Source organism: Dermacentor andersoni, chromosome 7 (genome assembly GCF_023375885.2).
Source record: "Dermacentor andersoni chromosome 7, qqDerAnde1_hic_scaffold, whole genome shotgun sequence".
NCBI classification, from domain to species: Eukaryota; Metazoa; Arthropoda; class Arachnida; order Ixodida; family Ixodidae; genus Dermacentor; species Dermacentor andersoni.
Window position 1 is genome coordinate 171,009,203 of NC_092820.1, and position 288,358 is coordinate 171,297,560.

Below are 288,358 nucleotides of genomic sequence, written 5' to 3' on the forward strand. Positions count from 1 at the left end.
CTATCAGCTATTTTATTTATTTATTTATTTATTTATTTATTTATTTAGTTATTTATTTATTTATTTATTTATTTATTTACATACCTACAGCGCCCAATGTTGGGCATTAGAGTAGGGGGAAGGAATATTATACGTATGTTTAAATACAGATGATTGATGGTACAAAAGGATACATCTAATACATAATACAACATAATAATAATAATATTAGTAATAATAATAATAATAATAATAATAATAATAATAATAATAATGTAATGAAAAGAAAACGGCGATTAAGGCAATATTACATTTGAGGTTAATAAAAGCCGTGGACAGGAAAGGTTAATCTCCTGTCTGAAACAAAACAGATTTTTGAACTAAACATACAATTGTTTCGAAAACAAATTTTCTAACACAGATGGTGTTGCTGTGACAATTTCAGGCGGCAGTTTATTCCAATCATGTGTAGTTTTCGGAAAGAAGGAATGCTTATATACACTGATACGGCGTTTGTACTCTTGTTTTCGTGAAAGCAACTCCCAGCCACAACCGACACAGAAGACGCTTCGCGCCGGCGCAGTCCGGCCGGGTGTCTGAGTTGCAGCGAAGGGATTGGTCTGTGCAGTCTGGTGCGCCTTGTACGTGCGGTATTCCACTCTGCTAAGGAGAGCGTGCGAGCTAGAATGCGAAGTTGACTAGCAGCGCCGGTCCTTGAGAGAGGAATGGGGACGCAGGGGTCTTCTTTGTTTAGCGCCAGAGCTGCTTTATCTGGGTCATCATTTCCAATGATACCGCAATCACCTGGTATCCACTGAAAAAAGATATCATGACCTTTCTCTCTCAAGTGATTGAAAAGTTCCACGATTTCGCACGTGAGTTGACCGTGAGCTCCATGTCGGAGAAATGACTGCACGCATTGCATGGCCGACTTTGAATCGCAGAAGACTGTACATTTTTGAGGAATTTCAGAATTTAAGCGCGTCGTGGAGAGCCGCCAACACTGCAGCTGTAGACGTAATGACATGGGAAGTCTTGGACCGCTGGGTTATTCCCATTGTTGGTATATAACTCCTCGGCCACCACTTCTGGTTGATATAGTTGAGCCATCAGTATAGACGTGTGCTTAGTCGCTGTATTTCTCGTACAGGAGGAGTAAGTTAAGTTGCTGGAGTGCAGATGGCAGTAAGTCCAACTTTTTCTGAAGTCATTGGATTGTCAGGTTTTCTTGAGTACGGCACCATGGAGGAATCGAAAGTCTTGCCGCAGGTGCGTGACCTGACCTGAGAGAGACATGGTGCGCCAAGACAGTTGCACTGAATGTCGTGCGGGGCCTTGCTACTGGGAGACTTGCGAGGTGACAGGTAGGTGTCCGGGCGAAGTGTCTTATGTGCACACGCATTGTTGTAATGGCAATGTGCGTTCTAATAGTGTAATCTTGAGCGACTGCAATAATTTCAGTCATTGACGCCCTCCATGGTAGACCAAGGCATATCTTGATTGCTTGGGCTTGGGTGCTTTGCATTGTATTCAGGTTAGTTCTGAAGGTTCTGGAGATGACCGGTAGGCTGTACCGCAGGAATCCAATAAACAGGTCCCTGTACAGTTGCAGCACAGATTGTATTGACACTCCCCAAGTCTTTCGTGCTATGAACTTAAACATATCGCAAATTCCCGTCAGGATTTTTCTCACATAATTTACATCAGGGGTCTAGGAGAGATTTCTGTCAAAGACCACCCTCAAAAGTCTGTGACTCGTGCTGTACGAGAACAGCTGTCCGTCGACGGATATTACGTATGGAGACATTGGTTTCATGGTAAATGCCACCACTGCACATTTTTCCCATGATATTTGAAGCCCTTGTTCCCGAAGGTATGATGAAGCTAAAGTGCCTGCCGTCTAAAGCCCACGCGCGAAGTGAAGTCCTATCACACCCAACGTCCAAATACAAATGTCGTCATGTCTCCCTTTCTTCTGTCCCTTTTCCAGAAATGTATTTTGCGCCAGAAAGTATACCTAGGAAAACAAATGTCGTCGGCAGAGATGGAGAGCCACATGGTGCATGGAAGGATGTCAGCGAGTTCAATGAGTGTTAGATTGAAGAGCGCTGGGCTTAGTACTCCACCCTGAGGCACCCCACGGTTACTCTAATGCTGGGAGGTCGGGCCATCCTCGGTAAGTACGAAAAAGGATCTCTTATATAAATAGCTACTTATCCAGAAATAGACTTTGCCGCCAAGTCCTACTGCCTCTAACGCGTTGAAAATCACTTCGTGCGTTACGTTATCGTACCCTCCTTTAACATCCAGAAACAGGACAGCAGATAATCTTTTGCAGGACTTCTGGTGCTCTACGTACGTCATCAAGTCGATAACGTTGTCTATGGCAGAACGGCCACGCCTGGAACCGGCCATTGCATCTGAATATACCTGGTAATGTTCGAAATACCATTCTAGCCCTGCTAGAACCATCTTCTCCATTAGTTTTCCGATGCAACTGGCAAGCGCAGTTGGTTGGTATGACGTAATGTCTACAGGCGACTTGCCAGGCTTGAGCAGTGGAATTAAGCTACTGGTCTTCCATTCCTGGGAAACCGTACCCGTCTGTCAGGAGCTGTCGAACAAGAGCAGAAGCACTTTCCAAGCCTCTTCGCCAAGATTATATAGGGCACGGTTGGTTATACCATTGGATCCTAGTAATGATGAACGCTTGCACAACACAAGGCAAGTGCAGCTTTGAGTCCGTCCATGGTGAAAGGGCTGTCCATGCAGGGGTAGCGTGAAATCGGTGAGTGGTCGAGCGTCAATGTTCCAGTGGACCTAGTTTCGCCATTAATCCTCCTGCAGAAATCGTCAGCGACGTCAATCTCCACGGAGACCGCGAACAGTTATCCATATGTGAGACAAAGGTTTTCGTGAATCCAAAGACTCGCAGAATGACATCCACCTTCGCGATGCAAGTTTGTTCATGCGACACTGAATTTTCTTTTGAGTTGTTCTGGCCAAGCTCAAATTATGTTTGTATGTCTGTATATTCGCTCTGCACGGCGACAAATTGCACGAAGCTTCTCCAGCTCAATGTCGTATTCAGTGCGTGTAGACGTTCTCGGAAGCGAATGTGTGGCAGCCTCTAGAGTAGCCTTTATGGTGTCCTCTAGGCAAGAAGACAAGGCATCACGACAGCCGTCTTCGACAATTGATTTGAACATCGGCCGGTCGATACATGGAGTGACGCCGGCTAACTTGAAGCCCGTTAACACTTCAATCCTAAGTTAAGTGGGCAGGTAGTCACTTCCCAGCGTTTCAATATCCGGAAACCACCTGACTTTTCTAGTGAAGGAGCATGAAACAAAGGTCAGGTCCAGGTAGCTACAGTAGACAATTCCATGTAGAAGGTTGGGGCTTCCATCGTTTAACAAGCACAGTTCTTGTTCGGAGGCAAATGACACTAATCTTCTGCCCCTCGAGTTTATCTTAGAACTTTCCCAGAGATAGTGGTGGGCATCAAAATCTCTAGTAATCACCAAAGGCGGCGGAGTCGCTGTCGTGATTCGCCGTAACCGCTCGCAGACCAGCCGACTTGAGGGTGATATGTAGACTCCATTTACTGTGAAAGCGAGCTTGCCTTTCTTCACTGCCAGACATACGTACTGGTTTTCTTGGTCAGGTGGCACAGGATGATGGACATACGTAAGATCACGTCGTATGAAAGCGATGATATTCCTGCATTCTCCGTGGGTGGCACATATGAAACACTCAAACCCGGACAGTCCGATGTTGGCTGATAGGGGCTCGCAGATGACGATGACGGGGAACTTCTTCATGAACACAAACTGTCGAAAGTCCGACATGTGTGACTTAAGTCCTTTGACGTTCCACTGAAATGTCGACGCATTCCAGACCTCGTCACGAAATGACGGCTCATGGAGAGCCATGATTTCAACCAAGAGCTGCAAGTACTGGTCTCAAAGTGTCCAGCACCTGTAGCGCGCTTTGCGCAGACTAAGATTTCATTTTGTTAAGTATAACGCGAATGGCATTCATTTGAGATGCATAGGTAAGCGCGCTCTGTTTTCTCGCTTCGACGCGGGCTTCTGCTGCAACCTTGGCCAGCTGGAAATGAGATCATGTGTCACCTCTCGTGTCGCTTGTCTTGCCCAGAACTCGACGCGGTCGCGACGGGTTCGTGTGTAAGGAGGCAAAAAATACCCCAAACGAGCAAAGAATCGAGTAACAAACTGCACGAGTGTTCTGCTGTTATAAACAGTTAGCTCGTGCTCCGCTGCCACTAACCACGGGACACATGTTTTCGGCTTTCGTCTCCTTCTCCCGTAAGATCCATCCGTGTAGTGGGGTCGCCACCTATTCTTCATCACTCGGCAAGAAAGAAACAGTGAGTACCCGAAATAAGCACGCTCTCTTTGGTCGCCCACCGGTCGGTCGTACGCCGCTAGCTTTCCCGCAGTTTCAAACGGCGTCCTTCCACTTCGAAAGTTGAGCGCCTGCACGCTTGTATTTACTACATTCCGCAGGCGTTTTTTCCCGCTCGTGGATGTCGCGTTGCCCGCGTAAGGTCCCATAGACGCGGCGAGCGAGAAATTGAAGATGAAGGAGCCTCCACCTCACTTAGCGCTCCCGGGACTGCCACGGACCGGGCATTCCGCGCTCTCGAAATAGGAACCTGCAGCGGCGACCCGCACGAGATAGGCGGAAATTTGTCAGGCCCTCGGCAACGCTGGCACGTCGCACGAAGAAGAACCCGACGTGGCTGCGTTCTCGCTCTTTCCCTCGCTCACTGATTACACATGTCGAGCATCTCCCGTGACATGCGGCTCGGTGGCGGAAGATCGTTTCGAGCGAGTTCCTCGGCATCCGCGTCTTCTTGCCAGGGCACCATGTTACCATCCATCTGCCTGCGCCCACCAGGCCCGAGCTTTCAAAATCCATCGCTGCCGCTGCAGCCGTCGCGGCAGTGATTTGGTCACGCCTAGGGGAAATTGCTGTGAAACGCGCGGCCCCCTCCCGTATACACAGAAAAGCGATACGTATCTGTCAAAAGACGTCAGCTTGGATCACACTGACAACCGAGAAGTCCCAAGACCGAAACAAACGATAAACAAAAAATAAAGACGGAGTAAAGCTCGAAGGCGGCATACAGGACGCGAAAGTCTAGTGGTTGCGCAGGAAGATTTAACGAAATAGAAAATTTCTGTCCGAGAGAAACAGGCGCTAGAGCTGACGGTGCGAACCAGAAATTAGCGAGCGAAAGAAAGAAGTTCAGGAAGGTTTTCTTTCGTTGAAGAGCGAAAGAAGTGAGGGAAACGCGAGTGGGGAAAAGAAGCAAATCAAAAGCCCACGAACTCAGCGCGGCGCACGGTGTTTTTAGAAGCGCGCACTTTTTGACGGGCCTCTTTCTCTGACGCCCGACCGCACACGAGAGCTCATTTGCCTCCGAGTGGAAGACACGGTTCGTGTTTGCCATCGCGCCAATGTTTGCGCCTTTCATCCTCTCTCTCTTTCTCCCTCGCTTTTATGAGTTTGTACTTTCCGTTTCACTCTTTCTTTCCCCTTCCGCTATTCAAGTACTGGCCCGCGTACAGACGCAAACGCACACACATACGGTCACCGCTCTTCGATGCTGCAGAAGCGGCGGCGGGACAGTGCAGCGGATGCGCCGAAAATAACTGGCCCCTCGAGCAGCAGCAGCAGCGGCCCTGTCGAACAACTCGAGCGCCGCTGCGTACGTGCCGCCTTCGCTGTTCTCGACTATCCATGCGCGGCGTTCGCGTCGCGGTCGTCGCGCCCCGGTCGAGAGTCCTCGGTCGAAGCAGCGGCGGCGGGCTGCCAGGAATCGGGAGCGCCGCACGAGCAGTGCCTGGCGGTTGAAAAAGAAAGAACATGTCTCTCGACGAGACGGGCCCGAACAAGTGTGGACAGCGACACGCTTCGCACTGGCCGTGGCGCGATGACTACATGACAACGGTCAGGTCGAGTTTAGCGAGTGCTCGTCCAGGATTCCAATCAGCCTATCTTGCTTCACTTGAAATGTCTATTGCCGTTCTGTTGACGTGCGGCATTGGCAAGTTTCTTGGGGCGTTCAGTTGGGGCCGAAAGATAAGGACGAGGACCGTACACACGAAACACTACATAGAACTGAGGTGAAACAGCGCGAAAAAGACGAGGACACAAGGAAACAAATACCACAGACAAGCGCTTGTCTGTGGTATTTGTTTCCTTGTGTCCTCGTCTTTTTCGCGCTGTTTCACCTCAGTTCTAAGTATGAACCAACTAGCCCTCATCAAGATCTTACTGAAACACTACAGTTCGTGTGTACAATAGAGCGATTAGTAAGGCCAGTCACCGGCCAACCAGGCTAATAAGCGTAACATTCTACATGGTGACCGACCGGTGGCATAAGTTCTAACGCGTCGCGGTGGCTCAGCGGCAATGGTGTCGCGCTGCTAAGCATGAGGTCGCGGGATGAAATTCTCGCCGTGGAAGCCACATTTCGATGGGGACGAAATGCGAGAATGTCCGTGCTCTGTGCATTGGGGGCACGGTAAAAAGCCCGAGGTGGTCTAAATTAAGCCAAAGTCTCCCACTACGGCGTGCCTCATACTTGTATTTTTGGTTTGGCGCGCAAAAACCCTGAATTTGGTTTTAACAAAATCCTTGCGAAAGAAATACTATATGAATTGGACCCTTGGAGTTGGGCACTGCATCAGTGAAATCCTAATTAGAGTTAGTTGGTAGATCAGAGAAAGAAAGAAAGTGACAATGTTAATGGCGTATAGGAAAGTCTTCTCGGTGGCTCACCTAACATTCTACACTACAAGAGTGCGCTGACATATCAGAAGACGCACCCGGAATACACTTCACTCAGGCAACTTCTAAACTACGGAAAATCCAAATAAATGTGAGCGAGATGGATGGATGGATGGATGGATGGATGGATGGATGGATGGATGGATGGATGGATGGATGGACGGACGGACGGACGGACGGACGGACGGATGGATGGATGGATGGATGGATGGACGGACGGACGGACGGACGGATGGATGGATGGATGGATGAATGGATGGATGGATGGATGGACGGACGGACGGATGGACGGACGGACGGACGGACGGACGGACGGACGGACGGACGGACGGACGGACGGACGGACGGACGGACGGACGGACGGATGGATGGATGGATGGACGGACGGACGGACGGACGGGCGGACGGACGGACGGACGGACGGACGGATGGATGGATGGATGGATGGAAGGACGGACGGACGGACGGACGGATGGAAGGACGGACGGACGGACGGACGGATGGATGGATGAATGGATGGATGGACGGACGGACGGACGGACGGACGGACGGACGGACGGACGGACGGATGGACGGACGGACGGACGGACGGACGGACGGATGGAAGGACGGACGGACGGACGGATGGAAGGACGGACGGACGGACGGACGGACGGACGGACGGACGGATGGATGGATGGATGGACGGACGGACGGACGGACTATAACCAGATGAGAGTTCCCAGTTTGCTACGATGCACTGGAAGGGGGAGAGGTGTTAGAGGGCAGAGAGAGGCAAAGATAAATTAATAATACAGGAACGCGTTCCTAGTAATAGGTCGATGGATCATAAAAGGCACAGTAATGCTTTCGCGGCGTTTTAAGATCCCATATATGTTATATATAAACATCTCTCTTCCAATAGATGCCAGTCGTTCAAGTGCTTGAACACGCGGGAAAGTCCGCAGGAGAGTCTATGCACACGGTTCCACTGGGATAAGTTGGTACATGGAGAAATGGGTAATGTGCACGGCGTTAATGAGAAGGGGCTATATGAGACGCACGCGCGCGACGCACACAGAAACTCGTATCGAATGTGCGCGAGCATCTGTTTAGAATTTTAAAGTATTCAAGTCACCGTATTTGTAACTTCATACTAATTAAGCATCGACACTGTACCCCGCAAGAAAATTAGCGCTGCTACGGCTCCTTCAAGAATTCTGCAGTCAAGCGGCGCATGTTCGTAGCGCGCTGTTCTCACCGGCGTTATCCTTGCGGCCGCATCACGGAGACGTAGGGGGATTTTCATGCGCCGCAACTGGCATTTGTTCATAAAGTATGGCTTCCAGGATACACTAGCGCGACGCTTCGAAGGACGCACTGAAATTCAAAAAAGAGAAATTCTAAATCAAGAAAGACAACGCCCGACACTTGCGAGGAAGAGCGCACGAGGCGTTTGAGAGGCGGCTGTGTGCTGGAATTAAGAGAGAGAGAGGGAGGGAGGGGGTGAGTACGAGAGAGGAACGGGCTGACATAAGAAGGATGGTGTCCTGATGATAACGAGGATTTATTGGCATCATCCTTGAAACAGGGCGATGACAAGCAGTTACCTAGCCTACTTGATTTAATCACGTATGTTAAACGTGTTTTTCATTCTACAATTTTTACATACGTCTCCTTAATCTTTACCTCTTCCTCAAAACTTCTGCTATCTACCTTGCACCGCTACCTATTACTCTAACTGATCAGATCGTAGCAATCTCTTCCCTGCATTTTCCCCACCAATACTCTATTCGTATTTCGCTTTTCTCGACCGCTCACCTGTCGATGCTTCCGTGCACTTCAAAGCCGAGTACTCCTGCTGGAACGTGTACGTTACTTGCGGGACTCACTGGGGGATTCCCTTCGCATTCCACTAGGATGCGCTGAGTGGTCTACGGATTTTTGCTGCGGATTACGCATGCCTCATCTTATTGCGAATATTTGCTCCGCTATGTTCTTGTCCTTATGCAACCGGCTCAAACGTCAAATAGCAAGGCACTGCCGTTTCTGTCATCGTACAGGTTTTCCCTTCTATTTTCTTTCTTCTCATTCCTCTAAATCTCCATGTTTTTTTTTTTTCATTCTTTGCATCCAATTCGCTGTCTTTGTTTTTTCTTGCTTTCTTTCTGATGATTCGTGGTTGTCTATTTAGACTTTCAATTACCCTGTACTTGGTCGCCAACTTTCTTGATCTCTTTCTCCATTCTGTGGCCACACTTTTTAGGTACAGGCACTTGTGCATTTAGCCGCCCATTGTAAGATTTGTCCGACGATCCCACCGCTGTTACCAGTTGTAGGAGTTGTCGGACGATCTCGCCGCTGCCACCATTTGTAAGGGTTGAAGGTCGTAGAGAGGAACTTCGGAGGAACTAGGCGTACAGGGTTTATTTACAGTATTTACATTTTAAACAAGAGATACATTCGACAGTCGAGCATGACTCCCAAATGGAGCCCGCCAGACGAAGCATACAGCAAACGAGCACACAGCTCACGATACGCTGACGAGCACTGACGAGCACGAGCACAGAGCACGACGACGAGCACACACAAGCAGCCGACAAATAGCCGCTTATAAACACTCCGTTCTCCCTAGATCCCTAGTTGAGAGAACCGTTCGACCTCATCGTCAACGCAGTCGACCCGCCGGTTGTCCATTATCTTGAGTCTTGAAAGGCGCGTCGGTTCCCCGAGCTGACCCCCGCAGCGCGGCCGCCGGTTGCCCATTGTCCTGCACCTCTAAATTCCAGAGCTGCCTTTCTCCTGTAGTCGCCACGAGTGTCAGCAGACTGTGACGAATCCTGGGGCCCCCGTACCGCAATGCACCCTCTTGTTAGGGAAGCTCTTCTTCCTGCCGAGAGAGACCATGAAGACCCGGCAAATCAATCAACAATACACGGGGCGCCAAACGTGGCCAGCCCTGCTGCTGTAGTCTCCAGTTCTCCGAAGGAAGTTCATGGTCGGTTAGCGCTGTCGTTCTCGCTGTTTCTCTGAAGGGTATCACCACCGCGGATCGATCGAAGCACCTGCAGCGGGCTGAGATAGTTTTGCAGAGCACTACCCCTGCAGGCCGATCCTAACACCATTTATTATGATACATGTTGCCGAATCCTTCTTCAAAACTAATTTTGCTCTGCGCTTCTCTGACTTTAATAGACGCCGAACCCATGTCACCCTGCACTGCCTGATTTGTGATCTTACTGTGGGCTCCCAAAGCCAACCGGCCTACCGATCTTCGGTTAACTCCCGACCCTGATAAGATATCCATTTGTAAGCAAAGTATGGCATTTGTGAACGTTAGCGTTGGCACATTACTCCTTTCCATATTCAACGCACCATCTCATACCATATCGTGGCCTCAAAGTACTCTAAGTTGCATTTGTGTTGCATTCCTGTTCCCTTTTATGTTTACATTCCCTTGATGGGTGCTTGCGCAAATTTTTCCTTCGTTTATGTATACGCCGAGGTATTTATATTGCCTGACTACGGGTATGAATTGCTGTAGAATTGATAGCACGTATAATTACTCGTCTTTTCATAAAAAACAATAATTCCCAATTTCTCTGCGCTAAACTTAAGGCCTAGATTTGCCGCTGCGTTGTCGCATATAGTCGCAGGTGTCTATAAATATCTTGTATTATTCGCTAATAGCTCTATATCGTCAGAATACATCCGTCCGGGGACCTTCTGTAGCACCATTTGTCCAATACGCATGTAGGATAAATCATACCCTAATTCACTGTTTCGCAGTGGTTTTTCGATGTCCTTAACATAAAGCGGGAACAACAATAGAGACAGAGGACATCCTTGCTTCCTTCCTTGGCGAACTTCCCTCACTTCATTACATTTCCGGCCTTCCCATGCAATTTGTACTCGGTTGTCTCTACACCGCCCTCAGCAGGTCCACGAAACATTCATCTATGCCTTCGAGCTTGAGAATATCCCATAACAATTCCCTGTCAGCGTTGTCATAGTCTTTTTTAATATCAAGAAATTCTATCCATAAAGGTCTATTCTGAGGTGCTTAAATTTCTGCTGACTGAGTACCGAGTTGGTACAAGCATATTATGCTCTAAGCGTCTGCTTCGTCTGAACCCATTCTTAGCCAGTTATGATGAATACAGTTGTGATGAAAGTGCAGTGCATGTGGTTGCTGTAGAGAAGCTTTGAAAATGCGCTACCATTTGCCGTGTACGCAGTAGGGAAACCTCCCAGCGTACAACCTTCCACACTATGCTTGCTCAGATCTTTCGCGCTTTGTTCATACTTTCCCACAATCACCCAGATCTGATTCGCCCCTAGCTCACAAGATGGGGTCTCGTGAACTACGACAACAAGACTGAGTGCGTTTGCACCTATTTGTTTGCTTCGAAAGCAACAATGGCGAAGGGCAAATATGAGTGTGTCTGAAAAACGCTTTGCATGCGGTGCTGTGCGTGGAAACCCAGCCCATCTGTGTTATAATAGTGATTGCGGTGTGCTACGATAACGATGGTTCTCATGTCTATCCGCGGAAGGCACTCTGGAACCTGTTGGCATCAGCAGAGCACAAAGTTCACTAAGCGAAATCGGTTTCTCGGGTAACACCTTAGATTACATTAGGCCTCGAAACACTTGTCGAAACGTTGGCTCCCGCTTTTACCTTGTTCTCGTTTTGCTCATCGTCTTGTATTTCCATCTCCCGCCTTCCCCGAATTTTCCCTAGACCTTACAACACTAACACTTTGGCCGTGTTTTTTATTTTTTTTTTTTTCGCTGTTCCGCCTTTCTGCGTTCCCACCAGCGAGCAGCAGCTGCTCCACTGGATGACTGGGGCGGGGAGTGGTCGGACGCATTAGTCGCGCAGCCATCCTGCTCGCCAAAAGGGGGTCGGCCTTCCTGAGCTCTGCGTGCACATAAACAATATCAGAAAGTTAAAAAAAAAAGTGTGAAAGTACGTGGCGGTAACATGGTTAAAGAGGACCGAGCGAAGTACTCTCGAAAGCGAAGTCGATTTGGAGTCTGGCATCCCACCGGATTTCTTCAGTGCGACGAATGGGCGGTGAATGTATACGTGAATGTTAGACGGCGAAAGCACTCGGTGCAAGGCTCAAAGAAGTACAGCGTTCGCGTGCGCCTGCGTATGAGTGTGTGCGTCTATATATGTTCGCGTATATTGTTTTTTTTACATGTCTATCTGCACACGTTAGTGCGTCAGCGTGAAGATAAAAGTCGCAGTTTCTCCCGAAAGGCGAAGCATCAATTACGAAGCAAATTAGTAGACGTCTATACAAAGTATGCATAGTAGTTTTATCATCCGTACAAACTTGTAAACATTCGCTTATTAACAAATTAACAACAGTGGTGTCAGCGCACACAGGCTAACATGGTCACATCGCACTCGATTACCGCGGAGGCTCGCTGTCGAAGGGTTGGCGAGAGGAAAAGTAGCAGCAGCAGCGAGCGAAGTGCCCTTCATGCTGCCTATCGCTGCAACGCAAACTGAGGGGCAAGAACACAGCACACACAAAGGTATGATTCGTGGGTGCACCTAGACTGCCCCCAACGCAGATCGCTTTCAAGATACCACCTGCGCGACCCCGCGCGGCCGCACAATGCGCAGTTCTTGCCAGAGTACACTACCTCCCACCTCTCCCCTCGCTCCGGCGCCTCGTGTACGACGGAAGACGGCGCGCTTCCTCCTCGCTTCCCTCCCTTGCGCGCGCGAGATTGAGCCGCCGATCGTCGGCTCCCCTCGCACACTTTCACTAGCACATACAGCAGGCGCCATGTGGCGACCGTGTTGTCGCCATTGGACTTTATGTGGAACATCACGGCGATGGCGACGGCGAAATTGCGCCTGTAGTGTCCATATAACTGCTACCGCAATAAAACAGAAAACAAACCTATATGTATAGATGGAACCGATCGAGGAGCATAAGCGTACATCTCTACGGTGTAGTAGCCACAGGCGGTCAACGCGCAGGGGCGTCAATCGCCTTGCGTTCCCTTGTCCCGCATCGCTGTCCAAGTGCACCGTCAACTTCGCAGGTTCCCACCGGCAGTCATCGTCAGACCAAACACTGGGGTGCGAGACGACGCCAATTGAGGACTGGGCAGCGTCCTCAAAAGAAACGCGGGCAAAGCCGCGGCACGGCAACGAATGTAGAGGCTGGGGTGGAGCTTCCCCTCTGTCGAGGATATCCTGCCTTCCTTGGCACTCTCTCGCCCTCTCACTTTCTGTGGGAGCATAAGCTACGTAGTCCCGCTCACAAGAGGCATGCCGCACGGCTGCAGAAGCGACGGTCGTTAAAATTCCGCGTCTTGATTTATACGCGTGGCCACAAAAACACTTGCGACTCGCTGCCGGCATCTCGGTGCACGACGGTCTGCGTGTGAGAGAGCGGGCGCCCTCTAACCTCCCTTCCGCCACCATCGTACGTCAGGAGGCTTTGTTTTCGGTTTTAATGACCGCCCCACCTGTCCTTGCCACCCCCCTTAGTGTGCCACCCCCCCCTCCTCTGACTGGATGTACAGAAATGCATGCCGGAGAATTTGCCAGGCTCCTCGAGACTCGTCGTGCAAAGCGACCTGCCCCTCCTCGTTTTGTTTTTGCAGGCCCTTAGCCTGCCGACTGTGACCGTCTTCATGGGGGCATGGTCGGGCGTTGTGTGAAGGAATGCAGTTCGGCGTGCTTCCTGGTTTGTTCGCCTTCTCCCGTATAGCATGAATTCCCCACTTAACTGCGATGTTTATTAGGAGACATCTCTTCGAGGTTGTATACCATCCGTCTCGTCTTGGGGAGATAACGGAGCTGTTTTATTGTGATAGCAAACATATGGTGAGTTTTAGCCGTTGTCGTCACCCCCACCATGATGTCCCGGATATATAGCACCAGGCGCGATACTCTACTATCAGGCCATGGACGCTTGCCTCAGCAAGAGGAATAGAACAATGTTAATAGCTTCCCGCGTGCAAGCAACGTTCAGTAGCTGTTCTTTCTCTTTGCGTCGCGCCAATACCCACGGATAATTTCAACACAGTTCGAGGATTCGTTGTTGTCGCCCTTCCAACACTTGGCTCATACCATCTATATGGGAGTTTGGCCAAGAAATAGGGAGATTACTTCAAGATATAACCGCACATAAACTTTCAGGACTGCTATGGAAAAAGTGCTGTTGAAAGATGAAATTACATATTAAAATGAAAGCAAGAACAGTTTGAACATTCATTAATCATTAATTGAAAAGCACACAAAACAAGGAGAATATACAAGTTTAATAGAGAATTTGGTTGGAGCCCGTGAAAGATTTCTAGGCTGCGGAGCGAACATCCCTGCGCCTCAATCTCAAAGTAGAGTTCCCAAACGATAGAGTCAAGCAAAAGGCTGAACTTTGCTATCTTTTTTATTTTTATTTTATTTATTTTATTTATACATACTGCAGCCCCTTTATGGGGCTATTGCAGGAGTGGGTTAGACAAAAAGAAGTCATACAAAAGACAAGTAAACAATAACATATTAAATATTCACAAGAAATAAGGCAAATGACACAAATCAAACTCAAAATAATAGCAACACTGAGAGTCAGTCCAAAAACGAGAATGAGTCAATACACTGTAACAACAAGAAAATACATAAAATCAGGTGTGGTTAACTTTTAACAGGAACTCGTTTAATGGCAGTGACCTAATTGTTCCGGGAATTAAGTTCCACTATTCAATACTACGTGGGAAAAAGCTGTATTTAAATTTATTAGATCGAGCAAAGTAAGGCTTAATATTAAGGTTATGGTGACTCCTACTTGACCGAGTAATGTCTGAAGGAATATATATGGAATGCCGAGACACGATAAGAAAAATTGACGATGCCATCCAGAAACTTCAATGACTCAATGTGACGGCGTATGGCTAAAGGGGTTAGGTTCAAAGAAGATAAGGCACGAGAGGGTGAAAAATAGTGATCATAGCGACGATATATGAACCTAATAGATTTTCGTCGTACGCTCTCAATGGAGTTAATGTCGCACTGCTTATGAGGGTTTCAGACAGGAGAAGCATAATCTAGGATTGGGCGAATTAAAATTTTATACATCAGTAACTTAGTTTCCTTTGGAGAATTGTTAAAATTGCGCCTCAAATACCCGAGCTTCCGGAGTGCTTTAGTGCAAATGAAATTAATGTGTTTTGACCAGGACATGTTAGTGGTAAATATGACGCCTAGATACTTGTATTCTGAGACCCTGTGCAAGGATAAGTCGTTTAAAGTGTAATTGGTCAATGAAGGAGAGGCACTATTAGAAAATGACATTATCACAGTTTTAGTAAAATTTATTTTCATTTGCCAAGTGTTGCACCAGGTACAGAAGCTGACAAATGAGGAATTTAGTTCAAGATGATCTTCTGGTGTGTTAATCACGCGATACAAAACACAGTCGTCCGCATAAAGGCGTATGTGTGAAGTGACGTTTCGAGGTAAGTCTTTAATGTATAGTAGAAATAGTAAAGGACCAAGAACCGACCCTTGGGGTACACCAGATGACACGTCAACAGAAGAAGAATTAGTTGAATTATAACATACAAATTGTGACCGATGAAAAAGGAAACTGGCAATCCAACTAACCAAGTGAGAATTTTTCAAGATCATGTTAAGCTTTATTAAGAGATTAGAATGCAGTACAGTATCGAAAGCCTTAGAAAAATCTATAAATTTAGTGTCGACCTGGGTGCCGATATCAAGGGCGCAGAGGATGTCGTGTGAGAATTCTGCTAGTTGTGTTAAGGTGCTGAAACATTTCCTAAAACCATGCATAAAACCACTATATGTTTGTGAATTATGTGCTCCAGCATCTTACATGAATATGATGTTAATGAAATAGGTCTATAATTAGATAAGAGCTGCTTATTACCAGATTTGAATAATGGATGAACTTTGGCCAGCTTCCATGAGGATGGAACAATGCCGGTATTGAGGGTCTTTTAAAAGATGACGGCTAGGTAGCGAGCAGACCACAATGAATAACGAACGAGAAAAGAATTGGGTATACCATCAGGACCGGTTGATTTTTTAGTGTCTAACTGTGGTATTAGGTTTAGTACACCATGCTCATTAATCATGATATCAGTAATTGGAGTTGTCACTTTAGAGGGTCAAAGGATGGAACTTCGTGGGTATCTGATGAAAACACAGATTTAAAGTAGGCATTAAAAGCATCAGCTATTATTAACGGATCATTAGTTGTTTCATCATTGACGATTATAGATGCCGATGTAGACTCTGTTGGCGTGTTTCAACTGCTTTTCATGTGACACAATGGCTACCTGCATAAACACTGTCCGCGTCTGCTATCGTCCCGCTGCTCTCGGACTAAATGCTATAGGACTAACATTTTTGGCCAACGAGGCCTCATGCTATCGCTGTGAATGATCGTAAATTGAACGGGACCGCTGCGACGCCTTTCTCTCTTTCTCTAACTCTCTCTGTCTCTCGTAGAAGCTGAAAGTAACGCCATTTTGCCCGTATAATCCACACCGAGTCCCGCGAAAGCTGGGAGAAAATGTTAATTGCAGAGGCGCATTGATGTTATCTGTAATCTAGGCAGGCCTGTCCTATATATGTCTCCCATATTCTCTGATACTAGCTCCTCACCCTATTCGCCACCCTCCTCTTCCCTGTCCCTGACTCCTTCCACTCCTTCGGCTGCGTGACTGAGTCATGCCATCTAACATTGTCAGCGCTGCTATACCTTGTGGAGTTCATTAGTGCAGCGCTGAAGAACTGCCCCAGCGAGATTCTCGACCGAGGATATCTCCATGCAGGGCGCCTTACGCTTAATAAGGCGGTTATATCTCAGGACGCCGTGATTTATATAGCAAGCGCCTCCTTGCATTATTTTATTATAAGGTGCAATGTGAACCAATGTACATGTCGTGTCAAATACAATAAGAAAAAACTATATATATATATATATATTTATATATATATATATATATATATATATATATATATATATATATATATATATATATATATATATATATATATATATATATATAGCGATAACTTCAGCCAACAAGCAGTAAGGAACAATGAAATAAAATGCGGTGGACGGCTTAAGTGGAGTACTTTAGCGTCAGCAGAAATGCCCCAAATAGCTGAACTGTTGCGAAGGCACATTTTTCTGTTCCTGCTCTTAACTATCGTAGTGAGGCCGTTTCGTTGAGACTTAACTGCAGGCTCCAAGAAAATACTGCGGATTAACGCAACCAACAGTATCATGCCCATAGGCAACAAGAAGGTCCAGTAATCACGTCGTGAGCTTTTGGCCGCAATTCGAGAGCATCGCTTTCAGGTGTGACCGTCCAAAAAGCGCGGGAGGGCCCGATTTCGGGGGCCTACCAGCCAACGCCGCTGGCAGCCGCGGGCGTCCGTTTTGTCAAAAGCTGAGCGGAGCAGACGTTCGTCTTTCGAGCGAAACATGTTCCGTCAGTCGTCCTTACGGCAAAGCTGGGGCTCCATTTTCGTGTCTCATAGGGAAGGCAAAGCGGACGGGAAAGGAAATGGCCCTCAGGAGGAGGAGGCCACATGATTGTGACGCAACACCGGCCTGAACCAGCCTGAGTGGGCAATAACTCTGCGTTGACTGTCGCAGTGTCCCGCTATCGCATACGTGGGCTCCTAATAATTGGTAAGTGGTATCGTAAATAAAATTGGCGAACTGCAGTCGAACGCATCTACAACAGTTGCCTCTACCGCGAAATTACCTGTGCATTCGTAAGGAATATTTCTGTCTAGGTTCCATTGTGAAGCTGTGCGATGTGCGACCTTTAAGACGTAGTCACCTGTATAACAAGTCACTTCGGAGACCCCAAGCACTTCGTTACAAAGGCGTTTGACTGTATTGACCAAGAAAATGCCACGGCCGCTAAATGAAGCAGATTATTAAAGGGCAGCATGAATTGAATTGATGTATTACGCTTTTGAAAGAGTAAAATAACCTCTGGTAACATAATCGAGACCGATGGTATCAACAAGAAAATACGCAATAACATAATATGAGTGGTGACGCCGCCAAGTTTCTGTGCCAACTGGCAGTGCTATCCTGAACCTTGGACGACCTCTATTAATACCTAGAGTTTATTGTTTACCAATGACAAAGAACGACATTTCATTATTTAAAAAAAAAGAAAAGAAAATAAAGGGGCACATTCCAACAAGTTTCGAGTGCCTTTCTTGTGCCAAGACGGATCACATACGAAGAAACACCGAAATTTGTTACGTCACATTGGCGTTATCGTCGCTACAATTTCTGTGCGGAATTCAAGCAAATGCTGCATTACGTTCCCTTTGTACGCTAAAAATAACCCCGGTTCCGCAATCCGAGTGAAATTAGACTTACATGAAAGAAGATTTACGAGTGTAAACTGTTATTGCATTGCTCTTGAGTGCCCCTTTATATAGCGAAGCAGCCATTCATCTGAATCTGCCATAGATTATAATTGGACTTTTATGGCCCCATTGACCATCCAGAGAGAGAGATAAAACTAGAGCAGAGACTGGAAGGCGACCCAGAGGATACCTCCAGTTGGCTACCCTAAATTAGGGAAGTGTAACAAGGGTGCGAAAGATGAGACACTATGTGGGCGGTTTCAGGCGCTCTGTCGAGGCGCCTTCTTGTCACACATAGTGCAGAGCTCCGCGCAGTCGATGTCCTCTAAGTAACGCAGCAGCGCCTTATAGCCGCTGATGTCCGTGTTCAGCAGTTCCACCATTCTTCGTTCACCGTGTTCACCATTCCAATGTGGAGAAGAGCTGGTGCGGGTAGAAACGAGGCCGCTTCGCTACATTCAGTTTTGCAGCGGTTACGCAGGCCTGAAGTGTCACCACATTAAGACCTGTATAGAGAGGCGTCCGCCAATTCTCGCTCCTGGTGAACGTGCGAGCTTATAGAGCGAACGTCGCGTCATCGTCACCAGCTTCGCTCATTCACGCCGATTTCGCCATTATCACGCGCCGCACCCGTGTGCTATCGTCCGAGCCGGTGTAATTGCAATTCGCGTCGTGCGCCTGTAAACACCGACCGAGACTGCTGCGTTCCGCAGGAACGGTGATGACACCGTGAGACCAGCGGAGCACCAGCAACGCGTCGCTTTGGGAGTGCATAGGCGGGGAAAATGTCGTCACCGACAAACGAAGCGTGTCTCTCTTGCCTACCCTCGCCGATAAAAATAGCAAGTAAGCGCTGTGGCGGAAAAATGAGCGTGGAAGGTAGGGAGGGTCCACGTGTGGTGCTGGAAAACTAGTCGCAACCTTGTCGAAGGGGGGGAAGAGGAGAAGGGGATGTTCGAGGGTATGGAGTGGGCGTGGGGAGTGCCATGACGCGGCGCGCTTTTACACTGCCAATTAGTTCATAACTAACATTAGGATAATGAGAGTCTCTGGGGCGTCAGCGGACGCGCCGGGGCGAGAAAAGAATAACGACCGCACTGTAACCGCCCGTGGATCCGCCCTCGACGTCGCCTACTGCAGGTGTACATAACTCCAAGTTTCGATTTCTTTCTTCCGTCTAACTTCTGTTGTTTCTTTGCTTCGTTTTCGTTGCATGGCATCTGGTCTGTTTGTCCCCCGAAAATGACGGTTTCGCGATTTCTGCAACAGCCTGGGAGTTAGGCACTAACACAGAGGGAGAGGGTCTATATACAGCGGAAGTTGCCGGCTTGGTGGAAAGGGAAACAGGTATGGAGGCGGGAAGTGGTGGAAGGGTGTGTTGGTCTAGCTTGCAGGCGATAAGGGTGGGGACGGGCAGGCGCAGAGGAGGCGTGCGCGCACACGGTTCGGCGAGAGCACGTCCGGCTACCCACCGCGAATGAGTTATGCATGCCTAATACCGCTCTATACCCTGTAGCTTCGGAACCGGGGGCCCCATGGAGCGTGCCAACCTTGTTCGTGCGTGCTTGCGGTTCTGTGCACGCGACGAATAGGCGAAACCCTCCTCTCGGACAGAGGAGGGTTTCGACTCATCAGGTGACACGGCTACGTTGCGAAAGCTGGCGGCGTGTTACAGTGTCGCGGTCACATCGAAAGAGAGTATCATCCGCTCAAGTTGGGCCGTGTGTGTGCGCGTATGTAGGCCCTGTCTCATTGCCGTCTGGTTGCCGTACACCACGTCCCAGGACGTCGTGGACGTTGGTCGCTGCTATTGCCACAAAGGTCGCTTCGTTCCCGTCGGTCATAGAAAGGGCGGGTGGGGGTGCGAGGGGGGGGGGCGGAATGCCACCACCGCAAATCGACTTCTGACGAAGAGATGCTCAGCGAAGGTCACGTCCACGGACGCTGTCCGCACCATGTACACGTAACGCGCGCGTGTACGGCGACGTAAAGAGCTAAGGCAGGAGAGAGAGAGAGAGGGAAATGAAAGATGAAATGACGGCCTGCTTATGGCTGCCGCCACGTCGGCTGGCCCCGTGGCGCAACCTGCTCCCCGCCCCCGACAGGGCGAACAGTTGGCGCTTGGGTCATTTTATTAATGCACTTAATAAGGCGCGCCCGTGAGAGTCATCTACGATTAAACGAGCTCTACAAGGGCTGATGGCGGCCCGGAAAATATTCACTGTTCAAATGGTGGCACATATTTGAGCGAGGATCTTCATTAAACATCTGTCGCAAAAAAAAGCATGTCGTTTCGATCGTCCGTGCGGGTATTGTCTGGTGCGGAAGAGTTGCTGGCTACAAGTGACCCCAAAAAGAATGCTGTGTATATCCTCTTTCTCTCACTCACCTATTTTACCGTTATGACTGCCATTAACTTTCTTATAGCTTGACTCCCTTGTACTTGGGGAAAATAACTTTAGAACGTGTGATTGATTCACACGTTCACAAAGTAATGCAGGTCATTCCTGCCGACTGTTCAATTATATGCATTTTTTGTATCACCCCTATAAGATACTATATGATTATGTGCGATTCCATACGCCGAAGGCCAAATTCAATGTTATATAGCCTGGCAAGAGAACAAGAATCTATGATCGACAGTCAGCCCCTAAAATCAGTGCAAGAGCACGTTTATCTAGGCACATTACTCGCACAGGACCCTGATCATGAGAAGGAAACTTACAGAAGAATAAAAATTGGTTAGAGGGCATACGGCAGGCATTACCTAATTCGGACCGGAAGCTTACCACTATTCTCGAAAAGAAAGGTGTACAATGATTGCTGGTACCACCGGTACTACAATCATTTCTACCAGTACTAACATATTGGAAAAAACTTGGAGGTTAAAAAAAAGCTTCAGAATAGGTTAAGGACCACGCAACAAGTGATGGAACGAAAAATCTTAGGCGTAACGTTAAAAGACAGAAATACAGCAGCATGGAAAAGAGAGCAAACGTACGTAGCCGATATTCTAGTTGATATTCAGAGAAAGAAAATGGAGCTAGGCTCGCCATGTAATGCGTAGGCCAGACTGATAGCCGGTGGTCTACTAGAGTTACAGAATGGGTGCCAAAGAGAACGGCAGAGAATTAGGTGCGGTCATTGGTGAAATTATGAAATGTGTAGGCGCAAGTTGGAATTGAATAGCTCAAGACAAGGCATTTGGAGACCTCTGCAGGGTCGATCCAAATAGGTCGCGAAGCTTCGGGCGAAAAGCGGTTCGGTGCAGATTGTCACCGACATCAGCAAGGGGGGTTATGGAAGCAGCGATTGAAGCGCGACTATGTTTGGAGGGAACAAACATTGGGAAAGAAAAAAGTGTTTTTTAATTCAAGCGAGACACAGTTAGATTCATTCAACTAAAATAACATTTCTGGTCAATTTTATATATTCGTGACGAGTTAAAAAAATACAAGTTTATTCCATTTTAATATTATCAATAAATGCATTTATTTTCAGCGCCCATCGTTAGAGAGGGCGTTGATGCCATTATCACTCGCAATGCAATGCACGTCTTGAAATGAGCAGAAACGCGCCCTCGTAAAGTTCACCTGTTGAACTACGCCCCCCTCACAGTTTGTGCTTTCTTGTCGAAGTTTGTCTGAATTTGGTGACGCGGGTAGTTTCATCGCTTCTTAATCTGTTCAGTCAAAAGTAGTGAGTTACGACCGCCAGATAATTGTGTAGTTGTTTTCGTGCGACTGCGCCGGCCAACGAGCTCGGCGTCCGACGATATGATCAGCACTCTACACCTAAAGCTTTCGTCGGCCTCCAAAGAAAGTATGTTCTGTGCAGGGGTGCGATTTCGACAGCCGTACGGCTCGCTTTTCCTGAATTGCTTTCCGCGCTGAAAGCTCGAAACGCCCATCAAGTCGAATGGCGGGGCATTTGAATATATAGCTCCAAAAGCAGGCCAACAAAACAAATTTCGCGCCTTCGAAAACAAAATGACGTCACTTCTGCTTTTAACAGACATGGCGTCACATTATTTTTTTTTTCCGCCGGAAGTGTTCCCACCACATACAGATGGCGCTAAGCCCCATGAACCGCCGATGGACCGCCATGTTTTGAACGTATGGGCTCCTATGGAAGCTTCGCTACCAGGTGGATTTACCTTGACCTCTGTGCGTGGCCTTCGTTTTTCACCCTAGTGTACAGAAAAATAGGATGATTATTATTATTAGGACGATGATGATGCGATTCTAGAGTGTCATTCGTTGGTCACTTTGCTTAACAATCGTTTAGCTAATGTCCCCTACGCAAAAAAGAAAGAAAGATTAAAGCCTACTGGTAGTAGAAGTGTTGTGCTATTACATTATCACCCTCATTGTTATCATACTGTTCATTGTAGGACTAGAGCCCCTACGAGCGATCTCGCCTGCCTGTGCTGCGTCAGCCGACTTCATACTTCATGTAGGTGATTAGTTGCCACCCCCCGACACAACCTCACGAAACGTCCTTTTAATTTCTGGTCTTTTGGATGCCACAACCACTATATTGTCCCGTGGTAGTGACGGTTAAGAAGGCAGCAAAACTGTGATTAACGAAACGAGCGTTTTATTGGGCGAACTTGTGCCTTCAAAAAGAGGCTACGCTCGAAGAACAACGGTAGCGGCGAACACACTCGGCGATCGTCGGATATCTGATCAGCGGGTCAAGCGCGTCGGCTTCTATACAGCAGTCGTCGAATGTTCCAGACTAATCGTTGGGGCCCGCGTGCCTTCCACAAAGTTCTACGTTATTCGCGTCGCGCGCGTATGCAATCAGCTTACACAACGTTCGGTCACAGACAGCGGATGGAACCATCGATAACATTCCAGAAACTTCGGATACATGCAGGCGCGTCCCGCACTGTGCGATAACATTTGTTAAGCGACGAAACGTGGTCGCCCGATAAAGATAAGTACACGTAAAACGAAGTACGCCGTAGTTGACGACTCGGGTTTAACTTTGGCCATCTCTGGTTCTTTAACGCGCATCTAAATATAAGCACACGAGCATTGTTGAATTTCGCACAGAAATGCGGCCGCCGGTGTTGGTATCGAAACCGTGACTGTGAGCTCTGAAGCGCAACTCCCTATGGCTACTAAGCCACCGCGGTAAGCCCAAACAATTTTAGGAAATTTCCGGCCGAACCCATCTACCATGAACGTCTAGGCTATGTGATAGCATTCGCAAGACGCATTCGCACATACTTTATTCAACTTTCAGGTGCAACTTAATTAACCTCCTTGCCTTTTCTTTTCTCTCTCTCTCTTATCTGCTGTACCCATTGCAGCTATCGCGAGACGGTGCGAACTGAAGTATGATACGTAAAACTCCGCGCACCCTAATTGTTAGCGTAGCACCGAAGATAGTTATTTGCTCACCATGCTGCAAGCGCGGCTTCGATTCCTCGAAGGAGAAAGAAAAATATTACCGCAAGCTGCATCTACAGCTTCTCGCCTGGTTCCTTCTCGAAACATTCTTGTCGCAAAACAAACATTATTATTATCATTACTTAATTTCCTTTACACGTCATTGTTTTGGCGCCAGACTGATGCCCATCAAGCTATGCCAAAGTGAGTGTGGGTGAGCAAAGTATGCTTTCGCATTAAAAAAAAAAGTGGCAGACTAAGCTGAACATTTGATTCCCTTAAACTGTATTACCGCGAGCAGCGGTAGATCTCTCAACTCATCAGTATGTGTATAGTATCCAACGTCCTCTCGAAGAGAAAGCACACCGTACACAGGAGGCGGTCACACGCTGTTCCGGAACCACAATTTATGACACGCATCGCACACTGCCCCAAACTTGTTATTGGGGAAACACCCCCTGAAGTACGGGGCCGGCGTGGCGGCATATTGTACTGATATAGCGAGAGCCAAGCTGCGAAGTTTGTTTTTTTTATTCGCATATCAGTAGCCACACCAACCGTGCCGAAGCCCGGTTTATCAACCACTTTTTTTTAATACCTACGTGGCTGCTGGAAATACCCTACATTACCCTACGCGGTCTTCGCCTTGACCCTGTGCCTTACGCACCAACTTCTCGTTCAACTGCTTAAACATATCATTCAAAACAACATAAGTGTTAATATTGTATAACAGGCTGTCAAAATAAATCACGTCAATAGACAAGTAATTAAAAACACGAAGTTTTTAACAAGTGAAGCTTCTTCCAACTTTCGTATAATATGAATTTATCAAATTATCTGCTTTATGGCTAAAATTCGTGTATTTAAGAACCTGCGTTAGATTTTTCTTCCACCAAAATTGAAACTACAATCTGAAAGCTAGAATATCTTACGGGGTAATGTTTTGAGGAATGTTAGAGGCGTGCTAAATGCATTACTATGAGTTTCGCCAACGTAGACATATTTCTGAACTCTTTCGTTGCATTAGCATATCTTTACCTCTCCGATATTTGCCTAGAATGACGTTGCTTTCTTGTAGCTAGCAAAAATAAGAGGGCAGCGTTTTCCCCTCTGGTTCAACGGTTGAAAACTGCGAAATAAAAACACATGCAACATCAGGTTTACAGCTCTGCAACGTATTATCGCTGTTCTGCAAATTGCCAGTACTCAAACATCAAATGAGGACAAAATATATGTACTATATACTGATCAGTATGTTGTACACAACTTTATGACTTTGTGAGCGTACACGAGATTATTACAATGGTTACGAGGATTTTCCAAATCCTCGTAAGCATTGTAATGATCTCGCGTACGCTGGAAATTAATGTATCACATTTGGCTGCTTTTAAATGCTCTAGGAGATTTAGTCTACAGAACTACGATATCTATGCTTGGTGAAGAGTTAGGGATTTGTGAACTTTATCCTTCAATTCATATATTTATAGGTTTTCCGATATTTTCCTAAGAACTATGAGGCTATAAATGAAGATTCTGCTCTTACAGCCTTTAGAATTTGTCATTCTTTCGTAAATGCAACCTAATTAATACGAATCGGTCTAGCGATTGTGTAATGAGAGGCTTCCTGAGTTTTACATGTATTTACAATACTGGAGTTGGACACGATCTAAAGCTTTCACTTAACGCGCGCGCGTGTGGGCAGTATTCTCACTCGTCGCCCAAAGGTAAACATTTTCCAATAGCCGCGAAACTTCTTACGGTAATTGCCTGACTCGTGGTTGAATACACGAGGATCATTTTATTCTGCAAAGTCCAGAGCAGGCCAACCAAAAACATGAGCCATTCTACTCTGTGAAGGTGGTTCATCAGTGAAGTTGTTTAGCACACAACACGGAGGTGACAATTTTGAACAAAGGTACGAACTCATTCATTTATATTCTTGATGGGTGGTCAACGGGACGAAAGGTACTCACGCTCATCTATTGTCTTTATCGGTGGTCATTATTTCACTCGCAACAGCAATCACGTTCTTCGATAATGTCAAATCGATGTGCGTACGCCGCTGCGGTGGTCAGTTGTACCGGATCGGTGTGGCATCGCAAAGGATATGTCTGCAACACGGAACGCGTAAACCGCTCCCTTTTCAGTACCGACACATCCACATTGAAATCATCGACAACGACAACAGGGGTAGTGTCATCGCAGATAATTCCCGCAATGTGGGTAGCCATGAACCTTACGGGACTATGAGTCAATACATTTTTTTCTTGCTTACGGGAGTATGAGCCATTGCTCACGGGGGTATGAGCCCTTGATAATGACAATTTTCGACTTGGCTGTTCTGTATGTGGTATGCGCGATTAGAAAGAATTTAAGCACTGGTCGCTTCACTTTGCTGAGTGCTTCTAGCCTCTGCCTTACGGGGCTATGAGCCATTGCATTCTTTGCTTGCTTGCGGAAGCATGAATGCTTACGGACCATTGATGATGATACTTTTCGGCATGCTGTTCTGTATGTTGTATGCGTGATTAGAAAGAATTTAAGCACTGTTCGCTTCACTTTGCTGAGTGCTTCTAGCCTCTGCCTTACGGGGCTATGAGCCATTGCATTCTTTGTTTGCTTGCTGAAGCATGAATGCTTACGGAGCATTGATGATGATACTTTTCGACATGCTGTTCTGTATGTTGTATGCGTGATTAGAAAGAATTTAAGCACTGTTCGCTTCACTTTGCTGAGTGCTTCTAGCCTCTGCCTTACGGGGCTATGAGCCATTGCATTCTTTGTTTGCTTGCTGAAGCATGAATGCTTACGGAGCATTGATGATGATACTTTTCGACATGCTGTTCTGTATGTTGTATGCGTGATTAGAAAGAATTTAAGCACTGTTCGCTTCACTTTGCTGAGTGCTTCTAGCCTCTGCCTTACGGGGCTATGAGCCATTGCATTCTTTGTTTGCTTGCTGAAGCATGAATGCTTACGGAGCATTGATGATGATACTTTTCGACATGCTGTTCTGTATGTTGTATGCATGATTAGAAAGAATTTAAGCACTGTTCGCTTCCCTTTGCTGAGTGCTTGTAGCCGCTGCCTTACGGTGCTATGAGCCATTGCATTTTTCGCTTGTTGCGGGAGCATGCTCGCGGGGGTATGAGCCATTGACGATGTTTTTTTTTTTGTTCACGGAGAACAAAATTGCATGGAACCCTCGCCATATACAGCTGCGCTGCAAAAACGTGTACAGTACATACAAATTCATTGAACGTCCTTTTTTAGCTTAAGTAGGTATGACTCGCCAGATTTCGGGCGTTTTATGAGTTTCCTAGCATTGATTTACGAGGTCATTAATGAATAGAATTTATTGATAGGAAAGACAGAGAGGTCGACCTGAGCTAGTGTGCTCTAGTCTGCTAACTCTGCACAGTGGAAGAGGGAAGGGGAGTGAAAGTACTGGGATGGATGATGATTATAAGAGAAGTGGTGAGTGCTTATGTACACGAGACAGCTGCCTTGCTAGAGCCGCTCGTCGAGCTTGGTGTCCTGCAGAAACTTCAACAATACGTTTGTTGCACGAATTGAAATTGCAGTGTCAGGCCATGGGCCCAGGACAGCTTCCTCCGACAGTGGTTGCCTGCCAAAACTGGCTAGGAAACTTTCTAGCACCCTTCGCTCCAGCATATATGCTGGGCAGTCGCACAGTACGTGTTGCAGTGTTTCGGGCGTCTGGCAGTGTTCACAATCAGGGCTGTTCGATTGGCTGATGAGGCGCGCGTAGCGACGGGTGAAAGCAACGCCGAGCCGAATCCTGTGTAGCAATGATGTTTTGCTCCGTGTAAGCTTCGGGGGCAAACAGAATTTACCGCCTGGGTCAATCATATGTAGACGTCTGTGAATGTTGTCATAGTGGGCTCTGTAAGCCTTTGTAAGGTCCTGCATGAGTGCCTTGATCATGGAGTTCGTGTCAGGTCGCGAGTAGGCAATCCGTACTTCATCAGAGGAAGAGGAGGCTGATCTTGCCTCACTGTCAGCGAGTTCACTGCCAAAAACACTACAATGACTAGGCACCCATTCAAAGGTGATCACGTGGCCACTTAACTCGGCACTGTGATGAAGTTCGGCGATTTCCAGCACGAGCAGGTAGTATGTAAAAGAGCAGGTAGTTTCTTTAAAAAGAATTTTAGCGCCTGTAGCGCTGATTTGGAATCGCACAATATCGTCCATTTATGAGGTGTCTGCGTTCTCATAAAGATCATTAAAGGTCATTAAGATCATTAAGGTCATGAAATATCGTATACTAGCATACTATCTAGTATATTATTATAATGCAGGGTATCTTGCACTAGCCTACAGTGCAGGCTAGTCAAGGCTAGTGAACGCGCATGTTCAGCCCGTTTGCTGTAACAACGGTTGGTTGCAGTGAAATGCGGACGTTGAGTAGTGGTTAGAGCGTTTGGCTTAACGCCATAATTAGCGCTGGTTCGATTTCTCATACCACCAGGCATTTTTTTTACACCGACAGCTGTGATTGGCTCACTCTCCTAGTGGTTCTGATGTCCGCCGACGTCCATCACATGCAGGAATTGCAGTTTTTCGCTGTGAGTCTACAAAGAAATAAAATATTAAACAAAACTTGCAGTGTCTTAATATGGATATTCGAACTCAAGTATTACAGACTAGAGGTGGAATGTTGTACTTGTCACCTACCGCTTTTCTTATCATTTATTTATTTAATTTACAATACTGCAGGCCAGTGTGGCCCAAGCAGGAGTGGAATATCTTACTCCAAAATGTGGGTACCAGGCATCTAACTTCATTGCACAAAGGTAAAAAACAAATGATTATTCACATTTCACGAATGAATAGGGTTGCAGCTCTGCATCATTAAAATAAAACAAATTCAAATAAAAAGGCATTCTCAAGGAATGTAACATCACGCAGACTAATGTAATAACATATCTTCAAGTGTCTTGAAAAAATCAGTGGCTTCAAAAGTGCTTTCTTTCTTTTTTTTTTTTTGAAGCGCGCTCCAGTCGAAAAGCATCCGTGGGAAAAAAACTTGGTTTAATCTACCGTTTTCTTCGCGCGTTACGAACATCAGTGGCACACACAGCAGAATGAAAAGGCCGACTAAAGGTTCTCTACGTCCACTGCGAATCAGGTTAATTACAGTAAAAAAAAAAAAGAACGGGCTGCCGTTTGAAGGCTGTCGTTCTTTAGCTCCACTGGTTATCACGAGCTCTGAATGACCGGATTTCACTCCGGCAGGTGTCTCGCACACCTTCTGTTTCGGGAGAGAATCGCCTGTACAGTGAAGTGCTCAAAACGTAAGATTGTGTTCATCACTAGCTTCCCAATACAGAACCCCTGGTAGACCTGAAGGAAGTATAAGATCAAAAGACCAGCCATAGGATGGCTATTACCCACTGCGCCGATGCTCCAGTAGCTAAAAAATGCTGCGCTTTAAAGCGCGTCACACTGCAGGCTGCTACGGTTGGTTGAAGCTAGCTCTGCAGAGAGAGAGAGAGAGAGCTCATTATTTAAGAGCAGAGAGGTTTGCCAGCGTAGCTATGTTTGCCTACGTGCTACTCGGCACAGAAAGGGGAGAAGGGAGACAAAGGCTCTAGGAGGAGGTGGGCAGAAGAAAAAAAGAAATAAAGAACACTTGATATAGCTTGCCTATTAATCAGCACCGAGGTAAGAGAACTTAAATGATACCAAGAGTGAAATTCGGGAAACGGGATAAGAAAGGGGAAGCAGAAATAGCTATTACTCTATTCTTCACCACAGGAGGCTGTTACCTCCGCAAGGAATAAAGTTTCTTCTTCTCGATAGGAGATGCGTGCAAACCGCGCAAATCTGAATGCTTGCTCCAATCGATAACGCATGAAACTGCAAGTATCACTGCGCTTAATACTGCGCTTTTGCCGATGCTACAACAGAAATAAATAATGCGCCTGGAGAGCTATGATCAGCGCATAGATGAAAGAACTTAAATGAATGCAGCGACGAGAAGCGAAAGGAAATAAATTTGGAAAGAAGCTGTGTTTCTTCACTTCGGGCCACCTGCACAAACGAAGAGCGCGCGTTCTAGGCACTGAAGTAAATTTTCTTCTCCGCGAAAGACTGTTGCGCGGGCATAATGTTTACTCGAACCGATACCAGACGCTTATAAGGGGCATTAACGCAACAAATGACACGCACACCAGACGACGCTGTGCAAGTTTTACTGCTCATAATATTGCGCCAGTTATCGGGCGACTCCTTCGCATTATTAACGGAATAGACATTTCTTTCATGGCTTAATGAGAATTTTTCACAACTTCTGGAAAAAATGATGACGTCGAGCCTATTGCCTAGCTCGTAATTGCTGTGCGCAGCAATACGAACACCATACGCGGCACGGATGCAGCGTAGCGGCCAGATTCGTGCACAGATTTCTTTCAGAAGTGAGGGGACAGACTGCGATCGTATGCGCGTATACCGCGTGTGCGTAATGACGCTCAAATGTACGTCATATACGGAGTGAACAAAAAAGTGCATTAACATAAAATAATAAAAGATACAGAGAAAGCTGCGTGGCTGCCACTTTCCCAATGCGCGAGTGTAGACACGCTGGGTCCACTGTCTGTCTCTCCTCCCTACCGCCAGCGCTCCCCCCCCCCCCCCCCCCCCCCAACCTAACCGCTTATAAGCTTTCCATTTCCAGCTCGCTCGCTCAGTGCAGAGACAGGGTAGCGATAAAAACCGAATGGCGCGTCTTGCGGGATCGGCCGCCTCCCTCTCGTGGTGCCCGCTCTCTGCTTCCTTCATTGACAGATGCATGTTTGCCGTTGGCTTTTGAAAACGCGTCGTCGCGCACCGCTCCACTTCCACCCCCCCCCCCTCCCCCCTCTGCGCCCGTCCATTTTCCAAATACCGGTTTGGTGAAAAGCGGCGCGGCGCGCGCAAAGCGAGCCCGCTCCCAGTCTTCCTTCCTCCCCCGCCTATTTATTCTCTTCAAACCTTTTCAAACGTCGTTCCTCCATACATGCGGCTTGCGGGCATCGCTCGGTCGCGAACGACGCGCGGAGATTCGGTAAGCTTCGCGAAAGGAGAGATGGTCGGTTGGTTGGTACGCGCACTCTCATCTATCCTGCGCTCCGACGATCGACGAGGAAAAAACAACAAAAAAAAAAAAGAAAGAAAAAGAGTCTTTCCGAACTGGGAGGCTGGATTGACGAGCACGCGATTGCGTTGCTCCGCTGCGCTGATTTGTCGGGAGTCATTTCGGAGGCGAATGTAACCCAGACGCGCGCTCTGCATTCATCGTCGTCTACGTAGGGCGACGAAGCCGGGGTTTTGGGCCGAACGCCGTCGATTTTGCCTCGCGGTTTAAAGGAAGAAAACGGGACGGGTATGGCCGGTTATACATCTGCTTACTGCTGCGCGACTTCTATGCGAGTTGCGCTGGCAATGATTGAAAGCTGGGCGCGATATGGTGGTGCAGCATTGCTTCTAGCGTGGATCGAATGGATGCATACAAGTGTGCATGTGCACCGTCTTTTCGAACTGATGTAGCCCGTCGTGTGCGTGGGGTGTGTGTGCGCGTGAAGAACTGCGATGGAAAGCCTCCTCTCGTGCTATGAGTAACAAGTGATAGTTTGACACAAGATTAGTCAGAGACTAATGAAATGATCGATATAAGAACGTCAAATCGTCCTAAGGTTTTTTGACAGCCTTCCTGGTTTAATGATTCTTATAGAAACGACAAGCCTCACGAGGTACACGTGAGTGAGTGAGTGAGTGAGTGAGTGAGTGAGTGAGTGAGTGAGTGAGTGAGTGAGTGAGTGAGTGAGTGAGTGAGTGAGTGAGTGAGTGAGTGAGTGAAGAAACTTTATTGCAGGTCCGGAGAAGACGCGAACTCGTCACGCAGCCGGCTGGTCCCACGTCGGGACCGGCAGGTCTAGACCACCGGCCCGGTCGCGGGCACGCCGGACAGCCAGGATTTGCTTTTCTAGAGCGGGGCTACGCAGAAGCGAGTCCCACTCCTCGTTGATGAACTTGGGGTATGTCGACCCGCACTCCCAGAGCATGTGCACTAGAGTGGAGGTCTGCCCGCAGGAGGGGCAGGCGTCGTCGCGATACACGTCCGGGTAAGCCTCGTGGAGAACGGACAGACACGGATACGTGCTGGTCTGCAGAAGTCTAAGCGAAACGGCTTGCGCCCTATTCAACTTGGGGTGAGGGGGTGGAAAACAACTTGGGGTGAGGGGGTGAAAAGACCCTTCTAGACATATAGAATTTATTAATCTCGTTGTGAGTGGCCGGAGCGACCCTGTGGCCGTAGGGAGGAGGGGAGTCGGTGCTTCTTGCAGAGGAAGCGCGGTCGGTGAGGTCACGCGCAGCCTCGTGTGCAGACTCATTGAGGTTCGGGGGAGCACCCTCGACCGACCTTACGGTAGCGGGAAACCAGTGGATTGAATGATTCGTGAGAGCATATCGACTCGAGCTGCTAAGAAGACGAGCAGCTTGTTTGGCGATGCAACCCTTTTGAAAAGCAAAAGGATAGAAAGTTGGGCGAGTTGGTACAGTAACATGATCTTGGATTGCAGCGAGAAGTGACACGGACACAGACAGGAGCAGACAGGACTGCCGCTCGTCCTGTCTGCTCCTGTCTGTGCCCGTGTCACTTCGCGCTACAATCCAAGATCATGTTACCTTCTCAAAAGCCCTAAATACCGTTTTGGAATCGCTATATATCTCGGATCCACGACCGTCTCGCAGGGCGAGGGCGATGGCGGCTTGCTCGGTGACTCCGGGGTCTGAAGTGCGAATGGAGGCGCTATTGGAAATCTTGCCGCTGGAGTCGACCACAACGATGGCAAATGTCTTCCCACGCTGTACTCTGCGGCGTCGACGAAGCTTGCTCTAATGTCTCGTTGCTTGATCGGTTTGAGGATGGCTGCTGCTCTGGCATTGCGTCTGCCCTCGTCTGCACAGGGGCCACTTTGAACTTGTCTTGAATGCACCTAGGGATCGTGGTACTGACCGGTGGGAATCCCGCAGGATGGTAACCCAGCTCTCCGAGGATGTGTTTACCTGCCGCTGTGGTGCTCAGGCGAGTGAGTTGCGCGCGTTCTTGGGCATCGGCAATCTCCTCGGCAGTGTTATGCAACCCCAGCTTGAGGAGATCCTCAGTATGGGTCCTGCCTGGTAGCCCGAGAGGCCTCTTGACCACTTTGCGGATGAGAGCGTTGAGCTTGTCTGGCTCCGCTCTGAGCCAGTTGTGCATAGAAATTGCGTACGTAAAGTGACATAGTACGAAGACATTGATAAGCCTGAGGAGATTGTTTTCCTTCATTCCTCGGTGCCGGTTTGCTATTCTGCGAACGAGGTTGTCCGTCACTGCGATGATCTTGCGGAGAACCGTTCCGTTCCGGCCGTTGAATTCGACAAACATGCCCAGGACCCGAATAACGTCGACCCTGGGTATCACCCCCCTGTCACAAGTGCGAAGACTGATGCTGCTTTCGGAGACTGGCTTCCAATCTTTGGGCCTGCCTCCCTTCTCTTTTCTGTAAAGCAGAAGCTCCGACTAGGCGGGAGAGCATCGAAGTCCGGTGGGGCGCAGATACTCCTCGATCACGTCGATCGCCTCCTGCATGGATTTTTCGACTCTGCCCTCGCAACCGCCGGAGCACCATAGCGTGATGTCGTCGGCGTATATGGTGTGCTTGACGCCCTCTACGCGTGCCAACCTCTCAGAAAGACCAATCATACAGATGTTATACAGTGTGGGTGAGATGACGGCGCCCTGAGGAGTACCCCGCCCTCCGAGGGGCACATCGTCGGAGCGGAAGTCCCCAATGCGAAGCTTGGCCTTCCTGTCCGTTATAAAAAAGCTAACGTAGCTATGGAATTTGGAATCGAGACCCAGGTCTGAAATGGTCCTTACGATGAAGTTGTGGAGCACGTTGTCGAAAGCTTTCTCGAGGTCCAGACCGAGCAAGCCTTGACGTCTGTGGAACGGCCATCCACAATCTGATGCTTTATTAGCTTCATTGCATCCTGAGTCGAGAGTCCGGCGCGGAAGCCGATCATTTTGTACGTGTAAACATCGTTGTCTTCGAGGTACCCGTTGACCCTATTGAGGACGACGCGCTCCATGATCTTGCCGACGCAGGAGGTTAGAGAAATCGGCCTGAGGTTCTCGATGCTCGAGGCCTTGCCGGGCTTGTGAATAAGCACCGTGCAGGCCATCTTCCATTCTGCAGGAACAACGGCGCTATTCCAGGACTCGTTGATTTTGTCGGTCAGAAAGACGATCGACGTGTCAGCGAGGTTTCTCAACATTCTGTTGGTGACTCCGTCTTGACCCGGCGCAGACTTGCGGTTAAGCGCGAAGATGGCCTGTCTGACCTCGGCAACGGAGAAGTCTTCGTCGAGCTCGCGGCGTGGAGGGCCTCGGTAGTCCGGGAGTTGGGTCGGCGGATCTCCGTCGCGACGGACGCGCAAGCACTTCTGTACGAGTTTTGAGACGAGCTCATCGACCGTGTGAGACATAGTGGCTTCGTGAAGGGCCCGGGCCAACGTATGCCTCTGATTTGACTTCGAGCCGCTTTCGTCGAGAAGGTGCTTCAGCATACCCCAGGATTTGCCGTTTCGCATCTGCCCGTCGATGAATTCGCAGAGCTCGTCCCACTGCTGCTGGCATAGCGCCTTGCAGTGGTCATCGATGACCTTGTTGAGCTCCGAGATCTTTTTTCGGAGTCTGCGATTGAGCCTTTGACCCTTCCATCGGCGGAGCAGGGCGTTTTTGGCCTCGATCAGGTGAGCAAGTCTGCTGTCCATCCGCTCGACGTCAAGATCGGTTTCCACTTTCTTGGTAGCCGCGGAAGTGTCGTTCTGGACGCCTTCGCACCATTCTTCGAGAGTGGCGGGTGCCCTGGCTCTGCCGGGTTCTTCGCGAATCTTGCGAAAGTGGTCGCAATCGATGAACGTGAATTCCTTGATCCTACTCCGAGACACCTTGAAGTTGGTCTCGAGAATGTAGTGGTCGCTGCCGAACTCCATGGCGGTGTTCTCCCAGCCCACGTCCTCAACGCTCCTGAAGAACGCGAGGTCGGGTGTCGAGTCCCGGGTGACGGAGTTGCCGATGCGCGTAGGAAAATCCTTGTCAGTGACCAAAGTGAGGTCCATCTCGTTGGCGTCTTGCCACAGATTGCGCCCCTTGGTAGTGTCGTAGACGTAACCCCAGATGCCGTACGGTGCGTTGAAGTCACCGACGACGACCAAGGGTCGAGGGCCGGCCAAGTCGGTCGCTTTCTTGAGGATGGTCTTGAACTGCTGGCGCGAGTCTCTGGGGTTGCTGTAGATATTGAGGACGAACACGCTGTTTCGGCGCTGATTGTGCTGCGGTACGTCGAGCAGGATCTCAGCCATGACATATTCAATTCTACCACTCGCCAGCTTGAGGTCGTGGGTGAGATGAGTCAGCCTTTTATCCATCAAGGTGCAAATCCCTCGCCCCCCGGGCCGGCCCGACACGGCCCTGTAGCCCATGAGCGAGGCGGCGGAGACTAATGTTTCCTCGAGAGTAATGACTTAAGGTTTAACAGCGAAAGACCTGAAAAACTGCTGCAGATGGGCTTTTTTGTTAGAATACTCCCTGCAGTTCCATTGCCAAATGCGAAAACTCTCTTTGGACCTATCCATTATGGCGGACGGATGGACTACCACCTGACGGGGCAGTTAGGGCTGCGCAAAGACTGGGATCTCCTGTCGCCACCCTAGTGGGATATTGAAGTCTAGCTTCCTTTAGTATGGCGGGAACGGTTAGCGGTTGTACGACGGAGGCAGATGAAGCCATTCGCGCCTCAATGGCGTCGATGCGATCAGCGAGAGCTCCGAGGCCCCTGTTGGGGTCTCCGAGTGCAACCTGAATTTGGCGAATGTTATCGGTGAGACAACTGACGCTAGCGGTGACCTGTTTGAAGCCATCTGCCAGCCCAATGAGAGTTTGCTTAATCTCGCTGACTTCTGCGGAGAACGCTCCCGATTCACCTGTTTTGTTTTAGTACTGCTCTGCGTTTAGAGGACGTCGCAGTACCGTCTACAGGAGCTGGGATTGGAGTCTCTGTGGCCCTGCCTGGTGCACCGTTATCCGACACATTCGAAACGAGTTTCCTTATCTCTGCCATTTCGTTAACTAGCCTTTTGATCGTGCTCTTGAGGTCGTCGTTCTCTTTGCGTAAGCGAATGACTTCCGCATCCCTAGCTTGCTCTGGGTGCGGGCCGTTACGAGGTGCCTGAGCAGCTTCTATATTGGCACCGGGCTTGGGACGTGCCAGATCGGCCCAAACGAGGGTCGGCTGCTTCCCGCAACGTGTGGAGGCTTGCTGAGGTCCAGATGATGGCTGGGTTCTGGAACCCGGGCGGCCCCTGGAACCGGATCTGGATCGGCCTCGCGATCTTGACATCGACCTGGCTCCTGGCGCGACCCCTGGAGTGGCCACGAGACCTGGATCCCCCCCTGGACCGGGAGCGGCTGTGACCGTATTGACGTTCAGGCGATGCTTGCCGGGCTTGATTCGCGCCCTCCATGGGGGGGGGAATGTTCGGCGTTGAGGGCGCGGGAGCGTTCCCCCGTCTGCGCCTGACGAGTTACGGCGTCTGAAATCGTCGCTTGCACTCCTTGGCGGCGGTAAGGTGGTCGCCTCCGCATCGCTTGCATTTGGGATCGCACCTATGCTGAGCGTCGGGGTCTGCTTCTCCGGATCTTCTGCAGATGGCGTCGTTGGGCGAAGGGCATTCGACGGAGCGGCGCCCGAGTCTGTCGCAGCTGTAACACACGTGACCGAAACGAAGAGCCCGAGTGAAACGTGGAGCGAAGAATCCCCGTTCCAGGAATTTAGTTCATTGTTAGTTTGTACCACAAGCAACACGAGTTGTCTGTAACTTTCCAGTTGTTCACACGTTGCGCTACACTGCATTTAGGTCTCTGTGCCGCCCCTCTGCAGCCTGTCATTTAGGCTTGAAGCTACAGCATGACCTTACACAATGCGACAAAAAAGATAGGACGTACATCATTTAAGGCCGCCTACATTACTTGAAATCAATTTGTGCCCATAATTAAGAACTGCAAGTTTAAGAAGCTGATAATTCACAAGCTGCCTACTCATGTAACATACTAATATGCAGAGTTCGTAATAGTAAGCTTCGATGTATTACGAAATAAAACAACAACACCGAGAATGATTTCATATTTATTTTTATTTTTATCCTTCAGGTGTACGCAAAATACATTTATGACGGAAAAATGAGAATCCTGACGGAAAAACATTACTAAGTTGTTCCCATTGTGGTTATGTTACTTCAGCACCGCACTAACGAGAGTATAGTGCTTGAAAATAAAAGCAGAAAGTGCGTGATGTTTGTGTCGCCTTCATAGAAACTTGTAGTTGTCGTTGATATTTTTTTTATGCCGCATTGCATGAGCATTTCGCCATAATTCTATGCTGCTCATATTCTAGATTAGGGACTATTGCCCTGCCACATATTGTATCCCTGGTATATACAGTGAGGTGACTTGACGGAGTGATATTTTTTTTGGCTGCAACTCAACAACGCGCACAATAAAGATGACAAAGGTTGACGCCCACCTACGAAACTAATTCACGTAGCACAAACGATGTGCGCACGCAATGATGAAAACGATGACAAAGGTTGTGCTTTAAAAACACAGTTCATCGTTTCGACGTTTTCGCATTGTCAGAGGACCGTGGTGATGTGTGCTTCATAAAGATAGGTATGTAAACTGCATTCGCCAGACTTCACAACGAACGCAAATGAGCCGTGTTCAAGTGATAATTTATGGAATTTAGCAAAGCGACATTCCGATAGCGACATTCATATATCTGGCGTTTCGCTGTGCTGCTTTCCGCGCTAAAAAGCTACTCTCATCTTGAAGCACCCGTCGAGTCAAATTGAGGGACATATAAAGGGCCTATTGGGAGGCCAACCAAATAATTGACACGCCTGTGTATATAAACTTGGCGTGACTTCTTGTTTTACCAGAAATGCCGTCAGATTGCTTTGATTTTTCGTCGGAAGTGTACATGTGCCATCGAAGCAAAGTTAGTGCTAAGCCTCCAATGAACCTCTGATGAAGCGGTATGTTTTACACTTATGGGCTTAATCTATGGAATATTCGCTACCTATACTTATCTGTACATTGGTGTCGCCTACATACATATTTCTCAGGAGTACTCTTCAAGCGAAGCTTTCTTTGCAAACATTTCGGGGTTTCGCTGACCGTGGCTGCTGCTGCTTTCTTCCTGAATGACTCAGTACAGCACGCAGCATGAATCGGCTTATATAGCCATCTGTACTACCCCCACAGATCGGCAGGTGACTAGCTCTGTTCTCTGCGGAATTGCGCTACGAAACAACAAATGGTACCTAGACATCCTCACCACAATGAATGCACGCCTTCAAGGGCAGAATTTCGTTTAAAGTGAAGCTTTCTTTCCCTCCTCCTCCGACTTTCCTCCTTTTCTCCTTCCTTCGATTTCCCAGCCGCAGCATCAGCAGCTGCTGCTGTTGCAGTGGTTGTAGGGAAACTGGATAAATTTAAGTTCAAGTTATATGACGGTACGTTTCTGCTATTTCTCAAAAGTAAACACCATTGAAGTATGTCAAGCGGACAACTAACGCAAGGCGTGCAGAAGCAGAGCCGCATTAATTAAAGCGCACAGCAGGGTCTAGGCGAAACTCCGGAAGTGGTCGCACGACAAATCGACATTTCAGTGCCGACTTTGCGGCTGTGGCATTGCTCGAGGTCACTGATTAGATCCCGACCGCGGCAACCGCATTCCAACGGGGGCGACGTAAAAGATGCTCGTGCACAAAGATATACGGACACGTTAAACGACAAGATGTTCTCAAATTAATCCAGAGTCAGCCATTACGACCTGCACCATAATCTGATTGTGGTTTTGGCACGTACAACCCCATAATTAAAGTTTAATGTTTCTGCCTCGATGCGATGTGTAATGCGAGGCAATGACAATGCTCAACCAGCTCAAACCTTATGAAATGCGGTGCGCAACAACGCTTCAAGCAAACAGCTCTCCCTGTGTATTCTGTGTACTACGCAAACAAAAAGCAGTGGTGCACGCAAGGTAACGTTTCGCATCAAGTCATTGCTCTACTCTTGGAATAAACGTTACAGAAGTTAAGCAATCGCCGTCACCATGATCGCCAGTTATCGTCAGTCAAAGCAAACAGCAAATAAAGCTCCGCATACGTCGGTTCCCACCACGCGTGGGATCCACACAATTTCATTAAAGGGAAGATTGTACAACTTTCTTACCGGCGTTCGGTGCCTGCGCTAAGTGGTTTTCTCGCAGAGTATGCGATGCGCCGACCCCGGAGAAACGATATATTGTAACGTAAATTGGAGACGGAGTGTTACAAAATAGACGTCTCTCTTTAATGGCGGGCCAGAAGAAGAGCGTGCAGCTGACGCACTTCATCGTCTTTCATGGTGCCGACCTTTGCGCGCGCCGTTCTGCGGTGCGGGAGCCCCACATCTTTGTGTCAATTGCCCCCATGCGAAAAGCGACCGTCTCGGTCGCGTCACAAAGTTCTTTCAGCGACATAAGAAATGGAGCTCCTCAGGTGCATCTCGGCGTTCACGTACGCGCATAATATGGCTTCATGCGCACTACATGACCAACTTCAGCGCGAGGACGACGACGGAGTGAACCGGGGTCAGAACTGCTGGGGTCGACTTCGTAGCTCACGTCACTGAGGCGGCGTGTAACCTCGTAGGGACCAAAATACCGGCGGATCAACTTTTCCGAGAGTCTACGGCGACGGACGGGCGTCCAGACCCACACGCAGGCGCCGGTACTGTAATGGACGTCGCGTCGACCCTGGTTGTATCGAAGGGTGTCGGTATGCTGTTGGCTCCTGATACGTTGCCGAGCAAGCTGGCGTGCCTCTTCGGCTCTTTGTACAAACTCTTCCGCGTGTTCGCTGGTCGCGCTATTATCAGCCAGAGGTAGCATGGCGTCAAGTGGGGACGTGATGTGGTGCCCGTATACAAGTTTGAACGGCGTAAACTGTGTAGTCTCCTGTACAGCAGTGTTATACGCGAAAGTCACATAGGGTAAAATCTCGTCCCACGTCTTGTGCTCTACGTCGACATACATGGATAGCATATCAGCCAGCGTTCTGTTCAGACGTTCCGTTAATCCATTGGTTTGAGGGTGATACGCTGTACTCTTGCGGTGAGAGCTATGCGTCAGCTGGAGAACGTCCTGCATAAGTTCCGCTGTAAATGCTGTACCGCGGTCGGTGATGACAACAGACGGTGCACCATGTCGTAGGACGATGTGGCGTACAAAGAACTTGGCCACTTCATACGTGTTTGCTTGAGGGATAGCTTCGGTTTCGGCGTACCGGGTTAAGTAGTCGGTAGCGACGACTATCCAACTGTTGCGCGAAGAGGTCAGTGGGAATGGCCCAATTAGAACCATTCCTATTTGTTGGAACGGTGCTTGAGGAGGGTCTCCAGGATGGAGAAAGCCGGCCAGTTTAACTGGTGGTTTCTTGTGGCGCTGACAATTGCGGCAGGTCTTTACGTACCGTTGTACAGAAGAATAAAGCCAGGGCCAGTAATACTTCTGTCGTATCCTTGCTAATGTCTTAGCGAATCCCAGGTGTCCCGCGCATGGCTCATCATGGCAGGCTTGCAAAATGTCTTGCAGGCTTGCAAAATGGCAAAATGGCACGACAAGGAGGTACGTATTGGGACCACTTCCGCAGTTTTTCCTGTAAAGGAGGTTGTGCAAGTAGTATGATGATAAGCCGCGCACGAGCGAGTGGGGTAAGACACCTTCAACTCCTTGAAAGTACTCAATCAGCGGCAGCAGCTCAGGATCAGCGCGCTGGTGCTCATAGATTTTAATGGCATCGATAACGCCGACAAATGGCAAGTCATGGTCAGGGTCCGATGACGTCGTAGGGAGTGGTGCGCGTGACAGTCAGCGTCACTGTGCTTCCTTCAAGATCGGTAGACAACTGTAACGTCGTACTCTTGTAGGCGCAGGCTCCAACGTGCTAGTCTGCCTGAAGGATCCTTGAGGTTGGCAAGCCAGCACAGCGCGTGGTGGTCACTGACTGCCTTAAAGGGTCTACCGTACAAGTAGGGTCGGAATTTACTAATTGCCCACACAACCGCTAAGCATTCTTCTTCAGTAGCTGAGTAGTTTTTCTCAGCCTTGGTGAGACTGCGGCTTGCATAAGCAATGGTGCGTTCCGCACCAGCTTACCACTGCACAAGAACTGCGCCGAGACCAGAATTGCTGGCGTCAGTATGATCAGTGTCAGCGTCTTGGTCGAAATGAGCAAGTATTCAGGCCGCTTGCAAACGCTTGCGCAATTCATTGAACGACTGCTGCTGCTCGTCCGACCAAATTAAAGGCACATCGTCGCGTGTGAGCCGTGTCAGAGGCTCAGTAATTCTCGAGAATCCCTTGACGAAGCGCCTATAATATGCGCACAAACCAAGGAAGCGTTGGACAGTCTTCTTGTCTGTGGGTGGCGAAAACTCGGCTACGGCAGCTAACTTGTCGGGGTCTGGTCGGACGCCTTGAGGACCAACGACATTGCCAAGAAATTTGAGCTCTTGGAACCCGAAGCAGCATTTTTCAGGCTTGATGGTGAGGCCGGCAGTATGGATCGCCGCGAGGACACTCGAGTCGTGCGAGATGTTCGTCAAACGTGCTCGAGAACACGACGACGTCGTCCAAGTATACGAGGCAGGTTTGCCATTTGAGTTCAGCAAGCACGGTATCCATCATCCGCTGAAAGGTGGCAGGTGCGGAACAGAGACCGAAGGGGAGAACTTTGAACTCGTAATGCCCGTCAGGTGTTACAAACGCTGTTTTTTCACGATTCCGTTCATCAACTTCGATTTGCCAATATCCTGATTTAAGATCTAATGAAGAAAAAAAGTTGGCATGTTGTAGACGATCCAGTGCGTCGTCGATGCGTGGCAATGGATAAACATCGCGCTTGGTGACACGGTTCAACTTAATGTAATCTACACAGAAGCGTAGTGTGTTGTCTTTCTTTCTGACTAACACTACAGGGGAGGCCCACGTGCTGGGGGACGGCTGGATCACGCCGTCTTGGAGCATCTCTTTCACCTGATGCTTGATCGCTTCCCTTTCCACTGGAGACACTCTGTAGGGATGCTGACGAACAGGACGTGCGGACTCGTCCGTAATAATGCGGTGCTTTGTGATGGACGTGCGCCACACTTTGGATGACGTTAGAGAAACAGTCCGCAAATTCATTCACGAGACTCAGTAGACGGTTTTCTGGTGGTCTGGCAGAGCGGCGTTAACGTTAATCAGTTTTTTTAGGCTGGGTAACCCAGATTGCTGAGACGATGCGGTTTCCACTGTGGCAATGTCAGTAGCATCAGTGATTTTGCGAAGGAATGCGATTGTCGTCCCTCGCGGTACATGCCGATATTCGTTGCTAAAGTTTGTTAGCAAAACGACTGAACATTTGTTTCGCACCATAAGAAGCCTTCTGGCTATACAAATGTGGCGCTTAAAAAGCAGGGGCATGTTCGCCTCAGCAATTCCTTCGGCGTGGTCCTCCATGTCGCATCGGACAAGGGTAAGCACGCTGCTCTTGGGTGGCAAGGTGACGTGATCGTCAGCTACGCGAAGCGCGACGTCATGGTCATTGTCATTACTGTTCGCTATGGCTTGCGTAGTAGCGAAGCTAACTATGGACTCTTGCAGGTCGATGATGGCACCGTTCGCCTGAAGGAAATTCATGCCGAGTATAAGGTCCTTTGAACATCAAGGAAGAATGACGAAGTCGCCGATGTACGTGAAGCCCCGAATGTTGACTCGCGCCGTGCACCGACCCATTGGAGTTATGAGGTGCCCTCCTGCAGTACGAATCTGAGTTCCGGTCCATTGCGTCGAAACGTTGTTCAGTATACGCGCGCGATACGCGCGCGCGATGGCTCATAACAGACGTGTCCGCACCCGTGTCGATTAACGCCGTGACTTCGTGGTCATCTATGGTAACTGGTACGTCGCAGGATACTGACACGGAACTACACTGCTTTCTCTGCGTCTCAATTACGTCATATCGCGGTCGTCGTAGTGGAGGATCTTCAGCGTTCGCAACATCAGCGACCTCACCTCCGCAGGTCGCTGGACTGAGTTTTCCAGGGAGGCAGGGCTGGGTGAGCGACGCCTTGTTGCTCTAGGCGTGAAGAGGGGGCTGGAAGACCTGTTTCGGGCGGGTGACGCTGACCGGGGTTCACGGAACCGTGGGGGCAAACGAGGTACTGGCATCCGCGATGTATGCTTCAATCTCCAGGGGGCGTTCACCATTGCGCGGGCACGGCGCATTCAGTGAAAATTCACGGAAGATTCAGTGAAATTCACGGTAAGGACACGCCCTTAGAGGTGATCGGCTTCACCGCAATGAAAACACAAGGGCCTCCGGTCTGCTTTGCGCCATACGTCACTCTTGCGGGGTGGTCGTGTTTCAGCCATGAATGGCGTGCGGCGAGGCCTCAAGTCGCCAGTTGCTTGTTCAACGGCGCGCACACCATGAAAGTCCGGTACGTCGTTCACATCGCGAAAAATCAGGGACAACGAACTTCGCGCTGCTTCCGCATACGACATGCGATGTTGTGGCTGCCGTACCTCGTGCTGGGGTGTCTCGCTTCGCTCTGGGACTTGGACTGCCTGCCTGATTTCCTCCCGGACGATTTCAGCCAGAGCGAGCAGCTGTACCGATGCTGGAGCCACCTGAAGCTTTTGGAGCCCTTCTCGAACAAGCCTAATGAGCTCACGCAAGGCGTCGGTATTGTCCAAGGGCATAACGAGAGGGTCACGCGATAGGGTCGACACGTCGCGGTTGTACTGCCGTGTTCGCTGCTGCAGTGCCTTTTCCATTGATATGGCTTCCGCGAGAAACTCTGCAACGGTCTTTGGTGGGTTGCGTATTAGGCCACCAAATAACTCTTGCTTGACACCACGCATCAAGTTCCTGAGCTTCTTTTCCTCCGGCATGGATGGATTACCGGCATGGATTACCGACGCGCGGCCGCGCATCGGTAAAGTCGGCACATATCTTCTACAAACACTGCGACACTTTCGTTCGGCCGCTGCACTCTAGCCTGAATTTCAGATTCAGCTCGCTCCTTGCGATTGAGGCTGGCGTATGTGCCGATCAACTGCCATCGGAATTCATCCCATGTCGATAAGGCCGCCTCACGGTTCTGAAACCATGTCCGCGCATAGTCCTCGAGGGCAAAGTAGGCGTTGCGTAGCTTGCGCTCGAGTCCAGCCGTTGTATTCTGCGACACGCTCAATGTGATCGAGCCAGTCCTCTACATCCTCGAAGGTGTCCCGATGGTAGGACGAGGGGATTCGCGGCTGGTTGAGGACGACCTCGGTCGGCGCGGTCGAGGAAGACGATGGAATCGACGTACTCATCCTTCTGACTTGGTTGGGTAGCGGCTCGTGCTCAGGTGGCAGTCCTTGAAGTCGGCGGCTTGTTCGTACGTGCACAGGAGTCAGCTCGACCGGACTTCGTACTGGGCTTGTAGACGGTGTTCGATCTGGGAGTGGTAGCATGTACCCCGCACCTCCACCAGAAAAATGTAACGTAGATTGGAGACGGAGTGTAACAAAATAGACGTTTCTCTTTAGTGGCGGGCCACAAGAAGAGCGTGCAGCTGACGCACTTCATCGTCTTTCATGGCGCCGACCTTTGCGCGTGCCGTTCTGCGGTGCGGAAGCCCCACATCTTTGTGTCAATATGTGGTTGTGTGCGTCGCATGATGCGCGTTCTCCATGACTTGCAAATTTTGCCGGGAATGTATACGTAATCGCGGTGCTGCAAAGCGTGGTGCAGAGGATATGAACAGTTACTCGCACATACTTGGCCATAACGTTGCACGCATCATAGGTGACAGCACAGAGCTTTCCAGAGAAGTGACTTGATCTGCATTATCTGAAATTTCCCTGGACTATACCGAACTTATACCTATATACCTACCTATATACTAACCTATATACCTTACCTCATTTTTCTCACAAAACACAATTTGCAAAAATCAGCTTATTCATAGTGAAAATAGACCGCAACACTTGTTTTACCCGTGACAGTTGTTACGTGATGGTGCAGCGCTTTATAGAGAAGTGAGTGGATCTGCCTTCTCCGAAATATCACTGGCCTACACCCTTACCTTTTTTCTCAGAAAGCACAATTTACATAAATCAGCTTATTCATCGGGGAAATAGGTGGAAACACTTGTTTTACCCGTGACAGTTGTGTATATGTGACGGTGCAGCGCTTTCCAGAGAAGTGAGTGCATATGCGTTTTCTAAAACTTCACTATAGCCTTACCAATTTTTCTCACAAAAGTATGCGAAATCAGCTTTTTCATTGCACAAATAGGAGGAAACACTTGTTTTAGCCGTAAGAGTGATGTATGTGACGGCGCAGCGCTTTCCAGAGAAGTGAGTGGTCTGCCTTTTCTAAAACTTCACTAGGCTATAGCATTACCATTTTTTCTGACAAAACACCATTTGCGAAATCAGCTTTTTAATCCCGGAAACAGGCGGCAACACTCATTTTAGCCGCAAGAGAGTTATATGACGGCGCAGCGTTTTCCAGAGAAGTGAGTAGATCTGCCTTGTCTAAAGCTTCACTAGGCCTTATCATTTTTTCTCGCAGAACACAATTGCCAAATCAACTTTTTTATCGCGGAAGTATGCGGCAACTCTTGTTTTAGCCGTTAATGTTATGTATATGACGGCGCAGCATTTTCCAGAGAAGTGAGTGGATCTGCCTTGTCCAAAAATTTCGTTAGGCTCTTGCCCTACCATTTTTTCTCACAAAAGAATTGGCGATATCACCTTTTTTATCGCAGAAATATGCGGGAAACGCTTGTTTTAGCCGCAAGAGTTATGTATCTGATGGCGCAGCGCTTTCCAGAGACATGAGTGGATCTGCCTTCTCTAAACCATCACTACACTATGCCCTTACCATTTCTCCTCACAAAACGCAATTTGCGAAATCAGCTTTTTCATAGCGGGAATAGGAGGCAGCATTTGTTTTAGCCGTAAGAGTTGTGTATGTGACCGCGCAGCGCGTTCCAGAGAAGTGAGAGGATCTACTTTCTTAAAGTTTCACTAGGCTGACGATTTTTTTTTTTTCGTAAAACACAATTGGCGAAGTCTGATTTCTTCGCCTAAATAGGCGCCAACATTTGTTCACGTGAAGCCCGTGCTTCGTACACCGTGCCTTGCACGGTGTATTTGGATGGCACGTGCGTCGTATTGTGTGATATCAGATTTCATCGTATTATCAGTGTTATCCAGGTTTCGCGCAGTGGAAGACCTGGTCTAATGTGTCAAAATTTTAAAGTTATCTCGCCGGTTCCATGTCAACTCAGAATGCATGCATAGGTTCAGTTCTGCCATGAATCACGGAATGGCATAGAGATAGAATCACGCAAGGAAGCTATCATTGATTTTACAGTCATCTTCAGCAGTTTCTGCAGTTTTTTTTTTTTTTTTGTAGTAATATCTGTATTCTCTAGAGCTTTACTCGCCACTGTGCACAGGTTCCTAAGAGTGAGCTTACACACTGGAACTTGCGGATCTCCAAGTTTTTCACTGGTGCTTTGATTCGATTTCCCGGACTACCAAATCAACGTGGGGCTCATGTCAAGTGACATGCTCTGCAAGGCCGTTGGTGCAGTTTCTTTAGTTGAGCTCAATCGTGCTTCTAGGCAGTCAGATAAATTACACTTCGACGAAAGTCATGGGTTGTCATTTCTTCAACACTGTCAAGTTCGCTACATGTCTGGCTCAAAAAAGGAATCGGGAACCTTGCCCGTCACCATTTCAGAAGGCTCATCTTGTGGCTCTGGAAGAGTAGTCTAATTCCACGCACAGTTCCCCTCAAAAGTTTACGGAACACGGGTTCCACAAGAAACGTGAATTTCTCGTTCATCAAGGCTTACCGCTGTGTAGGTCGCCAACGTTACTAAGTCTTGAACATTGAATTGAAAGCTGGGTCCGTGCTTCGCGGGAACGTAGCTCTTGAGTAAATACTGTGTTCCGTATACTTTTGAGGCCGACTGTAACTGTTTTAATATCAGAAGTCAATCTGCGACTGACAAGATCCCTAACAGGTACTTGTGGCGAGGTTTATGTGGAATGTCTGGTTCTGCGACGCCCACGAGAATAACAGAAAACTTCAGCTGGGGCCCAACTACGACGTGGCCTATTCAAATACACGTAAAACGCAAAAGCACTTTTCTGAGATAGCCCCTAGATCGACTTTAATGAAATTTGTTGCACTTGAGAGACAAAGTTAAATTATAGTGATTGCTCAAAGTGGACCTTCAATTTAGGGCCTGAATATTGTGGAAAAATATTCAAAAATTCGAAAATAGATGCACGAAGGTTATAAATTAATAGCTCTGCATCAAGAACAGATATCGCGGTTCTGTAAACGGCATCGATTAGATCATTCAAAGGGGAAAAATTCGATATGTCAATTTATATTTTACATGAATTTGTTACGTTGTGTACAAGGTTTCTGTAAAAGATGTATTTCCATATTACTGAAATTCTTTAGATTCATATGTAACATATCAATTTTCTCCGCTTTAGATGTACTATCAGATGCAGTTCACGCAACTGCGATATCACTTTTCCTTGCAGAGTAAACTTGATGGTTCCGTTTTCTTAAAATTTTATATTTTTGCAAATTTTTAAATAAAAGATTGACGACCTCAATCGAAAATTCGAAACTAGCATCACTAGATTTTAAGTTTTTTTTTATTTCAATGCAACAAACCTTGTCAAGTTTGGGGGACTGGTTGCCAAAAAAGCGAATTCTCATTGTTTTGTGTATTTACATAAGAGCACCCGAGCTAAAGCTTCCTCTTCAGAGAACTTTAGCCAAAGATAACTCGGATACTCCTAGTGCCTACCGGAGACAAATGAGCTCCTATGGTGACAGCCGCACCGATATATATGAATTGTGTTGCATTTAAGAGGGGAAATCGAATGTCCCAACTGGAGCCTCAATTTAGGGCCTGAACTTTCCTTTCTTTACAGAATTTTATTGAAGTCCATAAGTTTCGATAGAGGCTGTAGCAGCATGTCTAAAGCTTCGTAATACCTGGAGCAAAACAATACGTCACTGTTCTCTGCGTTGCATGCACTGAAACGTCTTAATATTGCAAACTTACATGCAATCGTTGCCCTGAATCTCCAAGCTTGTGACAAGGCATGTGTTCAAGATGTGTTAAAGGTGAAATGGAACGACACATTGGGTCCCGAAAAAAAGTAACCTAGTTTCAGTGTAGATGTAGAACAACCTCGGTGCGAAATTTGACGTCTGAAATACGAGTAGAAGCTTCTGGAAAACCTCACAAATGTCGACATTTTGACACCGAAACTGCAAGAAAAAAAAATTTTCTGCCATTATCGCTTGCCGAGAGTGACGCGCGACTCAAAACGCGCGTCCCGTCGGTATGACCTACGATGTTATGCGCAGTTCGTGGCGTGTTGCAAAATCTGGTAGGCGATGTGCTGGAACTTATAGGCGCTAACGATCAGCTACACGCGTCGTCTGCTAAGGTGCCGCTTAAATGCTGCTAATAAGTAAATAAGACTGTCACCAGCCCTGCAGCTTTGTCGATGTTGCTTCATTTTTGTGTCCTCCAACAAAGTCTGTTTGAGGAGACAAATGTCCTTTCAAGACAAGAATGCCAAACAACCCGACAAATAATTCAGGCACTTCACATTAAAAGATTAGGAGAGACTTGTGTAAGCCAGGCATCAGTATCAGTCGCAAAGCGAATTTCAATATCTCCTCAGCACGTGCATCAATCTGAAGCAGTGCCTTTCTTGTTCGGTTTTCGTGGCTTCTGTTATGTTTATCTGTTAACTGATAGTCTCCAAAAATATGTCATGTTAGTTTGCTACAGTTTTTGTATTCACATATATATCTTGATAGTTTGAATAAATGTTGAGAGCTCGCGCTCATCCTGTCTTCTAGACTTCGTCTGTGCCCTTCGCGCTACAAACCAAGAATATGTTACCGTACGAACTCGCCAAACTGTCCATTCTTTCCCTTTTCTGTATACTTGTCTACAATGGCATACAATATATGAAAACAAAACAGTGGCCCTACTAATAACGCCTTGCTGTAACTCCGGCACGGTCTGTGTTATGACGTTAGACGACTTAGGTGCAGAGGCAATGGCCTGCATGTAGGCTTCACAATATGTCATCGCGCATGACGACAGACGATTGCTCCTGAAAGGGCGTTGACCAAGAAGCAGACAAGGACACCTGGTCATGTTTCTCAGACATTTAATGCCTCACAAAAGAGTGGGAACGGGGGTTAAAGTGGCTGGTGATGCAATACATGGGGGATAGGTCGTTTCCCACATATACTGAAGTATAATACATGCTGTTCCTTCCATGTGTGTATATATAGCGATTTATTTATAGTATTTATATTGATAGACAAAAAATTAATGTCCACACCAGGTAGTCTCGCAATCTTTTTTTTTTCTTTCGAGAAACAACTTGTGCTTGGTAGCGGCTCTTTTTTTTTTTTTGTTTCTTTTAAGTCAAAAGTAAAGACATACACACAGGACTTGATCCCCGTACCATTCAGGGACCGATCAGGCAAGAATCTACAGCTCCATGACACATTCTATCTCGCTTTTCTTTGGCCGAAACAAACCTAAGCATACTAAACACGTTCCGGACCATGATCCTCCAGCTCTTGGCCGTCACAACTCTTGGTCCGCACGCTGGCAACAGAGACGGTGTCACTTTCAACCTCACGCACATCTTCTGCGTCCAAACACTCGGTGTATCCATCAATCTTTTTTTTAACCCCGCTAGTTTTGAGGATTGTGCCAGGCAGAGAGCAGCCTTGCCTTGGCAACGGAGGCATCCTGAGTTTCGAAGGCAAGAAAAGGTACATATTGAAGTCAAACTCTCTCTCTCGCCAAGAGCAAGAAAGTGCCCCACTCCAAGCGCTTGAAGTGGGACTGAAAGGCCAAGCATCCGTCACACTGCGGAAAAAGGCTTTTTTTCTTTTGTCACTGACGTCACAAAACGTACCAACAGAAAAATAGACATGATCAAAGAACGAACAGCGTCTACACACTTGCTAAGGCGACTCTCTTTCCAGACCGGAACGATGGAGGTGGCAAAACACTGCCAGCCATTCCAGTCAGCCCGGAATAAAACAGCCCATAGTGGCGGTTTGTCTCCAAGGTGTGGGGGGGAAGGGGGAAGAGAAGGTCAATGAATAACCAAGCTTAGCCTAACGAGCCTACAACAACAAAAAATACGAAGGCAACACGAAGGCAACAAAAGAATACGGTGTAGGAGAGAAATAAGGTGGACAACGGCACCCGGTGAGACAAAAGAAATGAAATTTAGGGAAGAGGGGGATCAAACGGGGAAGGGGATTCCCTAGTACGTCCTAGTGACGAGTTTCACATAGACGACCCAATGACTCCTTTCTCAGCATCCACCTTAGTGGACTCGAATTACAACTGTCTCTGCCCAGAGCATGTCTAGGCCTCCGGTCTCAAGCAATGACACCCAGCGGTCCTGCTAAAGCCAGACGAGAACAGTTTGCAAAACACGCCTCGCCTGTAGATGACGTCATCGCACTCCTAGCAGAGGCCTCGCTCTGATGTTTATCTCTGCAACTTCGCCATCTCCCACCATACTCGGGCTCCTGTATGTCACAGTGGCACGCACACATCTTGTGGACCTTTCCTTCTCCGTATTTCTTTTTTCTCCATGGTATGCCAGGAGGGCACCTCTCAACTGATGTCTTCTTCATCATCATCATCAACACTATCAAACATCATTTTAGCTTACACAAAGCAAGAGGAGAAGGCAGAATGGAAGGTTGAGAGAAAAAAAATTATGAACGAACCTTCATTCACATCAACGTTTGAGAAATATGAGACATCAGAGAAAAACTGGATAGACAGTGAATAAAAGGAAAACGGCAACAACAACAATAACAAGAAACCAAGAGAGAGAAACAAAAACAAACATGGGTTTGCACTTTGTTGAAGTCCTTAGTAAAAAATTGTCCTAAGCTTTGTCTTTTTGTCGTCACTGTTTGCGTGCGTGTTTTTATGTGTGTGTGTGTGTGCACTTGTGTCCCGTGGTCGAACCGGCACTGGCTTCTTCCATGTTGATATCCCGGAGGGTCTCGAAGATCACGACCTTCCTTGTCGTATTTAGCTTTTTCTTTCCGTTTTCTTCCTTTTCTTCTTTCCAGCTTCCTTCAAAATGTGTAACTTGTGCGTCCACACAAACACTTTCACATTTAACACAGTCTACACTTGTCTTCTGGCTTAATGGCTTCTCCCAAGCTCTCTGTCATGCTGCTTTGGTAAGATGCACGTCGGTCGTTCCTGGCTCCAAAGGTTCTCACAACAACTTCACCCTGATCTGTTGGAAGAAAAAGGAGAAAAACAAGGGTTTAGCACACTGAACATCCATCGTTGCGTTTAACAGTGACATTTCAGTGCAGAGAGATCAAACTTGGCAAAAATTTGGGAACTACCATTGCAAATCAGTACGCGAAACGCGTGAGGGTGAAATACAGCCTAGGTGAAAAATTATTTCCTAAGTGCCTAGAAGCGTTATATTTAGAAGCTTTTCTTTACTTTGCGAGTGCCCTATTCAAACACACGTGAAATGCACAAATAGTCTCGTGAATTTCGGAAAGTTAAATCCCGCCAGCTACCGGTAGCAAACTATGGTTTAACAAAATTGTCGCTAAAGTAAATAAATTACTCAAAACACAACTTTACGTACAACACGCAAGTCCGCTACAGATACGGGTATCACGGTTTCGTAAACTGCTTCGTTTATAGAGTCTAGAACTGACAAACACGTACTGGCGTCATTCCACGTGAAATCATACAGCTTTCTCGAAAGTCATTATATATATATATATATATATATATATATATATATATATATATATGTTGAAGTTCGAAACTCCTCCACGCTTCCTTGTCTTCCCAAAAGTTTTCTACCATACTGGCGATAATTTATTGTTCTTGCCCAGCTGAGCTAGAAGGCACCAATCAACATTCTTTTTTTCTCAAAGGCACATTGCATGATGTCAGACATTCAGATATTGTGTATGCAAGAGAATGACGTGATATGACTGGCAAAATATCCACTTTTTCAAATAACTGACCACTTCAAGTGCCTTTGGCACCGACAAAAGAGACTAAAATGGCAAAGCTTGAATTTTTTCTCGGAACGCAGGAAAATCCAGAAGGTACAAGTGAAATGTAGAATGGTAGCCTGGTTGACATAATATCGGTGAAAAATATTTGAAGCTTTGAAGGTTCAGCAGACCGCCTGAAAGAAAGCTCAAACTTTTTCCAATAAGCTTCGTGGCATGCAACAACAGCTGATAATCAGCATCGCTGAGACACGAGCACTTCAAAGCTTTACATAACAAGTAGGGTATATCTTAAAAGTAAATTTTTTTAACGCTTTCCGGTCAAGCAAGAAAAAAAGAAAGGAGAAAGGGTATGGACATGCATATGACTAACAGCGTACGACGTTTTGCGATGCAGCTAAAAAAAAGCCAGTGACGAACTGCGACAATAAGTACGAAAAGTACGAAAATCATGGCGGTACACGCTAACGTCATCGGCGTCGTCGCTTGGCCCCGAAAAAAAAAAAAAAGCATCGTCTGATGACTCAAACAGCACTCGAGATTTGAGAGATGCCTTAATGGAGGGCTCCGATTAATTGAGAACTTCTGGGGCTCTTTCAGGTCCACCTGGTGCTAACGTAGACGAGCGTTTTTGCGTCCTGCCCCCAGGGGACCACTAAGTGGTTGGCAACCAAATCGGCGACCTTGCGCTCAGCAGTAACGCGGCAGATTGAAGCTCGTCAGAGAACACAGGTAAGTAGGGCGCCTCAACAACCAACGCCTCTATAACGAAATGACTTGTATAACGAAAGAATAATTACGTCCCGGTTTATATTGCGAGCTGTGCGGTGCGTGAACGGAATGACCTGTAGAACGAATGATATCGGAGGCCCCAAGCGCTACGCTATAAAGGCGTTCGACTCTATACAGCCAACTTTAGCGCAGCTAGAACTGCGGGTCCCCATCGCGAGTCGCTTCCGGCCCACTATTACCGCTCATTAAAAACACGCTGGATCGGCCGTTCCATCGCTGCTTTGGCGCGTTTCTTTTTTTCCTTCGCAAAGCGTACTCGCGCCTTGGCCAAGGGCGTCCGTGCTTTCTTGACCTTCTCGGCTTGCGCTGGATCGCTCTTTCGTGCGCCGGCCTGTCAAGTTTCGAGGTCTTACGCGCGAAGCCGTTCGTCCCCGCCGCTGAAGGCTTTGCGTAACCGGCGCAGAATACGAAACTGAGCGGTGGTGGGAGGTTGAAGAGATATGCAGGCCTCCGCGAAAGACGCGCGCTGCACGGGAGTGCGGAGCGCACAATCACAGCCACAGACCATTTTCTAAAGCTACGAAGGCGACGACGTTTTCTGGCGCCATACACTCGTAAGCAAAATGACACCCTTTTGCCACACAACGATAATCGTCATCTGTCTTGTCCGCATTTCCTTTCTTTAACGCGGCGAGCCCGGTACTTTCCAGTAACGAACGGCATGCGCGTTATCAACATGACATAGCATTCCCGACAGGAAAGTAGCGGGCGCGGCGTTTTCAAGAAAGGAAACGCAAGCAAGGTAGATGACGATTATTGTTGTGTGGCAAAGATACACCCCAAAGGGTGTAACTTTGCCTAAGAGTGTAGAGGTTACTACACAAAATACTAGAGCGAGCGTCCGCCCAACAAGGAGGCAGGCAACCTACAGGCAACATTAAATCAGCGCTGCGTGTGTCTACTCCTGTCCGTACTGTTTTTCTCGTGCTGCACCCGCAGTCATGATGCACCAACAAGCCCATATTTCCACAACAACAGTACGAGCGATGCTACAATTTTCACGACACAGGACTAATGTCAAGACTTAATCTATTGTGTTGACGACTAGCATCATCGAACCAATACTGTCGTTCTCCGTCCCTGTTTCATTCTCCCTTTCGCCAGTGCAGAATAGCAGATCGGAGCTCGCAATATCGGACCGACCTCCATGTCTTGCTACAAATACATTCTGCTGTTACTACAGGCAACACTGGCGCGTGTGCCCAAGGGATCAGCTGCATCTATGGCGGTTTAGCCAGCACGGGTTTGCCTAAACTTCACCATTCTGGCTATAACCAACTTTGCGACTAGATTGAAGACTGATAATTTTAACAAAACACTGCGTTATAAGAACGCCGTTTTGCAGTCATTATACATGTACGAACACACCAATTCTTTAGTCATTATTAATTGGCAATCTAGAATGATGTAGCGTAAATACCGGCTGTCTGTCACCATGAAAGGAAAAAAAATAAGGTGGAGGGGGGGAAGGGGGGCGACGCTTTCGCCGGTCATCTCCAGTCGTATGCTGTAAGGCCATTTTCAAACAAGAAGGCATCAAGTAAGGCTAGTTTAAGTTCGACTTTGCGAACAGAGCAATCACTTTCAACCGCTGCGGTGGCAACTTATACCGCTGTCAACAGCAAGTATATTCAGCTGAGTTGAACTGCTCAACGTTCCCACACTGAACAGTCAGACGATTTGCAGTGAAATTCTTTCGTGAAGGAGGGAGCGTAACATGGTGCAATCATTTCAGGTTAATGATCAAGGAATGAGTTTACGTTTGCTGTGAATTCCTCGTCCGTAGGCCTCTTACATGGTCACCTATACCCTTTCTCAGAAACGCCAGGCCATAAACTAAAAAGGAGGAGGAAAATACGCACAAGAGCCTAAAATACTCTCGCCATCACCTTGGTCGCTCGACGCCACCACCCTACAGCGTTGCGCCTGCCTATAGCGTGCCGAAGCTACAGGACACGTTCGAGCTTCGCTGCAAAATATTGATGGCCCACCGATATATGTCATTTATTGTGGCCCAGATTGAAACGCTGCAATATGCACAACACACACACACAGAGAGAAAAGGCAGGTGACAATAGCGATCGTCAAAATGGCGACGGAGTAATGAAGGGAGAGCAGCAGGTAGTAAAGAGGGGACCTCACGCATCCGCCCGAAGACTCGACGCCGCACATACGCACATTCCCAAGCCGCCGCTGCAGCGCAGAGCAGCAATAGGAGCGTGCAGCGCTGCTGCTGCGGGCACACGTACCGGTTTTATTGTTACGGCGTGTCCGGCCGCTTTGCCGGCGCTCATTAAGTCGTAACCGCTCGGCCGAGCCGGCTCGGAAAGATGGAGCGCGTCCGACGACCGACGCGCGCTATTCTTCGCTGCGGCGCGCCATGGCCGGCACGCACGATAGCACGCTCTCTCATAGATGGCTGTTCTTTTGCTTCGCAGCCGCTACACGCACGCAAGCGCGAGAGATGACGCGTCCTGCCCCTAACTACATACACACAGTCGCGTTACGGGAGCTCGCGTGTTTCGCTCACTTTTTCGGCTTTCGCGCCGTGGCGTTTATTTTGCCGCGCGGTCGGCAGACCGGAGGACACGCGTAAGCGCCCAGCGTGGTTCCCGCCCGCAGAGCGCGAGAGAAGAAAGAAAACAAGACGAGACAGCAATAGCCCGCCGCTACCAGTAAAGTGCGCGCATACGATATGCTGAACGGCTGCGGAATCTAACACCACCCATCCGTCACTTTTCGGTTTTCAAACAAATGATGACAATAATATACGACGCGACCTGCCGGTACCTTAACATTCTAGATTAAGCTACTTTTATGTTAGGGTCTCCTTGGTAACATTTTGATCATTCATGCAAGTATTCATTATGCTATTGAAGAAAAAGCGATCACAAACTGCTGACAAACCAACCAAGTGTGTCATCCCACTCAGGAAGCATTACACGAAAATCCAGGAGTCGGCGTCAAACGCATGCAATGCTTTCAATGAGGACGAAATCCAAAAACGTCCTTGTGCCGTGCATCGGGGACACGTCAAATATCCCCTGGTGGTGAAAATTATTCCAGATTCCTCCATTACGGCATGCTTCAGTCATGGAGTGGTATCGGCCTTAGCGCAGCAAAACACAGACACAAAGAGAAACGACAGACGGACACAAATGATAATTATCAACAACGTTGTTGATAGTTATCGTTGATAGTTATTGATACAACGTTGCTGATAACGCCGCCTTCGTGCCTCAATCAAATTCGTTTTGGGACGTAAAACTCCACAATTCAATTCGAACCCGTGAAATGTGCGTAAGCCTAAGAGGAAGGAGCGCGGGGCCGGACAACCGATTCGGAGCAAGATGTATATATATGGGTGTGTGTGTTAACGCAATAAAGAACGGAAGGAAGACTAAACAGGAGAAATACTCTCAGACCGGTCACTTCGAGGAAGTTTTCCTATCTGTAGAAGACAACAAAAATACAACTAAAATTAAAGGAGGGAAAAGAAAATGTTAGAGGAGGATGAGCGGGACCATTATGCAGGCAGCGAAGCGCCGTGGGAGGCCAGCGCCGTACACTTTCCCTGCGGAGAATTTCCGCGCGTACTCAGTACGCGGTGGTGCCACCAGATGGCGATACGTCTCGAGGCGGCGGCGCGCCGGGACTGATTTCTTCGCAGCAGAAAGGTCCTCGAGAGGAACAAACATCCAAGCCAATCCAGGACGAATCGGCGCGTCATCCGCGTAAGGAAAGAGGCAGAGTGAGATCGATTCCAACGAAATGTACTATGTCGCGCCCAGGCGTCAAAAAGCATATATCTACAGAAGAAGCCTTCTTGAATACAGACGGGCTCCGCGGGAAAGGTGCCGACTTTCACTGCTAGAAAAAAAGCAAAAGGGTCAGGATTGGAAGCACGAAGACTGCGATGTATACAAAGTGTGTTCATCGCTGCTGTGCTGACGCCGCTTGCAGGGACACCCCACAGACAGGGCAACACTTGTATATATACATAACAAATCGGCTTACATGTAGCCTCACCTTCCCTAACCCTACAGATGTACCGGTGGTGGGTGCTTTTCTCAACAAATTAAAGAAAAGGACAAGGTAAAACGAGACCAACGAATAAACGGCGCCATTTTGTGTATATTAGTGCGTCCTTACGGGCGCGCGCGCGCGTCTCTCCAATTCCTGGAAATATGACCACAAAATATAAACGCGATAGCCCAGCAACTAGTGGTAAAGCAGATTTTTGGCGAGGTTCTGCGAATAAGTTGCCTCGTTTTTCACTGTGTAACTGGTTATAACGGAAGACTCCTTTACCGTGCAGCTTTGACTCGGGATCGAATATGTAATACCACAAACGAGGCAAGTGCGCGCACTAATAAATTAAAGGCGCGCGGCATCCATAGAGTTTCCCACAACAATCATCACGGATTTTGTTCAACCTTCGCGCTTGGCCCCGGCTGCAAACGTTCTTGCGGCGTTAGTAACTACGATTTATTTTTCTAAATATTTCCGAGCAATCAGTTTTACCACAGTTTCCTAAACATCGCCAGGTAGAAATTTTTGCACACATATACCTAATCATAGCGAATGTTTGCATTTCTAACGAAATATATATTTCGAAAGCATCAATTTCCCAAGTCACAAAGCCATTTGAGACCAGAAGAGCGAATTTTAAGCAGATACATATAATAATACCCATAATTCCAAAGCTGGCTGTGCCAGCACACTTGCACAGCTCACATTTACACTAGCGCCAGAATTCACTTTGCTATAGCTTTTGTAGGAAACTGCAGTCATCGTCTAGCCGCCGCAGCCATTCCTTTCGTCTCTTGCTGTCCGAAAATGCTTCAGTGCTAGATGAGATACGCGCGGCGCAGTCACTGGCGTAGCATCTCCCGGAATCGTCGTGACGTCTCTCGAAGACGCCGGCGGAAACCTTTGGCATAAGTCGGCTGTAGGTCACGCTTGACTTTTGGCGCACGCGCCTAGGATGAAAACAATCCCGAACGAGGTCGACTACAGCTTTTGGTCGTACACGCTTCGCTGAGCACGTTTGTTCATTCTGATGCTTCGTGCTTGAAATTTACTATGCCATACTAGACGGGCAAGTTAGGCGCGCTCGCAGCCTTGGAAAGCGCGCGCATCGGTGTCAACAAGTATCAATCTGCAGCTTCATCCGAGTGCCACCCAGACAGGTCGAGCTCGTCGCGCCGACGAAATGCTTTAAATATGACACCGCACGCCCGTTGCAACACTCCCGTACTCGAGACAGACATGGCCGTGAGATAGATACGCAAATGATGAATTCGCGACGCGCTTTTCAACTAACATGGCGATTGTAGCCTTCACCGCGTAATCAGAAAGTGGCTCCGCGTTGCGCAATAAAAGGACTCCCAAGAGAATAGTTTGACCTTCACTAAACTACCCTTCTGCAATACCACAGCGAGATGCTTAGCAGGCCGGAAATTCCGCCACAACGAAAGGCCGGTGGTGGCGACGCCGCCTGCTCGGGTCCAGTTAGGTATCGTTTATCGCTAAAGATGGACTACACTACATTCGCCAAAAGCCGAAGGCTAAAGTTGGCAAGCTTCAAGGACTTCAGTTGCATAAATACGAAAAAATGCAGTGAAGTCTGCAACCTCACGTACCTTCTATACGTGACGTCCCGTACCTTCTGTGCCTTCTGTGCGAAACTTGAAAAAAGGACCTTCGTTGTCTAAAGGATCAACCGATTACTGCGAAATTAGCAAAGTTAGTATAAACTGATTTAGTGTTTTTCGATAGTGACCACTGAATGTTCTGTAGAGGTATCAACGCTTTAAATATACATCGAAGGTACCACCGCAGAATTTGAAGTTTTCAATATTTGGGGATTCTTTAGGTGCGTTGGAAGCACTTTTCTGTTCCGCCTAAGTGGCAACGCGGCTGGGATCTGATCCCAATCACCCGCTTACTAGAAACTGTTGAGTATATATATACTGAAGCGATACCAGCTATACCAACTTGTGGCTGTCAGTTCGAAACCGGCTGGTCGCATATCTTCGACGGAATACCACACATCTCCGCCTCCAACATCTCAGCTGTTTGTTTGTCGGCTGTCCAAACAATAAAGACGATTGTGGTGAACTCAAACATTTGCTCCGACTTCACGTGCGACATTGCCTCGGTTTCACGTTCCATTGCGTAACTCACTAGCGCCCAATTAAAACGCTCTCCGCTGGTGCGTTATCGCGGGTATAACGCAGCTGAAAGCCCCGCACCCAATGCACAGGCCCATATTTGCAATAACCAACACGTTTTTCGCCGGCAGCGTTTTTTTGCGGTTCCTTAAAGATGCACACTGGGCCCGCATGGTTGATTGCTGGTTATGGCGTACAGTAAATTGTTAAGGGCAACGAACTGTATTACGCAACAGATTATAACTGAGATATGGCATAAAGATCCGCAGACTATTTTTACGACTAAATGTACGCCCAACTGACTGCACCAGTCACTTCTATCCGCCATATGCGAATGTTCCTTTAAACAGCAGACCGTAAGGTGCAATATCCGTGAGCAAACGTACACGGACCACAGGCTGCCCGAACTAACAGAATTTATTCGTAATGCAGACGGACAAACCGAATTTGACGAGTGCACCGGAAAGCTCGCAATGTTAAGTTCGGCTGCTGTCCTCAATTACACCTTACATTTATAGGCGGAAAAGAAAGACTGCCTTATCGCGAAATGCCTGGTCCGCAATCTCCAGGGCAGTGCAAACCATTAGTCAAACTTTTCAACACGACCTTAAAATCTGTCCGTGCCATTCCGGACATCGAGTACTTTTCGTAACATGCACCACATCCACCATTCGCTGTCGGCAAAGTGTTTATTTAAACGGAATTTTTTTAAAAAAAGGCAAAAAGCCGATGCATGTCCCCGCAAGAGTTTCGAAAAGGGGACGAAACGCGCAGGGCGCGTGCACACACACACACACACACATCGGTAGACAAAGAACGAACAAAGGAGGCTTGCAAGGTCCCTGGCCCCTGCTGCATGCCAGCCAGCCAACAAGGAGAGAGCGAAGACGAGGACGGTTGGCAAGAAAGACGACGTCTCTTCAAGCACGTTGCAGGGCAACATGTCATCGCGGCCGGCAAGCCAAGAGCAAAAAATAACCGCAGAGGCGCACAAAGAACGCTCGAGCGACGCGAAGAGGAGGAAAGAGATGGAAGCGACGCGGATGGTAGCGGAGAGTCCCGGCGGCCCCATTAATATCGCGCGCCACCGTCGTTCCTTGGCGAGGCATCATCGCCGCGGCGGCGACAGTGGAAGAAGCACCGCTCCCAGTTTGTCCTCGTTTGCTGGGACGACAACGTCCAACAATTGACAAGCCCACAAGCACGTAGAAACAGCAGAAGCGGCGGCTGTAGGAGCACGCCGATGTCACGGTGGGCGACACGCGCCGGCAGAGACGACGATGATGAGGAGGAGGAAGACGAAATAGACGTTGTCGTCCTCGTGGTACCAGAAATCCCATCCCCTTTCGACAAATGCAGGCGACAGGAATTCGCTCGTCGGCCGCCCCTGTCCCTTCTGCAGCGAGGGAAGGAGGCAGGTTCATATTCGCGATGAGAGAGAGGGAGAAAGCTCGCGCCTCCAAGAAAGAGACTCCTTCGGCCGGGATACTCTCCCACTCATGTGAATGCCAACTTGTTCTTTCTTTTCGCCTACGCTGTATTATGTATTTGTTTCGCTCCGTTCGCGCCTACATCTGCATCGGCCGCTGTTGCGAACAACGTGCCAAGTCAAAGGCCCCGGGAGACTCATGCAGCAGCGCTCACCACGCAGGGTAGCTACGAATTTGGCGCAGGCGCGCTCGACAGGACAAAAGTACTACGCCCAGGGCGAGAGGGCGGCACAGGCGGTCGTGCAGTTTTACACTGCCGGTTGCTTCCACGCAGCCTCGTCAAATGCAAGATTGCAGAATAGTGAATCGTGCAAAGACCATACAAACTGCGAACTGTGCGCGCTGACGCAAGTCGACAACTTGGTTACGACGGCCACAACATAGTAGCGCTGCTGTCTGTGTTCCCAAGACCTCCCCTTGCCATTCTCACTCCCACAAGTATCAAACGTCGGCTTGGCTCTCGTGACATCGCTGCGTCCACGCGTCAGTGTGCCTGTACATGTGTTAGTACTTCGGTATAGCTTTAAAAAGGTGTAGCGACGAACAAACATTGCATGCTATTACACATTGCACAGCATGAGAATGAAGAAAAATGTACGCATCGTATATATAGTTGTGTAGCATGTAATTAACCGCTTCACTAATGATTCATTTCACAAGAATTCCAAGATGTGCGTCACATGTGCAAATTGCTTTCACTTTCATTCCAGCTGGATTGATTCGCAATAAAGGGGTAGTAGGTTAAACAAAATAAAATGAATACAAGCGATACAACTCCCTCATGACAAATAACACTGTGATCCGAAAACACCCGCACACTCTGCTGTATGGAAACTCGGAAACGCTGACGCATGCTCGCACAAGCACACGCGTCCCCGCTGCCAGCAGCCTTCGTAGCAGCGCGGCATGAAATATCGCGCGCGCACATTCCTGCCCTTATCCGCTTCGGCGAAGGTCGAACACTCAAGCCGACGGTGACAAACGGCGCAAGCGTACACAGCGCGGGAACTCGGGTGTTCCCGACTCCGCTGACGAGAAACGCCCGCATTGCTGGCTTCCACATGCAGGTATACGTAGGTGCGCGAGGAACACCCCACTCGCGCGCTGTAGTAAGAAACAACAAACAAACAGCAGCAGCAGCAGCGCATGCATATGGGAGTGAGCGACACCTGTGTGCACGCGTACAGTATGTACGCATTAGCGTACCCGAGCTGTGCGTCGCGCAACCTCTGCGCCACTGGTACGGGCACCGCACAACAGCCCTTGCAAGCGAGAACAAATGCTGCCGCCAAAGAGAAAGAAAAAAGGCAAGAAAGAAGAACAGAAAAGCAACCACAAACACGGCTGCCGGACATCCTCATTACCTAAACTCGCAGCCGGTAGAGAATCGCAGTGCTTGCCTGCACGCAAACATCGCAAGAGCGTTGCGTTCTTGACGCAATTTCGCAGCAGCAGCTGCGAAGCGCGTATGCAGGGCCTTTCCTCTGTTTGTACTTTCGTCCTCAGGTAGCCCTGGCAAGCATTTCGATACGAAGCTATCGCTATCAAATAACTGTTTCATTCAGTTAAAGTAATCTCGTTATTCGCTCCCACATTTGCTTCGTTTTCAGGAACCTGCAAATATAGCAGCAGAGTGAAGGATGGTTGGTTGATTGGTCGGTTAGCGAAAGTTTACGTATCTGCTACAAGCGAGGTTGTGGCAGCAGAAGAAATATCGTTTAATTGGATGTTAAGGGTGTGGGTTAGCCTCTCAGAAGGCACTTTGTAAATTCTCAAGCAAAAGTGTTCCGTTCAACGTTGAAGCACCGGCAGGACTAAATGAAATGTTTCGCGCTACTAATTGCCTGACAAAATATTATAAGGCGAGAAACGTCTATCAACTCTCGAGAGAACCGAATGACAAAGGAACTTTTTTTGCCAGTGCGACCCTCTAGCACTGATCCGTTTCTCGCGAATCAATGCTTTCATCTAATTATCAGTTCATGAGTCACTTCGATTGCCGCAGCCTTCCCGATCCCGCCTTTCCCCACTTTCTCTTCGGCAACATAAACTTCCCTACGGCGCCGTCGAGAAGTCTCCCGGTCACCTTCGAAGAGGGTTTTGGCAGGTGTACCGAGAGAGAGCGAGAGAGAGATGCTAAAGCCGCTTAGGCTGCTCACAAAACGCAACCATGGCGCCAAAGCGCATGACTGGTGCAGGGAAGAGATAGAATGGTTAAAAGAAAGGTGTTTGTTTGTGTGCAAGGGTGCGGAATGAGGGGAGGCGAACGCTAGAAGGGGGCATCGAATAAATAGGTGGCTGCGATCAAGAGCGACAACGATCAGACAAAATCGGCCGCTGGTGTGCCAAATAAGAGAGAAGAAAGCGGGCGCGAGAACGAATGTCTTTTCGTCACGGAAACAATAAGAACACGCAAGGAAAACAGAGTGGAGCCAAAGGAGGCCGTCCGGTCAGCCTTCGCACCCTTCTCCTGCAGGGATGGCGCCCGGGCCTCCTGTGCAAACAAACGAGCTCGGAGGGCGGCCGCGTGTGTTACTAATGCTCTCGCCGACCTTTTCGCCCGCAGGCACAGGCGCGTACGTAGCGAGAAGAGAAATTGACGCTCCATTACGTCGGCCGCCGCCGCCGCCGCCACGGGCTCTCCGCGAGCCATCGCGCGATCGCTGCCGTTTTCAACCTGCGCAAGCAGCCTGAGGAGGAGGCCGTTGTGGTGGCGCGAAACAATAGGACACACGCGCCCACAAGGATTTATCACGCGACAGGCAGCTAGTACTAAGCAAGCTTAACGAATTACGTAGTATGAAAAAAAATAAAGTACAATTTACTAGCGAAACTATTAAAAAGAATGGGGTTTTACGTGCCAAAGCCACGATCTGATTATGAGGCACGCCGTAGTGGTGTACTTCGGATTAATTTTGACCTATTGGAGTTCTTTAATGTGCCCCTAAATCTAAGTACTCGGGAGTCTTTGCATTTCACCCCAAACGAAATGCGGCCGCCGTGGCCGGGATTTGATCGCGCGACCTCGTTTTAGCAGCCCAACACCAAAACAACTAAGTAACCACAGCTGGTCAGTAAAATCATTACTTAATTAGCAAACAATTTACCTAAGTTGAGCCAAATTTGAGTACTTTTCTTTTTCTAAATCGTAAAGATCTAATCCTAGAACACGTTTTCATTGCGCCGCTGACCCTGCCGCTCGCTACCCGAGAGTGCAGTTGACGCCGCGCGAAGTGTGCACGCGGATCGGGAAGAAATGCTCGAGCGAAAGGGGGAGAGACGCACAGAGGATGAGGAGGAAGAGAACACGGCTCCATTGCAGTTCGCGCATTTTCGGGGAGCGAGCGTTAGAATATCCTTGGCCCCGTTTCTAATTCTTTTTTCGCTCTGTTGCCTTTCTCGTACTTGCGTTATCTGTTCTAGCGCTTAGCTGCTGCGAAGCACTTACGCACGCACGCGCGCACGCACTATGCATACCCCGCAACGATCGTTACAAGACTTTTTTGCAAATTGAGTCACACGACAGACATTTTCAGGTCCCAGTGGCGCGTTCGTGAGGCGGCGATAACAGGAGGTGCACGGTAAAAGAAAAGGAAACACATCATTGCAAGAGATACAGACGCCGGCAAAGAGGATCGAAACGAAAGCGCCGAACCCGATCTGGAGCGGGGCGTGGGAGCAGAGGACGGGCGACACCCAAAATACAGGGTCGCAACGCAGCGCCCTCGGGGGCTCATCGTCACGGCTAAAAATCCTATTACCCGGCATTAAGCCGTGCATGCCATGCGTTCGCGAGTAAGCAAGTTTCTCGAGCCATCTGGTGTAGTCTTCTAGGGAAAAAAAAAAGAAAGAAAAGTAGTCTAAAGTAAGGTAACCTCTTAGCACGTCGTACAGTGTCAAGAGCCACGACTTTCGATGTGGGAAACAGAAATGCAGCGCGTCGCCGCCTTGCGCCAGGTCCTGTAGTGGCTGAATGTGAAAAGCCTGACGAGGTCTTAGAGAAAAAAAAAAAAAAAAGATACGAGTAGCGTAGTCGACACGGTTGAATACTGCCATACTAACGTCTACGGTGAACAGAGTTGCCTTCGCAAGTCATTGCATCTCTTTTGCATTCCCGCCGTACACTGAAGTACACTTCCCGAACGCTATTTCACATAGCTCCATCAAGGCGGATCACCAAAAGCGAAACAAAAAGTCTCCTTTTTCACAAGTTATTCACGTGAAAGCTTCCTTTTTCCTTTTTTTCGACAAAAAAGAAATCACTCTGGCAAAGCTGTTTCGCGGCTGATGAGTAAGGCAAAGCCAGAAGGCGCGTTTCTCTTGGGTTCCTCACGAGGACATCACAATAATTTTCGTTAAGGGACCCGTGTCGCAGAAAATCCGGCGTCGGTGTCGGCGAAGGGGGCGATGTCAGTGCGAGAAAAATCATCCCGATCCACGGAGGCCCTCCGCGTGGCGTTACTGAACTAATTGAGTTTTTCAAAGTGAAATGCGCCAGAAAATTCGTAAAGTATACGACCTACACACAACCTACAGGCATGTTTTAATTAGAAGATACGAAAAAAATAATTCTGTTACGCGGGAACTCACACCCCCTTTCCAGCTCCCATTTGAGGTCTGGCTTAGTAGGAAGCGTGAGAAGCAGTCAGGGATCCTTGAATGGTATCGTGTTCCATTCTTGTAGGCGAGGCTTAAGCGTTCTGCATTTTTTTCCCTTCGCCGATGAAAACAAGAAAGTGCAACCGGAAGAAAACCATCTGTCGAAACCGGCACACACAAAAGCCGCCGAATAACAAAATTCAGAATAACAGTTCGAGAAAATAATTCACACTAACAGCTCAACAGAAACACAAATATCTCGTATAGGAGCACGGAGCCAGTGACAAGCGCGAAATCTCAGACGAACGCAAAGGCCGCCGCCGCCACCCGTCGAAATGCGCTCAACGATACAACTCGCGACAACCCGGGTAAACAATTTCTGGAGGTCGTAAATTTCTTTTCGTCTTTGAAGACAAACAAAATAGCATATAAAATGCTCGAGGTGGCCGGGCCTGGCCATCAAAACGAGCCGTTCGAGAATAACCGCCCCCGTGCGCGCCTGCCCTCCGCGGCGCACACAACCCGCCGTTCGCTTCCTCCCTCTCGCCAGCGTCGTCTCAAAGCTCAAAGGCTGCCGTCAAAGGCGCCCGCCGCGACGTGTGTAGTTATAGGTGGTTGCACAGGCCACAGCCGCACTGGAACTGCTGGCGTTCGAGCACGGCCGTGTATACGGATGGCATAGAAGAGCCGTTTTTGCTATACGCCCCGAATTTTGCGAAACAAGGTACTACGAGCTTCTCTGAAGAACAAACAAAAAAGAAAATATTAAATTCCGTAGGTAGCTGTTAGCATTACTGAGTAACCTGCGTCTGTCATACGTTAAGCGATGATAACCGCAGGTTAAGTTCCAAAGATCAGCTGACTCAGCGTGCGCGGGGAAGAAGAGAGGAGGTGGCGGGCGGAGGGGGGAATGGGAGTAGCATAGGAACGACATTCCCGGCGTAACAGAGTTTCGAAAAGCCTTTATTCCGCAAGTAGACCCCAGTTTTCATCGTGAAATTTAAAGCGCTGCTCTTTTTCAGGCAGCGTTACCACTTTAGCGGGGTTTTCGTCATATTTAACATCGTTAAAACCGTACATTTCATGGATACACCCGGCATCCTGACTCCTCAAATATAGATACGACAGCATTCTGCAAGGACAGGCTTTTGAAAACATGCCTCCACAGGGTTTAGGAACGTTAAATATAAAAACGGCACAGATGCCCGGGAGCAGCTAGGAAAAGAAAGAGGGGGAGGGGGGGCAGAAAGTCGACCGTGAACACAAATTCCGTCGTCGATGGCGAACCGACCTGAAAGGTAGGCCCCGCGCAATTGCGAAATACCGAAACGACCGAGCAGATGACGAGATACGCCTACGTTTGTGAAACGTAGTAACCTCGCGGCAATCGATACGGCTCAGTAACAGACGCCATCACCTTGCGCCGCGCACTCTTTTGAGACGCGATAACGAAGCGCTAACGCGCACGACGCGACGTATGAACGTCGATCAACGTTGCTCGCAGGATGAACGTGTGCCAGAGAGAGCACCAAAAAATTAGAACGTGCCTCTGGCACTGTACGGCACGCACAAGTGCCAGCTTGCAGAATCTATTGGACGCAACGTGTTTGTTCCAGTTAAGAGGCATTGGCTGGTACGCGTTCTCGTAGCTGTATGCGCCGTAATTCCCGCTAAGCCACGTCGCAGAGCAGTGTAGTCCAAGGCCCTCGAGATCACGCCGCAACACGTGCCATACGATCTCGGAGGCTGTGTTATGCGTATCGCGCTATATATACGTTTAGCTTGTAGCTCCAGCCAAGCGTCAGTACGCTTTCTTAATATTTAGTCTGACCTATCGTAGCATTTTGGTTGCTTGGCAAAAGCGCAGCGTGACTTGGACGAAGACAAGACAGACGAAAACTCATCACGAGCGCTGTACCAAATATGAATGCAACCGCTGTATAAACATTAAGATGCCGAAAGAGAAGTAGAACCAAATGCTGCATCGTCTTTAATGAAAGGTATTAAGAGCGAAGCTTTTGTTTGCGAACCTCGTCGGATTTCGTGACCCTGGCTGCGGCCTGGATGTTCTCTGGCCGAATAGGCCAACCAATCACAGCGGAGCATGCGCGGCGCGGGCCCTGTTGAGTACCTTGCCCCACCACCAGATGGCGTTCGCCTCTGCGGATCCACGGCAACGATGGTGCCGGTCGTGAGGGGGAAAGGAAAAAGAACCAGAAAGCCCTCCTTCACGCATCCGCGGCTGCACGGTAATGAGAAAGTATACGCTTCTCGCGAATAGAATGGATTGGAATTTCACTATGTACGTATGCGCATGCTGCCTCTGAAACCATGATGCGTCCGTCGTACTCGCTAGTTAGTCAGAAACTGCGCTTAACAAAAGCGTCGACATAATTTGTGTGCGCCCACGCTTGTGTGTGTGTACATGTGCGTGCGTGCGTGCGCGCGTTTTGACTTTCTGCACTCACACATAGCTCGCTGTATAGATTCCAATTCGTTGGATCTGCTGCATTCTTTTTTTCAATGTTATTTTCGTATAAAAGCTAGAACGATAAAACTAGTCCGTGTGGTCTTTGTCTTCATATCTTGAGTGATTAACGTACGACAGAACAATTCGGGGACACCTTAGGCGCACGGCAATGCTCATGCCAGCTGAGGCAAGTTCCACGTAAAAAAAGGGGGGAAAACGATACCTTTGTACGAAGTGCCAGTAATACAGTTGTGCAGGCCGAAATCGTAGAGGTAATGAGAACGGTATTAATATAATCGACAAAAAGAATCTCTCCCGTGCAAATAAGAAACAAGGTAAAAAAATATTCAGAAACAGCAAATGGCGCAAATAAAAAAAATAAAATAAATAAAAAGAAAACGTTCAGGGAGTTAGAAAACGGCCAGCCGAATGAACGGCTCTTTCGTATCCGGCCTATTTTTCCAAAGCCCAAATTTGTTCTGTAGTCCAGAATCCGATTGGCGGCGGCGCATATTATGCAAATTGAGCGCAGTCGTCAGGTTTCTTACTATTTTCTTTCGCACCGAACACGAAAAAAAAAAAAAAAAAAAACACAGAAAGCACCAGTCTCCATTCTACGAGCTTACATAGCCTTACACTGCCAGTTGTCTTTTCGCGTAGCACTTCCCTTTGCTCCCTCTATCTCTTCTCCTCCTCCCAACTTCATGCACGCGCGGATCAGTTCCGGGCTCCTCCTCCCAATCTTTCCTAACCCCCCGGAATTTCGTTCCCAGCAGCAGCTAAGCTTAGTCGAACCAAGCCAACGCCAGCGGGAGGCAGACGAGACGATTCTTCCAGACGCGTTTATACGCCCGCGGTTCGCTATCTCCATCTCCTTCGCCAGCTTCTTTATACGGCGGCGTGCAAAAGATCTTTCGATGCATTTCCTTCGACTTGCACAACCAGCGCTGCCGATTCGAAACGAGCATCGTTCGAAGAGCGCAGGAAGAAAGGATGAACGGAATCGAGAAAGAAAGCGGCACACGAAAAAAGTAACAACAAAGAAATGAGACGCAAGGAAGCAGAGAACTCGACCACGCGCTACCGAACCGAAAAGGAAGCCAAGCGATCGATGGTACGCGCGGCGTGATCACGGAGAAATAGTGGCGCGTGAGGCGACAGAGGGATTACATTTGAATTTTCTCTTCATGTAACCAAATATAAAGCGAAGGAGCGCCGGGATCGAGATATATTAGAGCATATGCGCTTCGCGCTGCGGTGCTCGTTTGTTCTCTCCCTCTTTGCACGTGAGATTATGCACGCGTAGACATACTATCTGCTGTGCACGTGCGAGTACCACCACCGTTGAGTGCGCATGTCGACCAGTGTACCCGTTGTGTGTGTGTGCGTGTGCGCACATGCCTATGGCGCACACGCGCATTGTAATGACGCGAAAGAGAGGGGGGCACTCACATGAAACGAGGCTTCGTGTTCTCGCCTTGCGGTGCACTCGGCTTCGTGTGTTCGTCTTGTGGCGTAGAGTTGTGTATTCGTGTCCTAGTATTTGTAGCGCCGTTGTATCAAAGCTAACTATATACAGTCTCGTAACGACAAAGAACCGCTGACGACGACTCTTCTCCTCCGTGTATAAACGCACGCCGAAATTGACAACACGATGCAAAATAGCCCCAACCACGAGAAAGATAAAGTTTCGCTTCTGTACCGCACGTCCACTGCCGCACAGTCTAAACAGCCACCGCATGTAACATCCAAGAGAGCCGCCTATAGCCGTGCTCTAGCTGACCGACTCCATGCAGTTCAGCTATGTTGCCGCGTCAGTCAACCAGAAAAGTGGACCAGATGAAGGGCGCCTCCTCCGCCGTACGAATCGATTGCGCGACGCCCGAGTGAGTAGAAGGTTCACGCTAGGATTGGGAACAGTACGCTTTCGTAACTGATTGGCTGACACAAGCCTTCGCTGTATTGCACGGTGAGACAGCTGGAAGCCGGCGTGAGACAACAGCACATGCTCGCTGCTCGTCCGCCGTCACGGAAGGACAGCGAAGAAAGAAAGAAAGAAATCGAGACCGGTGGAGAGCGAAAGATCGGCGCACGGTGGTTGTGGTGGTAATTAGTGGTCGGGGCTGAAGCAGGAAGGTGGAAGCGGTAGTCAGATGACGTGGCCACGGCTAAAAGTAGCTTTCGCATTCCGCACGATTTCATGGCGGCCGAAGCGATGCTCCTTCGGAGCGAGGGCAAGAGTTGCTGCTTTCTCCAGTTTCCTCAACTCCCATTCGTTCTTCTCCACGGTGATGGAGCTGCTGCCGCGCTCACGCGAAGACGGGCGGAGGAAGGAAGAGAAGGCAGAGCAGTGCACGCTGAGCTGCCAGCCAAAGTGTACAGGTAAGACGACCAAGATCGATGTGATCGCCGCGCACATCGCTGTAGAATAACCGCGAAAAAGAGGGGAACGATCGAACACCCACGGTCGGTTTGGAGGGGAAAGCTGCACGATGACGCCTTCTTTTGTTAGTCAAGGAGGATTTACACGTCGAACCGAATGGCTCATTCATGGTGCGGAATGAACGCTACATGGCTCGGGCGTCCCCGAATACCGCTTCTGTTCATCTGAGGCGCACTCGTGCACTCCGATCTGCGTACAGCTGCGGAGTGAAGCAGCGATTCGGCAAATCACGCGAATCAGCCTTCGCAACGCTCGTCTAACGGGCACAGAGAACGTTAAGCGAAACGAGCCGGTAGAGGACGCTACATTCTCGCGAGGCATTTGTTGGGCACAAGCTAGGGGACCATTAGCTGCAACCCTCCCCGATTTTATGATGTCATTACAAATCACGAACACATCCCCACTGCGCGTCGCCACAGCGAAACTAAAGCCAGGTGCTGCCTTATCACTGGAAGAGTGTCCGGTCCCTGTGAACTCAAACCGGCATCAATACCATGTGCGTTAATAACGAGATAACTTTTCTACAAAACCTTCGTTAACACGCGTGAAGACAAGCAGTGAATCATCCGTGGGTCAGTTCTGGCTTTAAACACAATAAAAGAAGACGTCGCAGTTATAGTAGCCTACGCTCAGTAACATTTAACGCAGTCTCACAAGAGGATTCCCCTGATTCACAAGAGGAACACGTCAGTCCCTTTTCCTTCTTTCTTTGTTCGAGTTCGGAGCTTCAGGATAACACATGCTCGAAAGTAATAAACGCACACAATGACCCCTAGACGTTGCCGACTGAAGCAACGTGCTAAGCACGACGTGGCACGGAGCGCGCCACGAGCCCATTATCGCTCACGCATTCGGGGCGTCAAAATTACGCTTTCTTGAGAAGAGCCAGAGCTCGTGAGAGAGCCCACTCCGAGAAATCAACTCACGGAGGTGCGCCGGCATGACCCGCAGTGACATTTCCAGGCTGCTGCTCAAATTTACGGCTCGGCGAATCGTATAAGCCAGCGGTTACAGCAAGTGCTTTAAAGACCTGATGATAAGCAGTAGAGAAAAATAAGATAAAACAGCAAGAAGGAAGCAAAATACGAGAAGCGGTGGCAGGGTACCGGAACGTTAATGCTTGTACAGGGCAAGAGAGGAATTGAAGCGGCCACGGCGGCTCAGCGCCATCCTCGTTAGGCGAGACCCGCAGGAGGGCTAAGGCCACGACGTCGGTCTCAGTACCTCTACGTTGCAGGCAGAAGCGTCGTCGTCGTCTTGGCAAGCCACAGGCGCCCAGGTGTACTTAGAGGTGCAAAACACGTGTAGCTTCCGCATTGAGAAGCAAGGAGGGCAGGCGGGATAAAATCTTTTCAAGGCAACGAACGTACTGTGAAGACGCGCGCCGAAGACAGACAAGGAACGCACATTCGAGCGCTGGATGGCTGCATCGTAAGGCGCCAGCAGCAGTGGCGACAAGGTTCACTTCGGCGCATCACATGCTGCGCACGGCGACCGACACCAATTCGCAAACAAAAAGAATGAAACGATCGCACGAACGTTGTTAAATAAACGGAAAAGAAAAAGTCGCATTTCTAATGGAAACCTATGCGGAAGAAACGCTATGCGCATATTAGTGCGGTCGCTTCTACGCTATGAGGACAGGGATCGAGGGAAGGGGGCAGGAAGGAGGGTGAATCCAGATCACACAATATAACAGACAAGCGAGAAGAAGCGTCTCGCCTTTCCGGCATCAAAAAGAAGCATTCTCAAACTTTACATTTACCGTTGCTTTTTTTCTTTTAGCCTCCTCGAGAGCCGTAACTTTCTAGACAGAGCCATGCCCTGTTCCCCCCGCTCGACGGGGCCTGCAGTGTCCCGCGTCCGAGCACGTAGTACATTCGCCAAGGCGAGCATTAAAAAGCACCGAACGGCGACGAAGGAGGTTGCGTGCCCGGATGTGCGCGTGCACACGCGCGACTGAGCGGAGTCGTCCCCTGCCCGGCCTAGCCGCGCAGTCTCGCGAAAGCAGGAAGAGTGCGAATATAGAAACGAGACGGCCGCCGCCGCCGCAGCAGCAGCCCCGGCTTCGCGGGCGAGATACCGAGTTCGCAGGCACGTGCAACCGGTCGCACCACGCCGAATCGAGCGAGAGCCGCAGGCTGCGCGCCGAGAGAAAAGCAATTACGCGCGCCGCTCAGGAATGATCTTCGCCGCACGTTATTCCGAGTTCCGACGTATAAGCGTACGCCGATGTGCGAACATGCGTACACGAGGCCGCGATGCGGTCCGTGATGAACGGCCGCTACAGACGAGGAAAATACGCGGACGACTTAATGCACGCGCAGAGACAACAGAGGCGGGTTTCATCACGCAAGATACGAATGGTGTAAGTGGGTCGCGCTTACATAACTACTCCGTGTGAAATCTAGTGCGCATTTAGTATTCCTTTTGGCCATGCATGTTTCATTGTGTCTACACCTATAACCGTATTTCACTTACTCTCTTGGGCAACTCCGATGCTGATTTTCCAAACCCATGACGTTCCTTCTTATCTCAGGAAATGTTTCTTGCTATTATGATTAGTTGAAAAGGGGTAGCCATCCCTGTTATAGGTGACCAAACATTTCTCTTATATTGATTTCAATATGAATTCTAAAAAAAATCTTCGGAACAGCATACGAACGCAGTAGCCGTGTAACCTGGCGTTCATGCCAATAGTTTGGCATGGGATGTAGGCCTCGGGCTAATTCGTTTGACTTGGGGGGGAAAGCAATACCTGAAGAAACATGGCACCAATGAAAAAATTGAACCGTAAGAAACACTGAGATGTGACTGTCACCTGAACCACGAGGCATCACAAACTCCGGAGCCAGAAGTAGATTTGTACCTTAAGCGGACAATGGAAAGCCGGTAAGTCCGTCATTCCTAAACACGAGTACCGCTTAAAGTACAGCAGCAGTGAATGAGGTTTTCAACTATCATGGACTCGGTGTGGAGGCACAGATGAAGTGCTGTTTCATATTCGCACAGAGTGCAAGTCAACCTATTTCGCTTCAAATCCTGAAGGCACACAGCACACCTGCAGGCGTTCGCATTGCCCCTGTAGGCTTGTCAGTCGGTAGTCAGCGCTGTGGCCTGTGTCTTTAACACGTTCTTTAACGCGCGTTGAGATCCCTGAAGTCGGAGCACTTTCGCATCCGAACATTCGCCTTCGATTCGAAAAATATTACCTACTGAAACCCCTAGCCCAGAGGCGTTTCTCTTTCCTCGTGTCTCGTTTTCATTCCTCCTCGTGTTTGCAAGCTAGCCGTTAAACGACAGTGAAGGATCCGACCCGGCTCACGACGAGGCCGTGGGACGGCGGTGCGTCTCGCCTTTCTTCCCGCGGTGCCCTCTCCTCTGGTCGTGTATCGCAGCGACACACGGGCTCGCAACCTCGTTTCACTCGCCTCAACGGCAGCGAAGAGTCGGGGAGCTCCCTGTTCCACCATGCATGCAAGAGTAGTCGACGCGACTCTAGTGTAACGAGTCCGTTCCTTTCTTTATTCGTTTTTTTTTTCCCGCACCTGGCAACCCGTCAACGCCAACGTAGTCTCCGATTGAGTGTCCTCCCCTCCCCCGCCCCCTCCATACGTGCAAGTCTACGTACGTGTGTGTACGGAAGTATTTTCACCTGAACAAAAAAAAAAAGAAAAATGCGAGAAGGAAGAAAGCCAAAGAAAAGCACTTTTAAGCCCCGAGGACGCACGAAGAAAAAAATACGCAAGCGACGGCCGAGACGCGCTTGGCTGCTCGGCTGAGTGATCCATCGACAGAGACGCCAGGAAGACGACGGCGACGAAGAGAACGCACCTCAAAGAAGAACATGCATAAATAACAAAACCGCGGCAGAAACGGGAAAGGATGCGCTGCCATGCGAGTAAAGGCTGAACTTGCAGACTTTCTTACGCGGCCGCATTCTTGCAAGCGGAGGCGAATGATACACGGGAGGGACTCTGCAATTTTGAGCGGGCCCCTCGCCAAAACCAGGCATGAAAGTGCGCAATAATACGCGCTTTCGAAGAGCGCGATTCCCTTATTCGGATACGCGGCCGAAAGCGAAAAATAGAAGGCGAGGCGGTGCGGGAGATGACAGTGCGCACGCAAGATTCTATACGCGGTCTCGCTCCGAGGCACAGCAGAGTTCTATGGGGACGTCGAACTATTCACCCACGCTCCACGAATCGATGATGGCTTCGGACTGCGTCACTTCTTCGCGCGCAGAGCAGTAAAATCGCTTGACCACTGCGCTGAGAAAATTGGGTGAGAGGCAGGCGCAAAAGGCTGGTCGGCTTGATTACGCGGCTTGCTAGAAACAAGACAGACGGTGAATTGTGCGCCACAAAAGCGCGATAGAAATTGTACTACAATAAAGAGTATGTACTCAATAAAGAGCATTTTTCATGTCCATTTCGGCGGAGGTTCGACTTGCTGAACAACACCGTCTACCGGCGCTTGTGAAATCATGGCCTCCGAGATTGCGCGTCGCAAGCATCCGCGCACCGCCCGGTCTCTGAGGCCATAGCGAGATGTAACGAACGCTCAGAGAAGTTCCTCTTAAGAAAATGGCAGTGTCCGCTTTGGGAGCCTGGTGCTGTGGCAGTAGCCAAGTTCGGAGCAGGATAAGGTCACTGAAGTCTGATGACTATTGTTATTACATGTCTTGTCTTCTCTCGCACAACACATAAGAACGTTGTGTAGTTTTCGCCAGCGAAGGCACATTTGTAGAACGCGCACCAACGCACGTGGCTGAAGGAAAATGAAGGAAATCGTCGGGCTCCTGAATACACAAAGGACGTCGTCGTATAGCGGTCGGTACTTCTTCCGCGTTGATGACAACTCCCGAGCAAACAATGGAGTACCGCAAAGGCGCCCTTCTTTTAGCACCACGGACACGCTTATCTGTGCGCCTATCTGCTAAAGCTATAAAGGCACGGTGAATGAGGCGCTGACAGAAACGAGGAAGTTAGGCCATGCAAGCCGAGGAGATTCGACGCACTTGCGCCAAGCCAGACCGAGGCGCACTCGAGGAGTCCCGATCAGAGAAACACGCGCGAGTTTGGATGCCGCATGACGTAGTTGTGATGGTGTCACGACTGTGGTAAATACTCGACCGCGTGGACGGTACCCTGCAGCCGACCGTGCAGCGAGCCGCCACCTGGAGTCCGGCAGCCCCTGTAGGGGGTGATCACCTGTGCAGGAAAGAGATGAGGGGCTTGCAGTGTTTCCTTTCCTGGCGTTAGCACGTCGCTGCAGCGGGGGCGATAATTATATCTCGCGTTTCGCGATCTAGCAGGCGTTGCGTAAACGCTATCTCCGCGAATGTTTCTACGGGCGCAGAATCATTCTCGGTGCGCTTAACGTTTGTCAGGCCAGTATAATGCTCTCGACAGAATCGCGCATGCTCATTGCCCCCGCGTAGATGTTACGGTGGTGTAGTTTTTATACGCTGCGATCACTACGCTTCACGCTCTTCTATCACCCGAAGGCCTTTCGATGATTTTCAGAACGTTCGTCCCGCTGAAAGACCGCCCACACTGCTTTTTTTTTTCTTCGGATAACCAAAAGCAACGCAAGGTCGCCAGCCACCAAGGAAGCCTCGGGCAGCTCTTCTATCATCGTTGCGAAGCTGAAAGCTGGGCCATAGCCTCCTTTCCATGCCTTCCCAGTGACACCATATCCAGTAGTAGTTCGTCACAGCTTATGGGGCACAGATTAAGTCAACTTTCCTCCATCGCTTGTCCCGCGGTATAGCAAAGGAACGAGCTCGGAGCGACGACAGCGACCGGATAATGGTGCCATGCGCTATCGACAACAGAAATACGGGAATAAAGTGCCTGGGGAACGTAGCACCCCGTCAATGGACCACAGGCTCTCGTACACTGAGGAACGGCTGGGCAAGCAGTGTAAGAATACAGCAGGATATCGCTTAACACAAGGTGACGAACGGGGATGTACACCCCTCTTCCGATCAAAGAGGCGTCCACAACGTTCAAAATAAAAGGAATACAAAGAGCCACACGAAGTGAACTTGGAAGCGAAATATAAGCAGAAATAAATAAAACAAGGTCCACCTGTATCAACATGGTAACCCTGTCAAGGCACGGCAAGGACTAGGCGCGATTGTAACGGGAGGAGTAACAAATGCGCCACGTCGAAGTACGTTAGAGAGCATCTAACTCTGCACTGCTCTCTTGCGCAGACAAGCGAAGCTCGAAAGGATCTAGAAGAAAAAGAAAATCTGTTTGTCGTCAAGAAAGAATCAATGTTCCCAAGGACAGAAAAGAAAGGAAGGTGGACACTGAAAAGGCAAAGCGAGCCAGTCAGAAAAACTAAATTGCTCTGGTGCGAGAGGCGAGCTGCGCGATTTCTGAGCAACGACCGCATGCAGCCCGGCAAGTGCGGCGCGATATTATCACGACGACGCGAAGAGTGATTGAGGGCAATGCTGTGTGGGCTGCGCCTGCGGCTAACAGCGCCGGCCAGCTTCTAAACGCGCGCATGGACCTACGCGGTCGGGATTCGGGCAATGAAAGTGGTCCGCACGCGCGGCTTTCGTTCTTCCATCGGGGGAGGGAGACGACGTCGTGCGTTGTCTTTATTTTTAGCGTTTCCTCCGACAGCGCGTACGTTTCTCTGTGGTGCCGCGATCAGTGGCTGGGGCTCTCTTTTTCGCACTGCAGTTGTCAACTGAATTGCGGCAGTGGCAGAGGAACTGAGTCGCTTTCGGAGTGTTGACAATCTTAAGCGAGGCTACGATCGTCCCGGGACGCAAGGCGCGCGCAAGCCACCCTGCCCTTGTAGCCAGTGGGCGCATCGTGCTAAGGCAAAACGCAGCACAAGTAGAGACTCTCCAAAGCCAGGGTTCCGGCCTCGCAACACAACAACCTCCCCGCACACACAAGCACATCACCCCGGTTAAATACCAGACGTTAAACTCTGCTCAAAGAGTCTCCTTAAACCCAACTACCAAAAATATTGAGCCAAATCGACTTTTCCAGACGCTTCACTACGGCGTGGCGGTTAGCGGAGGCAAGAAAACCAGTCAAGTCGACCGAAATCTTTTCACTAATGTGCGCGCGCGCGCCTGGTGACCGTTCCGAATATATGTGTGTGTGTGCGTTCGGATCGAACTAATTCAGAATGCAGAGAGCGACCGAAATATGTGTAGGAAACGTCGATCATAGTCGTCGTTTAGGCCATGCGAGGGCGCGGCAATGTGTATATATATTTTTTTTTCGTCTTTTTTATTCTTCATTTTTCTCCCTGTTCATCTAACGGCAACGGGTATACTACACTTTGAGCACTCCGCAACTAGGGCTTGCTGCTATGACCTCACGGAACGCTTCGCCGTTTCCTAGATAAAACTTATTCTTCGTTCTCTTCTTTTTGGCTGAAACTGGGGAGAAAAAAAGAAAAGAAGGCGAAAAGGACAGACGCAAAAACTAAAACGGCGCTGCACACCCTAGGGAGTCACAGTGCGTTCTGCTTCAAGATTGCGTGCTGTTTTCTCTTTTCCTGCTGTCAGAAATCTTTGCCGCGGCAAACAGCAGCACGCTCCGCTGGGGCACCTAACGCACCCGCCCTGCGGGGAGAGATGGAAGGTTTTTGAAGCGCTTCGCGCGAGCAAAAGGACCGAGGAGAAGGAAGCGAGACAATACAGCGCAGCACAGCCAAAGCTGGAAGCCGACAGCCTGGGGCCACCTGCGCTAGCGCTGCGCGTTAAATTAACGCGGCAGGCAACTATAAACTGCTCGAAGGTAACCTCGCACGCTAAAGCGTGCTGCTAGTAACACACAGGAGTGTTGCGCACTTTGTCAACGTTGGTTAGAAGACGAGAGTTTTTGGTAAGACCGTGTGCGCATTCGTACCCACACCCTAGTGCACGAATCGCAGTGCGCGCAAATTCCTGCACTCAGCAAATACTGTTCTCGGTAACAAACAAATCTCGGCGCTCGTGTCCTCCAGTCAGTCCTTTCTTTGCCTTAGGGCTGTGTGTTTGTTGCACTATTTGCAGTCTTAAATTTTGTTCTGTAGGTTTCACAAATTGTTCACAACGGGCCTACTCTAGCCTTGGGCTTCGGCTATTGGCGCGGCGATATTTTCTGATCTTCACGTCGTTCACAATACTACAGAGAAAATGAATTCGGTCGACCTTTGGTAAGTTGCCGCCGCCTCCAGCTTCCGCAATACTGCCCCGTTTTGGCGAAGCAGGGCGCGTATAGCACTGCCGCCGTCACAGTGAGCGTGGCCCCGCGGTGCCCTTTCCCTCACCCTTTCCTTCCTCGGGCAAGCTCGCCACAACCAGCCTGTTGCTTATGCATGCATGCAAATGGGCCTGTGGAGAGCGGCGCAGCGCGCGTCTCAAAAGTCGTCGCGCAGGCCTGCCCGTCCGCGCAACTAAGCGAGAGGCGAACGTCGGCGCACGTTCTTTGCTGCCCGCGGCGAAAGAGGGGAAACCGCGCGCGCAGACTCGGAAGGAAGGGTCGCAGTGGAACTTGACGACCCGACTTGCGCAACGCGCAACCGAGTCGCCTACAGTAGCTTACGCTTACCCCGTGGAGACCCCGTAACGCCGCCCTGTCGTTGAATTCGCCACCTGGTAAGCTCGGATTGGCTCACGGGGTACCCCTGCAACCTCTGATTAACATACTTCCACAATGGCAACCCGGAATACTTTGATAAGAAGCGACGAAACAAGAGCAAAGGGAACATGTTTGTCCACATCACATTCATCTACACACTGGGTAGTTTGAAACCGAAACAGAAAAAAGAAGAATAAGGAATACAAGACTCGTTCCCCCTCCCCTTCCTCTGCGATGCCGAACCCCGGGTAGCTGAATCAGCATATGCGGCGGTTCAGAAAAAAAAAAAAAAAAAAAAAAACCCTAAGAAAATGCAACAAATGATTATTTTGCAATGATCGCTTGAGTACAACCGAGCACTGCAATTCTTTAACACGAGTATTGAGCGGGTATTTAATTGTCCCTGGCGAGTGATCGTTTTATACCTGCCTTCACATTTCTAGACAAAGTAAACAGAAAAAGGCAGCGCAGAAGTTCGATAGCGCATAGGCTCTGGCTTCGACAAGGCCGAACTACAATATCTCCTTCATTGTACTGTATTTTCTCTTTTCGTTTATCATTTGTGTGTCAGAGCAGCGCCATACAGCGGTACCTCCTGCTTCATCCTGAAACACAATTTTCCAATAGAGCGAGATACAAAGCAGTCGGCCGAATGAACTCTTTTAGAAGAATGTCCCTCAGCTCGAAGACTCGTTCTTTTATTTGTGTTACTTTTTTCCTCGTCAATGCCCCGTCCTTTCTAGTCCTTTTATTCTCCAAATGCGACAGCCCAAGGCACGTCGCTCTCGGAACGCAATGCTGACTGATGATGCAGAAGCAATACTGAAAACTGCGTTCGTTCGGGAGAGTAGGAGATCTCTCAACAGGCTGTTCCAGTTAGGTTACGGTCAACCAGATATTTTTCTAAAAGATTACCAGAGGCAACTGTGGCAACCGTTAAGCTGCTATGGGATATATGGGGTCGTACAAAAATTGTCTAATATTTGGGCTTGTGGCTTCCGACGTCCTGGACGTTCTTACAGCGAAGCTGTTTATGGCTAGGTTCTGGCGGATCTCGTATCCGTGGACATAGACCAATTATTCATACTCCTCTCCTCCGCCGACGCCTCTTTCCCACATTGCACATTCCTGACATTGCACAATACCTCGGCGCGCGCTCTTCGGCGGCCACCTGTACGGCGAATTAGAGCGCGCGCAGTGATTGGCGTAGCCGCGCTATAATAAAACGTCATTGCCTCTATCCGCCAATCGTGTGTGAACGTCTTTGGTCCGCCGGAGATGGGCGGCGTGCGTGATGCGCAACAGCGTCAAGTGGCAGCGCGTGCGGTGCGGCCGTGCATCTCCTCCCAAGACGTGGAGCGAGAGACTGTCTGCGGGATGTGTCGCGATCGAAGCGTTTCTTATGGTCTTCGGGAATATTAAACCCGCCGACAACGTATCCATCGTCATCGTGGGAGCTTTCAATGTCGGTGAGAGCAGACCCGACGGGGCGGGAATACTTACCTCCATGTTGGAGCGCTTTGGCCTCAAGTGTTTCACCAATGCCACCGTAAAAATAAAAAGAAAACATGATTTGGTTATTAGGCACGACGTAATGGGGGTCTCGGGAAAGTTGGACCACCTGGGGTTGTTTAACGTGCACCTAAATCTAACTTCACGGGTGCTTTCGCATTTCGTCCCCATCGAAATGCAGCCGCCGTGACCGGGATCCGATCCCGCGACCTCGTGCTTAGCAGATGCCACCACTCGTCACCAATCGTGCACCGACCTAGCCTTCGGAAAGAACATTAGCACAGTGAAAGTGCAACTACTTGCCGTGTACCACAGTGATCACAAGGCAATAGTCACGAAATAAATTATGACAACCGGGATCTTTGAGTAGATGTCTCGTTATCCGCCCAATACTAAACTCAGAATAGTCAAATTCAACATAGCAAATCCCCTAACATAGGAAAACCTCAACACAGCAACACCAACCATAGCGCCAGCTTCACTGGACTTCTCTCTTCACAAGATGGAAGGGCTATGAATTTTTTTTTTTAACTTCCTAGCTACCATACCTTTCTAAGCCCAGCAAGGCTTCAGTAAGTCTCTGCGCAGATGTATAATAATTGATAATTGTTGCATTTATAAGGCAGAACTTTGTTCAAGTTGAACAATACGGAAAGTCGCAATGCTGTTCGAAGTCACAAGGACAAAGTGGGTGCAAATTCATGCAGCACTATTTCCATGATGGCTGAACCGCTAACTCTCGCCGACACTAGCACCAGAGTTGCCTCTGGTCGTATTTGTAGCAATCTCTACGGTTCCTCGATGGCCTCTAAGATCGAGCCCAATCTCGGAGGCCGTGGTTTCTCCGAGCGCAGGTGGCGGCGGTTACCGACTGGCAAAAAAGCCTCGGCTTTGAATTACGGCTCTTTGACAGCGGTCCGACGAGAGAAAGTTCAAATGCCGCGAGCATTGTTGTCTGAACGCGTGGTTGCTCTTTTGTTCGAGAAGGTGAGCGTACCACATGTACTAAAATCGCACGTTATTTGCGTCGGAGCAGCGTGGCAATGGAAGCAGGCCCTGCATGCAACCCGTTCTGCATGTCGTCTACCTCGGCTTAGGTGTGTCTGCCCCGTTGGCGTTTATTGTTACAACGAACGCAGCAGCGATTGTGTCATCTCCCAGCAGTCCCACGCGATGCACCAGGTCACCGGTTTCTTCGTTATCAGAAGGACAAACGAAGCAAGAACGAGTACATGACAAGTCCGTTACGTGCATGACTTTATAAAGCACACCTGGACGGGAATTTATTGCATATTCTTGTGAAACTTTTTCCAGTTCCGAAAAGACTTAACCAAGGGGTACCACAGGGCTCAGTACCGGGGTATTTGCTTGCTTCTGTTTGCATTAAATCTATGCCTGACGTCAGACATAACTCATGTTCTGTACGTTGACAATAGAACTATATCTACAGCTGATAAGAAAATCAGCGTCTTTTCTCTAATAAAACTAATTAGGAAACTTAGCTACTTAATGAAATGGTGCAAGGACAATGATCTAATGATTAACCCATTTAAAACAACATTTTTAGGTTTCCATTCGAACCAAATGTCCCTAATTAATCCTCCTTCCTTGTCCTCAGGCAATCAAATCATTCTAATCCCATTGGCGATTCCGTCTCATTTCTAGGTGTTATCCTAGACAGATATGAAGTTTTACCTGCAAATCAACCATGCCAAGCTGAAAGCTGATGTGAATTTTGGCATCCGTGCGCTTATCAAGACACGCCACCACTTTTCTCACTGTGCTTTGTTTTCACTCTACTTTGCGTTCATTCATTCGCACATTAACTACAGATTAATCGTTTTGGGTAATCAAGAACTACGTTATTTGTCTATAGCCCAGCATATACAAAATCAAGCAATACGTATCATCCCCCACAGTTCACCCGTTCTAATCCGCTCGGCCTACTTAAGCAGTAAAACATTTTATATCTCAAAAAGTAATTCAAATAAAACTTAGTGATAATGTTTTACAAATTGTTTGACTCCCAACTGTCCCTTCATACATTCAAAGTAGCCCTTTAGGAATATCAACCCCACTATGCTTGCTTCTAATTATAATTTTTGTCACCATCCAAAAGCACTGACTGTGGTAAAAACATACATCCGCTACCATTACACTCTGGAATAGTCTTCGTGCTTCGCCTAAGATAGTGCCTACGTATCACTAAAAGTCCCACTAAAATATTTTCTGCTAACCTCCCATAATTTGCTCTCATGAATGTCTGCATTTACAACTAGGTACAGTTCTTTCTGCCTCGTACCACGATCACCAAACATTATTTTTTTCTTTGCAGTGGGCACACTGCACCACATTTTCTTTTCTTTCTTTGTTGTTGTTTCTTCTTCTACCTTTAAAACTTCTGTAATTCTTGAAATTTCCGTTGTTATTTCTGCCGCAGTAAATCCCGTTAGAGCATTGCCTGTCGAGTTTCCTTTGTTATATTTGATTTTTTGCTTGTATTTAATTTACGATTACGTCAACCACTGCTATGTTGCCAATTATGCAATTTTGTTGCAGTTTCTAAGCGAGGGCCCTGTTTTCAATAATATTAATTTGGGACTCTTTTCTCTATACTAGATTTATGTACTGATGTTTTACGTGTGAATAAGCTGAAACTTCAAAGATACAGGAGCTGGCCTGTAGTCCTAACTGAATACTTTATCGGTATAATTTAAAAAAATGGTGAGTACACAGCATGTATTATTGCCTCCTTCGTTACGGCGTAGTGACACTGCTTAAATCGGCTATAAATCTACGCCAACTCGCCCGCGTGTCCTAGCTGCAAGTTGCAGGCCCCACCTAAATGCAGTGCTGGGAACAACATGAATAAAGATTGATCTCTCATTTCTACCATCCTAGCCCTTTCGCACTTCTTATTTTCTTGTATGAAATACGCCACCGGTTACCGGTGCCAACGACCGGCCAGGACGAGCCAAGTAATAATTAACAAAGAAAGATATTAAACTGCCCTTGAAAAACCTTCCCAGAGTAAAGGAGACTAAGATCTGCCACCAATGGATCCCGAGATACATGACACAGGGTAATGGCATCCCCAACAAAGATGTCGGACCAACTGCATGAAAAAAAAAAGAAGAAGAACAAAAAGAACTGGAAAACCCATTCATTCTCTCTGTTAATTGGTCACCTCAGTCCTGCCGTACAAACGCCGCATCGTGAGTCATTCAAAAGCTGATGCTTAGTAGTTGGTAAACTGATTATGGTGCTTTCCTTTATAGCCTTTTGAACATAAAACTGCGCTACTTCCTCACTATACGTTAGAAAAGCAAGCACGGAAAGACCACAAAACTCCATCGATACAGGGAAAGGAACGGCAACTAGTTTTGGAAAGTTGGTTCGTTAAATAAAAATTTAATCAGGACACCGCCACATTGAACAAAAGCTCTTGGCCAGTTGGTTATAGCCAAGAAAATACGCAAGGCTTTCGGCAACAAAGGAAGCCCCCTCCCCCCCCCCCCCAAAAAAAAAGAGAAGAAGGGGGAGGGGGGAACGCACGCACAGTTAATTCCTTCGCTCCAGCGTTCGATTGTCAGTTCGACGTGGAGAATAGCGCGAAAAATAAACCCTCTCCACTTCCTCTTCCGCTACCCCAGATCTCTTCAGAGAGAAACCCAAAGGGACAGGGCACAGGTCGTACGGGCGAAAGAGGAAAGGGAGCCAATAAGTTTCAGGAACAAGGACGCAGGGACCCAGCCGGAAGGACAACCGATCACACGCACATGCATTACGAGAAAGAGGTAGCATACACGTACACGCACGTACAGACACACATGCCAATGTACAGTCACGAGCGCCCACTGCGGTCGATGACGGCGTTTCGAAAGACCCATTTCAACAGAGCATTCAGTTTGCCGCACCATACTTATATCTTATTTCCGTGTCTTCCCCTATTCCATCATTGACACATCTGACCGAGCCTTACCCTTGCTAGGCTAGCGCACAGGAATAGTTTTACCTCGAACTTCGCCGCCCGCCGACAGAGAAGATAAAAGGCGCCAAACCCGCAAACACGCAGCAGCGGCGACGGCAGCGAGCGCGGCAAACGTCGGAGAGCCTGGAAGCCCGATGAAGGTCGTTCTTCGCGTGACGTCACACGAGACAGCGACGTCACTGCGTCGTCGTGTAGTATTATAGTAAGTGCAGTAGTAGTAGTAGTGCCGGTCCAGCCACTCGCACACAAACCGCCGAACCCAAATTTCCTTCCCGCACGTGAGGGAGAGATAGGAAAGGGGGTGGAAAGGGAGACGTGAGGGAAACATTCCCTTCCCATCCTGATCCGCCCAGCATGCGCGTCGTGGGCTTTTCCCTGCGGCCCCTTTCTCCTCTGACCGCCCGTCACATGACAAACTCTCCTTCTTGCCTCCCCCTTCCCAGCTCCCTTCGCGTTTCCTAACCGAGTGCCTTACATCTTTCCGTTCACTTCTTTCAGATTACTGCACCCTCGGCGCTAGCAGCTGCCGGAGAAAGCAGCGCTGCATCGATCGAGCTAACCCCCCTCCCTCCTTTTTTAGCGTGCACGCAGTGCAAGGAAATGAGAGAGATACGTAGAGAGAGAAAAGGGAAGAGACGGGGAAGCCAGTGGACAGAGCCGGCCCGCCGGTTTCCTAGCAACGGGGCACTGCAGAGGACCGGCAGAAGGGAGGCGGGCGGAGGGAGAGTGCAATGAAGGAAACTGATGGATGAAGAAAAAAAAAGCGCTCCCCACAAATACAGCAAGGCACGAACCGCACAGATGGGAAGAAAAAGAAAAGGCGGGCAACGCATCGAAAGAGAAGGTAGCACGGCAGTTCCTGGGACGATGAGTAAAAAGGAAAGGAAGGACGTCATGAGACCGAGAACGAGGAGGTGGTGGATGGAGAAATAGGGAGAGAGCGAGAGCTGGAAGCTATATAGCAAGGGTCCCGCGCGCCTCGCAGTCCAAGCAGCCCGGACATGAAGCGAAGCTCTTTCCTTCTTCCCTCGAGATCAAAAACGATGAGCATCACCAGGAAAAGCGAATGCCGTACAGACGTATAAAGATACACAGCCATGTACACAGTGCGTCAGGTAACGCGCAGGAAATACACCCCGCGGAGGCAACCGGCCGCCCTTCTCCGGGCAGCTGTCCATAGCGTCGAAGTACGCGGGACACGGTAGCGCTCGTTCAGGTGCAAAGAAACGGCCTCAAGCAAAAACAGACCACAGCGTTGCAATAACGAGCCTGCCATTCTGATCAGTTTGTTAGACAACGTTTAACACGGAATAAAGCAAAGGCCTGGGAACCACACGTGCCACATTGACTGCGGGCAATGCTATAGCAGCAGTGTAGAGGCAGCGACGCCTTTACGCAACCTTTATGTTACGAACGTTGAAGAGGGAAAAAATAAAACGCTTAATTTTTTTTTTGTTTATAGGTCACGTCGACATTTAAGCTACTGGCGACAAACGCTTCATCGCTGAACCAAAGGACACCGCGATGTTGAGTATCGGTATGGTGTAGGGTATATCCTTGTTGCATGCAGAATAAAGAATTACGCGAGTCACGATTTACGTAGCGGGCTTTTAATTTCGTTCCAGATAAGCCATATAAATATTTCCTATACCGGCTTACTACAGCCCGTCAAGACGGCGTCATTACCCGGAACGAATTGCGCTTATTAGGCGTGGTTAGAAAGCTGGCTGAATTGCCCAGCAGCGTTTCTGTGGCAAGCACACTTTCCACGAGGCATGCAGAATGCTTAAAAGAACAAGGCTGTCGTTGGCCGCTGCGGTCGCTTTAAGCTGTACATGCACAGAAGGAAGCATGGATAAAGTAACAAAATTAAATTATGGGGTTTTACGTGCCAAAACCACTTTCTGATTATGAGGCACGCCGTAGTGGAGGACTCCGGAAATTTCGGCCACCTGGGGTTCTTTAACGTGCACCTAAATCTAAGTACACGGGTGTTTTCGCAATTCGCCCCCATCGAAATGCGGCCGCCGTGGCCGGGATTCGATCCCGCGACCTTGTGTTCAGCAGCCTAACACCATAGCCACTGAGCAACCACGGCGGGTCACGGATAAAGTAGAACAGCACGTAAGAAAAAGATAGTACGACGGGGGAGGGGGTTGCGCAAGCAAAATAGTGTCCCGCCCACACGCACTCGGTGCTCACTCTCTCCCCTTTTCCTATTTCTATTCCCCTTTCCCCCACCCCCAGTGTAGGGTAGCAAACCGGATGATCTTCTGGTTGACCTGCCTGCCTTTCCTGTCCTTGCTTTCTCTCTCTCTCTCTCTCTCTCTCAGCAGCCATATTATACTAAAGCGGTCAGAATGACTCCATTTATGCACAGTGTTTAAGTAGAGCACTTCCTTCACAAATGACCGGCCAGAAGCTCGCGGTATATTTACAGTAACTATACTAATGCTTACGAGCAGTAAACAGCGCTAAACAACACGACAAAGAGATGTGCACAGACCACAGTGCTGACTAACAACTGTCTGTGTCCCTCTCTTCGTCCTGCTGTTTAGCGCTGTTTACTGTTCGTAATCATGAAGCAACCAGCCCCAAATGCGTACTCTTCTATACTAATGCGTATTCGCGGCTTTCTTCCAAGGCCGACACAGTACACACCTGAAAAACGATAACGGCTATACGAAAGGATACAGCGCTGGACTCGCCCTGTCCCGCTCTAGCCCACGAAAGTCACTTCTAGTGTTTTCGAATTTGAGATCGCGTGGACGCACTGCGTACATATAACGGAGCTGCGAAATAAGAAGCAGTGCGTTCGATAAACCACTTCTGAAAATTGAACATGCTCGATGGAGAAACGCTATCAAAAACGGAACGTCCACAAGCTATATGCAGCGGCAGAAAAACTGTGTGCGCGCGCGCGAGCGTTAGTCCCCCGAGGATTAGCCAAGCGCAAGAGCAATAGGCACATGTGGCCGGCCGGATCTCCAAGGACAGGTCTGTGCACTATGAATGGCAGTAACAAATAAAATCAAATTACTCCCGAGGAAACTCTATGCGGGATCTAGCATAACGCTGTCGCTGCTTACGAGTGCAGTGGGGTTCAGCACTTGCAACCAAATTTAGCGCGAACAGCGATTTAGAAAAATTAAGGACTCGCAGGAATGGCCTAAAGGTCGTGGTCACCACGCAAGTAAGTTTCGAGCGCGAAGTGCCAGTAGATGCCAAGCGAAATGTTCACGGTGCGCAGCAATGAAAGGAAATGCCCAATATCGATTAAAATCTGGTAATGTCTTTTTGTGAACTGAAATAATTTTCATGTAACTTGCACAAGGACGGTAGTTCCACGCAAGAGCTATACACAGCAACAAGCACTGAATGAGGTTCCGACTTGCATATTTGAATGAATAGCTGTTAAACACAACGTATGTGTTCACTTCTGTCAGACTGGTGCAGCCTGTGAGAAAAATACACTTCAACACAAACTCAGAAGCAGGATCCAGCTAACGAGTGATTTTCACAACAAATAAGCGCATTTCGCAGCGGCAAATGAACGAAAACGCTTATCGGCACAAGCTGCTCAACTCGCAAGACAGCTCATTAAAGAAGAACAAAAAAGGTGCAGGGACTTGCGAATAAACACGCACAGGCGGAAGCATCAATCTTCGGCACCTCTGAAGAATGTCCCTAGGGCGCAACGCAGACCCAAGAAACTAAGACAGGGGCAAACGCGCGCGCGCGCACAGCACCAATAAGGGAGGATCACCTCGCGATCTCCAGCAAATAAAGATCCCCGGGATCTCCAGCCAATCATCGGCAGAACGGGCTCTGGAACGGTGCACGGCTCGCTCCTGCTGAAGTGCATCACAGGGGGGCACCCCCGCCACCACGCACTTCGTGCTCGGCACGTGCGCCGATACGAAGGCGGCGTCCTGTCGAGAACGTGACTGGCGGGCAAGCAGCAGCGGGCAGCTGGGGCAACAAGCGAAGAACGAAAACGACAACCCGCCAAACGTGGAGGAGGAATCCAAGGAAGGCAAGAATGCAGCGACGCAGAAACCGAAGAGACAGCCGCTCCAACGATGCGCTCACACAACAGCCACAATGCGAACCAAACAAAACAACCTTCAAGCGAAGGTGATTCGAAGCAAGCGCCGAGAACAACAAATCCACGACCTATCCGAAAGGAAGGCATTATGTAGGAGGAGGAGAAGACGGCGAGGATAATATAAAGCGGCGTGCAGCGGCGACAGCCCAAAGGGTGCCCCCGTTCCCGACATACACACCCCGCCCGAGTTCCGGCTCGGACGGCCGCTGGGGGAGGCACGTAGCACCGCTGCAGCACGGCAAAGCAGCCAACCAGCACGCCTCCTGCCCAGCGCGAGATAAAGCACGCCGAGGAAGGCACGACAGCCGCGCTAAAGGGGCCAGATCTATTGGGCTTCCTCCTTTCACTCTGCCCTAAGTTACCTTCCTCTCTACAGGCTCGCGACCACGCTATGCACTTGTTCCTCCACTGCTGCCCTTCTCCGCCCTTTCGCCGTGGCTTCGAGAAGACTATCTCTCTTCTCGCTTTGGAAAGTCGAATCCTGCCACAGCCACTTCGAAGCGCCTGAACCAGCCTCCTCTTCTGCCTTGCCAACCCCCGTCCAGCCTCGTCCACAACTCTCCTCATCACCGGCTTCCTCTTTCTTCCTCTCTTCCCAACCAGGAGGGAGAGACGGGAACCCGCTGCAAGATTGCCGCTCTTCTCGAGGGCATTACCGTTCAGGCGCAATGGGACGTAGGAAAACGAGAGAGCGAGCTTCTCGGGAGCCACGGGGAAAAGAGGCGCGCCAGCAGGGGGGCTAGTAGGCAAAGAGGAAAGGACGAGCAGCCAAATGGGAGCGGACCAGCCCCAAGTGCTCATTCATCTTCTCGGCACTCAGTATTATCGATATATTTTCCTCCCCGAGCTCGAAGAACGGCCACTCCCTCCCCTGCCAGCCTCCTCCTCCGTGCTTCCCTCGTCTTTGCTGTACACAAGAGCCCTCGCTGGCCAGCACACCGTTTGCAAGGCGCAGGGAGGCAAATATGCAGCGGCACGCGGTCGCTTGCCGTCCCGTTTCCTGCGGCGTGCATCGAACAGAGATCGTCGTCAGGCCGTCGGCGTGCATTCCTCGCAGGGATGCCCGCACACAAAAGCCCTCCAGTCGTACTCCTCTCTCCCTGGATATCCTACCCTGTACGTCGCTCACGGGGCCACTGATAACACGAAGGTCGAGAAGCGAATCGAGGCCGAAGGGATACGCTGATGTCGACCAGGACCCATCCGGATCTGCCTCATCCTATCGAAACAAAGAATCGCTTTGGCGTCGAATTGTATTGCCATCTCTCTCCCTCTTCTACGAGAGTAATTCGACGTTGAAACAACAACAAAACTTTTTTCGACGTTTCGCCCCTGCGCGGGCCTTTTTCTCAGAACCGCTCGTCGGCCTGAGAGGAACCGTATGGGTTGGTTTCCTTTGCAGCAATTGCTGCGAACGGGTGGATGTCCGATTTTCCCTTTATTCATTACTTCTCTCCACCTGGCGGGTTTCCGCAGAACTACTACGTCAAACACTGAAGTTTGTTGTGTTTTTCAACGTGCACTTACTCTCATAGAGTAAACGTACCAGGAAAGTTGATCTTTTTAGGTTAGATAGAAAGATAGCTGAATAGATTCTCGGCTCACGAAGCAAATTTGACATGAGAACAAGTAAAAAGGAGTTACTTTTGTTACCACTACCCAAGCTTCGCCTATGTCAGTCAACGTACATTTATGGTGTCAGTGAATGTGTTGCGTTAAAGTTTGCGCTGGTGACCCGTTTCATGGATATAATAGCCAACTAGTTCCAACGTTTACCAAGATTAGGTAAGCTTCGTCCAACAACGCGGTCCCTTTTCTGGTCTGCTCTGCGGCGTTCCAATAATTCCCGATGACCCCTAAGTTGAATAAAGAATCCGACTCAGGTGAACGAAGGTGTAACGTATACATCGGTCAGTTGGTTGCACGAGAGGATGGCCAGTCGACGCTCAGCTGATGGTATTCTTTCACAACTCTATTTTTGTTCATTCTGCGGTAAGCCGTTGATATTAAGAGAGAAGATTGATATCAAAGCTTTCTTTTTTTTTCGCGCAGAAATCTCATCGCCGGTACGTCAGTGTGACGTCGACGATTTCGAAGTACCTTCTCGTTCTTCAAGGGGTGCACGGTAGCGCGATTAAAAGACGGGACAAAAAAAGACACAGGGACACACACAGCGCTGTGTGTGTCCCTGTGTGTCTTCTTTTGTCCCGTCTTTTAATCTCTCTATACCTTACATCCCTTGAAGATGCATTACCAACAAGCCCACATTGCAACCCTCGTGCACCTTCTCGTATTTTGACCATTCTAGCGCAATAAGAGTTGTCTTTGGATCTTTTAAAATCCAAGAAAGACCAACTTCACCAATAAAAAGTTGACTATACCCGCGTAGAAGCCGGCAAAATCCACGAAGTCACCGCGTCCTAACGCGGAAACGTTAAAGGGACACTAAAGGTTAATATTAAGTCAACGTGGACTGTTGAAATACCATCCCAGAAACCTCGAAACGCTTGTTTCGTGCGAAGAAGAGACTTATTTTAAGAGAAAATGCGTTCTGAAGCGTCCGCGTAGCTCTAGCGCAGTTCAAATCACCCGCCCCCCGATCGACGAGTATTGACGTCATGGTCTCATAGTGACGTTGCGCCGTCGGTGAATAAAACGGCTCCCGCAGACGGCGCTACCGCTTTTCTGCGCAAAACGAAAACGCGCGGTCAGACACAGAGCCAAGACAGAGCCGACAGCGGCGCGAACGCAGAACTATGGTGGCTAGCGGAAGGGAAAGCGCGCGACGATGAGCTTGTTCTTTATTTTATGACGCCAACTTCGACGCTCGTTGCAATGGACGACCCTAACAACAACACATTGGCTCGCGATGCTGGGGTCGTTGGCTCGCGATTTAAGCACTGATGAACGTGACCTGCTGCTGAGGGCTCGCGCTGCCGGCGTCGTTGCGTACTACTACGCCGGCGGCCTGCTTTGAAAGGCACTCCACGCGACTTCACTAAGTCGGCGTTGAACTCGTAATCCTCTGGACGAAAGTGCAGCGAGCACACTGTGATTTTTCGGCTCTTTGCCAGCGCGCTGTGGCAGAGGTACGGCACTTAACCATTTCGAACGGAGAGGTTCACGTTGGCACACAGTGATAAGTAACGTTGGATTCGCCGCTGCAACTGCCCTTGGCCAAGTTCCGCGGACCGTTCGCGTATCCCACGACATCACATGGACGTGGCATTCTCGCTGCTTGTTCCAAATGCAAGTTTCGCGAGCCAGCAGGACCACCGCAGCACGACGCGATAAGGAAACAACTGAAACTCCAAAGCGCGCGCAGAGTCGAGCGAAAACGAAACCTTTCGATCACCCGTACTACTCAAGGGTAACGTGAAAATGTTATTTTTTCTTAGAATCGAATAGAAGTAGGCAAGTAGCATTTTCTTCTGTCTTATAATCTAATGAAATGATCTTTTTAATATGAGTTTTTGAGTACTAGCGACATAAATTATGAGGAGTGCTTTCGTCATCGGGCTAGTACCGGAATGTCGCTGGGGGGTCTCAAATCGTGTCATGCATTTACCTCAATTTCTCGGTTACTAAAGCTCTGTTCGCGATAATATTTACGCCTTAGACGTTCTAGAGCATTGCTTTATCACTTTAACTTGACTTTCTGGTAACCTTTAGTGTCCCATTAAAGAGGCCGTCGCCACCAGTCTATTTTCTGTTTTCTCGCCTGTCAAACAATTTTCACGCAGTAAGAGTGGTTTTTCTGGTACTGGCAATTTCTGGCAATTTACTATTATTTGCTGAAATGATACTTCTGATAATCCATCTTTAAACGGCTGCAAATACATTCTGTCTCGACCAGCGCGTGCACATGCGACGGCCATAGCATTCGTTGAAATGCATCTGCGGCACTGACTCGTGAAATATTAGTCTTCGCGTCCATAAAGCGAATCAGTTTCTAATCTGTTGGCAGACTTTACGACTGTCGATGAGCAGGCCTACTTTTTCACAGAAAAGAAAAAAAAGCAAGAAGAAAAAAGCAGGAAGGAGTGACCGAAATGAAGCTCCTTTCTGTAGCTATAGAGCACAGTTGCAAAGCTCTCGCAGAGGGAGAAATACTGATCCGGATGAACTCGAAGTCGTGTTGGGGGAAGTGAACGTACCACTCGATACGGCGTACCGCGGGAGAACTAAATCAATCGCCGGGCGTTGCTCTTTGCGACAGCTCCCAGTGCCTCCTACGATAATTAAACTGCAGGTGGCTGCGCAGCGGTAAGAAAAGAAAAGAGAAAAAAATAGGTGGGAGGCACGCGCTTCTAGCCCGCACGATTCCTGCGTCCAAACAGCCCCACTTTTCATTTCCTTGTTGTTTTCGCGCAACCCAGACGCACTTTGGCGAAGTTATTATCAAAGCCTCACGCTGCCGACAACGGCCGATGGCGTCTGCAGAAAGCGAGAAAGAAACCGTAACCAACCGACCGTCCAATTCGAGCCAAGCCCCGCCAATATAGTCGTCCGTCCACTCTCCCTTCCAAGCCGTCAATAAACGCGCTTCATCGCGGTCACGTTTACAACTGCAGCAGCCCATACAGCGGGCCCGTCAACAGCCGTTACGACGGACGGCGAGTGTGCGGAAGTGAATGATACGAGGCTAAGGAGCCCCACGGACATGTCCCCGTCGCCGCGCGCCACCGCGGGCTTCGCAGCCGATGAGATAAGCACGCTTCCACGAATTAAACAACGCACGTGCTGCGCGACTCGCGGGCAAGACAAGCAGTATGTGATGGTTACCTGTATTAAAGAGCGCACTACGCTGTACAGCCTCTCGGGAAAATGAGAGCGCGGTTACCAGCTTCGTAACATATAATAAATGGGGAGAGTGGTGGCGGTGGAGCGTCATGTGCGTATTTGGACTTTACTGGGCATGGCGGTAGGTTGAAGCTGTACTATGTCAAGAAAGCTAATTGGTGTTATCTAAAGGTAAGATTTTATTTAAATTCAGGGGTTTTACATGCCAAAACCATAAAACAACGATCTTAAGAGGCACGCCCGTAGTGAGGGACTCGGGATCAATTTCGACCACCTGCGGTTCTCTAACGCGCACCCAATGTACTGAAGACGGGCGTTGTTACATTTTGCCCCTATCTCCAGGTATTTATTTATTCGGCATTTCATGTTCGTAACGCACTCTGTGCGTACTAGATGACGCACTAGCGCTATAAAGCGAACCATTGTCTCAGTCGGTTCAGATAAGATCATAATGAGAAGAACGGTGGAAGGACCACAACCATCTACATCGAGGGTGTCTTCTTTCCGTGTGCGAGTGTTTTACCAACCTAGAGTCGTCAAACTGACGAGAGACCACCAGACGTAAGTGACGTGTCCCAGTGCCATGTACCGGGCGCGCGCGCACGCAAGCAAGCGGACACACCACCACTCCCGCACGGGAACGTGAAGGTCGGCGACGGCGGTTCTCATCAAACGAACGCCGCGCGCGCCCCACACGCCCACCAACGAACTGCTCGCGCAAGCACAGGCGTCTGACGCACACGCGCAGAGAGACAGAGGGGGGTGTTCGCGCACATTTGGCGGCAACGGAATGGGCGCGGCGGTGCGTCGCCGGAGCCGAGTAACGAAATGGAAGAAAATAAGCAGCGCGCCCGTTTACGACCCGGGGCTGACCGAAAAAAAGCTCGTTTCCCGAGCCGGGCGCGCTCGAAAGGCGGCGACCGGTGCCACCGGCATAACACGCGGTGCAGAGGAGACTTCTCAAGAACTCGAATGGCAATTGGTCGGGAACTGTAAATTATTGGCAGTGCGTATGCGGAGGACACAAGAGAAAGCAGCCGGTCGCGCCTGCACCGAGAAGCTCTCTCACTCCTCTGCATAATGCACAATGCTCGGTCGCAACTCCTTTCTCTACCATCGCGACATATGAAGAGAAACAGCGCGCTACTCTTAAATCGCATATATGACGCCGCTCATATTCAAGTTATTACATACCGACAGTCCATCACTTCGCTCCTACTCCAACTGTGTGTAGGCTCATCGAGAAAAAAGAAACGCGAATCAAGGCTCGGGACGAAGGGCATGTGGAAATATCACTTACTCAGTGAAAATCTTGTAAATATATAATGCCATAAAAGAATACTCATTTCCGCGGTATACGGCCACAGAGAAAAGGCGCGCCGCTCACAAACGTGTTAGAGACAGGGGAGTGTTATAGGCCACGCAGCTAGAGGCTGTTCGCACAGAAGCGTCACATGTACCGCAGTTTCCAAACAAACGAATAAAAAAGGCAAACGCGTATATGCTTTCTCTTTCTAACAGCAACCTCCCGTCTCGGAAACTTGAGTACCCAACCAAACAAGAAGAAACGTTCTAAACTTCTTTAGCGTGCTTTTCCTTTTTTTAGCGCTGACGTGCTCTTTCGAGGAAGCGCATTTTCTTGCTTTAGAAAAAAAAAAAAAAAATAAAGCTTTCTTCCACCGGAGCTGCCTCTTCCAGAGGAGTCAGTCCACAAAGGTGCCGACATCAACAGTCACAAACAAAATCAGAGAAAACAGAAAGCGCACTAAGAGGTAATACACAAGGGAGAAAAAGCAGCCGGCTACTCATTAGTGCTCGAAATGTAGAAAAAAGAAATTGAAAATAACAGCGCAGGGTGGTGGTGGTGTTTACCGCAAAGCAGGAAGAATGCATTCGCCAGAAAAACAAAGCGAGAAAAGTTTTTCTTTCCTCAGTACGACACACACACACACAACACACACGGCTACAAGAGAAGGGGCCAAAACAGCTAGCAAGGGGTGCGGGCAAGGAACCAAGACAAAATGAAAGCGACCACGCAAAGTCAACTCGTATGAGGACACCGGCAAAACGTTACGACGGTTGCGCCAGCACAATGACGGCAGAAGAGATGCAGAGAAAAACAAAGAAGGGGAGTAGCGAAACGGCTCGCCTCGTTAAGACCACTCTTGCTCTTTGAGCGTAGAGTGGGAAGGAGACGAGACGATCCCGTCATCTCTCTCTCTCTTTCTTTCTTTCTCTTTTTTAACGACCGCGCGCCCGTACAACCCGCACGGCACGGCACTATGGACCCGCAAGTGCGCGCGCGACGCGACGTTAACTCGGCCCCGCTATGACGTAACGGCAACAATGGTTCTCAAGGTCTGCCCCCCCCCCCCCTCCCCCCCACTCACCCACGCAGTCATCGCATCCTCGCGGCCCGCCAACCTTATGCCATTTTGCGGCCAGCCGGCCGATGACGGAGCTATTGGAAAAAAAAACGATAAAAAGCCAAAGATCAAGCGAGCCGGACAGGAAGCACAAAAAGAAGCCGCACAGATGGGCCCGAACGGCGCACAAGGTAGTTGCACGGCCAGACGACGCGCCGTGCCGAAGCGCACGAGGACCGTCTTTAGGTTCAGCCAAAAGAGAGTGGTGTTGCACTTTAAAAAAACGTTGTGCGCTTACTAGAGAAAGATGTTCTCGTTAAACGGTTGTGAGGGAACGCAAAGGCGGCGACCCGGCCTTTAAGCAAAACCTGCATCGTCAGAACAACGCCAATGTTCCGCTTACATTATATTTTTCAGTTACGTTGTTAAGAACAGCTATTTCCGCGATCTTTCTTGCCACACTTACGCGCATATTTCACACGTCAAATTTTCAGGGAAGCTCCGCTATATCTACGCTTTCTTAAACTACGTTTTTTTTTTTTTCTGTGGTCCAAAAGTTAATCTCAGTTGCTCTTAAAGCACTGCAGGCGATGGCTTTAAAACAACCTGACCCTCATCTGGTGCGTACAACACGTAGATCGAGGTAAAACAAGAAAAGAAACGCAGTGGGCAGGTGTGGTACTTTAGCCGGAATTGGAACTTCGGGTTGCCTTAAAATGAATCTGACGTCAGCATCATCCTCCCTTCCGCCACAGTAGAGAACTTTTTTAATCCCTCGTGTGCCGAGAAGGGCGTACACAAGAAGCGAGAAACGTAGCTAAAGGCAGCTGCAAATATGACGTTTTCATATACCCGTTTATCTGACGTTTTTTGTGTATAATGACGAAGGGGGGGGGGGGGGGGGGAAGAGAGCGAGAAAGGCATGCATGATTCCGCCAGGCGCTCCATGGCAGTCGTATAAATATGCTGCTGCAAATTTTGCTGCGATCGGCGTTGCCTTTCCTGCGGCGAAGTCTAATGCAAAAAGATTACGATAACAGCACCGCTGTTTGCTTAAAGCGTGAGAACGCTTTCGATTTCAAATGCTGCCTCAATAAGACTGCAGGGATGCTGTTTCAGTAGAAGGTCGCACACCGACAAGGTGCCGCGATTAGAAAACGTGGCGTATCTCACACTTATAGTAAACGGCGAAACATTGGCATCATAGCCGTCGAACGGCTATTGATACCAACACCGTCCGCAATTTCCAAGTTTTCAACAGGCTACCAACAGTTCCAAGTTTTCAGCACATTTCTAGAAGTTTCTTACGCAGTTGTCCAAAAGATTCCTAAAAACTTTCCTACAAGTTTCGCACAGCTAGGTTTCCGGCAGAGGTCTGACTGGCTTTTAACAACTTCCTTTTTTTGCTTACTGGGGTTTTACGTGCCAAAACCACAACCCGATTATGACGCATGCCGTAAGGGAGTACTCCCGGTTAATTTTGACTGCCTGGGGATCTTAAAACGTGCTCCCAATGAACGGTACACGGACGTTTCTCGCATTTCGCCTTCATCGAAATGCGGCCGTCGAGACCGGGACTTGATCCCGCGACCTCGTGCTTAGCAGCGCAACACCACGGCCGCTATGCCACCACGACGGGTAACGAGTTTCTAAGATTCCATCATGCTCAAACAGAAGTTCCAAAAGTCGGAGGAGCTAAATTTCGGGCATGTTGCACGTAGTTAGGACGCCGCTTGGTTACACCCGTCGTTTTAACCGACCAACATTATATACAAGACTGAGGGCAGAAGACGAGGGCTAGCATAAATGAATCATTCGTTTTGAACCGGCTATATTTTCAAAACGATTACACGTACACACACCAAAGGTATATGAAAAGAACCACAAAGCCACCAAGTTTATACACCCTCTACAAATGTTCAATACGTGCCCCCGGTGACGCGACACACGTCCAGACGATAATCGAGCTCATTCCGTACATTTTGTAGCATAATCCTGTCAATTGTGTGCACCGCAGCACTGAGGCTTTCTTTGAGCTCGACTAAGGATTGCGGTAGTGGAATCATGCAAGCCCTAACAGACGGCGAAATGGCGAGCTTGGAACAATGTAAAACAAGGATACGTGTAAAACAAGTATCCTACTGCCTACGGATGCCAATCGTCGGCTTTGTAGTTTCGACAACCTCTCAATGACAATGCATTATAGGTTACAAAGAGTGACAAGGAAGTCGTGTCGGTGAAGCACAGAAAAGCCTTGAGCCCCCCCCCCCCCCCCCAATTATGTCCTCCCTGCCCCCCTACCCAAGGGGGTGACGGGAGGGTATTTGCTCAGGCAGGGCAACTATATGGGCAACAACAGGAGAGCCTCACTAAATGCATGCAGTGCAGCGAAGCCTACGAGTCGCGACCGTCAGTCACCAACCAGAGTCAGTCACCAACCGTGCTTTCGTGATCCACCGTGAGCGACGTGAGCTGTATTGTCTGGTTCATAAGGACGGCCTAGTTGGCAATCCATATTCAAGCAGCTACAGCGCAGAGGTCAACGAATAGCAGGTGACACAGAGAAGCGCTGACTTCCGACTGAATGTTTATGGCCAGTTTCGCAGATATACCGGAATCGCGCTATACTAAAGCCAAAACAAACCACCCAGGTATTTACAAAACAACGTTAAAACCCGGCCCTTTCCAGGTGTGGCAATTCTTTTTCGGAAGGGACAATCGAGAATTCGCTCTCGCCACCATCCCTAGCTAGGGGCTGCTGCACTTCTAAATATTATTATTATTTTATTTTTATTTTTTTGCAGTCATTGTCGCGTTTCAAAATAGCACTCGACATTAGATGCGTCCTTGCTCTCCAGCGACAAGCAGCTGCTTTGCGGAACGGCCTGCACGAGCGGGACGCCTAAATAGCTTTCGCAATACTGCACAGATATGGTGACACTGAGTAGAGGCAGAGTCGGCAAGGAAACCGAAGCCGCGCTGCGCCAGCATGTGGTCGTCCATCTGCTCGGGACAGCGCGAGACGCGCACTTGGAACAAGACCTTCGGGAGGAACGACAGGGTCGGGCACTGCGAAGGGCGAGAGCGGGGCGACATCTGGCTGCCACCTGCGAGGCGACACATTCCGTCTGACGCGACGCAGCCTCGACACGACACCGAGGCGCGCAAGGGGCAAAGCGCCAGTGGGCACTGCGGACGGTCCGCACCGAGCCAGTAGAGAGATGGAAAAACTGCCAGCGGGCACAAAAAGCTCTTACGCTACAGTTACTCGATCGTATGACAATTCCAACCAACCCTGGTGCTGGACATCCGTTATTAGCGAAGCCGGCCAGCCAATAGCGAAGAGAAGTTACAAACTAAAAGCTTTGTGAATGCGGCCCCTGGTTCTCCGCGCCCTCCGGTGTGTTGCTGGTATGCATACTTTTTTAATGTCGACACAAAGAATTGTGTTTCGCTATCTCAAACCGGCCGTTAAATTTCGCTGGTAATGGACAGACAGCGAAGTTCCAATAGCCCGATAATATGCAGGAACTTCTAGCCGCTACAAGCCGTGCTCCGTCGTTAAAGTGTAACTTCATAATTTTTTATGAAGTTACGTCTCGAAGTACGAGACGTGTTTCTCATTTCGAACACATTAACAAAGCGCACACATTGTCGACTTCGTGGGGCCCAATATGCAGTGCTGTTTTGTTTACATACTTGTATACGAAACAGATGCCAACAGAAATTTTCGAGGGTCACAAAGCACAGTGCTGCCGCAGCGCTCAAAGTGAGTCTACACAGTCAAGCCACTCGCTGCAATAAGTAGCGTCCTCTCCGCTTCCGACAAATGGTTGTGCCGCAACTGCTGTATAGCGCAGATGTGCAAAGCTTGGAAAATGGACAGTCAATGCGTACAAACGCAACGCTTGTATGAGTCGATCTCGTCTGCCTTACATATCCGCTGCCCCTATCAGATAAAACTAGACAGGGAGGAATCGTTGACTGAACAGTGGATTATCGTCACGGCACTCTAGGACATGCCGTACAACCACACGTTAATTAAAACGCTGTCACGGCCCTTACACTGAATACGAATGTAATATGAATGTACAGAAACGGTTGCAACACCTGAACACGGGTCGCCGTTTTGTATCAATGACGACGTTGCTGCATGCCACGGGAGACGGAAAGCTCGCAGAGCGCAAACGGCGAGAGCGACAAAGGAAGAGCCTTCACAGCGCAACAGACCAGAATGGAGGGAGGGGGGTATAATAAATATCGTAGACGAAGAACTGGTATATGGCGTATAACGACTTCCGCATCGCTAGCAGCCCAGCGGGAGCGTCGCGACACAACGCTCGGCAAGCGAGACACGTACCGCACTCATCCAAATATAGGTCGAGCACTTGTTTCCTGCGCGTGTGTGCGTACTATTATATATATATATATATATATATATATATATATATATATATATATATATATATATATATATAATCACGATCTTAAAGCAAGGCGATACCCGCCGCAGTGGCTAAGGTGCGGGTTCGATCACCGGCCGCATTTAGTTGGGGGTTAAAATGCGAAAGCACTCGTGTGCTTAGATTTAGGTGCACGTTTAAGAGCCCCGGGTGGTCAAAAGGCGCAGTACGAGCAAGACGAAGTGTTCTTAACACGTAGATTAGGAACGATATGACGGCAGTGCATAGACATCAAATGTAATCTGCAGGCCCCTGGCTGTTCTCACCGTGAAAATCCAAAATACAGTGCCAACTCTGGCACGCCTAGCCCCTTCCGTTTCGGGTCGCTCAGCTTTCACGGCTACCACAAAAATATTACGGAGGCATTATTTTTTTTTAGGTGCTCTTCGAAATGATAGAGGTCTGCTAGTATCAGCTCGTGTACTCCTCCACCCCAACCCTCCCCCCCCCCCCCCTTTTTTTTAAACTTTCACGCGGCTGTAAACTCGGGCGGAAGGGGTAACATACGAGGAGAAATCATTTTGCACTCGTGCCCGACCTGTATGCGAGTAAACACGGTGTTTGCCACTCCAGCGCGCCTTCATCGTCAACGCAAGCAGCGACAGTCGGCTTGCCGCACTCGCAGGCACGAAGAAAAAAAAAAGAATAAATATAAAGCCGTCTCACCCGTCGCTTGTGACAATCGTAAATCACTTCCCGCCGGGACGGAAGGACGCAGTGGACATATACAGAGCGAGAGGAGTGTGTATGTGCGGTTTTGTCGTTGCCCAACTCTTGAAGCCAGGAACCGACACGTGTGGTGGCAGGCTCTACAGACACCGCCTCGCCAGCGACGTGCACAGTGCCGCGAAACGGTACGAGACGCGCCAGCGAACTAGCTACGGGGATTGCAATAAAGGCTCGCGACCACTGCGCTCAATTCCAGTCTGCGGGACACCCGTTGAATGCAATGATCGCGCAGACGGATTAGCAGTGAACAAGGCGGGCGAGAAGGGGGAGGGCGAGCTTTCGTTCTTACCGGAGGCACGCATGAAGCTTCTCGTTTCTGGCTGCCTCGCGGTTCAGACAACGTCGGCCGATTACGAACACCATTCTTACCAATATAGTCAAAAATGGGTTAAACTTTTGCTAGGGCCCACGAAAAGTGAGCCGCAGTAAAGACGTCTAGTCCGTCTGGGACATAGACGAACGCTCGCAGGCAATTCACCCAGTTGGATCAAGGACTCAAGTACAGAAGGATTTTGACCATCCTCTTTGAAACGAAGCGCTCTGGTAGCACCAAGCTCGTTAGTCTACTTAGTTATCTTTTCGCCTTTCTCGGTGTTCATTTCTGGCACTGAAGATTCACGGTGCGTGCAAAACACGCATTCCAATTTCGATTAGTTGGTTATTCTATACAAGAGTATTCGTCGATTACTCCTATGGCGGCTTCCCTGCCTTTACGCCACCGAACTCCTACCTGTCTAATTTCTAAAATCCAGGGCCTTGGGCGGAGTAACTACCACCCCATTCAACAATTGATTGAGTTTACCTTATTTATGCGGAAATTGCTTCATCCACATCCGAAATGTAGTTTCGGACCAGCTCGTGCACACCTCGAGCTGTGCGTACTTCAACACGGCAATCGCGAATGTAGTTAGGTGGCCGCACAACGTGTAAACAGGGACGATAAAAGACGACATGCTCACCAAGTCTCTCAACTCCGAAGAGAAGAGACGTGTTACCTCTTTACCTCCCACACCCGCGCACCGCGAGACGCGCTGCAACCCCACGCGCCCGCACACATTCGCAGCGCGTGCATCAGCGAAGTTAAATTTCCGGCGTAGAGCGACTGCCCCCATTTGCACGGTGGATGCGTGGCGATTCGTGAGCCGTGTCGCTCTCCATGAAAACGCACACGCACATGCTTGTTATGTGCTCAGACGCATTTTAACAAAACAGCTAACGTTGCTGACGGATGTATCTTATTGTGCTACCTAGCGGCGGTGCTTGTCACGCCATAGGACACGTCGGAAATGCCTTCGACAGTATCCCAAGCAAAAGACGATTAAAAATCAATCAAACGGGAATACAGTATACGCCTAGACACACACGCGCGCGCACAAACGCGCAATAATATGATTTCGTGAATACAGATTTTAACAGAGCATAACGTGTACACGAAGCTAATACAAACCAAAAGCGGAGAAACAGAAAAGTATTACAGAATGACGGAACACACAACAGATATGAGCGTTTTTGTTCAGTTATTGAATTTCCTGTGCGACTCCTTTCTGGGAAATTTTAAAATTAGGTATGAAGATATCCAGGCAGTCCGAATAATAATAATAATAATAATAATAATAATAATAATAACAATAACAACACCCATCATTACTATTATTAAAGCCGGCGAGACAAGAAACGGCACTGCAGTAATCGGGCACAATATAATCAGAATCGCACATACGGGCGACAGCATTATACATGTCACGGCAGCATTCCCAGACGTATTGTAGTCGATAGTACGAAAGGTGATTCGAAAAATAAAATAAAAGAAGAAGAGGCACAGAATGTTTTATTTAAATACTGATCTGTCGGTCGATAGACCGATTCAGCACTTAGCTTTAGTGCCTCTTTGCTCCTCTGGCAAAGTGGCAAGGGAGACGTATATCTGCCACGATAGGTCGACGTCATCTAACGCTGGCCAAGCCGTCGTAGTCTGTAGTACATTAAAGGGACGGCATAACGGAAACATCGGGCTAATCAGCGGACTCGACAGGATGACGAACGCGCCTCCATTACGCCGCGAAGGTGAGGGAGACAGATGAGAGAAAATAATATACGATAAACGAACGCAGAGACAAGAGATAAACGATCGTCCTTGGCACCGAGTGAAACGGCTACAAAAGCGAAAGCGGAGAAACCTCCGCACCGGCTCGACGAGGATAGGACGACCGTCAGCGCGATAAGCGGCGGCGGCCGCCTGGAGACGGAGAAGAGAAAGGATACAGAAAAGTGACGAAACAAAGTTTAAGACGGCAAAAAGTTGGCTACGCGGACACACGTACCAGGGCCAATGCGGATGGCGAGAGAGAAATAATAATAACGCAAAAATTAAAAGGAGACCGGAAAGGCTAATGGCTGCCAGAGGATCCGGCACGAACACGCGAACGTTATCGTGCGGTGACGACTATAGTGGTAGCAGTAGCACTGGAGTGGGGGGCGAGTGTGTGAGGAGGAATGGCGGTGGTCAGCTGAGGGTAGAACGAAGCGAAACGTCGCAGCCCATCGCAGCACGAAAGGTACGACAGCAGCAGCAAGCAAGTCTCGCCGAAGAGGAGGGAATAAGCCATTAAAAAATGAAATGTTACGATAGTAAGCACAGCCAATGTTGGAAAAGGAGCTCGAAGACGGGGGAGCGAGATAGTCAGCCGACGGAAGTTCGGCGCCAAATTAACAAACCTGGCAAGGGCACAGAGAAAAGAGAAGGCAGGATTGAGAGAGAGAGTGAAACACTGGAAGATGAGGAGGTTTAGGGGATGAGGAATTAAGAGCGACACACCGAGCATCGACGGTGCCGCGGTCCCGCGTCACGAAACACGTCGAGAAAGAGGGGCGCAGAACAGATTAGAGAGAGAGAGAGACAGCGCTTCGTATGAGACAGGAACGATCGCGGAGGGAACGGGGAGAGAAATCCCAAGACGCGATTGCAATTAGCCGAAAAGCCGGCATCGCGCGTAGCGGCGGCAATCGGCCAGTTCAGGGCAAAATGCGCACGCTGCTGACTGCTCTAAGGGGCGCCAGAAGTGAGGGGGAAATGGGTGGCACTGAAGGCGCGCTCATACGATTCCGGCCGACAAAACAAAGGCGGGACAGCGACAATTGGAAGGGTACACTTCAGCAGGTACAAACGCACCGATTCACGCCTCCGCTAACAGCGTACAGTATTTGAGGAAGCTGTGGAGTATCCCCGTCAGCGCTAATTAATAATCAGCGTGCGAAGACTCACCGACGCTTCGCTAGCTTTGCGCGGTTTAGCGACTACTCGTGTAAGACGCGAAGAATGTCGATGCAGCCCGACGAACTCGAGCAGACGCACAGCAGCACGAGCGCCATTCCGCATCTCGAGCTGGTCGCCTTTGCAGCGACGCCTCCCGTGCACGCAACAAGCGTGAAGAACCAAGCTGCTGCACGACAGCGCGGAGTTGTCGAGCCAGTATATGACTGGCAGTTGGTTAAACCTATTGGTCAACGAGAAAAAAAAAAGAAAAAAAAAAAAGCCGACGCGTAAGCAAGCAAATGCTACCATGTTATGTCTTGTGGACATTCCGCACCTTAGTAAAAGTTGTTCGCTGCCAGACGTCACTATAGGTAAAGCGCTTCTAACAATTCTTTAGCCTTTTATCTCTTCTTCGGCGCCGTATGTGTACACTACGCGAAATAAGGAACGAACGAATCAACGGAAACAGAAATCGCATACCCGGCGACGCCGGAGAGAAAAAGTCGTCCTATACAAGCGAAGCCTTCATCGATGCTGGGACAGTCGCAGCTCCACATTTGTCGGCGCTCTGCGGTTTTGCCGAAACACAGTGTACCGGCCTATGCCAATATACGGGGGATAACTATACTGATCGAAGGGAAAGGCAAACCAAGCAAGCTCGCCGAACGCAGAGCGTCGCAGAAATGTCCATTCCATCGGCGACCCCAATCAATAGGTGGCACTGAAAGAGGAGGGCGCAAGGGAAGCGAGGTGTTGCCTCTTCGGGGAGCGCGCAGCCGGAAGGCCGGCCCCGCGGCGCCAAATTAGCGCCCGCTTGATCGGCTTCGGCGGCTGATGGCGCTGACGGACGCCCTCTCCTTTTTTCCACTCCTCGTCGACTTGCCGCCCTCGGCCATGGCTCCGGCGTAGGGCAGTCAGCGCATTACAGGACTTTAGCAGTACGCAGATACAGACGGTACACATACTTCTACGTGTCACGTTTAGACGGTACGCATACTTCTAAGCGTCACAGTTCATTCGGAATGTCGGAACGGAAACGCGAAGTTCAGATTCGATGGCCGGCTGGTTTTCACGTCTTAAAAGCCACATCTGGATTAGGAAAGATGCGCCGTAGTTCGTTTGTTTTAAACTTTATTAAGTCGGAAAGCAATAAAACAATTGAATACTAAGCAAATAAATGAATACGATTATAAAGAAAAGCAGATGCAGCTCGTTTACAGCTTTATGTCACCAACAACAACAGAACACAAGCGCCACATTTAACCACATAGTTACATATATATTTCCCTAACTGAAATTTACACAAGCAGTTAGTTTCGCAACTCTGCATCCCGCCGTAATAATGCCGCCAGCCGATGCCTAGGCCCCATCCGTGCAGCGGGGTGGCATGGCGACCGATCATTCATGTGCAGGGCGGCGGATAAGCTTTGAGCCGTGTAACAAAAAAACACCACATTAAGGTAAGCCACGAAGACCTCTATTCAAAGACCTCTTCAAATTTCCACAGTTCACGGGCACGAGCCGGAGGTCGTCCCACAAAATAAGCATAAAAATATGTGACGGAACACAATGGCAATGTAGATGACAGCAGCGCTGCGAACGCTGCGCACGCTAGACGCTGTGCTATAGTGTTCACGCGATGGAAGCCCGGTGAATATACAGAGCAGCGACAGCAAGAAGAGAAAGCACACACCGTTGAAGCGGAACGTTGCGCCACGTGATCGCGCGCGCATTCAGGGGGCCCCCGAGAGCACGAACGCAGCGCCCGCAGAGAGGAGCTGTCACAATGGGGCGCGCAACACTTTCGGTGCGCCCTTTCAGGGACAGTAATATTATGCTTCGGCGAGTCTTTGGTGCGCATAATGCGGGGAGGTAACAGGCGTTGAGCAACGGATCGAGAGTGTGGAAACCAGAGGTATTCTGTATTCCGTGACCCGGGAACGAGAGCATACACATATTAAGGCATAGGAGAGAGAGGGCAATGCGTGACGATCCGCGGGCTGTTTGGCCAGGCGCAAGGTGAAAGTGACGAAAGGGAAAACGATATCATAAGAAGCCAACAAGGACATCAAGGAAAACATAGGGAAAATTACTTGTACTTAATCGAATTGAAGAAATGATAAATTAATGGAAATGAAAGTGGACGAAAAAACAACTTGCCGCACGTGAGGAACGATTCCGTGTCTTCGCATTACGCGTGCGATGCTCTACCATTCGAGCTACCGCGGCGCCGTTTTCCCATCCACTTCCTTGGGTATTTATGTTTTCACTACTAGAACTAACCCTGTGAGTGTTAGTCAGCGCCGGGAAACGAGTTACACATTGCGAAAAAAAAAGTGCGCGTGCTGGAGACAATAAATAAATAAATAAATAAATAAATAAATAAATAAATAAATAAATAAATAAACAAATAAATTAAATAAATAAATAAATAAATAATAAAGAAAATAAAAAAATAAAAATATGGCCTACTCTAGCTGCAAGACAAAACGACTAAAGTTGTTTCAAGAGAAGAACAGACCGACAGTACCGCCGCACTCCTTACGCTGATTAACATGCGCGACTCTTTAATAGTACAGCCGTGACACCGCCAGTCGACGGTATTAGTGTGTGGTGGACCGGGCTAGTGGCGTGATTGGTATAGGCGATACAGTTTGTAAGAAATGGAACCACGCCGTCCAGCAACACCGGGTCCCAAATGCTAGAAATGGTCTAAAATTATATTTTACCCTCCTTTACGCGCCGGCTGACCACTACGCTACGCTGACTTGTTTCGATGCACCACTGTGGCCTGGCTTAACAAAGAGGTCTTATCTGACAGCCACCCTCCACGCCAGCGCACTTCCGACCGATCATACTTGTGATGGCTGGTGCTGAGATATCAATCAATCAATGCTTCGGCCCCCGGCCATTACAACCGTGTTCGCAACAGAACAAAACTATTGCAGCCTCCTATAGCAACCCGTCTCACTCCCTAATTCAACAGCGTCTTCTCGCACAAGAAAACACGCCCGGCGAGGCATCCATGGCGATGGATGTTGGGGCACGCAACTACGCGCAAAATTATAATTGCTGAAAGCGAACAGCAAGGAATCCCCGATTCCAGACCTCCCGCAATGCTACAAAACGACACCAGGGCAGCGGTGCTGTCTTGACGAGGACAGGCGTGCGTGAGGAAAGCCACTGACCTGCTGCATCTTCTCGAAGTCCAGGCATGGCCGCTGGACGGGTCCGCCGTCGACGAGCGAGAAGACTCCGAACGCCGTGCCGCCTCCGCCCCGGTCCTGCCGGTGGCGCTTGCGCGGGCTCACAGCGCACACCTCGAAGGCCGGGATGTGCGCGGACGCGGACAGCGTGAGCGTCGTGGGGCCCGACGACGTCGTGGACGAGGACGACGACACCGAGGTGGTCGAAGAAGAGGACGATGACGACAAGCCGCCAACCACGCCCGGCGCCGCGTGGAACACCTTGGGCGGCGGGGAGCCGTTGTACGGCCGGTGCACGTGCAGCGGCGGCGAGGCGCGGAACTCGACGGGCGTCGGGGGCACCACCGCGGTCGACGACGACGACGAGGACCGCTGGGACGACGAGCGCGCGGAGGAGGCGGCCGACGACGCCGAACCATGAACGCCGTTCACGACGCCCTCGCCGACGGCTCCGGCACCGCCCGAGCCTCCGCCGACGGCGCGACCGCTCCACGTCAGGTCGCGCACTTCCTCGTCGTCCTCGTCATCGTCTTCATCGTCGTCCTCGACGTCGCTGGCGTTGCGTCGGCAGGCGCCATTCGCTATGGCCCGCGCGGAGACGCCGTCGGCTAGCGTCGCGCCGGTCGCCGCGTCGTACTCCTCTTCGTCCGAGGACGTGTCGCCGCCGCCGCCGTCCGAGCGGCTCCGGCGTAGCGATGCTGCGGGAAGAGAAAAGCAGCGACACGTTCGAATTGCATGGTTCGCCATCCGCACGCGATAAACAGGTAACAAATGGATGAGATATAAACGATGTAAATTATCCGCGTTGCATATTTCAACAGAGCTTGTCGTTGCGCCAGCTGCATGCGTCACTGCAATGAAGATATACTATAGATCGAACTGAACATGCCAGAGAGGCTTCGTTATGGCGTAAAAGATGAGGAACTATGTGAAGACACGAAAGCGCGTATAGTTACGAGTGAGGCTCTTTGCTTCTGTCGATTCAAGTGTTTTACACCATGTAAAGTGTGAACCTAGTAGGCCTACAATAAATAGTGATAAGCGAGAATTAGCTTATTCAACAGACGCCCTACAGAGAGAGCAAATGAAAAAAAAAAGAAAACAGTTACTGATGTCAATCTTACCAGTTTTCTACCATACGTGTAGAAGGGGCAAGAAAGAAGAAGAGCGAAGACGAAAACACTGCGTCCACAACGCGACCATGCTGTCACTACTGCTAGCGCTGACAGACAAGGTCGCACTTAATACAAAGGACGCACAAAGAGCTTCCTGTATCCTATAGCCACTCCTTGCGTCATTGTATGCCACTATGTAATTCCCCTATAAACAATCAACCTGCCCAAATCACCACCCTCACTGTTCCTACTGGCGGTGAACTTAAAAATCCGCAGCGCTCGAATTGCTTTTTGTGCACCGGAAATTAAATATCTTCTTCGCTCTTGCTCTGCGGCTTGCCTCTGTGATTGTGCTTTGTCAATGGTTCGTCGCAACAGTATGCATTTGATACATTCTCGTTACTTAACTTACTGTCAACTCTCTCGGGGCACCCGTCGCACCCACCTGGCTACGGAAGTTTTCGGAATGCGGAAACTGATGGAGAAATAAGCATCCGAAGCACGCGAACACGAAACGAAAGTGTGAACCACAACATACGAGCCCTTCCTACACACTTCAGTAGCAAGGCTGCGTGCTTATGGGTCGCGAAGTAAGTGAGAATTTTTCGCCGTTTCCCCATTTTCGCTCAAATTTTCGCATGTCCAGCTATGAAAAGAGTGGCAGAACCAGCTCGCGACGTACACCCACGCTGCACAAGGCTGACTGCGCCTAAATATGTACACATGCAGGGCAATGGCGATCCATTGCGCGCCCTAGCGCTGCTATTGCGTGAATCACGGGAAACAACCGATACAAATCAGCAAGGACACCCGTCTAGGCTAAGCTCAGCGCGGCGAATTTACGGACTTTCCGGCAGAGAGGCGCGCTCCTGACCTTTGCTCGCAAAACCGGCGAGATCCCGATGCGCAGAGCGAGAAGTCGCAGGATCTTTTGCAACCAGTTCTTACAAGATGTCGCATAATTAGGATATGGGCGCACGTCCGCAAGCTAATGCGCAACTGCGCGCGTGACCGCCACATGTCCGCGAGGATACGGGACCCATCCCAAAAGGTCTTCATCTTTTTTTTTTTTTCTTTTGTATAGTGTTCGCTCTAGTTCATGTCAGTTTGTCTGAAAGGCTATTATGTGTCACACGTGAACCGCAGACAAAAAAAAAAAAAAAACAAGGAAAAAAAAAAGAAACGAGAAGCATGCATAAAAGCTTTTTTTTTCAAAAATGCAGCATCCATCACTCGCTAAGTGCATGCAATATGGCGCCACTATACTGCGCCTCATCAAACACAGCTAGCGAAAAAGCTCACATTGCGTATTGCAAGTAATTTCACTCGCACATCTTTTTGTTTTTTTTTTTTTTTGCACGAGGCCCTATCTCCCTTGCCGCACACACGGACGCACACGCACGCACACACCCACACACTAATTTGCGCAACGTTTCAAGTTTCGATTGTTGGTTGGTCATCGTTAATGTGGAAAGCACAGAAATCTGACGGAGAGAGACAGAGAGAGGGAGGGAGGGACGCAGAGAAAACGCACACAGTGCTGCACCTTTCTCTATGGCTGCACTTTCGTATTCGTCAGATATCTACGCTGTTCCCTTATGACACACACGCGCTGCGTTTTTGTTTCTTTCAAGCGTGCGTTCGTGCAAAGAACAGAGCCAGTGTCCCGCCGTGTTTTCGGGAGGTGCCCGGACGCAGCAGGCCTCCGAAGGCGCCAGCGTGGCGCGCCCAGCAGCTAATAACCCGCGCAGAGGTCGCCATTACGAGCGATTTGTAAAGGATGGCCTGTAAACAAACTAGCGCAAACGAGAGGCCGACGTCAACGACGCGCACCGCTGCGGCGCCACCAGCACGCTGCGCGCGATCTTCTAACGCAAACATCCGCTCGGTCTGAGAAGAACGAGTCCTCGTTCACTCCTCGGGAGACGGAAAATACACCAGCTTGGAGGGAGGGAGACGTAGGAAGAGAAGTGCACACAGATTGCTAAGAAACGAAAGCATGGCACCGGAGGAAAACAAAAGCAAAGGCCGCGGCCTTGTTCGCGGCATCCTCCGCGTGCCCCAGCCCCCTCAGGTTCGGCCGCTTTCCCCGGGAGTGTGTGCGCAGTGTAGGTGTTGACGAAACGAGGAAGCACGAACGAAAACCAAAACCAGAGCTGACGATGAACCGCGAGAGGCGTCCGCATAGTACGCAGCCAGCTGTTGGAGGAGCTGCCGTAAGAGGCAAGAAAACAAACTCTATACTGACTGTTATTGGCCTTGTGCTCGCTGCCCCCAATACACTTTCACTCCAGGGGCTATTAAATATCACGCACGATGAAATGCGACAGCACGGCTTATACCACATACAAAATCGTTGTTAACATTCGTAAGGAATTCGTGATGATTTTCTATGGCTTTCCACAAACACTATGAAGAAAAGCTACACAACTTTAAATTATAATCATGTCTGGTACAGCATGCGCACTTTACTGTGACCAACAGCGTAAGGTGTCAAAACGAATGCAAGACGCGACGTTCCAAGTCCGAATAAAACAGATGCTTAAAGTGATCAATTGCTGTCGAACAAGAGATGTCCCAGGCTCAGCCAACGTTTCGACAAGGTAACGTAACTTTGTCAGTGGACTTGCCCTGACGAACACGGGTCGCCCGCCTTGTTGAAACACTAGCTTCAAATATGTAACACTCGCAATGGGGAAGCCCTCTGACCCTTCGATCCGCAATTCGGGAAATTCTGAGGCCTTGCGTGACATACCCACTTTTGGCATTTGAACTCTACACTATGTAGAATATCCGTAACAGCACATTTGCACGACAGCCTGTACGAACGCAGGCGTAAAGCGGCGTCAACCGGTTTGTTCTATACTATATAGGTACGCGATATACGTAATAGAAAGCCCGTGCGGAAGGCAGTACAAACTCATTCGTACTACATAGTGCGTTACAGGATGCGTATACGCAAACAGCAGCGCTGGTGAAGATATTTCGTGGCGCATGTGTTCAATCAAATAATATGCTACGTGGCCTATTGCGCTATACTGCGCGCTGCTCGCCTTTTGTTCCGTCTCCATTATTTCCACATCTGGTGTACTTTACTACAGCCTAACCCTAAGCATGCCTTGTCAACAGCCACTGCTGACTATACCTGATATATAGTTAGATTTAAAGAAAAAAAAACAATAAAATAAAAATAAACAAGAGAGCATGCCCTCAGTCCCAGATTTTGACGGCGTCATACAGATAGGGTATGTATGGTTCATATATAAACGTTGCGTGGCTTCCTACACGCTCGCAAAATAAAGTTTCCCTGCATGATGCATATAGGCGTAGCACATAGGCGGAAGCACGCACACACGCACACCAGAAGGCGCATGCTTGGCTTGGCTTCCCCAAGAGTACGCGCACCTGGCCGATTTTAGCAAACATCCGCTTTCGCGGGAGCCGCAGGCGGCTGAACCAACCGGCGGAAGCAACAAGGGAAGAAAAACATGGCGCGTGCCTGCGGCGCTTAGTCCGCCGGTTTTTTTTTTTTTTATTCGTTTTTATTTTTGTGCGCGCGCTAGCCTAGCCGGCACGCGCTGAGAAGCACGTAACGCAAGGGCGTTGAGACGGACACCGCAGACGCAGCATGCATGCAGTGTATACGCCTGCACCGGCGAATGGCGCGGCAGCAAACATCAAGCGAAAACAGATAGGGCAGAATTCGTTACAAGAAAATCACCTTATCCAAAGTATCGCTTTATTACAAGTTTTTCCAGTTCCCGGACCGCAGTGCGTGCATTTCCAAAGCCGGGTAATTGCAAGTGTAGTGGCGCCGGACTCCACTTATGGTACGGCGTGCGAAGCCGAAGATCGGCTTATACCGTTTTATAGACCGTTTTACAGCAGGGTATCAAACTGTTCTTCAGTGCATTTTGCAGTATATCTCGGCAAACGAGCAAGCGCCGAAACTCCCACCACGCGACCAACGAGACCGCGCACTACGCTGTCTCCGGGACGTGCAAACATTTCATGACATCATCTCCGGGATCAGCCTGTTTTACTACTGCACGATCTCCAGGAGCAGGCCTGCTTGGTGAGCAGGACGCAGACTTGCCAGAAGCGCCACACCGCAGGAAAGAATGCATATAGAGCGTCGCCTTAATGAAAGAATAGTGTGGTTGAAGTCGTGTATTTGTGGCGGCGGCGTAATTCCGTAGAGAACAGACGCAGTCCCCGGCACATCTGTACGGGCAGCGTACAGATGGAGCTACGTACAAGCCGAATCGTTACGAGTGCAGTCCTGTATCAGCACATCAGCGAAGTCGGGTGCTACGCCTACACAGCTTCGCTTTAAAAAGAAGCCGGAGATATCGGTCCGGTCTAAAGGGAAGCAATGCGGCGTACAATCGCACTGCGCGTCCCTTGTGCGCGGATTCTGAGGGCGAGCAAGCGAGGTGTGCGGGCAAGGCGAGGGGGATTCGTGTCGATGGCACTGAGACCAGACACCGCCGAAGCGCAGAAACGGAACCCGCGCGCAATGCATGCGGCAAGGTATCGTGGGCAGGAAGACATGTCGAGAGCAGAGCGCCCGGCACGTATACATACAGGAGGCCGTACCAAAAACACAGCCCTCTCGAAGAAGATCGGAGTGAGTCCGCGGCTCGTGGCGGAACACGGAGGACAAGAAGGAAAAGACCAACTGGTGCCCCGCTCACAGCAAAGGAACAGTCCAGGCGTTTTGCGATGGTATCGGCCTACACTTGGGACACGCGGTGTGTAAAGAGGGACGGACACTAAGAGCGCCGTTCACGTGCCGAGCCAACTCGGATATTTGCCGAGCATGGGTTTTGCATGGGTCAACAAGTCTGACCGATGCAAGTTTGCCTGCACTGTTATCTGTGCTTCCCCTGCTCAAACGCACCGATCTTCACTCCTTTCTCGATAACCTTGTCGCACAACGTTGCTTCGAACAATACGCGATAAGGAAATGCTGGAACTGTTCTCGCGACACCAGCCTGCGTCCCTCACTTCAACCTGCGACTGCTGCAGAGTTCCGATCGAACGAGCCCTTTCCAGTACCTGTAGTTGGAACCAGAGTCTGTATGTGCCACTGCAGCACGTTAAAATTACCCTGTGGTGTTAGAACAATTTTTTTGCCGTGTCGCGCGTTTCCTATACAAGTGGCGGTTCCCGCATAGTTCAGGGGAGCCGTCGAGAAATGGCGCTCGCTACCGACAGTACGATACATAGAGAGAAGTTTTAACGGAGAGGAGATCACGGAGAGATAGGAAAAACGCGAGGTGCAATAAATGTATATAATGCCCGATTACTTCAAGCAGGCTAGGTGACTGTCGCCGCCCCGTTTAAAAAGGGTGAAAGTAGAAATTATCATCATCACTTCTTTACAGCGCAATGTTCTCATTCTAATTACAATCGATATTTCTTTGAGTGGAGTGTGCAAGGGCATAGGAGAATTGCGATGCATTTTAATTGTGGACATCGCCGGCACCCGCAGCCATGAAAACCCATCGACTCTGCATGGCGGAGAGCGTTCGGTGCCAAGTTTTCGAAGCACGCGGCGGGTATCTATAGTAAACGAGGCACTAGTTAGAGGTACGCTCCGAGCATTGGCTTGCCGACGCTAACGGCGCTTAAAACACGCAGGAAACGGATGGCAGGGGTTGGCGAGAAGCAGTTCTTCAAAAACACGCACCGCGACCACGAGCCGGGCCCCCCAAAAAAACAAGCAATGAGACCACGTGTCAAAATATAACTAGCTCTGCTGGAACACCCGCGCCGAAGCGTGTTATACGGCGCGAGTACCGCTGATACACCCTGCATCGAAGCAGGGGAGGAGTGCGACCTTACAGAAGTGTACGCATTTCTGGGATGGCTGGTTCATTACTTGAGGAGAAACAGTGCAAAAGAACAGCACGTATACGAAAGGGACTGACAGCGGCGCTGACAGACAACCAGATGTTTCCACCCTTGTGTGAAAAAAAAAAGGAACTCTGGCTTAATTTGTGACAACATCATCGTTCTGCTAAATGGCCTCAGTTCGACGGCCAAGGTACGAAACCAGCTGAAGCTACAATTCGGTTTTTAGCCCGTCTAGCTCATTTTGTAGCTCGTCAAGATAGCTCAGTGGCTTCGGCGTTGCGCTGCTGAGCTCTAGGTCACGGGGACGATCCCGGCCGCTGAAGCGGCCGCATTTGCATGGGGGCGAAACACAATAACGCTCGTGTACATAGATTTAGGTGCGCGTTAAAGAACCCCGGGTCGTAAAAATAAGCCCAGAGTCCCCCGCTACGGCGTGCCTCAATCATACAATCGTTATGGCACGTAAAACTCCCATATTTATTTCATTTTGTTCGAACGAAAGCCTGGCGGCTTATGCGAGATGAGCGGTTGGCAACGTGGCCAACGCTTGAACCTTGCTTTTTCGAATCTCACTATGCTACTTTGGCTACATAAGACAATGGTAAGAAGACACGCTTCTTCACATTCACATCAATCCTTGGCACCTTATCGACTGGCCCGACTGATTCGAAGTGCCATTTTGTCTCCACGAAGCCCACTATATTATCAAGGTTGCGGGCGAAGGCTAAGCCTATTGCCCGTTTCAGACCCCGAAAGTCTAACTCGCGATATTATACGAATATTGACCATGAAGAGATAGTCTTTTCTCTCGACCGCATAATCAATTTGTGCTGTAATTTCCAAACACCGGTAGATGTGGAAATCTCGTCCGCACGCAGCATGGAGCTTTCATAACGAGCAGTAAAGAACGTGCAGGAGCTGCAGCGCTTAACACTCATGGGCTGCCAAAGGAGCATGGAATTCAGACGACCGTATCGCGCGCTGCCTTCTCACGTAGCATGCTCTTCTTCAGGCCACTCGGGCGCCTCGCTTATCTCGTCGCGGAGCTGTCGGGGCTTCAAAGCGATAGTTTTCGAAAGCGCACATATTAGACATCGCGATGTGGGCCGAAGGAGCCAACTTGTATAGTATATACCCACGTCGCCTTGCTTAGCTGGCAGCATATTATACGTAGTTGACTGTAGTTTTACTGCATGTCACACTGAGCAGGCAACGCAGCGGAAGCTATGATTACACACGCACGCACGTGCACGCACACACGCAAGTGCGTGCGCCCATAGAAGTCAGTCCACAAGTTCCGCAGCGCGATTGAATTCCATCTGCGACGACGTCTACAGAACAAGCCCTCTATGTGCCTGTTGGAACTTGCCACGGGAAGGGAAGAGCAGTCGAGGACGGCAGAAAATTAGGTGGGGTGATGAAATGAGGAAATCTAGCCGCAAGTTCGAATCAGCTAGCGCAAGACAGGGGTAATCGGAAATCTCCGGGAGAAGCCTTCGTCCCGCAGTGAAGGTAAAGATGGGCTGATGATGATAATACAACCAACTTGTGGATGCGATGATACGCCACGCATTCTTTGCGTACATAAGTGCTTCCAATATATTCGGCGACGCTTTGGTCGCGAGCACATGCGGTGTGCTGCAGCCGCTGTTCGCAGAGACACGCCAATCGTTCGGTGGCAGGTGCATATCCGTGACGCCTTCCATGTAATAATTGCGTCATACTTTGCGGCATCACAGTGTGTCACTTAATTTTTCATTGAATCGCACGACGAACACACGTATTTTCTAATCATATAGGACACTATTTTGGGTCGCTAGCGGGAGTAGTGAGATAAACCTTTTCTTAGCGTTCCCTGCGATTATGAAACGAAGTTCAAGGACTATAATGGTCGACAGTCCGCCAGCAATAGGACAATGGAACTAGATGTGATACCAACAAGTATAGGATGGAACGAGCTCTCCCTTTTAAAGGTGCACATAGCCTTTCCTTATGAATGGAGCGCTCGCCGGGACATAACACCACGGGTATAGTACGAGAGGAATATATCAAGTGCACCCCCAGCGGGATTGAAATAAGGCTGACCTCTTCCATTACTTCCAGTGTGCCTTACCAGAGCTGCAGGAAAGGCATTACCGGAGCTGCAGCGAAGAAATGATGTTCACCCCGGCACTGAACCTTACAAAACCGAGCCGTTCTATGGAATAGAATGCTTCGTGCCGGAGGCCACTACAGGAACCGCATAAAGGCACGTATAACAAATGCAAATAAATACGAGACACGCGGCAGCGCGCAATATGCTGTAATCTCTTTTTAGCCGATAGGCCCTGGAGCCCACCCGTTTGCACAACACTCACAACAGTAGAAGAAAAAAATCTTTATGGGGCGAAGGCCACCGCACACAAAAGGGACACCCATTTCAAGCACAGTAAAAGCGGGTCTCTTCGCCGGGCCAACATTTCCCCATCTAGGGCCAATGCGGCCCCATCGTTGAGTATATACTGGCACCGGTTCCTGTTCAGCTACACATCGGACTTGCCATTGACTTAGGGTGGCGCATAAGACAAGCGCTGAACTTACACCCGATCTTTATTTCGCGTGTGCCCGCAATTTATTCATGATGAAGGCTCACCGACAGCGACAGGCACGGTCACCCGCCGCACGTACCACTCAGACACAGACGTTTTCTACACATACCGACAAGAGACCTGTCAAAACGGAAGCCAAGCTAACGCGCAAGATAGTCTGGAAGGGAAGAAAACGAAACAGAACATGTGGAGAGTTTTTGCAAAGGCGTGACCTGCCACGCCCGCCGTATAAGGTCTTCAGCAGCAGAAGCAAGTTTCGCATGGAGGTGTACACACGGTGTATACTATACGCGTGGCCCCGGCTGGCGCAGCCGTTAAAAATCGAGCGGCACCACCAAGCAGCAGCAGTTTCCAGTCTCGTCAAGAGAGAAACGCCGGGCTCTAATGAGTCGCCCGCGCCAGGCCATCAAAGCGTTCGCGCGAGTAGCACTAGGCGACGCGGGCGTCATCTAAGGGTAAACACGCACGAACCTCGTTGCAATCATCGAACGGGCCTCGTCAAGGAGATTAGAGAGAGAGCCCAAGTGAGTCCCGGAGAGAAAGGGGGAGATGGCGACAAAAGCAGCATGCAAACTTGTAAATCTGCAGCGACGCCAGCCTCCGCGACTAGCTCACCGACGAAGAAATGGTGAACGGAAAAGCAAAGGAAAGAAAGCAAAAACGAAAGAGGCTTGAACAAGGAGGAACAACACGGCGTCCCAGCGGGAAGTCAAGAAAACGCACATCCAGCGGTGGCAAGCGAAGAAAAGACGCGATACACGAAACCGATAGGGAGAGGAGGATGACCCTTCTTTGAGACACCATACACATGTACGAGGCACGCACACCCTAGCACGCATATACACGGCCTTACGCCAGAAGCGGACGTGTCGAAGGAGTCTTCACGGCCGTGGAAGTGTTCCAAAACGGCAGCAGCGCCGGTGTCTATAATGGCCCGCCATGCCGCCTCTTGCAAAGCGCCGGCGTATAGTATACACACCGAACGGAAGGCCTGGGTTGGTGTTCTCGGCATTCAAGTTCCACCATGTCTTTAGTTTTGGCCCAATCAGAGGGAGCGTGTGCGTGTATTACGAGACAATGGCAGCGGGCAGGGGGCCAACTGTCCACTCCAGTCATGTCCTCGAATTCAGCCACGCTACAATACTGGGCCGTCGAATTAAATCAGAAAGGGCGTAACCGAAATATAAGTCGACCATGCTGAATTCGACGACATGCCGCAATCTTATGGATTACAGAACAGCAACAATTGCTGAGCTACCGCGGCAACTGAGCAGCGGTAGCTCAATTGGGAGAGATTCGCACGCGTAATGCGAAGGTTGTGGGGGTCGTTCCCCACCTGCGGCAAGTTATTTTTTCATCCACTCTCATTTCCATTAATTTATCATTTCTTTAATTCGTTTAGTAAGTACAAGTAATTTCCCTTGTGTTGTCCTTGGTGTCAATGTTTGTTGGCTTCTTATAATATGATTAATAAAAATCGCGCCCTCCGGTTCACCCCATTTCTTTCTCGTTTAGCACTGTCCCAGACATATAATTCAGTGCCAATGTTTATTTTATCGTAGACCAGTTTTACCTTTGTTCCGTCTTTCCTCATGTCAATCGTGCTATCCCAAAGATACCTTCGAACATCTCTAGTGGCGGCCCAGAAGTCTTCCGAGATCGAGGTGCTTTTTCCCTTTAATCTGTAGCAGTTTGCCAGGACAGAAACTTTCTTACGAAGGTCAAACAGTTTCAAAATTACAGGGCGTGATTTGTTGGTATGCCGTTGGCCAATTCTATGAATACGCTCTACGGAGGATTCTGCAGTTATATTTGCTCGAATATCGATCATATGTTCCTTTGCATATTTCTCCTGCCTTCAATATAGCATAGCCACCTTGGCACGCGACAGAAACATAGTACATACTCTCTCTCTCTCTCTCATCTTTAAAGAGCCCGATATCCTAGTTTTATCGGAGCGAAAACGTGAGCCTGAATTGCAGAGCTTCCTACGCCACTCTTAATTTATTTGTTCTCTTTCCGTATTTACTTCTTTTGACAAGCTATACTTGTCGAATAAGGTCACGTGATTGAGCATTCGGGTTAAGTATTACGGCGCACGTCCCTGCATATGCACCTACATATCGCGTGCGCAAGTTCCGGTCGCTGGTAGCACGCCAGGTGTCTCTGCCAGAACGAACGAACGAACGAACGAACGAAAAAAAAAAAAAAAAGACGCAAGGAGCCTAAGTGCAGCTTTTCTGCTTTGTTTCTATTCGCTCAAGGATTCTTTACTCTCCCGCCACCGGACGACCGACGTAGCTACGGCCTGATTAGCACACGGAAGAAAGAAAAAAAAAAGTGTTCAGAAACGCCAACGCCTTTGCCCGGTTCCCTCGCTGCGAAAAAGGCGGGAGGAAGGCCCACATGTGCTTCAAGGCAAGAGGCATCGACTTGCATGAAGCCGGGTCAGCAATACGTGAGAAGGTGACCAAGCTTACGTTTCCAACTGCCTTCTTCGACCCGCTTTGCAGGCCGGCCACGTTAAGTATTCTCTGATTAAACTGCTCGCCAGCGCAAGCGCTGATAAGGGGATTAGCTGGCCCTAAATAACTGCGTGCCTTGCGGGGAAAGCACTTAGGAAGGAAGGAAGCCGGAATTGACAGAAAGACAGGGAGGTTGGCCAGCTCTCAGAGCGGCTGGTTACCCTGTGTTGGGGAAAGGGGTAAGGGGAAGTACTGAAAAACAACAGTAAGGCACCCATATTTCAGACTGATTTCAGAGCGCGAGGGAGTACCGCGCCAAGCAAGCGGAAATGAAGATGAGCAATCTTCAACACGGGCTTAGTCGGTCTATACTGAAAGGCCTAAATCAGCGTAAATAGCCACAATAGAGAGAAAACTCAGAATACAGCGACATCCGCGCTGCCTGTACTAGTATATTAAACTACGTCCGCAAGCTGCTGTTCCCGCTGGTTCACGTACCTCGCACTTCGGCCAAAGCTATTCGTTTAGCCCCCCATCCCCCCCCCCCCCCACCCCTCCGAAAGAAAAAAACGAAATAAAAAAGACTCGTGGTTAGATATCATGCAATATTCAGCCAATGGTGTGAACTTAAGGAGGAGTAAGGATGAAACAGCTGAAACACTTGGCTGCACTTTTACCTAAAATTGACAACAAATACCATATGTACAAGCGCAGAAATAGTCCTCTAAGAAAGGAACCACTCCGGAAGGCCGCGTAGCGGCTTTAAATGCTTAGCATAACGCGTCAATAATTCTTGCTTCGAGAAGTCAAGTGAGTGAAAAGAAGACGTAAGAAGGAAGAAAAAAACACCAACATAAGAACTCGACACGGCCACCTCGCAGACTGCCGAGTTGACAGCGGCCATCTTTTAGACGTTCCACCGCCGAACAGTGTAAGGTTGCAGCGACGCGGGGAAGCCCATATACCAAACTGCGAAAAAGACCTTCACGCGCATGATTTGCGAGACAGCAGTGCGAGGACGTTGAGAGCGAGCTCGAGAAGGAAGCACGTGATTAGCACGACAGAGAGAAGATATAGGCAAACGACGCCCCGCGTAACGAGAGAGGAGCGATATAATACCGGCACCCTGTCAAGAGCGCAGTTAGAGGAGTTACCGCCAATGGAGATGACGCCGTCGAGATAACGGCACGACGCTAGATAAAGACATTGAAACGAACGCTGATGCATAGAAAATAGAAATACAATAAGGTTAAACCCGCTGTACATCGCTATTCTTAGAGGAAAGTCTCGGGAGCCTTCACAGATGCAAACGGCTCTATGATGACAGAAAATAAGATAATATTTAATCACCGTTGTGTTGCGCTGTGGCAGACACGGTGATTTTGAACCACGAATCATAGTCTTTTTTTACTGAGTTGCTTATTCGAGCGGTATCGGTTTAAACAAAGTCACGATCTCAACGTCTTGCAGCCTTCTGCGTCTGAAATTAAACCAAACAGTCGAGACCGTCTGTTGAACTTACCAGCAGGAACTGTCAATTGTGTATATGGATGCGTTCTATTATACTGCACGTGCCTCACTCTACATTCTACTCATTGCAACCGGTAAGACCGTAACAGGTACATTTTAGAAAATGCTCCTGCTCTCGCGCACAATATGGCTAGTGTGCTATAGTCAATACGAAAGTACGTTTTCGAGCGCCACTACTGTGTCACCATTGTCAACTCGAATGTTTTTAACACCACGACCGATTATTGACGCTATTGGAAATGAACAACGGCATTTTTGGAACTCCATCTCCAGTCTTGGCGCTCTATCGACACTGCAGCTCGTTGCGTCATACGGACAACCGATAACACACCAACTACCACAGTGGTTTCACCAGCTTTTTTCAAATCGAATTAAAAATTTAAGTGGAAAAAAAAGGAAAGGAAAAGAAAGTCGAGCTCACCTCGGGCGCGGCGCTGGTTAGCCTGCGACCACTTGCGCTTCTCGGCCGAGCCGGCGCGGTTGTTGATGACCTCGAGCTCTTCCTCGGAGCTGTGCTGCTCCAGGTTTGGGTCGCTGTCGCTGGGCAGCGCCGAGTCCAAGAGCACGGGGCTGCCGCCCATGACGACGCTGGGCGCAGCCGCGTGACAGCAAGGCTGCTGCTGGCGTCCAGCGGCCGCGTTCGTGGCCGTGAGCAGCGCCGTCACAACTGCGGGCCCCGAGAGCGGCTCGGAGTGGTGGTGCGGCTGGTGCTGTGTCTGGAGGTGGTGGTGATGATGATGATGGTGGTGGTGGTGGTGGTGCTGCTGCTGCTGTGGCAGCACACGCCGCCTGTCCGCGGACTTGTTGTTCGGCTGCTGAGGCTCCGGCTGCAGCTGGTGCTGCCGAAAGCTTGTCGTGTGTTGGCAGAGTACGGCCGCCGACCGCCGGCGGCTAGGCGAGTGGCCGCCGCTGCCATCTTCCAACTGGATGCTCTGCTCCATGTCTGCGAAGAACGAAAGGAAAACAACGACGTCAATGCCACGTTGCCTAGGGAGTTTGTCAGCATGCGCATAACGTCCTCTCGCAACAAGTGAGACCAACGCCGCATTTTTCTCGAATCGACCACTCCGGCGGTGATAGATGTGTTCACCTCTGAGCAGGGGCAATGCCAGCGAACAGAACGACACGGAAGGCCAATGACGACGGAGTCGAATGTAGCTACGGCGCCGGACTTACAACTGACTTTATCTCGGTTGTCTTCAGCAGACCGAACGGCACGGCACATGCGTAACAGTTGTCATAGTCATAACACTTAATAACCTCATATGACCATGCATATCTAAAATGTTCAGCTCTTTGCTTATCAGGATCGGCGACAGCACACTCACACATTTTGTCAGAGCCCAGCTTTCTGATACAGAAAGCTTCCAGAATTTATGTTTCCTGTTGGGTCCTCACTTTCCTAATAAATGACACGTTTCTAACGTGAAGTGTCAAATCACACTCCTTGCAATGCAATGGCAGATTACCATCCGTGCCTGTAGGCTACGCGAACATGCCAAACCAGTACCTACATGGCACGGCCTCGGCAATCTGTCATTGCACTGCGCGCAGTGCGGTTACATACCGCATATCAGAAACGCGTCAATTGATGGGAAAGTCACACGCGTTTTAACGACTTTTTTTAAAACGGACGTGAGTAGACGCTTATAGACAGCCTCGGCTACTGTGCGCGTGAGCTCTCTCTTTCTTTCAATTCCTCATGCTGTTTCACCCGCGCAGGGCTGCCAATTGAACATCCGCCTGGTTAACCTCCCTGCCTTTCCCTGTCTTCTGTTTTCCTATGGCAATGCTGGCAACGCACGGCATGTATGGCTCGTGGTTGTAGGCGTCATTGCCACCCATGTGCAGTGCACTTACATTGTCACAGCCAGCACTTGCACGCTGGAGTGCTTGCATAATGAGAGTCCTACATCGACGTCTTCCATTTAACAGTGAACCACACTGTGCGCTTATAGCATCAGTGGCGATTAGCCATGACAAAATATTAGACACAGCTGCGTGAGCTCGCGTGTTTTCGTCCGTCCGTCGTTCTGTTTTCGCTGTACGAAACCAGCGCGCAAGCGCGAGGCGCCGTGCGGTGTGCTCGCAATCAATCACTGTCATCTAAGCCTGTTATAACGCAAGTGCAGCAGTACGACTGGCGACATTACTATGTATTTCATCGTGATCTTGCCGACTATTTGATTAACGCTGGCTGCTTTCAGCTGCGAATTGGACCGCCAGGCCCGGCAACAAGCAAACTACGCAACGTCCGGCTGCGTCGCGCAGCCGTCAGTGCCTCCAAAGCGCACCGGTGTTTTCTCCGTGACAAGTGGGCTTAACGATACATTTTCTTTTTTTTATTCTCTCTCTCTCTCTCTCTCTCTCTCTCTCTCTGAGCGAGCACAACGAAGAGCAACTGCCGACAGTGTGACAGACTAGGCAAGACTGTGAAACCACATGGCCCAATAAAAAAACTACATAGTATACAGGAACTGTCGATTACCGAGCCAGTACATGTGCGAGCTACAAATAGTCCGTCTTTCTGACCCTGATCGCGAGGCGGTGCATCTGCCACCACGGAAATTTTGTAGAAAGCTGGAGACTGTTGGTCTTTCGGTGCAAGTAACCAAGCGTAGAATAACATACCATTTCGGTATAACGAAACGCACGGCTGTAAAGTATGTTGTAAACGAACGATTTTACAAGGAATTCCAAAACGTGAAAGCTAATGATACCACCGTTCTAACCAATCAATATCAGTGACTCAAATATAGCGCGAAAAAAAAAAAAAGAAGACCGCGGATAGCTAATCACGGGATAATGTAGCCGAGACAGTGCCGCGGCAAACAAACTGCATAACCAAGACGCATGACAGATGAAGTACGCTTAACGCTGACCACCGCCCACTCGATGATTAAAGGCACATGTCATTGCCTAGCCCCGCAGAATGGAATCGAAAGATCAGCATCACGATGGCTGAAGCATCACTACTTCAATAATAAACACGTGCGTGCGCGTAAGCACACAAACACACAACCCAAGAACGAATCGACGGCTAACATTAAGGAAGAGCAGGGTGGTTCTATCAAACCGCAAGGCAATCAAATTACGTCCGAGACGCGAAAGATGCTCCGAAACGTGCAGATCAAACCCGTGGGCGGCGCTTCGATGAGAGAGAGAGAGAGAAAGAGAAATAAGAAGATCTAAACACCTCAGCACAGTTCTCTCGGTACAGGCTATGTCGTGATCGTTGCGGCAGAATAATTGAGAAAGAAAGAAAAGAAACTAATGTCCAAGGAAGTGAAACAAAGGGCGCAACTATAAAAGAAAAATATAAGAAGCATTAGGAGTGAGAGGTTGGGCGGCAGAAGAAAAAGCAGCGCGGCGGAATGAGGAGTGGAACGGACCTCGTAAAGCCCGAAGCAACAATCGCAACAACTCTGTTCCGCTAAATGCGTGCAACACTGCGAAAGAAGCCTGCCCCCAGCGTTTATTGCGCCAGTAATACTGCCAACACATTCAACGCGCACTCCCGTGAAGGCATGCACGACCTAGCACAGCGAGGAGCAATGTTACGTCATTGGACTTGTGTTTCTGCATCGTCTGCTCGCCGTTCTTGCGAGTGTATATATACACTCGAGAGAGAGAGAGAGAGAGAGAGAGAATATATATAAGCGAGAGCTTAAGAAGCTTTAGCTCGGGCCCAACTCCGATGCCGCCTTCTTTTTTTGCAAAAGAAGGGTTTCGCAAAAGTCCTAGCCACATATTAGTGGTATATTGAGATACTTGTTTAATACATCAATTTCGCCCGTTTTAGATGCTGTATTAGATGCAATTCATAGGATTGTGATATCGTTTTTCAGTGGTGAGGTGTTGTAAACGACTTAAAAAAAAATTTTATTAAATGTGACGGATTAGATCGAAAATTCGCTACAGACAGTCACTAGATTGTAACTTTTTCTTTTAAATGAAACAAGTCTAATCAAATTTAGTGGAGTAGTTGTCGAGAAAAACTATTTATTTTTTCTCGCGTATTTAGACAGGAGCCCCCAAGCTGAAGCTTCTTAAACAGCGCGCATGTAGACAAAACAAGAGCGTATACGACGAAGGTTGTACGGGGAACCGCACACGCGCGCGCTCCCGAGCGTTGTAGCGTATGGCGCACGCAAGTGCCACGCACACGCAAACAGCTGAGAGCAAAAGAGCACGTATAGCAGAAGATGCCGAGTGGTCGAGCGCGCAACCGCACAAGTGTGCCGCATAACAAACCGGCGCCGAACTTGGAGAAACTGAGCCAGCGAAAGAGCGAAGGAAGTTCGACGCGACTCGCGCGCACGTGAGGAAGGAAAACGAGGTACAGAAAAGAACGAAGGGAAACGGAATGTTGCTGTTTATCGACGGAACGAAAGAAGAGGATACAAGCGGAGACGGCCGCAAAATGGCCAGAACGTTGGAATACGGGAAGAATAAACCGGAAGAAACACAAAACCAAGAAGATACGGGAATGCAACTGAGGAAGAGAGATAGAAAGGGCTCACGCACGCAGCGAAGGTTGTGAACATAAAAAAAAAAGTTTAGAGACTATAAACCGAGAAGTGCAAGTAGTGGAAGGAGCTGGGCACAACCACAATCGCTGGGAAACACACACACACGCACACACACACATTATATATATATATATATATATATATATATATATATATATATATATATATATATATATATATATATATATATATATATATATATATGAATTACAAAAGGACAGCAGCGCAAGCGAACCAGAGCAAAGCGGGCCAGCAAGCTTCAACGAGGGCGGTGCCACGACATCATTAAACGCGAGCGCCACTTTCCCCTATCCTACTCCCCGAAGTTGGCTCGAGTTTTATTACGTTACCGCGTTAGTTTACTTCTTTCTGGGGCGGTGCTTTCTTTAGTGGAGAAGGATGGGGGCTGCGAAGAAGAAGAAGGAGGATGCGGTAGAAGGGCGCAGCGGACACACAACCAAGGGAGAACGCTGGTGAGCACGCAGGCTGGCCGAAAAGAGAGAAAGAAGCAAAGAAAGCCGCGCGAAGTCCGACCGCTCGGACGGCTAGCTGTTTCGGGTGAATTACCCGACCAAGCCTAGCGGAACGAGAAGAGAGGCGGCTCACACTCCGAAAGAGACAAAAGCTGCGCGCACGAAAAGGGCAAAAGAAAAAATTAAGAGAGAAACGGAACGCACGCAAAAACTAGAAAAAGATATGCTGGCTCTCCCGTAATCGCGAGTAGATGTAAGCATGAAATGGCAACCGGCAAAGCAGATTGGTTGGAGATAATACTAACCACAATCTTAAAATGAATGTAGTGCACGTTCGCAACGGCACACCCCACCGCACCACGTCATACTTTGCACTGGTCCATATGGACGCTGCCCAGCTAGAAGAAGAAAATCGGCTGAAGGCGGCACCACGCAGCGTGGCGCCATCTCTCGAGACGACGCAATACCCGCGCCGCGGAGCTCACGGACCGCTGGCGTGTATGGTCGTATGGTTCTTTCCGTATCGGCCTTTTGAACGTCACTGTTGGAAATGGCAAATAAAACTTTAGCGTACTAGAAGTTACAGCTTGAGTGATATTAAGAACAAACATTAGGAAGAACTCGGAAGCAATACGTTTTGCAACTTGCTTGGGCAGTAACTAACCTACGTACTGCGGTCCTGAGGTACTAAGGGTTGAGGGCTTGAGACTGCACTGTCTTAAGTGTTGACTGTTTGCTCGCATGATTTCCGTTTTGTTCTCGCAACTTGCCCGGATAACAGCACTGGCTTCTGGCTCAAGGTCACTCGAAGTTCGCCGACAGCGGGAGCTAAAAGCATTTCCTGCTTAAAAGTCTTTCTTAAACTCGCACGCACATGCCCGCACACAAAGGGCAGTGCGATTTGTTCTAGTCGACATCACCGCAACGGCACCACTTATAACTAAATTTTCCGGCGACGTGTAGTAACAAAACTGATCTTGAAAATCTTAAAAAAGTAAGACAATGAGTGGCGGCGGTTGCATGGAACGGAGCTAGCCATGCAGTGTATCGTGACGTCATGAAATATCCGCCTCCTAGGTAGAGAAACCGAAACTGCCTCGTGCAAACAAATATTACCGCGAATAATTTAGGACGCCTCCACGCTTATGGGTATTATTGTTTCGAAAATTTAGTAAGCTTTGATTTTCACATAAAGCCAAACAGTGGCAAGAATATATAAAAAATGAAGTGTTAGTACCTGAGCGAAAGCGCGCACAGGCTCGACACTGCAGATGTATGGTCACGCGCATCGAGTTCCTATACACGTATACGCGGGCAACGAAGAGGCAAGCGTTATCTTGCTTGCAACGGGGCGAATATTGAAGCTTCACAGCGCAGAAGGCCTTCGCCGCGTTGGTTGCGCAAGAAACTGAACCTATAAACCGCGTCGCTTTGCGACCCCGCTACATAAGCTTCTCACCGACTTTGAATCGATCTCTGCGGTTCAGTTTATAGCCACCAGTGTACGCAATCGCGTAGGCGAAAAAAAAGAACGTTCGACCACGGCGAAGCCTAAAGGAACAACGCTAGCAGGAATACCGTAATACACCCGAGTGTATACGGTTTCCTACTCTAGATGCGATACTGCGGTGGTTGTTCTCTCGCGTACTGGATCGTGCTTGCGGTACACAATTTGTGCCTTATTTGTTTACTTGGGTTTTCAATCTGCAGATGGTTGTGTGTTACATACAAAAGCAGGGAGCTTTGAACAGCTGGCTCAAAAATTACGCATTTTTCTTCGTAACTTCAGTATACAACAGCCGTAATATTCCGAGTTATCGCTCATCGCCCGATGGCCTTAATCGTACCCCCCCTCCCCCCCGAAAAAAAAAAATGCTAGTATGGTTGATGTTCCCGTGTCAAGACAAGATCGTAAACTGATTGCGGGCATATATCGGGCTCGACTAATTATCAGTATGATTCACCAGCGAGAATCAGTATGCGGCCCCACTCTTTCTTGCAGCAATCCACTATTCCGCTCGTGTGCCGTTGGAAACTTGCCGACGGCGACAAAACAAAGATCACGAAAATATTTTCCGCATTTATTTCCTTTATCAATGAAATCAGTGATGGCGACCATATATATATATATATATATATATATCCTTTTCTGCACAGTAGCCGCGGTTCGCCGATAACGGGTCACATAGTAGCGTGCACTGCAAACTGTTTTACAATATACTGGTTCATCGCACTGTCACAAGGCGTCGCCAGTAGCAAGCACTGCAGTCTGCGGGTGCACATTTCCCAGCATTCTGGAACGATATTGCGCTCGTACAGTCGGCGCCAAATATTCATGGGGCGCGAGATCTCAGAACACGCTTTGTATTTTTTTTTTTTCGTGCAGTTCATGCACGTTGCCAGGTAACACCACACGACGCTATCTTGTTTGTACATGTTACAGGCTGGAAATTCCGAATACCTCACTGGGTACTTTTCACGCTGCGGGGATTATCAGCTCATTTTGTTCTCTTCCCTGATCCCGTGGGCCGTACGCTCTTGACGCTGAGAGCACATTTAGCACCAGTTATATTTTTATTATTATTACTACTACTAGCAGTAGTAATAGTAGGTTTTTTTTTTATTGTGGTAATGGCGGAAAGGAGGAATTGACAAAGAAAGAAGTCCTGCTCGCCATTCTAAATGTCCGGTTTGCGTTACAGGCCGTTAAACGCTTTTTTTAGCTTTTGTCGTTGGTGAAAAAAAAAAAACAGTACCAGATGACAACGCCTACCACACGTGTCAGCAAGTGATGTTCCCCACTCGCGCTCTTATGTATCGACTAGGCGTTTCCTTGTAGTACTGACACCCGAAGCACTAAACAGGAGAAAGCTGCGAGGAAAATGATACAGAATGCGCAGGGGATAAGCTCGAATGAACCGAACGGCTTCTGCCTGCCAGGCGTTCGCTCAGCCAGCCTTCTTAGTGCTCGAGCACGAACACGCCCATCGCTGTCGACACGCACTCATACACACACAAGCGAACAACACGCGCACACGAAGCAGACCAGAGAGAGTGCGCACACAGACCTTCAACTCCGTGCAGCGCGGTGAAAGCTATATAGCTCCGGCCAACCAGAAACAAAAGTCATTGCCATATACATTGAGCTACTTAATTGGAGCTTGCTTCCTATTCGAATTGCTAATTTTTTTTTCCTGTGTGATCCAACTTTATTCTTAGTGTGAGTTGTATCACGCTGCTATGTGAGCATCAATCAGCTTGTTTCGGTGTCAAATACTCTAGTTGAAATTTCTCCTTCCTCTATTTTTCTTCCAGCGCTTTCTTCCTCGATTAGAACATATTAGTGGGTAGATGAAAAGAAAAAAAAAACTGACATTTCTATACTCGACTGGCAATCTAGTTTCATGTGCGTGGCGATGTTTCTAAATACACATGTCGCCAAATTATATAGGTGCAGCAGCAGCTTTACCAAGTCACGATGCATTTTCTCAGACACCCACTGTGTCTCTCAGAAATAAAGCTCATTCATTCACTCGTAAGAAAGGCCCCTCTGTTTCAACCACTCGTCCTTCCTTCGTGATCGACGCCGGCTGAATGGAAGAGTCAACACGGCATTAGCGGCTCGCATTAGGCCTGGCCGCCGAGGCAGGCAGCCGGTTTCTGTTCCCGATTAGCTGGTACAAGCTGCAGCTTTCGTTGCACTGCACGGAACTCTGTGCGCGAGACCCGAGACCAGCGCGCCACACGGGCGCCGCCTTTCAGCAGCAGCTCGTCGACGATGCAGCGTCGCTGCTTCGAGCTCATCACGGCGCGCGCCATGGAGCGAGCGACCACAGCGCCGAGTCGAGTCGGGCAACGGCCGCGGGCGCGCACTTTTCGGGAGGTTGATCGAGCGCATCGGAACGCATCTGCGCTCAACCGTCAAGCCAGCGTCGAGCGAACAACGCTCGCGTACGCGGCACGCCCCCTTTCCCCTCCTTGCAACTTTTCCTGCTTCGTCCACTTTCGCCCGAATCCAGCCCGCCACGCTCTCACCGCCCTTTTAGCCGCACTCCCTTTACTGCACGATTTTCTTTTGTTTTATTTTCTCTTCGTTTCAATATCGGCGAAAACCCGATAAGCCGCGAGAACGCACGCGGCCCTATTTCGCTCATCAAAAACGTCAGTCGCCGGACAGAAGCATGAGTAGACGTTGCGAGGCAAGGATGGATGCACGAACAATAGGATATGAAAGCGACAGCTCCCGCATCTCGCTTAGGAAAGATGAGCGGATTGCATAGGAAAGACGGTGGCAGGTTAGCGAATAAGGAGGGGAGGTGGGGCTGCCCTGTACGAAGTTTGCTGGTTTTCGCGAACCCTCCTCCCGCAACAACGACCACAGGCGCCAACGCTGCCGCAGATAACAGATCGACGGCACGGCGCCGTCGCGCCGAAGAACTAGAACAAAGCTACGCGCAGAGAAGAGCGCGCGCATCATTCGGTGAGCGACCCTTTTCCCGTCCGGTGCTTTCTTCCCCTATGCCAAATACTTTCATTTTTCCCCGACCACTCTCATTATATTGCCGAAACAGCGCTTATTATAATCGCACGCCTTGTCAGCCTTCATTCATGCTTTATTTCTTTTCACTGGGAATTCCCACAGCGAGCACGACACATAAACAGTGCCCCACGCTATAGACAGCAAAACATCGCCCCCCTTCTTCGCAAACCCACCCACAGACAATACCCGACCGCAGCAAGAGCGCGGGGCGGACGGGAAATTACGATCGACAGAACCGGGCCGCAACACGTCAGTCTATTTCGGACGGGCCCGCGAGGCATGCGAGCGAGAGAGTCGCCGTATAACTTATAAGTGCGAACGGCTTCTCAGTGCACAATTGCACCTTCCTTCAACCCTCCCCGTCTATCCCGCTCTTCCCACCTGGTTACTCTTCTTTCGGTGAGCGAGCTCCTCCGCTAAACTACTGGCCCGACAGGCCCGCGACAAAAAGAGGACGCCGCGCACAAGTCGAATGACAGCGGCGTGCTCGCCAGTACATCCCAAGGATCTACATTGTTTCCAAAAGATGCAACTTCTGCACCGTGCGTCTGAAATCGGTAACCGCCGAATAGTTACCCGCTGTACGGAGACCTACATGCTACACTATCACTGCAATGAAGAAGCCCTTCCTCGCTGATCTTGATCACACTGGCAGATAGATAAACAGACGTAGGTGCGATAACAATGACACATTGAGGCTTGCGATTTTTTTAACTACTCCCGGCCAGAAAAACGGCACGCGTTCAGTTTAGACGCACCTTCAAGTCTTTGAACAAAATAAACTTCCACTGTTTTCCGGTAACTATCCTCGGCTTAACAGAACGAGCAAAAACCGATTCACACATGCCTGAAACGTTATTTTTTTCTTCGTTTTTCTTGTTTGCTTTTCTACGGAGCTCACCCTTTTCTTGAAGCAAACTTTGACCAGCGCGAACAAAACGAAACGAAAGACGAGGAACACGAAGAAACACAGAAGAGCGCCGACTTCCAGCTGTTTATTTTGTTTATTTTTACTTGTATGAATGTTAAGTATTCCACGAATTTTTATTGAAGTTAAGGTATAAATATTGCTTGGACGCTCAAAATAAATAGTTGGAAGTCAGCGCTTGCCTGTGTTTCTTCGTGTTTCTCGTCTTTCGTCTCGTTTTCTTCGCTCTGGTCAAAGTTTGCTTCAAGATCATGAACCAACCAACTCGCACTAAAGTCCTGCTAAGTCAACTTTCTCGCTGAACCGGTACGAATACCAGAACGAAAAAAAAGTTCCGTCTCGACACAAGGTGGCCACACTTACCGCGAGAGGAGGCTCGATAAGATCAGCAAGGATGCAGAAAGCGCTGGCCACGCCACCCCAAAAATGCCGCAAAAGCTCGCCGTGGAGTCACGAATTTCGACAGTGTCTAGACCGGTCTAACACCTATTTATCGGTAAACGAACGAATACATTACACTCTAAAAAAAATCAAAGAATTAACTTGTAGCGAGTTTCGAGAACTCTTCCTGCACTAAAACTGCCGAAATACGAGCACATACTTTGAAATCAGTGACGTCGCACCAACGCAACAGCGCTGGAGTTTCAACGCGAAATTGAAAAAAAGAAAGAAAGTGTGGTCTGTCCTAATTTTACCCAACAGCAGTCAACGCTATCCCCTTTAATTTTTCCGTATTCGTCCCGTGGCTCCAAACCAACGCCTTCCATGCAGACAGAATTCCTACATCTGCGAGCCCGGGGCAACATCTGGTTGGTGTCTTCGGTCACACCCGTTGAGAAGCGCCACTTCTGCAGCCAAATCCCTCGTGCAGACAGCAATGCCTCATAACCAAAGCCCCGCGTCTTTACAAACTCTACCGTCTATAGAAGAGAGCCTTGCGATCGCGATACGGCATATTGGTGGAACACACAACGGGCTGCGCTTTAGCCCCGTCAAGCAGTTTTCCACGACACACTTCTTTAAAGATTTTCGTTATTGAAACAGAAGCAGATTTAACTGCCGCTATTACGCATGTCACATGCTCGGCAAATGTTTTCCCTCTGGGATAGTGATAATCGCAACTTATGTTGAATTCCAATGGCAGATCCAGATCAAATTTTTCTGCTCTGTATGGAGCAATCCTATTCCAATGGCAGAATGGGAGCGTGAGCTGTGTGTTCCAATGGCAGATTGGGACCAGCCGCTGATCCCGGATTGCTCCGTGGAGCAAAAATATTTGCTCCGCCGAAATCGGCAGAGTTGACCGGAAGTCCTCGTGACGTATTTCCTTTACCCGCCTCTGCTTCCTGTCACGGTCGCCTGTTTCCGGTCGTGGGTAGCTATGGACGACATGGAAGACGTGGACGCCGCTTCGCGCCGTGCGATGTTGTTCGCGCTCCTAGACAGCTCCGACCAGACCAGACAGTACAATTTCCAAGTCGAGTGATGATTCTTCTGACACGGACAGTGAAATGGGGTGGTGGGTTGCGCTTCCAAGCACTTGTTCCTTTCTCTATTCTAGCGCCCTCTTACTTGATTTTCCTGTACTAAGTGCCCCCGCGGGAGCGCACGCATTCCCTTCGCAGATATGGTGTGCGCACATGAGAGCGATCTCAGTCGGAGCGACGCGCTCCGACGCGATCCGGCCAAACGCTCGCGATCTACCATTGGAATTCAACATTAAACATATCGGCTCAGGTCGCGAACGTACTTTTGGTTCATTGCACGCTGCAACTTGCCGAGCACAGGCGAGGTCAAAAACCGCACCGATGTTTGCGAACTTGCGCAATAACACAGTAGGAAACGGATCTCGCCACCTTAATGACACTACAGATCGGCGAGGATGCTCGGAAGGGGAAAAAACGGTCAGGGAAAGAGATTGCCACGCTCGAGCGCGGCATTACTCACTAAATCAAAAAGCACAGCCGACCAGTCTAGAAAAACACGGTAGTTACCGGCCACTAACCTCAGGCGTGTACTAAACTTAGGCGACGCACGGATCAGGTTAAAGGTGGTTCTCTAACTACCCATAATGAACAGTCCCATGGCAGCAGTGGACATCGACAACTACTACAAATGCGGGCGAAAAGCTCCAGGACAAAAAGCAAGCGAGGGAGGGAAGGAAGCTGGTGGCGACCTCTATGTGTAACGACTGCAAATGAGCAAGCGCCCGCGACCTGAGCTCGGCGTGTAAGCAAAAGCAACGTGGCAAATATACAGGATACGATGCAAAGAATAGACGACACAACTGACCCTGAACTGATGACCACAGTCCATGGGTCATTTGAAAGAAAGGGAAAAAAATCTCGACGGCGCACGCGCCAGACTTGATGGCCAACGACCATCTCTATTCTCCCATTAGGGTAAGGGAGGTGCTCGCGTACGAGTTTAAACACGCGGGCTAGAAAAAAAAAACAATTATAGCAAACCAGAACGCATCCGAGTGTTCGTGTAAGCTGCAGTATATAGTTAGGATCGAGGTGAAGAGAGGGAGAAGACTGGGACCCATTACTGACAGAACCCAATTCTGAGCACACGCGAAGTAACGACTCTGCAACATAGAATGCGCGGTGGAGCTATCATTAGGATAGCGCGAGCTGAACGAGCACGCGCGTTCGTATGTACAGGTTACATATCTCCGGGTTTAAGACCGCCGTAATCGAGTGAAAGAAGTTAACTGCAAGACGTGTTTGTTCACAATGTTTTCCTTCCACGAGTCGTAAAGCATTTATTTCCTCATTTAAAAAAAAGTGGCAGGCAGGCATGAAGTATACCAAAAACAAAACAAAATGAAATAAAGAGATGACGAAATAACAAGAAATGCCGTGAGAAACCGTAAGAAATACCGAAATAAAAAAGAAACGCAAGAAACCTCATTTCGACAATCCGGGGCTCTTTAGTTCAGCAGAAGAGCGCTCTTGCACTCCGGCGCTTTCGCAATACGGCCGCCAATACCGGGAGTCAAACCTGCGACCAGTGTGTTAAACGCACGTGCTCGCAAACGCACGCCCAGCAAGCAGGACGACAGAGCCACTCAGCGGCCACCACACGACGGTATAAAAAGGCCTGCGAATTGGAAAATAAAGAAAGGAAGGAAGACGACCAGCACACTGGCGGCAGGAACCCTAGTGCCTGCGTGCCCCTACCGCCGACACGCCCCGACACAAATGGCGCTGGAAAGCATTGATTTATTCTATTCCAAGTGCACGACTCGGTGATGAGGAGGAGGAGGCGTATCGTGATACCACGGTGCGGGCGCTATTTCTAACCCGAGTAATGAGACCTTAGCCACGTGCGGGGTTCGAAATTGCCAGGAAGGAGACGATAGCCCCACCATCAAAGCGCTGAGCCAAGGCGCCTATAGGGGCAACGCGCGTTTTAGAAGCACACAATGACTACAGGATTTCCGTCTTCCGAGTGTCTAGAATCAAAACGGTTATCATGCTGTATTCAGAGCTAACTGTTACTCTCCCCCCCCCCATATATATATATATATATATATATATATATATATATATATACATATATTGCGGTGGCCACATCGAAATGCGGCCACCGCAGACGGGAGCACTGGATCCCGCGCCCTCAGCCTTAAGCAGCGCGACACCTAAGCCACCACTCCACCGCGGCAGGCTGTGCCTCCTCTGCGACACCTTTTGTTTTGACATCGAATGTTTCTTGTTTTTTCTTTGTGTTCGTCCTTAAGTGCTGTTTTATCGCGTTATTCATCCCGAGTGTATTATTCCGGGATGATTCCAACCATAATGAAGCCGGCCTTCCGAATTTTCTACATTTTAAATAAAGTAACACAGCAACATTAACGACGACGACGACGACAAGCGACGACAGAGTGGTAGGAGGAAACTTCCTATTTCGTCGCAGTTAATAAACGACAACGGAAGCAGAGAGCGCCGATGAAGGGCAACGTAAATTCATTAAAGTGCCCCTCACCAGGCCCCACACCAAATTTCGGTTACACGCTGGAAGTTGTTACGCGTCCTCTAGGGAACGTTCTGCCGTAAGAATTTTTCAAGTGGGCTCATTGGTAGGCGAGATAGAAATGTTTCTGTGTCGGGAACCTATGATTTCAGGAGGCGAGCTTCACCGCAAACATGGCCACTCTCCCCACTCGCCCCGTCTAGCATCCGCAAGCGAAATTCCTTACCTGCGTTCTCCTATACCGGACCTCGAGGATCGCCTGACGCATATGTCATGGACCCCGCCTTCATTTTTTTTTCTCATCGCTTCTTCGCGGCACGGCGCACTTCCGCTGACTGCGTCGCGCGCGAGCCGTTGTGATTCTCTCGTTTCGCGCTGCACACGGTTTTGCACTGTGCACGAGGACGCCTGATAAGTCTGTGCTACACGAATAGTGAGGCAGACACAAGCGGATCACAGAGCATGATCCCGGGTTAGAACACGGTAGAAAATGATATAGTTTCATTGTCTACGCGCGCCACTGTACGACGTGGGAACAAGCAGACGAAACGGAAGTACATCTGTCTTGTTGCGGTGCGAAGTAAAACAAAAACATGCAGACATTCGGTTTGTGTGTTTTATTATTTCTCTAAGCTTTAATTCGTCTTTCCCAGCAACATATTACATAAATAACAGATGCTGGCTTCAATAATTCTCGAAGTCACATGTCACCACGAGCGACGTCCCAGCGCGAACACGTGTACGTAGGCGCACTAGCACGTGTACGTCATCCTCCGGCTTGGAGCGCGGCGGCCGCGAGAAGGGAAAACGGCGTTCGGTTTGAAATTTCAGATCTTTGGGCGGCGCGTGGCGATCTAATACTTTGCGGACACGATCGTTATCGCGCACTGTATGCCAGATCCGGTGAGGGCCAGACCTGGTGAGGGTCCCGTTATGTACAGACTACATAAAGCTCGCCCCTCCCCTCACCCCCAAAGAAAAGAACACAAAACTAAAACCACAGCGAACGTTTTACAGCGGAATGGGGGCTCTCGAACGCTGCGCACAGATGGTACAAAGGGGGCTTACAAAATGCCACATGCGGCCACGACATCCGTCCCTCAACCATGCCTGCTCGCGAAGCATCGTTGCGCAGCTACGAAGAGGGATGCTCGGATCATGCGCGATGTGAAAACAGACGTCGTGGGGAAAATAAAAAAGACAGAATATATATATATACGCTATCGGAACACTACGAGTATGGGAACACCGCTCCACAGACCTTTACTTGTGTATCCACACCACATGCGTCGACACAGTCGGAGCAAACCTTTTCAACGTTCTTTCCTTGTTTCCAGTTTGCTTTTACCGCTTTCGTTTATAGGGCTGCGGAACCAGAAGAACGGAAATAATATTTGCGCATCAACGCTATGGAACACACACACACACACACACACACACACACACACACACACACACACACACACACACACACAGCCGAAGAAGAAGCCCACGTGGCACGCGTCTCACCCGAGGCCAGGGTTGGATGGGTGAGTTACTGACGTGACTGACGAAAGCCAAAACGTTGAATGAACCTGCGCCAACGATGGTAAGCTTCGTGGTGGAGGTTCTCAGAATGACTGTGCCGACACCGTCTGGTCATCGACGGTCGTTTGTGGCGTACAGGCGCGACACACACGTGCGACGCATACTCATCCATCAGCGGTTTCAGAAGAACGTCTATGTCGAGAATTCTGAAGCACTGAAAAGTACACCTGGACATGTGTTTTCGTCCATGCCCATCTCTGCACACATATGCGAACGCACGTGCGCAGCTATCGAACTGTCAAAAACAAGAGCGGAAGGAGAGAGTCTATTGTTGGCGGTAAATACTTCTGTATCGCCCGAGATATCGAGCCGCGTAAGACGGCGCTTAAGTTGGACTTGTAGCATTGGTGGCACCTGTCCTTTAATAACCAATTTCAAAGGGGTGCTAATAAAATTCGTCCGACACTATATATATATATATATATATATATATATATATATATATCCGTTACGTTGTAAACTACGAATAGCTCAGTAAAATGAACCAGATCATGTATTCAGGGTTTTTCAGATCATTTGTGGATTTCGTTTTGTTTACGATGCGACGAGTAGCCCCGGTGTCAACCAAAGACATAAACCAACCCTATTACGTTAGGTTATTTACAAAAAAAAAAAAAGAGGAAGAAAAGGAGCGGAGGGCGGAACGTCTGCTGAAAGTAACTTAACGCCACCTAAAAGCAAAGATACGTTCAACGCTCGCGAAACGACATGCGGAAACGGAGAGCTTCGGGTTCGGTATTCCAAGTCTCCGATTTCTCAACCAGCGACAAAGCTGTCATAGGGAGGGCGATCCCGGCCGCAGCGGACGAGGAAAACACAGCGACAAGGGCGAATAAGTGAGCCAACAAAAAAAGACCGCCTACCCCCGCCTCTCTCCTCGGGGAAAAGAAAAATGAAATGGAAAACTAGGAAGTCGAGCCAGAAGGGTGCTCTAGAAGTGCGGCGTAGGAAGCTGGGAGCGCGTGAAAGTCAAAGCAGCTTCCTGCCTGCCAAGTTAATTAGCATCTCCGGAAGACGCGAGCTGGCACGCACGCGAAGCCGCGCTGCTGTGCGAGCAAAACGCCAGCGATTTTTTCCTATACGCCGCCCCCCCCGCCCCCTTTTTTTTTTCTCCGAACGCTCCTCCTGGAAGCCCGCAACTGCGCTGACTTGTTCCAGTACAAAACAAGAAACAAGATAAAAGAAAAGGGAGCTCGCACTCACAAAGCTCTTGCGGAGGAAGGGCTCCCGCATTTACCGACGCTCCCTTATAATATCCGGCGTCCTTATACTTCTTCCTTGTATGCCCCCCCCCCCCCCCCCCCCCCCCGTATCCCTTTATTATTTTCCCCCTAAGTTGCCTCCGCAACATTCCGAGGGTGAGAATTCGATCCGTCTTTTGTTATCTCTCTCGCCTCCGCACCCGCTAACGAAGCGCTCCGACACGTTCCTCTCAAACCCCCTCGCCTTGATGACGCAACTATTGGGGTCTCGCCTATGAGCACAGCTAGGCAGCTCCCTCCCTTGCCGTAAATAGTAGCATTGCAATGTAGTCTCGTGTATTACGACTACGCTGAGGTGCACCCTGCACGCATGATTTGAGCATAACACACTCGCGGGTCACCGTCCTACAAGGTAAGTCCTAACTCATAATAAATGCATTATAATTGCAATACTCATGCGACTTGGCCGCACCCGCCGTGGTGGCGTATTGGCTACGGCATTGCGCAGCTAAGCCCGAGGGCGCACGATCACATCCCGGCCGCAGCGGGCGCATCTTGATGGGGACGAAATGCAAGAAAGCCCGTGTACTGTGCGCGTTGGGTGCACGTTAAAGATACCCCGGTGGACAAAATTAATCCGGAGCCACCACTACGGCATGCCTGATAACCATGCCGCGGTTCGGTCACGTAAAACCCCGCAATTTTCTATTCTTTTTACAGCGAAGCTGTATATGGCCAGGTTCCCATGAAAAATGCGCCCGTCGGCAAGAGCCGTGTAGATCGAGAATTTCTTCTCATAGGTGGGCCGATACCGAGTATAGCGCAATACCGGGCCGACCCGCGGCGGAGGTGAAGCAGGCAATAAGCACTCGGCCAAATTGCAAAAATAAGTTTAATATCTTAGTTCCAAATACAACCCCTGTCAGATATTAAACTGATAAGAACAGATACTACACTTTGAACCGCGTCAGCCATGCTTACGTTCGCACCGCCCTCTCTTTGTCGCCGTTCCAAACGCTTGCATATCTCCTTTACTTTCCTTACGCTGTCCCGTGGTGGCAGTCCCGTAAGCGTGCTGCCCGCCAGGACCGCGAGGCGGAAAGAAATGCTAACAGTCCATGTGACTCTGATCCAGCAAACTTAGAACGTTTCCCCGGAGCAACAGCGCAGGTTGCAGATGGAGTTTGTCGGGAACCAATTTTGTGTGGCGTGCGTTGTGTGTGACTGCTTGTGGTTTTCAAGTGACCTCACAACCATTACTGCACTGCGGAACGTCGACCAACGCACGATCGCCATGGCTACGGTGAAGCAGCCTGTGCTGTCGGAGTGCGGTGAGGCGCGTGTCGGTTCTACGCGCCGGGATTCGTCAGTAAAAGGTACCCTGCCGCGTTTTGCAACAATACATAGGTATATGTATATATCCTTCAGAGCCTCGTCATCTTTCGAGGCTCAACATCGTGGAGGAGCGACTAGTCGCGCCTCGTTTCCCATTTATTTGCATACGGCGTTTCACGCACGGCAATAGACAGTTCGCTGTTAAGGGTCCCACAGACACAGCTTCGCTGGTCATCCACCTTGACAGAGTGGAATGGCACTGAACATTTTTTTTTTTTTTTGTCACGATAAAGTGACTGACATAAAAGAAGACTGTTCAGTGATACTAAATGTTAAAAGGCGAAGTTACTTGTTGCTTACTAACACCTCAGGTTCGAATCTACGTATTAAGACAAATCGTTGCTCAAAAAAAGGATACAGTGTTCCCTCTCACATTGTTCACAACTGTGCATCTTGTCTTATACACAGAGTAAATACGCAGCACACAGAAGGAGGCCACGAAAAGCGACACAGGGTAATACAAGGAAGCGCTGCTTCGCATAAGAGCATGTTCAAACCTCCAAGCTATCGGAAAGCATAAAGTTGGTTTACGTTTGTGCGATGTGGACAATTACGATGAGCTTTGAATACTTCTTATTGTTCGTGCGTGCCCATGTTAAGTGCGATAAGTATCGCTAACTTATAAAAAAGAACGTCGACATTATGAGGAGAACCCTCGCATGTATCCGAGCACGAAGTTTAGAATCGGTAATACGGGTGCGAGCAAAATCCAGAGCCACCAGAATAGAAAATATTCGCGTGGCGAGTTTCCTGTCTCTCAAGTACATCAGCCTCGTTCGATACCCTGTCGCACAGCGCCGCCGAAACCTCGGTACTCTCGTTGTTGCACGACTCCTGAAAACGAAAGGAAAAATAAAAATAATAAGAGAACAAAAAACTTCCAACGACAGTTGGTGCCGACGCACCAAAGTTCGATCCCCTCCCTCCCCAGTATTTCTTTTTTCTTTCAGACTCCACCTCGTCAGCGATTTTGCCATTCTGAAAAAGCAAAGGGCCCAGCACGAGCCTTCTTGAAGAAGACATAGTTCGTCAGTTTTTCATCGGCTTCCGGGACAATACGCGTTTAGCGCAGACGAAAAGAGACGTGGGGCGATGAAGAAGACGCGACAGAGATGTTTCAGGGCGAATGGAGAGGGGCCGAGCGGGCGGCACACAACTGCAGAGAATCAAACTGCGCGGTCTGGCCCATTAAAGGAATAGCAAAAAAAAGCTCGCGCTCCGAGATTGATCAAACTTCAAGGCCCAATCTGCCCGCGGAAACAACACGCACGGGCAACCGCACTCGGTACGCTCAGCGATTTCACCAAAGCAAAAGTTTAGAGCGAACGCGCAAAGCGGACAAGAGAGAGAGACGCGAAGCTTCTTCAAACAGCGCAGCGCCGTTCAACTAAGGCTGCGCCCGGCGCCACACCACCCCGAGCTTAATTAATTTCCACAGGGACAGGAGCAGCTCAAGTTACCCTTCCCGACCCTGCGGGCTAGGAACGGTTATGCAATTTCGCTCGAGCTGTACCTGCACAAAAGGAGACACGTCGTCGCAGTGCGGGAGTCCCCTGGCCTCCGAGTATCAAATTTTTCCAAAAGGAGAGGAACTAGAAATGAGATAAGATACACTGTGAAGACAGTGCTCGGCTTGTAAATTTATACCATTTCGTTTCTTTTCCTGTTCAGTTTCTTCTTTTTTTTTACCTTTTATTAGGCTACAGTAGTGGCAACAGCGGCAGAGCGCGCAATAAATGACCGAGAGCTCTCTCTTTCTTCTTATTTCATCCACGAGCGCGAATCCAATTCTTTCGTCCCAGTTCAGAGGCCGTCTTTCTCTCGCTCGTCTGAAAAGAACGAGTGCTTCGCGCGAACGCTCGCGCCGACATCGAGCGAAGGAAACGGGAGAACAGCCCGGCAAATTAGTTCTAGGCACACGGATTGCACAACAGACCCGCTATAGCATGTGTATCAGTAATCGAAGACAACTGTAGTCGTAGCACAGTCTCAAATAAAAAAATTAAGAACCAGCGCCAATTCATCACATAAGACGAGTGAAGCAAGCGAAGCCGCGATGCCGGCGAAGGAACCGATAATTCCGATAACAAAGCAGCGCGAGACATCTATCTCTCTCTCTCTTTCGCTCGGTTTTCCTTTTTTATTGCGTCGGTATAACCATATAGCTCTGTCGGCATAACCGTATAGCTCTGAAGTGTAGCGAGTGACCTATACTCCCTTTCACCAATTAGGTGCAGTGGAGCCAGAGCTACGGGTCGCGTCAACCAACCAGAGGAAGGGCTTCCCCATTACCAGACCCAGATCGCTCTCCGCGGAACGTCGAATGCATGGAAAAGCTTCACGGAAGGACTAGCAGCGCACAGTGGGTGAACCCTCCTCTCAGTTTTCTGGAACAAGTAAAGCCTTTCGTTGCTTATTGGCTGACACATGCTTCAGCAAACAGCGCACAATTGGGACACAGAAAAGGGGCACATTGCTGTGTCCCGCTGTTGCGCTGTTTGGTGAAGTATGTTAAAAAAAAAAATATGGGGTTTTACGTGCCAAAACCACTTTCTGATTATGAGGCACGCCGTAGTGGAGGACTCCGGAAATTTCGACCACCTGGGGTTCTTTAACGTGCACCTAAATCTAAGTACACGGGTGTTTTCGCATTTCGCCCCCATCGAAATGCGGCCGCCGAGGCCGGGATTCAATCCCGCGACCTCGTGCTCAGCAGCCTAACACCCTAGCCACTGAGCAACCACGGCGGGTTGGTGAAGTATGTGTTCGTACCAATAAGCCCGGCTAGCCACTATTCTGATGATTGGCAGGCATAAGTCCAACACCACAGCATCCGCTGCACTGCATGGCATGTAACTGGTAAGACGTATCTATAAGTATGTTTTGCCGACGAAAGCATCGACCCGCGCACGGTTCGGCAGTACCACGGATACGTACGCTGTACGGAACATGCATGTTCACAGCTTCGCGCACTGCCACATAGTACGCATAGTACGGAAAACGCTTTATCGATTTTTGAGGCTCCAGGGCATAAATGGCCAACAAAGAAAGATGGAGAGAGGCGGTAAGGGGGAGGCGGTAAGGGAGGCGAAGAGTGAGGAAAAATAGAAGTTCTTTACCTCGCACACGATCGACTAAATTGACACGTTCAGCAAACACGACAAAGCAGCTAAATACGGAGGGAACAGGAAAGTGAACTGAAAACGAACTCCAGGGCGACAAGTACTCGGCGAGGGCCAAATACTAAGAGAAACAAAAACTACGGGGACAGTGGGAGGAGGGCGAAGGGTGCGATGGGAACAGCGATGAAAGAATAACGACAAGAGAGGAGAAGCGAAAGAATAACAAAGGCACTGCGCGCTTCTGAGAAATAAATAATTGCGACGTTATAATAAAGGACGAGAGGACACAACGAGGCAGAATAGCTAAGGAAAGAGAAACGGCGGCTGCGGGTGTTCCACCACCGCCTGCGCCTGTACACCGGAGGGTGAAAAAAAGAAATCGATGGGATGAGAAAATTGCGCACTCAGCTATAGTGTGTGCATCGTACCCTCAAATCCTACGGCCATACTCAACCTACATCTCTGTCTGGTTTTCCCAGCTCTCAACTATTTTCTAAAATTGTTTATTTGTGTCTTTACCTCCCTAGACCAGCACACGTCTGACCTAACCTCTCACTTGTTCCCGTGCGCGCAACTTTTTCTCTGAATCATCACGTGTCTCACCCTAGTGTGTGCGATAACCAGCAGTTGGTATCGCTGAACCAGGTTGATGTGGTTCCTGCTTCCTTATATATATATATATATATATATCCACTCGTTGGGTCACCCACAGTAATCAGATTCCTGCGGATTCTCCCTACGTCCCTATCTATCGATCATTTTTTCATCCGCATCAGCCGTACTCAAGCGCTTAATCCTATACATCCGCCGTATCTACCAGTTCACTCTTTTATCCCTTTAGAGCAGTTTGCCCGTTGACCGTTTACCAACCCAACGCCTTGCTTCTTTATTTATGTTCCAAAGTGCACCATCTGCACGCCTATATAGCACGTCTTGCCACTTTTTCCTAACTAGTTCCCCCTTCATTACTCTCCAGTGTGCTCGCCAAACACACAACACAGCCCAGGTGGCGCGTTGGCGACCCTACACTCCAGCCCTCCCATGCTATGCCTCTCCCCACCGCGTGCTATCCCCAATTTCCCTAACATTCCCCTCTCCCTATCGGACCCGTACCCCACCTACCCTATATACGGCTTGTTCCCCCGGGGCCTTCCTCCTCTCGGGACACAAACGAGCAGCGGCGGCGAGCATGATGGCTTATAATTGCCGAGAGCGCGCGCCGCGGCCAGCAGATCCGTCGAGGCGAGGGATGTAATTTTGTAACCCGAGTGCTGCGCAACTATCGATTTCAGATTCTGTTGCCCTGGCTGCCTCCGGGCCTTTTCTCGCCTCTATCAGCGCTGCCGTTCGCAGGATTGGCCCCTGCTGGCGCGCCATGCATGCTATACTTTCCTACCTAGGATCAAAAAAAAAAGAAAGCACACCCTCCTTTCCCAAAAGTACGATATATCCGCCTTCATTGACTGTTCTGTGAATAAGCACGAGCCTGCTTTTTCTTTTCTTTTAAACCAGAGGGTTCATTATTGTTTTCGTTTTTCTATTCGCCTCCTGCCCATCGATTTCACTTTCCTTCTTCGTACCAGGATATTCTGCTAGCCACGTGTGCTTATATACGACACTCTGCACTCGCTTCCGTCTGCCGAGGGGATCAAGAATAGCCGGACCGGCTCGGTGGAAAGAAATATGGGCGCCTAATACGATTCCGATTGCAAGTGGCCTTTTCACGCTCTCGATCATAGGGGACTCGCTCGAGCCGTCGCAGCAGCCACACGGGGCCCCGAACCATGCGAAACGACGGTCGTGTAGTTTAATTCTTCGGAGGGGGCGAGGAGAAAACGGCCCTCGAATCATAACGGATCGAGCTATAGCACAAGCAATTAGCGCGCCTGGAGGGCAGCCCAGGCCAAAATACGCGCTTTCCGGAAATGTTTCGCGTTGCTCTTTTTATTACGTTTAACAAACTTACCTATTACTGAACACAGTACTCTCATGTGTTTAAATACTACTTGACCTTTCTGATGTGTGTGCGTGTGTGTTACAACCCTTTCTCACACACTGTATTGATGGTCCATGTATTGATTATTTATTATTATTTGTATTAATTACATTAAGTCATGTGCCTATATGTATAATATCCACTGTTGATGTATTGTTTTAATATTATGTTTACATTGTACAAATTGTGTAGGATGTCTCGTGCCACCCGCACTCCCCCATTAATAATGTCCCTCACAAAAACCTATAGAGAAATTCAAATAAATGAATAAATAAGAATGGTCGGTCATTTGATAGCTTTGAGGACAGGTAGATCACATCTGACGTCATATTGGAGTATAGCACGCACAGCGCTGCATTGGAAAGTGCCACAGCACAAAGAAGCGATAAATAAAACGCGTTTGGATTCGTGCCAGTCATGCTTTTTTGGTGCAATGCGCAGCTTCATGATGCCGCACGCGTTGAATGTGTGACGCAGACGCATGCCTCGTGCCTTGTTTGTTCTCCAGTGTATTAACTTTTCTTTGTCTTTTTTTACACCACTGTTCTTCTCTTATCTCTACTCTATTAAAGCTATGGCCCTATCTTTCACTTGAAACCTTTACTCACTATCATTCATCTATGTATATTTTTGCTTCTAAACCAGGATAGTGTCCATGCAATATACAGGAACAATTTTATGGCAACGGGAAGTAAAAACGTAAACATGGAATGCAAATTAGCTCTTTTTTTTCATGCTTCCTGTCGTATCATCAGATCTGATAAAGCAACCTGATTCCTTTAGAACAAACATAAGACAAATAAATTCAAACAGATGACCAGGAAGCGCCTTGAAAGATCAAAACGAAACTAAAGACAGTGAACTGCAAGGAAACGCTTAGACAGCGAATTAACCTGCAGCAAGCGAACGCAGAAAAGTTGTGCCGATTTTTTTTCTTGAAGTCGGCCGACGAAAAGAAGCGGCTCGTACATCAGACCGTCGCACCATATATACAGACACTTTCGCCGCTTCGACACGCCCGTTCTCGTCCCTGCACCCGCTTTCCCGTTCACTTGCTCCCGTCTCTAAAACCTCGTTTCCGCGACGCTTCGTCGCGCTTCAGTACATTTCTTTTCCGAATCACCTTTCCCGAAACGCACGCATATATATTTCTTTTACATTTCCGAACGCAAGTGCGCCTGTCCCAGACGCCACCCACAGCCAAAAACCACTCCCTCTTTTTTAATTCTCCCTTTCATCAGGCCTTCAAAAATTGTAACCGGCTCTGCCTTGATTCCCGAATTCTTTCCCTATTCCCTTAGAAATATTTTCCCTGTGTCAACGCGTTCTCCCGCCGGAAATGCGCAGCCTTTATCGCATCTGATTTTAGTCTTAGCGTTTGGAGTTGGTTTTGGTCTTTCGACTCTAGCCTCTCGTACACAGCTTTCTGAAACGTAGTGGGATAGGAAGGCTTTTTACCACTTTGTTCGATTCTAATTTTATTTTAGACCATCCCGAATCGGCAGTAAGGAAAGGTGCATATTATACAATCAGCTTACGCTCTTTCCCTCCAAATTCCTATGACAGTTCCTGCAAATGTTGGCGGCGCTAGCGACGTGTGCAGGAAGAAAATGTGGTAGTGGGATCTCAAACAAACGCCGACACCGGCAACACACGGGGAGCCGCCTTTCCCTCTCAGCCCCACTCGTATTCTCCACTCGTCTTCTCGCTTCTTTCGTTCGATAGGTTGCAAGAGCAAACGCAGGTGTGCGACTGAAGAAGGCGCCAAGCAGACGATTGAGAAATAAAATCGATAGCGTAACAATACAAGCTTCTTCGCTTGAAAAAAAAAAAGAAGAAAAAGGAGAGACGAAATGGAATAAAGCGTACGTGTCCGTTATACGCCGTGCCGCCTCACCAGAGGAGAATTCAGTCCTGCCGAGTTTCTTGACAGTTAAGCCTTTGTTCTGCAACGTATACTTTTCTTTCTACAAAATCTCTAGAATTCTCTCTCTCTTTTACACCTCTGATTTTATGTTTGTGCATATAGAGTCGCGGAGAGAAATAGCAGCTTAAAAGAAGGCGTACAACAATTGTCTGGCTCCTCTTGGAAAGCCCCCCACCTGAGAAGGATAAAGTATAGAGAGAGAGTGCAGGATAAAAACGCATTTTTTTAACGCTTGGCCCCTAGTGTTCAAACTCACATCGCCGCGCACTTTAAAAACTTTCTTCGCTGTTTCCCCGCCTATGCCTATCGTCTTCGATGTTTTGAAAGAAGTAAAAACGGGTCGACTTGCGCGCCCGCTCTCGCACGCGAAGGAAAAAAACAAACAAACAAAGGAGCGTGGTCGGCCAAAACAGAGTCCGCGCCTATGGACATGAGGAATTTTACAGGAGCGAAATTCTCAGATTTCAGAAAGCGAGGTCAGTCTTCCTTTTCTCTCCCTCTGAAGTGATGATGCTTTAGGAGGCTGATTTTCATGCTTACATTTTCTTTTCCAATGGCGACGCTGACGGCAGTTACCGGCGACGTGGTGGCAGTTACGTCAGCAGAGGGGTTGCAAAACGCAGTACAACACGCGGGTTCTGATAAGGAGCAAGGGATACTAACAATAAAGGCTATCTCTTTTCTCTTTTCATTTCAATTGCCTTAAAAAAAAACAAGAAAGGAAACGCAGTGATCCGGAGGCGATTCGGACAGCTACACAACACAAAACAAGGTAAACCGCACAAGACGAATCGAATCCTGGGGCCGAGTCGGCTGTAAGAACGCTGCGAAGACAAGAAACAAGGGGAGCGTTTCCCGGCTTCAATAAACCGATAAGATTGGGCATTGCCCCGACTGCTGCGCAGATAAAAGCCAGACTGTCGAAGAAAGCATATGGAGGACCAAGAAAAGAAAAAAAAAAGAAAGACAGAAAAGAAAAAGAAGAAAAAGAAAAGACGGAGAAACTTCGGGTATGACTCCCTCTATTTCTCCCCCTTATTTCATACTTCGATCGGAGGTATCAAGAAAGCCAGTTGAAGAGACGCAAAGACTGGCTGTCTGTTGCGACAAATGATAAACAAAAGTAAAACAGAAATGCGGTTCTTCCACGGTTATCTTGGTTCTCGTGCTGTTCTTTTTCCTGTCTCCCAACTCGCCGCCGCATGGCCGAGGTGTGTCAGCAACACGCCTAACCGAAGTCGTAGGAAGAAATCTAACCGGCGAAAAGAGCTCTACCACCACTCGCCGTTTATCGACGCCTCCGTTACTGTTTTCATGTATAGCATTTCACGACCGCAATTCCTTGCGTCTGTGCGGTGATCAGGGCGTGCGCCCACTTAGTTTCATAGCAAAAACAAAACCACTGAAGAACCCGGACCACATTTACAACAGCCTTATTCTTTCGTAAGAACATTTCAACAACAGCCCGTAATTTCATTTAATAATACGCTCCTTATCACGACTGGCCGAATTTGTTATTACAAACAACTAACGCACGAACGTGCTTTGTGACTACTCGCCCAAGTTAGCTTGTAAGTATTTGCGATGGATAACAGCGCTCTCTTTCCGTTTTTATCAAGACAAACTATATATATATAGTCACCTTCACTGAGTAAATGCGGCCGTGAACCTGTTCCATATAGGGACAGAAGCAACACATGTTCAAGTGGGGTAGTTAAACTTCGACAGTTCCCCCCTAACTTTGTACAAAGTGAGCGGCAATAACACTGGACAGCAAAAACGAATAATTTTTATTTTTTATTTTTTTCTTAAACGGAGAAAATCATGTTTTCAGGTTTTGTCCCACAGAGAAATGCTATGCTAGAGGTCACTGAGGATGACAGGCATGAAGTCACTAATCTTCCGGCTTTGCACTCCAAGCTCTTAACAACCACTATCGAAGGTGCTGAAAATGAATGAATCGGTGAAGTATTACGTCACCAAGGAGATGAAAAGTTGATTGCGCTTCGCTGGTAACAAACCGAGGAAAGGAGCTAGGTAAAAGAAGGCAAAGCACCTCTTTTCTTAGGCGTACATTTCTAGTACAAAAACAAAAAGAACATTACGGCGAATGGACATTATACAGCGATGCCACCTGCTGCGAATTGAAAGAATGTCACAAAGCATTCGCGCACGAAGAAAAAAAAACTGAACACATCAGAAAGAAAAAAAAAGGAATCTCTCACATAAAAGAAGCCATTATACTGCGACCACCACTCATATAGCTGTCGAGCGGTGTTAAAGGAGTCCCCATTACAAGCTTCCTCTTTTTAAAATACCGTCATACGGGACACGACGTAGCCACAACACTTTAGATAGGCCAGCGCTATCCAAGTGCTACGAAAAGGGAAGCGTTGTAGTACAGCAGTGCACAGCAGAGAGCCGTCGCCGACCAGCGAAACCAAAAAGTGCCAAATACAAAGCCAACTCATGCCTACCAATAAGAGAGCGTGGCTAGTGACCGGACACGATGGCTTAACTCAGTCTCCCCCACAAAGAACCGGGGCACGTCTACCAAACCAAGCACGCGGAAAGCGAGTGCCTTATACGCAAAGGAAGAGCCGATCACGCGGCCGCCGACACAAGCTTTCGCTCTGAATAACCGCTGTAAGCTATTCAAAGTTAGAAGCAGTGGCTCACAAAGGAGAAGAAACAAAAACGACAAAAGAAAGCAGAAATACGTTTGGCGCAACGCGGCATTACGAAGAAATGTAGGTAAAGCCCTTCGGGAAGTACTTGTTTGGAAACCGCGGCGTCGGCCGCATACCTCCGGTGTTTAAAGCGGCGACGAGGAGCTTGAAGAGAGAGACTACAATAAAAATGAAAATTGTAATAAACGATTCACGTGTATTTCGTAATAGCGGAAGCTGGCTGCGCAAAAGCATGGAAAAAGCGAAATGGGCTCTAGCCGCGCGTGCGTTAAACACTCCTCCCCCGTGGTTTCCCCCTTCCACTAAATAAACAAGAAATAGAAAGCAACCAGAGCGTACCCTTCCTCATCGTTTGCGCCGTCGTCGTCGTCCCAGCGCAAAGGAAGCGAGAACAGAGACGGACGGACCATCAACGAGAGAGCGAGAGCGGAGGAGAGCGGCCACGCACACTGAAGTACGTAAAGCAAGCGCAAATGAATAAATAAATAAATAAATAAATAACGACAGAAAGAAAGAAAAATGCACGAGAGCCGAATAGACTGCGAAGCAAGCAGCCGGGCAACCCGAAAACACAATGGTCCCTACTCTACTACTACACTCTCTCACCCTGCGCCAACAGCGTGCAGAGAGTGAGAGAGGCGGAAGGGAGAGCATCGCTCCGCACACGTAGCAGGCGCGCTTAACATACAGACGCAAAACGCACGCAGCAACGGCAACCACGGCAGTCACAAAGCACGTTTTCGCAACGCCGACGAGACTCCCAGCAGAGCGAGGAGCAGGTCGAACTCGCGGCGTCGTAACCACCCTCTCGTCTTCTGACGTGACACCGTGAAGCAGCGCTCCAATGTTACCGTGCAGCGTCATGGGACGAATCGAGGGAGCTCGCTGGCAATACCATTAACACGTTAAAAAAAAAAGTAGTTGCTCTGAGAAACATTCGAGCGCCAGGCTGCAATACCGCACCGACTGTATGCCGACCTAACGCTCTTTCCCTACTGCCCTGTGAAGTCACATTGAAGCGTTATGCGACTCCACACTTAGGTGGCAACGCTGCGGAGCTTACGCAAGTAGCGCGATCACACAAGTCTCACTCCACGCGTTTTACCAGCCGCAGTTGCCTTCTGCCTGCGACGTTTTCAACGTGCTAAACTGCTTCATACATTACCATTACAGCTTGCGCATGTATGCGGTTGCGTCAAATCGCGCATTATTTGCGTACATGCGTGCTTCCACCGTATGTGGCGTACGAAGTTTTGAGTGCAAGTGTCGCCTTGTGGCTGCTGGCCGCAGAAATGTGTCCATCCGCTCGTTCGTTGGCAAATAGGTTCAGATTTGCGACGCTCTCAACGTAATAATCGCGTTGTACTTCGCGACCTAACCGTGTGGGAATTAATTTTACATCGAATGGCATGGCGCATATCCACATCTTTGATTCCTATGTGACGCACTATTCTTGGGGGTCGCGAATGCGAGAAGTGAGAAAAAGAATCTCCAGCGTTTGCATTGTTACCTGCTACATGAATGCAACGGCGAATAGCGCTCTCCCGTTCTCGCATTTCACCCTCGTCAAAATACGGCTGTCGGGGCACAGAAACGAACCAGCGACATAGTGCAGATGCAGCAGAACGACACAGAAACAGGGTTAATCGGTTCGTTAATGTTAAATACGCCCGCTCACGGTGGTCGGCGCGCCTTAGCTTTGGCAAACGCTGCACGGCACTGCGCTCGCAACGAAGCGCACTCGTGCACAAACTCCCGTCGCTCAACTCCCGCCCGTATAGCTATAGCTGTCAACGCCCTTATTCCACCCATTCCTTCAGCTTCCCTCCTTGCTTTTGCGCAAGATTTGGGGGGCCTGCCCTGTGATAACCAAGGCAAGGTTAAGGTGGGTCGGTGTTTATTATAAAAGAGAAACGGCGTTAGGACAGCACGGCCGATCTTTTTTTAAACACCGCGGAAGTCCTGGCACCCAAACGCCACCGCTTCCGCGTTCTAACTATACCGTCTCCAGAAATGGCCTTGAGTCTGAAACAAAGAAAAAAAGAGAAAAGAAAAGAAAAAGATAAATAGCAAGCGCATAACGAAGACGTGGCCCTTGTGAGAAACAGAATTCGATAAAGTCTCATCGACGCAGGTGCGCTTTGCGCTTGCACGGTCGGTTTAATTAACAGCATGGAATGTGTGTGTGTGTGTGTGTGTGTGTGTGTGTGTGTGTGTGTGTGTGTGTGTGTGTGTGTGTGTGTGTGTGTGTGTGTGTGTGTGTGTGTGTGTGTGTGTGTGTGTGTGTGTGTGTGTGTGTGTGTGTGTGTGTGTGTGTGTGTGTGTGTGTGTGTGTGTGTGTGTGTGTGTGTGTGTGTGTGTGTGTGTGTGTGTGTGTGTGTGTGTGTGTGGGCGCGCGCGCGCGAATATGTGTTGGGATTGTAATATATATTGGGACTGGCCACATTTAAGTATAATGGCATTCTGATATTGGCACCTCTCGTTTCTCTGACGAATATTCAATGCTTCGCAAAATTTACCCTCGCACCATCAAACTGCCAACTTACAACGGAGGACCTCCTAGTCGTATCTTTTTTAGAAAAAGCCAATCAAGATTGGAATACAATCAATCATCAGTTGTAATTAGCCGTACCGTGTCTTCGTCTTCTCTGTCGTCTAGTGGGCGCTGTTTGCGCTAAACATCACGCAATGATGGCGCACAATCGTCTTTTTTGTAGACACGCACCTAACGATCATAAAAGCTCACGGGGTTTTTGCATTCGGCTGGGGCCCTGTTGGAGCGTGAACGCCGTTACCGTGAATGAAACCTGCGATATCTAACTCGGCCTCTGACTCCGCTTCGGCTGGTCCCGACGATGCTTAGGAATACCACCGCACTGACGGCGCTTTCCAGTAAAGTCTGATTTGCCATGTTAACCTGTAGTGGCGCTTCCGCTAAGCTTAGCTCTCTTAAGGCACATAGGCCAAACTGTACTGGCAACAAAAGCTTATATAGACAGAAAGTTGAGCTGATTGGTAAAGATCGTGTTAGAAATAAAGTCAGTTTCTCTCTTGTGTCCATACCTACACACGTAACCTTTTCGTAAAATGTGCTAGCAATAACGTTCGTTGCATCGGTGCTGTGTAACGCAATTTTTCGCTGCCCTCGGTAACGAGGCGACCTCCGCATAGGTTAATTAAATGACGCTGGCCAAACGCTCAACCTTGTCACGGCCTTCACCGCTGTACCGCACGACGCGGGGACACGTGTCCTGCAAGAGACCGACGAGCTGCAGCGCCGTGCACCGCCTCTGCTGTGGGCTTCGCAAGGAGCGCTCAGCCAAGACACCCGCCGGGGAGGGACGTCGTCACTCGCCGATCACCACTCGCCGTTCTTCGAGAAGAACAAACGGCGATCCTCCGCCCGGCGCACAAAGCCGGAAACAATACAAGTCGCTCGCCATGTGTTTGTGTCACCTATGCACTGCTGCGCGGTGGCAGACAGCGCGCCGCCATCGCGTGCCCGTCAAGAAGAAAGCTGTGAACGACTGAAGGCGGGGGGGACGAAGAACGTTAAACGCTCGCACTGCCGCATTGCGGAGACCTTAACATTGTGGCGCCAGCGAACGTCCGGTCGAATGTGCTTGGCAACCATACCTGATATGAAAAGAAGAAAAAGAAAGAAAAAAAAAAACTCAGTGTACTTCCACCACTCTGTGAAGAAGGTTGACCAGCGAAGCTGTGTATGTCGGCCCCTTAACGGCGAACTGCACCTCCGCCTAGGGTCGGCCCGGCATTGCACATTATCTTCGGGATATGCCCACGTAGGGGGAGTTTTTTGCTTACAACGACAAGAAAATTTCCTTGGGCGGTAGAGGTAGACAGCTTCGCTGTAAAACTTTTTGTACCCTACATAGCCGACAATTGGTTTATGTTCTTGAAGTGGTAGAATCACGTTCGAATATGAAAAACACGCCTCGTATAACTGAAGATCACGCTTGTAGCATCTCCGGCGTAAAATTCATTCGGAAAACTACGATTCAACTACGAAACGGACATGGTAGCTGGAGGGTCCAGTACATTGGCAGGGTATCGAAATTCGGTGTTCTAGTCCTTGACAGCTAAATTTGGCGGACGGTTCCAAAGGGCAAAGGCTAAAGTCGCTTGGTACCTGACCCTATGAACACTAAAATGGGTACTGCTAGTAAAACAGTTACTACTATTACTAGAAGAGCACCACCAAGAGGACACACGAGTCCACTTTTCGTTTCGATCTACCGCGCCAGCATAAGCATTAATAGAGGCAACACAGAAATTGATGTGCTCGCCAGAAGGTTCTCTTTTCGAACCGCCTAGCGCGAAAGATAAGAGAAACCTACGTGACGCCTAACCAATAGGTGCTGCTGCACGCATACACAATCAGCCGTCTACTGCAAAGGTGAGAGGTGAACGCAAGCGATAGAGGGAATCCATAAGCGAGAGATGACAGCAGTTCTTGCTCACGCAGCGCACATTCCTCGACTCACCGTCAGCATCGATGAATAGCTAGTACATCGACATGTTAGTGAACAAAGGATACGTGCGTCGTTAGACGATGGTGCCCGGGTCGATAACCCCGTAACTAGCGAGGGAAACAAGGCACTGTCACATGCGTCATCCACAGGTGTGATGACGTATGGCCTACATACCATGCAATTCTAGCGCCTTCTTATTTTCTCGGTTATTTTTTGCCTTCGCATCAAACAGCTGGCAGCGTCTGCGCAGAAGGTATGAATCCATCCATCGGTCACCGTCAGCGCCAAAGTACCGCGCAGTTTAGCAACCTCGTTGTCTATACCCTGCGACAGACGAAGCAGCGCACCCCCCCCCCCCCCCCCTCTACCTTGGTACACATCAGACCACAGAGTTTCCAACTAAGGTCACTTAAGGGGCACTCTGCCGCTGCGACGGTTCAGCTACCTTGGAAGCCATGGTACACGTATAGAATCACCTTACTTGTGGATTCAAGTGTTATTGTGAGTTAGCTATTAAGCTTTACTCTTATAACTTTCCAAGCAATCGTATATTTTCTAAATCCATGAAGGCAATAAGACTCCGCGCCCATATGCACAATGTATCACTGCGAATTGTTGCATTTATAACGCATTCTTTTATAAAACTTGATCATTCTACCAAGTCACAAGGTCTGGCTCTGGCGAAGCCAGCAACAATACCCTTGGGGCACTGCAGGTACTTGTATAAATAAACAAACACAAAGTTTAGGCGAATCCAAGTACAACCACTCGTTAGCTTGCTGGCCGAACCGCTATAGGTGGAGTTTGAGTAGACATTATAAAGCCAGGCTTGCTTCTACTAATTATCGGAAGAAACTATGCAGCAGACAGGTATTCGAGTTGCGGAACATAGGTAAAATACTAATAATAAATTATGGGGTTTTACGTGCCAGAACCACTTTCTGATTACGAGGCACGCCGTAGTGGGGGAATCCGGAAATTTCGACCACCTGAGGTTCTTTAACGTGCACCTAAATCTTAAGTACACGGGTGTTTTCGCCCCCATTGAAAGACGGCTGCCATGACTGGGATTCGATACCGCGACCTCGTGCTTAGCAGCCTAACATCACAGCCACTAAGCAACCACGGCGGGTAGCGGAACCCATGTATACGTATGTATGGTATGCCGGTTCTGCGAGCGCTTTAACCAATATTTAGAAATCACCTGCAGCAGATAGAACATTTCTAATCCTTGAGATGGGTTGCTCAAACAGGCGGACATTACTTTGAACAAGGAATATAAATGCATATTCAACGAATTAAGAAAAATTACTAATACATTTTTTTATTAATTACTTGATGGCACATACTCCAGTTTACGAATTGTAGCCGGTACCTTTCAGGATATTTTCAGGATGACACCAGTTTCGAGATACGAATTCCCGAAGTAGGCGACAAAATACATGGGCGTCTCAGTTACTTTTGCGTTTCAATGCATAAAATGACACTATATCATAAAGAAGTGGAACAGTGCATTTTCACCTCAAGTTGGACTGCGCATATGTCGAAACCGGCGCCACCATTAGTATTCACTCCAAGGCTATAATTAGCAAATCGCAATGCGTACAAGTCTGAATGATAATTAACGGTTCTTCTCAATCAGTTGATCATGCTTTTCGATTTCTCGGGCGAGTAATGGCCGCCTCTTCGAGTGTACCAGCTCAGGGACTACAATTGTGCTACCTGCTGCCTCGGGCGATCTTTAAATAGTGCTCAAAGCCTCCATAGGAACACTTCGTATAGCCGCATTTGCCGTGTGCGGGAAATGGCGGGGCACTTGTGACACTAGTTGGCGAGCCTATGCGACAGTAATCGACTGGCGGGTTCGCGGCCGAGTGGCTCGCAGTGCACCGCACTTGGTTAGCGGGGCACATGCACGCGAGTTATAGCAAACACGCCCGCGACCCCGACTAAGCCTCGCCTGGTCGCACCGGCGCCGTACAGCCATTGAGGTGCCTTGTAGCCATGGCAACGTGGCTTTAGAGGGACACTGTAAGAGTGAAACTAAATTGACCCCTATCAGTAAATTGGCCACCCACGATACCAAAAACGCCACTCTTACCGTGTGAGAAGGCTCGCACGCAGCGCCAGAAAAGACACAAACACAACGGACCACGGGCGCCGCCGCCTTCCAGTTCCCCTATCAGTCAGCCATGACGTCAGGACTTTGAACGCGTCTGCTAAGGCTTGGTTATTATTCTAGCGGTAAAAATAGACACTACATTGTATTCTAAGTCGAGGACCGAGCTCGGCCAGTTTCGACGAATTTTACTGCGCCATACGGGCCCAAATACGAGAAAATACGCAGAAATCCGTGGCGTGCGGCTGACTCACAGTGGCTCTTCATTTCTGGCGCGAAATTCAAAAGGTGGAAATGCAGCTCAACAGATGCGGCTAGCTGGTATGCCATGACATAACTTCGTAGCGCGGAAACAAAGGACGAGACAGACGGGCGGATGTGGAGCATCCACCGCCAAGGTTTGTGATTATTATTATTATTTGTTTTGAGCACACATACACATATACGCAGTTAACAGGAAAGGGAAAGCGAGGAGCAGGCTGGCAACTGCCACCGGAAGGGGCACAACGCCTGCCTACTCTTCTGAAGGCAGGTGACAGCAACACAGAAATGGAAGATAGGAAGGAGGTGAGGAAAAAGGAAAGAGGAAAGGAAGAGCAACAGGACAAATCTAAAGACTAAAGTAGAACTCTGCCGCCGGAATTAAAGTGACGCCGCGTCGAACAGCCTCCACAATTATCAACCACATCCATGGCTAGTTCGCTATGCGGCTAATTGTGTTCACCACGATGAGACGCCAAGTACAGCTGCACGTAATCACCGTTTCACCGGTAGTCGGTTCACAATATACACCACAAGGTGTTTGAACCGGCCACCTCCCATCTTCGAAGGAAGATGCGAGTGGTGCCACGCTGACTAACACTCCCAGGGTTAGTTCTAGTAGTAAAACATAAATACCTAAAAAAGAAATGGAAGAACGGCGCCGCGGTAGCTCAATTGGTAAGAACGTCGCACGCTTAATGCGATGACGTGGGATCGTTCCCCATCTGCGACAAGTTGTTTTCTCATCCATTTCCACTTCCATTTTTTTTACCATTTCAATGATTGAATTAGTGAATACAAGTAATTTCCCGTATCTTGTCCTTATGATATAACTAGACCCTATGGTGATATAATACGGCTTTGCGTTTGCGCGCTCAGCGTCGGTCGTCCGCTCGACAAATTTGCGCGGTGTTTGTTTTTCAGAAATAGCAAAAAAGTACCGCACTGTACCTTTAGTTTGCCCACAACCGCTCTCGCGTCTATAGCAGTAACGCTTCCTTCCCTTCCCACGTCACCTGTTCTCTCTCCTGCGTCGGTAGGACGGCTGCTTTACCTGTTGTAAATTGCTGGTAACCTTCTCAGGTGCGGTGAGGTGATATTGGTTCCAATGCGGATTAAGCCACGGTAGGCGCGATAACAAACATACCGCCGCACGGTAACCCGCAACAACAGCGCGGCTCGCTTAATTTTCTGCCTAACACAGAGTCTGCCTGAAATATCGCGGTCTAACTAAAAACGCCACGTGCTCGCTCTTTACCCACTCGTAAGTGGAGAAACTGCGTCGCCTAAACAAAAAGAAAGTGCGAAATTCGGAGCCGCAAAGACCTCAAAAAGCGCTCCTACATACACAGGCGATATGGAGGATACTCGGTCGTGTACGTTTACAATCGCTTATCAGGCGGGAGGCACCAGAAAAAGACAAAAAGGAAGAAAAAAGGAAACGAAGTAAGATAGGCGAGTGGATATTACATAGAGGTCTGTAACAAAACATCACAGGGCACATTTCGTGAACGCCAAAGCAATAATGTAGATGAAAAAAGAAAAAGACAACGAAACGCTCTCGTTTCCTGTTGTTTCTTCTGATAAAGCCACGTCGTTCGAGCGAGGAGCAACAGGACAGCTTCTCTCTTCTCAACCGCTTCTCTCTCTCCCAACCCTTCTTCTAAGCTCTCATGAGAGGGAACGGAGGAGAAAACACGCTCCTTATCTCTTCTGTGCTCTCATTTTCTTTATCTTATTTTCCTTTCGATATACAGAGCGGTCGACGCACGCAACACGTATAGGGAACGTCCTGACAACGTAACGCTTGAGTAACGACGAAACCAGGAAACGCTCAAGCAGTCGAAACCTCAACGAAAAAAGATATGAGGAAGAAAGGAAAAGTCAGAACAAAAAGGAACTTAGAATTTAACACGGCCTCCAAACTCGCGCCGACGCCAGTTTCTTCGAAGATCGCTGCAGCTATAGTTGGCCTTAGGCAAACTATGTTAAAATTAAAAAAAATATATAAAGGAGAAAAGAAATGAGAAAATTTGCCAACGAAAGTGACAATGTGAGCGTAACAGACAAAAATAAGTGCTGTAAAAATGACAGAAGCTAAGGAATAACACTAATGCTAACGGCAGTAAGCGTCTTTCTGTGAGCAAACGCGTGATGATGCTATACGAAGAGAATGACGCGGGAAAAAAAGGATTAGCGAAAAATTCTCGGAGGAAAGTATGCGTCTAACGGTAGCCCTGAACGAATTCAGCACGACAAGGAATATCGTAGTGCGCACGAGTTGCTTAACACAAAGAGCGGGAAACCAGAAACATACGCGAAGGGGGACCGTAACCCTTCACTAAAGCATCCCGACACGAGGCTTTTCCCGCGGCGCAATCGAATAAGCGGCGAGCAGCGCAGGCGCCGATAAGACTGCGCTTGTAACGATTGTGAACAAACCGCAACAGCAGGCGCCTTTCGCCCACACTCGAGTACTTGTACCGTGCTGCGGGCGCCAGTCACCCCGAGTGTCAAGAAAACAACAAAGGAGAGGAGGAAGAAGAAGAAGATGACGGCCTCCATATCAGACTCGTCACAGTTCTCGTAATCGCCCGCCCTCACAGCATGCGGCCTCCGAGATCAGGCTGCTCGGAAGGCGATCTCGAAGGCTGTGTCTCAAGCAATAGACAAGCTGCATATTCATTAAACAAACATCCACAGCAGAGGCAACAACAGCAGACGACTACGTGCACGCTTTCTCATCGGCTTCGCCTGTTCCCCACTCGGGAAAACAAAAAGATGTTAGGAGCATTTGGTATCTGGCTATAATTAGTGCAATATAACTATTGTTAGGATCGGCCTGCAGGGGTACTGCTCTGCAAAGCTATTTCAGCACGCTGCACGTGCTTCGATCGACCCGCGTTGCTGGCGCCCTTCGGAGAACCAGCGAGGACGACAGCGCTAATCCACCATGCGCCTCGTTCGGAGAATCGGTGACGACAGCCGGGTCGTCATGGTCTCTCTGCAGCAAGAAGAGCTTTCCCTAACAAAAGGGGGCTTTGCGGTACGGATTCGTCACAGTCTGCTGACACTCTTGGCGACTACAGGAGAAAGGCAGCTCCGGAATTTAGAGGCGCAAGACAATGGGCAACCGGCAGCCGCGCTGCGGGGGTCAGCTCGGGGAACCGACGCGCCTTTCAAGACTCAAGATAATGGACAACCGGCGGGTCAACTTTGATGACTGGTCGAATGGTTCTCTCACCTAGGGAACTAGGGACCAATGGAGTGTTTATAAGCAGCTGTTGTCGGCTGCTAGAGTGTGGTCGTGCTCGTCGTCGTGCTCTGTGCTCGTCAATGTGCTCGTGAGCTGCGTGCTCGCCAGTGTGTTCGAAGCTTCGTGCTCGTATGTTGTATGCTTCGTCTTGCGGGCGCCATTTGGGAGCCACGCTAGAGTGTTCAATGTATCTCTTGACCAAATGTAAATACTGTAAATAAACCCTGTACACCTAGTTCCTCCCAAGTTCCTCTCTACGACCTTCAACCCTTACAAATGCTGCCAGCGGCGAGATCGTCCGACAACTCCTACAACTGTATACCAGCGGTGGGATCGTCCGACAAATCTTACACTATTAGAAGGACGGCGCAAGTCGACACACATACTGAGAAAAGGACCGATCCGATTTTTGCTTGTCCTTATAGGTGTACTTGTGTTAATTTGAGCTTCTTTTCTAATAGTAGAGGGATGTTTCATATCCGCCGACAACACTGTGAGCGGCGCTGGCTAACTCTCCCAGGGCTAGGTCCAGTACACGTGAACAAATACCAAGAAAAGTGTGCGGGCGTACAGCCATGCTGTAGCCCAATGGCACAGGGTATCGAATGCGTAATGCGGAGGGTGTCGGTACGGCTTCTACCAGCAACAAGTTGCGTCTTCGCCCACCTTCGTTGCCTTCTTACTGCAATTTATATAAATTTAATTAAAAGGCACAGGTACTTTCCCATGTGCTTTCCATGGCCTCACTTTCTGTTGCCTCTATGTGGTTGTAAAATTTGTAAGCATAACTATGTGGACTTGGCCACGTCTATTAATCCTGCTATCGAGGAAATTCAGGCTAGTACTCACGGAATACGACAATAACACCACCGTATCTTCGTGACGTCACTCTCTGAGGTGAAAGAAAAAATTGTCATCCACCCGAATTTAGCACGAATCTACAAGGGACACCGGTACGGATTTCTCGGAAAGAAAGCTTCACAGTCGAGGAAAAGTTCGTCCTGGTCCAGGGATTGGAACCCGCCACCAACGCCTTTCCGAGGCGGTCGCTCTACTATCTGAGCTAAGCAGGAGACTACAGTAGACCGCAGTGCCGGGCTAAACTAATGGACAACTCGAAACAATGGGACACTGAATATGGCAAATCAGTTCTGCAGAATAATGCAAGGTGGAATGTTCATGAAAGAAGAAATTGTCATCGACCGGAATGTGGCACGAAGCTATACAAAAGGAACTCAACGCGCCAGAAAAGCGCTGATCCCGGGTTCCAAAACCAGATCAGCAGGAAGTTTTCCTCAACTGCGGGGCTTTCCGAGAAATCTGTATCGGTTTCGGTTCTAGCTTCGTGCTACATTCTGGTGGATGACAATTTTTCCTCTCACGAGCCTTCCTTCAACTTGACTGATTGAGCAGAACTGATTTGCCTCACTCTCTGAAGCTTCCCTACAGCGCCATGCTTACATGGCCTACATAATTTTTTTTCTTTACCTTCAGCGACCCCACTTTCTCTCTCGCGTGCACAGCCCCGCCATTGTTTCCTTGCCGGCTCACTAACTCGCCGCGGGAGTAATTCACGGCCTCACCAAAACCGCGGGGAGCGGACAATAGACAGGAAGAAGCCAGTGGCCCCGCCGCCATGCCGAGTGGCGACGAAGGCCCAGTTTCCCGCTGCCGGCCGAGCCGGCGGCACTTCGTGATGCGCGCCGTATAGGTGCCGAGATTTATCGAGCCGCAGCGGATCCGGCGACGCCGTCGAATTGACGTTTAGTGAGGTTTATTATTGGCATTTCTTTCTTCAGAGAAACAGAGGCACGATGCTAAAGGCCTTGTGGCTCAGTGGCTATGGCGTTGAGCTGCCGAGCAGCGAGGTAAGGGTTCGATTCCCAACCGCGGCGGCCTCATTTCGATAGGAACGGAAGACAAAAGAAAAAAAATGAAAACGCGCGTGACCGCGCGTGACCGCGCTTTTGGTGCACGCACATTGAGAAGCCCGGGTTCGTCGGTATCGATTAGGAGCGCTCCCGTGCGGCGATCTTCACAACCAGTGCGTTGCTTTCATTTACTCAACAATTTGGCTTGATTTGGCGCAACCATAAAAGAGCTGTGGTTCGATGGGCTTAGTACCATCACTTTCTGGGGTTTTCTTTTCTTTTTTTTTTTTCGTGTTAGACATGGCGAAAGATCGCGAAGAGATTGCACGGTACGTGTGGACACATTGGGAAACCCAGGCACTATTTACATTGCACGGAATCACGGATGTGAAAGTTGCTGAGCTGTCGCCCGATACCTGAATCGCAATTTAAGCTCGCGTAAATGCAGCAATGGCGCCGCCAGAGGCAGCGGCCTATACACGGCGCCTTGTTCATCGGCGACGTCGACCATCATGAAGAAGAGAAAAGAAAGAAAGGCAGTGGCGTTCTCTTAACGAGCGCAGACGGAAGCCGATACAAGTGAGAACGTACACAAACGAGCATGCGGTGACCAAAAAATATAGCTGCACACGTAGAAGAACATCCACGTTCATACATACACACAGTGTATACGTGAGTCAGGGAAGGCTATAAACAAGAAAAAAGAATGTCGGCCGGCTAAGCCAGCTACTACGCGGACCGAGGAAAGAGAATAGGCGCTCCAGCCCTTACTAGCAGGTGCCGAAAACCTTGGAAAAAAAAATACTTAAGCGCGTGCTCCACGCTGAACCACGTACCCTGATCGCTGAACAGCGCCGTTATTGCAACACTGACACCGGACGAAGCGCCGGCTAATGCCCGCCGGGGACCGCTAATTCGCAGATATCCCGAGAGCCACCCGTATTGAAATACACGCAGAGCACCCGTGGTACCCTTGGGCGCCACCGGCTACAAAACGAGCTAACGAGGCCGCTGGAAAAGCGACGTATCTCTAAGGTTAATAATAGCTTCGCGTATCGTTGCGGGTGCCGGTGAAACACGACAGGGCCCCGAAAGGTTGCATGCTGTACGATTCTTAGCGTTCAATTTCCTAAGAAAATCATTAGAAGGAACTCTGACCCCAGTGTCTATTTGAGCTACAAGCACGGCAGTTCAGCCAGCATGGAAACGATGGTCGGTGCATGGATTTACCTAATCTCAGACCTTCTGGCTTCGAACGGATTTGTACGACTTCCGAAACTGATCATTTCAACAAAACATTGCCTTATAAACGCAACTCTTTGCAGTTTTTATGCGTCTGCGCAGAGCCTTCTTGCATCCGTTTAGAAAACTAAGAATAATCCGAAACTTAGGCCAATAAAGGCAGGTGAGGCGCAGTAGAGGAAGTAACAAGAACGCCTGAAGCCACATGTGCTAACTAACGTTCCCATTGTAGCTGAAGGGTAGCCGAAGCGCCAGAGTTCCCGCTAGTAATTCTAGCAGTAATACAATTCTGAGAGCCACGTATCGTGTTTCCTTCGGAGCTTCGACCTACTCTCGCACGCATGGTAATTGTTCGGTTTCATGAAACTTTTCCTGTAAGCCGCTGGTTTCCGCAAGATAAACGCGTCATATTAAATGTCCCTGTTCTTCGAGTTATCGGTTAATTGTGCCTCACTCTGCGATCTGCTAGTCTCCTGGTTAGCTCAGATAAGTGAAACGGTCACGGAAAGGCGCTTGTCCTGGATTCGATCTTCACACAATTCTTTCTTCAAATAGATTTTTTTCTTTTTTCTAAGAAATCGTTATTGTAGCTTGGTGTATTTTCGGGTGGAATAATGTTTTCCCTTTCACGATTATGTGCGCATGCAAAAGCATTGCAGGTATACCGAAACAAGCCTCTGCTTTGGTTCAACTGGTTATAAGTTAGTGAAGCTTCATTAGGGACGCTAAGCGCGCTTGGGCACGGTCATCTCTAAATAGCTCTAGCATACCTTCACCAGTTCTGAGTCAGCGCTCATTAGGTACCCACTCACCTCCAGGGATATATACGCCGTCAAATACAGCGTCACTCCAACGTCAGACAACGCTACTCGTTTGACGCGGCCGCGAGCGTCAAAGTCTTGACGTCAACGCCAGGAACCGAATCCAAAACGAATGTCTCAAGCGGCCAACCCTGGCCGCGCGAGTAAGCCCGGGTGCCAAACCGGGTCGAGCACGGTGTGGGCAAGAAGCCGTTTCCACGTGACACGGACCTTTGTTGCAACCCATTCTTGAGCGCCGACAAACGCAGACACGCTGACAAATGGCGAGCGAGACATGGCGAGCCATCCCCTCTCCTGCCCCCCCCCCCCCGCTCGCGTTTACCGAAGCACGCAGTTTCCCAACATCACCACCGGGCCACCTTTCACGAGAAACGAGGACAGAACGTCTTCCTCTCCTCCCTCAAGGAGCGCAGTTCTACACCGACAAAGTTATGTGCAGTACGGTGCCGAAAAAAGAAAGAAAACGGGAAGATACATTTTCGTTGACGTTATACACGCAACCTCCTATGACAATTAAGAGCCAGATATCAGCAGAGGGACCTGCAAAGGCATAGACAACGCACTTTATTTCCCGTTCGGCAAAAGTTTCTGGCGTACTACGGGTGGTGAAAAGCACTGAGTTTCCTGCTTAAATTCGCGATCTCTCGCCAAAAGCGGTAACGCATGAATTCGTCCAGGCTTTGCTTTAACGGCTTCAGGCGTCATTTTGATATTATTTGTTACGCTTTACCTATCTACATATCCAAGCAATCATTTGTCTAAACGCACGCAGCCAGTAGGTATCTGCGCACACGCATGACGATTGCTAACTTTCACACTGATAATGCAATATTTTGTTGAAGATGAAAAGTTTGCATAATGGCAAAGTCGTCTGAAACCGGAAAAGTTTTGGCAAATCCAGCACCGCACCGCCATACCTGCAGCGCCATACCTGCAGCGACCGTATGCACTATAGCCCAAGTTCCTTATAGTAATTTTTGTAGGCAGCTCCAAGGACAGAACATTTCATGGTCCCTTATACTGATCCAATTTGCCGATATTCACGCAGTGTGAAAGTGCAAAGGCTGATCATCCTGACCGGCGTTCCTTATCCTCTGTCAAGTGCAGGTATTCACGCAGACATCAATCGTGAAGAAGCCCTCCTCCCCTCCCCCTTCGTGACCATAAATCAGCAAGAGCTGCCTCCTGGTCGCTGCTGAGAGGACGTAAACAACGACTCGCGTAGCACGACTTATTTTCAGCAGCGGCCTATTTCGGGTCAGTACTGCACGCAACTAGCGAGGTCGGGCCGGGGTGGGGTCATCCCTTTCCCTACGCAGCCGCGGCGCCGCTCTGTCTGTCTCATTTAGCGACACCACGGCCGAGAGGCCGATCCGCGAAAGTGCGTGCTACGTCCGATTCACGCGGGAAAAACGAAGGGCAAGTCTACCGCGACTCACAGCACGCCCATCCAACTGCCAGTTCCACAACAAGCGTTGAAAGAGAAAAAAGGCACGAAACGTGTGACAAAGCGCACCGGTCACAGGTCCTCGGAGAAAACGAGTGTGCCAGAGAAGCTCGGCAGACTGGCTCGGTGTTCAAAACAGAGGCGCAGAATCGGGACACGAAGTTCGAGATGGGCTCTAAAGCGGGAATCCTGGGGCAAGGAGAAAGGAGATGTGCCGTGGGGGCGTTTACTTTCACCCCAAGAAAAGTGGGCCAGGTCAGATAGTCCGGCTGCAATATACCTGCGGGGTTCTTACGTACCCTTCTGCGCAAAATTAGCTTAACCCTGCCCTTCGGTACTGACATACATTTTCGCGTCAATCAGATGCCGTTATTTCTGACTGAGGGTGTTCTTCAGGCATATCAGTACGCCAAAAAATTGGAGTAAGGATAACTTTCCCGCCAAGTGACCCCCAGTGGACTTTGGCAAATTCTGGGAGGATCTGGTACTTTTGCTCATGAAAGTACGTTAGCGGTTGGAGGGATGACAGGGCGTTCACGGTTACATTACAACAAAAGCGCGCGCGGTCGGCTTCTCAGGCTGCGATTCCCTTATCGGGCTCATGAAGAGCCAGTTCATATAATGGGTTAGGCAGAGTCAACGGGCTTGTAAGGAACTGCTTCAGCCGACCCGGCCCGATAAGCAATTGGCGCTTGTAAACGACGTGTCGGGTTCGGTCGGCATGTATGCAGTCAGCAATGAGCAAGGAACAGGACGCTCCGCTCGCAAAGTCTAGCATGTCGCGTCGACAGGGTGAGGCACCGCTGCAATTTCGTCCTGGCAGAAATGATCCCACTAAAACGTTGTCCATTCCGTGGGACTGGTTCAGTCCGAATTCCGGTTCGACCCAGTAAAATCCGCTCCATTACACAAACAAAACCAAAGTAGACTTGGCTGTAGCTCGTGGCGCATATACAGTCAACGCACAACCCAAATTAGGGGCAAGACTTATCTGACTATCGGTGAATACTAATTCCTCAATATAACAGCCGCAAGAAAATACGGGGAAGTTAAACTCTGTAACAACGTCTACGAAGCGATAAGCTATGAACAGACGTTTATCAGAAAATAAGAATAATAATAACAAAATGTCCGAGGTAGGTCAGTAAACGGTTACGACCCCCAAACTAATGTGCCACGTATTTAGTTAAGGAGTGTACGTTGACGTGTCTCAGAACTAAGAGCCATTCCTTTCTTCAGAACGTTGTCGCCGAAAGCTACTACAGGTAGTACCGGCCGCCACATAAGGCACCCAACATGTCATTTAATTGATGTAATTAAAAGATGACGTACTCAGTCATCAATTCAAATGGCAGAGTTCGCGTGGCCCGAATATTTATCACGCAGGCAAGCTTCTCCGCAGCATAATCGCCGGGGCCCGCCGCGTCAACATTAGAGAAAGCGGCCGGGCGAAGGAAGTGGGTCGCGTGGCGCCATCTGAGGGCGGGGAGCAGCGGCTGCATCGTGGTCCTGACGGCTGAAATACATTTGCCTCTCGCCGCCGGTTCTTTCGTAGCCCGCATACGCTGCATGCGGCTACATGTCAATGGATAAAAGAAAGAAAGAGAAGAAAGAAGGAAAAGAAAAAAAAGAATGTCGAACGGACAAGGATGAGATAGATGACAAGAAAGGGTCGTCCGATGTGAAACATGCTTCGCTCGCGAGTGCAGCAAGTGCGGTACAGGATGCGGAAAGAGAGAAGGGGAGGAGAGGAAAGTGGGAAGAGCTTGTTTTCCTCGAGTTACAAGCACCTCGTCGCGTTATTTTTTGTGACTGTCTTCTTTTTGGCGAAGATTGAACTCGCACGCGCGTGCGCGTTCATGTATAGGCGTAGTGGGTTAGTGTCCCGACCTGTAGCGCATCGACGCGACCGGCGAAAACATCGGCAGTTCGATGACGTCGCGCACGCCCGCCCGCTCACTCGCTCGCCGCGAGAGCGCAAGTTTCGCAACAGTTTTGAAGAAATACGCCCGCTAACGCGTGACGAACTGTGCGTGCATGTATTACGCCAGGGGATTGCGCAGTAGGGAAGACCCGACCTAGTGCAACGAACGACTCTGCTTACGAGCGCACAGAGTGAACGGTGGTCCAACGCAAAGTTTAGCTTCCCCCGAATACGGCCACAGGGAGATCAATCTATTTACAGAAAGTCAGAGAGGTCGGAATGGCCACAGCGCTCGTAATTAATAACAGGCACTTTCGTGGCATCGTTGCATTTTCGTTCGAACCTTTTTTTGCAAATGTTATGCCAAACTAAGCTACAGGAAACTAGTCTTCACAATTGCGTATTACGTTCAAAAGAGTACGGTAGGCCACTCCTGTCTGCCGAAGGAATACACGATGGAAGGAAGGGAGCAAGAGAGGGGAGGGGGATTACCTTACAGTTTGAGCAATGCTTCCTTCAAAGGTGGCGCTGTCACCGCATCAACGTAAACAGCGGTCGTGATTTCACAAAGCGACCTTCTAGCAGAACGAATAACAGACAGCATCAACACGACACCGAAGCCAGGTTGCACAACACTGAACAGTTAAATTAGCCTTCAAATTAGCCTTCAATTAGCCTTCAATTACACAATTGGCCTACTCCATCGCGCTCAGTGATCTAGAGGTTCGCCGACTTCATGGAAATTACCGGCGGCAAAATACGATGGCACCGTGGTCACCTAATAGACCTTGGAGTACCCAGATTTATATCTTACGTTCTATATATTTTAGTGAGCCTCATTGTGAACCTCAATACAGCCTCAATTACAACCATTGTCTCTAAACAAACGAGAAATCCGCCGATTTTCCAACTCCCAGAGACAGGGTGCTGGCCAGAGACGATGACAACGTCACTGCATTTGCATAAGTCCCTACGACGCGCATCGTCCCGTTCTACACGGACAGCGCACGCACGCGCACAAAGCCCACAACGCATCATATGCACGTCCGGCAGGCAAACAAACGGCTCCCCTTTCCCGCGCCTTTTATAACTCCCTCGCTCCTTCGGCCTCCCACAAGCAAGCGCACAGTCCCTGGCGCGGCCGCAACCCTCGCGAGGGCGAGGGGCGCGTTAAACAAAGCCGACGTGATAGACGGCGCGGCGGCGACGCGGCGCCCTAGACTATTTAACCTCCTCCCCCGCCACGCGGCCGCTCCTCCTCTCCGTCCAGCGTGGAGCGGATAGAGCGAAAGGCGTCGTTGTTTACGCCGAGGATGACCCGCAGTCGGCCGCTGCAGCCCCGCCTTCGGCTAGCTGCTCCGGTGCTAACTGCGCACACTTGTCATTGCGCAGCCAGCAGGCACGTGCTAACTACCCATGCACGGGGAAATAATGCGGCACGATAAGGACGACGAAAAGTCGAGCTATTCGGTCTTGCATAACTGCGTTTGCGGAAAAGAAGGCGGGCAAGGGAAGACATCTGGTAGCCCACGTTTATGCTGCGTGCGAGGAAGTAGACGGCCCATTCCAGGCAGGAACGGTAACACTTGATGTACCTTTCGGGAAAAGAACGCCAGCCGTTGTATAACTGAGCCGTATAATGTGCTACACGTAGCCGATCTTGAATTCGTGAGCATCCTCCATTATGTGCATGTGTCACTGTGCAGCCTTATTATATATTTTGTGCGCATGCGCGACACGACGTGTATATCTACAGACCCTTCCGGCTAATAATTCCGGCGCTTGTTCATGTCCGTCTTCTACGTCGCGCCGGCTAAATACCATGGCACCTAAGCACCAAATCGTCCAACAAGCTTTGGTAATATTAGGTAGTAGCTCTTGTATTTGGCTCCTCTGAAGTGTAAGTCTAGGTGGTTTCTTCACCGTGAAGTCCGCTCAACAGTACGATAGTTCAAAGGTACAGAATTTGTGCAACAACTAGCATCTGCAGCTTCATCTTTAATATATTCGCAACATGCCGAATCCTTCGGTGTGTGTGGGTGCGCAGGCATTCGCCGGAAGTTAACATCTAGCTACTACGGGAACACCTAACGGCTTGTACGTCGGTTCTTTTCAATCACTCATGCGAGGACCGCAACGTGCCCTAGGGCGCCTACATGTCTGTGGAATGTACAAACTAACCTAATGAACACTGAACACCCTACTGGGGCACGTGATGCCGTTTTCCTGCCGACATGGAACTCTGCTGTTGAACCGAATGACTGTTTGATACACGGTCGAAACTCAACCTTGCTGAAACAGGCTATGCAAATTTTGCTGACGAAACAGACAACCTTCGATCAAGCAGCAGATACCTATTATGTTTTCGGTTAGGCCGGCATCCAATAACCCAAATCACAACGAACTCCACAGGTCGACCAGAGAGAAGCACGTGAAATCAGCGGAAGGCCAAATGTGAAACCCACCTTGGCCTCAACGAAGGAAAACGACGACAGCGCTGAAATAGAGTCAATGGACAGGAAGATGTTTTCCCGTTGATTCTGATGCCATTTGTATGACAGCATTAGGAAAAGATGTGTGCTTTGAAACGAGCATACGCTACACAGCACCGACTCGCAAATGGCAACCCTTGTCGAATGAACCAATCTGATGCCATTTCGAACTAAGCGGAACTCGTTAAAGCCCCCAGATGAGCGAGAAAGAAAATCATAAAGGAGGACAGGGAGAAGGGCGGTGACCATGAAAAAAGAAGAGTCCAAGTTATTATTTATGTTTTTACGACGTTCAAGAGGTCTATCCCGTCGCACCGACCGAGGATGACAATCTCTCCTGCACGAAAGACCACTGATTCAGGCGACGCACGTCGACTAGAAAATGGGGGTCACGACAGTTTCCGTATCGCATTACCTGTCGCCTTTCGCGCACACTAAGAAACAAGACGAGACCGGTAGAACGAAACAACGAATGTTGGGTAAAGGAAATGGGAGGGTAAAGCCTATACCAAGGAAGAAAAAAAAAGAAAGAACAGGAGCCTGCTAGAGGCGGAAGCAGCGGCGCGGTCAGTACAAGCACTACGCATCTAACGCACGGAGTCGATAAATGCCGAATCCACCGAGCTCGATACATCGACCCCCGCGAGAAAACAAAAGGCGGCTCCTTACGAGAACGCACAGGCGAGAGCGTGGGTGAGCATCCCGCACGACACAAGACAAAACAACGAGGGGGCTGCAGTTTCAATAAGGGACATGGCTGTGTGCGCAATACCGCAGAAGGCGGCCGCTTGGAAGGCCGCGAACTCAGTCCACCCTGCCACTGTTCTCTCGTTGATAAGCGCGAGTGTGTGTGCGTATATGTTTCGCATTCGAATGGATCGGCTTGGCCGCGGCGCACGCGACAAAGAAGCGGCCCTCATTGAGCGCGCATGCGCGCGCACGCACGCAGGCGTAAAGGCGCGCTTGCTTCCCACACAAAGGAAGACGACCGACGCATAAGAATCTACCTTTTCTCCCCTTGTTCTTTCTGTTTTTCCCCTTTCTTTCTTTTGAGTGGCTCGGCTAGGCAATAGACGCCAAGGTATCCATACCTCTCACACCCACTCTCACGGCGACTGCCTGAAACGGGGCAGTTCGAAACGAGTGATATCTCAGGAAAGAGAGAGAGATAGCCGTACCGGGCTTCTTCCGTCCAAGCGAGCACATAAACACGCAACGAGCTGGTCACGTTCCGGTTTTACGGGGCTAGGCAAGAGGAGGGAAGGGGGGCATGACGGCCGGAGAGGAAACACTACACATCACGCAAAACTAGAGGTCCAGCTAAGGAGAGGTCAAAACGCAGCCGAACGAAGCGAAAACAAAAAGATAGGGACAGCACACGGCCTCGATAAGGGAAGGAACCTCTTAAAAGAGAGAGGAGGAGGCAGCACAGAATCGGCCTTTCTTCCGCGCGACCGGTACGCAGCGTCAACCGCATATTTTTTCCGGCACCACAACAACGCGTCGGGCGAACCGAAAATCGGCAGCGCACGCACGCTTGCACGTCGAGTAGTCGCCAGGCGGAGAGAGGCCACCGCCCACCGAGATGAGGAAGGGGAGGGAGGGGGGGCGTTGTTATTTCCCGGGAAAAACGGCCCGGGCCCGAAACCTGTTTTTCCCTCGGGCCGAGGGTGGCGCCAACAAACGGGTAAGACGTAGAACAAAGAAATGACAGGCGCACCACAGTAGACGCAGCAAAAAGCACGCGACCGACCCTTCACCGTTCTTCCGCTTCTTTTCGAGCCCGTCTACCTCAAATAGGTGCTATAGAATAACAGAGCTTTAGTATAGCGTATATACGCAATACCCATGCGGACACTATAAGACAGCTGGATCAAACTGAGCGTGCGCAAAACGCTACGAAGAGCATTGGTGTTTACACAGCGAGACGGTAGCTTATGGGCGTAGCGTTGCGAGTTATGCGTATAGCATAGCCAGTGTAACAGCATGGCGGCTGCACCGCATCCCAATGCGGCCTTTGCATTTCCTTCTCGTCGCGACAGCAAGAAATAAATCGTAGAATTGGATATCACTTATTCTTATGCTACATTAAGTTACAAGGTACTACAGTTGTTTTGTGATTATTACTGGTATCAGATGTCTGTTTTGACGCTGCCAGACCTAACCAAAATAATCTTTCGTTTCACAAAAGGCAGTTCGATTTCTGTCTAGCAGATAACGCCACAGAATGTAGCGTAGGCGCTGCCGAACGCTCAACTTGTACTAAATGTCTCCTCGAGGACATAGGCATAGCGGCCAGGTGGCCGTTTGGCGTGAGCCCACGTCAATGGCTTTAACGTTATATTAAGGCTGTCTAACATCGAGAACAAGCCAAACATTCTTCACAGAACTGCGAGCACTCACCGTTGCTGGGAGAAACCCTACATAAGAGCTGAACAGTGACGAAGGATTTGTGATTTACCGGACAGTAGCCGAAGCTACAAAGGAAACCCGAACGAGTTTCTTAGAAAGAAAGCTTCGAATTTAAAAAAAAGAAGATTACTCATGCTCAAGAGATCGAACAGTGGAGCCTTTCCGAGGCGGTCGCTATGCCGTCTGAGCAAACCAGGAGGCTAGCGGATCGCAGAGCGACGACGAAATAACAACTCGAAGCGCAGAGATACAGAATATTACTCATCAGTTCTGCGGAAGCCGTCAAGGCGGAGAAAAAAAAACATGAAATAAATGTTCGTCATCCGGCCGACCGTAGCCCAAGACGCGGTCGTCCGTGCTAGAAAGGAAATCTAAACAGTACCATGCGTGACTTCGGCAAAGTGCTGTAGTATGAACTGAGTTTAAGCACAAGACAGCACGTAGCCGAAATCACCTGTTCATCGACGTTTTCTGATAAGCTTAATAACACTGTTCACTGAACACATGTGGCCACTAATTATAACAAACATTTGTAAACACCACCCCTTTTGTAATACCCCCAGTGAGGGGTCTTTAAGGAAATAAAAGTGGAGTAGGACCACATAAGAGGACGAAGACACAGCGTTACGTGCTCTCTTGCGCTTTACCTCAAGTCACCAAGAGACCAACTAGCCCACCAGTCTGTTCTTTTGTGCTGTAGTCTCTCATCCCGTTTACGCAAACCATTTAGGCGACTTGTAGGGGCACATATAAAAGAACGGCGCAAGCTTCACTGTCCTTTTCTTAAGACAAAACCGATATTTAAAAGAATTCTGGGGTTTTACGTGCCAGCACCATGATCTGATTATGAGGCGCGCCGTAGTGAGGGACGCCGGATTAATTTCGACCACCTGGGATTCTTTAACGTGCACCCAATGCACACTACACGGGCGTCCTTGCATTTGGGCCCCATCGAAATGCGGCCACTGCAGCCGTGATTCGATACTGCGACTGCACGCTTAAATGCCAAAGCCAATAAAGCAACCACGGCAGGTGAGAACCGACATGTCTAGCGCATTGAAACAGGACGCACAAATGCTGTACAAATGACGCACAAATGTAAGAAAAACTGTTCTGAAATCTGCAATGCTACATGAAAGTAAAAAATAATATAATTAATGTCAAAAAAAAAAACTATTAGGCCGCAGGCTCTTGCCACGCGGAGATCCGGATGAGATCTGCGGCAGTTTGACTTTCTGCATCTGCGTTTTTTTTTTTCCAAGTCACGCACTCTTTACGAACTGGCACACAGCCCGAACTGCGTTTTTATTACAGTAAAAAGCGAACAAAAATGAAAAAAAGGTTGCTTGAAAATATTAGAACTTTGTCAAGGTTCTAAAGGGTGGTCCGAAGTGCAAGCCTCCATTCTCTCTCTGGATCTAGCGAAGGTTACCCGGAACGATAAATGCAAAAGTGAAGAAAAGAAAAAGAAAGAAAGGTTCACACGTGCCTACAATAAGCAACGACATCGGGCCTGAAATCCACCATTTCTTGGAAATCTAAAAAGTGCTTATTTCCGCAAACATAGACCGAGGAAGTTCCTTCTCTTACGCGCACAAGGTAAATTCGGAACAAAAAATAAAAAGAAAACCTTTTTAAAGACAAATAGAAAGAAAGAAGGAAGCGCAGAAATACTCGAGCAAAGCACACACAAGAAAAAGATAACGCAGCCGTAATAGCATTGCTAACCAAACAGGCCACGGAAGAAGAGACAAAGAAGCAGCAGAAGCAACAGCACAGCTCTCTAAAGCACGCAAGACGCAAATCCAGGAAGAGCCGTGGGGAAAGAATGAAAGCTTAAAAAAAAATGAAAAAGAAGCGCGTGCGCACGCGCTACGCAGAAAACGAGCGCAGGAGGCTGGCAGGCAGCCGGGTTGTGAGACAGACGACGTGAACTGAAAGCGCTGCTCGCGAACGTAGTAACTCGCTACACCCTTGCCCCCACACCCCCAACTCACCCTCCCACCCCCCTCATATCTTCCCGACAGCGCTGCCACCACCCTCAGCAACCTCGAAGCCACCCTCGCCAGCACTCAACCCGCCCTCCCCGTATGCCAACAGCAAGGCTGTTGCACTTGGCACCGGGCCAGCGACGCGCGCTCGCGCACACGCACCAGAGCAACGAGCAGCAGAAGCCACGGTCTCTCACAGGGCAGCAAGCAAGCAAGCAGCAGGCGAGCTGCACGCGTTACGTTTCGCCTCACAGCAAAAGTCACTCCCCCCCAGCCCGCTTCACCCTCCTTCGCCATCGCACTCGGTGGCTCGCACGAGAAAACATGGGCAAGACTAAATACACAGAAAAAAGTGGAGGGAGGGGGACAACCGAAGACCAGCAGGATAGCTCTCCAACGCGTCGCTTTTCCATCCACCACCGCCACCACGTGTTATTTACAAGCGGGCTTGAGCCATCTGAAGCTCCCGGCAAAGGGAAGACAAGGGTGAAGGCTACCGCCGACGAAAACGGAGCGCGGTGCCTGCGGGACACAACATGCGTGATGCGGATGAAACACCAAGGAAGCGGCGCTCGCGATTGCCCAAACACCGACCGGGGAAAGAGCGGACCGTCTGTCTCTCTCTGGAGCTGCCGCCGCGACCGACAGATGCACGTACCCGCTGAAAACTTGCCTCTGCCATAACCTCCCTGTTTCATCCCAACCTCGAGGGCGCCTCGTCCGGCTTTTCCAAGCGCCGTTTCGCCTTCCCGTTCGTCGGGTCTGTGTCGCACACATCGAGCAAAATGAACTGCGCGTCCCGCCGCAGCGTTCTCTGCCAGCTACTGCTGGGTGTTGCGCGTGCTTCTACCTCCGCCCGTTGCAACATAGCCCCACTTCATTTCGTCTTATTTTTTTTGCACACATGCGTGTTGCGGCCACGGCGCACAAGAACACGCGTTCTCGGATTCCTGGGGCAGAGAAAGCGACGGGTGCTTGCAGCTAGCTCGCGTAGTCGCAGGTTGCACGTTGCAACTGCCGTCACTCTGCGTCGCGGGTCGAAATGCGCCGCATTGACCCGTGCACAGGACCAGGTGTCACGTGGCTGCCTGAGCGAACGTCTCAGCGTACTACAAGCATACAGCGTAGGATCAGCGATATACGATGCTTGTCAAGAGAAGGATGGTTACGAGTGATGTATGCGCAGAGAAGTCTAAATACATTAGAGCATTCTAAATAAAAAGCGGCAGAAATAGCGGTGTTCTGATCGAACTACGTACTCTGTGAATGCGCCAGCATCGCTTTCGTACTTAAAGCACCGCAGCTACCCCTCCCGTTCTATACCACCGTTCTGCTTGCTATAGCCGCCGACTTTTGCGACGGTGCAGAAGACCGGCGACTGCCTACTGACGCCGTGCGGCGACTTCAAATATCGATCGCCGAATAAACATTAGCTGCGGGCGCGACATTCCATTTAGACAGAGTGAAGGGCTACGCCGCCGACTTCGACGTCGTGGCTACGAGAAGGGAAGGAAAATGACTCACCGAGGAAGCGAGCGACGCGACAGCTACCGACGAGAAATGGGGGGAGGGAGGACAGATAGTGTGAAAAGAAACGTAAACTGGTGGCAGCACGTTTGCAACGTCGGTCGCGGAAAGATGATGAAAAGCAGATATATAACGAAAGAAGAGGCAACGCGCGGGCACATAGGTCGAGCGTACGCGAGGCAATATGAAGCTAGAAAAATAAAGCAAGGCAATATAAAACCGGGCAGGACTGCGTATGGGCACGAGTAGGGGCGAGCAATAAAGAAAGGGGGGGTGGGGGTGAGACTGGGTTGTTCGCCCGACATCTACAGCACACGTGGCATAACAGGTTTCGACACGAACGGAACTCCGAAGAGAAAACAACGCCAAGAAAAGAAGGTCGCCGCCGGCTTTTATTTATTTTCTGGTTCTTTATGTATTTCTTGGCTCTTTCGCCGTGAGTAGCAGGCTAAGGTGGAATTGCAGCGTTCTTGGTTCTTGAGAAAAAGTAAGTCGCTAGCCTATTCAAGCAAATAAATTATGAGTTCGAAAGAAGAAAGCATAAACACAATTCGGTGTGCACGCGAGATTTCGGTAGACCGTAAACAAGCGCGTTCTCTCTCTCCCTCCATGACGCCCTGTATCTGCGGGCGACGCAATGCGGCCATTTCTATCGGCGGCCCCTTCACAGGCAGACACCCATATTATTTGAAAAGACATTTTAAAAATGTCCAAAGCGCTCTCTTATGACACAAATTAAGGCTTGTGCATGTAGTTCACTTACATTTCTGCAGTTCTTCGATTTCTGCGCTTTCGTCGTCAGACTCAGTTCCGGAATCGTGATCGTCATCAGTCTGAAAAGACAGAAGATGAAACTGCATTTATAAGAAAGTAACTCAATACCAACTATTAAGCCGAATCAATCATGAGAGCAACACTGCTGCATGCAACAGCAAAGCCGAGAATGAGGAAACGCCACAGCGCGTGCATCCAGAGTAGAAGTAAGTACAGGGAGAGAAAAAGAGAAAAAAAAAGCAATAGAATTAGTTGAATAACAAAAAAAAAAAGATGGCCAAGGAGAGCGATTCTATACCTTCTTCAGAGTCTCTGTCATGACTAATCTCAAGTTACGGAGAGGCAGCAGCTTCATTGCTGTTGGTTTGGGTGCTGTGAAGACATGCAAGAAAAGAACAGAAAAAAAAAAGAAACATCAAACAAAACTGCTACCATCTCGGTAAACATGCACAGATACACACTCGGATGCACTGCTTCCGAACACTCAAAATAGCGTACTTAGTCATGTTTAGACCCCCCCGCCCTCTTCAACTCGGTTACCACGTCTCTCGCTTACACTTTCGCCTTTCAATCTCTATACTGTAGCCCCTCCTCCCCTTTCAAAAAGAAAAAAAGAAAGAAAGGCGTGATCTAATGTTTTGTTTCCTTCGAACCTAAGGTGTTAACAGAGACTGCACCTTTGATTTCGACTCCCCGCGTGACGCACCATTAAACGCATTACCTAACAGTAGCATAAAACACCCGCAAGAGAAATTCTGCCGCCTGAGTAACGCCATGCAAAGGGTTACTAAAGACGTCCTTTTCAGTACAACTTGCGCAGTTGAGTGATACGAACAGGTTTATTAGTTTCCTAAGTTATCACACTATGCAACAGGAAAAGCGAGAATGTAACGTCCTTGGTAGAGAGGAAGCACGCTCACGAAACTTCGGACTCGTTTTTCAATACTTCATATTACATATATATATATATATATATATATATATATATATATATATATATATATCAGATCAGTATGCGTTGAGGTCCAGCGGGAGTGAGTTGGAATTTCCGGGACGCACAGTTTCAAAGTGGTACCATAGAATATTGACGATGGTTGTAACCACAGAGCGATTGTATTTTGCCCCGCGAGTATTTCAACTTAGCACCACTTATTCGATGGTTACCACCCGAGTCTCGTTCCCTTGCATTACCTTCTTGCCTTTCTAAGCAACAAATAAGGGCTACAAAAATGAACAAGGTTCCACAACGCTGGCACAGGAAAGCTAAGGCATTCGCTCTGAGCGAATGGAAAAATGCAGAAGAGCAAACGAACAACCGCGACGTAGAGCGCAGCCGACAGGTCTTAGCGAACAAAAGCAACAGCTGGACCACAGAGAGACGCCACAGAAGAACGTCATAGCCGCTGCGCTACCGCGACGGATGCCGGCATCGGAGCAGCACTAATAGTGCGCGGATAGCGGCAGAAACTCATCAATAAGCGCCTGAATGGAAAGCATGCGCTCGAGTGGCTTCGCATACCCATCCGAGTGCGGCCTCCGTAGCCATGCACTCGAACTCGCGACTTTACACGCAGCAGCAGAACGCTGTCGGCGCTAAGCCGCTGCGGCTACTGTACGGTGAGCAAACGTTCATGATGACGATTTCTGTTGGCATCCCTTCGATACGAGGCGACGACAAATAGCCAACTAGCCTGCTTGAGCTAAACAGTTATTACATACATGCATAGCAGTCTAGCACTTTGCCTACGCCTAACAAAGTAGGAAGGCGCAGAAGACATCTAAACAGTGCGTTACTGCCTTTGTACGATCGAAGTTCCATAACGTGGTGACAGTCATCCCTACAATATAGCAAAATGAAGAGTAGTAGTCATGCGACGACATAAAAGGGGCGTAGCTGAAAAGAAAAATAGGCCGTTCACTCAAAAGCCATTCAGCGTTTTGCAAGCAGCGCGTGGTTTTATAAGATTTATTTCGCAACCCACGTGGATGCACTCCTTGCGCTCCTCCAGCAACAGTTCGAAGGTGCCAAAGACAGAGAAGTTTGCTCTGCATTCGGCGAGGCTGACGCAGAGCAACGTCGCGGAACAAAGCTGTCTCACGCCCCCAAAAAGGGGAGCGCGGAACATGGTGCTTCTTCGAAGCCTTCAAAACAAAGCAGCCTTTCTAACTAGCCGCACCAATTGATGCTCGTCACTCGCCAGTGCGACGAATCTGATTGCACGAAACGAACTCGAAGGTCGGTTCCAAGATCATTGCACAATGTGGCTCTTCTATGCGGGACTATACAGAGGCATCCGACGTGCACGGGGGACAACGTAGAAACAATGCCAGAGCACTGCCGGACTTATGCGTGACAACGAGACAAAAGAGTGAGCAGCGCGCTGCAACGCAATGCCTTCAAGCTGCGGGGATCGACCGCTACGGGACCATCGTCGAAAGGTGCCGGAGAAAACTTGCACTAATGAACATGGACAACATTGGCAAGCAGCCATGCAAAGCAGGCAAAATGTGCAATCATGACGGAGGTTGAAAGTCGTCCAATTCCGTTTAACACAAGTGTTGCAGGTGCGAGACGACATTTAAATATAGAAGAGAAAAATCTGTAGCATGTGTATGAGTGGGGGAGGAGGAGGCATTGTGCGAACGTTTCCAGCAACCAGTCCCAATTATAAGCGGCTGCGAGCGGGAAAATACATGGAACGGCACAAAACATGGTCGCTGGGGGTCTTTGGAACCGCTCCATTTTATGAGGGGGTGTATTCCGTTTCAGAGGAAAGGTACGCCAAAATGATTCTTCATATGAAACAATCCTCTTGCTTATGTCTATTTGTGATAAAGCCACGTCGCTTATCTTGTCTGATTTGCTCGCCTCGATGGCAAGCAAACCCTCAATGGCGGTATGACAGCAGCATTCATTTTGAACCCAAGGATCTCCTTCAAGCATTGCCTCCTGCCTTCATGAGGCGACCTGGTTCCATCCCCTATATAGGCGTTCAAGAACAAATGCGTCGATCGAATGGCCTTTGTTGCTTAATAAGACTGCGCTCGAGCTAGCCTTGGTAACACTTTGCGAACCTAAATACATGTGCACACAGAGAACACAGGGCGTGAAGGCAGTAAAACACACAGCAATCGAACAAAATGCCTAACGCTGATATCCTTCCACAGTCTATTGCGCTTTGCGTAGTGCTGGGGAGAGCTGAACAGCCCGTGGCTACCTGTATATGACTTTTAAGGGTGTCCCTCTGGTTAAGATCATTTTGCAGTAACGCCTTCCACTGCCTTCTATAGCTATCCACTGCCTGTCCTACATTTTCCAAAGAAATTGTTCTTGACCCGTACGCGCCTAAAGGTGTAAAACCGAATGCGCCGATGTCATGTTTCCAAAACACTGCCGAATGATTGTCAACGTATAAAGCACGCAGTGGTCGCACCAGCGCGCTTCGCGTCAGCGTGAGTATACGGCCTACATGCGCAATGGCACGGCGTTACGAGAAATGAGAACGACGCCACGGAACGACGAGCGATTTTGGGCTGACGCAGCAGCAGGAGCGTCTTTCGAGCGAACGGCACACTTTGAAACAATCACATCCAATGTCCGTCGAGAGTATACAGAGGCTCAGGAATTGTGGATTGCTGTTGTGAAAAAGAATTTCACGCACGCGATTTATTTCATTGTTTGCTTTATTTCTCCCCCGTCGCTGGAACGATTCCCCACGGTAAACAACGTCGCAGAGCTTGCGACACAGCCGTTAAATTTACGAGCTGATTGCTGTTTCACAACGAAGACAAAACATAGAAGCAAGCATACGGGAAAAAAAGGTACATTTAATCGCGTAAAAGTTCTTCGAATTCTTTTTCGTTCTTCATTTTTTCTTTCTTTTTCCATTTTTTGACTGAGAGATTATAATAGCATTAAGTTACTGCTAAGTATTTTCGCTTGTAACATCCGGATTGCAAAAATCGGACTTTATGAGCTATTTATTACCATTATCATTATTCACCTTAAACAACTTATAAAGAGGAAAACACGCACTGTGATAGAAATACCACTGTATGAGACTTCGCCTCAAAGCGATGTTGGATCAACGAAAATTCCCAGCACATAGCCAGCTCCTGTATTATCCCCTGAATGTCTCTTGAATGTACTTGAACAAAAGGGGAACACTTTTTGTCTGCTTTCCCCTTTCCCACTTGACATTCGTTCAAAAAATGTCCACTGGATTCTGAGTTGTGTTAACGCACGGTATCGAGCAGAATGGGGGGAAACCGCCAAATATGATCCGCCAAGCTCAGCTGCACCGTGTGAAATGAGTGGGCAAGAGCGCTTTCGCTTCTGTACAGAGCCGTCAGGAAGCCACTGGAAAGGGGAACCCGCGTTATTGCTCCACTGGTGGATGAATGGGACGAGAGTAGAACGATACGAATGGAGCTCGGCAGTGGACGTTAAATGGCTGAAGGAAAAAAAAAATGAAGTGTCCTTTTTTTTTTCGTTGCAGAAACCAAGCCAAGTCGTACGTAAGGTACCCAACAGATTTCCAACGCGCGTAGCCCTTGTAAGGGAAGGCTTAAGCTGACGAGCGCACCTGTATATAGAGACGAACAGAGAGAGAAAACGACCAGAAAAGGGGGGCCAGAACAAAAAAAGAAATAAACCAAACGAGGCGGCAAGCGGAAGAAAGGCCGCCTATCATAGATCATTAGCCAGAGTCAGCGGACAGTGAAAACGGCGGACCGACAACCATGAAAAGCAGAGAGACAACGGGCTAGCACTCGGAGCCAGGACGAAAAAAATGAAAAAAGAAAAGAGGAAAAAAGAAAACAAGAGGCCGAGCCTCCAAGGTCTCGCACCATGCAAGGCGCTCTTGTTTCTTTTCTCCGGCTTCGCCTTCGCGACTGTGAAGCAATCCAGTAATGACGGTGCGAAGGAAGAGAAAACGAAAGAAAGAAGGCGTTACTTTCGCAACGAGTGCGAAAGAGCCCGCCATTAAGAAGAGAAGAAGCCGAAGGAAACATAAATGGAGGGAGGAGGATAAAGGGAAAAGGGCAGCGCGACTAACCCACTTCCTGCCTCAATAACATCGTGCACCGGACGTTCAGAACGCAAGAAGCAAGTGCGAACGAGCGCACGCAAAAAAAAAAAAAAGGGCACGCTACAGCGGCTGCACTCTTAATCTCGTTCCCCATAGCTTCTTATGGGTAAGTGGAACATATTTACAAATATGTATTTCCCGCTTAATTTAGGGGACATATAAATGGAACGACGTTAAGATGTTCAACTAGCTTAGCGGTCCATGCGTGGAATGAGATTGGAAAGTGTTATGCAGTAGGCACTGGGGCAAGAAACACCACCGATGGAAGAGCCGACGCTTCAAGGACTTTCGTTTCGCAAACGGTTCCACTTGGTGGAACGAACATAAGTGTAGCGGAGACAGGCAGCAGTGGCGGTGCAGTGTATCTTGCCAATTCCTCCAAAAAGCCAGGGGCGCTCGCGCTGCCGTGAAACGAGTCCAAGGAAGCAGCAAAGCACCGTGTCTCCGCGCCTCATTGGCCTCCATAAATTCTCGAGGACTCCCTTATTTCACGGCTTCGCGCTTTCTTCGAGCGACCGAACCGCCGTGAGCCGCTCGTTCATCCGGCGGCGACACAGCGATTCCGGCAAGGCCGAGGGCACCAAATGGCGGCGCGCGCAGCCGGTCGTTGTAGTACTAGTTGTAGTATCGCGCTCCTCTGCGCTAATGCGCTGCCAAATGCATCTCGCTCGCGTTGACAACACAGTTTAAGTTAGAGGGACACAATCGTTGGAGCCCCCTAGCACTTGGGGCTACAGTACTGCGCATGCGCAGACCGTTAGGTGGGGGTCTGCATATGCACATTACCATGGCCCCAAGCGCTAGCAGGCCCCAAAGCTTCCGTCCTCCTAATCGGAAACTCTCGAATATTTCCTAACGCCCGCCGAACGAACGTTCCGGTGCTGCAGGAACGGCGGCGAGAACACCGCGACGGAAGTAGGCATGTTGGACATTGGACAGCTTTAACTGTTCTGCTAAACTTATTGCCCTTGCTGGATACAGACTTACCAGAACCGCGAATGGCAATCGCAACGCTAGTGGCGATATCTTGCGATTTCTTTTTATCCAACCACAACGAGTTACAAATATTTTTGTTACATCGGTGTTCTCGTAGAGGGAAAATAGAGTAAGGCTGCACGTTAACGATTACGCAGCCGCGCGGTTGGCGGCGGTCAGGGCCTTTGCTTTTGGGACGCCATCACCACTCGAGAACACATTTTAAAACCGGATTTAGACAGGGTTGCCCACAAGAAAGCACCGGCCAAATTGCGCTACAGGAAGTTCTGCGGGAATGACGATTGCTGCCATGGCACAAAACGACGCTGCTGACGGCGTAGCATGCAGGGCGAGCCGCGTACCTTTGTGCGGAATGCGAAAGCGTCCGCCCGCCGCGCGCGAGTACACTGCCATAATCACGCTCTGCTGTCGAAGACATCGCGGCTTGGAGCAGCGACACAGGTGGCGACACCTCGTGAAGCTACGCATAACCAACTACGTCCGTAAAATAACGCCATCGTTCTGCGGTATCACCGCGGCGTAGACGTACTGGCGCCGGGCTCGAAGACGCGAATGGGGTCAGACGGCGCTGCTATTGACAACTTGAATCACTGAGTGTAACCGAAGTGCGCTCAACTCTTCTCGCATTGAGCGTCCATGTTCCCCTTATCTGGAGTCGTAAACGTGTCGTAAGGCACACAATCGTTACGAAGGTATCTTTACGCCGTTCTTTTTCAGTTGAAAGAAAATAATCGTGACACCAAGAGCGTCTTTCACGGGTCATGTAGTTTACTACAGCGCCGCGTTATCTTTGGACCGCTGCCCTGTTCCCGTTGTACGACCTGCAGAATCCCAGTCCACGTCCGTATACATAGCTATTACGTATGAGGGACGTTGGGGCGCTTCGAGGATACTGAGTGAAACACTAATACCACACGTCCATGACAGTTTGTTACGACGCAACATCACGCTCTACAGGAACTGTTTCTGCTGCAGGATATATACTCTTCGGTCTCAGGGCGACACGTTAACAGCAGTATGCAAACGATAAGCTGCCCGGCGACATATTTTCTGACACGCGCCACACTTTCCAATGCCGCGACTGCAATAGGAGTGCTGGGGGGCTTGGGAGATATTAATAGTTGCCGGTATGAATAATGGGTAGGCGGAACGAGGTCGAGTTAACGCTGCGCTTTACGAGCGGCTGAAACGACAATTTATGGTCTACGGAAAGTCTAAAGACGCGCTCTAGATGGTTATAGGAATGCTTCCTTGCACTAGGGGTCACCACCTACCATACAGCAACAGCAAATAAGTAAAGCAAAGTGCACATGCACCGCAACAAGTGCAAGCAATCACCGATGAGAAAGTGTCGCACCGGCTTTCAGCGAGGCTAAAATTAGGAATGCTGCGGAAAGTAGCACTCGACAAGGTCTCGAACATCGTCAAGATTTGTGGAGGGAGGTAATGAACGAGGTAAAATCAATAGACGACAAGCTTACCGCCATCGCGATACGTCGCGCATTTGCCCAATGCGTTCGCGGGGCACTTGCAAGAACAAAACCGACGAGAGCGCGTCGACTCAAGTCGCCGGCTTGAAACAGCTCTATCATGGTAGCGCGAACGCTAGGTTGTCCTGATCATTGAGCGTCGCGTCGGTTTGGGTCAACCCGCCCGCCGGCAAGGTGTGCACAGGAATTGGCCGATCCGCTGGGCAAGGTGCATGCATGCATAATGTGTGGTCGCGTCGCGTCGGGCCAACTGATCTCGACAGTTCGCACCTCAAACCAAGATAGCATTCTACATAGTAAAACTGCACTAACCTCTGGGGCGGTATAAAGTCCCGTCTACAACCCTCTCGCCAAAGCGCACTAGCCATACAACGCAACTTCTTCACCTTCAACGTGAATAGTTAGAACCGGCCACAATCCACGAGCGACGTCACTGACCATTAACAGGAGTAAGATACTTCGCATCGCGGGACGTTCGCCAGAAAGCGGCGACGCTATGGTTACTTATTTCCGCACATCTAACTCTGCAGCGGTCCTAAGACATATTCGGCGCATTAATTTCAACACCAGGGTCTTGTAACGTGCATAGATTTCATCACACACGGTAATTTTTGTTCCAGTTCGAAAATACGATCCAAAAGAAATGCGGAGCCGCTGCGTTACTATCGCTTGAACCCGCTACCTCAGGAGCAGAACGCCCTGAAGGCGGAAAGTTAAATCTGAAATGCACGCTCTCTTCGATATACTCGCGCCCCCAGACGTTCTTGAGCGATGACTGCAGTACAGACAATGAATACGGGGAGGCCTGCTGCGCTGTTCGTTTTGAACTGCCTCGACTTGCGCCTCGAGGCTTTCTTAAGCCTTTCTTTTTCTTCGTGACCAACCCCAGGAGACACCGGGCTATTTATTCTTTAAACGCGCAGCGTGCACAATGTCACCGCAACGTTCGCGAGAACGAAGACCCCTAGCCTGTATGGCCCTAGCCGAAGAAAAAAAAAAGAAAAAGAAGAAACAAAATGGCAGCGTGCAACGAAGGCCACGAAACAATGGAACTGAAGGAATGCCCACGCACGGGCGTGAACCCATCTCGTCCTTCTGCTTTTTTGTTGTCCTCTCTTACAATAAAACAAATGGAAAAGCAAAAAGGGAAAGGCCACATTAGTCACCGCGACTGCACTGCGAACAACGTCCGGCACCGCAAGCCACGTGCGAAGAGGCACGGCACGAAAGGGCATTGACGGCGGACGACCGGCCGCCATTAAGCCGTGACCGCGATTTAGGTCGGCAGAGAAAGTGGATGTGACCTCCCTGCCCGAAAAAATCGCCGACATCTGATAAACGAAAGCATGCAACTGACAGTACATTCTGCAAGAAGTAACGCCTTTGAAAGCAAAACTTGGCATAACAATGAGGTTTGACAAGAAGTCAGCAACTGCGCAACGCGGGATGGAACAGAAAATAAGAGGAGCTAGGATGGGAGATACAAAGAGCGCAGTATAGATTATGGATCAAGCGCGGGTAGCTGATAGAGTGGAAATTAGGAAAAAGAAATGGAGATAGGCAGGTGATGCAACTCGCACACAGTTAACATATTTGAGTAAAAAAAATAAGTACTGAGGACAGGGACAAGGCAGAGCGTGGCGTTGAATTAGATGGAGGTCGGACCGGTTAAGGAGATTTGTTAACACACGATGGATTCGCTTGACGAAGCAGAACAGTATATTAGAACAGTAGAGAGGCTATCTAGCCCGGGCCCCACGTTGGGCGCCAGCGTGAGGTAGGTTCACAAACTCAGCCGTGGACTCCCCAATAGAGACATTTAGCTTGTGCCTAAACGTATTGCTCTTCGCCGCATGCCAGGTCACCGGAAAAATACGTAAACGTGAGCGGTCGGGTTGGTGGTGTCGCCTTGTGGCGAAAAGTTTAACCAGAGAAGACAGAGCTATTATTTCAGTAACCAACCATATTCTACTTAGTTCCCTGTTTAAGGTGTCGACAGCGACTCACTCAACATGTATTTTTCTCCGACTAGAACACCCATGTAACGTGAAAAGGTGTCTAATGCGTCGTTGTTGGACAAAGCGTTCAAGATGTGGGCACCAGCGATGTTATTAGGCTCTGCCCCCCTCCGTCCTCCCTACCTTTCGCCTATGCCTTTTCTGGACGAAGAACAGCCACCTGCAGCACCATGATAACGGTATTTAGGTCAGGTTGAAACTCTTTAATACTTTGTTTTTTTTCTTCCACCGAAGAGCGAGAGTCCTAGAACGGCTTTAAAGTTTGCCTTAAGTGTCTCTCTAACTCAAGCAATTCATGTTGAAAATTTAGCGCTAGAAGAGAACAAAAATTAAAAAAGAAATTGATTATGGGGTTTTACGTGCCAAAACCACTTTCTGATTATGAGGCACGCCGGAACACAAATTATCAACATGAATTAATACCAACTTACTCAGTTCACTCTCCGCAAGCAATTCGTTGGACAGAGCAACTGCGAAGGCTACGCACGCAGCAACTTGCTCAGGAATACTATATATTTATATAAAAGCAAACGCTTCGTCGATAGCGTACTGCATGCACAAAGGTTCGGTCCGCTTATTCGAGCTACGAACGACAGCAAAGAACTCCGCCCCCCTTTTTCCTCCGCCGCTGAGCGAACTCAAGCTATCCGGAAGGTGTCTAATATCAAACCCGGAAGAGCGTGCTCCAAGCTACGCCCCCCTCAATGTCGCCGTCGCGTTGCCGAGAGCGGCTACAGTTCCTGTGTACGGGTTGCGGTGCCGATCGAGAGCTCCGCGCGGCGAACGTGCCACGTGGCACGCGCATAACGTTCACCACTCGTCGTAATCTCGCGACTCTGCCTGACAAGCCTTTCTACAACGGCCGGTTGTGAATGCCGCTTATCCGACGGCCAGTGTAGTCCGCAAGATGTCGCCTCGTCTCATCGGTGACTCTTGGAATCGGCCCATTTGCAAAGCCTCGGGGACACAGTTTGATATAGGAAGCCGTTCAATCACTGTCGACATTCGCACCTGCGACTCGTTTGTGCCAGTTCGTTCATCATTGGACGTTTTACATGCCCGAACCCCGACCCGATTATGAGAAACGCAGAAGCTAGGGACTCCGAATTAATTTTTGACCACCCGGGGTTCTTTAACGTGCACCCAATGCACGACAGACTAGCGTCTTTTTTTGCCGCCTTTTTTTCATTCGATCCGCTCCAATCGGAATGCGGCCGCAGGGGCTGGGATGGAAACCGGGAAACCATGGTCAGCAGCGCACAACGCTACAGCCATTGAGTTACCACGGCCGGTGTTTCTGCCAGTGCTGCCCTGTAAAGGCAAGTTTGCGCGCAGCTGCTTACCGAATGTGGGCTCCGTTGCAGCGCGCAGAGCACCGCCACACACGAGCGCTTTGTTGCACGCACTAACGTCCCGATGTTGGACGTACTGCGTTCTGTGGTGAAAGCATAGTTCTTTTCCTTCAAGCAATAATTAACTTGTGCGCGTGCTTTGAGCCGGTGATGCGATTCACCATTTATCTATAGAGATGGTAATAATAACGAAAACGGGAAGATCGCGCAACGACTGACAACGCGCAAAATCGAGATTTAGTTACTATGATTACGAGGACTCATTAGCACATGCACAAAGAATCGTCCTACCGCCTTGACAATTTTTTTTAGTGGAATCTGCACTCACCTGGAATAAAATTATCGACTTTTGACGCATTTATTGACAGAGCACCATAACTGTCACTGCAGAGTATAAAAGAGCAATGGTATGTATAAGTGACAGCGCCTCCGTGCTGATCACCATTGCTAGTGAGGAAGCGCTACGTGTCAAACGCACTAATCCCGTTGCTAATAATAATAATCGCCGGACGCGGCATTCCGACGGGACAGGAATGCCATATACGCTCGCGTAACCGGCTTTCAGTGCACATGAAAGGACCGCCACGTGGTCAAAATCAACCGGGTGCCCTCAACTACGGCATCACTAATTACCCGTGAATTGCTTTGGGACGTTAAAGCCAATCGCCCAACTCTCATCAAACTTATGTCCACCGGTTGTAGCCTACACGCTCACTTTATAGTCACTGGCACGACATACATGAAGCATGCGCAGAGTAAACGGTAATCGTCGATAAAGGCACGGAGCGTTAAATATCGGCCAGGGTTGGACACCCTCCCGAGTCCCTCCTCTGCGAACAATTTGGAGCGGTGCAGAGATTGCGCCGTCGCTGCCATGATTTTGGTGACGGTTTTTAGTAAGAAGTTAAGCAATTGCACCTAGACATGGTGGAAGCACCTGTTCCAGACCGACACACACCTATGCGCATTGAGGGAGGCTAGAATAATCAAGCGCGAAGCCGGTTTATACGAACAGCGCAGTGCCATTGCAAGCGCTTCGAAAGAGTATTGGGTGCCCAACGAGAACTACCTATGTATGGTTAAGCTCCCTGCATTGTTATAGACTTCTATCTTTCCTTTTCTTTCCCTTCTCTTTTTCTTCGCGCGTTTGCTTTCTTTCTCCTCTCTTCATTCTGTCCTTTTTTTTTCTCCCCTTCCCTCCCCCCCAGTGTAAGGTAGCAAACCAGATATCTCTCTTCCGGTTAACCTCCATGCATTTCCCATTTCATTCCCCTCTCTCTCTCTCTCTCTCTCTCTCTCTCTCTCTCTCTCTCTCTCTCTCTCAACAGTATCTACAAGAGAGGTTATGCGGAAATACGCAAGGTGAAAGGAATTTTACGAGGATTTAACGTGGATGAGAAACGTTTGACATATATATATGCATGCATATATATTATTGGAAGAAAAATAAATAAAATAACAGGCGGGAAAGGTCAGCTGTAAGCAAATGCTCAGACGTGAGCAAGCACCCGTGTTTCGTCCATCGTAAACCGCACGCGGCGACCGAGGTGCTAAAGCTGCAGATCCGATTAGTTTTTGCGGCTAAGACATCCACATGCGTGCTCAAGGCGCTTGCCGTTGATTCAATAAAAAAAGTTCACAGAGATTACCGGTGGCTTCTCGCACGTCTGATGTTACTCGTTCAACATATCTTCGTTAAGCGTAGTCCCGAATAGCAGATATCAAAATCCGTGACGTCACTCACAGCTAGCTAGTAGGGGAGCTTCGATGTGCCGTCGCCACCTTTTTTGCATCTTCTGCGACTATCCGCCGCGGTCTCTACGGCGTTCTGCGGCCGCGGTTTCGCTTCCCGGTAGCGGCGGCAGAATTAATATCGGGCGGAATGCAATAGATATTAAGCCCGCCAAAGAACTGCAAGTGGCCTAAATTAATCCTCAGTACTTCACTCTAAACGGTACCTCTCGTATACCCGGTGTTACTTTGGGACGTTAAACTGCGCCAATCGGGCAATCAATTTTTCTTTCGCTTACACCAAGTGGCGGCTCACAGTTAAGAGCGATATTTTCGGTGTCCCAGAAGTGCAATTTCCCAATCGATTTCAATTTCACGTTTACCTTCACTGTCCTTCTTGCGCAGAAAGCACCCAGCCTAGACGCCACTGCTGCCAAGGCGACGAAACCAAGCGGCGCCTACGGCCACACGGCATCGGGAGAAACTCGTTAAAAGTCAAGGCTGAGAGCGATCACCGAGCGCGATGCGATGAAGCAACCAGCTCGCCGAGCAGTCTGATCATTCGAGCCTGCGGGGAGCGCCTTATGGCCTCGTGTTACTTGGTGATAACCACGTGCGGCAGCAGGGCAAAAAATAAACGCGGGGTGTCGAGCCTGCCAATCCGATGGACCGAACTCTCGTAAGCGAGCACCAATCGCGTCAAGCAATCGTTATAATCCCCGCCACGACTAGCGAATTCTCGGGCACTAATTAGAAGTAAAGCAACGAGTCTGAAACCCGAATGTAACGGAGGCAATAGATTGATTCGTTGGCTTTAACGCCCTAAAGCATCATTTGGGCTATGAGGAACGGCGTAATGGAGGCTTCTGGATTTATTTTGATCCCCGGGGTCTTTGATTGTCGCCTAAATCTAAGTACACAAGCGATCTCGTATACCGCCCTTATCGCGGCCGGGAATCGAATTCGGAACCTCGTGCTCTGCAGCAGAACATCCGCGGCGGGGGGCTCGGAGACCGATCCCACCGCAAGGGCAGTTCGCTAAATAATCTAAGCGCGCTTGCTAAGTTTGAGCTAACTGGCTCAAACATTTCAGGAGAGCTAAAATTCTTCTTGAACGATTGGTTGAAGGCCGAGGCACGTGCCCTAATAATAAGATAACCGATTACGTCCTACGTGCCACTGTTTCATGCGACAGATGCCGTACTTAGAGGCGGGGGTATATATTAACTCAGATCACCTGATATGTTTGCGCTATATCCAAAGGGCGCCTGAGTATGCAGCACGTTTCTTGCATTTACCCTCCACGGAAATGCGCGCGCCGCGGCCAGGAGTCAAATCCGCGACATTGTGCTCGTCATCTAAACGAAATACCACGACCACTGCAGCACTACAGTTCCGTGGTTAAATAACGGCAACTCTGCAAGGCATGCGCTCGTTTAATTCGCGCATATGCGTCAAGACGATGTCTATCAACGGCGGACGTGAAGAAATGCGAGTTTCCAACATCAATCATCTATCTGCCCTGCACTTGAGACTGCCAAGAGAAAGATGACGCTATAACATTTTAATAGGTTTCACTTTTTTTTTTATTTCTGTGCGGATTTCTAGCCTCTATAGATGTCGCGTCCCTAACTTAACTCACGCGACTTCAACTACATTGAGTCAGCCAGGGTTTAGAGGCACACTAAAAGGTTAGACTAAATCAGTTTTTGGTGGGGGAAGTATTCTTTCAGAGTTCTGTTTTCAAATAATTTAGCGGAATTATTGCTAGATAAATGTAAGCCAAGCTTTCCTCTACGGATTTCGCGCCAAAACATGAGCGCCAGCGCTTCAGCAGTGACGTCACCGATTCCGAAGTACTTTCTCATATATGGACCGTTTCGGCGAACGAAAAGCTTACTACATACAGTAAGTTAGTAGTATATAGTCATTAGTTCCTGCATCGTTATCGAAAAACAGTGAACTTATTGACTCACGCAGATGGAATTTCAAAATACATGACCTCACAGATGCTGCCACTTCAGGACTGCGCAGCCGCCTGGCATTGCTTGTAGCGTCGTTTTTCTGGCATACTGGGCCATGTCGGACGGTAAGCCTGTGCGCTTTACTATTGTAGAGGCGAATGCGGGTTCCCTCCTTCCCGATAAACAACGTCCGCCGATTATCTCTACCGGAAGCTTAGGCGACGCTCAGCGCTCGTTCCCCGACTACAGCTCCGGCCTTAGCGCGCACGGAACGACAGCAGCTTCCGGGTTTCCCGGGTACGCAGCAGAGACACTCAGTAGGAAAACGCGGTCACAAGCATCGATTCTGCTAGCAGAGCCGCGTCGAGGCAAACGTTAACGACACGAGAAGGCCTGGATAGTATTAATTCGTTTAACCTAAATCCACCAGACCTGCACAGCGCGTATGACATACTATGCCGTAGTGAGGGCCTTTGTCGCAATTGTGACCACTCGCAGTTGTGCCCAATTCTGAACAGACGCGCGCTGTTGCACTCCGGCCGCACCGGAACAGCGGCCGCCGCGGCCGGGAATCGACCCCGCAACCTGCTACGTGACCCATCGAACCATCGCGACGTGTATGGGGCCTGGCTCCTTCGGATTAATTCTGAACCACGCGGAGTTGTTGAACTCGCAATGTAACCTGATCACACGAGCATACTCGAGTTCCGGGGCCATCGAATTACGGCCGGTAATCGAACCCAGACATCTCGTAAACGTCATATATCTACAAAGTCACGCGCGGTGGATTATACGGCCTGGCTCTTCCGGCATCGAAGAGCATGGGCTGGAAACAAAGGAAAGGTGAAAGGTGCCGCGTCATGCGATCATTACCCCAGGTGCCACGGAGTTCCCAGAAGGCAACATGAATAGCAGTGATTGTGAGCCATATCGCCATCCTGCTGAAGTAGCTTAATTTGTATCACAGTGGCGCTAGTTTAATAAATGTAAGGGACCCGATTTCGACACAGCAGTAGGGGACCCCCACCTCACCGCAAGATCTGCCGTTCAAAGATTCTCTTCCTCGCCAAGCTAGCGCAATCCCCGACCGCCTGACACAACCTGGCCGCCGCCGCCGTCAAAGCGACAGAGAAAGTTATCAGGAGCATGAAGCAACGACCGGTACGGGCCGGGAGAGGACGCAGTGGTTCGACAAAAACGCAAAGGACGTTAAATTAAATTATGAGTTTTTACGTGCCAAAACCAGGATCTGATTATGAGGGACGCCGTAGCCCGGGGGACTCCGAAAATTTGGACCACCTGGGGCTCTTTAACGTGTACCTAAATCTAAGTACACGGGCGTTTTCGCATTTAGCCCCCATCGAAATTTGGCCGCCGTGGCCGGGATTCGATCCCGCGACCTCGTGGTTAGCAGCCCAACACCGTAGCCACTAAGGAACCACGGCGCTTCGCACGTCGATGCCACAAATAAAAATAAAAAAATAATAAGACAAATATACAGTAAACGAGAGAGAAATATGAAAGAAGAGAGCGAAGTCACGTAGTATGACGGAAAAGCCATACCATGTCAGAAGGCAAGGCGGGCAGGGACAGGAACGAGAAATTGGAAAGAGCCGTGCGTAGAGGCGGCTCTTAGGAGGTGACGCGCCAGCAGGCGGCGGTGATCCGGGGGCGCCGTGAAGAAACGACGAAGTCCCGCCGCATCACTTCGAAGCAGCACCGACGATGCAAGGCTACGACGATGACCGGTGAATGCAAGACACAGGGCAGCGGGAACGGGCAGAGGAGCCGGCAATGCGTACCCGCTGACGGCCGCCTACGAACTGAGCCCCGGTGCCACGACGCCGGTCAATTTGTAGCCGCAGGCCCGTACGACGCTCATACAAACATCCACAAAAGCAAAGCAACGGACGCATAAAGCAACCGACGAAGAGAAGCACTGAATAAGAAATTATATATATATATACACGGAGCGACTCTTCATGGCGAGCGTAAAAATGACGATACAGAGAAAGCCAGCCACACTCACGAGAATTTCGCTTTCCGTGCAAACTCAATAAACTTAGCACACATGAGATACTTTTCGTTATGTCTCGCAAATTACTCCAGGAGCTGCCGAGTGACATCCGTACGCGGACGGAAGTGGATATGTGGAACAGTTCCGCAAACGACAGCGTGTATCGGAGTATAATCCGGGTTGCTTGAAACCACAGAAACAACTGGACATCGACGAAATTTTTCAGTTGGGTGGAAAAATAATGGCAGGAGAGAGTTGCATAATGCGTGTGTACGAGAATGTTGCTTGCAGGTCTCAAGTCGGCGATACGAGGATTATCCTGCAAAGGAACGTGAAACGTGCCCTAAAAACACGGAAAGTTCGTTACGGCGGCGACACGGCCAACGATCGTGTGCGCTTGTTACACACGCTGCAATTCCTTCCACGACGGCCGATCACCCAGGTGCATTTCGGGCACAACAGTGACTTTCTACGCCATTTCATTCGTGTGCAAAATATTATTAAATCAGCTCACCTAGAACGCAAACGCGGCTCGGAAAGCACCCGAAATCCAATGTTGACGGAGGAGCCGGCAACGTCAGCGACTCGGAACACAAAGGGCGGACGTGCTTGCCATAAGCTATTTGCGCACAAATAATGATGGAGAAGCTAGAAAAATTACACAAGGCCTGGGCAACATCGCCGATGAAATTCTAAAGCTTTAAAGCAGCTATAAGATGAAAAAGCGAGCCCGGTAAACCAAGTGCCCCAACGTCGACAGACACGAAAACACCGGCAAGCCGATAGGGACACCCCGCGATCAAACCGAACACAATGCAACACACAACCGTGCAGAGGGCTGAACTGCAGGTCGTGATTACTCCAGAGGCATTGCTGGACTATGTGCAAGGTGGAATAAGCCAACCCAAACATTCTAGGTAGGTTAATCCGGTCCGAAATTCTACCTGTCAGCCATGATTCTGAGAGAGCGTTAGGCCTAGCACCGGCGACACCGGCTCCCCGCGTTAGCCGAACGTTGACGAAATAAAATGAGACACGGGCGAGCTTACCTTCGTGTGAAATGCGCTACTCCCATTCAGTTCCGGTGTCCGAAGCTTATGCGTCAGATAACTGAGCATTTCAAGCCGGCCTGATGAGTAAAGCACGGAAAGGGCGGCAGAAGACGTCGCTTTTTACGCCAGTTGCGAGCAGCCGAAATTTTTTCACCTGACAGCAGACGACGCGGGAGAGTCTCGCACAGCGAAAGCCTCCCACTAGCCGCACAACACTGGCTTCACACTCTGCTTGAAATCCCAATACTTGGAGATCGAGGAAGCTCCTAGTACGTTTCCGGGGAGGGTTCCGATCGTTGGGCAGTCAGACAAAGGAAGACGGTCCGCCTTCGATCGCCCGCTCACGAGCACTCCATTCTCGTTCCGTATCCTAGCCGGTAATCCACAGCTCTGCGCCCATCGCTCCAATATCAGCTGAGGTCCTGGGGAGCTTCCCGACTCCGACCTGCGGGGGGCGTCTCTACCAAAGAGTCCAGCTACAAACACAAATATTACGCGCTACTTTTGGCTTTCATCGATTAGACTTCTTATAATGACTACATGAACTTTTTTTGTGTGTGATAAGTGTCAGTTAACGAGAAATGCTGTCAAATTTTGCGATAAAGTAGACCTCCAGGCAGGCGCAGTAACCACCGTCCTCCCCTTCACAAGGAAAAGTGGTTGAGCCTAGCTTTGCCGCCATTGGTGGAGCTGTGGTGACGTCAACGCCAGCAGCGCCGACGAAACTGCCGGCGCACTGGCGATGCCGGCGGCGCGGGCGCGCGCGCCACGCGCCACCGCAGCGCGACGGAGTCGTCCTTTGCTCATGCTTCGGCGCAGTTGCGGGCGATCAACGCGGATATCTCTTGCCGGCGAGCGCACCGTACGTGTACGATCATTCATCTTCATTCCGCTTCCGTACCGCTCGGCTGCGTTCGTTTCTTTGCGCGCTCAGACGACGACGCCTTTACGACATGGAAATGAAAATAATAAAGAGCAGCTGCCAGATATAATAATAGGGCAAACAGATATAAAAGTGTTATGGGAGGACCGAGCCGAGAGTGAAGGGGAAGTTGACGTTCTTGTCATTCGCCGCATGAGGTGACTCTGTAGATGTAAATAAACGACTGTTCTTGTGCAAGAAATAAATTGCCTTGTTATTCTCAAGTCTGCTATCGCTCTTTCGTTTACTTTTTATTTATCTTTTTACTTTTTTATTTTTTTGCCTCCTCTTCAATCTTCAGGTCAGAGTTAAAGGGTGCATGAAATTGAAATAGAGAAATATAATAGTTGAATATATCCTTGCTTAAAAGTTCGTTTCCTTCAACGCAGAGAGCTTATGAGCTTACTTAATTGTGTTTCCTCTCCTTTTCCATATCAATAGACACGATTAATTTCTGTATTGCGTTACATAACGTCCCATGTATTCCTACGGAAATACATGCCTTCAGTTCTCAGCCATATTTGTTCTAATACGAGAAGAATAACTTCAATCAATGGTCGCCAGGCTCCTACAGCAGATATCTTTTAAAAAGGTAAATGAAATCCCCGAAAACCTAAAAGTCGGAGTTTTCGTTGGTGTGCTTAGATCCCATAGGCAACCTGCTTATGTCACAGTTGAAATCGCGGCTCAGTGCACTGCGGTTGCGTTTGCAAATTATCCGCTTCGCATCAACGGGTTGCATCGAACGCGTTTCTTTATTTTATTCCTTTTTCTCTTTCTTCCTTCCTTCCTTTCTTTCTTTCTTTCTTTCTTTCTTCCTCTCTTGGGTATATACTGGGGTAGGTCAATGCAGTAGTAGCTTTGCGTGCTCAGGTTGAACCTGTGTCACAAGATGATGCTGCCAGCGTTGTCGCTGCCGTATAGCTCACCGGTAATCCAGTGTTCCGCAAACGGCAATACTGGAAATACGGTTACGGAAAAACTAAAACTCTCATCATTAATTCGGAGCAAGTACAGCTCCTGAAAAACTGGCTTAACATAGAACGTTTCTCGATACTTTCCGGTTTACCACCCGTGCCATCTTTTGTATTCCTTGCTGTGTGTTCCTCCTAGCTCTTTGATGCAGTAATAATATGTTTTCTTGTTAATTATTTCCTTCTCGTAATGGCCAACATCCCCTCGCGCAGCTTTCGCGGGTGCAACGATATTCTGCGTTCGCACTCGTGCTTTCTTGTCCTTCACGTGTGGCGATATACTTCGCCAGTATTGAATACCGATTGGAAGCATATTTTGTGCTTCCGTACAATTGACTGCCATCCCTCCGTCAAACAACGAGAACCTCTGCTGACTGGCCTCAGCTAATTAGACGACACCTCATTCCGGGAATAAAATATCATGGTGATTGGTTGATTCCTTACTCGAGTTTAACGTCCCGAAGCAACCTGGAGGACGTGGGATTATGAGAGACGCCATCGTGGAGAACTCCATGGAGGTTAATTCTGACCCTCTATACATATGCTTGTTTAACGCACAGTTAAAGCTCAGGGCCTGAGCCCTTTTGCACTTCTCCATTATCGAGGTACAGCCACTGCCAGGAAACGAACCCGCGACCAGGTGTTCAGCAGCTGTGCATCATAGATAATGAACCATCGCGATGGGTAAAAGAGCCTGGAGCTCTGGTAGAAGAATTCATGTATACACAAGGCCACTATAGCGCTATACAGTGTGTTTCGGGAACGAAAATTATAACTTCATATCATTTTATTGAGCATTTCTGTCAACAGACAGAGCCTGATTACAGGCAGAATGGACTCCCCTGTCGTTTTAACTACGCTTGTACCAATCCTCGAGATTGCAGTCTTTTTTTCTTCTTTTTTTCTTGCTGCGACTCAGCTGGTCTTCATACGTTTCGTGTACACATGGTCACGTGCGCAGTCCGCAAGCCGCATTAAAGGACCTGTCTCGGGCAACGCATTTCAAATCGATTCCTAAGCGCCCGTCAGGAAAATGTAGACTTTGTACACTGGTCGCGATTATACTAATGTACGCGCGCGTAACAGAACGCAAATGTATTCTCCCGAAAACGAACGAAGACAGACATCGCTCTCGTGCGTTTTGCTGCCGCCCACCCCTACCCTCCACACACGTCTCCACGCCCCATCTTTCCGGTAGATCTCGGCATAATCTATTAAATAAAAATGTAATTTGCACGCATAGGAAACAATGCAAGCGTCGCTCTGAAAGAGTCGCAACATAAAAAAAAGAAAGAAGAAGGAAGAAACAGGAGCGCATGCAGGCTGCATTGATGTATACTGGTAAGTGTTCCATGGTGATACTCTCCAACAAGGTTGGCCGTGTTGAAAGCGAGTCGGTCGAACGGCAGAAGGGAAGGCAATCGGAGAAACAGGGGGACGACAGCGACGAGAGTCTAACGCGCGAGATTTGATCGCCATGAATATGTAATGGCAGGGCCACTGTGCTCGCAACTGTTTCAGTTCGAGGTGCATGACGAAAGCGCTTCGCTGATGGTGTTTAGACGCTTGACCCGTCCGTCACCGCCTGCTGGGGCGTCCCCCTTGCGGCGCGATCGAGGCGTGTGTGTGTGTGCGCGCGTGCATAGACATACGGGCGTGCGTATACTCGCTCGATCGCGCGGGTGTGCGTGCGCACCTTCGTTTCGTGCACGCATTGGGATCGCTGTGCATTTGTGTTGCTTCTCGCTAATATCAGCCATGACGGCGGAATTCCAAAAAGAAGAAAGGCAGAGTGTTGCTTAAGCGGTAACATAAGAAAATAGAAAAAGGAAGAATAAAGAACTCAGGGGCACCGGAATCTGTGCAGCTTTGTCGATAATGCAATGCTCGCTGCACTTCTTCGTGATTATCACAAGAATGAAGTTTTTGCGCACTCGGGTAGTGCAAGTCTATATATGTGCCTCTGCATGCCATGCCAAACGACCTGCCTATACGAAAGAGCGGGCTGTCTAATACAGCTGGCCTCACTTTGTCTTCCTTCTTCCTTTTTGCATGGCACAGCGCTACGTTCTTCTCTACATCGCCTCATTTTCGACGATCTTTACATCGAACGCGACCAGTGCAAGCATAAATGAAGACTTAATAGGCGACACGTGGACCAGGGAAAAAAACAAATAAATATCACAAAAGAAGTAGTAAAACACTTTACTAAGATGGTTCTATGCATCCCCTGTAAGTCACTTTGGTAAATCTTGTTTCTACATATCATGAAGTTATTTCGAAAAGACAACTTGCTGGCGCCGGGACTTGTCCCACCAGCATTTCTTTTTGTCGACTTTCATTTCCCTTTTCCACGTGATTTCTATATTTCGATTAAAAAAGCACGACAATTTCCCCTGTGCTTTCCTTGGCTTCGTTGTGTGTTTGTTTCTGATGGTTGCATTACACGACTTTCAAAGGTCTCTCTTGCAGTATCCGAACGAAACGGGCATCCATGTTTTTATATAATTTCATTCACTCATTTGACGCGCAGCAACCCACGCAGGAAACAAATGAACGCCTGTTTGAGCTAGTTGGTTGCTCATAAGTCTACAAAGCACGTTTTGGACAGGACAGCGGCAAAACGGACAAACGCGATACATCGTTGTTGTTTTTCCCTTTAATTTAATTTCCTTAGAATGCTCTTGTGTGGTCAGAAACATGCCTTATTTAAAAATCAATGTACAGTAGTAGTCATTATTCTTGAATGTTTAGCATCTATGCACTCGCTACGTGCCGTCACGTCACTTCCTTATGGATCGGGGACAGTTCGAGTTTGGCTCCGATTACGTGACTAGAGAAACCTTGAATTTTAGACGGACACGGGGAAGCACGGTGACTTCATCGTTTCTTTAGCGTGCGGCTCGGTACGCGGCAGTGTCCACATAAAATCCTTATCCCCTGCAATCTCGGGCAACAATTTCCTTTGGTACATTAAGCCCAGACTGACTACACACTTCTAAAATGCTCTTGAAAACACCTTTCCGACTACCTTCAGAGGAGGAAATGCGTTGGAAAGCGCGGTTACGTAACGTCCGTTACATTTGAAAGGAGGAAACTAAAGAACGCGCCGAAAAATTACCGGCTGCGTAAAAAAAACTGTCATTGCTATTTCCTACCTTCCCAATCCCCTAACGCTCAGGTAAATCTTACTGCTATAATAATGATTCTGCTGATTATGATGACGATGACGGGTGACGTACACTAAAGCGGTGCTCACCTGTGGCTTGGCCAGTGCTGCCCCCTCGTGAGCGGATCCCGCACTCCCACGCCGTCACCGTGGCCTGACTCCCGGGTCTAGCGGGTTCCAGCCAGAGCCGGAAGCGACCGGAAGAAAAGAAGTGGGCAGCGCCATCTGGTGCCACATAGTAAAACGATGCCGTGGCTGCTTTATCGGATCAATACATTGTATGCGGAGCGGAGGAAAGTTCTCGCCACCTTGTGTCGCACTGACTCTTCGAAGAGTTATTTTGTTTGTTCGTTTGTTTCTCCTGCTGGCTACATTTATATCGAACGCAAGTGCGTTCGCGCAGGCCGAGAGAGCGCGGAAGACTGGGCTGGCGCGCTTTACAAACGCGTTTTTTTTCGTACGTACGCCCGTTGTACTTTGTAGATATTAATTCCCGAGAGTGGATGTGGTCAAATGTGCTCGTTGACGCAGTGTATCGTGATGATATTGCCGTAGCATAATTTGGGAGTTTATTATCTTTTACAAGATATATATATATATATATATATATATATATATATATATATATATATAAGAACTCATAAACCTGGTACCCAAGGTTTCAATTGTACTCTCTATTCGCTTTCCTCTAGCACGAGAATTCCAATCTCATCATGCCCAGGCATGCCCAGAGCGCATGTGCAGCTTTACTTCCAGCGCCATGATAGCACTAGTCTTAGCCGCTTTCCAGTTTCATTTGTATTCTTCCAGCGTATTGTGGTGGGGAACGAGGAGGTTGAGAAGCTCTTTCTGCAGACTCTTCTTATTCTCACTCCACTGCCCGCTTATGTTAAGGCATGAGTCTATTTGTTTTGGCGAATGAAATGCGAAACTATGTTTTGAGGAATACAAAGCAACGTCCAGGCTGACCATATTGCCAAAGCTGGACATGACATTTCGATAGTAATGGTAGACACCTTTCTCGAGAAAAAACGCGGCGACACTGGTCGCCGCGTTTTACGCCAGATGCCAGCCACCGGTACGGACCCCTTACAAAACAGATCCATCGTGTGACTTTTACTTGCTGCGAAGCCTCAATAGAGAAAAAAAAATATGGGGTTTTACGTGCCAAACCCACTTTCTAATTATGAAGCCCGCCGTAGTGGGGGACTCCGGAAATTTCGACCACCTGGGGTTCTTTAACGTTCAGTTCATTATTCTTTAAATACAATGAATTGATAAGAGACAATATACAGACGAGGGTCCCACAGTCAAACACTGCAATGGGACCCTCGATGCACCTAATCTAAGTACACGGGTGTTCTCGCATTTCGCCCCCATCGGAATGCGGCCGCCGTGGCCGGCGGCGCCGTACGGCTCGCTACCCTTCGTTGTGGGAACGGCGTGGAGAGATGGAAAGAGAGGAACACAACAGAAAGACAATAGGTGTTGCGCACACACATGGTGGTGCAGGGAGCACTAAGTAATTGACGCTACATACGTTTTCACGAACCTGACAAAGATGGGTCGAGTCAGCTTGTGGGGCCCAGAACTGGTCGATGGGTTCAAGTAAACGGTAGGGGTTCGGGTCCAGTGAGCGTCGAGGTGAGTTCGGTCATGTATACCAGCAAGGGGTGAGTTGACTCGCCAAACCTGCTTGGTAAGATTAATGTCAACGCGGCCGAGTGAGCTAGGCCAGCTCGACTTCTCATGTAGCGTGCAGTTCATACAAACGAAGCTTCATGCAAGTTGCAGTCTTGAAGTGCAGCAGCACTCCAATGACTTTCTGCGCCGGCGAGACGTGTCCGAGGATCTTTATTTCGCGAGAGCCCCATACGAGTCCAAGCGATCTGTACATATGACGTGGTCCGTAGTAGAACTGAGTTGTTCTCGCCTAATTGGGACAAACGGCAGGAAATGTTTCGGGAATTGCTCACACTCACAACTGTTGTAACACAGCGCAGCACCCACTCTAATGAGGAATGAATTTAAGCATTTACGAATGTCACCCCCAGTCACAGTTGACTTAGAGAGCGGAAATATATATATGAAAACATGACGCAGTGCTGTGGGCGCATCGGCACAGTTGCTTGAGGAATCAGGAGTATTCGAAGGTTAACAGAATACGAAGGTTAACCTAGTTAGGGCCCACCCACGAGCATTTGTGTTCTGTGAACTCCGGAACACACGGTTCACTGTTATTTGCTCAATTTTGCTTGTGGCTTTTGCAGCATCTTGTGCACAGCTGTTAAATCAGGCAGGAGGATTACCAGGCGTTTGTACTTACACAAAAGAAAGGAACGCGTTTCTGCCCAAGTGTTTTGCAACCTCCAGTGACGTGTTTATACGGACTATCATGTGATGATTAAACACGATCACAGCAGTGTGCCGGAAGTCACAAATTACTCGATGCCTTGTGAATCGCTCTTACACGTCGTATCAGAGCGTAAAGAGCTGATTCATCTGATGTGACCACAACAACTTGTCGTATATATAGGGTGATAGCATCTAAGTTTCCCGGAATTTTTATAAATCTCCAGTGCCAAATAGCATAATTCTTGTTTTTGAGCTGGATTATTAGAAGAGGCAGACATTACCTGCACGAGAAATCGAAACACACGTTCAATTGGTTAACAACAATTCACTAATTAACTTCATAATTATTTACTTTATGGCATATATTGCAATTTACGAATTTTACCCGATGAGTTTGCAAGATGCATCCACTTGAAATGAATATCCAGGGTGATATTAGTTTCTGGATGTTATTTCCCAAAGTGTTGGACAAAATACATGGGTGTTCCAGTTACTCTTGTGCTTGAATGCATAAAATAGCGTTTTCTTAAAAAAAGTAATTGGAACACCAGTGCATCTTTACGGCGAGTTTTAGGGAGCATATCTCCAAACTGGTGTTATTCTGGAAATTTATTCCAAGTGGATACGCCTTGCAATCTCACCTTCTACACTTCGTAAATTGCAATAGGTGCCGTAAAACAGTTAATTAATTAGCTAATTAGATCATTTTTAAGTCAGCTGAATGTGCTTCGATTTTTTGTGCAAGTAATTTCCTTCTCTGAATAATCCAGCTCAAGGACTAGAGTTATGTTAACTGTAACAGCCAATTTCTACAAATTCTGAAAAACTTAAAAATGATCACGCCGAATAGCACGATCCATACCGATAAATGCGCCAACAGTCCAGGAATCGCGGGCAGAATGACGTTGCTTCCCTGGAATTTTGATCTTGTTTCGTTTTTATCACAACGGCAAGAAATGTTCTTGATGGGCTGAGGCTTAGTTGGACGGGCAGTTGAGCAAGTCAGTAAGGATTCATGGTCTTAAAACCAGTGGCATAAAACACAGACACAAGGGAGACGCTGAATAACAACACATCATTAACGCGTCCCCTTTCGTTTTCGTTTCCTTTGTCCTTCATTTCTCCGACATGTGCGCATTGAATGCGCACACCTTTAGAATTTAGAGCGGACTTGGACGATAATGGCGTGGAACGCTGGATAGGGCGAGCAGACGGCACTTCAGGGCCTCTGCGAAATCACCAATAGTCTGCGCAAGTTGATGTGTTAGGGCCTCCTCACAAGTCCACTGCTGAAGTACCGCAACCTGAAGCTGTCCTCGTACGTGCGGGTGCTCCATCCACTCTGCTCGCTGCTCTTCCTAAGCCAATCTGCAGATTCAGCAGCTTCGCGTCGCACAGGCGTACACCATGGCGAAAACCACACGCGGCTGGCCTGCGGTAACAGCAGCGCAGGCACCCGGCAGAGAGAGGGCAGGGATGCCAGCCTAGGGAGCCGACACCTATTAGTGGGGCTCGGGAACCGCCGGCACCTCTGTTGCGTGGACACGCGGACTGCCTCTTTCTCCCCACCTCGGCAAACACAGACATAAAGCAGGACATGCGACAATCGGAGATATCTGAAAGGGCTAAACCTCGGGGCACAAAAGGCCGACGCATTCCTACGCAAGATTTGTGGGGACGAAGGAGGAAGTGGGGAGAGCTGGCTGTCAGACACTGCCCAGTAGGGAAACAATGAATGGAGCAGAAAAGGCTGGAAGCAGGGGAAGAGAGCGTTGCGTAAAGTTTGCGAAAGGCGATAAAAACAAAGAAAATAACGACGACGTGCTTTTCCGCCTTCCCCAATTTCTCTTTCGTGTTTTGTTCCCGCCAGCCCCATTCCTCCTTACGTTCATTTTCTCTTCCCTCGCTTACTTGCGTTCGGCTCCTCCATACGACAGAGGCCTTTATCGCTTCCTCAAACTGCAGTGCCACGTATAGTCTCTTAGACGTGCTGGCACACGCTGCCGCTCATTTTGATTGTTTCTCTTTTGTCGCTTTTCTCTGTTCCTTTCACACTCACTCGTTCTCTTCCCCAGACACACTTCCTGATTCGAGCCGTACTCAACGCTAGTCTTACCTAACTTTTTTTGTATCTTTTACTTCTGCTCTCTTGCGAAACAAGTCTCATCTTTGTGTTCATTGTCGTGCATCGCGTTGTCGCTTCCCTGCTGGGCATCTCGATCCCCTTCACGTCAGAACAGCCCACCCTTTCTGTCCCACTGTAGCCTCCTTATATGTAGACAGGGAAAAGGGGAATATTTTGGCCGAGTCGGCAGAAACCTGGAGATTACGGCTCTGCTCTCGGCACACACGCATACACGCATACACGCGCACACTCCACTGCATTTCACTCCCCGAGGAAGGTTCCCCTGCTCTGTCGCAAACGTTCGTTTCGTGGCTGCTTTCTTTCTTTCTTTTTGTTATTCTTCATGTTCCCAATTTTTCCCTTTTTATTCCTCGGTTCCCTCTTTCCAGATTAAAATTCGGGACTCCCTACGCTAGTACGCGTTGCGATTCGTCGTTCGGCCCGGCGTGCCACTTGCGAGCTCATATACTATAGAGGCGCTTAGTTTTCTTCCGAGTGCAGAACAGTCGCTAGGCATAAGTAAGAGAATGAACTAGCTGCGAGGAGCGGCTGCTGTCAAGAAGCGTACTTTAAAGGTACATACGAGATGCGTGCAGCCATCCTTGTCTTGCAATCCGAGTAAAATTTCTTCGCGGATATTGTGCGGCAGTTCTTTTTCCTTTCTTTCTCCTCTTTTTTGTCTCTTTCCTAAAGCTTGGCTTTGTCAGATTGCGTTGTTCACTGCGTGCCTATGGATGCCGAGCCTGTCATGCGAAAACACCGTATACGCCAGAGATTACAGCTTCCACTTGCAGGAAATGTTATTGTTGACACTCTGTGGACGAGGAAGGGCGTTTCAAGGCAAGGACTATACCTTCATCAAGTACGATTCACGAAGACGTGGTACACAAAGAGCAACACTAAAGCAGAGTATCAAGGACACCAAAGTATATATATATATATATATATTTTGCTTTCAGGAAAATTTGGTATCGCCAGTACATTCGATATTCTTATGCGTACTTATCAACAATGCAACCTATGTAATTTTGAACTCGCTGTGTGTTTTTGTAATCAGGCTAACTTGAAAGGCTACACAAGAAATAAATTGCATTGCATTGTAGTATTTAAAGCAAAATGGGTAATCAATACTCAAATATCTATCTTCCCAGTCGCACAGAACACATTTCAATTTCAATTTATTTCGGACATAAATAGACAATGTGAAATATGTCTACGAGGTAAGGCAAAAGGAGACTCCTATGTCTCCTGACGAGGCCTTCACCTCACACTTACATATCTGACAGCCGGCACAAAATCATTAGAAACATGTTGGATACACTCATAACTACAGTACTTATTACACGGGCACGCAAACAAGAATAAACGTAAGTAAAAACACTGGAGCATGATCATTAGTGAAAATGTTTATGCAATCTTGAACAGTGCATGTAACAACCATTGCACAAACATTCCACAGAGCAGCAATACATCAAATTCAGTCATTCAGTAGGAATCACGGCGGTATTTTTCAACATTTTATGAGTCATCAAGAAAAAGCCATTGTTTGACGGAGGCAGCCTTTTTTTTTTTTTGCAAGTTTGATTAAGGATGGGTATGCATTACACAAATAAATTATTTGTTTATCTTTACTTTTAGTACCATAGTTAGTTTTGGTGTCGTCTCCGTCAGTGAAATAGTGCGTAGGTTGTATGCCACATCTCTGTTTAAATATTTGTTTGAAAAGGTGGCATAATCGTGTTTAACTTCGCGGAAAATCAATGTGGCTAAGCAAAGCTTATCCGACTTTGAAAATCGTAATATGTTTAGGATTTCATACAAGGAAATTGTTGGTGAGGAGGGATGAGAAGAAATCACTTTTAAGCTCCTTTTTTGTATAGAAGAGAAAGACGTTGAGAATCTGTCTTGTTGTACGTTCCCCAGACTAGGTGGCAGTGTGTTAGGCGAGAGTCGATAAATGAGAAACGTAGTTGTTTCTTAACACGTAACGGAAAAAAATCTTTTATTCTGTTTAACATACCAAGAGATCTAGATAACTTAACACGAATATAATGTATATGCTCAGATCAACTGAGGTCGAACCTGAAGAAGACTCCCAGAAATTGACAAGAGTTTACCGCCGTTAATATAGAATTGTTAACGCTCAATTTTATGTCATGAAGGAGCGGTTTATTTTTTGGAGGTTTAAGTTAATCTCATTCACATTGAGCCAGATGTAATGCTCGTTAAAGGATACTGAATAAATCTTTTGCCGCCGAGATTTTCCGCCCAAATAAAAGCTTGGGTGCTGAAAGCGGTTGGCACAACCCTTGTTTCCGGGCAGAAACTAGCGGAAAATAATGAATTTGATGCATTTTCTGCAAAATACCGCTTCTAGCGGCCGCGCCGTTAACTAGAGGGAGTGACGTGCCTGCGACGTTGTCTGTGCCGGACAGCGAGGTGCCAGCCATCGCCCGCATCTGTCCGCCCGCATGGATGGCGCCGGAGGGCAGCGAACGACGTTTCGACTGCGCAGTGGCTCGCGGCCGCATACTTGTTTGCGCAAACGGTTCTTGTGTGTGTGTGAAAACATTTATTGTAATGAGGTCCGGAGGCTCGGCTTCTTAAGCCAAGGCTCCCACGTTGGCACTGTCAGGCCAAGCCTTTCAGCGACATCATGGGCCCTCTGGACGGCCCTTAGTTGGTCCTGAAACAATGGGCTTTGAAACCTTTTCTCCCACTGTGTCCATTCTTCAACGAGGTTGGGGAGAGTCGCGGGACACCCCGCCAGCATATGTCTGATTCCAATGATGCCATTACAATCGTTGCAGTCCATCTTAAGCTCCATCTCTGGATATATTTTATTAATGGTGTACGGTGTGTGATATGTACCTATTTGCAATAAGCGCAGTGAGACTGCCTGAGCCCTGTTCAGTTTTGAATGTGGCAATGGGAATCGCCTGCGTCCTAAATAGTAGTGTTTGGTAATGTCATTGTATGTTATTAAATGATCTCTAGATTCCCTGGCTTGATGGTGAAGGGCTCGGTTGGGACTGTCACGGTTAGCAAGTTCTCGTGCCAAGTCATGAGCAACCTCATTGAGGTTTATCCGAGTCTCGTCCATTTTCCCCATATGCGCAGGAAACCATCGGATTTCAGTTCTTATAATCCCAATGTTTTCAAAAAGTTTAGCTGCAACACCAGCTACGTAGCCTTTATCAAAACACTTTATAGCCGATTTCGAATCACTGTAAATGCAGGCCCACTTATTACTCCTGATGGCTAGAGCAATTGCCACTTGTTCCGCCACCATGGGGTCCTTGGTAAAGAGAGAGAGAGAGAATGAAGAGGAAAGGCGGGGAGGTTAACCAGATATGAGTCTCCGGTTTGCTACCCTACACTGGGGATGGGGGATAGGGGTTAGAAAGATGACAGGGAGGAAAACGCAAAAAAAAGGAAAAAAAAGAACACGCACACATGGAGGCACACACACACAAAAGGCGTTCCAGTTAAAGTCCTTCACACAGGCCGGTAGATCGCAAAAAGCGCAATAGCGCTTGCACGGCCTTCTTCTGTGACGGTAGGTCCTTTCGATGTTGTAGAATTCTTTTTTCGGATAGCACTTGGTCGTCCAGTTGGTCAAGTTCGTGGCGAAGGCATGCCCTCTGTGTACTGTACTGCGGGCAGGCACACAAAATATGGCCAATTGATTCTTCGTGGCCGCAGTGGTCACAGGTTGGGCTGTCGGTCATCCCTATGCGGAATGCATAGGCTTTAGTAAAGGCAACGCCCAACCAAAGTCGATATAAAAGCGTGGCGTCTCTACGGCGAAGCTGTGATGGCGCTCGAAGACTTAGTGTTGGATCAAGTGAGTACAGTCACGTGTTTCTTAAATGTGGCTCATTCCATTGCGACGCGGTGCACTGCCGAGCAAGTAGGCGGAGCTTCCGTGCTGCGTCAGTTCTAGAATGAGGAAATGGGACGTGGCGCTCCTCAGTATGGGCTGAGCGGGCAGCGTGATGCGCCCGTTCATTGCCGATAATCCCGCAGTGACTTGGAAGCCACTGAAAGGTTATCTCATGGCCTGCTTCACTTATATGTTGCAACGTCTCTGTAATATGGAATATTAGTTGTTCGTGTGGTCCGCGTCGTAAAGGTGACAGTAGAGACTGCAGTGCCGCCTTCGAATCGCAGAATATTGTCCATTTATGTGGTGGTTCATCACCAATGTGATGAAGGGCAGTAAAGAGCGCTGCGAGCTCTGCTGCCGTCGATGTTGTCGCGTGGCTCGTCTTAAATTTGATTGTTGTAGCTTTCGCTGGTATGACGATTGCCGCCGTGGAGCTACTTGGAAGGACAGATCCATCAGTGTAAATATGCGTAGAATCACGGTAATTCTCGTACAAATGTAGTAGCGTGAGCTGTCTAAGGGCTGGCGATGATAGATCAGCTTTTTTCGAGATGCCAGGTATTGTGAGGTTGATTTTTGGCTGAGCGAGGCACCATGGAGGAATCGAAGGTCTCGCAGCCGGGGTGAAACAAGCTGGCAAGGATTCATCATGTGCGGTTATCGTCCGGCTGAAAGATGTGTGTGGTCTGTCCGCTGTTAGGGAGGCCAAGTGGTGACGAGGAGTCCTGGTCAGATGCCTTATATGGGTCCTGAGTACTTCAATTTCAATGTGGGTCCTGACAAGGTGATCTCCAGCGATTGCTATCGTAGCCACTGTTGAAGCACTCTGAGGCAGGCCTAGACAGATCCGGAGCACTTGACCCTGAAGACTTTGTATTGTGCGTAGATTTGTTTTACCTGTGTTGTTTATTGCTGGCAAGCTGTATCGCAGAAATCCTAGGAAAAGCACCCTGTACAGTTGCAACATCGCACTTGGCGACATTCCCCAGGTCTTGCCAGCGAAAAACTTGAAGAGGTGACAGATGCCTGTCAACCGTTTTTTCACGTATGATACGTGTGGGCTCCATGACAAGTCCCTGTCGATTATGACACCTAGGAACTTGTACGATCGGACCCGTCGTATTATTTGGCCATTTATCATTACATTGTAGTTGGCCATGGGTTTGCGCGTAAATGGCACTAGTGCGCATTTCTCTGAGGAAATTTCCAGGCCTCGATTACGAAGGTAGAGAACAGTTTGTGTGGCGGCTCTCTGAATTCTCGCTCGCAACTGTAGGCGTGTTACTGCAGGCGTCCATATGCAGATGTCATCCGCGTACATTGATAGCCTGACTGTAGTTGGCACGTGCTCAAGGAGAGCAATTAGTGTTAGATTAAATAACACAGGGCTAAGTACACCGCCCTGGGGGACGCCACGGTAGCTATAATGTAGACAAGTATGGCCTTCTTCGGTGCTTACAAAAAAGGATCGCATGGATAAATAACTCCGTATCCATTTAAACATCCGACCACCCACTCCTACCTCTGCGAGAGCAGAGAGGATGGCTTCATGCGTAACGTTGTCATACGCCCCTTTAACGTCGAGGAATAAGGAAGCGCAGAGACGCTTACGGCATTTCTCATGTTGAATGTAGGTGACCAGGTCGACGACGTTATCGATCGATGATCGACCACGTCGGAAGCCCGCCATGGCATCTGGGTAGGTGTTGTGGTACTCCAAGTACCACTCCAGGCGTCCTAGGACCATCCTCTCCATTACCTTGCCCACACAGCTCGCCAACGCGATCGGGCGATATGATGAGAGTTCCAACGGCGACTTGCCAGGCTTCAGCAGTAGAACAAGGCGACTTGTCTTCCAGGTTGTTGGTAGTGTGCCATCTCTCCAAGATTCATTGTACACCTCAAGGAGAACTCCTCTCACTCGCTCACCCAGGTGACACAGAGCTCGGTAGGAAATTCCGTCAGGTCCTGGCGCTGATGTGCGGCTGCACAAAGCTAATGCTGCCTTAAGTTCGTGGATTGAGAATGGTAGATCCATCCGGTGATCACGTGGTGGCGGACAGTTACTCGAAGGCGATGGAATGTTGGTAGCTGTGAGTTGGCCGGATAATCTGGCGCAGAAATCCTCTGCCGCGTCAATCTCCGATCTCTTTTGAGAGAGGGCAAGCGCCTTGAATGGGAATCGCTGTACGGGGAGTGTCCGGAGACCGCGCACCGTTCTCCATAGTTCCGATAAAGGCTTGCGCGGATCTAGCGACTCACAGAAGGCAGTCCAACGTTGCGATTCGAGCTTGTCTAACCGGCGCTGTATCTTCTTTTGCGTGCGCCGGGCGGTCCGTAAATCGTCCATTGTTTTCGTACGTCGGTATCTTCGTTCAGCACGTCGTCGGATTGCTCGAAGTCGTTCTAGTTCCACATCAAATTCGTTCAGTTTCGAAAAGCATGTGAGAGTGCGCATAGTGTCTTGCACCGCGCTCTTGATTGCCTCTTCCAAGTCGAAAGATGGATTGGCGTCGCAGTGTTCTTCCATAATAGACTGAAATTTAGGCCAGTCCACTCTTTGGATCGTATCCCGTATTTTGGAAGGGGACAATCCTCTGATCTTGATGTACGTGGGGATATGGTCGCTTCCGTGCGTCTCTATGTCCGCAAACCACCCTGCACGTCTGACAAGGCTTCGTGAGACGAAAGCCAAGTCAAGACAGCTGCTGTAGGTGGAGCCACGTAAGAAGGTAGGACTTCCATCATTCAGCAGCCAAAGTTCATTACTGGAGGCGAAAGATACCAGAGCTCTGCCTCTTGCGTTGATCATCGGACTTCCCCAGAGTGTATGATGGGCGTTGAAATCTCCAGTGATGACCCAGGGATTGGAGGTTGAGGAAAGGATGTCTTGCAGTCTTTTGTAATCAAATCGACTTGACGGAGATAGGTAGGCGCCGACAAAATTAAAGGCCAAATTCTTTTTCCTTACGTTTAGGCATATACATTGATTATTGTCATTAGGTGGTACAGGCTGATGAGTGTAGGTGAGGTCACGGTGAATACACACCAAAACCTTACTGTTTTCATAAACAGTTGACGACATAAATAATTCATATCCAGAAATCCTGATTGTGTTCGATAAGTTCGGCTCGCAAATGACGATAATGGGAAACAAATTGGCGTACACGAAGCGACGGAAATCCGAAAGGCGTGCTCTGAGTCCGCGCGCATTCCACTGAAAAATAGCTGCTTGTCGGACCTCTTCCCTAAAAGACCGTGGCTGTAGAGCCATGATATACTCAAGGGTTGCAAGCACCGGACTCAGAGCGTCCAGTACTTGAAGCGCACTTCTGGCAGACGGTGTGTGCATGTTGCTTAGCAACACGCGAATGGCATTCATTAAAGGCCTAATAAGTGCTATCACTTGCTCATCTGTTTTCCGTGACTCCTCGGATACAGCACCTTGCTGTACTGGGGGCGGCTTCTTCTGCGGCTCTTCTGGCGGTCGTGTACGTGGAAGTGGCGGCCATTCCTTTGTGGAGAGAGATCTGGCAGTTTTCTCCCTTCCAACATCGGTGTTCGGAGGGCTGGAAACTTCCGCTGGTGATGCTGCTTGACGAGTTGACTGTTCCGGAAAACTTGATGTTTTCCGTCGTGAAGACCTGCAACGGTGACGTCGTCTTCGCCGTACTTTCACAGCAGCCTCTTTGTGGGTAGAGTTGTCTCTCACCATTTGTTTAAGAATGGTGATCTCTTTCTTGATCTGGGGACAGTCTTTGGAAGAGGCGCTGTGATCACCCTGACAGTTAGGACACTTCAACGTGGTTGCGCTGCAGTTGTCTTCTGATTGGGCTTCGGCGCATCGAGGGCCCACAGCGGAATTTTCGCAAACACCCTTCACATGGCCAATCTTCTGACAATTGAAGCATTGCATTGGTCTTGGAATAAATTGTCGAACCTGGTGGCGAAAGTGGCCGACCTTCACGTAGGGTGGAAGGCAGTCGCCTTTGAACGTTAGTCTCACACAACGTGTGTTGCCGAGGCGACAAACATGCACAATGACGTTGCGTTCACTTGCTGGTTTTATAAGAACTGGGAGGTCTGCATTAGGAATTTCATTGTCAATGTCATAGATGACTCCTGTTATTGTGGCACCATTCGTTGGCACGATGGATCGGACCTTGATGCTTCCCAGCTGCGTTACATGTTTTAGTATGGTCAGCGCGCTCGGGTTCATCACATCGATTGCCAGGATGTTTCGCCTAGTGTTTATCCTGACATCCTTGATCTCGTTTGGCACAGTGTTTTCGAGATACACGGAGAGTGCTTGCCTGTTGAGGACGCGCAGGTTGTCGGTAGCGTTCTGTGGCACAAACAGGATGGAGTGAGGCCATCGTTGAGGCGCTGTTTTCACAGTGTTCGAGCTGGATGCCGAAGGTGAGTTGATCATTCTTCGTTTGGCCTTGCGGTACTGGACAAGTCGAAAGCCGTCTTCCGAGGACTCGTCACCTGATGCGGAGTACAGCTCTGTGTCCTCGCTACCACTCGATGTATTCGCTTCCTCGCTTCCTCGAACCGATGTCCGCGGGTGAACGGGAACCGGGAGGATCCTCGGGGTGTTGCACATCCATCACCGCGATGGAGGGGGCGGTAGACCCCACAGGTGCAGTGAGAAGTCCAGAAAAGCACGGAGACGGGCGAGATGTGTTCCGCAAGAGTGATAGCATCTTGCACCTTCCCTTGATAATTTGAGACAATGGCCGTATAAGCTTCTTTACCTTTCACCCAGGCTGCATCAACTATAGCGGCCAATCGGTTCTGCTGTTCTATTTCCTGCAAGAGTGCTTTAGCTCTTGCCTTTCTCCTTTCGACATTATATTCTGGATGCATGTTTCTGGGGAGAGGGTTGGTTCTGATCTTGTTCCTAACGTCAGTCCTTAATTCTACTTCAGACTCTATTGGGCTCCTTGATGTATTCAGTTCTGCACCTATTGCCTGTAATATGTTCCTGCCAGCTCGTGATTTTGTCAATCTTTCGTGTTGCGCTAGCTGTTGGGCCTCCACGATTTCTTCCATTGTGTTGTGCACCCCTAGACTCATGAGTTTGTCAGTTGCAGCGTTACTGGGTATCCCTAGGGCTACCTTAACGAGCTTCCTGAGCATCACATGAAGTTTGTTAAGTTCTGCCTGCTTCCATTTGAATAATCCAGCCACATAAGTGAAGTGACAGAGAGCAAAGGCGTGTATTAGCCTCAAAGCGCTGTCTTCTCCTAAGCCTCTGTGTCTATTGGTAATTCTCCTTAGTAACCTAATGACTTCATCTGTTTTATTCGAGATATGTTGTATTGTTCTATAGTTAGCATTGTTTCCGTCTATGTGATACCCAAGAACCTTGATTGTTTCAACTAGCCTGACAGTGGATCCTTCATGAGTGTATAAGCACACTTTTGGCTCATCTTCCGGAATGTAACCTCTTGGTTTGCGACCTTTTCTGCGATGTTTAATGACTAAGAGTTCTGATTTGGCTGCCGAGCATTTCAACCCCATGTCTTTCAGTGTGTTCTCTACAACATATAAACTTTCCTGTAATCTGGTCTCTGTCTGTCCTACATTACCCTTGGCACTCCATATGGTTATGTCGTCGGCATATACCACATAATGTATACCTTCAATTTTCTCTAGATTTCTTGCAACCTTGGATATTGCTAAATTAAATAGCATGGGTGAGAGCACAGCCCCTTGTGGAGTGCCCCTATTTCCAAAATCTTAGCTTCTGTGCCCAAGTCTTCAAAATGTGTGCTGCTTTGTAGTGTGATCAGTGAAGCACCTGGTACAACGGAGAATGCATTTACGCTGCTGCGCGCCCACCGTAGCCAACATGGGTATCGTCAAAGCGTGACTTTCTGTGCTCCGAACACTTCTATGACAGCGACTATCAGACGAACCCTGCTTTGCTGCGGAGCTCCGGCATGTCAGCGAAAGGGCGCTGTGGCAGCGTAGTAGCAGCGTCCTTCAATACTTTTCATCTGGTCAGATAGATTTTGATCTAGAGAAGAGAAAGACGCTGGAATCTGCAACCTCTGAGGGAGCACGGCCATCTGGTCATGAAACTTCGCTGTGGGAGAGCTTCGCAATGGACGCACCACAGCGCTGGCGCATGTGGTGCGTCCATGTGGTGGACTGGAGCGCACGACGAACAGACGACACAGGCGTTCCATACGTGCGCTCGCTATTGCGCAATGGTCGACTGCGTGTATCGGCGTGTCGATATTGCCGACACAAGGTGTGAATCGCTGCACTCTTTCTGTACAGTGTTCATAAACAACTTCGCAGCAACTGCTAAGCAGGCACACATGACGTCACGGCGGTCGGCGCGCAGCCGCCGGGCGCTCACAATCCGCAAAAATCCGATGAAAAATATGTGAAATAAAAGCCGTGTATCGTAACAGTCGCGTCTTCCGAGCCGAATTTTGATTCTTTCTTCATTTTTCAGATTTTTGTTCAGTATTCCTTTAAGCCAGATGTTAGCACGCTGCTCTAATAATTTTTTATAATAATAATAAGTTAATATCTACAAGGGAAAAGAAGACGTTAGTGTCATCCGCCTACATCGCAATGGCAGGAGTTAAAGCAATATTAGTGATATCATTAGTCTATAGAAGAAAAAGCACGGAACCGAAAATTGATCCTTGTGGCACTCCAAAGTTTATGTCCTCCAAACCTGACTGAAGTTCGTGAGGCTGTGTGTATCGCATTCTACCTTCAGGTTAGCTTTCTATTAATGTAAGCGCCAACCTGCGGATACTGTATGTTGCTTACTTTTGAAACAAGATTCGGTGTTTCATCGCATCAAAGGCCTTCCGGAAATCTAGAAAAATTCCCGCTGTAAAATGTCACCGTTCAAAATTACTAAGTATCTTTTCTTTTTTCTGCAGTAGTGCAGATCCCACCGATTCTCTAGACTGAAAGCCAAACTGGTGTTTGGAGACAATATTTTTAATGTGTGTGAATTGATACAATCGTTTGTAAATAACACACTCCGCGATTTTAGAAAAAAGCGGCAATAGCGATGTTGGTCGATAATTATTCAGGTCATTTTTACTGCTACCTTTGAATACGACTGCAATACGAGTAGTATACTGGAGATGTTACAGATGGCTGCTTAGACAGGCAGAACGCCTATTTCAACGTAACCGAGCGAGCACGTGTCTTTCAATGCGCATACAGTGGACGCTATCTCTTCTTCTGAGGCAGGCGCCAAAGGGAGAGAATCACTGTGGGCCGTATGCTTGTATGAAATAGCAAATTTCGAGGCCGGTACTATCTTGGGGCTGTTAAAGGCGCCTGAAGCCAAAAAAATTCATATCAAGCTGATTTGCAAGCGTCACGCCAGAGTGGGCGCTTCCATTAATGTGTAATACTGTAGGTACTGTAGGTATACATGGTCGTTCAGGTCCTACAATTTTATTAACAGCTCCCCCAAGTAGTTTAGATTTATTAAAACAGGGGATACTTTATTTTCATGATATGCATTCTATTTTGCGTTCTTTAGGCCCAAGCTGAATTTGTTCCCACACTTTCTAAACTCGACTAAATCTGCCTGGTCGTTTCCAAGAAACGAGAGAACATGCAGTTTCCTTTTTTTTTTTCTCTAATGCGCTTGAACCGTAAGTGTGTGATACATTCGGTTCTAGCTTTCCTGTGCTTCTCAACCGCAACACGTGGAAACGCATAATTGTAGTTCTGACTGATTTTTTGCCTAGATATGCCATAGGCTTTTCAAAGATTCGACTGGCGGTACAGTCCAGCCCAGTTAGTTTCACTCATTAAAGAACAAAAGTCTGTAATGCTATCAGTTTATTATCCGACATGTGTAGTTAATGCTTGAGGCTTGTTTTTCTTTTTAAGGAGACTAAAGCAAAAATGACATGTGATCACTCACTGCAGACGAAAACAACACTCCCGAAAATATATTTTGAGGATGAAAACTTGTGAAGCGTACCTCAAGTAATGTTGCAGAGCGTTCAGTGACTCTTGTGGGTTGATCAACAATATTTTTGCACCCGTAAGGTGACATTACTTCGTTTAGATTTGATTTACCGTTACTCTTTGCAAGAAGGTCTATATTTAGATCACCAAATACTATTACGTGTCATTTGTTGAAAGCGACAAATTCCAAAAAGGACTCAACAAATTCACAAATTTCCCTGTCACACTATCAATAAGGTTTCCACTTGGGCTTGTTGGTTTTGCACATAATGCATGCTGCCGTTGGTTGAAGAGACACCTGGGAACTGACTATTCTGAGATGGAACATTGAGAGCAATTCACAAGCTTCTGCAATATTTGTAGATGTGCACATAATTAACTGTCAATTGCGAACTCGGAGGATTTATTCCGCATATATTGCTGTTCTCCCACTACTATCCGTGCTTTGACATTGTCTGCTGATATTTCTATCACCATCCGGCGTTTATATTAAAGCATAGTATAAGCAAACGTGATACCGGCGAGCTACCAGCGCTGGTGACCCTTAGTAGCCGCGTATGCGTAACCAAATCTCCATGTCACGATTAAATAGCAGCGTTGACTTCGGCGTCAGCGATCGTGTTTTTCTTTTTCTATTTTCATTGACTGTTGACTCGGTGCCTGTACACACGGAGTTATCTTGGTGAGCGCGAGGTCGCGGGGAACGATTTCGATGAAGAGCAAAGTAAACACGCCACTTTTTTAGATCCAGATGCACCCGAATCAAGGAAGAGAACCCGTTTTGTTGAAAGATAGTGTGTTACCTTCAATCAACTAAGGCGCCCCTCGTAGCTAACCGTGCAACTTCGGGACCCCATCGATCCAATTACCTAATATAATAGCATTACCATTATCTGTGATTTAAGCGATGCATTGACAAATGACACTCAATTACGGATACCGAATAGTCTGCGATTGTTCACGACGAGCGGTCGTCGAGATTTGATGCGAGGCGGACGTGCGTGCCCCGATTATTACGAATGTGGCTTATCTCGCTGTATCACCCGCTGTGTGATACAGGGTTGCATCGCACTTCCCAACGCTGCACATTTTACCGCATGTCATTGTTCTGGAGTGTCACTTGTCAGCTACAAAGCGCGATATCATTACATCTTCCGGAAGGGGAAGTGTAACATATCAGAACAAGGCAACAAAGAAAGGAAAACAAGAACACAAATACAACATGCCGCCAGTCATACGTGAAGCGGTATCATCACAGCGTGTGGTGACTGGTAGACAAAATTATGGCGGGACGCCCGAAATGATGAGAATATCAGAGTGGAAACAGTTCGATAGCGTACTGGTCGTCGTAGGAGCTTGTATCGTAACACGAACCGTGCCAATCAATGTATTATTCGTCTAACAACGGCATGAAGAACATCGATTGTAATGATGTAGGAAGAGTTCTACATTTTCTGCTTGTTTCCGGCCGCATATATATACGCGCAAGCTTGCTGAACTAGTGACCACGCGCCAACAAACTTAATACGGTCTATAGCAGATACCTACGTATTGCCCCATAAGAGAGAATATGGCGGTGTCAACATAAAAAGCGTTTAGACCATGATACAAACTTTTGACAGGGATCTGATTTAGACCTAGATAAAACGTTGTGGAACACCTTCAGCGTAATAGACTGCATTTACTCAGAGGCCTATAGAAGAAAACGAAGGAAGCCTGTGCGTATATTCCAAACTAGTTCTTAAATGTACTATTCAAAGCAGCGCATTTACATGCTGCTGTGGCTCTGCGGCCACGCACAAAGCTCCGCGTGCGATATAGTGACGGATGCGTATACTTTATAAGATTCGCTGCTTGGAAGAGTGCACAAGCGTCGGCACAATATGTAGCAATGATCACACTGGAAGAATGAGAAAAAAACACTAACTAAAGCCGCCTATGAGGAAGCAGTGAAGATCAGGCAGTGATAAGGCTTTAAGTGTGCAAAAAAGCTGACGTCCCTCAGTAGGAATGCCGCAAGAATTGCCCAAGTTGAGGAACAGGCCTCTATCAATCCAATGCATGAAGCCAGGTCCAGTCCAGGGCTATGCACTCCCACTGCCACGTTTCAGCATGCTGATGTCCAGCCATGTCAGAAGTCTAGGTTTAGTTCTAGTTGTAAAACATAAGTACCTCAGAAATTGGATGGGAAAACGGCGCAACGGTAGCTCAACTGGCAAGAGCACGCGTAATGTGAAAACGTGGGTTCGTGCTCCCCTGCGGCCTGTTGTTTTTTCATCCACTTTCGTTTTCCATCATTTTATCATTTATTTAAATTCGTTAAGAATACATGGGATTTCCCTTATGCTGTGCTTGGTGTCTTTGTTTGTTGGCTTCTTATGATCAAGACGAGTGGTCATTTAGCCGGCAGCATGTCACCTACGGAAAACGGTTTGCTCCGCTCGTTAAAGATTCGGTATTACGGCGCCAAGTGTGCCCTCCCAGACCGGCCCCTGTACTGACTCCTGAAAGGAATAGATCGCTCTTTCTCAGAACTTACAACGTCATAGATCAGGCTGATTGGTTCTGCATGGACCAAAATGTCACAGCGCGTCTTGTGGCGACTATATATATATTAGCCGAAAATCCCGCAGAGAGGAGGGTTTGCCTATCCTCTGCTCTTCAGTTTGTGTCCCTGGTCGAAGTCTCGCTCTTGCATTGTGGAACTTAAGCGCCTTATGGTATACAGCGCCTCACAAAAACCCTTGATCATGGCTACTCCACCAATGGTTACACTGCAGACACGGAGCTAAGTACACCTCTTCCTTTCGACAGCGCTGCCTACCCATCCCCGCCAGCTCTACTACAGCGAGCAACCGACGCATTGCCCGTTCAGGAGGGTGCCATTCGGATGACCATGTGACAAATGGCAAGACGCGTGAGGGGCCATAACAAAGGGGAGCCCTTTTTTTGATATTTGCTGTGTGGTAGCTAGTTTATTTATTGTACCATTCTACGTAACGACTCCTTTTGACATTTTTTAACGTGGTCCTCGCCCTTATGTCATATGCCGCAGGGGACTTAAAATATGATGATGACGATGATAATGATTATGAAATTGTGGTCGTTGCATGCAAAATTGCAGAAAGCTTGTACAGAATGTTTTGCGAGCGCCACTCGTTTCGTGCACGGTTGAAAAGTGGGCAATCTGCAGAGCTCATCCTAGCTCGATTGCTATTCCTGGACGCGGTCTTCGCGGGAAATGAATAACACAATAAAATCGACCTCGGCTCCCTGTTTACGGGCACACGAGAGCGCTGGCACAACGAGTGGCATGACAAAGCAGAACGAAAACAGGCCTCGAGCAAGAAAAGCTTGTCAACATCCCAGAACAAACTGGCAGTGAAGAAAGTGACCTAACGCCGCTGCCGCCGCATCTCCTCCACGTCCTCGTATGACGCACGGGGTACCATATCGTCGAGAGGCAACGCACGGCGTGTAACCTGATAGCCGGCTGGGCTACGGGGAAAAGCATTCCTCTTGCCGTTGTCGCTTGCGTTCTTTCGTGAGGCTGCATTGTTGCTTCTCCGCTCCCGCAGCCTTGCTGCCCGGTATGGGCTCCGGTTGTTTATGGCCGTATAGTTTCCTTCTAAAGAATAGGGAACTCAGGCGCGGCTGTCCACAGGAGCTACAAGCATGGCGGTTCAGCGAGTACGGGTTTAATATGATGGGTAGTTCATGGATATGCTTAGTAAACTTTGTCCTTCTGGCATCAAACGAATATAGACAACAATTGGAATTGATTGAGCATACATGTGTGTGCAGAATCTTATTACATCGTTGTGCTTGTAAAACCAGGAGTGCTGGGACATCCGCCGACCGTGGTAGCCCAGTAGCTATGACGTTGCGCTGCTGAGCTTGCGAGTTCAATCTCGGCCACAGCGGCGCCTTTCACTAGCATCGGGACGCAAAATCAAAAGAACGCTTGTGTGCGTACCATGTATGGCGTACACGTTAAAGATATCCAGGTGGAACCTCAGGGGCAGGAACGTGGAACGGACGATGTTCCTTGGTAGTCTTCTGCAGAACCCGCAGTGATAGCGAAGCTAGTAGATCCAAGCATTTATTGATTCCAGGAATGATTTTGTATCAAAAAAGGACGTCGGTAAATCTACTCCTGCAGGTAAGTGACGGATGTGTACGATGATTATCCAGACTTGAAAAGTTGTTGGTGCGTGAGGTCAGAAAACGATGTTTGCAGTGGTGCCATGGCCGTCGCTATGTGCAGATGTGCCAGTGAGCATTTAAATAAAATCTTAAAGTTTCTCGAACAAGCGTGGCTAGACCAATAGGTATAGCGCCGAAACAGGTAGTTGAGACTTATCGTGGTCTTCGTTGGCGTTGTATAGCGAGTGGGCGCAAAACCGTAAGGTTGATGGCGCCGCCACCATACAGTTGCCACACCTTGGGCTCTATGGCGTCGTAGATTTAGACAGCGCCTTCTCGGATGTATGCGATTGTTTATTAACCCCAAAAGTGATCCCGACGAAACAGGCAGCAGCAACAAATTATGGTGCATGAAAAATAATGATTCAGAGGTCAATGTGGCAGGCTCTGTGGGTTTTTACTTCATAACAAGGGACCATATTGCCTAAAATGCGGTCTAGTATCATCATCATCATCAGCCTAGTTACGCCCACTGCAGGGCAAAGGCCTCTCCCATACTTCTCCAACTACCCCGGTCATGTACTAATTGTGGCCATGTTGTCCCTGCAAACGTCTTAATGTCATCTGCCCACCTAACTCTCTGCCGCCCCCTGCTACGCTTCCCTTCTCTTGGAATCCAGTCCGTAGCTCTTAGTGACCATCGGTTATCTTCCCTCCTCATTACATGTCCGGCCCATGCCCATTTCTTTTTCTTGATTTCAACTAAGATGTCGTTTACCCGCGTTTGTTGCCTCACCCAATCTGCTCTTTTCTTATCCCTTAACGTTACACTCATCATTCTTCTTTCCATAGCTCGTTGCGTCGTTCTCAATTTCAGCAGAACCCTTTTCGTAAGCCTCCAGGTTTCTGCCCCATATGTGAGTACTGGTAACACACAGCTGTTGTACACTTTCCTTTTGAGGGATAGTGGCAACCTACTGTTCATGATTTGAGAATGCCTGCCAAACGCACCCCAACCCATTCTTATTCTTCTGGTTATTTCAGTCTCATGATCCGGATCCGTGGTCACTACCTGCCCTAAGTAGATGTATTCCCTTACCACTTCCAGTGTTTCGCTACCTATCGTAAACTGCTGTTCTCTTCCGAGACTGTTAAACAGTACTTTAGTTTTCTGCAGATTAATTTGCAGACCCACCCTTCAGCTTTGCCTCTCCAGGTCAGTGAGCATGCATTGCAATTGGTCTCCTGAGTTACTAAGCAAGGCAATATCATCAGCGAATCGCAAGTTGCTAAGGTATTCTCCATCAACTAGTCTAGTAGGTCTAGGTCTAGTATATGATAGTACAATGACGCAAGCCGTATCACTGTTTAATGGCGAACATCAAGGAAGACAAGTTCAGTCTTCATTAGCTCCGCTTATAAACAGGCAGTTCCTTCCTGTTGACAGAATTCTGAGATTTGAGAGATTATTGCAAGTATTGCAAGAAAACGATGTTTGCAGTGGTGCCATGGCCGTCGCTACGTGCAGATGTGCCAGTGAGCATTTTAATATAATCTTAAAGTTGCAAGCGGTGTATTGCAAGCGGCGATACCATGGCGGGACAAGAAGCTCTCGTCCAGCAAGCACGTCGCGCAGCCATGGCCAGTGGAGTCCTGGAATGAGGACACCACCCACTCGACCTCAAGAGCAACCACCTCGATGGTCCGAATAAATGTTTTCTCTCTCTCTCTCTCTCTTGGAAGTATAAACCAGTCCGAACCAGTCAGAGCGTTTCCCAATTATAGTGTTCTTCAATATGATTAATTTTGGTATTTAGTTCCAACTTGTCCATCTCCCTCTATCTTTGTTTGAATTTCATAGTACTTCAACCATATCCGCGTACTACCGAGAAGCAGCAGTACGAAGGGGTGGGTTAAAATGGTCGGAAAACAAGAAACGAAAAACATTTGGGACAAAATTATTGCAAGGTTATTGTCAGAGTCAAGTGAAGGCTTCTCGGTAGATTCGCTGATAAATGTTGTTGGAGACACTTGTCAATCGGCTCTAGGCACACTGCACCCGGACAGCGGACGCTGCAACACTTTCGTTGAAGACCCCAATGTGCCTTTGTGGAGGCAAAAGAAATCGGGTGACATCCCAAATGACAACGACACATGCTTCACCATTCGCCTGAGTTTTACGCACCGAGCTTTGCCAAGCTCGAGTTCAGCAATGTTTGCGTTCCTGATCTCGATTGCCTATATATATGCTCGTCCTGCACGGCATGCACATTTCGATATTTTTCAGATATCACCGGTGATTTTCACGGCGAATGTTCATCACCTCTCTTCTATTTTGGGTCTCCCAGTCGCTAGGCTTGCGTGTACTGGTCGACACTCGTGTCCACTGCGCAAAGCTTCAGTGTAAGGCAGGTAGGGCGTCTCGTTAATGCAATCAGGCGGGTGAGTGCTGTGACGTTGCACTGCCTCCAGAGTATTACAACCTATACATTGCAACCCTTTCGAGGACGCATGACGTTAAAAATAAATAAATTTAATTCTGTGGTTTTACGTGCCAGAACTACAATTTATTGTGAGGCGTGCAGTAGTAGGGGAGTCCGAATAAATTTTGACCACCTTGGTTTCTCTAAGGTGCACCTAAATGACAGTACGCGAGCGTTCTTGCATTTCGCCCCATATAAATGCGTGCGCCCACGGCTGGATTCGAGCCACACGACTTCGAGCTGAGCAGCGCAACGCCGTAGCCACTGGGCTGCCGCGAAGGGGTCAAGTGCGCTGGCAAAAGGGGGGGGGGGGGGGGGGTAGAGCTAAAAGTGCTTTATTTCACATAAACACAGCCATGACCTCCTTTTTTGGTAGTTACCACCAAGTGAGGAAGGGAAAGGGGATGAGCTTCTATGGAGGGGATGTAGCTGAAAAGTATATGAGCAGCTGTGATTCTCGCATATAGTCCGTGAAGAAGTCCAAGATGTGAATTCTGTGCTCTCGTTCCCCCGCTTGACCTCATTCACTGCGAGAAATTTGCTGGCCGTGACGATGCGGAAAGCTTCCGGATGATTTTCCGTCGATGCCTCGTGAACCCTGGGCAATTACATACGAAGTAGAAAGTGTCGGCTCATGCTCTGCTGCTGCGTCTTAATGGACTCCGTAATAGTCTGCCAAGCACCTGCACACGTATTTCTTTTGTGGAAAATTAAGAGAGCTGAGCCCAGCCGGCGTAAGGGCTCACTCTTCGTTGCAGGCAAACATTGGCCGCTCGTCCGTGGATAGACCCGTCAAGTCGCCACCTTTGACGACAATGTCGCCATGATTGGCCCAGCTTACTCTACGCGCCAACCATCCAAGCAAAGTGTGGATAGGGGGGAAATGAAACTTCGATTTAAGTGTAAACATCTCGAAATAGAGTTCTCCATAGCTACACTCGCTACTATACGCAATTTCACAATCATTTTCCGGAAACAAAATGTAAACTGGTGAGCTCGAAATCTAGCGGCATGCCCTTAGTCGATGGCATCAAAGCAATGCCGGCGCTGCAGCGAGCGGAGGACACGTGTAAGATACGGTACACGCGCCACGGTGCTCCAGTGAGCACTGCAGTGCCTACACAGACAGCTGCCCTGATACAGTTGGAGCACGAGAAGAGGGTGCGGATAGGGACCCCAGTCTGGGAGAGATAAAGCAAGAGAAGATCAAAGAGGAAAAGGAAAAGTAGAAAAATGCCGTTGAGAGATAAGCGAGGCAGGCCTGCACAATGTGCGGAAATACGGCGCTCACATCCGCAAACAGCGCGGCGAGAGAGGACGGCGCTGTAGATAGCCATGCGCCGCAAGGACGCCTGCTCACGAACTTACGAGGAACGAAAAAAAAATAGAGAGAGAGAGAGAGAGATAAAACAGCAGCAGCAGCCTATCGAGGAGGCATATCGCGAGCAGTCCCCGTCGCGGTTGAGCCAGCTTGAGAAGTGCCGTGTACGGCCCACATTGCTCGGGTGTTGAGCGGGCTTGCTTCTCCTGTATTATCGGTGCCTTACTATAGCCATTTCTTTTTTTCTCACAGTGGAATGGGGAACACGGTGCGATAAAGCCGCAAGCTTAGTAGTAAAGTCTGGGCCGGCTTCTTCCACGCTGAGCCAGCATATCGAGTTATACAAAGGGAGGGGGAGCCTGGCTTGCGAACAGACTCAAGCACGCGAAGCAACAAAGGCGAGATCTGGAGAATGCACATTCTCACTGGGTACCTGGTTTAATGAGTTTGCAACATATGTTTTCTTTTCTTTTTCTCCACTCAAAGAAGACCGGCGTCACACGTGCAAACGCGCTTCTTTGTATGTATGTATGTATGTATGTATGTATGTATGTATGTATGTATGTATGTATGTATGTATGTATGTATGTACAACCACAATGACTAACGTTACTTTCGATTTCCCGTCATCCTTACCCGGAACCAAGGGTAAGGATGACCCGAACCACGGGTCATCCTTACCCGTAGTAAGGATGTCCCGTGGCACATATATATCACGGGCACATATATCTGGAATTGATATATGTGCCCTTACCCCATCAGAATTTTCTCGACTTAATCAGCGGGACTAATATTCATGTTTATACGGTCAGCTATTTAAGAAGTGCAGATTAGATGAGTTTACAGCTTTTTGTTCACATTTATATTACATATATATGTGTATATATATGTTCTTTTTGTCATCTGTCATGTGTGAAACGTTTTGTAACTTCACTACGCGAAACTACTTACTTTTCACTTAGTGCTTCTCATGCATTCTTGCAAACTGTGAATTTTTGTATTGTTAAAAACACGCGGCAGCTCCGCGCTGCCCATGTCTTGTGGTCATAGGGGGCAGGGTGTTTTTTCAAGCTGCACTTGCAGCTTTTCTTCCCTGTCTCCCCGAATCTCTAGGAAATAAAGATATATTCAATTCAATTCAATTCAAAGCGAATAGATCAAGCCAAGGAAACCATAGATGAAAATAACTCGTTTGAACTGAAATTTAGAAAGTGGTACGGAAAACGGTAATCAAAGTGGGCGAAAAGACAACATGCTGCTGGTGGGTGCTGAACCCGCAGCTTCCGCGTTGTGTATGGGTAAAATTCGCCCTGATAATGATGATGACGTAATGGCTCCCCTCTTTGAAACGGCTCGGTGACAAATTGTCACCTAGTCTGCTTGAGTTAATCAGGTGCGCTATACATGCCTTTCCGTTTTGGCCTTTTCGAGTGCAGGGCGCCCGTTCTGTCCGTTCCTGCGGCGAGCGTCGGCGGCGGCGGCGGCGTAACCGAGCAGAGGGGTACAACGAAAGATGATAGCGAATGCGTAGCGCAGCGGGGGATGAAAGGCGCGAGGAGAATAGCGCAGGGAAGGGTGCCGCTGAACCATGAAGCGGAAAGCGGAGGACGGTATGGCGATAGCGTGAGAAGAAAAGCGTAGTGCGGCGACGATGACTACGAGAGGGCGTCAGAGTGGCGCGCGTCGTCTGGGAGGCCTGTCGGCGGCAGCTGCTGCGAGTCGCGTCTACGCGTCACCCACGTGCTGGCTTCCGCCATCTCCATATTAGCGAGGCAGTCGCACTACACTTCGCTCCATTTGCAACGTGCCGCACGAGACAGATCGTCCGCGTCAGCCAATGTATCGCAACATGAAAACACGTACAGAGCTGTGCTCAAATTTCTTATTAGCGAGTAGCGTAATCATCAGTGTATATTTTGTATACTTCTCCTTAGTCTTTCTTTTTTTTTCCTCAAAACTTGTCTATCTACCTCGCACCGCTACCTCTGCCTTAACGGATCCGGTCATATGAATATCTTTCCTGCTATTTTTACCGCCAGTAATGTCAATGTGTGTTGCTTATCTCGACTGCTGACAGGTTGATTCTTCCTTTCAGTTTAATTCCGAGTGCTTCCGGAAGGTGTACGTTGCCTGCGGATTTCACTGGGTGAACCCTTTAGCATTCCATTAGGATGTGCCGAGTGATCTCTGGACACGCGTTATGAACACAATAGTGTTAGCCAGCGCCACCCACGGCTGTGGCGGCGGATGTGGAACATCCATTTTTTAACCTCAGGCGTCACGTTGTATGTGAACTTAAGAGCAGGCGACTGGCCACTGAACCCTCGTACGTTACCTGAATGCGTCAAAGCTGCCGCAGTCGAGACCCTCGCTTTGTAATTAGCAAGAGGGAAAGAAGCAGCACAATTTTTTTTGTCAGTCACAACAACACGAAGCGAGCAGACAACGAAGCCACTGTTGCATTTACCAATGCCCTCTATGAAATCTTGAGGGCAGAACTTCTTCCACCCGTGTCTAACTAATGCCGCCTGCCATGACTTTATTTTCTTCTATTTAATTGTCGCTACGTAGCCAGACAACCCCAGTGAGTGCTGCAGCAACGGAAGTTGCAGAAACCACGTGATCAGAAGTCTTTCAGATCTAGGTGGCGCCTTCCACGGTTACGCGGAGAGCTCCTTCCTGATGCGCGGCGCTCTGAATGAACCAGGTGAACGTGTTCCGAGTGCTATATAGATTGTGACTGCTCTTGGCGGCAGCTTGGGCGAGTAAATTGATCTTCTACTATACATACATCGCACATAAGGATGGGACACAAAAAAGCAAATATTTAACGAAAAGAAACAAGAACACTAGCGAGATTGATGCACTCAGCCGCAATCTACAAATCCTGGCAGGCCTTAGCAAACTTATTCTGTCTTTTGGGCGGTCTCCACCCCCAAACCTTGTTTTCATCGTCTAGCACCGTCACAGTAAGCCTATTTGACTTGCAGATTACTCCTGACAATTCTCATTTGTGTTCATCCTTTTTTTCTTAAAAAATTTAACTGCACATGTATTTGTACCACGTGTACTACATATAAATATTCTAGTTGTCAGTCACGGCCAGCGCAGTGTGTGTGTGTGTGTGTGTGTGTGTGTGTGTGTGTGTGTGTGTGTGTGTGTGTGTGTGTGTGTGTGTGTGTGTGTGTGTGTGTGTGTGTGTGTGTGTGTGTGCGTGCGTGCGTGCGTGCGTGCGTGCGTGCGTGCGTGCGTGCGTGCGTGCGTGCGCCACTGTTTCTTTGTGTATCATCCGTGTGTGCGATGTATACGTAGAAAAACCCGGCCAATAAAATGCAAAGCGGGCCGCGAAAGCGCTCGAAAGCGACCAGTGATATGTACCATTGCTTTCTGAAATAGCGGTTTAATGCAGTCTTAATTTTTCCGGAGAGTCGTTCTTCATTATGCACATATATTAAGCCTGAGGCCAGCACCAGAAACATCATGAAAATGATCAGCTCACCAATTACACAACATTCGTCCAACTTTCTGTGCTTCTCTCTAAGTTGTCCGCATCTGACGGTAGCGGTCACGTAGATTCACAGAACTGGGGGGACAAATGCGCGTGATTCCGCCGCATTCATGAGGTTATTGCCCATGAACACCACAAAATTGCATCATTCTCTTTTGCTCTTGCGGTTCTCTGATTTAGCACGACTTCAAAGTTTTATTCTGACGCTGTGATGCGTGTATATCCAGCAACACAATTTACACCTCCCCTGTCCCCCACCAGCCTCACAAGGCACGCACGAAGGCACGCACGAACTACTGCATTGCAGTAAACCCTGACTTGTCCATCATCCCCGTAAGGTCCCCTGTATCCTTCTTTTAAGCCGCGTATGCTCTGCTTCCAGCTTTTTTTTTTTTTCAACATAGGAACATAAAATAGTCAGAAGAGAACGGACACCTGTTTTCTTGCTATTAGAGAACCAGCTGTCGCAGCGAACAGGGCACAGTGACAGCTTTCTGTCCGCTTTGTGAAGCCGTGCGGGAGTCCCATTCGGCCCAACAATAAGTGCGCGGCCTTGGCGCGCTAACGTGGAAGCTCTTAACGCTAAGCGTACGTGGGACACACACACAGCGCAGCTTAGGTGTATAGGGGGGGGGGGGGGGACATAAAAGGCTATTTTATCCCACGGCGTGTATCGCCGCATGCGGCAGGCGACTCCGATAACGGCATCCCTGCCTCCTCCTGCCTGTCTCGACGTGCAGCCGCGGCTTTAGTTGGTACGACCGTAAAATGTCGAACGGCGTCGCACTGACAACGCCGTTTCACTCCTCTGAGTCGTTACTGCTTTTACGGCACCGCGCGGAACGACTTCTTTTTGTTAACGCCGGTCAGTTTAGTTTGGTCTTCCTTGCAGCCATTTCCCGCGCTTGTCCGTCTGTCTGGTCGTGGGAACGGTCGCTAGCTCGGGGCCGCGCAAGCAACTGTTGGTGACAGGGTTCGAGATTTTGGGCGTGACAAACAAAGCAGTCGTACGCATCTCTGCGACCAGAGCGTCGAACCGAAACTTTTTTTTTCGTTTCGGTGACAGTTTCGGTTCAGCGAAAACGATTCAGTTCCGGTTAAACTCACAGAGTAAAAAATAATAGTAATAAATCATAAAAAGAGAAAGGCGGTTCGAGAAGGTTTGAGCCAGTTTATGATAGTTTACATAGCCTGAAATTATTTACAGGAAAACTAAAAAAAAAAGCTATTGTACAGGAAATTTGACGCTGCTTCTGAGCTGCACGGAAGGACTAAAAGAAAGAGGCTCATAATAATAATAAAGATGGGCGCGCTGTTCTAGGCTATAGGTAGTTAAAAAATGAAATTGTGGAAGCACACCTGAGAAGCAGTACGTCAACAGCAATACCTCATTTCTATGGCACATGGCTCAATAATTGAGGTACCACTGCGATGAAAAGAAAGCGCCCGATTCTGCTGATTGTAGCACTATGAAGGTCACCCACAGCCGAACAACTTCCTGGCGGTCACCAACTTTCAAACGCTCAAGAGTTGTATTATCAACACGCCTGGCTTCCGACGCTGCAAGTTCAAAGGCACACTAACGCTGCTGACGCTTCTAAAATGACAACAAACTGATGTGCATCTGCGAGCGCGATAACACGGTTGAGACACAAGTGTAATGAATGGAGGAAGATCTTCAGAGAAAGTGGTAGACCTGAACTCAAAACCGTTGTTTTACAACGAAGTTATCTACGGCTGGGATCCCAGCGACCTTTTCGCGTCCGTCATCGTCAGTGGCTCAAACCCCCGCAAGCAAGCAAAAAAATGCAGTGGCTCATAGCTCCGTAAGGCGGACGCTACAAGCACTCAGCAAAGTGAAGCGAATAGTGCGTAGAATCTTCGGAATCACGCATAGAACATACGCATGCAACATACAGTATACAACATGCAGAACAGCATACGCTTCAGTAAAAAACAAGCATCGGAACCACATAATAAATCATAAAGCGCTCGTGATAGCAATGCGAAGTACGTAGCGCTCCCCGCATGCGTTTCCCGGTAAAGGATACTGTTGCGCATGCTGCCGTGGTGACGGCAACTTGCGACGTGGGCTGTAACGAATTGAATTATGGGGTTTTACGTGGCAAAACCACTTTCTGATTATGAGGCACGCCGTAGTGGAGGACTCCGGAAATTTTGACCACCTGGGGTTCTTTAAGGTGCACCTAAATCTAAGTACACGGGTGTTTTCGCATTTTGCCCCCATCGAAATGCGGCCGCCGTGTCCGGGATTCGATCCCGCCACCTCATGCTCAGCAGCCCAACACCATAGCCACTGAGCAACCACGGCGGGTGTGGGCTGTAACATCACTAGCCTTTCGTATATAAAATAACCAGCCTATAGTAACTGATTTCAATGTTGTTGCAGCACCGATATGGAAGATGGCGTGCTGTCGAAATTACCAGTGCTCCCTACCATTACTCTAACTACCGTTACTTTAACTACCGTTACTCTAAAACCATAAAGCATTGCATACCACCCTCAGCAGTTTTAGTGGTGGCTTTCAACGGTTTCGATGGACATTTAGATTCGCAGGGCCGGGATGGGGAGTTTTTTAGTGGCACGAGCGCCGAGTGACACTCTTGTTCCTTGTCAGCACTTGCGGTTCACCTCCCGAGACGATCGGAACAAAATTCAAAATAAATCAGAAAAACAACAGAAAGAAGAATAGTACAGTACAGAACTCATGGATTTCATTATAGATGATATCAAATCATAAGTTTAGTTACCAGCTGTGTCACTGAAGTGTCTGGAACAATTAGAATTAATTATAAATCTCTGATTACCGCACACCAAAGCACAGAATCATATACTTTACAGACTCATCACATGAGCACGAGTTTGGCGAAATTACAGCAAACCAGGAAGATGAAAGCGGAAGTGATGACCTCACTAACAACGACACACACTAGAAGGTGGCGTGATATTTAACGGGCTAATTAATGAGAAACCGTTGCCTCTGCTCACCTCTGTTGTGCTTAATAAAACGTAATTTCCTAATAAATCCTGAAAATATATTGTCAGCTCGTAGCTGTCTTAAGGTACACCAAGTGCTTAATAAAATTTTAACATAGCTTGTGAACGGTGTAGTGCATAAACATAAAACACTTAAGTGAAACTTCGCTTCACATTGATTGGTAGGACTTGTGCGTTGGATCTGCATTTCTTTTTTTCTTCAGTTTTATTCCAGAGGAAAAAAAAAATTTAACGTTCCGTGGTTGTGTGGTTCGGTGACCTGGCTGTTACCACTTGTTGCTGTGCTTGCTGGTTCATAGATTTTGTATTAACAGTGGACATTCTACGACATTTTGTTGACATTCTTAGTGGATATGGTGTTGGGCTGCTAAGCACGATGTCGCGGGATCGAATCCCGGCCACGGCGGTTGCATTTCGATGGGGACGAAACGCGAAAACACCCGTGTACTTAGATTTAGGTGCACGTTAAAGAACGCCAGGTGGTTCAAGCTTCCGGAGTCCCCTACTACGGCGTGCCTCATAATGAGACTGTGGTTTCGGCGCGTAAAACCCCATACTTTAACTTTAATTTTGATATTCTGCGCTTCACCTGTGCAGCCTCGTTCCTTTGTGTTCCTCTTTATCTGAGTTGTTAGAGGCGCAAACGTACATGCAGGAAACGCGATAAAACTGTTCTGCCCTGTTTTCGCCATGAAGATAGATAACTGTAGCTAGGAGATCAAGTGGAGAGCTTCCTGCAACTACATTTAACTTATTATAGGTCAAGATGCTATGAATGATGAAAATTACTGGAAATAAATACTAATTAACATGGACTCGCTTAGTAACATGCCTACGGAACCACCGTGATGCATGAATTTGTGGTTACGCTACTGATATATATATATATATATATATATATATATATATAAATTCAAGAAAAGGTTCTGTAGCTCAGGTGCATGGGTAGTTGAAGAAACCACGGAGCATACTTACGGAAATTGCATTTTTCTTGCTTTAACGTTTCCGCCATGGCACGGCCTTCATCGGAATAAACCATAATACACCGTTTATTCTGACGAAAGCAGTGCCACGGCCGAGAAGTTAACACATTAAAAATTCAATTTTCGTAAGTGTGCCCCTTCATTCCTTGAACTAATGTATGTATGTATATATATATATATATATATATATATATATATATATATATATATATATATATATATATATATATTGCAACCATGCCTGCAAATGATAATCTTGAGCACTAGAAACCGATATTTCTATTACATATCTTTGCATTTTGCGATACGGTACGACGCAAGTGGCAGCCTCACAATGCTACACGTGAAGGTCTGGAACCTGATATTCCTGCTGACGGCAACATATGTGGACGCAGCACAATGTAAGGGGAAAAATACTTCTAGTCACTTCCTCCCTAGAAGAAATATCACACTGGAATAAATGAAAAATACTTTATTACAAGTTGGAGGAAAGTTCAGTTAGATACTAACTAAATCGAGTAACTGGAGTAGGACGCCATCTTTCTTTTTCTGTCGGCGCTGCGGTCAGGACAGTTGGGGACTCCACTTAGGTATATTTTGAAACGTCCAAGTGCCTCGAAAAGTGCAAATAGTAGTTGAAAGTTCAGCGATGCGCACGAAATTTGCAACATTCTTTTACATTATGGCAGCTTTTTTTTTTGCCGCCGGGATATAAAGGGTTAGAAGAGTCGGAGAAATGGTGGAAATTCTGATTAGTCTTTTATATTTTCGCCTTGGATGAAATGCGCCATGACATTCATTGCTGCTCTAGTTAAAGTCCTCGTACTGCTTTTTTTTTTTTTGCTTTTCTCAACACGGAAACACGTTAATTGGAACAGTGACCTACTTCCATGCTGATTTCGAGTTCATATTTCTCGGAACTGGTACTTTGTAGGTACAGCATTTTAGCATTCTTTTTAAGGATTTGCCAACTAGTTGAGCTCAAAGCTGCACTTACATGTCCCTTAATATCGGTAACTATAATGTAAATTAGTAACAGTATTGGGAATTATCGCATAAAATCGTATTTGCGTCCCTCGTTTTAAAGGACGAAGTGCAGCTTTCCATTCAATCCATGGATTTCCTATTAAGTAATGAGGGAGATGAGTAGGAGTCGCTGAAAGACGCAGTGCTGGTGTTGAAGCAGGTTGTGTTGGGTTGTCGTGCCTGACCGGCAATTGTGGCGCCTGAGCGTCCCATACGTTGTTAATACTAGCGTATCACCAACCGCTCATCAACCCTGGTATCAAAAGAGGGCAATGAACAGTTACTTCGAATCTTCCACGTGGAACTCATGATCAAGTGATGTGCGAAATTGTGGAAGTTATCCATCACGTGAGAGAAAAACGCCATATTTTTGTTTTCAATGGACACCAGGCCATTGCGGTATCATTGGAAATGATGAGGCAGATAAGGCAGCTCGGTTATCAGGTCGAGAAGACCATTGCTTCTTCATTCGTCTCTAAAGGACTGACACTGCGAGACAGCTTCGCATCCTAGCACACACACTCTCATTAGCTGAGTGGAATACCGCACATAAAAGGCACACCAGACCGCACACACTAAATAAACCCTTCGCTGCAACTCGGACCTCCGGGCGGACTGCACCGAAGCGAAGCGTCTCTTCTGTGTCGGTTGTGGTTGGGAGTGGCCTTCGCGAGAACTTATTCAGCACTAATTGGACCGGTTGACAGCCCTGCATGTGATGTCTGCGGCTGCAAGGAGAGCATTGACCACCTATTGCGTCACTATCCGCAATTTGAAACACGAAGACAATCTGTGTGGAACGCATAGAGGAGACTAGGTGATCGTCCACTGAGTGAACATTTGCCTGTTCACTCAGTGAACGATCATCTTGTTTGTATAAAGGTATCTGTAAATGTTCCGGTATTGTTACTCGAACACCGTCCCCCCTCAAAGTTGATAAATACTTTTTTTTTTGGAGTAGGAGGCAGTAAAGCCCCAGAATGGAAGGGCTTAAAAGGCAGCAGGCCACCTGCTACTCATAGGCGAGGCGAGGAGTTCGGAAAACGTCGATCCCCACAGACAATCGGCTCAGAGAGCAGTGGAGGCACTTCTATGCTTTCTGAGAACGACTGGCTTGGGCGAACGCCTTTGGCTGCGCAGTGCCGTGCGCGCGCATGCTCACATTCGCCGTATTCCTCGCTCTCTCTCTTTCTTCTTTCTATTCTCCTTTTCTCTTCCTCCAGCATAGGGTAGCCAACCGCATTCTTGACTGGTCACCATCGCTGCTTTCCTTTTTATATTTTATATATATCTCTCTCTTCAGAAAACACTAAGATTTGAAAGCTCGCGTGTGGCAGACCTTTCTTTTGTAGGCTGTGAAATAATGCCTTTCTCTATCCGATATTTTGTAAGACGTCGGCTAGCTCACTTGTTTTATTTGAAGCAAAGAAGTCTGCGAGATAGTCTCTAACAAGAAGACGATAGAAGATGATAACCAATATATGCACGTTACAACGATGAAGGGCGCAGATGGCTTTCAGCCATACATCAAATACTTTTCAGGGAAATCTGACGCAGCAGCGCTTGTGTCTCGTCCTTGTTACTTTGCGGTTGCATGTGTTTGCGCTGTTACAATTTTTATGTCAAGCATGCACCAACTCGCCCAGAAAGAAGTTTTAATGCAGCACAACGTTCCCAATCACTTCCTGTTGTGTCGTAATGTCGCTTACATGTTCACGACGGCTTATATACTTCAAAGTTAGAAACTGATAGTACAAAAGCTGCAGCATGACGCGAGGCCTTTCCTCTTCTATAGAGAAAGCCAGGTGCGCACCGGGAAACCGTTACTTAATGGACTAGATATATATCACACGCAGTAAAAAGCTTCGCCTGACATGTGATACGTGTAGTGCTATGCGGAAGACTCGTCCGGCTGGCCTCAAAACACAGACTTGTTATACGATTTGGAGCGAGCAATAAAAAGTAGGGAGAAAAATAGAAGTGACAGACGACTCGTCGTTCCGCAACTCGGTCCTAAACTGGAAAACGAGAGGAGTCAGACGACCGAAAGTACAGCCTTGCTCTCTTCGCCTTTCCGGTTCACATGTCGCGCAGTTTTGCGCAAGCAGGCGACCGAAACGCTCACGATGCACATGCACACCCCCCTCTCCAAAACACACACACACTCGTGCACTCACACAACGCTCACGAACTCGCTGCGGCGCAGATGCAAGCCGCTGGTGGTTTCATAAGCCGCGTGAGCGCCTATGGCCTTGCAGCACGTCGAGCAAGCCTGGCAGCGGCGGCGGCGGTGAAATTGGACCGGATGACGCTATTCGCAGCGTTCGCTCATGCGAGCTTAGTTGACTTAGTTTTATGATGTCACGTGGCGTTCTTGTGTCTTCGTGTTGTTCGGCGTTTTCTTTTTTTTTTCCTTCACAGCTGCGCAGGACGGGCAATCCCTCGTTCTGCGCGCGCTGTTGTGATCCATGCGCGCCACAGAAACGGAAAAAAGGCAAAGAAAACGAGAACGTCGCCCCGTCGCCTGCTTTGCCGAAAGCGCGAATGGTACGCGCCAATAGTGTCGAAAGTACTTGTGCATCAGCGTGCCATAATTAAACACACGCGCAAAATGAAAATGAAGTAAGGAAAAGCAAGTCTGCATTAGAACCATGCGGACTCACTGCTGTGCAAACATATTTCTTGCTTTTTGCGTTACCTTGTTCGATGCAATGTCCACTGGTACTGTCAGTCTGAAAAGTAAGGAAAAAAAGGAAAACAATGAAAAGTCAATATAGCAATTTCAGATAGCTAGGCGACACCCAATGCATGGCTTCATGTCATATTCTACGCCTAGAATGTCATAGTCACACAAAAAAACTAAGAAATGAGGGGGCCGCATGTGTTCGCATTAAAAATGAAAGTTCTACCGCATTGCTGTATATCAGGGCAACATAAATGGAGCAAACATTTCTTACACTTACAGCAAGCCACCATTACCAAAGTTGCAGCGTGGCGTTTTTACCTGTCTCTACTTTCGCGGGGAACCTGACCGCATATCGACAGTTTTGACGAGCCCCGAGTACCACCACCAAAAACCCCCCAGAATAACGCAAGGGACCCCCGCCTCCAGACAGGTGGTCAATGTTGACCCACCAGACGTCTGCCAATTAGAAGCCGATCGCGTACAAACTCAATAATAAACGGCCGTGTTATGGTCAGTGTTGGCCCGCAGTTTGTTTATTAAATGGCATGTGCCGTGCAAGAGAGAGAGAGAGAAAACAAGGATAGGAAAGGCAGGGAGGTCAACCAGAACACCATCCGGTTTGCTACCCTACACTGAGGGTGGGGGAAGGGGGAATAGAAAGAGGAAGAAAGGGAGAGAGTAAGCACAAAATAGCGAAAAGGCCATGCAAGGAAGGGGCACCATGCACAAGGCCTGCCGGCATTCCTTTAGGTAACGTCATGTAGCGGGCTGCGCAAGAAGTTATCTAAGAAATGCTACCGTTACCTTAGGTCCGTACAGTTCCTGCATGGACTGTTCAGTACCGATTGCAAGGTAGCATTTCTTTATTATTATTTATCATGCTTAGATGTTCGCGCCTTTAGCTGCTTTTCATAAGGAGATGCACGAATAATAAAAGCCAGAGATATGAAAAGTAATTGCAAATCTGAAAGTCAACTAACATGGATAAGTTAAACATTCTCCTTAAAGTCTAGTTACATGAACACAGAAACACAAAGTCCAGTCACATAACACTGAAGTCAAGGCGCAAAAGAAAACAGGGAATAGGTTCACACGAAAGCCCATGAATCCAGGCATTGTATTGACCAAAGTCAGGCTAAATTAAATACATACATTGAGTTTGTCATAGATAAATATTCTACTCAATAGTTTTCGAGAATATCGCTCCCTCAGGAATCTTTGGAGCGCCATTAATGCTCGCCTTTGCAATGAGCATGTTGGACATGGACTCAGGATCTTCGTGAGGCTAAACGGACTGCGGTCCAATGCCATTAAATCATAGGTTAAGCGCTGTCTCTGCGTGCTTCGTCGTGGGCATTCTAGCAGAATATGTTTTGTATCCTCATCGACGTGGCCACAAATGCATTGCCGAATATAAGCTTTTCACGCGCCGTGGTGGTGGGAAGGGTTTAGCGATGCGCTGCTAAGGCCGAGGGGGCAGGATCGAATCCCGGCCGCGACGGCTGCATTCCGATGGGGGCGAAATGCGAAAACGCCCGTGTAGCGTGCATTGGATGCACCTTAGATAATCCCACGCGGTGGAAATTATTTCGGAGTCGCTTACTACTGCGTGCCTCATAATCATACCGTGGCACGTAAAACATCCATATTTAGTACATTCTTAACTATCACCTCCTGAAATTTAGTGCAGAAAGTATTTTGCATACGCGGTACCGAGCAGCACACGGTGAATCAGCGTTCCAGTGGTTCTTGCATTTATGCGAGGTAGTGATATGGTGTCGAAATATTCAGATAGGGTGGACTTTAGCCCTGTTCATAACTTTCAGTTTCATTTGTTATTTACCCGCCGTGGTTGCTGAGTGGCTATGGTGTTGGGCTGCTGAGCACGAGGTCGCGGGATTGAATCCCGGCCACGGCGGCCGCATTTTGATGGGGGCGAAAACACCCGTGTACTTAGACTTAGGTGCACGTTAAAAAACCCCAGGTGGTGGAAATTTCCGGAGTCCTCCACTACGGCGTGCCTCATAATCAGAAAGTTGTTTGGGCACGTAAAACCTCATATTTTATTTTTTTATTTATTATTTGCTTATATTCTATAGCTGTCTTATCTTTTGTAGATTACAGAAGTTCCCGCTTGGTTTTGATGATGCCTCTCTGTTTTTTTTGTTTTTTTTTTTTGTCGTGGTTTGCAAACTGTGCGAAAACTCTTTTTTTCTTCTCTATACCGTTGTTGAAAGTGACCATGTGTGAAATGTTCCTGGCACGTTTGCGAATAGTACAACACTTTTTACACGGTTTACATGGCAGACTACGAATAATGTGACTTATTATATCATTCTAATGTCTTTTTCTATTGTTATTTTCTTGGCGTGGGTCGTGGGGGGGGGGGGGGGAGTTGTTACTGCCCCGTATTTGAGAGTCCAGACTAATTTTTACCTCAGGAGCTGCCATCTTCGTTACTTCCCGGACTTGCTAGCACGTATACTGAAGTAATTCGACTTACTTGTTCTTCGTATAAGTATCCCTTTTATAACTCTATTACGCAATATTATATTATGAGTTACTGAAATTATGTAACCTCTTCTTTCATATTGCTTATTATCCGGAGATATCTACTCAAATAAATAAATGAATGAATAAATAAATAAATAAATAAATGAATAAATAAATAAATACATAAATAAGTAAATAAAAGAAAGGAATGGGAATCTCTTCTTCACTGCCTGCACAAGCACCGATGTTGATGAGGTTGATTGGATCTAAAAGAAATATTAAAATCTAGTGGTTGGAGCAAGCAGATGTTTTGTTTAGATTGTCCCATTTTATTTACGCCTTTTAAAATAGCAAATTAAAGAAAAAAACCTAGGTACCATATTGTTACAGGGATAAGAGATGTTTAAAATATATTTGCAGGGTAATCACAACGCGTCCGCTGGCATACGAGGCCTACAAGATGAAAGCCAGTCCGCGCGCCACCAGCGAGCATCGTCGTCTTCTGTTCGGTGCTCATGTTCGTCTCTGGCAACAGTATAATTAACTCTGTAACTCAGTACAAAACGACCATATGAGAATTCCGTACACTAAACCTTATTACGGCGTCTTATAAAGCGGATGAAATTGGTGTATTTTACACAGCTATCAAATGTGCCGTTAATTTGAGAGCAGAACTTTTCCAAACTTCATAAGCACTGTACAAACTTCAGGTCAGCCGTCAATCACTCAATCAGTGTTTATTTCACGAATAGGAAAATGGCACTGATAAATTTCCAGAACGAGGTCCCATAGCACAAGGCTGCATGGGAACTTACTGTAAGGAAGTTGTATAAACAGTAAATGTGGTGTAGAACAGCAGTACAGAGAGAAGTGGTTCTTGTGGGGAAGGAAGGAGGAAAGGCGAGCACTATCTTCTGCAACCCATGCGGAAGCACGGCTCAGCGCCAGCAGGGTGGCGGGGATGGGATTAAAAGAGAGAGAGGGTAGGAGGGAGAAAGGTAGAGGGTCGTCCTAGCAGCATCAGAGCAGCCCGGCCGGGAGGACCCAGTGGGTTCGACCGGAGGAGTAGGCTGGAGGTAGACCGTAAAGGAGGTGGCCCAGCAAAAGCGAAGTAGTGGCGGATCAGGAAGCCCGAGGTGGTGGGATGGCCGCTAGGTCATCCGTTTTTGTAGAAATTTCCTATAGTCTCGCCGAGAGCCCCGACGAGTCAAGGTACTCGACGACACTTAGGAAGGTTGGTAGCTGATTACGACAAGGGAAGAGGATATCTTCCTGTCGTGAACAACGGAGCCCCAGGTGGTGGAACTCTTGCAGAAGTCGGCCGCGGTGCTGCAGGTGAGCAGGGCAGGCCAGCAGGAGGTGCTCCAGAGTCTCTGGTTCACCACAGGAGGCACAGGCTGGTGAGGTGGCTTTCTCGAGGCGGTGCCGGCGGGCTGCCGTCCAGTAGCAGCCAACTCGCAGTCGGAGCAGCAATGAAGCATCCATTCGTAGGAGGCCGTGCTGTGGAAGAGGCCGTGGAGGCCGGCCCAGGGATACCCGTTTGTCCGGGTGGCAGGCAATGATGTGCCGGCGCAGCCTGTGTCTCGAGAAGTCTGTAGCCGTTGCAGCAGGGCTGAGGCGGACGCTTGAGTGGTGGGCACTCTTTGCGAGAGTGTCTGCCTCTTCATTGCCCGGGATCCGCACGTGCGCCTGTAGCCAGTGCAGGGATAGCGAGCATTCTGCGTCCTGAAGGGCCGTCAGTCTTGAAGAGAGCAGCGCAACCCCAAGGTTAGCCCTGTCAAGGTTCTGCAGGTAGAGCAGCGCCGCCTTGGAGTCGCAGAAGATGGCTGCCGGGCTGCCAAACTTCATAAGCACTGTACAAACTTCAGGTCAGCGTCAATCACTCAATCAGTGTTTATTTCACGAATAGGAAAATGGCATTGATAAATTTCGAGAACGAAGTCCCATAGCACAAGGCTGCATGGGAACCTACTGTAAGGAAGCTATATAAACAGTAAATGTGGAGTACAACAGCAGTACATGACAAAATACAGATAGTCAAATATTAGAAGAAAGAGAAATAAACACAGTTAAAACATCAATCGTTTACGATATAAAGCCACAAATACATGATAAAAATTCTAAGTGCTATGTATTAATAACATATGGTGGCAACTTCTTTTTGAATATTCTAAAGAGTAAGAATGTTTAATGTGGGATGCGAGGCGGCTCTATAATGACAATGCAGTAAAATAAGCAGTACGCCTTCCGTAGTTCGAGTGTATTGAAGGCAAGAAAATATTCCTATTAGAGGCAAATATGGTTGAGTTAGTATTGACGAGACGTTTGCCCAATAAAATATTGGATAAAGGATTTATAGACTTGAACGAGGTAATTATGAGATTAAACTTGACTAATTGATGTTTAGACACTATCGTGAAACTTTGAAGTATATGGAAAACATTAGGACGGTATGTATAGAATGTTAGTATTCTAATAGCTTGGTTCTGTATGTGTCGTAGTTGTATCAGGGGAGTGGGATAGGTGTTTCCCCACGATGAGATGCAGCAATTGAGATGGCTATGAATGAAGCCGAACCATAATTTAAGCAAGGTGGTGGTAGTAAAATAATGGCGCGGTTTCAGCGATACTCTTATGCCGTACATCAACGTTCGTCGAATGTGCGCAATGTGATTTCTAATTTGAGGTTAGAATCCAGTATTACTCCAAGAAATGAGCACTCGCCGATAGTCTGAATAAAAATATTGCGGAGGGTTTTTACAGGGTTAAATTAAATAATTATGTGACTGGAGCGGAAAATGATGAATGTTGTTATAGAAGAATAAGGTCATGATGACGACACCAGTTCAATACTTTGTTGAGGTCAGAGTTAAGCTTGCCTTTTAAGACAGACAGGGGACGGTCAGTAGCTGGCATTGTGGTGTCATCTGCATATAAATATGTCTCTGTTATTGAAACAATTAGGAAGAGTATTCATATAAATTAAAAGTAAAGATGCCCAAGAATGGATCCTTGAGGCACACCGTTGTGCATAGGTAAGAAATCTATAAACCATAATGTAAAATCCTAACTGAGCTGTAAACTGATAATTCAAATTTGAATGATTTATATGTGCTAAAAGATACAGTTTACAGAACTGCGATATATGCATTTGGCGCTGGGAGTACGGATTTGTAAGCTTCGTGCTTCAATGTTGTTACCGAAATTTACAAATATTTAGCTATCTCTGTGATAAGTATGAGATCCTAAACGAAGGGTTTGCTACCTACTGTTACCAGAACATCACTTTCTCTCTTAATGCAGCAAATTTCATTCTAATTTTCCCAGCTGTTGCCTATGGAAAGCACTTCTGTGTTTTACGCGTTTTTAGTAGAGTAATCGCAGTTGGCCTCGAGAAAAAGTTTTCCCTTAATAGAGTAGTTTGCTGGGCCAGTTGGTGCATGGTGAACGTATAATGGTTTCCAGCAAGTACGAACGCGAGCACAAGAAGCAGAAACAGGCAGGACAACGCTTAACTTCGATCATGTAGCGCATAGCATCGCGTTACTGTGTGAATTTTTCTGTTTTTTTTCCTTCTTTATCCTTTTATTCCCATTATCCCTTTTCCCAGCACAGTGTAGCCAGCCGGTACTTGCACTGGCTAACCTCTCTGCCTTTCCTCCCATTTTCTCTCTCGCCATTACGGGCTTGCCCACCCACAGTTTGTGGGCGCATTGCTGCCCCCTCTTTGCCTTGCTAGCATTAGAGAAGGGCTGGAATGACACCTCACGACTTCTCTAGCTAGCCGAGCTGCAGAACGGCACGTAACAATGCTCTTGAGATTTCGCACCGCTGCTCTGGCGATGCCAAGAGGGCTTGACAACCAACCCATCTACACAGCAGGCGCGGTGGTTCCGGAATTCAGTCGTACGGATTCCGGCTAGAGTGCTTCGCGGTGCGGTGTGCGTTTCGTGAAAACATCGAATATTTTCATGGAAAAAAATTTATTCGCGAAAAATGATGTGAACGTGCTTATTATAAAAATAACATGTTTGCATTTGCGAAAGATATTTGCTGCGAAATCCTCCAATATCCTTGCATAAAGAATCGGCATCGTTTGGTAGCAATATTGGACGCTTCCGTAGAGAGAATTATACAGCGCCGAAGTTTAGGACGGTCTCCACAGAAAACAAATTGAGCTTTGCAACATGTTTTGTAAGAGATATCTTTATGTCACACTCCTGCACAACAATCTTTTTGTTTCTTTTCTGCGAAGCCACTGACTTGGCACAAGAACGCTTCTGAGACGTTGTTGTTGAAGAAAGTGTCACAAGATGGCGCTACCACTGGCGGGAGCAGTGGTAAAGCAAACAGGTTCGCAATAGACATTAGTAAGAGGCGATTGGAGGATTGGTGGAAGAAAAGTAGGGAAACGACAAAAGACGGAGACGTACAAAAGCACAATTCGCAATAGGGGATCAGATAGTTCGGAAGCGGTAGTTCATAGTGTTTTTTTTTTCTTTTTTCATTGGTTAACCTAGGTAGGATATTAGGCAGCATAGTAGCAAGAGCTTGGTGGCACAACCCACCGCCCCGTTCCAAAGGGGACGCTCATAACATCCATCCATCCATCCATCCTGCTTAGGCTCCTCCCGTAGACGTGTCCTGTGTTTCCGTATTTCGTATCCTGTAATACATTTTACGTTTACGGACAGGCCAATAAACTGTAGTATACTTAACTAATACTTTCTTTTCTGTACTTGCGAACAATTTCTATGGCAATGAAGAGAAAACTACAGGGGTGGAGCTTACGTACATGTTTTACTATGCCAACTAGCTCGGCATAGATTGACTGCACTTTTAGTTTCTTGGAACATATACTGGGGGAAATAAGCGCAGCTTTCATGTGCCAAGGTTTCGCACTTGCCCGAATGCAGAAGAGAAAAGCAGAAAAATAGGTCAACTTTAAGACTCGGGCGTGCATTATACCTTATTATGCGTTGTAAGCGAGATGCTGTGGGAGGCGGCGCCAAGAGGCAGCCGCCGAAGCCGCGATTTTTTCAGGCCGGCCAGCCCTGGTGCAGCGGGTTCTCGGGAGCGGCCGCGGCCTCTCTGGTCGAGCACACGATCCTCGCGCTACATGCATGCGAGTCCATCTTCTTCTTCGCCTGCTTTGGAGGCGACAGTCACGCCGCTACAGGGACCCCCTCCTACAATGCGAAGCGCCATTGAAAAAATCATGAGTGATTCCACTCTGTAAAGGTGGTTGACCAGCGAAGCTGTTTAGCACACGAGAAGGGGGTGACACATAGTTTTGAACAAAGGTACGAATTCATTTATTGTATCGATGGGCGGTCATCGTGACCACAGCTACGAACACTTACTTATTGTCTTGATCGGTGGTCATTATTTCACTCGCAACTGCAATCAGATTCGTTGATAATGTCAAACTGACGCACGTACGCCGCTGGATGGTCGGTTGGGCTGCATCGGTGCGGCATCGAAAGGGTAGCGCGGAATGTGTAAACCGCTCCTTTTTTGGTACCGACACATCCACATTGAAATCTCTGACAACGACAACAGGGGAAGCGTCATCGCAGCTAATTCACGCAAGATAGAATAAACTTTAATGTCCAACGGATAAGGTGATCTACCCACCCCCCGACACGCAGGTCAGGGGGCGAGTGCCGCCGCCTCAGATGCAGGCTGGGAGGTCTTGGGTCCCAGCAGCCTCTTCAGCCAGTTGGACGAGCCGGAGCTGGAGCTCAGAGTCCGAGCTGCTCAGCAGGGTCTCCCAGGTGTCTCTACTACCAATTTTGTGCGTTCTCCCGGGAGAGTACGGACATTCTCATATTATGTGGTCGAGGGTCCCTCTCGCCCCACAAAGATTACATTTATCGCTCCTGGCCTCGAGGAACATGTGGTTCGCCATAACCGGGTGCGGATATGTATAAGTTTGTAGTCGTCTCCACGCGACTGCTTGTGTGTTGTTTAATTTTGGGTCTGGCGGGGATACCAGTCCACGAGCCAATCTATATTGCTGCGTGATCTCCCCATATTTTAGCATGCGCTCTCCGCTGCCTCGGTCATCAACGGGCCCCGTAGCGGCTCAGCGGTAGAGATCTCGAGCCAGCTCGTGGGCCGCCTCGTTGCCGAGGACGGCTTCGTGCGCCGGAGTCCAAATTATTTGAATTTTTCTATCTAGCTTTCTCTGGCCTAGGATTCTGGCCGCTAAGGGCGAGATCCTTTCCTTGCTAAAATTTTGCATGGCAGTTTTGCTGTCACTGATCACAAATTTCGCGTCCGTTCCAGCGCAAGCTAACGCGATCGCAATTTCCTCGGCAACTTCTATGTTGCGCCCGCGCAGAGTGACAGCGGTCACGGGAATACCCCGGCCGCTGACGGCCGTTGCCACCGTAAAACTGCCGCTACCTCCCGCCGCGTCTACATAGGCCACCTCATGTTCCGAGATATTACCGAATCTAATTTTTAATGCTTCGGCTCATTTATGCCTCCTGTCTTTGCTATGTTCCGGGTGCATGTTTTTTGGCAGGGGGGGGGATAATCAGATTTTTTCTAACTTCCCTGTCTACTTCCACCTTTTGGGTGGGGCCTCTGTCCGGATTTATTCCAACTTTGGTCAATATGGCTCTTCCTGTCCTCGTGGTGCTAAGTCTCTCAATTTGAGAGGTTCGCACCACTTCCGCCAGTTCTGCCCATGTGTTGTGCATTCCTAGAGCCATCAGTCTCTCTGTTGATGTACACATGGGTAGTCCCAATTCACGCAAAGTGAGTGCCTTGAACCTTACGGAACTATGAGTCATTCGAGTTATTCTGCTTTCTTACAGGGCTATGAGCCATTGATGATGACAGTTTTCGACATGCTGTTCTGTATGTTGTATGCGCAATTAGAAAGAATTTAAGCACTGTTCGCGTTACTTTGCCGAGTGCTTGTAGCCTCCACCTTACGAGCCTATGTGTCATTGCATTTTTTGCTTGCTTACGGGAACACGAATTCTTACGGAGGTATGAGCCATTGATGATGCTAGTTTTTGTTCACGAAGAACAAAAATGCACGGAACCCTGGCCATATACAGCTTCACTGTAATAAAGTCCAATGGTAAAATCCAGGTAAATCGCGCACACGGTGTCGGCGTTGGTAGTGTCGGGTTCACACAATCCGAGAGACATGTACCAGTCAGCAGCGGCAGCGTAGGTCCTGAGCGATGCGCAGCCACAGTGATACAGTAGTGTGAAATCGCGGCCTGCCGCAGGTTCTCGTATAGATGCCCGTGCCTGTATAAGTTGGAGCTCGAACTGCAGACCGTCTGGCAGCTCGGAACTTACGCGGAGATAGCGCAAGTGTTGGTCACTCATGCTGTTGACGTAGAAGTGAGTCTCGAGCTGAAGGAACTAGATGACAGAGCGGCTCTTTCAAACTTCGGTAGGCCACGCATCCGCGGAAGGTGCGAGCACAGAACATCGGAAGGCTCGCCTGCTGCTGCTTGCGGTGAAATATCGAATGCCGATAGCATCAGGGTTGCGGTGGTCGCAGAATGCATCGCGAAGTTTGTGCTTGTGGTGTCGCCATGCCTGCGATAGTGAAATTTGCACCTAGTGGAGCCGGTGGGAGAGCCTCTGAATCGGTGATTAGTGAAGTGCCCCCGAACTGAAAGCGGACAACTTGCGGGAACGTTTAAGGAAGGAGAGCGGCGGGCCGTAGAATAGCTTGCGTTAGGCCCAGTGAATTCCTTGGAAGGAGTCGTCGCGCAGCTGCCTTTGAGCTCGGCAGGGGGCTCATGGACCGAGTAGACGTTCGACGCTGGGGCCGGCGCATGCTGACGATCGCCACGGGTGAACGCAGACGATGTGGACCGACAAGGCGCAGAATGACGCGACGGTTCAAATGGCGAGAGCTGTTGTGACTGAGCGTTCGAGCTGGCCTATATAGTGAGCAAGGACGGCTGCTCGCAAGTCCTCGAGGAAGTCAGGGCCGGGAGTGGCAGCTGGAGCCTGTAATGTAGCCGGAACCCAGAACCCTGTTGAAAAGGAAGTGGCTGTACAGCTGGATGAACCAGATGTAGGCATGTCGATGTAGAATTCCCGGACACCCTACAACCGTGAGTCGTCTGCTTGGATTGCGTGAGGCCACGTCACTCGCCTTGGTAGAGTCGGTGAACTGACGCGGGCGTAGCTGGGCTCGGTCATCTGGACCACCAATTTGTGGTAGGCGGCGCGAAGAGGTAGCCGCCGTAGCCACAATTTATTTATGCCGGCCAGCCATGGTGCAGCTGTATCTCGGGAGCGCCCGATAGCGCGGCCGCTGAGGTCGAACGCGCTACCGTGTTCTATTCTCGCACTACGTGCACGTGAGCCCATCTTCTTCTTCGCCTGCTTTGGAGGCAATAGTCGCGCAGCTACCATGCTTATGTTTTCAATTCCCCAATTAAAGGAACGCGGATGAGAATGTGGGGACTATTTTTAGGAGCGCTTTTGTGCGTGCTTTGCTTAAGCAGCTTTCCCTTCATTGTCACAAAAAGGGGTCTCCGAGTATACGTTAAAAAATAGTTTTTTTATATTGTTCGTAAATGTATAACCTTTCATCGACACCTTGTATAATCCTTCATGAAACACCGGGCTAACGGAGACGTGGACGCAGACCAACGCCGGCAGCGACATCTTGTGATTTTTTCATCCACAAAGCTGTCCCCTGCTCATTGGTGCGCAACGTTACATATGTATTACAGATGTACCATTGATGCATGCCTTCTTATTCTATCTGAAATAAAAAAGCTTCTGTAAACAACGCGACCAAATACTATGCGGTGACTGCCTTAAATAACATGACTGTGCTTCCGGTGATGATCGATGCCCTTGTTGACATACTAGAGGAACATCTCTAGCACATCAGTAAAGGTTGTATCTCTCTCTTGTGACTTGTGTTATGATTTGTGCTGCGCTCGTTCATATTTTAATTTTGGTTCTCTTTCTTTCCTTCCCTTTCTGAGTAGCGTTTGGGGCTTTTGGACGACTAGCAAGGCTAACCTTTATAACTCACTACGCTTAATAACAACAACAAAGAGGTTTCCGACAGAAGCCAGTGGAGCCATCAGCATTCCTCTCCAAAGCTTAATAATCCTATTGCTTCCTAGCTTCGGTAATCTGCCGATACCGGCAAATTTGATCAATAAATGAAAACAAATAGTAAGGCTTTTTTATAGCCGAGGGTACCAAAATTATAACCATCGTACTCGATAAGTAATAAGAAAGGATAAATCAAGAAGAAAATTACATGGCCGATATCTGCATGCACTTGGTCGGGCGTCATTTTTGCGACGTCATCTACGGTCTAAATCCCTTACTTAGAAAATCTTGTTTGGAATTTTCTTTATCGCTGTGTGCCTACAGTACTTTCCTGTTATCAGCGCTCGTGAACATGTCATTCAATAAAGGAAAAAGCAAGCAAGAATAATTAAGATTATCATTGCATGAGAAAAGTAAGCGCTGAAATGTGCGAAATTTATAACAGAGCATGAATCTCGCCGTCGTTTTCACTTGAAACAGCCTTTTGTTTATTTATTTGTTCTCGCCATAAGCGTAACACCAGAAGTCAACGAAAGGAAGTGTCGAGTGTGGTCCCGCGAATTCAAGCAAAAGAAAAAGTAATGAAAAAGTAAACTATGATTGGAAAGACACACAGCCGTCTGGACGAAAACAAGACACATGAGGCTGTTGACACCATCAACCCCTGCCCTATGCGGTGGCAAAGCGTTGCTACGTCCCCCACTCCACCATTATACATTTGATACATACTTGCCGCTGACGCACTCTTCTCGACACGCGAGCAAAACGGCCCTGTCTCGGAACACGAACGCCACGCAGTGTCTCTGGCTCCTCTCCTCCTCAACCCTCCATCGCCCCACGTGTCCCCAGCGCCTGTTCTCTCTCCAGAGCCAGTTAAGTCACCGGCAGAGATAAACGCGCATTCTCGCGACAGCTACAAGAGAAAGAGCGTACGGTGTCTGGGCAGAGATGCCGTGAGGCGCTCATTTTTCGCTTCGCAAAACCGCTGCTGCCTGCAGTATGCATGCAAACTGAAGAACCAGCCCTGTCTTTAGAGGCCGTTTGTGGCGATGGCCCTCGTTTTAGCAACAAAGTCTCGGCGATTCTAACAGTGCGGCCCGGCTGAAACCAACTGGGAGGAAGGCACAACCATTTAACCGGGGCATCAGCTTCGCTCCAGCTGGAAAAAGAGAAATGAAAGGAGAAACCATAGGATACCGGCATTGCGTGCCTTATACTTGGCTTGCCTAAAAGAGTGCAGTGCCGGGAAAGCTACATGACGCGTGAGGCAGTCGAGTCCATGAGCCGGTTTCACCAGCGAGCTGCGTCTGCCCATGGCCACATCGCCTGCTGTCGAGGCCCTCAAACAGACGACGCTGCAACACAGGCAGTGATATTGCAATTTTGCTTGAGTAAATGAGTGAGTGAGTGAGTGAGTGAGTGAGTGAGTGAGTGAGTGAGTGAGTGAGTGAGTGAGTGAGTGAGTGAGGGAGTGAGTGAGTGAGTGAGTGAGTGAGTGAGGGAGTGAGGGAGTGAGTGAGGGAGTGAGGGAGTGAGGGAGTGAGTGAGTGAGTGAGTGAGTGAGTGAGTGAGTGAGTGAGTGAGTGATAAATTTTGGTACTCTGAATATTAATGGAGACACATAAGCAGTTTCACGAGCGTACATTGTTTTGCGGCCTGTCTTAGTGATTGTGATTCACTCTATTTCAGCGCAAAGCACGCGACCATAAGGTACATACACATAAGTAGGACGCAACCTATCCTGTGTGTATTACTTTGTTGTCGCTTGATTTGGTCTGGAATCTGGTCATTTACTCTTGTGCGCGAGCAAGGCCCAGCAACACGTTCTTCCTAAGCATAATTTTACTGATTGCGTCGGTTCGCCTCCGCGTAGGTCCCACAGTGCTGCACGGATTTAGGCAACGAATTGACGCACGAAGGCAACAGTAACGACCGAGCGTCTCGCTAGGCGGCGCATACGTGCATGCTGTGTAGACACATAAGCGACGCCACGCCACTGCGTCGTCTTTCCGCCTCGTCCTCGCCTTCCGCGGCTGTCTCGTAACTCCTCGCATCCCTCTCTCGAGCAAACATAGCTACAGTTTGTTTTCGTTCTTGTGCCTTGACTTCCTCAGCTTGTTTCGTTCGTTTTCTTTCTTCCTTCTAGCACATACGCACACCCGAGCACGCACAGAGCAAGGCGAACGCCGCGAGGCTAAAGTCGACTGATTTATGAAGCTAGTTAGCGCAAAATCAACACGCGGAGCCCACGCAACGAAGCCCAAGGCACGTCTCCGTACCAGAACGAGCCGCAGCGCGCGTTCTACCTCTTGGCGGCCGGAAAGCGAATCTGCTCCCTTTCACACTCTCCCCCATCTTCTTCTCCGGATCACATCCCTCTTTTAACCGACCTCGAGAAAAGAAACACATGCGCGAGTCTGTGTGTGTGCGGCTCTCCGGCTTGCACGGCGCACGCGGAAGTAGAACCAGTGTTTGTGTGCTTACGGCAGCGGATGCGCTGGCCACGCGAAGCAGCTCTCTCCGCGTGCGGCGCATTTGCGGACGACTCGTTCGCACGCTCGGAAACTGGGGGCAAAGGACCCCCCCCCCCACGCACACACACACATCTTTTGCTGTGCCGTCGAGCCCTTCAGCACGCAGCAGCGCCGCGGCCGCGTATAGGCAAGCTTCGGAGTAGGACGTCACGGAGATGCGGTGGTGCTGACGTAACGCTCAGAATAGAGAAAGAAGAGAGAGAGAGAAAAAAATGATCTGGCATTTTAGAAACAAAAAATCCACGCTGAGCCCTGGCCAGCTCGCATACGCTATGAACCCCTAATTTACACCGACAGCTACCTGGGCGCACATGCTGTAGACACCCGGGCGCATTTACGTATATCAGCTCGCGCGATCCTGTCAGCGCGTCAGATGCACGTCAGCCGACGACGTGTGCCGGCCTAAAACACATGTAGTGCTTCTTAATTATGTACATTCTAGAACAGTTAAGCGCACTTGGATTATATTTTAGCAACGAACGCAAAACTTATAGCGCTATTTGTTGAGGGTCATGAGTACAACATCACGCAATTTCTAGTGCCCGTCCCTTCGCCCGTTTCGCTTCATGCACTTTGTAGGGCAGTTTACGATCCTGCTTTCCTGTACAACTTCTCATCATGCATCAGAGATGCAGTATGTCACCTTTTAACGGAAGAGCAAAGAAATACGCCGATTTACTTTCATATAAGCTGCAGTAAGCAAGACAACACAGCTGAGTTGCTGTATGGCATGAGAGACGCGTTGGAACAATCTGGCAATAAGACAACGCTGTTGTCTGCGCGCGCTCCGAAGGTTGCGGTTCATTCCGGGTTCCTGCGACCATTGCTGACTTTGCGCTCGTCTACGGCTACAGTAACCCGGTAATCCGTAAGCGGTAAAAACTTTACAGGCAAGCAGGAACTCTCTTGATGCCTCGATAGTGCGTCTTTAATTTGTTATTTGCGATTTCACACGTGGCTTTGCATTCCAGTGCACTAGAAAGCCGTTATGTAGCTAATGCCACGTTATTTTCTTTTCGTTGCTCGGGTATATATCATTTTTAAATTTTGAACATGCAGAATGTGGGTCTCGCCTGCGATAATTACCTGAAATAGCGCGCAGACAAATGTACGAAAGGACTTCTTCTTGGGCAAGTTGGTGCTTAGATTTCCTAGGTATACTTTGTGGCGTAAAATACATTTCTTGAAAAGGGACAGAAAAAAGGAAGACAGTGAAGCGTCAATTTACCTAGAAAGACAAATGTACGGCATATATCTAAGGAAGACGGCGTGCGGACTTCCAAATGATGCCTTAATCGCAGAGTAAATGAATTCTGGGGTTTCACGTGCCAAAACCACGATTAGATTATCAGGCACGCCGTAATGGAGGACTCTGGAGTAATTTTTACCCCCATGGAATCTTTAGCGTGCCCCCGATGCACGGTACACCGGCGTTTTTGCATTTCCCTCCCCATCGAAATGCGCCCCCGTGGCCAGGATTTGGTGCCACGACCTCGTGCTTAGCAGCGCAACACCACAGCCGCTAAGCTACCGCGGCGGGTTTAATCGAAGCACAGAGCAACTGTGCTTGTAAAAAGAAGAATCTGTCATTCTGTTTAAATGTGTTTGCATACTATAGCGCCCGGTTTGCCTTGCGTAAATGTGGGAAGGACAACTGGGAAGTACGCAAGTGCAGGTTGAGCGAGCTTGTATTGCGTTCTTATTTTGCACGCTTTGTGCTCATCCTTTACGCGTGACTACAGGAAAGCGTTTGTATGTGCGTAAATGCTTTGCGACTGCCTGATGCGTTGCTTTGCGAACGTTTGTTTCGCTGTGCTTCCGTCAGTGGGTTTATATTGGCGTCAGAACCGGCGTTGTCTATTTCTACGGTACTTTCTCGAACCTAAATCATAATTGTGATTATGATGAGCCCGATAATGTTAAACGTTGTCAATCTTTTTTCTGGTATCTCGACAATTATAAACCTAATGATTGTAAAGTCGGACACCGCATTGCGTGTGACGTTGTCTCCCTGGCGGGCCCGAGTCGCTCCTTCGAGAAGAAAGGCGCTTTTGTCATTTTTCAACCGTTTTCGCGGGATTCATTGTTGTCATAATTGGGCACTGAAACTTTAGGCAAACGCCTATTTTTCTCGATACGTCCTTATTGGGCTTATTCAAGACAGGAGCACAAATTATGGGTCCATAAACGTCTTAGTGGCACTTTTATTGTGCCTAGAAATGACTATTTTCCAGTTTTTCCTAACCTTATTTTGTTTAAAATGCTATCGTTCAATGGGCAACGTGGCTGCAGGCAGCTGATTATTACCACAAATGCTTTTCCGGTGTAAAAGCCGTTACATTTAGCTTCACCACAGACGATAGAATTCCTGTGAGCAGGGCTCAAGCTACGCTAAGCGCAGGTACATTTGAAACTGGCTTAGCGTACTTTGCGGCCACTTTATGTTTTCAGCCCACATCATCGAGATACTCCGATGATGGGGCACAACTCTGAGCCGGAATGTGGGGATAATTTTGGACGTTCAGGAACGGCTCGCCACAATCTCCAATGGACCTACTGCTGATAGAGCTCGAAACTTCAATCTGTCTCGGACAAAAAAATCGGGGTTTTCAGTACTGAAAGAACGGTCAAAGGTTGCGACAGGCGAACATTCTGCAATTCAAAGGGGCTCTGGATCATTGAACGTTCTGACTCGCATTAGATCTTGTGCTATGTCATTGAAAAGGGGCGCAGTTCCCATGGAGACAAGTATGCTACATTCCGCTTAGTGTCCTGTGCGGCACTTTGCTGTCGTCACATGCTTCCCTATTTTCACATATGGTAATATTGGAAATATATGGTTATGCTAATGTATATACGTGAATATTTTCTTCTATTCAGAATTTTTTGAGGTGAGGATTCTGTTCCACATTTATTTATTGGCGCAATTATTAGTTCTGATATTTTTGCTGATCCGGTGTTCTTGTTTAAGATATTGCCATCTTTATCGATTTCACTTGGTCAATAGTACAGTATTTTATATCTCGTACGTTGTAGGTAATGGCCATCATCGTTACTAGTTTCGAATTTAATGCCTTAGTAATTTTGTTTAATCTTCTTTCCCGCCTCATGCACATGGTGATACCTTATTTTGCCGCTGTCATGCGTTGTCATTGCCGTTATGTGCCAATCCCATTCATCTCCTGCTCTCTGCAAATAATGCGTGTTTCTTACGCGCTCTAGAAGGCCTTTAATCTTAAATGCTCGATGTGTTCGGTGTTACAACTCTGCAACAATGTGGCTATTAGGTAAATAGGAAGTAACCCTCACAAAATATTTGTAATCACCTGCCTCAGATTGTTTTTTAAAACGTACTTGAAAGCCTACGATGAAAGGCTTACTCTTTAGGGCTGACGATTTGGTCGATTGCCTATCAAGTAACTTATTAGTGGCTCAGTCACTGTTATTTTTCAACAAGATTATTCGGTTCAACTATGCAAGAAATTTAGCTTCTCGTGCCATACAAAAATACTTGTACGCACCTGAAGATCTCGCTTGAAGTAGCTCTTCTTCATAAGGAATAAAGTATCCAGTACTGCCATAAATACTGTCGATAAATAGCATATTGCAAAATATGGCAATTAAAAGACTGCATGGCAGCGATAACAGAGAACAGAAAAGCAAAAATGATGGGGCGGCTTTTCACATGCGTAAAATCTCTATCTCATTTTGTTAAGATAAGCCTATACACTGACTTACGCGAGTCGTCTTTTCTGGCAACTCTTAAAAGGTCAATGATAATATAGCGCTATACAAAGGACAGAGAGAAGTACAGAAACAACACGGGTATTCTGTATTGTGTAGTGCCCTGTTATAGTCTCGACAATACTACACCACTTGATCTGCGCTTTTACGCTACTAAAACGTAAGCACTATGCACAAAAAGCAACACGGATTCTAAGAAATACCACTGTTGCGGTAACGACACTCCAGTAAAACAAACGACTCTTTGTAAAGAATGATGACGTTTCCTCATTCAATCTGCACCAAGCGCTAAGCTTTATATGGCTAGCCGGTTCGTCCGTCCGTCCATCCGTCTGTTGCCTGTACGCCGAAAACTACTTCGGCGCAACTGCATGCACGAAAAAAAAAAAAAGAGAAAGAGAGGCACGCGATTGACTGCGCCAGTAGTGACATCGTTGCTCTCCGTCGCAGCGGAGCGCGCGCGCTGCAGTTTCTCTCCAACTCCGAAATGGGTAGGCCACGCGTCATACGCACTCCTAAAGAGCAGGCAGCTTTCGATCAGCAACGCCGCGAGCAGAACCGGGAAGAGCTCGTCTGCGCGGTGCCGATGCTGCATCCCGGGCACAGGCTCGTGCAGCCGAGCGCAATCATCAACTGCGTACCGAGGATCCGGCAGCCTACCAAGCCGTCACTTAATGAATCCTCAGGATTAACCCAGTGATAAACACGGGGGTTGCACGTTTCAGCTTCGCTGGTTAACCATCTGTACGGAGTGCTTGGGTGGTGATTTTTATGATGCTCGACGAGGGTAGCGATATGGGCTTGTTGGTCGGTCATCATTGAAAGGTATCTGTATAGCGCAACAAAACTAGGACATTTCGTTGTTGATAGTTAGCGCTTGTCTTCGTCTTCATTTCTTCTTGTGTACTAGTTTTGTTGCGCTATGCAAATACCTTGCAGTGATTTATGATACTGTTTTCATTGCCGATCATAGGTTATAAACAGCAATGCCGTTTGTTTGCGGCATGACCTCGAAGTCCCGTCGTGTTCGATTTCTATACTCTTAATTTTGATCTACTAGAATTCCTGCTATAAATGGAACGTTTTGCAAATATTTTGCACTTGTTTGTGTGCAAACCTCATACAGGTCTGTGGCGAAGCTCGTAGTGAATTGCAAGATTGTCACGTGGCATAGCTGGGTTCTTCACGTTGCTTTAAGCGACCTGATGAGCATACGAGGCTCCTCCTGAGTGTCCTTCGAACTATTGAGAGGTTTCGTGAGATCACATTTGTGAGGTTGAGGATTGGGTGAGTGTGTATGGCATAAAATACATTAGAGCCACTAAAATTGAGATTTTGGGTGGGAACTGCTGTACATCGCACTGCATGGTAACCCTAAACTTAGCCCTGGTCTCTTCCTATCAGGGTCGCAGACAAAAGAAGGGAGGAGGGGGCGGGGCACAACGGGCGTGGGCCCTCCCGTCCCGAAAAAAAAAAAGTTCCTGGCCACGTCACTGCGCGTCATCCTTGGACGCGTTTCTAGACACGTGATCCGAGTACCCCATAAGAAACGCGGAAGGGGTGGTGAGAGAGAAACCATTAGTCAAAAGAAGAGAGCTGCTGCATGGCGTGTCGTCTGCGCTCGTCTAGTCCTTTGACAACGAGCGGTTGAGCACATCGTGCAAGTCACATCGGGTTACTTACTCCACGCAGCAGCAGTAGAACCATGCTATAGCGTTGACTCGCGAGAGGTGACACTTTATACGGAGTTCGTAAATCGGAAAAGAAATATGGTGGTAATTTCTCCTAAATGGGGCGGCAATTATGGAAGTGCTATAGAAGACAGCTCGCAGACACATACCAAGTGGCAATGTCTCATAAATAAATCACGCGAAGACGAAAACGATGGAGAGTTTCTTTTCCTTATGTTTGAGGTTGAAACGTTCCTGACAACCACGTAACACCGACGGTCATTGATGAGAACGGATACTAAAGATAAACACAAAGCTAGTCTTTAATAAAGTTTCTTCTTCTTCTTCTAGGTAGGTAGAATTGCGACCTGCAATTGAATATATGCCAGTCATGCAGCAATTAATGTCCTGGTATACTAGAAAGATGACGTAAGGGCCGGTGCTCATTTGAAGTTCCCTCACAGTACCTCCGGGATGTTACAGATCTCGGAAAGGTTCGTCAAAGTTAGGGATATAAGTGTACCAAGCTGCAATGCTGCATTCTAAAATATCTGAATACTCGACCTGGCAACGTTCATGATTTTTGTGGTGGCCAATGAAAACTGAGATGCGCAAACATATTTTGAAATCATACTAGTCACTATGACGTCATTGGAGCTGGAGTATGTGTGCGAATGTTATTCGCGTCCGGCCGTCGGTTGCACCTCTAATAAATATTCAGTTAAAAAAATTTATTTGTGGAATTTCGCGGGCCGGAACTTCGATGTAAATATGAGGCACGCTGTAGAGGGGCATTCCTGAATAATTTATATCACCTGGGTTTCTTTAACATGCACCCAGTGCACTGTACACGCACGGTGGTACGGTACCATCGTGTGGTGGTACAGGCCGTACCGGTGGTACTTCCGTCATGCGGTGATACTGGTAGTAAGGGAAGCGTTCTCGCATTCTTCCTTCATGACAGCTAGCGTCTTGAGACGCTGTCGTTTGAGACGCTACGTCTCTGGTTTCAGGCGCTGTGCCTGCGATCAGGAGCAATGATAGACGCTGCACGGGGTTCCGAACCTTCAGTGGCGCTCGAAATACCGGTTGGCTCCCGCGTACGGGTAAGTCACGGTGGTAAGAGCAACGCCACCTATAACAAATAGTGCAGCATAGTGCCACGGATAACCACCTCCCAAAGTATGTTCAACGCACTTAGATAGATTGCAATAGCAACCGGGGTTGGTTCTTGATAAAATTTTAATGAGAGCTGGAAATGTTCGTCTTGCAAAATAATATCAGGCGCTGCTCCCGTTAATTAGGGGGATCAACGGCTTTGTTTTTTCGCATAAAGAAGCAGCTAAACGTAGTTTCTCCTGGGCTCGTTGGTTTCCACAGGAATTGCTAATCCAGAACCGTTATTAAAATATCGTGACAACCGTATTCGAATGTGCGAGACATCCAGCTGCTGACGTCTCCTACACACGCGAATACGAATAAGAAAAATAAGTTTATTGCCTTTTGCACTGCACACGTAAAAAACGGAGGTTAGGAAAGCAGAGCTGGCGCTTATGCATGCAGCAATCGAAGTGGCTAACTTAATAATATGCCCGCGCGATGTCCACAAGACATATCAAGAGTGCAAAGGGACTGTATTTTTAAGAAACGATCAATATGAACACTTTCTGTTTTACGGAGCACATGCCATTTTACGGGCTAACCACAGTCCATAGCAAATTTCATCAACGCCAATGAAAACAGTGCTTCAAGCGATTCCAACAGCGCGTGGGATGCGAATATTTTTTTTTTCAGTATAGCGTTTCTTTGTACATTTATTGTAACTTGTCTTTCTTTTAAGCGTCCTTGAAATGTGTTGAGCAGGAGGCGCCCCGATTGGTCCTTGAATCTGGGGCCTTCTTCTACAGATATGTTTTATTCGGTGTGCATTTTATGTTAATAAATCTGAACTGACCAATTAATTAATTAATTAATTGACTGATTTCAGAGAGCATCACCCTAATTTTATACGCAAGCGTTTACATAAATTCGCGAAGGCACCTTCTTCTCGACCGGCACATGCCTAGCACATTGGGGCGATGCGTCTTTCTAGCGAGCCGTCAGCATTTACATGAATTAGATGCGTTAAATGGACGATGTGATCACAGCAGTATTTATCGGGGGCACTGGCCCCTCTATTGTCATAAGTGGGGGGACAAAATATACCATGCGCCCCCCCCCCCTCTTACCAGCAAACCTCTCACGACGTGACGCAGCACTGTTGTGTCGGCGGTGGGTAGGAGTAGCATTCACTAACTCCTACAACTATTGCATTAGAATGGCGGACTCACCGATGTGCGCTAAGTGTAAGTGTGAAGAGACCATAAATTGTCTTCTGTGCCACTGTTCTCGCTTCGATAATCAACGTCAGGCTTTCCTGTGTGCATTGAAAAGACTCGGCGATCGACCATTTACAGAAGCAAAGGTCTTGGGTGCCTGGCATCACAGTTCCAGAAAGCCATGCGAGTGCTTCGTCAATACCTGAAGGCAACAGACTTGAGCGCCCGACTGTAGACACGCTGCACCTAGCTTAGTCCATGTGAAACTGCGATATAGACTCCTGTCTTTTCTCTCTCTCTCTTTCTTTCACTCCCCCCTCCTCACGTGTAGGGTAGCAAATTGGATTCAGTATGGTTGACCTCCCTGCCTTTCCTTCCTCCCTTCTCTCTCTCTCTCTCTCTCTCGCCCCCGTACATAATAAAGATATAATCGAGGGTTCAACGAAAGCTCTTCTAGCGAGGAAGCAACATCGTTGTAGAAAACGTGGAAAACATTCTCGTCCTTTCTTTTCCCCCAGTTGGTGAGTGTTCGTTTTCTTCGACTGTATAGAAAGAGAGTTTCATATTAAGGGACGCAAAGCTCCCGTGTTCTGTTAGCGTACGCAAATTGAGTCACAGCAAGATCTAGGCAGAGCTTGAGTTCTTGCGTACGCAATCCTGTGGCACCCTCTGAATTGAGTAATGTGTCGCTGATCTTCACAGCAGCGCAATTAATTTGAGTCGCAAAGTGTGCAGTTCGAACGCTGGCCGATACGGAACAATGTGTGCCACGTTGCCCGCCGCTCAAAGCCGTCGCGCGATCGAGTGAGGAAACTCCGGGGCCAAAGCGGAAGGAAACGGGCCGCCTAGGCAACGCCGCCAAGCATCAATCAAGCGCAAACCGTTGTGGCGTGTCAACAAACAAACGCAGCCCTCAGCAAAACAAAACCGCCGCAACGCTCGGGAACGAACGAGACACTGAAAGATGAAGCAGAGGGAAAGGAGGAGGAGGGCGATAAGGCGGAGGCTCGAACGCACACACCGAAGCCAAGCCTAGTTTCGAACCGAAGCCCCGCGTTGAGCCACGAAGAAAAGTCGATAACCCCTTAGTGGAAAAGAGCTGGCGTCGTCTGTAGTCGCAGCAAAACGTACGGAACTCAACGGGAGGTCGGGAGAGGAGGTTGGCTGAAGCAGTGTGAGCCGGGCAGGGGGTTGAAGAGGCGGAAAAGAACGCCAGAACTACACTGTGAGCAAAATGTATCATCCGCTGCTCCCGGAAAAAAATAGGGTCTTGCGAGGAGGAGAAGAGGAGAGATAGAAAGGAGTAAGGGGAGGGGCTGCGTTGAAAGCTAAACGGCGTTCTTACAGACTGCTGCGACCGAAGAGCCCCGGTTCCTCGCAGGAGCAACAGAAAGGGTAGGAAGAGAAAGGGGACGGAGGTTCGAAGCAGTAAGACAAAAGCGTGGGGGGTCTCCCCTAAAGAGAAAATGAATGGCGATCACACACACACACCCACACACACACACACACAAAAACGGAGTTTGAGAAGAACAAATTGGGGTCGCATACAGACGGGTGGGGCGTTGCCATTTCTTCACCTTTCCGCAAGACGTCTCGCATAGCTCAAAATTTTCCCGGATCAAAACATACCCCTGCATATAAACAGCTTAGTTTCAGCTTATTGATTGTAAGAACGTTCTGAATGCACAAAACGAAACGAAGGCGTCTACGTGTTTGGCTCGTGCTGAGTTCACGAATTTCGTATTCGGTGCGGGGACAACGACAGTGGCGTGACGGCTCGAAATTAGCTGATCGGAGCTTGACTCAGGCGCCGGCAAGTGTTTCCTCTCAGGAATCATTCTGCCGAGTAAACATGATTGCGGTGAATATAATAACTTTATGGGCTACATACGCAACAAAGCATTGAGAAGTCACCGTTTAAAAAAACGGGGTGGGAGTTGGGGTGCGAAAGAAGTAATAAGCCGACGTTGCGGCAACATTTGTCTTCTGGAAAAATCGATGTCGCCGCAGTATACGTTAACCTTTTCTATATAAACGTAATGGCAGGAGTGCCCTCAACGACGAGTCAGCTCAGTCGAAAAATACAATGGGAACAACGTCGCGTATTGGATATTGAAAGTTCCAAGGCCATCGTTTCCGCAAACGTTACCTATGGCACCAACATCCGGCAGCGTGTCTATACGGTAACCTGGTGACAATAAAGAAAAAAATAAAACATACGACAACCTCGTGTCCCGTGAGATAATGCAACAGAAATCCGGTCTGTAGAGAGAGAGAGGGGGGGAGCCATCTTTAATGGTGTCAGAGATGTCTGTCGGGCTATGGGCCTGTGAGGACAATGATGACGCCCATGAAATGACGCACTCCTACAAACTATACAGTATAACGTCCACACGTAGCATACACAAGTAACAAGCACAGGCACACAAGGTAAAATGCTTAAAAATTGTGGTTTTCAAATGCCAAGTGGCCTGTCGGTGTAGCACTGTAAGTGAAACGGTGAAAAGCGCCCTTTGATATCGAATGCTGAGATGAATAGACCGTATCTTAAAAGGTACGTACCTTCTCCCTTTTTCTCTATTTTTCTTTCATCATGCGTAGGAGATGACCAGATAAAGCCAAGCTTAATTTTGAAGAAGAAAAAGTCCGCTGACCACCCCACTAACGCTGTTTGCGCGCAACGTCGTGTGGGATCTTCTACGAAAAAAAAAAAAAATCCAAATCACTTTCATCCGACCGTCTGGCGTTTTTCGCTGGCGTTCACACTTTCGTCTTGTTTGCTACAAGGTTAAGCATAACCACACTAGAGAAAGGGACCACGGGAAGATGGAGACTAGAACAAGATTCGGCAAATACTAGAAGCCTAAGCCCGAACCAGACATACTATAGGCTTATTACAGCACAATCTTGCGCTTGTTATTTTCACAGCGAAAGCTCTATGTGACTAACCTTCCGTAGTTTTCTCTGCGTCCGGCAACAGAAACGGACTTAGCGATTTCTACCAAACCCATACGGGCGCAGTGCGGCGGCGCAGATGTCAAAATGCGGTACAGATTAGAACGCGCGCCGTGAGCAATGGCGTGACGTTAAGGTCATCGCAATATATAAGCAGGAGATGTATGGACGCTAAAATAAAGCTGCGTTATCGATGGCGCGGACATGTATAGTTCGTACACCCGAAGAACAACATGCGTACGAGGAGCGCCGCAGGGAACAGCTACGAAAATGTGAACAGCGCCGGCGCGAAACGACCACTGACGAAGAACATTCCCGCAATGCTGAACGAGAACGACAATCGCGAGCCGCGGTACCTCCGAACGAGCAACAACGCCAGACTCGCAACGCAAAAGATGACAACCATTCCACTCTGTGAAGATGGAATGGCAACGAAAGCACTTTGCTTTCCTTTGAGTGCTTTGACTGTCGACAGCTTTCGCTGCCATTCCATCTTCACAGAGTGGAATGGTTTTCATTTGTTTTCATGTGTGCGTGTGTTTGTGCGTACGTGCGTGCATGTGAATCTGTATGTGCATATGTGTGCGTCGGTGTGTGCGTAACTATTTCCGAAAGTGTGCGACGAAATACACTGGCGTTCCAGCTACTTTTGTGCTTTAATGCATATGTAGCCATCTTTTAAAAAGTAAGCGGAACAACAGTGCATTTCTGCGGCAAGATTCATGGCGCATATCTCAAAACTGGTGTTATTCTGGGAATTCATTCCAAGTGGATAACCTTGCAATTTCACCGGCTATAATTCGTAAATTGCAATATATGCCGTAAACTAATTAATAAGGCAGTTAACTAGCCATATTTTAATTACTCCAACATCTGTTTCACATTTCTGTGCAAGTAATGTCCGGCGCTCTGAATAATCCACCTCAAGGACTTGAATTATGCCGTTCTTAAGAGGCTATTTGAAAGAATTCCGGAGAACCTTAAAACTATCACCCCGGATATGTATGCTTTTATAAGAGTACAGCTGGGCGACATACAGCAGACTGCTGTTGATAAAGTATTCCGTCCCTCCTCGTTCTCTCTCTACAGCAGGGAACAAGGCCATCGGGTAAAGCCGGCGTCATTGCGCGGCGCAAGCCGAATTTCGCATTCCTTCGAGACGGGATACGTGTCGCTGTCATGTTTGAACTGCTCAGGCCTTGGTGACACTGCGCACTCCCCTTTGCGTAATATGCCCCGTTAAGTGCGAATTCCTGTCCCCGAGGAACTCCCGCACGACCGTACAAAGAACACGCATATGTAGTGTGCCCGCCGGTTTTGGCAGCGAATTTCACAGGAGCGGATTCGAGCCTGCGAAGTGTCACTTACGACGAGGGCCTTCTGGTTCGCTGCTCTGAGCGCTCTCCGTTGCTTCGGCCTTTCGTTGGCTGCCTGATGTAACGGCTGACACTTTACTGCTCGCGTCAGTAATCTAATGCTTGGACCGACGCTTTATTAAGTGACATATGTGACAGATAAGCATACAGCGAAATTCCCGTAGGTGTCTCTCATAGCCCCAGTGCTGCTTTGGGACGTCGAGGTTCAGAAAGTGCTACTGTTTCATCAGATCAATGGGCTCTCTCCTTGTGAGCGCATGTCTCTACGTGGCGCTCTCTTTCTCTCTCCCATCTCTTATTCCCTATACTCTTCTCTTGCGCAGGGTAGCAGATCCGACACTTTTCCTGTTAACCGCCCTACCGTTCTCATTAGATATTATCAGCATTTACAATAAATAAATAAATAAATAAATAAATAAATAAATAAATAAATAAATAAATAAATCAATCAATTTTTCACAAACCATCTTGCATTATAAAAGAAAACATGGAATAAGCGCAATCTTGCATTGTTTTGTTAACACTGCTAATGAGCAACGTAAACCTGCATATGTCATTGGGGCTACTGCCTCCTCCCCACCCCTCATATTTTCCCTGGCTCGGCATTTTGTAACATCACAACTGTGTGACATTGTAAGACCAAGTTATAGCGAAAGCTAAGAACAGGATACCGATTGCTCTCTTACACGATGGGCGCAACGACGCTGCGGTCCAGGTGTCGCCAGTGTTTCTCAGAACGCGAAGCGTCGTCTCCGAAAAATCGGAGAACAGGCACCGAAGACGCACAAGCGCCGCCGCTTATTTTGTTCCAGTCTTCATTTGGCCCCGGTGGCGTATACCAGTACGTCGGCCTCCCCCGTCCGCCCTCCACTCTGCAGCGGCCTCCCCATCCCGGAAAGCCAAGCGCAGCGCTCAGCTCCAAGGGAGCCGCGACGCCACTTTCTCGGAAGTCACGTGCATTCCGCCGGGGAGTTGCGCTTGAGAGCCTCTGTTTCGTCATACACTTTGTAACGTAGCTTCCTGCACCGCCATCCTTCTCCGCACATGCCCCTCTCTGGTACCCCACCCCCTGCAAGCCGTGTTTCTATTTACGCGGAAACATGATCGTGTGTCATTATCGGAGGCCTTCCAGGACGGGAGCGCACTTCGCGAGAGTCGACGAGCGGGCCGACGCCGCTGCCGTGGTACTTGCACTTCCTCATGCCAAATGGAAATATACGCAGAAACGGAGACCAAAGAAAATGGACCGAACGGACCGTAAAGAAATAACTTGAGAAACAGATAGTCTTCTGTTGTAATACCTCTGCTCCGCAGGGGCTCTTAAAGACCTCGCATACCTGGCGGACGACAGATGGCGTAGAAAGGTCTAGCGTTGCAAGTTCTTCAGGGATGCCGAACCCTCATGTGTTGCCACCAAACACGTTTTGGAAAAGACGCTGCGCAGACAAATATAGACCACAGAAGACAAACGAATCACTGGAAGATGAAGACTCCAGTTTGATCAACATTAGGCAAACAATAGACGCGTCAGCCTGGCTAGAGGCAATGTTTTGACATATATTTGCCTCTATACCAACAAAAGAAAAGTATCCTTATTGAAATCTTCACTGCAAGCTAAATGGGCCGAGGCTTACCTTGCTTGCCCACTGCTTATCTTATTATCACAGGTGTAACGAGCGCAACGCGCGTATGTGATATTATTGCACTGCTGCTTACATTATAAATGAGAAAGGCAAATCTACCGACCAGGAAATCCGACTAGGGAATCCAAAGGATCTGTCTCGACAGTGCTACATTTTATAGGAATAGTATATCCTTGCGCCGTGTGTAATACAAGTGTTAGCGATAACCAAACTGCTCGCAGCCCAGTGATCCTATGCCCAATGCTTCTGTAACGCAGACACGTTGTACAAATGCAACTCCGCTGCATTTGTACCGAACGACACTTATAGAAACTGCATACACATCATACACCATACAGAAACCCGCACAGAAACAGCATACACCATAAATACGTATTTGATTTCTACCGAATCAACATGCAAATATCTTGGAGTTGTCTTATCGCATGATTTTCATGTAATGACGATATTGATTATGTTGTTGGTAAAGCAGCAATGTCTCTTAACTTTATCCAGTGGAACCTAAGACGGGCACCCCAGAATTTAAAATCAGCCTACCTCACATGTATTAGACCGATTTTGGAGTACACATGCCCTGTATGGGACCTGATGCAGGCCAGGTCTGTAGATAAGCTCGAAAAAAATTAGAATAGAGCTTCGCGGTTTGTTTTAGGGTGGTACAAGCGTACAGACAGCTGTACCGCTATGAAAACAGAATTGGGCTGGGAATCACCGTTTTTCGCGCAGAAAAAAAAAAAAAAACTCTTAAGAACTACTTCGATGAACCCAATTACATATCCACCCGAAATGACCACCAACACAAAGTGAAAGAGTACAGTGCAAGGACAAGTATGTTTTACAATTCCTTTTTTGTGATGACTATTAGAGATTGGAACCGGTTGCGAAAGACGCAAGTGCGCTGTGTAGATGACGTGTTTTATTCAAGTCTGCAACCACCCTGCTGTAACGCCTTCTTGGTGAAGCGGGGTACTCACAGAATAAATAAATAAATAAATAAATAAATAAATAAATAAATAAGTATGCCATTGCGCACGGCAACCGTCAACTACACGACCAAAGTTAGTTTCAGTGGTTCGTCACTTGAAAAGATCGTTTTGCTCCTGACACACTGCAGGTATACAGACACGGCTAGATTAAGTATAGATAAAGTAATAAGTACACCTTGCACCTTCCAACATCACGTCGATCCGAAAATCCACAACTTGTTTTGATACACATCTCTGTGCCCTCTTTCTTCGCTTCTGGCGCTCAAAGCGCCAATGTACTCCAGTGTACATCAAAAGCTCGCCCAACAAACAAGAAGCCTTTCATAACTGTCGCCGCTGTCATAGTTTGTGACAGCAGCGAAATTGACAGAAGAGGCTGTGGTCCCCATTTCGATTCTATTCACTGTAACTGTTAGCCGCCAACACCCTTAGCTTTGCAATGTCATTTACGCGACATTATTGCGCATGTATATACTTTTTGAGAATTATTGTCTGCGCAAAAAGAAAGGACCATTTGTGGCATGTTGTCCATGTCATAGCGATCACTTTCAATAGCTGGGAATCTTTTTACAAGACTGTAAATTTGATTTTGCGCCGAAACACGGGTGTCTCTAAATGATAATATTGATGGCATTATGATTCGAGCATGAGCTTTTTTTGTCAACGCTGTAGAGTTCTTGGCAAGTGTTAGTGTCCCACTCGAACCCCTTGTACCATTCATGAGTTTCACACTAAAACAAAATAACTAAAATACCTACCCTCTGTCCCAAGGCTGCTCTGCAACAGCTTACAAAGACACCGGTTAAGCCTTAGACGTAGAAGAGAATGCTATCCTTTGTGGCCACACAGAATGTTATTCGAAATTTAACCTTCAATGGCAACTGAGCATCGAATGCTACATACTCGTATATGAATCTTCACGACATGTGAGCCTTTGAATGTTCAACGGCAGGAGCAACGTCGAGTGATGTCTAACTATGTCCAATAAACTTAAACTTGGTAAAATGTTCGCAGCATCAAATAAAAAGTTTAATTAAGAAAATTTAAGTCTAAGTCGAAGTTGAACGTGAAAGCGACATCGAAGAAAATCAAAAGCACTGAGAGAAACCTTCGTGCCACATACAACGTGATAACGGTTAAGTAGACGACCTGAGTATTAGCCTTTTGGGCCCTCAGGTCCCCGACATGGACAAAAGCACTTTACTCCGCTGAGCAAGTGATGTCAAAACATTTGCGTACATATTTTTTTGATACCACGTTTCGTATTTTCATACCTTGTGCCACGGTCCTTGCAGAACTTCTTGCTTGCTCTTTTCAGATACCCAAAAGAGTCTGAATAAACTGTACGCTTGCTTGTCGAAAAAGCTGTCCCTGCCGAGATCACAACGCAAAGTGTGTAGAAATACTTTTACCACTGAAATATGCAAAGCCCAAGGTACCAGTCTATGGCTAAGTGTTCTTTCGTCCACTGCCGTATATATTTAGAAAGGTGCCCCTTTCAAAAGTGTGCTGCACACATAAGTTTCTCATCTAGCAAAATAAATCATAAAGAGGTACGATAATCTTTACACAGCGCATGCCCGTACAAGAGTTAGATAAAAGTGGTACTGTCATTTCCTTTTTCAGCTTTGCTACACTGGCATAAAAACAATAATAACGGGCCGTTGCTCTCGCACAAAGATAATTGCTCCATACAGCTAAACAGCATGTTTACTGAAGGATAACCCATTTTGGTTCAAATGTGAGGTAGTTTCAGGGAGACAAGAATTCACTTTATTTCTTTGGCGCTCTTCAGGCCATCGCTTGATACTACCGTGGACGCCTTCGGCGCCAAATTTGAGTACCTACGTTCTTTTCACGGAAATAGTGCACTATACTTAACATAACGGCAGCACATACTGTGCCAGTTTTTTGAAGCTCATGACTATTATGCTAGATTAGCACGGCTGAGAAGTGTAAATTCGCATTCTTCTACGAAAAAGTTGCGCAGATCCCATGCACTGCGGGAGTCAAAGTTATGCAGAGCATTTTGCAGGTTTCTATCCAACATTATTTGGGGTTCTGCAAAGCGTTATCAGATCGACCAATATTTTTTTGTGTAATGGAAGCAACTGTGCGTGTTAGGCACAAGTGTGTGCAGCCACAGTATGACGGCGTGGCATGACGACTGGTTTATACTCTGGAGAAGAAACGTTTTAGTGTTGTGTCGCGCCAGCCATAACGTCGTCACAGCGTTAATCCGATGAGGTGTTTACGTTTATGCTGTATACCGATCACAAGCTATGGCGTAGTGCAAACACCGAGTCGGGTTGATGTGATATGAGTGTGTGTAATATCAGAGCAGCTATATGACGAGGACGAAGACGACGTGTGATGCTTGTCATGTGCGAACCATTGATGAGTGGTCTATGCACAGAGAGGTACGACATAAATATATTTGAACATTCTACGTCCCAATGTGACAGTGACACGTAGTCATTCTGGAGAGATAGAGAATTGGCCAAGTATGAACACAGAGCCAATTGCGCATACGCAGAGGTCCAACAATGGGGTAACCAAAATATATCACATTTAGGAAAATCAAAGAAGTCGTTAAATATTCCGCGCTCTTCCATCAAGATGTATATTTGCTTTAGAGTTATCGCTGAGGTTTTATGTCGTGGCATATTCTTTTATTTCGCAGAATGAAAGCTGCCATCACGGGTACTATATTGTCGGTCAAAATTAAACCATACTACCACAGCCCAACCTACGAATAGATGCGCGAATCAATCTTAATAATGATTCGCAATAATGTTGCATTACTCTCGCAGCGTAGCTCTCAATTTCACCCGCCTGCAGGACTTTTCTAACAGTGCATATGTGAACAGCCTGCTTCGTCATTCGGAACTTTAAACACTATAAACCGGGCATTATCGATCCCCTGGTTGTGCACAACAGTGATACACGCAACCATTCAATGCTAACGTAGTCGGGTGCTGTTCAGACGACTGCACTGGTCCCTCAAGCTTGGTCTAACGTTTGTGTGAATGAGAGAGAGAGAGAGAGAGAGAGAGAGAGGATGCACAGAAAGGCAGGGAGGTTAACCAGAGGTAGTTCCAGATGCGGTCAAAATCCATGACGTCGCGGCCAACTGGCGCGGAAGCTCAAAGGGGGCGTCACTACCCGTCTTCTGCTCTTACAAAAAATACTAACTAAATTCTGGGGTTTTACACGCCAATACCACGATATAATTATGAACCATGACGTAGTGCGGGACCCCAGATTAGTTTTGACCACCCGGGGTTCCTTAATGTGCACCCAATGTGTGGTACACATGGTACACGAGCATTTTTGAATTCCACCTCAATCGAAATGGGGCCGCCGTGGTCGGGTTTTGATCGCGTGCCGTCGGGCTAAGCAGCGCTTTATTTTTGCGTATTTTCTCACTAGCCAAGGCTCCTCTCGCGGTACGAGTGACCGCTTTGTTATTTCAACAGCACTTTTTAACAACCCAGCTTGACCTAAATATTTTTTTATTGTCTCTTTACGGCACAGGTGATCTGTAGAGTCAATGATGTCTTTCGCAGAGCCAGGACCCCGAGCGCCTTCATCCCAATAGCGTCCGACGATCTTAACCGCACCGCATGGTGCCCAACTATCTCGCAGCAGCTGTGATAGCAGCTTATTGACACTGTGCTTCCTTTCTGCGTGCGCTCACAAAGCCAATATTTCGTCTTCCCATTCCATGGTTTCCCAATTTGATCGGGGGCACCTTTCTCGCTGCCTCCCCTCCGGGCGCCGTTTGGGGGTGCGACGAAGCGCTCGCAGCTGGTCCCTGTTTACGCAACGAGTCGTTGACTCTCCACCCGCCCGCACCAATCGTCACGCGTATCGCGAGAGCCTCGGCCTTCCCCCTCGTGCGCCGCTCTCTTCCGCGTCTGTGCCTATATTTACGGCGCTACGCTATCGCGCTTAGCGCTCCCCTCGCCTCTCACGAGCGTAGAAGGCGACCATAAGCACCCCCAAGGACTACGTGCACGATACAACGAACGCACTTAAAGCCCGGAACGCTACGAGATGTCCGGCCTTGCAGAGAGAGGACGGGCGAGCATCGCGTGAGGCACATGCAGATATTTATTTCGCGAACTGCAATATTTTAAGGTGTCCCTGAAACGGTTTGGACAAATTTTGTAGGCGCGTAGGGTGCAGCTACAGTAAAACATTAGCGTCATGATTGAAGTGAAACGTCTCATATTAAGAGAGCTGCGAACGATTACAAGTTATACCCTCCTCCCTAGCCATCCTTTTTTTCCTCAACTCGTTCACCGAGTGATCGGGGCTAAAATCCGCCTTCACTGGCCTGCGTGATGATTTGACGTCATGACGTCTACTTCCGGTGCTCGGAGCCGGTGCACGGAGCCTCTCCAACCTCTCCGCTGGCCGCCTGGTCGTCGATCCCCAGCGAGAACTGTCCAAGCAGCGTGTGTTGCGAGCGTTCTGTCGCAGCGCCGAGCGTGTCCAGTATTCCGGTAAAAGCAGGCGAGATGGATGTTCCGTCGCACGGGCAGAGGCGTACACTAAAGTCCCTCCGTACCACTACCGCGGTGATGAAGGGGCTGTAGCGTAAACGTGAGCGGCCTGACCAACTAGCACGGTGATGCCACCTGGTCAAACACATGGCTAGTACAACTGCAACCAAGTGTAAAGGATTTTAGACATTTAAGGAGACAAAGTGTTGACGATTAGGCTCCTGCTGAACATTTGCACAAGCAGCAAAGTAGAATACACTTGGTTATACTGCTACGTTAGCTCTGTGCTTGATTGATCTCAAGTGGTTGCACCGTGCAGGTCGTTCACGTTTGCACTTCCGCTCATCCCGTAAAACACCCAGTCGGCTTGCTCTTGCGTTTACCCGAATACCGGAAGACCTTAAGCTCTCTATTGTAGTAATCCTCCGGCGTGAAGTGACGGCCGCAAGCGCATAGATGCTGGCGCCGATCTGATATCGACAGCTCGATGCGCTGCAGCCACTCTGCTCGCATGTTGCCTTGTAGAGGAACACAATGCCGCAGTGTGATATGTCGCCGACCGCTAGGTTTGCAGCACACAACGTAACAAGGGCTGCCCATGGTGCTAGCGAACACGAAAGCTCGAGACCAACACTGACCACGCAGTTCCCGTCAGCATGGGGAGAGTTCTAACACAAGCAGATGATACTTCCTATGTGCCGGAAGAGCTTGACTTTAGTGATAAATTATCGTTGTGGTTTCTCTTTCTGTCACTTTTTATAGAAACAAATTAACCAGCATCGCAACTCTTAAGAACTACACTTGTTCACCACAACGTTGGAAAGGTTATCCATGACGCGACCTGGACGGCCAGTCGGATAGCTCACCCACTAACGTCAATTGGGCTAACTGTGTATCGCTATCGCTGCGATAGGTAGCGATACACATTTTTAAAACCTTAAAATAAATCACACGCTTTAGGCGGAGCGCTTAAATGCGTCACTAGGAGGAGGAAAAGAGATAAGAAGAAGGCAGGGAGGTTAACCAGAATCATGTCCGGTTGGCTACCCTACACCGGGGGAAAGGGAAAGGGGAAAACAAAGATAACAGGGAGAGAGAGGAGGGAAGGAAAGAAGGAAATTGCAGTGAGTTCGCTGACGTGTGTGGCCTTACAGAAATTGCATTAATAGTCACAGTTGGTCGCACAAGCCCGTCGTCCTTAAGAAGCACAAAAGTGCCTTCACCGCTTTATGGGCCGACGGGCGATGGGGGCGGTGTTCCAGCAGCACCTGCACAGAAAGCGGCCGATTGTCCAGTTTATGAAAAGCTTTGGCAAGTTCTTGTCTCTCAGGGGTGTATCGTGGACAGTGGCACAGCAGGTGGTCGATGTTTTCTTCCGTGCCACAGACCTCGCATGCTCCACTGTCAGTCTGTCCAATTAATGTAGAGTATGCCTTTGTGAAGGCAACTCCTAACCAAAGGCGACAGAGAAGCGTAGCTTCACGTCGAGGAAGTCCGAGTGGAGGCCGGAGTTGCAGGGAGGGGTTTAGTCAATGCAGTCGTGTGAGTCGTAAGTTTGGCGAGTTCCACTCGGTCAGTGTGAGACTGCGTGCCAGGTATCGAAGCTGCCTAGCGGCGTCTGTCCTCGAAAGCGGAATTGGAACGCTCTGCTCTTCCTGATGTGCTGTGCGAGCAGCGTTATCGGCGGAATCATTGCCACTGATTCCACAATGGCCAGGTACCCATTGAAAAACGACCTCGTGACCTTTTTGTTAGACATGATGGTAAAGTTTCGCGATATCGTATGTCAGTTGGTCATGGCATCCGTGTCGGAGAACTGACTGCGTGCACTGTAATGCCGGTTTTGAATCACAGAACACAGCCCATTTTCTAGCTCTTTCAGATTCAATGAATTCCAGCGCTCGACGCAGGGCCGTTAGTTCTGCCGCCGTTGAGGTCGTGACATGCGATGTCTTGAAGCGCAGTGTCATTCCTCGCGTTGGTATCACCACGGCACCACCGGAACTGCACGACGTAGTTGATCCATCGGTATAGATGTGCACGTGGTTGCTGTACTTTTCATGCAAAAGAAGTAAGGTCAACTGTTATAGAGCAGAGGCCGGTAGATCTGTCTTCTTCTGTAGTCAATTAATGATCAGAAGGACCTACCCTAACGACTCAGTACGTTTGTACAAAATCGTCGAACTAGTTTCAGGGTCCCTTTACATGCGTATTGCAACGATATTCATGAATTTATGAAAACCTGCATAGACATGGTAACTTGAAATGTTTCGTTGGATTTTGCCGATTTACAGCTCTCTGGGATATGTCACGGGATGCATGCTTTGCCTGTCTCATTTTGCACAACGTCGTTGATAGGTTACACTGCGTTGAACACATGTCTAAATAAAGGCAAAGTCAGGTGAGTATATGTACAGGAACGTGTAGGTAATTATTTGACGGATTGGAAAGAAGGCTCTCTGAAGCGCTGAAGTGTTCGGAAAATGCATTCTAAGCTTCTTGATGCCTTCCTTCGAGACGCTGAGCGGTTCAACGTTTGGCGGAACACCAGTGTTTGCACATGCGCATGTTGTTTAAAAAAGTATATTCTCTGCGCAGGCGCTGTTACATCGGGCAAAATGATAGATGTAGCAAATATCGTTTTCGAGAACACGCGTACTCGCTTAAGGGCGCAGTCACAAGTTGTTCTTAGGACACTACATAGAGCAACGTGCCCGAGCGAAGCATTTCACTTATACCAAAACGATGATCCATGTGTTGGCGCGCCCTCTGCATCTGTATGTTGCAGCTAATTACGCTACATAGTGAATCAGCGATAGCCTGCAGATGACAGTGGCTTGTAATGAATTGGTGTCTTTAAGTTTTCTGCACAGTCTTTATTGTCCATATATTCAAATTTAAATTAAACAAATTCTGGGGTTTTACGTGGCACAAATTAACCACGATCTGCTTATGATCTGCCGTAGTGGGGGGCTACGGATTAACTTTGACCGGCTGGAGTTCTTTAACGGGCACCCAATGCACAGAACACGGGCGTTCTTGCATTTCGACCCTATCGAAATGCGGCCACCGGGGCTGGAATTTGATCCCGCACCCTCGGGCTTAGCAGCGCAATCCCAAAGCCACTACGTCTCCACAACGGGACCTATATATTCCAATTGATATGACATAAGGACTGGTTATTTTTCAGCGACGGGTCTGTCGTTTACACTTTATGTCCAGTCTTTCACGCTGTTCGATTATCTTTAACATGCACCAACCAGCGCAGTTCAGAACACTCATCCAGTGTTACCCGCACAAACGATCATCAAGGGGAACAACACTCGGCCAAGAACCCCAGGCTAACTCCGCCTCTTGCAACGCCACCAATCGGAACGGGGTAATGGCGGAGAGAGAGAGAGAGAGAGAGAGAAAGAGAGAGGACGGAATGACGGGGGGAACTAGTCTATGCGCGCCGGCACGCGTTCACAAAGGCGTTCACAAAGGCGTTCACGCAGTTAAAACACGTTGGCGGGCTAGTTGGTTAGAATCCATGGTAGAGTGTATAAGCGAGCAAAAAAGAACATTTAGTGGTGCATTTCGTTGAACCGAACACATGTGCAAGGCAAGGCAAGGCATAGTTGAAAGTGAAGCGCTGTGTCTGTGCATCCGTTTCTTTCTACGTCCTCGTCCAGTCGCGCTTATACACTCTACCATGGGTTCACGCAGTCCAGTCACCCATCAAGAAGCACAAATGCGCCTTCACTGCCTTGTGGGACGATGAGCGATCAGGATGGCGTATGGGTTGCGCCTTCACGGACAGCGGGACTTAAATCGAGACTAGGAAGGTTAAACAAGGCCGTACTCGGTTGGCCACCCTACGCTATATTAGTGCTCGCCAATTTTTTCATAACACACACACGCGCGCGCACACACACACACACACACACACACACACACACACACACACACACACACACACACACACACACACACACACACACACACACACACACACACACACACACACACACACACACACACACACACACACACACACACACACACACACACACACACACACACACACACACACACACACACACACACACACACACACACACACACACACACACACACACACACACACACACACACACACACACACACACACACACACACACACACACACACACACACACACACACACACACACACACACACACACACACACACACGCACGCACGCACGCACGCACGCACGCACGCACGCACGCACACACACACACACACACACACACACACACACACACACACACACACACACACACACACACACACACACACACACACAGGCGCGCGCGCGCACTGCAGTAACCAAACCTTAGAATTTTCTTCAAAGCGCTAGCGTGATACAAGTTCGCGGGTCACTATACCATAAAGTGTGAGGGTACGCCCCGCGTTGTCTATATCTCGGTGATCGTTGGTGTCGTTATAAATGTAGTTGTTGTACCGCGAGGTATACGTTGGGTATGACTTCGTCATATAACTGAGGGAACGTCATGCCGTGGCTGTACAGACCTCCCTCTTTAAGTGATTAAGATTGAGCACGTCAATATTCCAACAGTGCCGATGGTCACCTTTTGTTCTCGTTTAGAGAATAATTTGGTTTGGAATCCGGCGTAGCTACCGGGGTGGTACCAGACTTTTAAACAAAGTGCGCGCAGCAACCGATGGCTTCTTGAACAAGATGCTTGGCACTATAATTTGCTTTCGAGTAGTCTTCGTCGTTCTTGCTTTTATACCGTTAGACGTGGTGAAGAAGACGGATGAAGAACTGGAACATAAAATAGAAGGGACAAGAAGAGACAGGACCCATGGCGACAAGCCAAAAAAAAAGTTTTAATTGTGCTCGAAGCACAGAGGACTTCTTTGGTTCTAATTACACACAGGGACAGATCCTCTGTCGGAGCGAGCAAGCTGCGAAGCCGAGACAAATGGTCCTAGAGAGAACATGCTCATTAGCGACAGCCTAACATCGACATTTGCAGACGACAGGCGAGTAATCTTTCGAAGGGAAAAGAGCTAAAGGCACCTAGGGTATACCGGATGTTTCAAGTAACTCGGACCGATGTTTAATGCAACAACAAAAAAAAAAAAAGCGGCATCCCGGAGACGGTTGTGAGCGACGACATATTGTTACCGAGATTCGAGTTTTTTTGACGGACGGACGGACGGACGGACGTCTTCTGTTTTTGTAACGAATAGAGAGTTATTGGAAAAAAGAAAGAGTAGCGTGGCTGAGTACATTGGCCAGGTTGCACTGAACAACTGGGCTATGAAAGGCGCGATATTAGAGGGATTTGCAGGTTAATTTTGACCACTTGAATATCTTCGAAGAGCATCTATATCTAAGTAAACTAGCTTTTTGCATTCTGATGCTGAATGTGGTCATCGCCTCAAGGGGTCGAACCTGCGACCTCAGCAGCGTAATGTCGTTGCCAATGAATCCCATCACCACCGTTTTCAATTTTCAGATCTTCCTGGCCGAGCATCTGCTAGTGGCTTTCGTTCCAAGGTACGGGACGCGAGGTTAGTTGGTGACCGCCTCCTACTACCCTGTGCACCGATACTTTTTTCACTGCATACATGTGCATCTGCTGATGTAACAGGCCTGCCCAAGGCCAGAGGCTTGAGATAGTTATTCGATTAGATTATGGGGTTTCACGCGCCAAAACCACTTTCTGATTATGAGGCACGCCGTAGTGGGGGGCTCCGGAAACTTAGACCACCTGGGGTTCTTTAACGTCCACCTAAAGCTAAGTACACTGGTGTTTTCGCATTTTGCCCCCATCAAAATGCAGCCGCCATTGAAATAATTATGTATAGTCATCATCATACTTTAATGAACGAGAAATTCGCGTCAATCAATGCAAGAACTTTATCCAAAGTTTCTTCCTTTGTGTTTATTAGAAATGTTTGCGTGGCAGTCGCCAATGTAAGACCTCGCTGCTGCGAAGTGTGCGGCCTTTGCATTTACCCGTACCAGATTACGATTAACGGCGCAGTCATACCATATGTAACGCAACCACAGATTCCTAGGAGTGATGATTGACCGAAACTTGTCCTAGTTTAAGCAAGTGTCGATGCTCAAGTGCAACTTAAGCAGCTTCGTGCAGATGCTTAAATATATAGCAGGCATGAAATGGGACCCATCAGAGAGATCATTGCTTCAGCTGTATGAATCACTTTTCGTAGGCTACCTACAATACAGTTTACCGATTATTAAAAACATCCGCCCCTCCTGCTTACGTACACTGGAGAGCTTACAAGCTCAAGCACTAAGAACATGCCTTGGTCTGCGACGCTGTGCTTCGACAAAGGGCGTGATTGCGGAAGCACGTGTACTTCCTATAGAAGCTTATCTCTCATGCGAACCTTTAAGGGTATATGTTCGACTATTGATCCGCCATTACTGTCACCCTCTATCGACCATTCGCATTCTAAGTCCAGACAGCATTTTCTCGGAACCTCTTTCGCGTCATGAGAGCGTCCTTCCCTCAGGCTATACTACGGCAAAAGCTGCGGCCGTACCGGCGTTCCTTTGTCAAGACCTGTGGTGAATCTGTTCATTCCCGGAGTCAGGAAAAATCACCTATTGGGGGCGAGGACTTACCGAGTCGCCATCTGTCGGAAGCGCCTCCCTTACGTATTATGAGGGATTACGCGGCGCGCTCCTCCTCATCATCATCAGCCTGGTTATGCCCACTGCAGGGCAAAGGCCTCTCCCATACTTCTCCAACTACCCCGGTCATGTACTACCTGTGGCCATGTTGTCTCTGCAAACTTCTTAATCTCATCCGCCCACCTAACTTTCTGCCGCCCTCTGCTACGCTTTCCTTCCCTTGGAATCCATTCCGTAACTCTTAATGACCATCGGTTATCTTCCCTCCTCATTACTTGTCCTGCCCATGCCCATTTCTTTTTCTTGATTTCAGCTAAGATATCATTAACTCGCGTTTGTTCCCTCACCCAATCTGCTCTTTTCTTATCGCTTAACGTTACACCTATATCATTCTTCTTTCCATAGGTCGTTGCGTCGTCCTCAATTTAAGTAGAACCCTTTTCGTAAGCCTCCAGGTTTCTGCCCCGTACGTGAGTACTGGTAAGACACAGCTGTTATACACTTTCCTCTTGAGGGATAGTGGCAACCTGCTGTTCATGATTTGAGAATGCCTGCCAAACGCACCCCAGCCCATTCTTATTCTTCTGGTTATTTCAGTCTCATGATCCGGATCCGTGGTCACTACCTGTCCTAAGTAAATGTATTTCCTTACCACTTCCAGTGCCTCACTACCTATTGTAAACTGCTGTTCCCTTCCGAGACTGTTAAGCATTACTTTAGTTTTCTACAGATTAATTTTTAGACCCACCCTTCGGCTTTGCCTCTCCAGGTCAGTGAGCATACATTGCAGTTGGTCCCCTGAGTTACTAAGCAAGGCAATATCATCAGCGAATAGCAAGTGACTAAGGTATTCTCCATTAACTCTTATCCCCAATTCTTCCCAATCCAGGTCTCTGAATACGTCCTGTAAACACGCTGTGAATAGCATCGGAGAGATCGTATCTCCCTGCCTGACGCCTTTCTTTATTGGGAGTTTGTTGCTTTCTTTATGGAGGACTACGGTGGCTGTGGAGCCGCTATAAATATATTTCAGTATTTTTACATACGGCTCGTCTACACCCTGATTCCGCAATGCCTCCATGACTGCTGAGGTTTCGACTGAATCAAACGCTTTCTCGTAATCAATTAAAGCTATATATAAAGGTTGGTTATATTCCGCACATTTTTCTATCACCTGATTGATGGTGTGAATATGGTCTATTGTTGAGTAGCCTTTACGGAATCCTGCCTGGTCCTTTGGTTGACGGAAGTCTAAGGTGTTCCTGATTCTATTTGCAATTACCTTAGTAAATACTTTGTAGGCAGCGGACAGTAAACTGATCGGTCTATAATTTTTCAAGTCTTTGGCGTCCCCTTTCTTATGGATTAGGATTATGTTAGCGTTTTTCCAAGATTCCGGTACGCTCAAAGTCATGAGGAATTGCGTATACAGGGTGGCCAGTTTCTCTAGAACAATCTGCCCACCATCCTTCAACAAATCTGCTGTTACCTGATCATCCCCACCTGCCTTCCCCCTTTGCATAGCTCCCAAGGCTTTCTTTACTTCTTCCGGTGTTACTTGTGGGATTTGAAATTCCTCTAGACTATTCTCACTCACATTACCGTCGTGGGTGCTACTGGTACTGTTTAAATCTCTATAGAACTCCTCAGCCACTTGAACTATCTCATCCATATTAGTAATAATATTGCCGTCTTTGTCTCTTAACGCATACATCTGATTCTTGCGAATTCCTAGTTTCTTCTTCACTGCTTTTAGGCTTTCTCCGTTCCTGAGCGCATGTTCAATTCTATCCATATTATACTTCTTTATGTCAGCTGTCTTACGCTTGTTGATTAACTTCGAAAGTTCTGCCAGTTCTATTCCAGCAGTAGGGTTAGAGGCTTTCATACATTGGCGTTTCTTGATCCGATCTTTCGTCTCCTGCGATAGCTTACTGGTATCCTGTCTAACGGAGTTACCACCGACTTCTATTGCACACTCCTTAATGATGCCCACAAGATTGTCGTTCATTGCTTCAACACTAACGTCCTCTTCCTGAGTTAAAGCCGAATACCTGTTCTGTAGCTTGATCTGGAATTCCTCTATTTTCCCTCTTACGGCTAATTCATTGATCGACTTCTTATGTACCAGTTGCTTCCGTTCCCTCCTCAGGTCTAGGCTAATTCGAGTTCTTACCATCCCATGGTCACTGCAGCGCACCTTGCTGAGCACGTCCACATCTTGTATGATGCCAAGGTTAGCGTAGAGTATGAAGTCTATTTCATTTCTGGTCTCGCCGTTCGGGCTCCTCCACGTCCACTTTCGGCTATCTCGCTTGCGGAAGAAGGTATTAATTATCCGCATATTATTCTGTTCCGCAAACTCTGCTAATAACTCTCCCCTGCTATTCCTAGTGCCTATGCCATATTCTCCCACTGCCTTGTCTCCAGCCTGCTTCTTGCATACCTTGGCATTGAAGTCATAGGTTTCGCATAGGTTTCGTTTACGGCGCTCAATAAAAACCCCACGCGGCAGCCCTCCTGGACATTTATGTAAGTACTCTCAAAACGAGGAACGTTTTTGACTGTCGATATAATAATCACTGGCAAACTGAAATCACAGAATCGCTTACAGACGGTATCTCTTTACCGAATACGTACAGTGAACGCCACTAAGCGCGGTCGCCGCGATGGAGTCTCCCGAACCGGCTTCTTACGTGAAAGGTAGGCAAACACTGAGAGTAAACTTTGTGAAATATGTTCTTTTATAGTGGGCTGTCTGTATAACCAAATGGAGCATAACAGAATGAAGCCTCAATGCAGCGATCGCACGGGTTCGCAGCGACCGACTGCGCGTCTGCATGCAAGTCCGCGCACAATGTTTTGCTTTCGCTGTGAGCGCGTTTTCGCACCGTGCCGTGAGCTTTAGGCCGCAGCATTTGACAGTGCACTAGCAACCATTGTTGCGTGGGCGCTATCAGAACTGTTCAAAAATAATTTCATTATAGAAAGTTCGACGCCTACGGCGACTGTGATGTGCCGTCGCAACGATTCAATCTTCTTTATCTTCTAAATTCTTGAACATTTCAATATTATTTCGCAAGTGGCGCCGCACTTTATCGGTCTTCTCAGCGTGCGATTTTCCTCTGCTTCTTTTTCTTAATCAAGTGCATTAATTCATAACACAAACATGCATGACCGTATGCCATGCCATTTCTTATGTGCGTCTTACCGCTCTCTTTCCGTTCCAGTGAACTTGCCAGTATCTAGCATCAACAAGTTCATAGACCAAACCGTCATGACATTAGCCGGGCAGCGGGCGCGGGTGAGCGTCTCAGTGCGCGTTTTCTGCTGCTCGCCGAACATCGCAGTCCCGCGCCATAGCAGAAATCTTCCTCGCGTCTGTACTTGCTGCATACCCGAGTTGTAGCCGATGGCTGTCTCCTGGTTCGAAGTTTCGCGAGCCAAGCTTCACGCAGCTCCTTGTCCTGAGGCTACGAGTGAATAAGGCTGACACCGGGCTCCGTTGCGTACGTCCGGCACTGCGGCACCGAACAGTAGCCTACCCTGCTGCACGCCTCCAAAGGCCTGCAGCAGTGCTTAAATGTTGTCAGGCAGACACCCAAGGCGGTAAAGCCTCACCACTTAATCAGAACCGCAGCGCAGGTGGGACTAAACTTTCGTTTTCAGCTCGCTTCGGTGCTTCCGAAGCAGCCGACGCGGCCGCTCTGTCCACGTTATCCCTCATGGCACGTCACGCCGACTGTGTCGCCAGCTTTTCCAGTGGTGGAGCTCGCGCCCAATACCCTCATGTGTGCTTAAGAAACTTACTTTAACCTATATACCTGAAGAATAGGCTCCTTGCCTACATACATTTACTGACGGGTCGGTGTCAGCCACCACTTCAACCGTGGCATTTGTAATACCGAGTATGAAGATCAGTAAGCGCTTCCATTTCGACCAGCAAACTACATCAACGGCCGCCGAGATTGTTGCCATTTGGGATGCAATTCGTTATATATCGATAGAGTTGCATCAGACTTGGACTATATTCTGCGATTCTAAGCCGGCACTCCAAGTGATCGGTTCTGCACTTAGACGAGGACCTTACTATGTCCTAGTGCAAGAGGGGATCGAATCACACGATGTTTCCCTAAGAGCTGGCCATTGCATAAGGTCTCAGTAGATTCCAGGACACTGTGGCTTACATGGAAATGAGCTCGCCGACGTGGAGGCAAAAATCGCCCACATTAATGCCACACCAGTTTCCATCCCATTTTCACGACCAGACACTAATGCCCTTGTGTATGGACTTCTGCGCGATAATACAGGAATATATTGGGCTTCGCCAGGTCATCGTCACTGCCACCTTCAGGAACTCGAACCAGAGATGAAAATACGGGTACCAGCCACCATGAAAAGGTGCAACGTAAGCTTGCTGCACAGATTACGAGGAGGCGGCAGCGCCTTCATCCGGCGCTGCCTGCATCTCATTGGCCGGGCGGACAGTCCGGATTGTGAGGAATGCGGCATTCCTGAGGCAATAGAACACCTCTTGTGCATCTGCCCGCGATTTGATGTACAGAGACAATCGCTTGCAGACATCTTGTCCAAACGTTTTCGTTGCACCATTGACTGAAAAGGTTCTGTTGGGACCTTGACCTGATCCTCGTCATCAGCCAGATAGTCTGGAGGCTCTCAACAAATTTTCGCATGAGAGGGGACTGGACAAGAGACCTTGAAAACTCCTGGAACGTGCAAGCTTTTCACCCCTGTCTTCATCCTCATAATCGACGTCTCATCTATTCTATCTTTCTACAACCTCTCCCCTTCCTCCAACGCCGAGTAACAGGTCAGAACATTGATTCAGGCAGAACCCTCGGCTTTTATCTCCTCCTAATATATATATATATATATATATATATATATATATATATATATATATATATATATATATATGTGGCCTCTACGTGGCACCAAGTAAACGATAAGGAACAGTGATTAACTTCCTTTGGCTCTCCAGACACGAGTGCAGACTTCTCTCATCAAAGTGTTCGCGTTTACCCCTTTGTCTCTCACAACCACAGGCCTCTTTGCACGTGCTATGCTATGACGTTGTGGTGTTACTGCGTTACTCTGTTTATTATTTTTTCATTACATTTCAGTACAAACCTTTGTTCACTTTACATCCACGCAACATCTCCAACTTTTTGTGCGTTGCTCTGAATTTCTTTCCGAAGATTGCTGCTTTGCTTGGCTCGCTTCTTCGGCGGGTTAGTGGAAGTGTCTACCGTAAGGTGAGACAGCTATGGTGCTCGTGGGGCTGTCTTTTCGCGTTCTAGACTTTTCTTTGTTACATTTAAACAATAAATCTCTCCTCTATGAAAAAGAGACTGAGGAAATGAATAAAAGAAAATAAGTTCTTTTTCGGGTCCAGGTGTAGGCGACGAACTTTACAACGAGTACTGCCATTACCGGGAGCGAAGGAAAGAGAAACAAAGATGTACGTTTCGTTAGGCTCGTAATTGGCTCGCTCGCTTCACGACAATTTGATTTAGAGCTCGCAGGTGCGATGCTTCAGAGTCGCTACAGTAAAAAAAAAGCAGGAAGCAAAAAATGTATAAGAAGGGGTGAAACGCGAAGGTTGGCGAAAGTGTGGAGCGGTTTTACAGCACCCTCCGTGTTTCTTGAAACAAATGTCTCGACAGTATATTGTCACGTATAGTTACGATGAATAATACAACGGCATATCTGTGAATGACGAAACTAAATTTTATTAGAGGAACTTGTGCCCAGAAAAGCAAGTTACACTCAAAGCACAGCGATAGCGGCGAACACGGTCGGCGATCGTTGAAATCTGATCGGCCGGTCAAGCACGTCGGCTTTTATACATGTGTCATCGAAGGTTCCAGAGTAATCGCTGATGCCCGCTTGGCTTCGAGAAAGTTCTACACAATTCAAGTCGCACATACAATCGGATTACGCAAGCTTCGGTGACAACAGACAGCAGATAGAACCATCTGTAACGTTCGAGAAGGAGGGAAAGAGATAAGTAGAAGGCAGGGAGGTTAAAGTAACGTTCGAGAAAGTTACGATACATGCGGGCGCGTCCCGCGCTGAGCGTTAACAATTGTTAGACGGTGAAAAGCGGTCACTCGAAAAAGGTAAACAAGTAGTACACGTGTCAGTATATGAGTTTTCTTTCGTTTCTTTTGCATATCTTGTGCGTATGTGATTGGGAGGTGTTTGGACATTCGAAAACTTTACTGCGACATCACTTAAAATCTATGGGCACTTTGCAGAGCTAAACTGCAATAGGCGAAAGCCTATCTATGACTGCCTCTGTGGCTGTTATCTGAATTGTTCTGCGAACGGACGCCGCCGTGGCCACGAGCATGGGATACAATCACAGCCATATGGCTGCAAGGTTTGTCGCCGATGTGCGCGCACCCCACGCGCATGTCCGCGCTCTCCCACGCGCCCACTCGCACAGCGCTACTGGCATGGCGCCTCCTCTCCTTGCCCCCCTCGCCGGTGATCACCGCTTTCCTGCGTCCACCATAGACTGTGCCCGGACACTCATGAGCCACAAAGGCTTACGCCTTAAAATCCTAATACGCGCGCTTGCTGTGCCCGTTCGTTCGTGCTTTCCTCACCACCTCCTCATCATCAGTTTCACCATTGTCACATATGGCGAAGGAAAACGAAACCGACATGATTTATTGATTCCTTGTATATTATTATTGTTGTTATTGATTGTTATTGTTATTGATTCCCAGCGTGTTTACAGGAGGTATTGAGAGACCTGGATTGTGAAGAATTGGGGATAAGAGTTAATGGAGAATACCTTAGTAACTTGCGATTCGCTGATGATATTGCCTTACTTAGTAACTCAGGGGACCAACTTCAATGCATGCTCACTGACCTGGAGAGGCAAAGCCGAAGGGTGGGTCTAAAAATTAATCTGCAGAAAACTAAACTAATGTTTAACAGTCTCGGAAGAGAACAGCAGTTTACGATAGGTAGCGAGGCACTGGAAGTGGTAAGGGAATACATATACATAGGACAGGTAGTGACTGCGGATCCGGATCATGAGACTAAATTAATCAGAAGAATAAGAATGGGCTAGGGTGCGTTTGGCAGGCATTCTCAGATCATGAACAGCAGGTTGCCATTATCCCTCAAGAGAAAAGTATATAACAGCTGTGTCTTACCAGTACCTGCAGAAACCTGGAGGCTTACGAAAAGGGTTCTACTTAAATTGAGGACGACGCAACGAGCTATGGAAAGAAGAATGATAGGTGTAACGTTAAGGGATAAGAAAAGACTAGATTGGGTGAGGGAACAAACGCGAGGTAATGATATCTTAGTTGAAATCAAGAAAAAGAAATGGGCATGGGCAGGACATGTAATGAGGAGGGAAGATAACCGATGGTCATCAAGGGTTACGGACTGTATTCAAAGGGAAGGGAAGCGTAGTAGGGGGCGGCAGAAAGTTAGGTGGGCGGATGAGATTAAGAAGTTTGCAGGGACAACATGGCCACGATTAGTACATGACCGGGGTAGTTGGAGATCTATGGGAGAGGCCTTTGCCCTGCAGTGGGCGTAACTAGGCTGATGATGATGATGTATACTAAAGAGGAAGAATGGACTAAAGGCAAGTCGCATGACAGAGGATCCTGGCCCATAACAGCTTTGTATCGGTATGCATCATACTATAACATCGATGTTTACAGCAGCCGTCAGTACATACCTCAAAAGAACATTTCCCTCCGCGCAGGCGAAGCCCACGGGCAAGTCAAACCTGCTGTCGAGAGATAAAGGGCTTTAAACGGACGCCATGCGTAAGTTCAGTATTTGCAGACCGTAGGTCATTTGATGTGAGGCGTGCTGCGGTAGGTAAATTCCCTTAATCACTAACATAGGGCGAAACATAGGGGGCCAACAGTTTTTCATATAACCCACGTTTTCTTTTTGGTTTCCACAGCCACACAAGTCACTAGGTTTATAAGGGGTGTTTCATGTAACTTGTGCCAAGGATTTAAAGAAAGTGGTTAGCCGCAGCTGATTGAAACCAACGGCACGTGTCAGCGTCGGCGGTCTTAGCATGCCTTCGAGCCATCTTGTGAAACGAGAGTGAGCAAAGGAGCAAGTGGTCGGGTCTCTTCAACAAGAGAGACATCTGAGATATACAAAGATTATCGTGGCTTGAAAACGTGAAGATAGTGTCTGTATAACGAGGCAGACTAGCATAAAGAAGAAAGAAGGAACTGTATCCCGTAGTTTCATGCTGTGAGATATTAATGAAATGAAATGAATGAAAGCGTACACAATGAAAGGTAGCACGCTGTCCAAGTTCTTCAGATTTGGCGTAACATGCACGGACAGCATGTTAGTAAGAATTCTGCTGGTGCTTTCCGCAAGGCCATTTGTTTGTGGATGCTACAGTGTCTGATGTCGAAAACTTGAAGCACACAGACGAAACATCTCTTCGGCCACAACTGCAGTAAAATGCCGTCTACGATCGCTGATAATGACTCTGGGATATCCGTGCCGGAGAATGCTGAAACACAGCAGTAAAATTCACCGATGATTACGATACTCCCTAATGCGAAATTTGAGCGTAGCTCTATACGTGTTTTCATTTCGCGATATATTGGCTGGCGTGGACAATGTGTCTCCTGTGGCACGTTGCAAATTGAGAGAAATGTAGCGCTATTGACTCGGTATGAGGAGATCGCGTGAGCCAGCGCGTGGGCGACGGGTGGGCGCGATTCACAGCAGCCGCCGCCGACAGTCCTCCCAGACGATGCGTGCTTCTCTGCAGTCATCTCGTAGCCATCGTCGCTACACTACGCTTTTCTTCTCACCCTTTCGCCATTCCCTTCTCCTCCGCTTTCCGCTCATGGTTCCGCTTTTTTCCTCGCGCCTTTTATCCCCTGCTGTAATCTCCCTGCCTCTCTTGTCTTCTATTTCTCTCTCTCTATTTTCCCCTGCTGCACTCCGCGTTCGCTTTGCTGTGGTCGTTCGCTTGGTTACGCCGACACTCGCCGCAGGAACGGGGGCCTAAGAGCAGCGCTCTAAAATACAATTACGCTGCAGTAGCAGATGGTATAGCAGCTGTCTCACAGTAGAGTGTCAAGTGATCGGCACGCACGACAATCTAGCGATTCCCATCAGATGACCGCGGGAATGGTCCAAGAAGGTCGATGCCGGCTTGCTCAAAAGGAGTGCTTAGGGGGTGACATTGAATGTAGTCGACCATGAGGAGCCCTCATCGGAAGCTTCTGACGTTCACACTCATTGCAGCTGGACACGACGTGGTCGATCGTATGACGCATTTTAGGTGAGTAGAACCTTTCTTGAACATGGTCGAGCGTTCGCGCAGATCTCAAGTGGCCAGATGTTGGATCGCCATGCATAGCGCGCAAGATGGAAAGACCGAGACTCTCAGGGAACACCAGGAGATATTGTGGGCCTGTAGAAGAATAATTTTCTTTTTTTAGTTCCGAGTAGTGCTTGTCCCATGTGTTGGTGTCTTCTTTGTCCTGTCGATAAACTCCGCTTACCAGTATGTCTTTATTAGCTCTTTTTGTTCTGAACCCCATCATGAACGCCGAAACGAGTGGATGATGCTGATTTCCTTGCAGTAGTGAGCAGTGGCTCTAAAGTTCTGTGCTTTTGTTGCTAGATCTTGAAGGAAATCCTGGCTCCAATAATGCGATATAGCGATCGAAGTTGTCCACGTTACAGTCCGTCACTGGAAGCGGCACGTGCTAGACGCAGTCAGCGTAGGCGTGCAATCGGCCACTTTTATAAGAAACGGCAAAATCATGCGCCTGTAAACGAATTGTCCAACGCGCAAGCCGACCTGATGGATCACGGTGATTAACCAGCCAGCAGAGAGAACTATGGTTTGTCACCACGGTGAAGGGGCGCCTGTACAGGTATGACAGGAAGCGCTGTGCTGCGAAAATCACTACAAGACATTCTTGCTCTGTGACGGTCAAGTTGCTCTCGAACTTACTTAAGGAGCGACTAGCATAGGCAATGACTTGTTCTTTGGTGTCCAGCCGCTGAATAAGGACAGCGCCGACGCCAATACCGTATGAACTCCTGTGGGAATGACAGGGTCAATGTGTCGGAGAGTGGGACGGCACGTTAGACGAAACTTGAGCTCACGAAAACTGGCCTAAGATTCAGGGGTTCATGTTAAAAGAACGCCCTTCTGTAGGAGGCATGTCTGCGGATACGCTATGTTGGCCACTCCGGGAATAAAGCGGCAAAAGTATGAGCAAGGGCCCAGGAAACCACGTAGCTCTTTTACTGAGCGAGGTTGTTGGAAGTGTAGATGAGACTTCACTGGATCGGGTCGTATGCCGTCCTTATCAGCTAGATGGCCCAGAACAAGTGTTTGGCGCTCTTCAAAATGTAATTTCTTCGAGTTTAGCACCAAACCCACTTTTACCAAGCAGTCTAGCACAAGATCGAGACGTGCGTCATGCTCGCGGAACGTGCGCTCGAAAATTACATCGTCTAGATGACACATGCACATTTCCCATTTAGATACCACAGAGGATGATGTCACGGAAGCGCTCGAAAGTTGCAGGAGCATTACACAGCCCGAACGGAATCACATTAAATTCAAAAAGCCACTCTATTGTTACAAATTCCGTTTTCTTCTTCTCTGCCTTGTGCATAGGAATCTGCCAGTACCCCGACCTCATGTCAACAGACGACAAGCAAGATGCCTATGAAAGGAAGTCGATAGCGTTATCAATACGTGGAAGAGCGTACACGTCATTTTTATTGATGATGTTGAGCGGGTGGTAGTCAACACAAAATCGCCAAGTGCCAGCTTTCTTTTTAACCAGAACCACTGGCACTGCCCACGTACAGGATTCTTGGATTACATCCTTATTTAGCATTTCGCGGACTTGATCGTTGATCGCCTTGCGTTCCAATGGTGAGACTCTGTACGGCTTCTGTTGCAAAGGTTGGGGGGATACCGTAGCTATGCGTTGGTGTATACGACGAGGAAGAGGAATATATGGTGGCCCCCCTTGCTGTGATAAGCAAAACAGTCCAGCATGTTTTAGCAGAATATTTGCCACCTCACGACTCCGGTTAGTGCTGCGTGACTTGTTCACCATGGATAGAATGGAGAAGTCCGCAGCACGGCATGCATTACCGAAATGGCGTTCATCAGCAGAGTCAGGGGCCTTTGTAAGAATGAAGAGTGACAACATTTGATATTTATGGTAGACTGCAATGTTGAGACCTTGTGGTAGTATTGCAGGTTCACTAGAACAGTTTGCGATCCATAAGCTAATGCGTCCGTGAACAATTGACACTGTGCAATGCGTTATCAGCACATTCCTCTTGATTCAGCTGAGATGAACGGGCTACGCGGTAGCCTCAAACGTTCCGTCGGTGGCGGTGGCAGGGAAACATGCGACTGAAACACACGTTGCAGATAATGGAGGCATAAGTGTATCCATGGATACGCAAAACATAGTTTCGTGATACGGCGGCCTTTCCATAAACGCAGCCGAAAAGCTCGCATCTACACAAATTTATCCCGTTCGGCAGTCGGCCGTGGGACTACACAGTTTCAAAATATCGAGGCCCAGGATACATAGAATGAAGTGGAACAGCGAACTGTGCCTTGAATATTTGACCAACCACGATAGCGTGCAAGTTGCACACTCCGACAGGATGCCACATCTCTCCACTCACTCCGTGAAACGTATAGGCACGGTCCCAGCGTAGCATCACTTTCGTCCAAGGAGACCTTTAAACGCAAAACTCATCACTGAAACGGTTGCTTCCGCGTCCACTAAGGCCATTGTTGAAACTCCGTCTGTTAGCACACACACCTTATTCTTAAACATACAAATGGGTGAAGGTATGTCTTCTGGCATCGAAGATTGTTCGGCGACCTCACCTCCAACGGCCGCGCTGACTAGTTTTCCGGAGGTGGCAGTGAGTGTCTCCGACCTAGTGTCAACCTGCAAATTCATTCCCCATGGATACGCCTGACAGACTCACCGGCTACAATTCCTAAATTGCAGTATCTGCCATAATGTAATTAATTAAGGACATAGTGAATTTTTCTTAATTAGTTGATTGTGTGGTTTGATTCCTTGTGCAAGTAAAGTGTGCCTCTCTGATCAATCCAGCTCAATCACTATAATTATGTTATTTGCTACAGACGGTATTTAAAAATTCCGTAAAACATTAAAAAAAAAAACGAGATTGCCGCGTATTATGCTACAGCACATGTGCAAGTCAGCATCGCTGGAGGCGGCCGTGGTGTCCGAAACCAGCGGCGCAAGTTCAGAAGCGCAGCGCGCGCCGCTGCTGTCGTGATTTCGCGCGCTACAGCCACCTCCCGGTTGACTATCAATCGCTTCGCGTCTATTGTTCGCCTTTTACGGCTTGCACAGGGCGTCCGAGCATGAATACCGACCGCGGCGGCAGAGGAAACAGCGGGCGGACTATAAAAACTCCGCCGCCGCCTCCTCCAACGCGCCAACGGCAGCGGCAGCAATGCCGCGCGAGCCGTTGCCGAAGCGGGCACAACGCCCTCTCCTCTTCGCTTTTCTTTCTTTTCTTCTATTTATTGCGAGCGCCTCATTTTACGATGACGCAGCTGCTTTTGCTTTTCAGCCAAAAGGACACTTCCTCACTCATTCTCTCTCTCTTTCTTTTTCTTTTTATGTTAACCGACCTAGGCAGACCACGCCATTCTGCCACGCATTCTACACAACTACTCTCCCCACCCGTCACTGATGTTTTTCCTCCCACCTCCCATTTCTTTCTTTATCACTCGGCTTGTCTCTCTCTTCCTACTGGCATTGCTTTTCTTTTTTTCGCGGGTTCTGAAAACGTGTCGAATCTGGAAGGGCCTTGGAAGTACAGGAAGGAAGCCTGTTGTTAATGCTGTGAAGTTTGGCGTGCGACACGGAGAAGTTCAGAGGGGCGAACGCAGAGCGAGTTGGGCAGGAGGGGCGGCTGGGGGGATTGAAAGCATCGCGTAAGCGCGATCCACGAGCTCAAGTTTACAAAGCGCGTAATAAAATAAGTTAACGCGGGCAGTACACATCGCGAACAGTTGTGAGCTATAGTAGCTGGCGCAAAAAGAACGAAATGAGCAAAAACTAAATGACCAGGGTAATAGCGCGTGACGCAAAGCGACGATTATTAAAGAAAAAAAAAAACAAAGAACGTCCGGCAATGACGCAAAATTGCGCTCCTTCAATGTGGCCATGGTCAGATACAGGAAAACAGTAGTCTGGATAGAACAGCGCAGCACACTGACATACCCTCGTCTTTTGTCGCTTACAAATCCTCCCCTCACGGTAAAAGTCTTTTTTGGCATTGTGGAAGGGTAATTTACTAACACAGCTCGAATATTTTTTCCCTATACTGTTTTAATAGACTTCCAATAGCATGGCGTATGCTCTGAAGCCAAATAAGTCGCCGAGTCCATATTTTATAGCAATTCTTTTCACTTTCCATTGGTTTCGCGCTTCGTGTTTCTGCTCCAGCGAATATTTTTATTTACTGTTTGTACAGATGGCTCTCTCTCTCTCTCTCTCGACACACACACACACACATATATATATATATATATATATATGTATTGTTACGTGCAGGTAGACGCAAACAAATCAACTAATTACAATGTATTTACAAGAGCAGCGCCGCCAGAGATCAAGATGGAAACCAGCTCGTACCAAACCCAGATGCTCGTCTTCGTCTACCTTTGCGCCGTGTCTCTTAAGCGCCTGTTGTATCTTAAAAACCCTTCGGCGGTAAAAGATATCGATGGCAAGCAGAGAGTTGTAGGGCTTGAGCCTGGCGACGTGGACGATATCACTGGTGTTCAGAGCAAAGGACGTTGCGAGGCTGGTTGAAATGATTTCGTATAGGTGACATCAGTGACTTGACGAACCAAACGATATGGGCCTTTGTAACAAGAGAGGAGCTTCTCGCAAAGGCCTACTCATCGGGAAGGTGACCAAGAAAGCATTAAGGCGCGCGGCGAAACGTGTACTTCAAGGTGACAGAGGTCGTAGTAGCGCCTCTAGTTCTCTTGTGACACCGATAGGCGAGCGCATGAAAGTTGTCGAGCGTGGTCGGCGCGAGCGATGGCATCATGGGCGTATTCACTTGTTGAGGTCGTAATTGATGGCAACAAGGTGTCTACCGGTAGCGTGGGTTCATGGCCATACAAGAGGTAGAGCGGGGAATAGCCAGCAGTGTCAAGGCGAAAAGAATTATAGGCGAAGGTAATGTATGGTAGAGCGGGGCCCCAATCGCGGTGATCAATTGAAACAAATTTCGCCAGCATATGTGTAAGGGTCCGGTTCAATTGTTCGGTCACTACGTTGGTTTGTGGATGGTACGAGGTCGTAAGCTGAGGAGGTATTTCTGTAAGAGTCCATCCAGTGGACATGTCCATTTTGTCTGCTCTTGAAGTGCTCATTGGCTGTGGCGCGTCGCTGCCGCGGATGCGCAGCCCAGCCCAGCCAATCAGAGCTTCAACAGCAGATGAAATGTACATCTCCATTAGGTGGACTTTTACAGAATACTTCCCCTGATGCTGGATAGAGCAGACGCGCATGATGCCATCAATTACTTTGGACAAGAAGGTACGGCATCGATGT

At 48.6% G+C, this 288,358-nt stretch overlaps 1 protein-coding gene and 1 pseudogene across 6 annotated transcripts; both read right to left on the reverse strand.

Annotated features, from left to right (window-relative positions):
• Positions 1 to 48,999: 48,999 nt before the first annotated feature.
• On the reverse strand, positions 49,000 to 198,390 carry Reph (Regulator of eph expression). 6 transcript variants are annotated; one of them, XM_072289405.1, is made up of 6 exons: positions 198,327 to 198,390; positions 175,757 to 175,830; positions 175,448 to 175,517; positions 120,880 to 121,401; positions 106,881 to 107,596; positions 49,000 to 51,140 (listed from the first exon to the last, which is right to left on the reverse strand). In XM_072289405.1, exons 2-6 carry the CDS (start codon positions 175,811 to 175,813, stop codon positions 51,120 to 51,122), a joined length of 1,386 nt encoding a protein of 461 aa, XP_072145506.1. In that variant the 5' UTR covers positions 175,814 to 175,830; positions 198,327 to 198,390; the 3' UTR covers positions 49,000 to 51,119. The 6 variants fall into 6 exon arrangements, with proteins under 6 accessions (XP_072145506.1, XP_054927672.1, XP_050036160.1 ...); XM_055071697.2 differs by lacking the exon at positions 198,327 to 198,390 and adding an exon at positions 193,326 to 193,585; XM_050180203.3 differs by lacking the exon at positions 198,327 to 198,390 and adding an exon at positions 193,169 to 193,585.
• On the reverse strand, positions 138,494 to 138,673 carry LOC126533338 (U2 spliceosomal RNA; annotated as a pseudogene).
• Positions 198,391 to 288,358: the final 89,968 nt, after the last annotated feature.

Excerpts from the sequence above, each read along its gene's own strand:
- Reph (XM_050180202.3), bottom strand. The coding sequence starts at position 193,237 with ATGCTCAGTTATCTGACGCATAAGCTTCGGACACCGGAACTGAATGGG. Across the intron at positions 121,402-175,447 it reads AATCGAAGAACTGCAGAAAT|ACATGGAGCAGAGCATCCAG; the intron begins GTAAGTGAACTA and ends CGTTCTTCGCAG. Across the intron at positions 51,141-106,880 it reads ACTTCGAGAAGATGCAGCAG|ATCAGGGTGAAGTTGTTGTG; the intron begins GTCAGTGGCTTT and ends TTCTTCCAACAG.